The sequence below is a fragment of the Phyllobates terribilis genome, unplaced genomic scaffold (genome assembly GCF_046119375.1).
Source record: "Phyllobates terribilis strain yellow unplaced genomic scaffold, ASM4611937v1 Scaffold_11__3_contigs__length_659146591, whole genome shotgun sequence".
Classification (NCBI taxonomy): Eukaryota; Metazoa; Chordata; class Amphibia; order Anura; family Dendrobatidae; genus Phyllobates; species Phyllobates terribilis.
This window is the reverse complement of record NW_027362771.1, coordinates 616,335,736-616,570,134: the sequence shown is the minus strand read 5'-3', so window position 1 is coordinate 616,570,134 and position 234,399 is coordinate 616,335,736. Positions and strand designations below refer to the sequence as shown.

General features: G+C 47.6%; 3 protein-coding genes across 7 annotated transcripts; 2 read left to right on the top strand and 1 right to left on the bottom strand.

Moving 5' to 3' along the window:
* The first annotated feature begins 5,394 nt into the window (after positions 1 to 5,394).
* On the top strand, positions 5,395 to 98,258 carry LOC141167133 (dnaJ homolog subfamily C member 18-like). Of its 4 annotated transcripts, none has more exons than XM_073654514.1 (5): positions 5,395 to 5,410; positions 20,866 to 21,063; positions 23,496 to 23,572; positions 80,074 to 80,616; positions 96,551 to 98,258. In XM_073654514.1, exons 2-5 carry the CDS (start codon positions 20,958 to 20,960, stop codon positions 97,538 to 97,540), a joined length of 1,716 nt encoding a protein of 571 aa, XP_073510615.1. In that variant the 5' UTR covers positions 5,395 to 5,410; positions 20,866 to 20,957; the 3' UTR covers positions 97,541 to 98,258. The 4 variants fall into 4 exon arrangements, with proteins under 4 accessions (XP_073510615.1, XP_073510614.1, XP_073510618.1 ...); XM_073654513.1 differs by having other exon boundaries at positions 23,493 to 23,572; XM_073654517.1 differs by lacking the exons at positions 5,395 to 5,410; positions 23,496 to 23,572 and having other exon boundaries at positions 21,044 to 21,063.
* A 2,738-nt stretch (positions 98,259 to 100,996) lies between these two features.
* PSMB6 (proteasome 20S subunit beta 6) lies at positions 100,997 to 107,090 on the top strand. The gene is made up of 6 exons (XM_073654518.1): positions 100,997 to 101,163; positions 103,953 to 104,020; positions 104,194 to 104,325; positions 104,403 to 104,532; positions 104,713 to 104,857; positions 106,882 to 107,090. The coding sequence occupies exons 1-6, from the start codon at positions 101,068 to 101,070 to the stop codon at positions 107,007 to 107,009; spliced, it is 699 nt and encodes a 232-aa protein (XP_073510619.1). The 5' UTR covers positions 100,997 to 101,067; the 3' UTR covers positions 107,010 to 107,090.
* Positions 107,091 to 115,356: 8,266 nt separating this feature from the next.
* On the bottom strand, positions 115,357 to 149,601 carry CUNH17orf114 (chromosome unknown C17orf114 homolog). Of its 2 annotated transcripts, XR_012251155.1 has the most exons (5): positions 149,443 to 149,601; positions 144,030 to 144,099; positions 123,995 to 124,074; positions 115,694 to 116,007; positions 115,361 to 115,518 (listed from the first exon to the last, which is right to left on the bottom strand). XR_012251155.1 is itself a non-coding variant. In XM_073651018.1 (4 exons), exons 3-4 carry the CDS (start codon positions 124,071 to 124,073, stop codon positions 115,841 to 115,843), a joined length of 246 nt encoding a protein of 81 aa, XP_073507119.1. In that variant the 5' UTR covers position 124,074; positions 144,030 to 144,099; positions 149,443 to 149,601; the 3' UTR covers positions 115,357 to 115,840. The 2 variants fall into 2 exon arrangements, 1 of the variants encoding a protein (XP_073507119.1); XM_073651018.1 differs by having other exon boundaries at positions 115,357 to 116,007.
* Positions 149,602 to 234,399: the final 84,798 nt, after the last annotated feature.

Sequence of the window (234,399 nt, the reverse complement as noted above, 5' to 3'; positions counted from 1 at the left end):
ACCTTGTGATGAGCCAACTTGTTGACTCTGATATTTTGGCTGGACGTCCACCTCTTGGCTTGTGAATGGATGGACGGACTTCATTTCGTATTCTTCCAACTGTCATGGCGCTCACATAATGCAGTTTGGCAATTTTCTTGGCCAGGAGACCGCTATCGATGAGGTGGATGATGCGGTTTCTCTTTTCTTGGGAAATCTTCTTCATGGCTGCTCCTCGATTCGAACCAGAGACCTTTCGCTTGGGAATCAATCCAATAACACACTGAACTATTAGGGAATGTTAGAACATGTTGTAATTTGTAGTATACAGGAACCACCAGGAGCAAAACAGTAACAATGCAGTGACATGACAATAATCTGCATAACTAATCATAATGCAAAATAGTTACAAGTCAAATTTACATAGGAGATAGCCAAGATGAAGGTCTATAAAATGGTGGGAATCTCACGTGTGAAGCAGTAGTAGATGGTGAGATATGGAGCCTGAGAGTCAAAAGATCAAAACATTGCTACTCTTTTACTCGACAGTGTATCTATTTATCGATATTAGGAGTCAAGGGGGAGGTCCTAATCAGTGATTGACAGCCATACAAGTACGGCGTGAGTCGGTAGCCAGTGTATCGAGTGGACTCTCAGGCGGACCCTGCCACATTCCCGGAAGATAATGGTTGCGAGAGACAGCCAGGATCTCTAGCAGCTGCGCTCCATCCATGCCTTTTAACCTGTTAAATTCTGCTGTCAATCTCAGTAGCATTAACACTTTCATGGGGGAGCGTCATTCTACACTCCCATTGGTCACCTCGTGACGTGATGGGCTGGGGGTCTGACGAAGACCTCTATGCCTGCCATCATGGAGATCCATTGAACCTCAACCTGTAGTGAGGATTCAAAGGAGACTGTGATTTTTACTCTATACGGCAAAGCTCAAGTATCAGCCAATCACAAGTTCAAATCCCCTAAGGGGACTAACAAATGCACTTAAAAGTAAAAAAAAAAAAGTTTGTAAAAAAAAATACAAAAATTTGAATCACTACTTTTTTCCCCCATTAAAAATAGATATGACACATATGGGGTATAACTGTGTGGTGTCCCTGCGGGTCTAGTTGCCACAGAGGTACTGCATCTCAGACAGAGGTGTGGTACCCCACTCTCAGGTAAGGAGGGAGCACTACCCGGGACCCTAACACCTGCATCCAACACTACAACCCTCCAGACTAGCAGGCGGGGCAAGATGCACTTGGTCACTGCTGAGCCCTGTCCCTGGCTGGAAGGGGGGGGGGGAACCAAAAGAGAGGGAACCATGTAGTGAGAGTGGGTGGAGGAAGAAGTTCAGGGGAGCAGTTGAGGTCAGTCCTGCTCAGGAGAGCAGAGGAGTGGGGCCCAGGAGGAGAGAAGACAGGAGCAGTGGGAAAGGCTCCAGATATAGAGGGGATCCTAGGGGCACGGCTACGCCACCTGCCTTGCACTGCACCAACAACATTTACCTTTTCAAATCACCATATACTGCCCTGGAGCTTAGCACTTCCTGTGGAGAGCTGAACCAACTCTGCTGCGTCATCATCAGCTCCCGAGGATCTGCACCGCAGCGGCGGCTCCATATAGCCGCATACCACAGGTGGTGTCATGAACATTATCCCCAAATCTTTATTTCCCCAATTGACTCTTTGCTTTATTTGACCGCCCTGGGCCACGGACTGGGTCACGCCACCGTGACTAACCAATACATGACCGGCCCGGTTACCGAGTACCCCTCGGCCCCAGGGGGCGCGTCAACTGCGACTATAAAAGTCCAATCTATAACAATATAAAATAAATGAACAAAATCACCATAAACAGAAAAAAATTCAAAGGGCCACAATTAAGCTTTTTTGATTGCCGCAACACAACAAAAAAACTGCAGTGAGGACTGATCAAAATGTCTTATCTATCCCATCATAGTATCCATAAAAATGTCATCTTGCCTCGCAAAATAACCAAACTTTAACACAGCTCTATGGACCAAAAAATGAAAATGGTGACGCAATCAACATTTTTTTTCATTTTTACAAATTTCAGATTTTCTTCCACCACCAAAAAAGTTTGGTATTGCTGTAATTGTACTGACCTTGACAATCATGTTGCCAGGACATTTTTACCACAAAATATGTGCCGTAAAAACAATCCCCAATGTCAGAATTGCTTTTTTTCTCACAATTTTATCTCACTTACAATTTGTTTTCTGTTTCCTTGTTCACTTTATGGTAAAATAAATGATGTCCTTCTAAAGTACAGCCCATCCTGCAAAATACAATCCCTCATAGATCTATGTGGAGAGAAAAATAAAAAAAGTTATGGCTCTTAGAAGAAGGGGAAGAAAAAATTAAAGTGCGAAAACGGAAACCGGCCAAGTTGGGAAGGGGTTAAAATAAAACCAAAAACTTAGGCCACTAAATGTCATGCACAGTATAGGACAGCCTAAGTGCAACACGAAAGGATGAGGGGAAGGAAGCCCAGACACTAGGAAAATGGGGAGTGGAGACCCCTAGGCAGATCTAATAACACCCTGCCTACCCTACCGTACCTACCCTACCTTAGGTATCCTTCCGAGCAGGAAACTTAAGCCCTGTACATCCCTAAAGCTAGGCCCTAGATAGGGAGGGGGGGGTGAGCACTGGTCAGTCCCCACTGCAAACTAAAGACAAAAAGGGAGACAAACAAAAAGGGGAAAACTTAGCTTGAGCAGACACCAGAGAGATAACAGCAAACATCCTCCAAGGGCACCAGAGAGGAAGCTAGATGACTGCTATAGCTCCAAGTTTTCACAAGGGAAAATGAGAATATCACTGGCGACTCCCTGAAGCAGACTAAGAGTTTATAAACATCCAGACCAGGGTGTGTCAATCAGAGCAGGAGGGAGGCTGCCACTGGGTCCAAAAGTGAAAAGGATTAAGAAGGCATCTGCAGTGCCAAACACAGTGACCTTCTGCAGCCAGATACAGAGCGACTGTCTGTTACATCTGACACACCCCTGACACTAGTCCTAATATTAGCCTCATACTTCTTGTTCTTTTCATCAACCAAATGGGTATAGGCAGCAGTTGACTGGCTCGGACTCACTGACTTCTACAAGGCAGTATTCTAGGCATGCGCTTTTGGAGACACAAGGGTCAATGGGTACTCTTGTCTGCTGGCCGGGCTGTGTTTAGAAAGATCGCATGGACCAGGGCTCATCCTACTGGATGCCCGAACTCCTTTTCCGTGTGCACAATACTACTCAGACAACACAGGGTGAGGGTAACACACTGCGGTAATGATTTATTGGATCACCAACAGTCAATAACATATAGTAGTCCTAGCAAGTTCACAAGATGGTGCAAATGGCAGAGTCTCACCCTTCCGTTGGCTTGCCTGGGATTAGAACCTATGCAACTTCGGGGCATCTGGGGTCCACTACCCCAACCAGTAGCACCCTGCTTTTGGTGGTCACCCACAGAGAGGACGTAGTGGCAAGCTTAGTAAGCTGAGCGAGTACAGTGATGTACGTGGCCAGGTGATTGGAGGGTCCCAACATGGCTTCTCCAAGTGTCTTTGTGGGTTCAGTGATCAGCAGTGGAGCAGATCTGTATTCCACCAGCTGGAGGCTTTGTCCCTCAGCTGATGTCCTGTAGAGTCTCTCTGAAAACAGAGGCAGCCCCCTTTTTATATCCCATAGCTCTCAGTCAGGGCATTTTCTCACAGGATTGGGGGAAGGTGGGGGGAGGTAATCCCTCATTGTTCAATTAGCCTGCATATTTGTCCTCCAAGGTGTGTAGACTAGTAAACCGCAGGGGGCTGATGTAATACAGAATCAGCAGGCATTCCACAAATTAACATACAGCAAAGGACAGACTCACATGGAACAATGGCTCATGTCCCTTGACCTACTGAACAAAGGAACAATACGCCTGGCATAATTAAGAATCACTGGTGGCCAGGGTGACGCTGTGCCGTCACAGTGCTGAATAGGGTAACGTCTTTGCGAAGGGTTCCTGTGCCATCTATTGTGTACAAATCCCATTTGCATTGATTATGAGACTGCTGAAAAGTCTACAGTACGGAACTAGTCTTACTAATCTGAATCAAAAATTTGCAAGATTCGTTTTTTGTGTGTTTTTTTCATAATAAAGATAGCAATATGAATAATAGGGAAAAACATCAACAATTAAAAAAAATATTTAACAAGAAACTTTATTTAAACCATAGGTCATTTTCTGAAGACACGCGCGTACTTGGGATTTTCCATGTTTTGCTCCTCTTCTTCCCAGAGCCATAACTCTTTTATTTTTTGTTCTATATGGTGGTGTGATGGCTTGTTTTTTGTACTTTTGAACAACACCAATGATTTTACCATATCGTGTACTGGAAAATGGGAAAAAATTTCCAAGTGCGGTGAAATTGCAAAAAAAAAAAGTGCAATTCCACAAGTGTTTTTTTTTTATTTTACCATGTTCACTAAATGCCAAAACTGACCTGCCATTATTATTCTCCAGGTCATTACGAGTTTGTAGATACCAAACAATATTTGTCTCTCTGATTTTTTAACACTCCGGCTTTTCTGCCTGTCAATCTGTATAGAAGCACAACAATGAACTAGACTTTCAGTTCACTTCAGACATTAGATAATGGCAGGAGTAATGCATTCTGATAAGGGACGTAAAGGAAGTTCCAGCTCCTATTGCGCTGGCAGAATGCTGAGGAAGAAGAATCGACCTCTCCAAAAAAAAGTAGATAGCAAATCAGAGAGCATGAGAATCAAGAGAGTTCCCGGACATATTAGATGTAACAGTGTCATGCGTTGTGGGGGAGGAGGACAGCACGTCTATGCTTTCTACAGGTGTGGGGTGAGAGGACCGGCGCCCTCTTAGGGGTACTTACACCAATAGCTTTAGAGAGAATTCAGGAGATTTGATTTACTGATGCCCCTTTTATGATGTCACGTCCCCGTTCAGCTTGACTTCCAGGATGACAATCTCCTATTGGTGCCACTAGAGGGAGCTGTTCTCCTGGAGGAGAGATCATTTGCATATCTTTTCCCAGGGATCATTGCAGGCCCATAAGTCTCCCTATAAAGTCAGGCAGGAGATTTTGACACGGAAATGGTAAAATCTTCTGTGAAGATCTGTGATGACACAAAGCAAATCATTAGGAGGGCGCCCCCTACTGTTCTGAGAAGATGTTCCCAGTACATGTTAGTGGTGTAGTGCACATTGAGGGGCGCAGCGGCCGGGACGACTTATTACATCCTGGAAGATGAGGATTTCAGGGTTAAACTCCAATCGAGCTCCTGTCACCCAACCTGGACCCTGGACCCTGAGAGTTCTCCCAGCTCAGCACAGTGTCCTGATCCGCAGCAGACGACCCCCACATGCAGCGCTGTGCAGACAATCAGCAGGTAGGGAACGTGCTGCAGATAGCAAAGCTTTCAAAACTAAAAGCGTTATTAACCTGCAGATGTGGGGCTAATCCGCGGGGTAATAACGTGCTGAACCTGTCCGGCACTTAGAGGAATGAGCTTTATTCCTCCCGGCAGTGTTGGTTGTCCAGTCACGGGGCGGCGCCGGCGCAGGTTCAGTCACCACTCTGTGTATAGGGAACAGCGGATGTAATCGCGCCCCTGGCACTGACTGACAGCCGGCTCATCATTAGGGCTGTCAGTCAGAACACTATTAACCTGCGGATTAGCCCCATAGAGTGTTTTCACGTGACAGGTTCCCTTTAAGTAAAATGCAAAGTGAATGAACGAAAAATAAAGATAAAACAAATCAATATTTGGTGACATCACTATGTCTTCAGAATAGCAACAAAAACATCACTCTATCATCAGTATCTGGTGACTGCCCGTCGCCTCCATCATCAGTATCTGGTGACCGACCATCAACTCCATCATCATTATCTGATGACCGACCATCAACTCCATCATCAGTATCTGGTGACCACACGTCGCCTCCATCATCAGTATCTGGTGACCACACGTCGCCTCCATCATCAGTATCTGCTGAGCTCCCTTCATCTCCATCATCAGTGTCTGCGGAGCGCGTGTCACCTCCATCATCAGTATCTGGTGACTGCACGTCGCCTCCATCATCAGTATCTGGTGAGCGCCTGTCACCTTCATCATCAGTATCTGGTGACCACCCGTCGCCTCCATCATCAGTATCTGGTGACCGCCCGTCACCTCCATCATCAGTATCTGGTGACCGCCCGTCGCCTCCATCATCAGTATTTGATGACTGCCCATCGCCTCCATCATTAGTATCTGGTGACCATCCGTCACCTCCATCACTTCTTCTCATCCCTTGTACACAGGTTATGAAGGATCTCGGCAGATTTTCCCAAACATCTTGCAGCACTGAGCCCAGATCTTCTGTGTATGAGGCTTGTGCGGATCCTTCTGCGTCTTTATGTGATCTCAGACAGACGGGATGAGGTGAGATCAGGGCTTTTTGGGGGCAGATCATCACTTCCAGGACTCCTCATTATTAATGACATTGGCTGGATGTTTGAGGCCATTGTTCTGCTGTAGAAGAATACATTTGGGGCCAATCAGACACATCCTTGGTGGTGTTGCATGGTGGATAAACAAATGGACACCGTTGAGGACTGTAGATGCAGTGGTCGGTAGCAGCAGAAGACACATCACGTTTACTTCCCTTCAAAATCAGAAGGTGTCCAGCAGTGCCATCAACTCAGAAGTGGCAGAAACCAGTGAAATTCAGCTGCACCCATCTACTGTTTAGAGTCTGGCCAGAAGTGGTCTTCATGGAAGAATTGCGGACAAAAAAAAATTTCCACATAGAAACAAGTCCAAGGAAAAAAAAAGAAAACTGTACAGAAAAATGGCAACAGGTGGTCAGGACTAATGAGTCAAAATGGAAAATATCTGGCTACAACAGAAGACAGTTTGTCCCCAGAAGGGCTGGAGAGCGGCACCATGATAAGTGTCTAAAGACAACAGTGAAGCATGGTGGAGGGTCCTGCAAGTTTGGGGCTGCATTTCAGAAAATGGGATTTGGTCAGGATTAATGGTGTCCTCATTGCTGAGAAAATACCGACAGATACTTATTTATTCTGCAGCAGGACCACAAACACACAGCCAAGGTCATTAAGAACTTTCTGTGTAAAGAACGAAGTGTCATGAACGTTATGATAAGGCCCCACGGAGCCCTGATCCTGACATGATCAAGTCTGTCTGCTACACACCTGCTCTGCGTATCCTTGGTTCCGCTTTCTTCCCTTGAGGCCGCTGCCCACTATTGTGCTCCACATTGGGATTTGGGATATTTCCTCCTTATCTTCTGCTTCTAAAGGAGGATCCACACTCGGAATAAAGGCACACAACATTGCATTTTCTTTATTTGCCCTTTCAGCAAAGTCTACAGGAGCAACTTTTTTGAGGCCCTTGCGCCATCGACGACGAGTGGGGGACTTTCTCACCTCGTCTAGCTCCTCCTGACTGAACTCTTTCTACTTTCGTAGTGTCACAGTCAGCTATGGGGTCTGTGTCACTCCTCATGGTGTTGTGGACCAACAAGTCACCTTCCACTTTGACGTCAACCCCTTCTACTGGAGCTACCCCTTTATCAACGGTCAAATTGTCATTTTTAGGCGGTACCAACCCACAACCAGTAACCAATTTTGGTTTTCTATACTCCACGCTCTTTTGAAATTCCGCCCCCTTTTGAGACCCCGCCTCCTTCTGGACACCCACCCCCGTAGGGGGATTTTTTTTTAAAAAAAACACGCGATAGTCTTAGGACCCAGTTCACAACATCTCTTACCACCTCCCAGGGCACTCTGGGACAATACCGGCGCCCCAGGAGAACTCACAGAATGGTCCGCTGCCGCCATTCTATACGGTGCCAACAGCTCCTGCCGTTCCTGCACCATGTCCTGTTGCTGTAATTTTAACAGGTACCTTAACCGCTCAGCAGCTTCAGTCTCATCTGCTCTCCCCGGAAAATTTTTGTGGCCCCACCAAGCCACAGCAAACCAAGTTTGAGTGCGACGACAATTTTCGTAACGCCGCCGAGTTACAGCCTGATGTTTTAATCTTCATGACTCCGCCGAGCCACAGCAAGATGCTTGCATCCACATTCGTCATCCTGTGCCGTTACCCCTAGCAACCAAGCTGCAGCTGCCCGCATTCTCCAACCACATGTAAGGTAGCGGTATTCATCATGCTGAGGGCACTCGCTTCACCGGGTCAATTAAAGCAAAATGCAACGTTTTCGGGTAATATGTAGTCCAGCAGTTTATTACACCTCATAAACTGTTTATAACATAGTCCATCTCAGTGGCTCGCAGGAATGTTACGCATGTATCCTAGAGCCTTTTCAGTGGCAGCTATGCCCGCTAGGCTTCAAATACAGGCTACTGGTATCTCAAACACAGGGATCCAGCCTTTACCTTCCAGGCTAGTAAAATACCACACAGGGACCAGGCCTCTTGCCTTCCAAGGCTACTGATATCTCAAACACAGGGATCCTGCCTCTGCCATTCAAGGTTCACCAGGCCTCTCTCTCCCTCTCTGTTTCAAAACCACCAGGATTTATAATATCCTTCTATGCACACATGACCTGTGATGATGTCACAGTCATGTGATCAGTCACCTGAGGGGGAGGTAAATGGTCAGCCAGAACACACCCCCTGGACATTTTAGCAATGCAGCAAGCCGCTGCATTACAAGCTGTAAAACTCTGGATGTGACTAGTGATTGTCCAAGTCCTCCTTTCTACACGTGTCCACTGGCCACCTGCACCAACACCCGGTGCCTGCGTGGCCACCCGAACCTCCAGCTTTGGGGATCCACCTCATCAGGTGAGTCTAACACTGTCTGAGCTTAAATGAAGTGACAGATGGATCTGCACAAGTCTCATCCATAGAAGAACTGTGGTCAGTTCTCCAAGATGTTGGGAAGAAACTCCTGCCGCGTTCCTTCAATAAATGTGTACAAGTACCGAGAAGACCTAATGAAAGTAAAGGGCAGGCACCAAATATGGATGGGATTTCGATTTCTCTTTTTTTCATTAACTTTGCATTCTTAATTATTTGATACAAATAATCTATTAAAGGGAGTCTGAGACCCCCAAAAGGCACTAAACTATCCATTTAGGTATGTATGCGACTTAGGCCCTATAAAAATCATTCTTGTAGTATACAGTCATGGCGAAAAGTATTGAGAATGAGACAAATAGTAATTTTTCCAAAGTTTACTGCTTCATTTTTTGTAATGGCAATTTGCATATACTCCTGAATGTCAAAGAGTGATCAACTTAACAGCAATTACTGTACTTGCAAAGTCAATATTTGCCCAGAAAATGAACTTTAACCCCCAAAACAGATTTCAACATCATTGCAGTCCTGCCTTAAAAGGAGCAGCTAACATCGTTTTAGTGATTGATCCATTAACACAGGTGTGGGTGTTGATGAGGACAGGGCTGGCGATCAATCAGTCATGATTAAGTAAGAATGACATCACTGGAAACTTTAAAAGGAGGCTGGCTCGTGGTATCATTGTTTCTCTTCAGTTAACCATGGTTATCTCTAAAGAAACACGTGCAGCCATCATTGCACTGCACAAAAATGGCCTAACAGGGAAGAGTATCGCAGCTACAAAGATTGCACCTCAGTCAACAATCTATCGCATCAAGAACTTCAAGGAGAGAGCTTCCATTGTTGTCAAAAAGGCTCCAGGGCGCCCAAGAAAGACCAGCAAGCGCCAGGACCGTATCTTAAAACTGTTTCAGCTGCGGTATCGGACTACCAGCAGTGCCGAGCTTGCTCAGGAATGGCAGCAGGCTGGTGTGAGTGCTTCTGCACGCACTGTGAGGCGGAGACTCTTTGAGCAAGGGCTGGTTTCAAGGAGGGCAGCAAAGAAGCCACTTCTCTCCAGAAAAAACATCAGGGACCGACTGATATTCTGCAAAAGGTACAGGGAGTGGACTGCTGAGGACTGGGGCAAAGTCATTTTCTCTGATGAATCCCCTTTTCGATTGTTTGGGACATCTAGAAAACAGCTTATTCGGAGAAGAAGAGGTGAGCGCTACCACCAGTCTTGTCTCATGCCAACTGTAAAGCATCCTGAAACCATTCCTGTGTGGGGTTGCTTCTCAGCCAAGGGAATCGGCTCACTCACAGTCTTGCCTAAAAACACAGCCATAAATAAAGAATGGTACCAGAATGTCCTCCAAGAGCAACTTCTCCCAACCGTCCAAGAGCAGTTTGGCGCCCAACAATGCCTTTTCCAGCATGATGGAGCACCTTGCCATAAAGCAAAGGTGATAACTAAATGGCTCATGGAACAAAACATAGAGATTTTGGGTCTATGGCCTGGAAACTCCCCAGATTTTAATCCCATTGAGAATTTGTGGTCAATCATCAAGAGACGGGTGAACAAACAAAAACCAACAAATTCTGGCAAAATGCAAGCATTGATTATGCAAGAATGGACTGCTATCAGTCAGGATTTGGTCCAAAAGTTGATTGAGAGCATGCCAGGGAGAACTACAGAGGTCTTGAAGAAGAAGGGGCAACACTGCAAATATTGACTTGCTGCATTAACTCATTCTAACTGTCAATATAACCTATTGGTCCTCATAATATGATTGCAATTATATTTCTGTATGTGATAGAAACATCAGACAAACACTAATAAAAACCAGAGGCCAGCAGATCATGGGAAAATAGAATTTTGGTGTCATTCTCAAAACTTTTGGCCATGAATGTATATAGCTTTTAGTGGTTTAGTTGGCATAAAAAACTATATATTTCGTGCAAATGAGGGGGCTTCAGTGCAGCTTTGGAGTGGACAAAAAAAAGGGCTCAGTTCACTACTACGCCCCTCAATTTGTGTACTGAACAGTCATGCCTCGATTGGTAGCCACACTCACATACTGTCATTGCTCGCTCCTGTCTGCAGTACAGAACTGAGCGGCAGCTGCAGGCAGGAGCGAGTGAGGATGATGACAATGTGAGTGCGGCTACAGAGTACGTGTGGACAAGCAGAGTCGGTGATTGAGGTCAGCACTGTCAATCAGCGCCTCTGCACCTCCGGACAAGCAGTGCACCTCCGCACAGACAGACACTTCACCTCCACACAGACACCGCACCTCTACCGAGACACTGCACCTCCGCAAACTCGCCACCTCCGCACAGACACTGCACCTCCGCACAGACACCACACAGACACTGCACCTCCGAACAGACACTGCACCTCTGCACAGACACTGCACCTCCGAACAGACACTGCACCTCTGCACAGACACTGCACCTCCGAACAGACACTGCACCTCTGCACAGACACTGCACCTCCGCACAGACACTGCACCTCTGCACAGACACTGCACCTCCGCAAACTCACCACCTCCGCACAGACACTGCACCTCCGCACAGACACCACACAGACACTGCACCTCCGAACAGACACTGCACCTCTGCAGAGACACTGCACCTCCGCACAGACACTGCACCTCCGCGCAGACAGACACTTCACCTCCACACAGACACCGCACCTCTGCCGAGACACTGCACCTCCGCAGACTCGCCACCTCCGCACAGACACTGCACCTCCGCACAGACACCACACAGACACTGCACCTCCGAACAGACACTGCACCTCTGCACAGACACTGCACCTCCGAACAGACACTGCACCTCTGCACAGACACTGCACCTCCGAACAGACACTGCACCTCTGCACAGACACTGCACCTCCGCACAGACACTGCACCTCTGCACAGACACTGCACCTCCGCAAACTCACCACCTCCGCACAGACACTGCACCTCCGCACAGACACCACACAGACACTGCACCTCCGAACAGACACCGCACCTCTGCCGAGACACTGCACCTCCGCAGACTCGCCACCTCCGCACAGACACTGCACCTCTGCACAGACACTGCACCTCGGCACAGACACTGCACCTCCGCACAGACACTGCACCTCCGCACAGACACTGCACCTCTGCAGAGACACTGCACCTCCGCAGACTCGCCACCTCCGCACAGACACTGCACCTCCGCACAGACACTGCACCTCCGCACAGACACTGCACCTCTGCAGAGACACTGCACCTCCGCAGACTCGCCACCTCCGCACAGACACTGCACCTCCACACAGACACTGCACCTCCGCACAGACACTGCACCTCCGCACAGACACTGCACCTCTGCAGAGACACTGCACCTCCACACAGACACTGCACCTCCGCAGACTCGCCACCTCCGCACAGACACTGCACCTCCGCACAGACACTGCACCTCTGCACAGACACTGCACCTCTGCACAGACACTGCACCTCCGAACAGACACTGCACCTCCGCACAGACACTGCACCTCTGCACAGACACTGCACCTCCGCACAGACACTGCACCTCCACACAGACACTGCACCTCCGAACAGACACTGCACCTCCGAACAGACACTGCACCTCCGAACAGACACTGCACCTCTGCACAGACACTGCACCTCCGCACAGACACAGCACCTCCGCACAGACACTGCACCTCCGCACAGACACTGCACCTCTGCAGAGACACTGCACCTCCACACAGACACTGCACCTCCGCAGACTCGCCACCTCCGCACAGACACTGCACCTCCGCACAGACACTGCACCTCTGCACAGACACTGCACCTCTGCACAGACACTGCACCTCCGAACAGACACTGCACCTCCGCACAGACACTGCACCTCTGCACAGACACTGCACCTCCGCACAGACACTGCACCTCCACACAGACACTGCACCTCTGCACAGACACTGCACCTCCGAACAGACACTGCACCTCCGAACAGACACTGCACCTCCGAACAGACACTGCACCTCTGCACAGACACTGCACCTCCGCACAGACACAGCACCTCCGCACAGACACTGCACCTCCGCACAGACACTGCACCTCTGCAGAGACACTGCACCTCCGCACAGACACAGCACCTCCGCACAGACACTGCACCTCCGCACAGACACTGCACCTCTGCACAGACACTGCACCTCTGCAGAGACACTGCACCTCTGCACAGACACTGCACCTCTGCACAGACACTGCACCTCCGCACAGACACTGCACCTCTGCACAGACACTGCACCTCTGCAGAGACACTGCACCTCTGCACAGACACTGCACCTCCGCACAGACACAGCACCTCCGCACAGACACTGCACCTCCGTACAGACACTGCACCTCCGCACAGACACTGCACCGCTAATGCAGGTGTCAGAATGAACGCGCAGAGTCACAAAATGAGGGCAGTCAAATAGCTATAAATAACAATTTATATATGTATATACTGTATATTAAACAAAGCTGACAGGGATTGTAACAGGGGCTAGTAATGAGAACAATAACAAATACTTATGAAATAGCAATAAAATCCTTCTCTAAAATACTGTATCGAGCCCAAATATGGGATTAATCACTGAAGTCCATCGGTTCTGCAGATGGCCGTAGCGGGGGTCTCCGGTTATTCCCGCTAGGCCTTTAAGTCTTTTTCTGACATGTCCCACCTCACCCGTCCCCCTCCCAACCTGATTCCCTAAACCCGATTGTTCCCGGTACTGTGAGGGAGCGGTTGAAGTGACCGCCCGGCTCAGTGATGACGCTCGTCGGCTTCTGCTCTCCGGCACGACTCGTTTCTATCCTCTCTTTGTCCTGTCAGTCGCGGCGGTTTACCACGTCGTGGGTAGGAGGGTCTTGTACATTTCCTTAATGTCGTATCCAAGTCCCGATCCTCTTCCGTAACCGTGACACCCGAGGGACCGCTGCGCTGAATCCCGCGCTTGTTCACCGGCAGCCACCCATCTTGCCTTACGGGTCTCTCACCCCGGTCACTCTCGCTGGTTCCTTCAGCACGTCCGGCCTGCGTCACGTCTCTCCCTGTATCTGGCGCTGAAATCACCCCAGGCACTGCGCACTCCACCGTTACATTTTGAAATTCTCTGCTGGTGGTCACCTGACCGGGTCCAGCGTCCAAACTTGAAATGCTCACCAGATGGCGCTCTGTCTCCTTATTACATACATCTCGCACTGATTCTCTGACTTTTCTCCTTCTATTACATACCTAAGCACAGACACCACACCTCCGCACAGACACCACACCTCCGCAGACTCTGCACCTCCGCAGACTCTGCACCTCCACACAGACACCGCACCTCCGCACAGACACCACACCTCCGCAGACTCTGCACCTCCACACAGACACCGCACCTCCGCAGACTCTGCACCTCCGCAGACTCTGCACCTCCACACAGACACCACACCTCCGCAGACTCAGCACCTCCACACAGACACCGCACCTCCGCACAGACACCACACCTCCGCAGACTCTGCACCTCCACACAGACACCACACCTCCGCAGACTCAGCACCTCCACACAGACACCGCACCTCCGCACAGACACCACACCTCCGCAGACTCTGCACCTCCGCACAGACACCGCACCTCCGCAGACTCTGCACCTCCACACAGACACCACACCTCCGCACAGACACCACACCTCCGCACAGACACCACACCTCCGCACAGACACCACACCTCCGCAGACTCAGCACCTCCACACAGACACCGCACCTCCGCACAGACACCACACCTCCGCAGACTCTGCACCTCCGCAGACTCTGCACCTCCACACAGACACCACACCTCCGCAGACTCAGCACCTCCGCACAGACACCGCACCTCTGCACTGACACCACACCTCCGCAGATTCTGCACCTCCGCAGACTCTGCACCTCCACACAGACACCGCACCTCCGCACAGACACCACACCTCCGCAGACTCTGCACCTCCGCAGACTCTGCACCTCCACACAGACACTGCACCTCCGCAGACTCAGCACCTCTGCACAGACACCGCACCTCCGCACAGACACCACACCTCCGCAGACTCTGCACCTCCACACAGACACCACACCTCCGCACAGACACACCTCCGCAGACTCTGCACCTCCACACAGACACCACACCTCCGCACAGACACCACACCTCCGCAGACTCTGCACCTCCACACAGACACCGCACCTCCGCACAGACACCACACCTCCGCAGATTCTGCACCTCCGCAGACTCTGCACCTCCACACAGACACCGCACCTCCGCACAGACACCACACCTCCGCAGACTCAGCACCACCACACAGACACCGCACCTCCGCACAGACACACCTCCGCACAGACACCACACCTCCGCAGACTCTGCACCTCTGCAGACTCTGCACCTCCACACAGACACCGCACCTCCGCACAGACACCACACCTCCGCAGACTCTGCACCTCCACACAGACACCACACCTCCGCACAGACACACCTCCGCAGACTCTGCACCTCCACACAGACACCACACCTCCGCACAGACACCACACCTCCGCAGACTCTGCACCTCCACACAGACACCGCACCTCCGCACAGACACCACACCTCCGCAGATTCTGCACCTCCGCAGACTCTGCACCTCCACACAGACACCGCACCTCCGCACAGACACCACACCTCCGCAGACTCAGCACCACCACACAGACACCGCACCTCCGCACAGACACACCTCCGCACAGACACCACACCTCCGCAGACTCTGCACCTCTGCAGACTCTGCACCTCCACACAGACACCACACCTCCGCACAGACACCACACCTCCGCAGACTCAGCACCTCCACACAGACACCGCACCTCCGCACAGACACCACACCTCCGCAGACTCTGCACCTCCACACAGACACCACACCTCCGCAGACTCAGCACCTCCACACAGACATCGCACCTCCGCACAGACACCACGACTCCGCAGACTCTGCACCTCCGCAGACTCTGCACCTCCGCACAGACACCGCACCTCCACAGACTCTGCACCTCCACACAGACACCACACCTCCGCACAGACACCGCACCTCCGCACAGACACCACACCTCCGCAGACTCTGCACCTCCGCAGACTCTGCACCTCCACACAGACACCGCACCTCCGCACAGACACCACACCTCCGCAGACTCTGCACCTCCACACAGACACCACACCTCCGCAGACTCAGCACCTCCACACAGACATCGCACCTCCGCACAGACACCACGACTCCGCAGACTCTGCACCTCCGCAGACTCAGCACCTCCGCACAGACACCGCACCTCTGCACTGACACCACACCTCCGCAGATTCTGCACCTCCGCAGACTCTGCACCTCCACACAGACACCGCACCTCCGCACAGACACCACACCTCCGCAGACTCTGCACCTCCGCAGACTCTGCACCTCCACACAGACACTGCACCTCCGCAGACTCAGCACCTCTGCACAGACACCGCACCTCCGCACAGACACCACACCTCCGCAGACTCTGCACCTCCACACAGACACCACACCTCCGCACAGACACACCTCCGCAGACTCTGCACCTCCACACAGACACCACACCTCCGCACAGACACCACACCTCCGCAGACTCTGCACCTCCACACAGACACCGCACCTCCGCACAGACACCACACCTCCGCAGATTCTGCACCTCCGCAGACTCTGCACCTCCACACAGACACCGCACCTCCGCACAGACACCACACCTCCGCAGACTCAGCACCACCACACAGACACCGCACCTCCGCACAGACACACCTCCGCACAGACACCACACCTCCGCAGACTCTGCACCTCTGCAGACTCTGCACCTCCACACAGACACCACACCTCCGCACAGACACCACACCTCCGCAGACTCAGCACCTCCACACAGACACCGCACCTCCGCAGACTCTGCACCTCCAAACAGACACCGCACCTCCGCACAGACACCACACCTCCGCAGACTCAGCACCTCCACACAGACACCGCACCTCCGCACAGACACCACACCTCCGCAGACTCTGCACCTCCACACAGACACCACACCTCCGCAGACTCAGCACCTCCACACAGACATCGCACCTCCGCACAGACACCACGACTCCGCAGACTCTGCACCTCCGCAGACTCTGCACCTCCGCACAGACACCGCACCTCCACAGACTCTGCACCTCCACACAGACACCACACCTCCGCACAGACACCACACCTCCGCACAGACACCACACCTCCGCAGACTCAGCACCTCCACACAGACACCGCACCTCCGCACAGACACCACACCTCCGCAGACTCTGCACCTCCGCAGACTCTGCACCTCCACACAGACACCGCACCTCCGCACAGACACCACACCTCCGCAGACTCTGCACCTCCACACAGACACCACACCTCCGCAGACTCAGCACCTCCACACAGACATCGCACCTCCGCACAGACACCACGACTCCGCAGACTCTGCACCTCCGCAGACTCTGCACCTCCACACAGACACCGCACCTCCGCACAGACACCACACCTCCGCAGACTCTGCACCTCCGCAGACTCTGCACCTCCGCACAGACACCGCACCTCCACAGACTCTGCACCTCCACACAGACACCACACCTCCGCACAGACACCACACCTCCGCACAGACACCACACCTCCGCAGACTCAGCACCTCCACACAGACACCGCACCTCCGCACAGACACCACACCTCCGCAGACTCTGCACCTCCGCAGACTCTGCACCTCCACACAGACACCACACCTCCGCAGACTCAGCACCTCCGCACAGACACCGCACCTCTGCACTGACACCACACCTCCGCAGATTCTGCACCTCCGCAGACTCTGCACCTCCACACAGACACCGCACCTCCGCACAGACACCACACCTCCGCAGACTCTGCACCTCCGCAGACTCTGCACCTCCACACAGACACTGCACCTCCGCAGACTCAGCACCTCTGCACAGACACCGCACCTCCGCACAGACACCACACCTCCGCAGACTCTGCACCTCCACACAGACACCACACCTCCGCATAGACACACCTCCGCAGACTCTGCACCTCCACACAGACACCACACCTCCGCACAGACACCACACCTCCGCAGACTCTGCACCTCCACACAGACACCGCACCTCCGCACAGACACCACACCTCCGCAGATTCTGCACCTCCGCAGACTCTGCACCTCCACACAGACACCGCACCTCCGCACAGACACCACACCTCCGCAGACTCAGCACCACCACACAGACACCGCACCTCCGCACAGACACACCTCCGCAGACTCTGCACCTCTGCAGACTCTGCACCTCCACACAGACACCACACCTCCGCACAGACACCACACCTCCGCAGACTCAGCACCTCCACACAGACACCGCACCTCCGCAGACTCTGCACCTCCAAACAGACACCGCACCTCCGCACAGACACCACACCTCCGCACAGACAGACACTGCACCTCCGCAGACAGACACTGCACCACTGCAGAGACACTGCACCTCTGCACAGACACCACACTTCCACACAGACAACGCACCTCTGCACAGACAAAGCACCTCCGCACAGACACCACACCTCCGCAGACTATGCACCTACGCACAGACACTGCACCTCCGCACAGACACTGCACCTCCGCACAGACACCGCACCTCCGCACAGACACCGCACCTCCGCACAGACACTGCACCTCCGCACAGAAAGACACTGCACCTCCGCACAGACACCACACCTCTGCACAGACAGACACTGCACCTCGGCAGAGACACTGCACCTCCGCACAGACACCGCACCTCCGCACAGACACCGCACCTCCGCACAGACACCGCACCTCCGCACAGACACTGCACCTCCGCACAGACACCGCACCTCCGCACAGACACCGCACCTCCGCACAGACACCGCACCTCCGCACAGACACTGCACCTCCACACAGACACCGCACCTCCACACAGACACTGCAGTTGCTCTCAAAGTCTCATTCTATTTTTTAAAGCATTCTTACTTTTTTTTTTACACCTGACTAAAACTTTTTTCACAGTGCTGTATTCACCCCACCAAATATCATAGTGTAGTTATAACAAGTACCAGCCATACTGTTCTGTACCCCAAGTGTCAGCATCATTATTCTGTACCCCGAGTGTCAGCATCATTATCCTTTACCCCGAGTGTCAGCGTCATTATTCTGTACCCCGTGTCATTATCCTGTACCCCGAGTGTCAGCGTCATTATCCTGTACCCCGAGTGTCATTATCCTGTACCCCGAGTGTCAGTGTCATTATCCTGTACCCCGAGTGTCAGTGTCATTATCCTGTACGCTGAGTGTCAGTGTCATTATCCTGTACCCCGAGTGTCAGCGTCATTATCCTGTACCCCGAGTGTCAGTGTCATTATTCTGTACCCCGTGTCATTATCCTGTACCCCGAGTGTCAGCGTCATTATCCTGTACCCCGAGTGTCATTATCCTGTACCCCGAGTGTCATTATCCTGTACCCTGAGTGTCAGCGTCATTATACTGTACCCCGAGTGTCAGCGTCATTATCCTGTACCCCGAGTGTCAGCATCATTATCCTGTAGCCCGAGTGTCATTATCCTGTACCCCGAGTGTCATTATCCTGTACCCCGAGCGTCAGTGTCATTATCCTGTACCCCGAGCGTCAGTGTCATTATCCTGTACCCCGAGCGTCAGTGTCATTATCCTGTACCCCAGTGTCAGCGTCATTATCCGGTATCTAGAGTATCAGTGTCATTATCCCATAGCCCGAGTGTCAGCGTCATTATCCTGTACCCCGAGTGTCATTATCCTGTACCTCGAGTGTCATTATCCTGTACCCTGAGTGTCAGCGTCATTATACTGTACCCCGAGTGTCAGCATCATTATCATGTACCCCGAGTGTCAGCATCATTATCCTGTAGCCCGAGTGTCATTATCCTGTACCCCGAGTGTCATTATCCTGTACCCCGAGCATCAGTGTCATTATCCTGTACCCCGAGCGTCAGTGTCATTATCCTATACCCCAGTGTCAGCGTCATTATCCCGTATCTAGAGTATCAGTGTCATTATCCTGTACCCCGAGTGAGTGTCAGCGTCATTATCCTGTACCCCGAGTGTCATTATCCTGTACCCCGAGTGTCAGTGTCATTATCCTGTACCCCGAGTGAGTGTCAGCATCATTATCCTGTACCCCGAGTGTCAGCATCATTATCCCGTATCTAGAGTATCAGTGTCATTATCCTGTACCCCAGTGTCAGTGTCATTATCCTGTACCCCGAGTGTCATTATCCTGTACCCCGAGCATCAGTGTCATTATCCTGTACCCCGAGCGTCAGTGTCATTATCCTATAACCCAGTGTCAGCGTCATTATCCCGTATCTAGAGTATCAGTGTCATTATCCTGTACCCCGAGTGTCAGTGTCATTATCCTGTACCCCGAGTGTCATTATCCTGTACCCCGAGTGTCAGTGTCATTATCCTGTACCCCGAGTGAGTGTCAGCGTCATTATCCTGTACCCCGAGTGTCAGTGTCATTATCCTGTACCCCGAGTGTCAGTGTCATTATCCTGTACCCTGAGTGTCAGTGTCATTATCCTGCACCCTGAGTGTCAGTGTTATTATCCTGTACCCCGAGTGTCAGTGTCATTATCCTGTACCCCGAGTGTCAGTGTCATTATCCTGTACCCCGAGTGAGTGTCAGCGTCATTATCCTGTACCCCGAGTGTCAGCATCATTATCCCGTACCCAGAGTGTCAGCGTCATTATCCTGCACCCCGAGTGTCATTGTCCTGTACCCCGAGCGAGTGTCAGCGTCATTATCCCGTACCCCGAGTGTCAGCGTCATTTCACTGCACTCCAATGTCAGCCAGTCTAGCTGTATAAATGAGAAGTGACAAAGGTCTTTCCCTGGCTGAGGACACCTCCGTCACCAGCCACCTTTAGAGCTGACCCATCACTATTGCTGCTGTGCTCCTGTGTAAACTGATATAAGCGGTGAAGGTTCATTTCTTATCAGTCTCAGTAGATTGTGAAACTGTGACCTGACGGCAGCAGAATCCGGATATCCAACCATTGCAGTATGGACGGTCCACCGCGCTGGAGGTAACCATGCCGTGTGCAGCCCCCATGGACACGAGCTGCCCCAAGGTCTTCCGTCTGCTTATCCCACTGACTGTGATATTCCTCTTTCTATACCTGAGCTCCGTGAAGCTTCGTAAGTAGTCAACAGACACATAAATAATGGTGGGCGGGCATGGGATCCATTGTGTATGAAAGGTCTCGTTATCTAGGTATAGACATAAGATGGCACCGTGCCACCCATATTACTCTGAAGTAAGGGACTCTTTGAGGAATGAGAGGTTTCTTCGGTTCTTGGTTGAACTCAGCCTCTAACATCAGCCTAAGTCTCTTCAACCAAACTTGTCCTTGTGGGTCATTTTTCAAAGACTCTTTTTGAGGATTTACCCAAAATTGGAAGAGACATCAAGACCCGTGGCAGAACAGATCAGGTGGGTTACCCATTTCTTTGTAACCCTCTTCCGGAAATGACTACTTGGCATTGTCCACGTGAAGCTCATGATGGTGGGTGATTGCTCAATCATCAAACCATCATCTTTGAAGCTCCATTCTTGGCTGGAGGTCCTTCCAGAGATGGTTTGCAGTTGGTTTCATCAATTCGCGGCTAAATTAATAATTAAATTAGGGTCGAAACCCTACAGAATTTGGCCAAAGCCAAAGAGCCAAGGGTAAACCAAGGTTGTAGTGAAATATACGATTATTAAACCTATAAAGAAAGACCACACATACCACAAGACATAACTTGATTATTGACCTATAAAAGCTTTTACAACATGTAGGTGGAGACGTCTTATAAATATCAGTAAAAAAAATGAGAGGTTCTGTTTACATTAATCCAATGATTCGAAATATATCTAAAAATGGCTCCAAAATGCCGAAATTGATGTAGTGATTTTAGAAAAATAAATTCTGGGCCAATAGTATCATTTAAATAGGAGAGGACACAAGATAAACGGGACCTATAGAAACCTCCAAAAATCCTGAAAATCAATTTTTAGTAGAGAAAACTCACAAAAACACAATATAAATGCCATAATAAAGTACCTGCATAATAAGTATAGAGGAAATTCCACACAATAATAATGAATGAGGGTCGCAGACAGAGCTCAAAAGGAGGAGACACGGAGGGGTACAAGGGTGTGAAGGTGAAAAGATTGCATAACCTTCAATTATATAACATGGACACTGCGCGTAGTCAACGGAGACGTATACGCAATTATGTACGATACATTAGGGGTTCAATACAATATATAATGAAAAAAGGGGTAAGAAAAAGTAAAAGGCACAATCAATATTGATATAAAAACATATACAAAATATCCAGACAAATCCTTGCTAGAGTATAGGTTCCAACATAAGCAATCCACATGCTGCATGCGATGTAGAAACTAAGAGGTTGAAACACCTTACCCATGTCCCAGGGTGTACTCCACAATACCCCAACGCACGTTTCACGTGGGCTTCTTGAGGGGTTGGGGCTTTACCCCCAGAAGAAGCCCATGCGAAACATATGTGGGTAAGATGTTTCTACATAGCATGCAGCATGTGGATTGCTTATGTTTATATCACTATAATTAGATGCATCATTGCAGGTGTATACACATACATATAACATCATGCTAAACACATGCTTTCCTAATTCTAGGGATTTGTCTGGATACATTTTGTATGTGTTTTCTGCGTTTTCTCAAAAAAAATAAATAGATTTTTAGGGACTTTTGGAGGTCGTGACATTTCAGTTTCCATAGGTCACAATTGATAAAATGTTACAGGACAAATAAAATAGATATATAATAGTACAATAGGAGGAATAGGACTTCCCTAAATTTAGCAAATGTCCGTAATATATAAATTACATTCTGCAATACCAGTGTCACCACTAACAAGTGCTTCGTGCATAAAATGGTAATCCATAAAGTTATTTGGATTGATAATGAACATAAATATAACACTACATGCAAATATCCAATAAAGGTGCAATAATAAGTATGCAAAAAGGGCCTGCAAAGTGCAAAAGGAGTGCTAGATATAATATTCTGCATGCTATGACATAGATGAGCATGTAATGGATGAACCCTTCATGATGCATCCACCATCCACGTGACAGACCACACACGCACAAAAGATAAGAAACAGTAAACATAATAAGACTGAATCAAACAAACCACATCACCTCAAATGTTGGCGCCCGACGCGCGTTTCACCATTGCTTCATCAGGGGGCAGATACTACCCTAAAATTAAGGTTGGAAATAGCAGGAGAGGAAAAAAGTGTAGCTCTACCAAGACAAAACTTAATTGACTATTTGAGTCTGTATTCTTCACTTTGATCCACTTCACTGCTCATTTCTGTAGAAACGTATTGTCTGTAGGCTTGAATTGATAGCTGGAGTCCAGATATTTTTCGGCACAGGGGCTCTTTACGATGTCTATGTCTGCTGCGGGTAATTTTTTGGTCATACAGTGAATGTATGTGTCTATACAGGAGAGTGATTATTTGTTTTGCAAACTTATACAATGTTGTAAATGGAGAAGATATCTTAAAAGATTTTACCCATGACTATAGCAGATCCAGCCCTCCACGAGTGCATGAAAGACGGGAAACCCTGTGTGCAGTTAGCGGATGACGTCATACAGGACGTGAAAGTAAGTACATAACTCACGTGCACTCACCACACTACTGCAAAGTCCCGGAATAACCTGGGCACTAGCAATATTCAATTGTCCTCTTTGATATACAGCCAAAAGTTCTGAGACGGACACAAATCTTGGTTTTCACACATTTTGCTGCTTCAGTCTTTTTTGATTTTTTAGTCGAATGTTTCTATGTTTCAGAACTTTTTTTCACTTTTGTTGACAAATCCACAAAGTTTACCGGCATACAAAGCCTCGATATTCCCGGCAGCGCTGTCCCTTATTCTCCAGACTTCTGCCCTTCTCCCGGTAGCTGGACATCGGCTTCTGGGCAGATCCTGACTGATTATTGCCCATTCTCATCTCATCAGTGCTCGGAGTTTATCATAATTTCTGTGTTTTTGTTTGTCCTCCCGCTTTTAGAGGATTAACAAGAGGTTGTGAATAGAATTGAGATCGGTGGAGTTTCCTGACCCTGGCCCCAAAATGTTTTGTCCATTGAGCCATTTAGCGCTCACTTTTGCCTTGTGATATGGTCTCCATCATGCTGGTAAAAGCATCATCATCACATTGCTTTTGGATGATGGAAAATGTTGCTCTTGAAGGATGTTTAGATCCCATTCTTTATTCATGGCCATGTTCTTAAGTAAAATTATGAGTGAGCCCCCTCCATAGATGAGGCGCCCCCAGACATGAATGTTGTCAGGAGGCTTTACTGTTGAAAGGACACAGGACTGACAGTAACGTAATCTTTTCTTCTCTGGGCAATCATTCTTCCAAATGTCCCAAGTAGCTTCATCAGAAAGAATAACTTTACCCCAGTCTTCTGCAATGCAATACCTGTACTTCCCACGGAACGTCAGTCTGTCTATGAAGTCTTTTTTGGACAGAACTGACTTATTTGCTGCCCTTCTTTACACCAAGTCAGCCCCAAAATCCTCTACCTCACTGTGCGTGCAGATGCCTGCTGCCATTCCTGAGCAAGCTCAGCACTGGTGTTGAACTGATCCCGTAGCTGGTCCTGACACTAGCCAGACGTTCTTGGGTGCCCTGTAGCCTTCTTCACTATTCACAACAATTGAACCTCTCACTTTCAAGTTCTTCATGATCCAATAAATGGCTGAGTTAGGGGCAATCTTACCACCAGCAATGTCCTTGCCTGTAAAGCCCTTTGGATGCAAAGCAATGACGACCGCACGTGTTTCGTTGTAGGTAGCCATGGTTAACAGAAGAAGACAATGATTTCAAGCATCAGCCTCTTTTAAACAAGTTTGTGTATCACAGTGATATCAGCTGCCTTGTCCTTGTAAATGATTTCTCCTGAGCTAATGAGAAGACCACTGAAATGGTCTGAGCAGATCATTTTGTGACAGGAATGACATTTAGTGGAAATGGGGAGGAAAGGAATGACTTTTCAATTGTTTGTAATTCATCTGATTACTTATCTTTTACAGTCTAGAGTTAAAGCAAATCACCACTATAAAAACTGAAAAAGCAAGCTTAGCGAAAACCAAACTTTTTGCCAGTCTCTAAACTTTTGGCCACGACCATAGCTGAGAAGGCCCCTATTGAAAAACAGCTGACTCTGTGATCAGTGATTATTTCAAATAAGGTTCCTCTAATCTCATACAGTTGTCGGAGCTAGAGGTAGTGACACATGGACCATGCTGGCATAATCTGGGCATCTCCTGTATATAATTACATATGTACAGCTGGTATAACCTGGGCATCTCCTGTATATACTGTTATGGCCGAAAGTGTTGGCACCCTTGAAATTGTTCCAGAAAATGAAGTATTTTTCTCAGTTAATTATTGCATTACACATGTTTATTTCCTTTGTGTGTTTTGGAATAATACAAAAACAATAGAAAAGAAGGTAAATTGGACATAATTTCACACAAAACTCCAAAAATGGGTCAGGCAAAATAGTTGGCAACCTCAACTTAATATTTGGTTGCACACCCTTTGGAATAAATGACTGCAATCAATCGCTTCCTATAACCATCAACAAGCTTCTTACATAGTTACATAGTTACGGTACATAGTTTATAAGGCCGAAAAAAGACAAGCGTCCATCCAGTTCAGCCTTTTTCTTGTGCACTGCAGCTATTCCGCAGCGTTGATCCAGGGGAAGGCAAAAAAAAATAAAATACATGCGGTATAGGCCAATTTACATCATTGAGGAAAAATTAACTTCCTGACACCAATCTGGCAGTCAGATTAAATCCCTGGATTAATTAACTATCACTAAGCATAAGATGTAATTTTATTGTTCTCAAGAAAGGCGCTCTTACACCCCTCAGTTAGAATTTTGGACGACTCTTCTTACAAGCTGCTCCAGGTCTCTCATATCTGAAGGCGCCTTCTCCCAACAGCAATTTTAAGATCTCTCCACAGGTGTTCAATGGTATTTAGATCCGGACTTATTGGTGCCACTTCAGAACTCTCCGGCGCTTTGTTTTGATCCATTTCTGGGGGCTTCATAAAGTATGTTTGGGGTCAATGTACTGCTGGAAGACCCATGACTTAGAATGCAAACCCATCTTTCTGACACTGAACACTACATTGCCACTCAAAATCCTTTGGTAATCTTCAAATTTCAAGATGACTTGCACACGGTCAAGGCACTCAGTGCCAGAGGCAGCAAAACAACCTCAAAACATCTTTGAACCTCCACCATATCTGACTGTAGGTACTGTGTTCTTTTCTTTGTAGGCCTCATTCTGTTTTCTATAAAACAGTTGAATGATGTGCTTTACCAAAAAGCTCAATCTTGGTCTCATCTCTCCACAAGACGCTTTCCCAGAAGGATTTTGGCTACTCATGTACATTTTGGGAAACTGCAGTTAAGCTTTTTTTATGTCTCTGTGTCAGCAGTGGGGTCCTCCCGGGTCTCCTGCCAGAGCGTTTCATTTCATTCACATGTGGATGGATAGTTTTTTCTGACACTGATGCACCCTTAGCCTGCAGGACAGCTTTAATTTCTTTGGACCTTGATTGGGGCTGCTTATCCACTTTCCGGACTATCCTATGTTGCAACCATTCATCAATTTTTCTCTGCCGTCCACTTCCACAGAGATTAGCTACAGTGCCATGGGTTGTAAACTTCTTGATTATGTTGCACAACGTGGACAAAGGAAAATGAAGATCTCTAGAGATGGACTTGTAACCTTGAGATTGTTCAACAATTTTGGTTCTCAAGTCCTCAGACAGTTCTCTTCTCTTTCTGTTCTCCATGCTTAGTGTGGCACTTACAGACACACCATATAAAGACTGAGTTAACTGCTCCCTTTTTTATCTGGTTTCAGGTGTGATTTTCATATTGCTCACACCTGTTACTTGTCACAGGCAAGTGTGAATGAGCATCACATTGTTGAAACAAAGTTGTTTACTCTCAATTTTGGAAAGGGACAACAATTTTGTTCCGCCCATTTTTGAAGTTTTGTTTGAAATTATGTCCAATTTGCCTTTTTTTCTGTTCTTTTTTGTGTTGTTCCAATACAGAAAGGAAATAAACATGTGTATAACAAAACATGTGTAACTGCAATAATTTTCTGGGAGAAATATTTCATTTTCTGGAACAATTTGGAGGGTTGACTGTAAAACACAGGGGGCCTCCCACACACCAACTGTGCGCACACCATGACTGAAATGCAGTGGCGTACTGCCAATGGAGGCAGGCCACGCGACTGGCCGCCCCACATTCAACTGTATTAGCAAATGCCGATACAGATGAAAGCAATGATGGAGGAGAGAGGATCATGTAACACACCCTCTCCAATCATTCCCCTTCTGCGTCTGACGCAGCGGGCACAATGGCGTCACTTCATCGCGCTCCATGCTGTGTCAGATGGTGGAGCTGCTGATTTGAGGAGACACGCAGCAGAGACCGAAGCAGCGGGGAAACGAGGAGAGGTGAGTATTGTATTTTTTTTTTTTTTTAAATCAGTGAGTACGTGGTGCCCATAATACTGGAGGACTGTGGGTGTATTTTACCCTATGGGAGGCTGCATTATACTCTGTGGAGGGCAATGGGGAGTGTATTTTACTCTGTGGAGGACCATGGGGAGCCTATTATATTCTGTGGAAGATCATGGGAAGCCTATCATACTGTATGCAAACAATTATACAGTGTGAAGATTTGTGTGGCGTTCATCATACTGTTTGGAGGGCTGTGTAGTGGCCATTATATAGTGTGGGGCCATTATACGGCATCCAGGGCTGTGTGGGGGTCACAGTTGGGGGATCATACTGTGTTGGGGTCACCATACTTTGCCTTGGGAGTTGAGGTGGGGTACAGTACTGTCATTATGACGCGCCCCCTGGGCCAGTGCTGTTTGGGGGATACCCGGAGCCGGATCAGATGGGGGTTGTAGTCTCCGAGTGGCGGCGACCCGGTCCGTGCCCAGGGTGTCAAGCTCAGTGTGTGGCAGTCTTGATAGATGTTATTGATGTTCATAGTGTCGACTACGCCACCCGTTGATTTGCGGTCAAAAGGCCGCCGCTGCAGAAGGGTCCGCTGAGGCTGGTGGTATGTGTGCAGCTGTGGTAGTATAACCCCCAACGGGAGGGGTATAGCCTCAGGGGGTCAGATGTAGAGGATGGTGGTAGTGGTGGTGCAGTGTGGATGGCAAGAAGACTCAGAGTCGGGCTGTGCAGTTCAGGGGTTTTTACTTACGGGTGTTCTTATGGTCACTCTGGCCTGAAGCGACCACCCGAGCCGTGCTGCGTCCACCAGGTCCTGGACTCGGCCAACCCCCAAGCAATTCTGGAGCGTGGTCCTGAGCTCCTGTCTGACTTTCCCTCTCTTCTGGCCGTTCTCACTAGGGATCCACTTATGTCCGGCTCCCTCGGGTCTCTTGGTGGGTACACCTCTTCTGGGTTCCCTGACCCTATACTTGGTATGCTTTCCTAGTGGATTTAGTTAGGGTCGTGGCAGATCTTGCCCACGACCTCCGGTTCCTGGCTAAGGTGTGCTTTTCTCTCTGCCAGCTTGGGATCCGGTACCCTGGGTGCCAACCCTTCACCCTGCTGTTTGTATTCTGGGGTCTTGGGGTTCCTTCTTCTTCTCTCTGGGTCCTTCTGACTCCTCTCTCTCTCTCAGACTTGGCCTAAGATGGTGCCCACCTTATATACTCCCTCTATGTGTGAGCTCAGGTGACCAGCACCCAATGAGCTCCTAGCCTTACCCAGACTGCTCCCCCTATCTGCCCCTACACTACTGGGATGTTCCACCCCCCTCCCACTCCAGCCAGGGACAGACACTATCTGTCCCCCGGAAATGGGATGTATGTAGTGTATGCAGCTATCTGAGCTCAGTTCCACACTCCATCCTTACCCGGGAGTGGAATACCACACCTCTGGCTTGAGGTGTAATACCCCTGTAGCAGCCGAGTCCTCAGGGTGCTACAATTATACTGCGCATGTGGAGTAACTCACCATGGGGGTATCATACTGTGTTTGGGGGGCACTTTTGTTGGCATAATACTTTATAGGGGCAATGAAGGAGGAATCTAGGACTTCAGCAAGAGGACAAATACTATGTAAAGGCTGGAAAGTTGTGAGATCTGCTCCTCTGTGACCCTGACAAATATTATTTTTTCTAAATTTTTCTTTTAAGGAAGGGGGGGCCCCAATTAGAACTTCTGCTCTGGGGCCCCATGATTTCTATGTATGCCCCTGCTGGGGTGTACAACTAAGGTAGTTTGCATTAAAGGGTTCTTTGATGAAAACAAGTTATCACCGATCCACAGGTTAGATAACTTATTGATCGGAGCACTGGAAATCGCACCGATCAGAAGAATGGGGAACTTTTATCCCTGACAGGACACTTATCCCCATTTTAAAATAGAGCTGCAGGTGGGATGTCTGACCGCAGCCCCATTCATCCTCTTTGGGGGCTTCAAGAAAGTGCAGCCCCTTAGGGAATGAATGGACCAATGGTCAAGTCGTACATGCCTCTCCACGCTAACAGAGATAAAAGTTGCACATTCTGCAGATCGGCCGGGTCCCAGCAGTCGGACCCCCACCAATCAATAACGTATCAGTCATCTTTCTCCTCTGATTGTTCCACTTCTGTCTTTGACTTACAAATACTGAACTTGTGAACGTGGCCAAAGGAGAACACGTCACCACTTCAGCATTTATCACCCACTCCTGGTGTTGGCTTACAAATACTTATGTAGAATACTGACCAAATACTCAACGTGTGAACATGGCCTTAAGATAAATGATTACCGTACTGGTTTTCACCGTAGAACACCTGTAAGTGGATATTTGCTACTGTGTAATGGTCACAGGACAGGGAGGGGTTAAACATCCAAGTATTTCATCTCTATTTGACCCCCATACTGTAATTATGTCACCCCTTTATTTAATGTCCCCATCCTATGCCCCCATGTTGCCCCATCCTGGACCCTTATGTCCACTTTAATAAGGCTTCTATCCTGGCCCCTTTATTTCAGTGTCCTCATCCTGGGCCCCTTTATTTCATAGTGTCCCCATCCTGGGCCCCTTTATTTAATAGTGTTCCCATCCTGAGCCCCTTTATTTAATAGTATCCCCATCCTGGGCTCCTTTATTTCATAGTGTCCCCATCCTGGACCCCTTTATTTCATAGTGTCCCCATCCTGGGCCCCTTTATTTCATAGTGTCCCCATCCTGGGCCCCTTTATTTCATAGTGTCCCCATCCTGGGCCCCTTTATCTCATAGTGTCCCCATCCTGGGCCCCTTTATTTCAGTGTCCCCATCCTGGGCCTCTTTATTTCATAGTGTCCTCATCCTGGGCCTCTTTATTTCATAGTGTCCTCATCCTGGGCCCCTTTATTTCATAGTGTCCCCATCCTGGGCCCCTTTATTTCATAGTGTCCCCATCCTGGGCCCCTTTATTTCATAGTGTCCCCATCCTGGGCCCCTTTATTTCATAGCGTCCCCATCCTGGGCCCCTTTATTTCATAGCGTCCCCATCCTGGGCCCCTTTATTTCATAGCGTCCCCATCCTGTGCCCCTTTATTTCATAGCGTCCCCATCCTGTGCCCCTTTATTTAATAGTGTTCCCATCCTGGGCCCCTTTATTTCATAGTGTCCCCAACCTGGGCCCCTTTATTTCATAGTGTCCCCATCCTGGGCCCCTTTATTTCATAGCGTCCCGATCCTGGGCCCCTTTATTTCATAGCGTCCCCATCCTGGGCCCCTTTATTTCATAGTGTCCCCATCCTGGGCCCCTTTATTTCATAGTGTCCCCATCCTGGGCCCCTTTATTTCATAGCGTCCCCATCCTATGCCCCCATGTTGCCCCATCCTGGACCCTTATGTCCACTTTAATAAGGCTTCTATCCTGGGCCCCTTTATTTCAGTGTCACCATCCTGGGCACCTTTATTTCATAGTGTCCCCATCCTGGGCCCCTTTATTTCATAGTGTCCCCATCCTGGGCCCCTTTATTTAATAGTGTTCCCATCCTGGGCCCCTTTATTTAATAGTATCCCCATCCTGGGCCCCTTTATTTCATAGTGTCCCCATCCTGGGCCCCTTTATTTCATAGTGTCCCCATCCTGGGCCCCTTTATTTCATAGTGTCCCCATCCTGGGCCCCTTTATTTCAGTGTCCCCATCCTGGGCCTCTTTATTTCATAGTGTCCCCATCCTGGGCCTCTTTATTTCATAGTGTCCTCATCCTGGGCCTCTTTATTTCATAGTGTCCTCATCCTGGGCCCCTTTATTTCATAGTGTCCCCATCCTGGGCCCCTTTATTTCATAGTGTCCCCATCCTGGGCCCCTTTATTTCATAGTGTCCTCATCCTGTGCCCCTTTATTTAATAGTGTTCCCATCCTCGGCCCCTTTATTTCATAGCGTCCCCAACCTGGGCCCCTTTATTTCATAGCGTCCCCATCCTGGGCCCCTTTATTTCATAGCGTCCCCATCCTGGGCCCCTTTATTTCATAGTGTCCTCATCCTGGGCCTCTTTATTTCATAGTGTCCTCATCCTGGGCCCCTTTATTTAATAGTGTTCCCATCCTGAGCCCCTTTATTTAATAGTATCCCCATCCTGGGCCCCTTTATTTCATAGTGTCCTCATCCTGGGCCCCTTTATTTAATAGTGTTCCCATCCTGGGCCCCTTTATTTCATAGTGTCCCCAACCTGGGCCCCTTTATTTCATAGTGTTCCCATCCTGGGCCCCTTTATTTCATAGTGTTCCCATCCTGGGCCCCTTTATTTCATAGTGTCCACATCCTGGGCCTCTTTATTTAATAGTGTCCCCATCCTGGGCCCCTTTATTTCATAGTGTTCCCATCCTGGGCCCCTTTATTTCATAGTGTCCCCATCCTGGGCCCCTTTATTTCATAGTGTCCACATCCTGGGCCTCTTTATTTAATAGTGTCCCCATCCTGGGCCTCTTTATTTAATAGTGTCCCCATCCTGGGCCCCTTTATTTCATAGTGTTCCCATCCTGGGCCCCTTTATTTCATAGTGTTCCCATCCTGGGCCCCTTTATTTCATAGTGTCCCCATCGTAGGCTCCTTTATTTAATGTCCCCATCCTGGGCCCCTTTATTTCATAGTGTTCCCATCCTGGGCCCCTTTATTTCATAGTGTTCCCATCCTGGGCCCCTTTATTTCATAGTGTCCCCATCGTAGGCTCCTTTATTTAATGTCCCCATCCTGGGCCCCTTTATTTCATAGTGTTCCCATTCTGGGCCCCTTTATTTCATAGTGTTCCCATCCTGGGCCCCTTTATTTCATAGTGTCCCCAACCTGGGCCCCTTTATTTCATAGTGTCCCCATCGTAGGCTCCTTTATTTAATGTCCCCATCCTAGGCCCCTATGTCACCCCGTCCTGGGCCACTTTGTTGCCCCCATCCTGAGCCCCTGTATCCACTACCCTGCCCAATCACAGATGGATGGGGGGGGGGGGGATAAAAAAAAAAAATTCCTCTCACCTTCCTTCCTTCATATTCGGAGCGGTCGTTAAAATGGCAGCTGACTGCAGCTGTGACAGGCCGCGCACCGATGTCCCATAGCAGTAACATTGAAAGGCCGCGGCCATAAGTGTGCGGCCTATAATAGGCCGGCGGCCGTTTAACATCACTGCTGTGTGACTTCGGTGGGCGGACTGTCACAGAGCAGAGCGCCATGTGCTGCACCTCAATGGGGAGGGTGCAGTGGTGCTGGGGAAGAAGATGGCTAATAGGTTGGAGGAGTTTTTAAACTAGAGACGGGGGGGGGGACCAAGGAAATAGGTGGGATGTGAGGCAAGCAAGGGGGAAGGGGAGAAGTGAATATAATGAGGGTGGAGAGGGGGGTGGGGATAGTACAGTTAGATCGTTAGAGAAGAATAGGATGCTAAATAACCCCAAAGTTTTATCTTGCATGCTGACCAACGCAAGAAGCCTGACCAATAAGGCGGATGAGCTGCAGGCGCTTATATCGGAGGAGAGGTATGACATCGTAGGTATAACAGAGACTTGGCTAGACGATAGCTACGACTGGGCGGTAAATTTAACAGATTATAGTTTATTTAGAAGGGACCGGAAACAGGGGAAGGGCGGAGGAGTCTGCTTATATGTAAAGTCACGTCTAAAGCCCAGACTAAGGGAAGATATAGGAGAGGGAGAAGAGGGGGTCGAGTCCATGTGGGTAGAGATAGAGGGGGAAAAAAATAATAATAAAATATTACTGGGGGTCTGCTATAAGCCACCCAATATAACAGAGGAGAATGAGAAACTGCTATTAGGACAAATAGACAAAGTAGCAAAACATAATGAGGTGATTGTAATGGGGGACTTCAACTACCCGGATATTGACTGGGAAACAGAAACCTGTAGATCGCAGAAAGGAAAAAGGTTCTTGACAAATATCAAGGATAATTATCTCTCCCAACTAGTGCAGGAACCAACGAGAGGGAAGGCCGTGTTGGACTTAATATTGACTAATAGGCCTGATAGAATAACTGAGGTACAGATAGGGGGGCACCTAGGTAATAGCGACCATAATATTATCGACTTCAAAATGCCCTTCAGTAGGGTTATCAATAAGGGAACAACTAAAACATTAAACTTTAGGAGGGCGAAGTTTGATCAGCTGAAAGAAAACCTTCAACTTATTGACTGGGACAAAGTTCTTAATCAAGGAAATACGAATAGTAAATGGGAAAACTTCAAAAGAATTCTGAATACTCAGTGCGAGAGGTATATACCGTATGGGAATAAAAGGGCCCGAAATAAGAGGAAACCAATATGGTTGAATAAGAACGTAAAAGGGGCGTTAAATAGCAAAAAAAGAGGCATTCAAGAGATTAAAACAGGAAAACAGTAAGGAGGCACTAATGTGTTACAAGGAAAAAACGAGAACCTGTAAAAAACAAATAAAAATAGCGAAGGAGGAAACAGAGAGATGTATTGCTAGGGAAAGTAGATCAAATCCCAAACTGTTCTTTACCTATATAAATAGTAAAAGGATTAAATCGGATAATATTGGACCGATAAAAAGTGATGAAGGCAAAATCATAGAGAAAGATGAGGATAAAGCTAACCTATTAAATAAATTTTTTTCGTCAACTTTCACAAAGGAAATAGAACTAACAGGAGAAATGAGAAGTGACAAGCTTAATCCTCCACTAAGTATGACAAATCTAACCCAAGCTGGGGTACAGAAACGCCTCAGTAACATTAAAATAAACAAATCAACAGGACCTGATGGCATACACCCACGGGTGCTAAGGGAACTAAGTCATGTGATAGACAGACCGTTATATCTTATATTTAAGGACTCTGTTGAGACTGGGTCTGTACCACTTGATTGGCGACAGGCGAATGTAGTGCCAATATTCAAAAAGGGAGCGAAAAGTGACGCCGGAAACTATCGGCCGGTGAGTCTGACGTCCGTTGTGGGCAAAATTTTTGAAGGCTTTATTAATGAGGCGATTACGGAGCATCTTGATGCTAATAATCTTTTAACCCCGAACCAACATGGATTCATGAGGAATCGCTCCTGCCAAACAAACCTGATTGACTTCTACGAGGAGGTGAGCTCTCGAGTAGATCAGGGGGAACCAGTGGATGTCGTGTATCTCGACTTCTCAAAAGCGTTCGATAGCGTGCCACATAATAGGTTGGTATACAAAATGAGAATGATGGGGCTGGGGGAAAATGTCTGCAAGTGGGTAGCTAACTGGCTAAAGGATAGAAGGCAGAGGGTGGTTATAAATGGAATATACTCAGATTGGGTAAGCGTCACTAGTGGGGTACCACAGGGGTCTGTACTAGGCCCAATGTTATTTAATATCTTTATTAACGACATAGTCAACGGGATAAATAGTAAAATATCAAAATTTGCAGATGACACAAAGTTATGTAAAACAATTAATACAAAAGAGGACAGTGCAGACCTACAGAGGGATTTGGATAAGCTGGGTAGGTGGAGCATTAAATGGCAAATGAGGTTTAACGAGGAGAAATGTAAGGTCATACATATGGGAAGGAAAAATGGAAGTCACCAGTACTCACTGAATGGGAAATCATTGGGGAATTCAGAGATGGAGAAGGACTTGGGCATCTTGATTGATGGCAAACTAAATTGGAGTGCCCAAAGTCAGGCGGCTGCTGTAAGGGCAAACAGGGTAATGGGATGTATCAGAAGAGGTATAGCTGCAAAGGATGAGAACATTGTTCTTCCACTGTACAAAGCACTGGTCAGACCACACTTGGAATACTGTGCTCAGTTATGGGCCCCAATATATAGAAAGGATATAAATGAGCTTGAAAAGGTACAAAGGAGGGCAACAAAATTAATAAAGGGAATGGAGGGACTGCAATACCCAGAGAGGTTGGCAAAACTAGGACTATTCAGCCTGGAAAAGAGAAGGTTGAGGGGGGACATAATAAATGTGTACAAATATGTTAGGGGACAGTATAGAGATCTTGCCCGGGACTTGTTCAAAAGGAGGGATATTACGGTAACAAGAGGGCATTCACTAAGACTGGAAGAGAAAAGGTTTCAGCACCAGCATAGGAAGGGGTTCTTTACGGTAAGAGCAGTGAGAATATGGAATTCACTGAGTGAGGAGACGGTAATGTCGGATTCACTAAACCAGTTCAAGCGGGGACTGGATGCATTTCTAGATACCAGGCAGATTTCAGCGTATACTTAAAAATAAAATAAAATAGTAGGTTGATACAGGGATTTATTCTGACTGCTGGTTTCAGAGTCGGGAGGGAATTTTTCCTCAGGTGAAGATTGGCTAAATCATTTGGGGTTTTTGCCTCCTCTGGATCAACTTTAGCAATTACAGAACTAACAGGTCGAACTTGATGGACGCAAGTCTTTATTCGGCTTTACTAACTATGTAACTATGTGTGTCATCGTGGAGGGTCGTCGTGCACCCCTACCTGAGCTTTTAAAGAGCCCGTGGCACTAAAATCTTTGTTTTTTTATTTTTTTTCTTCTACACCCTTCCTTCCTCTTTCTTTCAGGCCCACCGGGCATTTCACTGGTACCCCGCCAGGCCAGTCCGACCCTGCACGTACAGCTGATAGAAGTTATACATCTTTTTCTATACAGTTATACAGATAATTACTTCATTGTGTGATCTCTCCCAGCAGGCAGAGGGTGACGACTCCCTGAAGGATGATGCCACCTACCTGCAGGTAGTTGAGAGCTCACTGAAAAATTGCAAAGGGAAGGATTTTCAAATAGGAAAAATGCTGCAATCATTTCACTCCTGTGCAACGATCGATCAAGAGATTCTACTGGAGCATTACTTAGAAGCATGGAGGGAGCTGATAAAGTGAGTTTATCCTCTTGACCGCACACGGAAGAAGCGATGAGTGTAACTGCAAACTGTCTCAAATTTCATTAAACAAATCACATTCTGTGTTTGTCACTGTCAGCAAGGTTGGAGACTTAAGTAAAACTACTCCAAAAGTGGTCTATGAGGCTCCTCGCCCTGCAGGGTGATACAGATAGGAGCTATGAGTCTCCTTCCCCTGCAGGGTGATACATATAGGAGGAGCTATGAGTCTCCTTCCCCTGCAGGGTGATACAGATAGGAGGAGCTATGAGTCTCCTTCCCCTGCAGGGTGATACAGATAGGAGGAGCTATCAGTCTCCTTCCCCTGCAGAGTGATACAGATAGGAGCTATGAGTCTCCTTCCCCTGCAGGGTGATACAGATAGAAGGAGCTATGAGTCTCCTCCCCTTGCAGGGTGCTACAGATAGGAGGAGCTATGAGCCTCCTCCCCCTGCAGGGTGATACAGATAGGAGGAGCTATGAGTCTCCTCCCCTGCGGGGTGATACAGAGAAGAGCTGTGAGTCTCCTTCCCCTGCAGGGTGATACAGATAGGAGGGGCTATGAGTCTCCTTCCCCTGCAGGGTGATACAGATAGGAGGAGCTATGAGTCTCCCTTCCCTGCAGGGTGATACAGAGAGGAGGAGCTATGAGTCTCCTTCCCCTGCAGGGTGATACAGATAGGAGCTATGAGTCTCCTTCCCCTGCAGAATGATACAGATAGGAGCTACGAGTCTCCTCCCCCTGCAGGGTGATACAGATAGGAGGAGCTATGAGTCTCCTCCTCCTGCAGGGCGATACAGATAGGAGGAGCTATGAGTCTCCTCCCAGAGCAGGGTGATACAGATAGGAGCTATGAGTCTTCTGCCCCTAATGTATGAGGTGTAATCTGTCACTTCTCACTCTATCCTTCAGGTTCATGGACTCTATGGGGACCGTCTTCACCTTTATATCTCATGAAACTTTCACGAAAATCAACATCCTTCAAAATTACTTGAATGGAGAGAACGGGAGAAGCTACAGGACTGTTAGGTCCATGATAAAATATGAGCTGGAGAATGGTGTTGTTAACTTCAAAGAACTTCCTCCCAACAGGGTTCCTTCTGGTTGTCGGACGTTGTTACGTATGCACCGAGCCCTGAAGTGGTTGGAGGTTTTTCTTTACAATGTCGGCACCAATCCTGGTCAAGACAAAACCTCTGAAATGTGTGCTGAGGCCTACCACAAAACCCTGGCCCACCATCACAGCTGGTTCATTCGGCAGGTGGCTGAAGTGGCCTTCCTGGCTCTGCCTCCTATAGAAGAAATGTACAAGGTGGTCTGTGTGAAGGACTATAAGGAAGCGAGAGTAGTCCTCCTGACCACCGTAGATGCCATTGTGAAGGTCTACAACCTTACTCAAGAACTGTATACAGAAAACCACATGCTGGATCTACCTTGAGAGGAGGTCAATAGACAGACTCTTCGAGGAAAGGATGAAGGTCTGGAGGATGGTGGACATGTTCACAACTTTGATTTGATTTTTCAGTATGTAGACTTGAGGGACTCCAGAACAGGTGATGAGCCCATCCAACATGTAGATTAAGATGGTTGATCGCTTCCTCTATGGACACTTATGGCAACATTTCCTAGTTTTCCAGATTGAAAGTAAATATCAGTTTATCGATCTCAAAGTATAACCTAACATGCTGTTGTAGATGAAGGTAAAATCCCCATGAGGTAGAAGCAGATTGCCCCTTACTAGGGGAAAAAGTCCTTCCAGAATCTTAACACAGCAATCAGACGAGATCCCTGGATCAACATCCCATCACAGGAGCTAGTACCCTGATTATGGTTATGAATGGTGAGGTGGGTTTCCATACAAGAGGCATATATGCTCGCTCAGTCTCCATTATATTGATTGGGGGCTAGGGTTACTGCTTTTGCCTCACTATAGATGATGGTGAATTTGAAGGACTGGATACTCCTGTTCATGGGACTAATAGTGGTCCATCTTAATTCCATTGCATGCGGTAAAACTCAATATATGTGATGGTTTCAATGGCGAAGTCTCCAGGCAGGCGACTCTACTAGTATATAGACCACACTCGCCATCTTTTGTAGCTGGTGGTCCCACATCCACACCCCATAAGCCATTCCATGAACATGAACAGGATGCAGCATCTTGGTGTCACGCACAAGAAACCTTGCATGAGCCCGCATTTTTGGGAGGTATTGCAAAGAGGTCATCTCTTCTGAGAATCCGAGAGGTCTTCTCCTACTCTAGTAGACTATAGAGCGATAATTCTATTCTCTTCTACATGAGATGGTTTGATGGTACACTGCCTGGCATGGTGGCATCAACCAGCACGAGGGGTGGGGGTCCCATATGCTGTTGTTATGGGGTCACTATGTATCTGCCTGAGTTCAGAGAATAAAAGTGCTATCATCTATCATAAGACGGGTTTCTTTTTCATGGGGCGACTGTATAATAATCCGATGCCATTATAAGAGGGGCGGCCGATATCAGCCACATAAGATTGTATTCAATAGTCCAACAAACAGCTGATAGCAGGGAGCAATAAACTATTCTGTCTAGTCCTACTGTCAGTCTGCCACCAGTCGGAAAAGTGGTTGGATACAGGGAGCAATAGCTCGAATTTTCCAGTCCCTTAATCAGTTTTTCAGAAGCTTGAAACATTTGATAACAGGCAGCAAGACAAGATGTGCCTGTCCCTATTTAGTCTAAAATGAGTGATAACTGAGGACAATAGCTTGTATTCTCCTGTCCGAGGCCTCCTTCACACGTCAGTGTCTCCGGTACATGTGATGACAGTTTCATATGAATGGGTCTGCGCACATGTCAGTGTGTTTCCACGGACCGTGTGTCCATCGGCAAAACACGCTGACATGTCTGTTTCTTGCACGCAGCACAAGCTGCAAAACGTTCCACACACGTGCACACTGGTGACACACGGATGACATCTGTGTAATCAGCGTGACATGTTCTGGCGCTTGGGAATCAGCGATACAGTTCATGCTGATCTCAGGGTGCCGGTGCTGAAGGCAGCTCACATCATTGTCGCCTACTCTCCCTGAGATTGCTGATGGATATAAGCTGCCCCCATTACTAACCCCATAGTCAGATTGTCATTAAAAACACCCAGAAAAAGTCCTTTAGAAAGTCCTCATTGAGGTCACCGCAGTTCACCATGAGAAAATTCTCACGGTACTAGCGGGGATCTCACTGAGGTCACAGTTGCCCAGGGGAACAACAGCTTCACTGACCTCTGTAACCTCAGTGACTTCACCGCAGGACAGTGAAGCAGTCCCCATGGGAAGCTCAGTATCTTCCTGGTGCGGTAACCTCAGTGACTTCACCGCAGGGCAGTGAAGCAGTCCTCATGGGCAGCTCAGTGTCTTCCTGGTGCGGTAACCTCAGTGACTTCACCGCAGGGCAGTGAAGCAGTTCCCACGGGAAGCTCAGTATCTTCCTGGTGCGGTGACCTCAGTGACATCACCGCAGGGTAGTGAAGCAGTCCCCATGGGCAGCTCAGTGTCTTCCTGGTGCGGTAACCTCAGTGACGTCACAGCAGGACAGTGAAGCAGTCCCCATGGGCAGCTCAGTGTCTTCCTGGTGCGGTAACCTCAGTGACGTCACAGCAGGACAGTGAAGCAGTCCCCACAGGCAGCTCAGTGCCTTCCTGGTGCGGTAACCTCAGTGACTTCACCACAGGACAGTGAAGCAGTCCCCACGGGAAGCTCAGTGTCTTCCTGGTGCGGTAACCTCAGTGACGTCACAGCAGGACAGTGAAGCAGTCCCCATGGGCAGCTCAGTGTCTTCCTGGTGCGGTAACCTCAGTGATGTCACAGCAGGACAGTGAAGCAGTCCCCATGGGCAGCTCAGTGTCTTCCTGGTGCGGTAACCTCAGTGACGTCACAGCAGGACAGTGAAGCAGTCCCCACGGGAAGCTCAGTGTCTTCCTGGTGCGGTAACCTCAGTGACGTCACAGCAGGACAGTGAAGCAGTCCCCATGGGCAGCTCAGTGTCTTCCTGGTGCGGTAACCTCAGTGATGTCACAGCAGGACAGTGAAGCAGTCCCCATGGGCAGCTCAGTGTCTTCCTGGTGCGGTAACCTCAGTGACGTCACAGCAGGACAGTGAAGCAGTCCCCACAGGCAGCTCAGTGCCTTCCTGGTGCGGTAACCTCAGTGACGTCACAGCAGGACAGTGAAGCAGTCCCCACGGGAAGCTCAGTATCTTACTGGTGGGGTAACCTCAGTGACATCACCCCAGGGCAGTGAAGCAGTCCCCACAGGCAGCTCAGTGTCTTCTTGGTGCGGTAACCTCAGTGACATCACCGCAGGGCAGTGAAGCAGTCCCCATGGGCAGCTCAGTGTCTTCCTGGTGCGGTAACCTGAGTGACATCACCGCAGGGCAGTGAAGCAGTCCCCACAGGCAGCTCAGTGCCTTCCTGGTGCGGTAACCTCAGTGACTTCACCACAGGACAGTGAAGCGGTCCCCACGGGCAGCTCAGTGTTTTCCTGGTGCGGTAACCTCAGTGACGTCACCGCAGGGCAGTGAAGCGGTCCCCACGGGCAGCTCAGTGTTTTCCTGATGCGGTAACCTCAGTGACATCACCGCAGGGCAGTGAAGCGGTCCCCACGGGCAGCTCAGTGTTTTCCTGGTGCGGTAACCTCAGTGATGTCACTGCAGGACAGTGAAGTGGTCCCCACAAGCAGCTCAGTGTCTTCCTGGATTCATTACTGAATGGTCGCATCTTGCCACCACTTGTCACGCCAGGTGTGGGAAAGACTTAGTGCAACACAGAGGGAAAAGGGAAAGGGAGCCCAGACATTAGGGAAAGGGGGAAATGGAGATCTCATAGTCTAGTCTAGCGTCACCCTGTCTCAACTACTGTCCCTATATTTCCTCCTCAGAAATCGCTGCACGCATGTGTCGCCCTACTTTCCCTGGCGTATGGCTACGGCTAGCGATGGGAGAAGATGAGCACTAGTCAACCTCCACTAAACACTACAGACAACAAGGGTAGACAAAACAGGGAGAAATAACTTAGCTTTAGATTACTCCAAAAATGCACGCGGTCTCAAGATCCAGAGAGGACGAAGTACTGCTCCTGCTAAGCCTCACAAGTAGAAATGAATATAGCCGGCAACTCCCTCTCAGACACCAGGTATATGTACACACAGGCCAGAGAGCTAATTAGCAAGAGGGAGGTAACCGCTAGGTCCTAAAAACAGCCTCTTATTTAAGAAGCTGTCTGCAATGCCAAACGTAGAGATCTCCTGCAACCAACTGCAGGGCGACTGTCTGTCACCTCTGATATACCTGTGACACCACTCAGCCATGAATTACAGATGTCCCAGAGATGGATTACAACGTGGGACTTACGGTTTTTCATATGGATTATCTTCTTGTCGGACCGTGGAGGAATATGTTTTTTTTTTTTTTTTTTTTTTTTACTTTTTCCATTATAAATGTAAAAAAGAGGGACAGGGAGTGTTTATTTCAATAAAGGAGTCTGTCATTAATTCAAACTACACTGTGTTCCAAATTATTATGCAAATAATATTTTCTCAGATTTTCCCAAATGACCTATATGAATTGCAGTCATTGTAATTTTCCAGTCAAATGTACAATCTGCCGATGATAACAGGATATTTAAAAAAAAAAAAAAACTCAAACTGCACTCAAAATGCATGTTCCAAATTATTATGCACAACAGAGTTTTCAACCTTGTCTCATGCTGCACATAAAACATCTGCATCTCTGGCTGCTATGGGCATAAAATGGGACAAACTTATAGTGTGGCACCCATGCTCCCCTGACCTCTACCCCATTGAGAACCTCTGGAGCATCATCAAAAGGAGTGTCTATGATGGCGGGAGGCAGTTCACATCTAAGCAACAGCTCTGGGAGGGTATTCTGTCCTCATGCAAAACAATTGAAGCAGAAACCATCCAAAACCTGACAAATTCAATGGACGAGAGAGTTCAGAAGCTCCTTTCCAACAAGGGGTCCTATGTGAAAATGTAACATCACCTAGAATAAAGTTTTGAGTTGAAAACTGTTTGATTTCAGTGTGTAATAACCTGCTAATGCTTATAATTTCACAAATGACCATTTTTTTGTTCTTTATTAAAATGAAAAGGTTGAAAACTCTGCTGTGCATAATAATTTGGAACATGCATTATGAGTGCAGTTTCAGTTTTTTATTTTTTAAAAAATATCCTGTTATCATCGGCAGTTTATACAAAAACCTTTCAATTGTACTCTAATAGTTATTTGACTGGAAAATTACAGAGACTGCAATTCATATAGATAATTTGGGAAAATCTGAGAAAATATTATTTGCATAATTATTTGGAACACAGTGTAGTTATTGAACCCGTTCTATGCATGGGTGGCGAGCATTTTTATTGGTATATGCTCCCCCATCCTGTTGCGTGCCGCCCCCATCCTGCGCCCCCATCCTGTTATGTGCAACCCCCATCCTGTTATGTGCAGCCCCCATCCTGTTATGTGCAGCCCCCATCCTGTTATGTGCTCCCCCATCCTGCTATGTGCAGCCCCCATCCTGTTATGTGCAGCCCCCATCCAGTTATGTGCAGCCCCCATCCTGCTATGTGCAGCCCCCATCCTGCTATGTGCAGCCCCCATCCTGCTATGTGCAGCCCCCATCCTGTTATGTGCAGCCCCCATCCTATGTGCAGCCCCCATCCTGTTGCGTGCCGCCCCCATCCTGCGCCCCCATCCTGTTATGTGCAGCCCCCATCCTGTTATGTGCTCCCCCATCCTGTTATGTGCTCCCCCATCCTGTTATGTGCAGCCCCCATCCTGCTATGTGCAGCCCCCATCCTGCTATGTGCAGCACCCATCCTGCTATGTGCAGCCCCCATCCTGTTATGTGCAGCCCCCATCCTGTTATGTGCAGCCCCCATCCTGTTATGTGCAGCCCCCATCCTGTTATGTGCAGCCCCCATCCTGTTATGTGCAGCCCCCATCCTGTTATGTGCTCCCCCATCCTGCTATGTGCAGCCCCCATCCTGCTATTTGGCCGGGGGAGGAGTGTGGCGCCAGAGTATGCGTGAACCCATACCGCGCTGTCCGGCGCCAATGTGTCTTCACTAAAATGGTGCAGGATAACGTGCTATGCGCATGCGCCGATTCAAAAACCAAACTCCTCGCCCGGACTCCAGCCAAAACAGAGGTGCCGCTGCAACATTCCTTCGGGTCAGGTATGTACTTATGGCGCCGGAGCTCGCAGTATGCATTCAGTGTCTACGCATACCACGATCTCCGGGGCCATATACTTCTCTTACCTGTAACGGCTGCATGCATTCTTTAGTCTGGAGCTAGACTGTGCAGACGTGTCGCGCATGTGCAGTCTAGAGAGGCTTCGGACATAAGGACACATCCCTGGTTATATTATAGATGTCCCCCAATTCTGTTAATATCCCCCATCCTGGAATATGGCACCACTTCATCCTGGTATGCATGGCACCCCTCCATTCTGGTATGTATGGCACCCCTCCATTCCACTATATCTACAATGCCAAACGCACCCATCCCTATCCTGGTATGAATGGTACCCCTTCATCCCTATCCTGGTATGCATGGTACCCCGTCATCCCTATCCTGATATGCATGGTACCCCATCATCCCTATCCTGGTATGTATGGCCTCCTCATCCCCCAATCCTGGCACTCCTTCATCCCGGTATGCATGGCACCCAGGATCCTTATCCTGGTAGGCAAGGCACCCCTCATCCTTATATGGAAGGCCCCCCCATCATCCTTATTTGCAAGGCCCCCATAATCCGTATCCTGGTATGCAAGGCCTCCCTCATCCCTATCCTCATATGCATGGCACCCCTTTTCCTGGTATGCATGGCACCCCTCATCCCTATCATCGTATGCATGGCTCCCCTCATTCCTATCCTCGTATGCATGGCACCCCCTCATCCCCAATCCTGGTATGCATGGTACCCCCTCATCCCTATCTTGGTATGCATGACCCCTCATCCCTATCCTAGTATGTATAGCCCCTTCATTTTTATTCTGGTATGTATGGCCCCTCATCCATATCCTGGTAAGCATGGTACCCCTCATCCCCCAATCCTGCTATGCATCGCTCCTCATCCACATCATGCTGCACACACAAAAAAAAAAAAACACTTCTACTCACCTATCTTCCCTGTGCTCCAGCGCTGCGTCCCGTTCTGCCGGAGGCCGGGGAAGAAATGTGGCGCTGGAGTACACGCGTGCCCTTACCACGTAGTCCGGCGTCATTTGGTTGAAGACACACTGCAAATGTGTCTTTAGTAAAATGGCGCTGTATAGCGCGCTATGCGCATGCACCGATTTCGATGCCGCAGTCCGCCCCCGGCCTCCGGCCAGAACAGAGGCGCTGCGACAACACTCCTCCGAGTCAGGTAAGTATGTCCTTATGGCGCCGAAGATCGCAGTATGCGTTCAGTGACTAAATATACCGCGATCTCCGGCGCCATACACTCCTCTTACCTATAACGGCTAGATGCGGTCTTCTGTCAGGAGCCAGACTGCGCAGTCTATAGAGGCTTCAGACAGAGGGACACATCTTCCGTTATATTATAGATAAAGGACTTTATTCTGTGTGTTTTTTATTTACAATTTGACTATGTGGTTAGTAATGGGGGCATCTTATAAACACCTCTCCGTTACTAATCCCTGAGCTTGATGTCAGCTGGTAATTCAAAGCTAACATCAACCCCAACCCTATTACCCATCTTGCCACCGCACCAGGGCAAGTGGGAAGGGCGAGGCTTAGCGCCAGAATTGGCGCATCTTATTGATGCGCTATTTCTGGGGCCACTGAGGGCTGATGTTATTAGTCTCAGTGGGGGGCCAATATCCATGGCCCGTTCCCTGTCTATTAATATCAGCCCACAGTTGTCTGTTTAGCCTTTGCTGGTTAGACTTCATAGGGGGACCCTAAGTAAACTTTTTTGCTGGGGTCCTAATGTAATCTAGCCAGTAAACAGTAATCAACCAGTTGTGAGCTGTTATTCATAGCCAGGGAACATTTTTGGCTAATGGCCCCTTTCCCTGGCTAGTAATATCAGCCCCCGGTGGGCGGCTTTCCCTCTGCTGGTTATGAATAATGAGTGGAAGCCCATGCAGGTTTTTTTTTATTTAATTCTTGATTTTACACACAATGTACCCTGCGAGTGCTGAATACAGCTCCCATCTTTGTCGCCTGGCTGCACTGATCTCAGGGAGACCAGGTGACAATGATGTGAGCTGCATTCAGCTCCCGGCGCTGGGGAACAGCATTAACAGTGCCGGTTTTTCTCAGGCGCCGGTACGTATGATACTGATGTGGCACACTGTTGCCACACATATGAAACACACGGACATGGATATCAGGATATCACAAATATCAGGACGTGTTTAAAAGCCCCAAAGAGTCAGCCCCACCCCAACCTGAAATGGCTGACAACAGGTAGCAGTTGTCAGCCATATGACCAGTCCTAAATGAGCACAAAAAGCCAAAGGGTCTATCCAACAGCAGTACAGTGTAATTCAGCACAAATATGCGTGAAGAAGCCATAGCACCCCCTGCTGGCTATACATGATATGGAAAATAGATTACTGCGTTCTGGCCGCAAATGATCGATCCATGAAGGTCATAGTAACATAGTAACATAGTTTGTAAAGCCGAATAAAGACTTGCGTCCATCAAGTTCGACCTGTTAGTTCTGTAATTGCTAAAGTTGATCCAGAGGAGGGCAAAAACCCCAAATGATTTGGCCAATCTTCACCTGAGGAAAAATTCCCTCCCGACTCTGAAACCAGCAGTCAGAATAAATCCCTGTATCAACCTACTATTTTATTCTATTTTTAAGTATATGCAGAAATCTGCCTGGTATCTAGAAATGCATCCAGTCCCCGCTTGAACTGGTGTAGTGAATCCGACATTACCGTCTCCTCACTCAGTGAATTCCATATTCTCACTGCTCTTACCGTAAAGAACCCCTTCCTATGCTGGTGCTGAAACCTTTTCTCTTCCAGTCTTAGTGAATGCCCTCTTGTTACCGTAATATCCCTCCTTTTGAACAAATCCCGGGCAAGGTCTCTATACTGTCCCCTAACATATTTGTACACATTTATTATGTCCCCCCTCAACCTTCTCTTTTCCAGGCTGAATAGTCCTAGTTTTGCCAACCTCTCTGGGCATTGCAGTCCCTCCATTCCCCTTATTAATTTTGTTGCCCTCCTTTGTACCTTTTCAAGCTCATTTATATCCTTTCTATATATTGGGGCCCATAACTGAGCACAGTATTCCAAGTGTGGTCTGACCAGTGCTTTGTACAGTGGAAGAACAATGTTCTCCTCCTTTGCAGCTATACCTCTTCTGATACATCCCATTACCCTGTTTGCCCTTACAGCAGCCGCCTGACTTTGGGCACTCCAATTTAGTTTGCCATCAATCAAGATGCCCAAGTCCTTCTCCATCTCTGAATTCCCCAATGATTTCCCATTCAGTGAGTACTGGTGACTTCCATTTTTCCTTCCCATATGTATGACCTTACATTTCTCCTCGTTAAACCTCATTTGCCATTTAATGCTCCACCTACCCAGCTTATCCAAATCCCTCTGTAGGTCTGCACTGTCCTCTTTTGTATTAATTGTTTTACATAACTTTGTGTCATCTGCAAATATTGATATTTTACTATTTATCCCATTGACTATGTCGTTAATAAAGATATTAAATAACATTGGGCCTAGTACAGACCCCTGTGGTACCCCACTAGTGACGCTTACCCAATCTGAGTATATTCCATTTATAACCACCCTCTGCCTTCTATCCTTTAGCCAGTTAGCTACCCACTTGCAGACATTTTCCCCCAGCCCCATCATTCTCATTTTGTATACCAACCTATTATGTGGCACGCTATCGAACGCTTTTGAGAAGTCGAGATACACGACATCCACTGGTTCCCCCTGATCTACTCGAGAGCTAACCTCCTCGTAGAAGTCAATCAGGTTTGTTTGGCAGGAGCGATTCCTCATGAATCCATGTTGGTTCGGGGTTAATAGATTATTAGCATCAAGATGCTCCGTAATCGCCTCTTTAATGAAGCTTTCAAAAATTTTGCCCACAACGGACGTCAGACTCACCGGCCGATAGTTTCCGGCGTCACTTTTCGCTCCCTTTTTGAATATTGGCACTACATTCGCCTGTCGCCAATCAAGTGGCACAGACCCAGTCTCAACAGAGTCCTTAAATATAAGATATAACGGTCTGTCTATCACATTACTTAGTTCCCTTAGTACCCGTGGGTGTATGCCATCAGGTCCTGGTGATTTGTTTATTTTAATGTTACTGAGGCGTTTCTGTACCCCAGCTTGGGTTAGATTTGTCATACTTAGTGGAGGATTAAGTTTGTCACTTCTCATTTCTCCTGTTAGTTCGATTTCCTTTGTGAAAGTTGTCGAAAAAAAATTATTTAATAGATTAGCTTTATCCTCCTCTTTCTCTATGATTTTGCCTTCCTCACTTTTTATCGGTCCAATATTTTCCGATTTAATCCTTTTACTATTTATATACGTAAAGAACAGTTTGGGATTTGATCTACTTTCCCTAGTAATACGTCTCTCTGTTTCCTCCTTCGCTATTTTTATTTGTTTTTTACAGGTTCTCGTTTTTTCCTTGTAACACATTAGTGCCTCCTTGCTGTTTTCCTGTTTTAATCTCTTGAATGCCTCTTTTTTGCTATTTAACGCCCCTTTTACGTTCTTGTTCAACCATATTGGTTTCCTCTTATTTCTGGCCCTTTTATTCCCATACGGTATATATCTCTCGCACTGAGTATTCAGAATTCTTTTGAAGGTTTCCCATTTACTATTCGTATTTCCTTGATTAAGAACTTTGTCCCAGTCTATAAGTTGAAGGCTTTCTTTCAGCTGATCAAACTTCGCCCTCCTAAAGTTTAATGTTTTTGTTGTTCCCTTATTGATAACCCTACTGAAGGGCATTTTGAAGTCGATAATATTATGGTCGCTATTACCTAGGTGCCCCCCTATCTGTACCTCAGTTATTCTATCAGCCCTATTAGTCAATATTAAGTCCAACACGGCCTTCCCTCTCGTTGGTTCCTGCACTAGTTGGGAGAGATAATTATCCTTAATATTTGTCAAGAACCTTTTTCCTTTCTGCGATCTACAGGTTTCTGTTTCCCAGTCAATATCCGGGTAGTTGAAATCCCCCATTACAATCACTTCATTATGTTTTGCTACTTTGTCTATTTGTCCTAATAGCAGTTTCTCATTCTCCTCTGTTATATTTGGTGGCTTATAGCAGACCCACAGTAATATTTTATTATTATTTTTAGTTCCCTCTATCTCTACCCACATGGACTCGACCCCCTCTTCTCCCTCTCCTATATCTTCCCTTAGTCTGGGTTTTAGACATGACTTTACATATAAGCAGACCCCTCCGCCTTTCCCCTGTTTCCGGTCCCTTCTAAATAAACTATAATCTAATAAATTTACCGCCCAGTCGTAGCTATCGTCTAGCCAAGTCTCTGTTATACCTACGATGTCATACCTCTCCTCCGATATAAGCGCCCGCAGCTCATCCGCCTTATTGGTCAGGCTTCTTGCGTTGGTCAGCATGCAAGATAAAACTTTGGGGTTATTTAGCATCCTATTCTTCTCTAACGATCTAACTGTACTATCCCCACCCCCCTCTCCACCCTCATTATATTCACTTCTCCCCTTCCCCCTTGCTTGCCTCACATCCCACCTATTTCCTTGGTTCCCCCCCCCCGTCTCTAGTTTAAAAACTCCTCCAACCTATTAGCCATCTTCTTCCCCAGCACCACTGCACCCTCCCCATTGAGGTGCAGCCCGTCCCTACGGTAGAGCCTGTAGCCGACCGCGAAGTCGGCCCAGTTCTCCATGAACCCAAACCCTTCTGCCTTGCACCAACTCTTTAGCCACTTATTCACCTCCCTAACTTCCCGTTGGCGCTCCTGTGTGGCTCGCGGGATTGGTAGTATTTCTGAGAAAACTACCTTGGAGGTCCTTGCCCTAAGCTTCCTACCTAGGTCCCTGAAATCATTTTTAAGGACCCTCCACCTGCCACTCACTTTGTCATTGGTGCCGATGTGGACCATGACCGCTGGGTCTTCGCCAGCCCCACCCAGTAACCTGTCAACCCGATCCGCGATGTGCTGGACTCGAGCGCCAGGGAGGCAGCACACCGTTCGGCGATCCTGGTCTTTGTGACAGATTGCCCTGTCTGTCCCCCTAATAATAGAGTCACCCACTACCAGAACCTGTCTTGCCTGCCCTACACTTCCCCCCCTCCCCCTCATTACTGGAGCATACACTCCCCCAGCGGTCAGAGGATCTGTCGTGCTCCAATAATGCCGGTTCTGAACCAGCCTTCCTATACTTCTTCCCTCTATCCCTCCTAACTGTTATCCAGCTCCCTGCCTGTTCAGCCTGCACTTCCCCTCTATGCTTCACCCCCAGTATTGACCCATTGAGTGTCTGCTCGGTGAGCAGCAAACTCCGTTCCATGTTGTCGATGCTCCTCAGTACCGCTATCTGAGCACTTAGATCCAGAATTTGGGCTTCCAAGTGCACGATATGCTCACATCTCTCGCAGCAGAATGCATACATTGCGCAAGATGTACACTGCACGGCTCCGGCCAAAATGGACGTCATTCTAAATATGGGGATACAGTCAGTATATATATACAAGTGCAAAACACAATTATTTATATATAGGTGTATGGACGGGGATCAATTAGGGATGTGCAAGTGTATCAATTAGATATCGGCGGGGGATCAGTTAAGTATCAAGTATGGACGGGGGAATCAGATAAGTAGGTCAGGTGGATTAATTAAGTAAAAAGTAAAGTAAAGAAAGAATGAAATACAGTCAGCAATTCAGTCCTAAGTCCTCCCTTCCAAACTCCCTGAATACAAAGTCACTGAAAAACAAGTCACACACTTACTTTCGTTCGCACTTACGCTCCGGACACACGCAGCTCGTTCACACTCGCAAACTAAGAGATTTAAAGAGTTTTTTTTTTTTTTTTTTTTCTTCCTTTTCCAGCAATGCACCCTTCACCTCAATGCACTTCCAAAGTTTTATATAAATTAAGTTTAATCTAAAGATAAAGAAGCCTCCCCTGACATTAAAGTGGACTCATTTTCAATATCTCTGCTTGCTGACAATGAATGGAAGCGTTCTAGAGGCTGAAACCAAGTATGCAGGTTGACTTAATGGTCACAGCACAGCAGAGGGTTTGTCACTATGTATCAGCACCAGTATAAAGAGCAGCCGTGTTCAATGCACCCATCCTTTTCCCCAATCTTCACACCTTGTAGTAGGAGCCCCCTCAGATCACATGACCCATCAGAACCGCAGCGCTCTGCTCCGGTGCACTGTCACATCATGTTCTGTGCTCGCCCTGTTTACTCTCTATTTATAACCAGGGCTTATCCAGACAGCATTATCCGAGGCTCCGGCGGCCAGGACATCCCAGGAAGCACTGAGTGAGCGAAACCGGATCACCCCCGAAGACCGCCACATGCCAATCACTCTCCATTATACCGGCATAATAATCTGCTGCTGCTAACAATGCACCAAAACCAGGAACCTCACCCACCAAATATGTGTATATGGGGCTCCAAGGAAAAGCCCCTGAAAAGTATCACCCCCCCAAGCCATGGGAGCAATATACAGTAACTGCACATGAGAGAAAGAGGCTCCGGAATAACTGCCCAGTATGGACTCACGGGACAGCGCTCACATATGGGGCCATACAGCAACCAGAAGATATCACCACACCCACAGTGCCCCCATAACGAGAGCCACACCCAGAGTGCCCCCATAACGAGAGCGACACCCACAGTGCCCCCATAATGAGAGCGACACCCACAGTGCCCCCATAATGAGAGCCACACCGAGAGTGCCCCCATAACGAGAGCCACACCCACAGTGCCCCCATAACGAGAGCGACACCCACAGTGCCTCCATAATGAGAGCGACACCCACAGTGCCCCATAACGAGAGCGACACCCAGAGTGTCCCCATAACGAGAGCGACACCCACAGTGCCCCCATAATGAGCGACACCCACAGTGCCCCCATGACGAGAGCGACACCAACAGTGCCCCCATAACGAGAGCCACACCCAGAGTGCCCCCATAACGAGAGCGACACCCACAGTGCCCCCATAATGAGAGCGACACCCACAGTGCCCCATAACGAGAGCGACACCCACAGTGCCCCCATAATGAGAGCGACACCCACAGTGCCCCCATAACGAGAGCGACACCCACAGTGCCCCCATAATGAGAGCGACACCCACAGTGCCCCCATAATGAGAGCGACACCCACAGTGCCCCATAACGAGAGCGACACCCAGAGTGTCCCCATAACGAGAGCGACACCCACAGTGCCCCCATAATGAGCGACACCCACAGTGCCCCCATAACGAGAGCGACACCCAGAGTGCCCCCATAACGAGAGCGACACCCACAGTGCCCCCATAATGAGAGCGACACCCACAGTGCCCCATAACGAGAGCGACACCCACAGTGCCCCCATAATGAGAGCGACACCCACAGTGCCCCATAATCAGAGCGACACCCACAGTGCCCCCATAACGAGAGCGACACCCACAGTGCCCCCATAATGAGAGCGACACCCACAGTGCCCCCATAACGAGAGCGACACCCACAGTGCCCCCATAACGAGAGCGACACCCACAGTGCCCCCATAATGAGAGCGACACCCACAGTGCCCCCATAATCAGAGCAACACCCACAGTGCCCCCATAATGAGAGCGACACCCACAGTGCCCCCATAATGAGAGCGACACCCACAGTGCCCCCATAATGAGAGCGACACCCACAGTGCCCCCATAATGAGAGCGACACCCACAGTGCCCCCATAACGAGAGCGACACCCACAGTGCCCCCATAATGAGAGCGACACCCACAGTGTCCCCATAATCAGAGCGACACCCACAGTGCCCCCATAATCAGAGCGACACCCACAGTGCCCCCATAATCAGAGCGACACCCACAGTGGCCCCATAATGAGAGCGACACCCACAGTGCCCCCCATAATGAGAGCGGCGACACCCACAGTGCCCCCATAATGAGAGCGACACCCACAGTGCCCCCATAATGAGAGCCAAAACCCACAGTGCCCCCATAATGAGCGACACCCACAGTGCCCCCATAATGAGAGCGACACCCTCAATGCCCCCATAATGAGAGCGACACCCACAGTGCCCCCATAATGAGAGCGACACCTACAGTGCCCCCATAACAGTGGCATCCACAGTGCCCCCATAATAACAGTGATATCCAGTGCCCCCATAATAACAGTAACATCCACAGTGCCCCCATAATAAGTGATATCCACAGTGCTCCCATAATAACAGTGACATCCACAGTGCTCCCATAATAACAGTGACAACCACAGTGCCCCCATAATAACAGTGATATCCACAGTGTCCCCATAATAACAGTGATATCCACAGTGCTCCCATAATAACAGTGATATCCACAGTGCCCCCATAATAACAGTGACATCCACAGTGCCACCATAATAACAGTGACATCCACAGTGCCACCATAACAGTGACATCCACAGTGCCCCCATAATAACAGTGACATCCACAGTGCCACCATAATAACAGTGACATCCACAGTGCCACCATAACAGTGACATCCACAGTGCCCCCATAACAGTGACATCCACAGTGCCCCCATAATAACAGTGATATCCAGTGCCCCCATAATAACAGTGACACCCACATTGACCCCATAACAGTGATACCCACAGTGCCCCATAATAACAGTGACATCCACAGTGCCCCCTTAATAACAGTGATATCCACAGTGCCCCCATAATAACAGTGATATCCACAGTGCTCCCATAATAACAGTGATATCCACAGTGCCCCCATAATAACAGTGATATCCACAGTGCCCCCATAATAACAGTGACATCCACAGTGCCCCCTTAATAACAGTGACACCCACAGTTCCCCCATAATAACAGTGATATCCACAGTGCCCCCATAATAAGTGACATCCACAGTGCTCCCATAATAACAGCGACATCCACAGTGCTCCCATAATAACAGTGACATCCACAGTGCCCCCCATAATAACAGTGATATCCACAGTGCTCCCATAATAACAGTGACATCCACAGTGCCCCATAATAACAGTGACACTGTTGGCTGGCACTGTTATAAAGACACCATGGCTGGCAATGTTTATAGGAGGCTATCACTGGCACAATTAGTAGGAGAGTATGTCTGGCACTGTTATAAAGACTTTAAGCTTGGTTCTGTTATTAGGATACTATGCCTGGCATTGTTATTAGGACACTATGGTTGGCACTGTTATTAAGACACTATAACTGGCACTGTTAGTAGGACACTATGGCTGGCACTGTTAGTAGGACACTATGGCTAGTACTGTTATTAGGACATTATGATCGGTAGATCGGTTCACTCGGCTGCACATGGAGGCAGACACAGGAACACTGTCTCTTTAAATCTCTTGATGGTTTATTAAGAGCACTACATAAACCACAGCAGTGGTAGCAAAATAAACACGGCCTTCCCAGCCTAACAGGAAAAACAAAACATAACGTATGGCACAGTACTTGTTGCTACAGGAAACCGACCGCTTCAGGAACAAACATCCCAAGGGTTATCTTTCTTACACATGACAAAACATTGTGCTTCCAGACCCACCACACAGCAAATGTTCTAAAAGCCTGGGATTTTATCCTTTGATCTTCTCCCTCTCTACAAGTGTTTAATCACCCTAGCACTAAACATGGCTGATTAACCTCTCTCATCACTTCATGTGCTGGAACATTTTTCCTATGTTTATATTACTGGAGCTAACAATCTCAGTGCTACATATCTCCCCTCCAGTACTTTGCCAGTGACTTTGTCACATATCCAGCCCCCTGCCCAAAGCCGTAGCTTTTGGCACCTAGAGTCACCAAACAGGGAAGTCTAAACAGGGCATCTGCATTTCCATGCAGCTTCCCAGGCCTGTGTTCCACATGAAAGATGAAGACCTATAGCCCTGAGTTTCAACTCTTGGAATGCCTTCTCTGCTTCAAGAGGCCATTTACGTCTTCATGCCCTTAAGAAGGTTGGTCATGGGTGCAGCCATCATGGCGAAATTCGGGATACCCTGCTGATAGCATCCAACCATTCTCAGAAATGCCCGAACCTCTTCCTTGGAGAAAGATTTCGGCCAATTTTGGATTGCATCCACCTTATTTATTTGCAGCTTTACTTTGCTTCTTCCGACAATGTAGCCCAGGTATTTTCCCTTCTTTTTCCCGATGGCATACTTATTTGGGTTTATGGTAAACCCTCCTTTTCTCAGCGCATACAGCACTGTCTGGTCCTTCTGCAGATGACTTCCCCAATCCAGACTCAATATCATCAAGGTAAGCTGTGGCGTCCTTTTTTTGAAGGGTTAAGAGCGGGACTATGGCCCTCTGAAAGGTAGCTGGGTCTCTTTGCAGCCGAATGAGCTCCTGGTATCCTGGAAGCAACATCAGGTGTAAAAGAGGCCATCTTCTTCTTGACACTTTGAGAGAAGAGGATTTGCCACCAAACTTTCGTTAGGTCTAGGGAGGTGATTATCTGGCTGACCCTACCTTCGATACCAGTTCATCATCGCGGGCAATTGGATAAGGGTCAAATTTAGCACCCTCCTTCGAAATCACCTAGCGGCGGGCTTCGGGGATTCTATAATGGCTTGTGGTTCACCTGTACACATGGTTCCGTCAGGATTACATGTTCACCAACCTGCGTACGTCTCAGCAACTCTGAATACAGGTCCACTAAAGCAGTTCTCGGCTCTGTTGTTTCTGGGCCGGTGACAGGGTCTCTGCCATGGTGACAGCTTTAGTGTCTCCTTCTGGTCTGTCAAGCCAACATGGAGTTTCAAAGTGGTTTCTCTGTGGCCCTGCCTTGATGGGATAGCGGCACATTTTGGAAGGGAGCGGTGGTAGCAGTTAACTGACAGGTGGGACAGGACTTACAATACCTTAGGATTTCACGGTGACATCTGGGTCAATAGTATCTCTGCATGACCCGTTCTTGAATTTTGTCCACCCCCAGATGGCCACCCAAAACATGTGAATGGGCCCTGTCCATCACCCTTTGTCTATAGGATCCTGGTACCAACAATTGCTCCACTATCTCCTCCCTCACCTTAGTAACAAGTCCCCACTCAACATGAAATAGGGAAACCTGGTGTCAAAATTTTCTCTGGTCACCCCTATCTCAGGAATGTCTGCCTCATGTGAAGATAAGATCTTCTCCTCTTCACCCACTACACAAAAGGAAAACTCTTCAGACTCTGGAGTTGCTGTCAGTGACGTGCATGAGGTGAGCCGAGTTCATTGGACATTAACTCGGCTCATCTGGATGCCCTCACAGAGAGACACTGTGGAGCGCAAGCAAGCCTGCGCTTCTCAGTGTCTGCGGGATGACAGGCTGGATGGCAGCGTTCTGCTGCGGTCCAGCCTGTCATCTCGATGTAGCAGAGCTGAAGCTGTCATGGGAACCATGGAAAGGTAAGGATGATGTTGCTTTATTATTTTTCTTTTATTTCAGGAGATCGTTGGCTTCAGCTGGAATGGGCGTGATGGTAAGTATGGTTTAATTTAGAACAATAAAGAATTGTGTGTTTATTTCAATTAAAGGACTTTTTTCTGGGTGTTGTGTTTTTTTTAAATACTTTACTAGAAATTCATGGTGGTCATGTCTAATATTGGCGTGACCCCATGAATTTCGGGCTTAGGGCCAGCTGATAATGCCAAGCTGGCCTTAACCCCTTTATTACCCAGTGAGCCACCGCATCAGGGCCCTGGATGAGTTGGGTACAGCGCCAGAAGATGGCGCTTCTATGAACGCGCCATTTTCCGGGGTGGCTGCGGACTGCAATTTGCAGCGGGGGTGGCCCAGAAAGCTTGGGCCTCCCTGCGCTGCGGATTCCAGCCCCCAGCTGCATAGTTGTACCTGGCTGGACACAAAAACAGGGCAAAGCCCCACGTCAATTTTCTTTAAATTATTTCATGAAATAATTAAGAAAAAATTGACGTGGGGCTTCGCACTATATTTGTGTCCAGCCAGGTACAGCAGGCAGGAACGGGCTGCCCCCAACCACCAGCTGCCTATTTGTACCTGGCCGGACACAACAATATAGGGAAGGCCTTTTTTTCTTAATTATTTCATGAATTTCATGAAATAATTAAAAAAAAAGTACGTGGGGCTTCGCCCTATTTTTGTGTCCAGCCAGGTACAACTAGGCAGCTGGGGGCTGGAATCCGCAGCGCAGGGAGGCCCAAGCTTTCTGCCCCCCCCCCCCCCCCGCTACAAATTGCAGTCCGCAGCCACCACGGAAAATGGCGCGTTCATAGAAGCGCCATCTTCTGGCGCTGTACCCAACTCATCCAGGGCCCTGGTGCGGTGGCTCACTGGGTAATAAAGGGGTTAGGGCCAGCTTGGCATTATCAGCTGGCCCCAAGCCCAAAATTCATGGGGTCACGCCAGTATTAGACATGACCGCCATGAATTTCTAGTAAAGTATTTAAAAAAAACACAACACCCAGAATAAAGTCCTTTAATTGAAATAAAGACACAATCCTTTATTGTTCTAAATTAAACCATACTTACCATCACGCCCATTCCAGCTGAAGCCAACGATCTCCTGCAATAAAAGAAAAATAATAAACCAACCTCATCCTTACCTTTCCATGGCTCCCACGACAGCTTCAGCTCTGCTACATCGAGATGACTGGCTGGACCGCAGCAGAACGCTGCCATCCAGTCTGTCATCCCGCAGACACTGAGAAGCGCAGGCATGCTTGCGCTCCTCACTGTCTCGCTGTGACGGCATCCAGATGAGCCGAGGTCATGTCCAATGAACTCGGCTCACCTCATGCACGTCACTGACAGCGTGGGAAAATTCTCACGCTGAAGTGCTGAGTGCAGGAGAATTCTCCCACGCTGTCAGTGATGTGCATGAGGTGAGCTCATGTCCAATGAACTCAGCTCACCTCCTGCACGTCACTGACAGCGTGGGAAAATTCTCCTGCAATCAGCGCTTCAGCGTGAGAATTTTCCCACGCTGTCAGTGACGTGCATGAGGTGAGCCGAGTTCATTGGACATGAACTCGGCTCATCTGGATGTCGTCACAGAGAGACGCTGAGCAGCGCAAGCAAGCCTGCGCTTCTCAGTGTCTGCGGGATGACAGGCTGGATGGCAGCGTTCTGCTGCGGTCCAGCCTGTCATCTCGATGTAGCAGAGCTGAAGCTGTCGTGGGAACCATGGAAAGGTAAGGATGAGGTTGCTTTATTATTTTTCTTTTATTGCAGGAGATCGTTGGCTTCAGCTGGAATGGGCGTGATGGTAAGTATGGTTTAATTTAGAACAATAAAGGATTGTGTCTTTATTTCAATTAAAGGACTTTATTCTGGGTGTTTGTGTTTTTTTTAACTTTGACTATGGGGTTAGTAATGGGGGTGTCTTATAGACGCCTCTCCATTACTAACCTGGGCTTGATGTCAGCTGGCATTATAAGCTGACATCAACCCCAACCCTATTACCCCCTGCCACCGCACCAGGGCAGCGTGGAAGAGCGAGGCTAAGTGCCAGAATTGGCGCATCCTATGAATGCGCCATTTCTGGGGCGGCTGACGGCTGGTGTTTCTAGCCTGGGAGGGGGCCAATATTCATGGCTCCCTTCCTGGGCTATTAATATCAGCCCCCAGCTGTCTGCCTAGCCTTTGCTAGCTATTAAATTAGGGGGGACCCCACGTCATTTTTTTTGGGGGGTCCCCCATTTTAATAGCTAGTAAAGGCTATGTATTCAGCTGGGGGCTGATATTAGTAGCCTGGGAAGCTCCGTGGGTATTACCCCCTTCCCAGGCTTCAAACATCTGCCCCAGCCGTCTGCTTAACCTCCGCTAGAGCCTAAAATTAAGGGGAACCCCACGCCAATTTTTTTAATAATAAATCCTTTATTTTAATACTAAATGACAAGTACAGTAACCAACACTATCACTGTACTTCATATATATGTGACTGACATGTTTCTATCTATCTAATCTATGTGTGATGCTCTATCTTTCTGTTCTAAATTGTCGGGTACCGCTGCTGAATTGCCGGCCGGCTTTTTTAAAGAGACAGTGCATGAAAACACTATTATTTTTTTAAATAAATCCTTTACACTAAATGACAAGTACAGTAAGCAACACTATCACTGTACTTATTATATATGTGACTGACATGTTTCTATCTATCTAATCTATGTGTGAAGCTCTATTCTTTCTGTTCTAAATTGTCGGGTACAGATGCTGAATTGCCGGCCGGCTTTTTTAAAGAGACAGTGCATGAAAACACTAATATTTTTTTTAATAAATCCTTTACACTAAATGACAAGTGCAGTAACCAACACTGTCACTGTGCTTCTTATATGTGTGACTGACATGTTTCTATCTATCTAATCTATGTGTGATGCTCTATTCCTTCTTGTCTAAATTGTCGGGTACCGGTGTATGCCGCTGCTGAATTTGCCGGCCGGCTTTTTTAAAGAGAGTGTCTTCTGAGCAGTTTGTCAGCTTTTGGACACCTTTGCAGGTGTTTTCTATGTGTTTCTATGTGTTTTTGTTTGCCTGCCATTGGTTTTAACGGTGTTCGACGGTGTTCTAAGGTGTTCGACGAACAGTTCGACGAACAGTTCCTCGAACATCCCGGTGTTCGACGAACCGAACCGAACCCGAACACTACGGGGGTGGCTCAACACTAGCCACGAACCGCCTGTGTGAGAAAATCAATCTGCTGCTGCTGTTGTCGTAGCTGTTGCATCAGCAGCTTACTTGTCTTTTGTTATGCTAGCTGTTGCTGCTGGAGCTGCTGCCACTGAAGCTGCTGCAGCTGTTGCAGGTGCTGCTGGTGCTGGCTTTGGACCAGGTGCTTGATCAGCTCCTCCATTTTGTCTGACCGCTGTTCCATCCTTACAGTCACCTTCACCCAGGACATGCCGTGTTTACCCAGGCATCACACTTTCTTCCTGGGGATCTTTCCAGCACTTCTAGGACCAACTGTGGCAGATCGGTTCACTCGGCTGCACGTAGAGGTAGACACAGGAACACTGTCTCCCTTCCGATGGTTTATTAAGAGTACTGAATAAACCACGGCAATGTCAGCAAAACAAACACGACCTTCGCGGCCTAACAGGAAAAACAAAACATAACGTATGGCACAGTCCTTATTGCTACGGGTAACCACCCGCTTCAGGAACAAACATCCCAAGGTTTATCTTTCCTTAACATGACAAAACAGCTCCAGAGTTTTCACCGCCAGACACACCCCACACCAAATGCTCTAAAAGGCTGGGAATTTATCCTCTGGACTCCTCCCTTTCTACAGCTGTTCAATCATCCTAGCACTAAACATGGATGATTAACCCCTCTCACAACTTTGTGTGCTGGAACATTTTCCTGTCACACACTGTTATTCGGACACTATGGCTGGCACTGTTTATAGGACACTTTGGCTGACACTATTTGCAGGATGCTATCACTGGCACAATTGGAATGTGGGAGAAAACTGGAGTACCCAGAGGAAACCCACGCAAACACGGGGAGAACATACAAACTCCTTGCAGATGTTGTCCTTGGTCGGATTTGAACCCAGGACCCCAGCGCTGCAAGGCTTCAGTGCTAACCACTGAGCCACCGTGCTGCCCCATTATTTCTTTGGACTGTTATAAAGACATTAAGGCTGGCATTGTTATTGGGACACCATGACTGGCTTTGTTATTAGGACACTATGGCTGGCACTGTTATCAGGACACTATGGCTGGCACTGTTTATAGAATGCTACGACTAGCACAATTAGTAGAAACGTATGTCTGGCACTGTTATGGCTGGCACGGTTTAAAGGATGCTATCACTGCCACAATTAGTAATACAAATCCCATAGGCATAATGAAGTACAAAAAATTAGATCATCAATGCATGTAAAGAAATCTAGAACACTCCTAAATGAATACTTAAAAAAAAGAGGAGGAGCAAAGGGAGTGTGTATAAAATATAATTTTTTATTAAATGCTAGTTAAAAAGATTCAATCTTACAAATAACCAGGACAGGCAAAATAGCAACAAGCAAAAACCCTGGGGTAGGGAAAACACATGCAACATGTAGAAGGTATTATATTATGACTGATAGGACTGATTGTATACATGTCAAGGTTCACACATGTGTCAAGGAAAGTATGTAAAAAAAACAGCATTGAATATTTCAATAAAAGAAACCTTACCCATGTAGCAGGTGAAGCCCCCCCAGGGAATACGCAAGCAGAAAGTGCAGAGCCACTACGCGCGTTTCGCGGGTTAAACACACGCTTTCTCAAGGGTAAGACAATTATTAGGACAGTATGTCTGGCACTGTTTATAGGACACTATGGCTGGCATTGTTTATAGGATGCTATCACTGGCACAATTAGTAGGACATTAACATTAAGTCTGATACGGTTAGTAGGACTCTATGTCTGGCATTGTGATTAAGACACTATGGCTGGCACAGTTATTAGGACACTGTGACAAAATGGCAGCAGGGAGACCCCGCAGAATCTCGCTGTTGCCACCACTTGTGATGGATCTACGCCCCGCCACCCGCCTGACGTCACAATTATGTCAGGCAAAGCAAGTGGTACGAACCTGCCCTCTGCACCTACATGACGTTCCGCACCCGCCTCGAGGACATGTAAAGTCAGACTGGTACCGTTCTGTACGGACACCCCCTGTCCACATGGGAAGAGGAAGGCACAAGAGGAGACCCGCTCAGTCACTGACGTGGCACCACACTCGCTCACCCCCTGACAGGCTGAGAGGCTCCTTCACTAGTTCCAGTGAAGTAGAGCCCGGTCGGCCTGGGAGAGCTGCCACCAGTTTCTATTCCATATAACGGACTTATATCAGGCTAGAAACCAGCCCGGTAGCGTGTTCGTTGGACCGAACTATGGACGTAAGGGTTCGTGGATCGAGATAAAAGAACAGCCCAAGGTTAAATTATATTTAATCGCCTTGGGGGCACACTAAACAATACGCTATATACATAAGGGTTATACATACACAGTGGTCAGAGTTACAAACACGAAAGTATGAGTAGAAAAGGTATAAAGCAGTTATTACGAGTTAATTACCGGTTAGTTGGACGATCTGGCTTTCGGGGGAAGGGCTGCCACATGGGAGGTTTGTGGGCTTTCTCTTTGTTGTTGCAGGACTTTTCCCACATGACTCCCCCCAGGAAAAAGACAATGGAGCCAGGACTGCTGGAACTGTTAAACTCTCTGGATCACGCCCACTCCTGCATCTTGGCTGCGCCCAAATCTCCTCCCCTGGTCTCTCCCAGCTACAGATTCCCAAAAACTAAAATGGGCTATCCCTCCTTACTGGATGATACTAGGGAGAAGGTTCTGGTTATATAAGATCCAGCCGGGCCCCTGCTACGCATGGAGACCAAACACAGTGGCTGTAGGGGCTTCTGAAAGGCTGCGCCACATATCTCCTCTCCCAATCCTTGCTTGGGCGGTGAAGAAAGGAATGGTGAGATTCCCCATTCTCCTAGGTTTCCAAAAATCTGTTTGGTTTATCACTGAGATGTATCGTATTCCCATAACTCGCTGTTGAATTATAGTAGTTCACACAAAGGAACACATGGTGAGGGGGAGGGGACAAACCCTGTGCAACTTGCAGCTGCTGTGGGATTTGTCACCCCCCTGCTCCTCCACCCCCTCCCTTCTGCTTGCTGCAAAAAGTTGGATACTTGTTGGATCCGCTTGAGCACCTGCACCATATGCTCTAAGTGATCCTCCCAGGTGGGACTGAAGATGGCCATGTCATCCAGGTACGTCGCCGCATACCCTTCGAGACCCTTGAGAAGCGTGTTGACCATCCGCTGAAAAGTGGAAGGGCATACTTCATGCCGAATGGCATGACCGTGGACTCATACAGTCCGAATGGGGTGATAAAGGTAGAGCGTTCCTGTGCCTCGGGTGTCAGGGGAATCTGCCAATATCCCCGGCTCAGGTCCATGATGGTCAAATACTTGGCCCCGGTCATTGATGCGCGGCATTGGGTACGCATCGGTGACGGTGAAAGAGTTGAGCCCCCTGTAGTCCACGCAGAACCGTGCTGTCCAGTCCTTCTTTGGGACGGTGAGGACCACAGGCGAGGCCCAAGCACTGCTGGAGGGTTGCGCCAATCTCTTGGCGCATGTGCTGCTGTACTTCCAGGGAGACCAGATATGCTGGATGCCAAATTGGGGGTGATTCCCGGTGTCCACGTGATGGACGGCCGACTCTGTCCTTCCGGGCTTGTTGCTGAACACACCTGGGCGAGCATATCCGGGAGGGTCTCCGTCTCTCCCTCCTCTGGCAGGTTGCACACGGGGAGGGCGCAGGCCTCCCGCTCATGATGTGTCTTCGTCATGTTTACGTGGAATGCCTTCCGCCTTCCCCTGACGCAGTCCAGGGTGACCTGGTACGTCACGGCATTGAGCTGCTGTTGCCCGAGGTACGGGCCTTCCCAGGCTGCCTGAAGCTTGTCTGGGGGTACAGGGACCAGTACCCACACCTTTTGACCCACCTGGTAGGTCCTCTCACAAGCATTCTGGTTGTACCATCGCTTCTGGTCGGCCTGGGCTCGCGTCATATTGTCGTGCACCAGCTGCACAAAGGCCTGCATTTTGTCATGGAAGCACACAACATATTTGATGACCGACACTCCAGGGGTGGCTAAGTCCCCTTCCCAGACATCCTTCACCAGAGTCATGGGGCCCCGTGCACGCCGGCCGTACAGGAGCTCAAAGGGGGAGAACCCTGTTGAGGCCTGTGGAACCTCCTGGTAGACAAATAGCAGGTGTGGGAGGTACCGCTCCCAGTCGTGCCCGTGGGAGTCGACCAACATCTTAAAGGGATATTCCCATCTCCAAGATCCTATCCCAGTATGTAGTAGCTGTAATAATAATAATAGTATTAACAAATACCTCCAATTAGAAATGCAGTATAGTTTTTCTGATTCACTATGTCTCTTTTCTCATGTTCACAGGCATTGCAGAACCTTAGGTATCCATGGTTACGACCACTATCAACTAGATGTCACTATATCAGTGGTCATAACCACTGGATATCTAAGGTCCTGCAATGCCTTCACATGAGGAAAGAGACATAGCAGATCAGAAAAGCTATACTACATTTCTAATTGGAGGTATTTGCTAATATTATTATTACACCTACTACATATTGGGATAGGATCTTGGAGATGACAATACCCCTTTGAGCATCTGCTTCAAGGTGTCATTGAACCGTTCGCACGGGCCACTAGTCTGTGGGTGGTACGGGTTGGTCACCAGATGTTGCACCTGAATTTGCTTACAGAGGGCCTCCATTAGCTGCGACATGAATTGCGTCCCCCGGTCGGTGAGCATTTCCTGGTTAAACCCCACTCGGGAGAAAATCTCCAGTAAGGCGGTGGCCACCTTGTCAGCTCGAATGGATGACAAGGCTACCGCTACCACTTCCGGTAACGGGTGGCATAGTCTACTACCGTCAGTATGAAGCGTTTCCCGGAGCTGCTGGTAGTGGCCATCGGGCCAATCAAATCCACAGCCACCCTCCTGAAAGGCTCTTTGATGATGGGCAGAGTTACCAGTGGGCTTTGGGGTGCCGCCCCGCCTTCCCCACACTCTGACAGGTGTCACATGACCGGCAGTAGGCAGTCACCTCGTCCCCTATCCTTGGCCAGTAGAAATGCTGGGCTAACCTGGCCTTGGTCTTAGTGATCCCAAGATGTCCAGCCATCGGAATCTCATGCACCGTCCGCAACAACTCCTTCCTGAACGGATAGCGTACCATTAACGGTCGGTCCCTGGGCGACACCTCCGGTGAACCTCGCTGGACCGTTACCCGGTACAGCCGTATTTTGTCCCACACCACCCGCTCGAGATCAGAGTCTGAGGAAGGCTGTGCCACCTGCTCCTTAAGAGCTTTCAGGCTTTCGTCAGTCTCTAACACCACCTGAAACCCCTGACTGGACGTGGCCAGAATAGACGAAACTGCCACGTCTTCTGTCAGTTACCCGGGACCTGTCTCCTGTCCTCTGTCTGACCCGGCAGTCACTTGGTCAGAAGGGAAGAAGCCATTGGACTCCCGAGAGGGCCCCTGGAGCCCGGGTGCCACCACTGCGTATGACAGCCACGGCCGCTGTGACCACGGGTAGCACAAGCTTCTCCTTCTGACCAAACCTCTGGTCTAAACAGACTACTCTGGCCCTCTGACATCCCGGTTGTGGGGGAACCCTGCCATGCAGCCTTCCCTCAGGAGCCCTACCTCTTCTGGGACTGTCCCGTCCTCCATGGCATGCTCCTCCTCCGCAGATGTTTGCCCCCTGTCACCTCTGTGAGAGCCTCACAGGACGAACTGTACCAGCCTGCCGGCTGGCCACATTCGCTAACCTTATCACAGCCGACTTGAATAATCTCCTCCCCCCGAGGGGAGAGGGACACAGTACATCACCCACCCCCACATCCCCATGAGTAGGCATGGTAATAACATTAGCAGTAATAGGAGTGGATATGACATTGTCTGGAGAGTTATGCCTTGGGGATTCAACGGCCACATAGTGGGACACTAGCCGTCCCAAGTCTCTCCCAAGTAAAACACTCGCGGGAATGTTCGGAGTTACCCCCACCTCCCGCACTCCCCTCCTGGTGCCCCAGTCCAAATACACCTTGGCGACGAGCAGTGCCAGCTCAACGCCTCCAATCTCGGAGATGGCGAGAGTCTTCCCAGGTATCATATCCTGGGGTGACACCAGTTCGGGCCGCACAAGGATCATCTCAGCGCCGGTGTCTCACAGTCCCATGGCCCTGGCCTATGGTGACAGTCTGAAGGTTGTCAAGGGACCTCCCACCATCCCCACTCACACACAAAACAGTGGACAGTTTCTGGGATGGAGATGGGCCCTTCTGGCGCTGGAGACACACGGCTTTGAAGTGGCCCAGCTGACTGCAAAGGTGACACAGTCAGGGTTCCCCTAAAGGCGTGGAGAGGAAAGCATGGGTAGGTGGTCCCTTGTGTCTGGGGGCAGGGACAGCAGACATTGCGTTCGTCTTACTCCCTCTCCAGCCAGCAAGTTTCTTGGCCTCTGGAGTCCTGCTGTTGGAGTACTCGTCAGCAAGTGTCGCTGTTGAACAGGTCCCCTTTGGCTTCCGGTCACGGAGGTGCTGTTGGAGGTCCTCTGGGCCGTTCCACAGAAACTGCTCAGTTGCGATGAGCTCCTTCAGCTACTGGACAGTGGTGAGCTCCAGTCCTTTGGTCCATTGATCAATGGTTCTCAGTAGGGCCCGCATGTGATTGACCCAGCCGTCTGCAGGACCTCGCTGCTTACTACGGAGCTTCTTCCAGTACGACTCAGGAGTCAGGTTGTACTGCTTGACCAGAGCCTGCTTGATGTCCTCATAGCTCAGGGTGGTCTCACTGGGCAGGTACCCAAAGATTTCCAGGGCCTTACCCCTAAGGTGAGGGGTTAAGAACCAGACCCGCTGGTCCTCAGGCAGATGGTACTGGTGGCAGGTTTTCTCAAATGCCAGCAAGAATGTGTCCAAATCCCCTCCTTTGTCCAACAGGGGGAAGTCCTCCGTCCGTATCTTTGGGACTCGGATCTCAGGGGACTCGCGACTGGCTGGGGGTACAGGCTTTCTGTACCCAAAGCTAAGTTTTAGTAACTTTTTAGCAGTTCCCGCTGGATCGTTTTGTATTTTTTCCTAATCTCTATAAAACAAGTCAAACAGTGCACAGTGATTGACATGGGATTATCTTGAATACTCTTCACAGACACTATGACTGGAACTTTTTATAGGACACTTTCACTGGCACTGTTATAAAGACATTATGCCTGGCACTGTTGGTAGGACAGTAAAACTGGTATTGTTATTAGGACACTATGGCTGGCACTACGATAAAGACACTATGTCTGGTACTGTTATTAGTACACTCGCTAGCACTATTAGTAGGACACTGACTGGAACTATTCGGGGCACTTTCACTGGCACTGTTAGTAGGACACTATGGCTGGCACTGTTAGTAGGACACTATGGCTATATACCCCTAATCCTGGTATGCGTGGCACCCCTCATCCCCCAATCCTGGTATGCATGGCACCCCTCACCCCCCAATCCTGGTATGCGTGGCCCCCCTCACCCCCCAATCCTGGTATGAATGGCCCCCCTCACCCCCCAAACCTGGTATGCGTGGCCCCCCTCACCCCCCAAACCTGGTATGCGTGGCCCCCCTCACCCCCCAATTGAGGTATGTGTGACCCCCCTCACCCCCCAATCATGGTATGCGTGGCCCCCTTCACCCCCCAATCCTGGTATGCGTGGCCCCCCTCACCCCCCAATCAAGGTATGCGTGGCCCCCTTCACCCCCCAATCCTGGTATGTGTGACCCCCCTCATCCCCCAATCCTGGTATGCGTGACCCCCCTCACCCCCCAATCTTGGTATGCGTGACCCCCTCACCCCCCAATCCTGGTATGTGTGGCCCCCTCACCCCCCAATCCTGGTATGTGTGGCCCCCTTACCTCCCAATCCTGGTATATGTGCCCCCCTCAACCCCCAATCCTCGTATGTATGACCCCTCACTCCCCAATCCTGGTATGTATTGCACCCCTCATCCCTATCACGCTGCACACATACAAAAAAAAAAAAACAACACTTATACTCACCTTTCTTTCCTGTGCTCCAGCGCTGCTGTGTCCTGTTCTGCCGGAGGCCGGGGGAGGAGTGTGACACCGGAGTATGCGCGTGCCCATACTGCGCTGTCCGGCGCTATTTTGCTGAAGACACACTGCAAATGTGTCTTCAGTAAAATGGCGCCGGATAGCGCTATGCGAATGCTCCGATTCCGACGGTGCATTCATCTCCTGGCTACCGGCCTGAAGAGACAGCGCAGTCTCCCGGATAGGTAAGTTGTTAGGGGGCCGGAGATCGCAGTATGCGTTCAGTGCTTACGCATACCGCGATCTCCGGGGCCACAATCCTCATCTTAAACTCCTCGTTTAGGATGTGGTTGCGTTCCTCAGTGGGGTCCAGACTGCGCAGGCATGTCGCACTAGCACAGTCTATAGAGGCTTCAGACAGTGGGACACTTGTACGATTACATTATAGATTATGCCTCGCACTATTAGCTGGACACTATGGCAGGCACTATTAGTAGGACATTAGAGCTGGCACAGTTACTAGGACACTATGGCTGGCACTGTTATTAGGACCCTATGGCTGGCACTGTTATTAGGACCTTATGGCTGGCAGGGTTAGTAGGACATTATGGCTCGCAGGGTTAGTAGGACACTATGGCTAGCACTTTTATAAACACATTATGCCTCACACTATTAGCTGGACACTATGGCAGGCACTATTAGTAGGACAGTAAAGCTGGCACTGTTATTAGGACACTATGGGTGGCACAGTTAGTAGGACACTATGGGTGGCACAGTTAGTAGGACACTATGGGTGGCACAGTAGTTATTAGGACACTATCGCTATTAGTAGGACACTGACTGGCACTATTCGGAAACTATGACTGGCACTATTTGTAGGATACTTTCACTGGCACTGTTATAAAGACATTATGCCTGGCACTGTTATTAGTACACTATTATTGGCACTGTTATTAGGACACCACAGCAGGCACTGTTATTAGGACACTATGACTGGCACAATTAGTAAGACACTATGGATGGCACTATTATTAGGACAGTATGGCTGGCACTGTTAGTAGGACACTATGGCTGGCATTGTAATTAGGACAGTATAGCTGGCACTGTGATTAGGACACAATGGCTGGCACTATTTGTAGGATATTTTCACTGTCACTGTTATAAAGACATTATGCCTGGCACTGTTATTAGTACACTATGGTTGGCACTGTTATTAGGACATCATACCTAGCACTGTTATTAGGACACAGTTAGGACAGTGTCAGTTAGTAAGACAGTATCACAGTGCCAGCCATACTGTCCTAATAATGCACAATTAGTAGGACACTATGACTGGCACTGATATTAGGACACTATGACTGGCACTGATATTAGGACACTATGACTGGCACTGTTATTAGGACACTATGGCTGGCACTGTTATTAGAACACTATGACTGGCACTGATATTAGGATACTATGGCTGGCACTGCTATTAGGACACTATGAGTGGCATTGTTATTAGGACACTATGGCTGGCACTGATATTAGAACATTATGACTGGCATTGCTATTAGGACACTATGACTGGCACTGATATTAGGATACTATGGCTGGCACTATTATTAGGACACTATGGCTGGCACTATTATTAGGACACTATGGCTGGCACTATTATTAGGACACTACGGCTGGCACTGATATTAGGACACTACGGCTGGCACTGTTATTAGGACACTACGGCTGGCACTGATATTAGGACAGTACAGCTGGCATTGTTATTAGGACACTATGGCTGGCACTGATATTAGGACACTATGGCTGGCACTGATATTAGGACATTATGATTGGCACTGTTATTAGGACACTATGGCAGGCACTGATATTAGGACACTGTGGCTGGCACTGATATTAGGACACTATGGCTGGCACTGATATTAGGACACTATGGCTGGCACTGATATTAGGACACTATGACTGGCACTGATATTCGGACACTATGACTGGCACTGTTATTAGGACACTATGGCTGGCATTGTTATTAGGACACTATGGCTGGCACTGATATTAGGACACTATGACAGGCATTGTTATTAGGACATTATGGCTGGCACTGATATTAGGACATTATGGCTGGCACTGATATTAGGACACTATGGCTGGCACTGATATTAGGACACTATGGCTGGCACTGATATTAAGACACTATGGCTGGCACTGTTATTAGGACACTATGGCTGGCATTGTTATTAGGACACTATGGCTGGCACTGATATTAGGACATTATGGCTGGCACTGATATTAGGACACTATGGCTGGCACTGATATTCGGACACTATGACTGGCACTGTTATTAGGACACTATGGCTAGCATTGTTATTAGGACACTATGGCTGGCACTGATATTAGGACACTATGACAGGCATTGTTATTAGGACATTATGGCTGGCACTGATATTAGGACATTATGGCTGGCACTGATATTAGGACACTATGGCTGGCACTGATATTAGGACACTATGACAGGCATTGTTATTAGGACATTATGGCTGGCACTGATATTAGGACACTATGACAGGCATTGTTATTAGGACATTATGGCTGGCACTGATATTAGGACATTATGGCTGGCACTGATATTAGGACACTATGACAGGCACTGATATTAGGACATTATGGCTGGCACTGATATTAGGACATTATGACAGGCATTGTTATTAGGACATTATGGCTGGCACTGATATTAGTACATTATGGCTGGCACTGATATTAGGACATTATGGCTGGCACTGATATTAGGACATTATGGCTGGCACTGATATTAGGACATTATGACAGGCATTGTTATTAGGACATTATGGCTGGCACTGATATTAGTACATTATGGCTGGCACTGATATTAGGACATTATGGTTGGCACTGATATTAGGACATTATGGCTGGCACTAATATTATGACCGGTAAGTTTTTATCTTGCTTTTATCAAATGTAAAACATTATTAAATATTTCAAAATGATTATAAACTAAGTGATCCTTGTGGTGCGGCACAGTATGGCGATGTCAGCATATTATTCTTTGGCTGAGAACTACATGTCCCATCATTCCCGGGGCTGGGGAGGAAGCAGCGTGGGCTGCCGTGGATCAGCTGCTGCTGTCTGTACTGCATGCAGCCTCTCTTCAAGGCTTTTTATAGGACTAGTGGGGGATGGGATGTGAAAGGAGGCCAGCGACATACGATGCCTTGCTCCGGGGCTCTGGCTAATTAATCCATACAGGAGGTGGGGATCCTGGGATCAGTGTCATCTCCGCAGCCGCGCCGTGCAGGTGGCGATAGCGATATCAATGCTGGGTTACGATCATCGCATTGTCCGGATGCTGCAATAATCACTGGTCCGCTGGATGCCGCCCAGGACCCCGACATCTGCAATATTGCACAACCATAGTATCCGGCCCGGGATTCCCGGGAAGAATCCGCACTGCACAGGACGCTACGATCCCGCGGCAGCGAAATGCTGGAGGAGCATCCATATTCATGAGCAGCTGCTGACGCCCGGGATCCCTCCGTGCGTGTCAATGACAGGCTGCGAAGAAGCCGGAACACCTCCGTCTACATCCAAGCCCGGGCTGGAGCCCACCGTGCCACCTCCGCAGTCCACACACCCGGCCAGGTGTCTTTAGGGAAAAGCCTTACATCAGGTTGTTGGTTTTTGTTTTTCTTATCTGCCATTTTCCAAATTTTTTATTTTGCAATTTTTGCAAATTGTATTTATCTTATGAAATTGTAATTCCATTCAAAGCAGTCATTTATTGTTAATTTTGTGCAAAGAAATTAGAATCTTTTCTTTACATTTCTTTTACAAAATGTTGACGGGAACTTTTGGAAAATTTGTCCCAATTTCTTGTCTTGATAGGTTAAGACTTTCTTTTTTATCACATGGCTAATGAGTACGAGTAAGTTCTAAAATAATGAGTACGAGTAAGTTCTAAAATAATGAGTACGAGTAAGTTCTAAAATAATGATGACGAGTAAGTTCTAAAATAATGAGTACGAGTAAGTTCTAAAATAATGAGTACGAGTAAGTTCTAAAATAATGAGTACGAGTAAGTTCTAAAATAATGAGTACGAGTAAGTTCTAAAATAATGATGACGAGTAAGTTCTAAAATAATGATGACGAGTAAGTTCTAAAATAATGAGTACGAGTAAGTTCTAAAATAATGAGTACGAGTAAGTTCTAAAATAATGATTACGAGTAAGTTCTAAAATAATGATTACGAGTAAGTTCTAAAATAATGAGTACGAGTAAGTTCTAAAATAATGAGTACGAGTAAGTTCTAAAATAATGAGTACGAGTAAGTTCTAAAATAATGAGTACGAGTAAGTTCTAAAATGAGTACGAGTAAGTTCTAAAATAATGATTATGAGTAAGTTCTAAAATAATGAGTACGAGTAAGTTCTAAAATAATGATTACAAGTAAGTTCTAAAATAATGAGTACGAGTAAGTTCTAAAATAATGATTACGAGTAAGTTCTAAAATAATGATTACGAGTAGAGATGAGCGTTGTTCTACTCGAACTGTTCGCCAATCTCAAATTCGAGCTGTTTTGGGCGGTGTTCGAGCCGGTCGGCGAACACGAACAATTTGAGAAAAATTCGGCTGTTCGAGGTTATGTTCGATAACTGTTCGTGCACCAAAATCATAACTGGATTTTTTCTCAGTAATGATGAAAATTAATGTTAATACGCAGTTTGAGTGTACAGCGGGGTGGGGGGAGGGGCAGGGGATGGATCTCTGCAGGAACAATGAAGATCTCCATTTTTTTTTCTCTTTCCCGCATTTGCAGTGGGGAGGTGCAATCTGTCAGCCTATCAGCAGCGCACACACGGAGCGAAGTGCTTTTTTTCACACAAGCAAGGGCATGTGTGATTGGCAGTGTATGTCACATGTCCTTGCCCTATAAGACCCAGCCATTTTCCCCGTCGCCACCATTTTCTCACTGCTGCAGCTGCGTGTTAGACGGCACCGCTGTTGCTGTGTGCGCTATACCTTGTTAATTTCAAGCCAATTTTCGCACAAATATACAGATAGCTTGGGAGTAGGGAATAGTTGTGATTGCAGTCCTTTTAAGGACTAGGTTACAGCATTTCCTACGACTTTTATCAGGCAGGTCTGTGCTCTTAAATAGATAGATTGTGGGAGTAAAGACTAATTGTAATTGCAGTCCTTTTCAGGACTAGGTTACATCAGTTCCTATCAGTTTTTGCCAGGCAGGTCTGTGCCAGTGCTGTGCAAGTTTTTTTCACAGCATTTGGCTGAATCTAGCAAAGCTAATCCTTTTTGGCCTATTGCAGAGTGTGTTAGTCAGTGGAGTAGCCTATCTGTGTTGCAAGATATACCACCTGTGTATAGAATACCAATTTTTTTACTGCACCTAGTGAAGTAAAATCTTTTGGGCATAGCATCATTCTATTAGTCCATCTATACTGACCTCCATCAGGTTGCAAACTGAATATAATTTTTTTCTGCATCTAGCTCTGAAAAAATATTTGGGCTTCTAGCAGTGTGTGGGACTTGGTCTATTAGTCCATCTATACTGACCTCCATCAGGTTGCAAATTAAAAATAATTTTTTTCTTCATTTAGCTCTGAAAAAATATTGGGCTTCTAGCAGCGTGTGGGACTTGTTCTATTAGTCCTTCTATACTGACCTCCAGCAGGTTGCAAATTGAATATAATTTTTTTCTGCATCTAGCTCTGAAAAAATATTTGGGCTTCTAGCGGTGTGTGGGACTTGGTCTATTAGTCCATTTATACTGACCTCCATCAGGTTGCAAATTAAAAATAATTTTTTTCTGCATCTAGCTCTGAAAAAATATTTGGGCTTCTAGCAGTGTGTGGGACTTGGTCTATTAGTCCATCTATACTGACCTCCATCAGGTTGCAAATTGAATAAAAAAAATTTCTGCATCTAGCTCTGAAAAAATATTTGGGCTTCTAGCGGTGTGTGGGACTTGGTCTATTAGTCCATCTATACTGACCTCCATCAGGTTGCAAATTAAAAATAATTTTTTTCTTCATTTAGCTCTGAAAAAATATTTGGGCTTCTAGCGGTGTGTGGGACTTGGTCTATTAGTCCATCTATACTGACCTCCATCAGGTTGCAAATTAAAAATAATTTTTTTCTTCATTTAGCTCTGAAAAAATATTTGGGCTTCTAGCAGTGTGTGGGACTTGGTCTATTAGTCCATCTATACTGACCTCCATCAGGTTGCAAATTGAATAAAAAAAATTTCTGCATCTAGCTCTGAAAAAATATTTGGGCTTCTAGCGGTGTGTGGGACTTGGTCTATTAGTCCATCTATACTGACCTCCATCAGGTTGCAAATTGAATAAAAAAAATTTCTGCATCTAGCTCTGAAAAAATATTTGGGCTTCTAGCGGTGTGTGGGACTTGGTCTATTAGTCCATCTATACTGACCTCCATCAGGTTGCAAATTAAAAATAATTTTTTTCTGCATCTAACCCAGCCAATAGTTTTGGCCTAATACCACAGTTTGGCCACTCAGCTCTGCTCGGTTACCATCCATTGTTTTTTTGTGCAAACAACTCCAGAGTTGTGAATTAGTTAACCACCAAAATGAGTGGAAAAAGGCCTGCTGCTGGTGGAAAGGGGAATAGGCGTGTTGGGAAGGGGAAAAAAGGTTGTGTCCGTGGGGTAGGTGTTAAAGCAACAGTAACATCTGCAGAAGAAAGACCATCTTCCAGCCAAACTAAAATGTCTACTTCTTTTAGCGGACAATGTGATAAGATCCCTTTCTTACGGCCACGCCAATCGCTACAAATTCCAGATGAGGCACAAAAACAGCAGGTGCTTCAACGGATATCAAGTGCTCCTTTAAGTGGGCTCTCCTCCACATCAACTTCAACATCACAAATACTCCAGTCCTCAAAGGTGTCACCCAAATCGCACTTGCTTCCTCACAGCTCCCAAATCTCCAGCTGCCCGTCTGAGTATGAGGTAGAACAGATGGTTGAGTCTGCAGAGCTGTTTACTCATACTATAGCCTGGGAATCAGAGGTCGACTCCAGCGCTTCTGTGAATCCAGACGAGGAAATGATCTGCACTGATGCCCAGAATCTTTATGAGTCGGATCCAGGACCAGACGCAGAAGGTTCTGACCATAATGTAGACCCTCATTCCCAAACTGTAACTCCTGTTGGTGGAGACAATGAGGAAGACGATGATAAGACTCAAATACCTGATTGGAGCGACAACTTTAGTTTTTTGTCAGGGCAGGAACAGGTTGGCTCTGAGGACGACGGGTGTGATAACGCACAGGGTGATGATGATGAGGTCGGAGATCCCACTTACTGTCAACCCACAGTCAGCCAAGAGATGAGGTCAGCAGAGGAGGTGGAGGAAGATGCTAGTGACGACGAGGTCAGGTTGCGCCTTCCTGGACAGAGACGTAGTACTGGAAGCACGTCAACAACTGCATCCTCAAACACAACTCTGCCTCTCACCACAAGTCGTGGTGGCTCCTCAGGTCGCATGGGTGCTAAGCCTTGCATAGCCTGGGCATTTTTTCAGATCGATAAAGATGACCCAACTCGTGTTATCTGTAACATTTGTCAGCAAAAGCTAAGTAGAGGCCAAAAAATACATAGTTTGAGTACTTCATGCATGAACCGGCACATGGACATGAAGCATAAGTTGCAGTGGGAAGCTCAGTGTGCTACAATGCGGTCTAGCCGGCCGGGCCAACCACCGTCTGCCATATCTTGTGCATCCGCGGCCTCTTCATCCTCTGTGACTGGGGGGACAGCAGTCACACCTGTTTTGGGGCGCAGACCTGCCACCTCTTTACCCGCAACAGCCAGCGTGATTGGCAGGTCATCATTTTCTTTGGAGGTGGTAACACCAGCTGGTCTTGAGCGCTGTCCGACATCGATAGCACCACCTTTGGATCAAGGCAACCTAACATGTCCGCCTGCATCTTCCTCACAGACCGGCAGTTTGCCGGGGACACCCTTATCAACCCCGTCTAAGCACAATAGCCAGCCCTCGGTCCCTCAGATGTGGACAAGTAAAAGACCATTTCCTCCTAGCCATGAGAAAGCTAAGAGGTTGAATTTCACCATCTGCAAGCTCTTGGCTACAGAAATGCTGCCTTTCCGCCTGGTGGACACAGAGGATTTTCGAGACCTTATGTCCGTCGCAGTGCCCCAGTACCAGATGCCCAGTCGGCACTACTTCTCAAAGAAAGGTGTGCCTGCGCTCCACCAGCATGTCGCACACAACATCACCGCTTCTTTGAGAAACTCTGTGTGTGACAGGGTGCATTTCACCACAGACACTTGGACGAGTAGGCATGGACAGGGGCGTTACATGTCGCTGACTGGGCACTCGGTAACTATGGTGACAGCAGGACAAGGGGCTGCTGTCCAAGTCTTGCCGTCCCCACGAGTTGTGCGTCAATCCTCTTTATGTCATTTTTCCTCCACTGCTTCTGCCTCCTCAACCTCCTCTCGGTCTTCCACCTGCACCCAAAGCCTGTCTGGTCATGCCACAAGCTTTCTAACTGCGCAGAAGGGATCCTGCACACCTCCTTACTATGCTGGCAGTAGGGCTCAACGTCATCAGGCGGTTTTTACATTGAAATGTCTGGGAAATGTGAGTCACACAGCTGAGGAGTTGTGGTCAGCTCTGGAGAACCAATTTCATGAATGGTTGTCTCCACTGGACCTGAAACCAGGGAAGGCCGTGTGCGACAATGCTGCAAACCTGGGTGCGGCCCTTCGCCGGGGCAATGTCACACACGTGCCTTGTATGGCTCACGTGTTGAACCTGGTTGTCCAGCAATTTTTAGCCCACTATCCCAGACTAGATGGCCTTCTGCAGAGGGCACGGTCGCTGTGTGCTCACTTCCGCCGTTCGCATCCCGCAGCTCAGCGACTTACATCTCTACAGAAGTCGTTGGGCCTGCCACTTCACCGGCTAAAATGCGATGTGCCTGCCCGGTGGAATTCAACTCTGCACATGTTGCAGCGACTGTGGCAGCACCGACAAGCCCTGGTGCAATACGTTCTGACGTATAGCCTGGGCCAACGAGATTCAGAGGTGGGGCAAATCACGTTGGAGGAGTGGTCTCAGATCAGGGACCTATGCACCCTTCTGCACAGTTTTGAAATGGCGACGAAGATGTTTAGTGCTGACGATGCCATTATCAGCATGACTATTCCGGTGATTTACATGCTGGAGCACATGTTAAACAGAATTCGGAGTCAGGTGGTGGCACAAGAGGAGGTGGAGGAAGTAGAGGAGGAGGAGTTGTATGCGGAAGGGCTAACATCTGCAAGGTCCAGACGGTCGGCAGCACCAGGGCGGCAGGCATGTGAGGGTGGGGGAGATGATTTTACCAGGGCGCATGGTAGCAGCCAAACTAGTGAGGAAGGTGCAGGAGCCCAGGAAGAAGTGGAGGACGAACTGATGGAAGACTCATCAGATGAGGGAGACCTTGATCACATTTCTGTTGTGCGAGGTTGGGGGGAGAGGACAGAGGAAGGAAGCATGATTGTTACCTCGCCACCAACACAACAGGGACTTGGTGCTCCTGGATGCGCAACACACATGAGTGCCTTCTTGCTGCACTATCTGCAACATGACCCTCGAATTGTGAGAATTAGAAATAATCCTGACTACTGGGTTGCCACACTGTTAGATCCCCGGTACAAAAGTAAATTTGCAGAAATTATTCCTGCCATAGAAAGGGATGCACGCATGCAGGAGTATCAGCAGAGACTGTTGCAGAATCTTACATGTGCTTTTCCACAAAACACCAGTGGTGCACGTAGTGAATCTCACAGTTCCAACTTGCCAACCGTGGTCTGTATGGAATTGTTCAATAAAGGGCCCAAAATTAAGATAACATAGATGGGAGAGGTCTCTATGAATAGGAATTCCTAAGTATTTGATACCCTGTGAGGGCCAGGCAAAGGGAAAGTTGGACTGGATGGAATCCTATATGGATTTAGGGAGGGAGACATCGAGGGCCTCAGACTTCGCTGCATTGATTTTAAAATTTTACCATGTAACAAAGTGATCTATTTCAGCCATAACAGCATGGATGGATATATGTGATTGAGTGATATATACTAGGACATCATCAGCAAATAGAGAGCACTTGTACTCGGTGCCTCCCACCTCAATCCACCTAATATTGGGGTTATGGCGAATTGATGAGAGCAGGTGCTCCGTCACTAGGATGTATAAGAGAGGGGACAGAGGACATCCCTGCCTTGTCCCATTGGTGATTGTGAAAGGTGATGAAAATGTTCTGACGCACCCCCTGGGCCTTGGGACACCCGGAGCCGGACCCTTTTTGGTGGATGCTGGTGGTTGTAGTCTTCGTGGCGGCGATCCGGTTCCGTGGCTCAGGGCGGTCAAACCAGTGGCGGAACTATTTATGTGGTTTTGATGTTTAAATGTCCGACTACGCCACCCGTGGATTGCGGTCAGAGTGAACCGCCGCTACAGGGCAGACCGCTGAGGCTGGTGTTGTGGGTGCAGCAGAGCGTAGCATAACTCCCCACGGGAGGAGTATAGCCTCAGGGCAGTGTATGCGGAGGATGGGGGTGATGGTGCAGGGCAGCAGCAGTAACGACACGGAGTCAGTGATGCAGTTCAGGGCCTTTACTCACAGTTCTTATTATCCAGACCACGTCTGCAGGTAACGGCTGCCCACGTCGTACTGTGCTCACCAGGTGAGGGGCTCAGACAACTCCCAGATAACTTTGGAGCGCTTCACAGGACCCCCTTTGTGTGTCCTTTGTCTGGCCTTTCTTACCAACACTTCTGTCCGGCTGCCTCGGGCCTCCTCTTGGTAAACTTGGCGCCAGTTTCCCTGACCCTATGTGGTGCCTTCCTAGCGGGTGGAGCAAGGGGCTGCGCCACATAAAATGTCAGAGCCTCCGGTTTCTAGCTGAGGGTCGTTTCCTGCCTCCACTAGTTCGGGGACCGGTCTCCCCCTTTGGCCTGACCCCTCCACGCAGGTGGATTCGGGCGTGCGGTGGCGACTCGCCCGTCCGCACCCCTGGGATCCCTTCATTCCTCGTTCCTGGAGCCTTCTCCGCTCCTCTTCCTTCCTTCTCCCTCTTGCAGGCCTGGGCCTCTGTTACTAGGCCCGCCTCCGGAGCAGAGCTCATGCAGAGCCCCTGCTCCCTGCCACTTCTGCTCAGACTTCTCTGCACTGAACTAAGATGGTGCCCACCTTTTATACTCCCTTCTCAATGCACCCAGGAACTGCTTCCTCCCTGCTCCTGCACTGCAGGGTTCCCCTTCCTCAGTGTTCCCTCCCCCCACTCCAGCCAGGGACAGGGACTGTCGTGCCCATCTCAGGGGCATATTGGTCGCCCTGCCCCACGGCAATGTGGTGTAATGCATGCAGGTGTCGGGTCCTGATCCACACTCCATCCTTATCTGAGAGTGAGATATCACACCTCTGGGTGAGGTGCAATACGTCTGTAGCAACCGAGCCCTCGGTGCTACAGTTCCATTTATCTTCAGCCTAGGTGACGTATTGTGATACAGGGCCGTGATTTTGGCTATAAAAGGGTCCCCTAGACCCCTACCCCAAGCTTTTTAAGAGAATCATATATGGCGTGCCAGGAGACTCTATGGAATGCTTTCTCAGCATCCAACGAGAGTATCTACTTACAAATTTTTAACTGCATCTAGCCCAGGAAATACTTTGTGCCTAGTAGCAGTGTCTGCTAGTCAGCGGATTATCCCGGCTGTTAAGCAAGCTACACCACCTGTAGTTTGGACACTTAATTTTTTCAAAGGAAATGCTTCGGGACCACGGGATACTTAGTGAAGAGCATCAGGAGGCACCCCAAGGCATAGGGGCTGGGACTGGCACTAGGATGCCTTGCGGTGGACAGCCGAGCTCGATCCTTATAAAAGCTTTTTAACTGCAGCAGCTTTAGTGGACGCTACTGGAGCTGGAATTACGCGGCTGCTGGCATGAGACTTGCCCTCCAATAGATCCTTGTAAATGGATTTAAAGTGTATTCATTCAAATTAGAGGGACAATTTAAATTAAAAAGCTTAGAGCTGCCTCCACCACAGGGGGGCTCTCTCGACCCACCAGCGGACAGGCACCAGTATTGGGAGAGGGGGGCTGGCCGTCAGGGTTCACCGCGGCTCTGGCACAAACCCGGCGACACGGAGGTGGCACGGGCAGGAGCGGACTGGCCGTCTCGGCTTCTCACTTTTTGGATTTTAGAAGGGCATGACATGCCTATATCTGTGTCTCCCCCTCCTTTTACTCCTCCACCTCTTTTCTTTTCGCATGACTATATGTACTTGTCACTTTTCCATGTGTTAGTTGTGTCTTCTGAGCAGTTTGTCAGCTTTTGGACACCTTTGAAGGTGTTTTCTATGTGTTTCTATGTGTTTTTGTTTGCCTGCCATTGGTTTTAACGGTGTTCGAAGGTGTTCGACGAACAGTTCGACGAACAGTTCGGCGAACACACGGGTGTTCGACGAACCGAACCGAACTCGAACACTACGGGGGTGGCTCAACACTAATTACGAGTAAGTTCTAAAATAATGATTACAAGAAAGTTCTAAAATAATGAGTACGAGTAAGTTCTAAAATAATGAGTACGAGTAAGTTCTAAAATAATGAGTACGAGTAAGTTCTGAAAATATTCTTATTTTTTTAGATATAAATTCAAATGTAATAAATAATTTAATGTCAGAATTTAACATTTAAGTCTAATTTATTTTTGTTTTCTTTAAAGATTTGAAAAAAAATTGATTTCTCTTACAAATTTTCTAAATTCTCCAAATATAATTAATTTTTAATTTTTTTTTTTTTTTGGATGCTAAAAGGATTTTCTTAAGAGACATTTGGAGACAAAGCTGGTTGAGATGGAGCGACAAAGAGCTGAGATGCTCATAAAGATCGCACGGGTGCGACTCCAGTGCGGAAGAACGGGGGATGCTCTAAATTACCTTTACCAAGCCCAAAGCCTCTACCCTACCCGCACAGCTGCCGGCCTCATTCAGGCCATACGAGGAGGATATTTTGAAGCCGAAGAAGCCCAATGTGGCCCAACGCATGGTCATCATGAGCAACGTGACTTCTGGGCCCACCAGAACCACTACGCTGGTTGTGGGAACTGTGGCAGGCCAGCGTGGCAAGAAGAAGAGGAGGAAGATGAAGATGATGATGATGACGACGATGATGACGATGACGAAGAGGAAGACGAGGAGAGGGTGATACAAGGCTTTGAAGACCATGAGGATTATTACAGAGTCCTTGGAGTCAGGAGGGACGCTAACACCGAGGTGATCCGAAAGGCGTATCGGAAACTGGCGCTGAGATACCACCCAGACAAGAACAGCTCCCCGGGGGCCACAGAAGCCTTCAAGGTGAACGGGGATGGTGAGCCAATGTGAAGGCCACTGGGTGGTTTGTGCTCTATATATTATGTGAAAAATTCCAAAAATTCAGATTTCTTAAATATATCTAATTTTGGGAAAACTGGGTGCCGACAAATACGGCTGCCATTAGAGTTGCACCAACATCCCTTGTCTAGAGTAGATGCAAGGTCAGTGAAAAAAGTCCTGGTGGTCTAGGTACTGACAACATCCTTGGGGTTCTGGATTTTGGTATTGAAAAGGTCAATCTAAAGCCCAGGTGGTCTTGGTTATAGAAAGAACTATTGTAAGCACCCGAAGTGGTCCCCAGGCAGGAAAGATATTAATGCATTCACGAATGTCTAGGGAAGGGAAGTTGCTGATGCCAGAATCCCTGGTGAACTAGGTATTGAAATAGTCAGTGACAGTCTAATGTGTAGAAGAGGTCAATGACAAAATCTCCTGGTGGTCTAGGGCAGTGAAGAGGAAATGTCAGCATGGCAACATAACTCAATATCTAGGCACTGGGTCTCTACACTGGTGAGGTGCCTGGAGGCATGCAGAGATGTTTCAAAGGGGAACCAGGTGTCTGATAGAGGACAGAGAAGTATGGAGGGAGTCAAAGTAGTCTGGAGAAGAACAAAGGAGTATGAGGGAGAACAAAGGAGCCTGGAGGGGGGGACGGGACAGAAGAGCCTGGAGGGGAGGCAGAGGAGCCTGGAGAAGGGACAGAGGAGCCTGGAGAAGGGACAGAGGAGTCTGAAGGAGCAGAGGAGCCTGGAGGGGGGGCAAAGGAGCCTGGAGGGGGGGCAAAGGAGCCTGGAGGGGAGGGCAGAGGAGCCTAGAGGGGAGGGCAGAGGAGCCTTGAGGGGGGGGCAGAAGAGCCCGGAGGGGGGGACAGAGGAGCCTGGAGAGGGGGGGGACAGAGGAGCCTGGAGAGGGGGGGGGGCAGAGGAGCCTGGAGAGGGGGGGGACAGAGGAGCCTGGAGAGGGGGGGGGGCAGAGGAGCCTGGAGAGGGGGGGGACAGAGGAGCCTGGAGAGGGGGGGGGGACAGAGGAGCCTGGAGAGGGGGGGGACAGAGGAGCCTGGAGAGGGGGGGGGGACAGAGGAGCCTGGAGAGGGGGGGGCAGAGGAGCCTGGAGAGGGGGGGGGAGACAGAGGAGCCTGGAGAGGGGGGGGGGAGACAGAGGAGCCTGGAGAGGGGGGGGGAGACAGAGGAGCCTGGAGAGGGGGGGGGCAGAGGAGCCTGGAGAGGGGGGCAAAGGAGCCTGGAGGGGGGGCAAAGGAGCCTGGAGGGGAGGGCAGAGGAGCCTTGAGGGGGGGGCAGAAGAGCCTGGAGGGGGGAGACAGAGGAGCCTGGAGGGGGGGGACAGAGGAGCCTGGAGAGGGGGGGGGACAGAGGAGCCTGGAGAGGGGGGGGACAGAGGAGCCTGGAGAGGGGGGGGACAGAGGAGCCTGGAGAGGGGGGGGACAGAGGAGCCTGGAGAGGGGGGGGTAGACAGAGGAGCCTGGAGGGGGGGGGGAGACAGAGGAGCCTGGAGAGGGGGGGGGAGACAGAGGAGCCTGGAGAGGGGGGGGGAGACAGAGGAGCCTGGAGAGGGGGAGGGGAGACAGAGGAGCCTGGAGAAGGGACAGAGGAGTCTGAAGGAGCAGAGGAGCCTGGGGAGGGGCAAGGGAGCCTGGAAGGGAGGCAGAGGAGCCTGGGGGGTTGGGGGCAAAGGAGCCTGGGGGGGGAGCCTGGAGGGGAGGCAGAGGAGCCTGGAGGGGAGGCAGAGGAGCCTGGCAGGGGCGGCAGAGGAGCCTGGCAGGGGCGGCAGAGGAGCCTGGCAGGGGGGGCAAAGGAGCCTGGAGGGGGGGCAAAGGAGCCTGGAGGGGAGGCAGAGGAGCCTGGCAGGGGCGGGCTGAGGAGCCTGGAGGGGGGGGCTGAGGAGTCTGGAGGGGGGGGCTAAGGAGCCTGGAGGGGAAGCAGAGGAACCTGGAAGGGGGGGCTGAGGAGCCTGGAGGGGGGCGGGCAGAAGAGCCTGGAGGGGGGCGGGCAGAAGAGCCTGGAGGGGGGCGGGCAGGAGAGCCTGGAGGGGGGGGGGCAGAGGAGCCTGGAAGGGGGGGGGTAGAGGAGCCTGGAGAGGGGGGGGGGGGTAGAGGAGCCTGGAAGGGGGGGGGGCAGAGGAGCCTGAAGAGGGGGGGGCAGAGGAGCCTGAAGAGGGGGGGGGGACAGAGCAGCCTGGAGAGGGGGGGGGGCACAGAGCAGCCTGGAGAGGGGGGGGACAGAGCAGCCTGGAGAGGGGGGGACAGAGCAGCCTGGAGAGGGGGGGACAGAGCAGCCTAGAGAGGGGGGGACAGAAGAGCGGAGCCTGGAGAAGGGACAGAGGAGAGGAGCCTGGAGACGGGACAGAGGAGTCTGAAGGAGCAGAGGAGACTTGGGGTGGGGGAGCCTGGAGGGGGGAGCAGAGGAGCCTGGGGGGGCAGAAGAGCCTGGAGAGGGGGGGGGCAGAAGAGCCTGGAGAGGGGGGGCAGAGGAGCCTGGAGAGGGGGGGGCAGAGGAGCCTGGAGAGGGGGGGACAGAGGAGCCTGGAGAGGGGGGGGGACAGAGGAGCCTGGAGAAGGGGGGGACAGAGAAGCCTGGAGAAGGGGGGGACAGAGAAGCCTGGAGAAGGGGGGGACAGAGGAGCCTGGAGAGGGGGCAGAGGAGCCTGGAGGGGGGGGAGCAGAAGAGCCTGGAGGGGGGGACAGAGGAGCCTGGAGAGGGGGGGGGGACAGAGGAGCCTGGAGAGGGGGGGGACAGAGGAGCCTGGAGAGGGGGGGGGACAGAGGAGAGGAGCGTGGAGAAAGGACAGAGGAGTCTGAAGGAGCAGAAGAGACTTAGGGGGGGGGATGGAGGGGGGAGCAGAAGAGCTTGGAGAGGGGGGGACAGAGGAGCCTGGAGGGGGGGAAACAGCGGAGCCTGGAGGGGGGGGGGGCAGAGGAGCCTGGAGATGGGGGGGGCAGGGGAGCCTGGAGAGGGGGGGGCAGGGGAGCCTGGAGAGGGGGGGGCAGGGGACAGAGCAGCTTGGAGAGGGGGGGGGACAGAGCAGCCTGGAGAGGGGGGGACAGAGCAGCCTGGAGAGGGGGGGACAGAGCAGCCTGGAGAAGGGGGGGACAGAGGAGCCTGGAGAGGGGACCAGAGGAGAGGAGCCTGGAGAAGGGACAGAGGAGAGGAGCCTGGGGAAGGGACAGAGGAGTCTGAAGGAGCAGAGGAGACTAGGGGGGGGGAGCAGAGGAGCCTGGGGGGGGGAGAAAGAGGAGCCTGGAGGGGGGAGGCAGAGGAGCCTGGAGAGGGGGGGGCAGAGGAGCCTGGAGGGGAGACAGAGGAGCCTGGAGAAGGGACAGAGGAGTCTGAAGGAGCAGAGGAGCCTGGGGGGGGGGCAAGGGAGCCTGGAAGGGGGGGGGACAGAGGAGCCTGGAGAGGGGGGGGGGCAGAGGAGCCTGGAGAGGGGGGGGACAGAGGAGCCTGGAGAGGGGGGGGACAGAGGAGCCTGGAGAGGGGGGGGACAGAGGAGCCTGGAGAGGGGGGGACAGAGGAGAAGAGCGTGGAGAAAGGACAGAGGAGTCTGAAGGAGCAGAAGAGACTTGGGGGGGGCTGGAGGGGGGAGCAGAGGAGCCTGGGGGGGGGGGCAGAAGAGCTTGGAGAGGGGGGGACAGAGGAGCCTGGAGGGGGGGGACAGAGGAGCCTGGAGAGGGGGGGGGCAGAGGAGCCTGGAGAGGGGGGGGGGACAGAGGAGCCTGGAGGGGGGGGGCAGGGGAGCCTGGAGAGGGGGGGGGACAGAGGAGCCTGGAGAGGGGGGGACAGAGCAGCCTGGAGAGGGGGGGACAGAGCAGCCTGGAGAGGGGGGGACAGAGGAGCCTGGAGAGGGGACCAGAGGAGAGGAGCCTGGAGAAGGGACAGAGGAGAGGAGCCTGGGGAAGGGACAGAGGAGTCTGAAGGAGCAGAGGAGACTTGGGGGGGGGGAGCAGAGGAGCCTGGGGGGGGGAGACAGAGGAGCCTGGAGGGGGGAGACAGAGGAGCCTGGAGAGGGGGGGGCAGAGGAGCCTGGAGGGGAGACAGAGGAGCCTGGAGAAGGGACAGAGGAGTCTTGAAGGAGCAGAGGAGCCTGGGGGGGGGCAAGGGAGCCTGGAAGGGGGGGGGCCTGGAGGGGAGGCAGAGGAGCCTGGGGGGGGGGCAAAGGAGCCTGGGGGGGGCCTGGAGGGGAGAGAGAGGAGCCTGGAGAAGGGACAGAGGAGTCTGAAGGAGCAGAGGAGACTTGGTGGGGGGGAGCCTGGAGCGGGGAGCAGAGGAGCCTGAGGGGGGGGGGACAGAGGAGCCTGGAGGGGGGGGGACAGAGGAGCCTGGAGAGGGGGGGGACAGAGGAGCCTGGAGAGGGGGGGGACAGAGGAGCCTGGAGAAGGGACAGAGGAGTCTGAAGGAGCAGAGGAGCCTGGGGGGGGGGCAAGGGAGCCTGGAAGGGGGGGGGGAGCCTGGAGGGGAGGCAGAGGAGACTGGGGGGGGGAGCCTGGAGGGGAGAGAGAGGAGCCTGGAGGGAAGGCAGTGGAGCCTGGCAGGGGCGGGCTGAGGAGCCTGGAGGGGGGGGCTGAGGAGCCTGGAGGGGGGGGCTGAGGAGCCTGGAAGGGGGGGCTGAGGAGCCTGGAAGGGGGGGGGCAGAGGAGCCTGGAAGGGGGGGGCAGAGGAGCCTGGAGGGGGGGGTAGAAGAGCCTGAAGAGGGGGGGGGACAGAGGAGCCTGAAGAGGGGGAGTGTTAGAACCTTGCTGTTAGGTTTTTTTCCTTTGCTGGTCACATGACCTTCTGGCCTATTTAATCCTGCTCCGCCCTTCTGGCTTTGCTGGACTTCATTGTATATCTACTTTCTAGCTAGCCTGTGCTCTGTATCTAACTCTGTTAGTTTGCTTGGTCTACGGACCTCTATGTTCTATCTATTTTGTTTGTTCGTCTGTCTGCTACTATTTCTGTTAGGAGGTGTCCCATATTCCTCCCAGTCCTTAGTACTTGTAGGGATTCCCTCCCCACATCTATAGGTTTCCGTACAGACTAGATTAGGACTTTAGCAGGTCTGATCGCAGGATCAGGTTCCCTGTTACATCGTAGGGATTCAGCTGAGTCCTATAGTAGGGACAGATCTCCTCTCTTTCCTTAGCTTTGGTAGCAGAACATAACAGTAAGTCCAGCCCAGCAAATTCTCTAAGGAAAGATTTTTCTGTTCCATCATGGTGTCGGTTCAGGATTTGGCTCATCGCCTGCAGGGACTCTCTCTGGAGGTGGCCGAGCTCCGTCAGCACGTGAGTAACTGTCCTGGAGCACATTTCTTGGAGCCTAAGGTATGTTTGCCGGATTTATTTTTTGGTGACCACCGAGAATTTTTTTCATTTAAAAATGCTTGCTTATTGTATTTTCGTTTGAGACCTAAGTCCTCTGGGGATGAATCCCAGCGCGTAGGGTTCATAATGTCACTTTTGCGCAAAGAGCCTCAGGAGTGGGCCTTTTCTTTGCAACCTAGTGATTCATGCTTCAGATCAGTGGATAGTTTTTTTTCTGCTTTGGGACTATTATATGATGATCCTGACCGTGTCGCATCAGCTGAGACTGAGTTGAGACGTTTAAAACAAGGATCGGGTAATGTGGAAAAATATTGTACACATTTTCGTCGTTGGTCCACTCAAACAGGGTGGAATGATTCTGCTCTGAAAAGTCTATTTCTTGCTGGGCTCAGTGAAAGGGTTAAAGACCTGCTAATTGCTTATCCTACACCTGAGGATTTGCAACAGGCTATGCAATTAGCTATACGGGTGGATAGAAGACTGCGTGCTAGGGTTAATGAGAGCAAATCCTCTGCTATGTCAGTTTCTGGTTATGATAATGTGTGTATTAACAGTGGTGAACCGATGGAGATTGGATCGGTGGCACCTCGCTCTCAAGAAAAAGACCGTCGTTTTTCGGAAGGCTTGTGTTTCTATTGCGGAAAATCTGGTCATTTGATTAAAGGCTGTGAGCTTCGTATGAAGAAAGAAAAAAAAATGGTCAGTCACGCCCGTATTGCCTGTTTAAATTCCAAGGGTATATTTTTAGCTGCTTCCACGATAGCTCAGGAGAATGCCCCATCTAACACTCCTCATGGGAGGTTGTTTGTGCCTGGGACCTTTAGGAGAGATTTGTTTGTTGAGTGTCACGAATCTCGGTTGGCAGGTCATCCCGGAATCTCTGAGACCAAGAGACTGGTGGGTCGCAGTTTTTGGTGGCCTGGATGGCAGAAGGAAGTCATTAAGTGGGTGCGCCAATGTACTATATGTGCTAGATCTAAGTCCTCACATACTCCTGCTGCGGGGTTGCTTTGTCCTTTGGAGGTCCCCAGTGCTCCTTGGACACATTTGGCTATGGACTTTATAACTGACCTTCCCCCCTCTGAGGGTTTTACTGTCATCTGGGTGGTCGTGGACCGTTTTAGCAAGATGTGTCACTTGGTTCCCTTCGTCAAACTGCCCTGCGCTAAAACTCTCGCTAAGGCCTTTGTCAAGGAAATTGTCAGACTTCATGGCGTTCCTACTGACATTGTTTCTGATAGGGGTCCTCAGTTCGTGGCTCGTTTTTGGCGTGCCTTTTGTGACAGGTTGGGAATTCATTTGTCGTTTTCGTCTGGATATCATCCTGAATCTAATGGCCAGACAGAAAGGAAAAACCAGGATGTTGAGCAGTTCTTGCGTTGTTTTGTGGCAGACAATCAAGAGGGGTGGTCTGAGTTTCTGCCACTTGCCGAATTTGCTCTGAACAATCATACATCTTCTTCTGCTGGTTGTTCGCCTTTTTTTTGTTGTTCTGGGAGACATCCGTCGTTTGGGTCGTTCTCCAAGTTGGGATCTGCCGTGCCTGAGGAGGAGAATTTTTCCGGTGATTTGGAAAGAGTTTGGACGGATGTGCGTGGTAATCTTCAGGAGGCCAACAGAAAATCTAAAGACTACTTTGATAGGAAACGACAGGAGGTTTTGTTCGCTGTTGGTGACATGGTTTGGTTGTCCTCTAGGAATCTGCGGTTGAGGATTCCTTCTAAGAAATTGGGTCCCAAGTTTGTAGGGCCTTTTAAGGTGCTTCAGGTTGTCAACCAATCTGCTGTTAGGTTGGAGGTTCCTACCTCCTGGAGAATTAATCCGGTCTTTCATGTCTCTCTGTTAAAAAAAGCTGTTGTGTCGGATGGTGACGCCTCTGCCTCTGTTCCTCCGGTGGTGGAGGACGGGGAATATGAAATTTCTCGCATCCTTGACTCTAGACGGTATAGAGGTAGTTTGCAGTATCTTGTGGCCTGGAAAGGTTTCGGACCCGAGGATAACTCTTGGGTGAGGTCAGATGATGTTTCCGCGTCCAGACTTATCAGAGCGTTTCACAGGAGATTTCCTGATAAGCCTGGTCCTAGGGGATCCGGAGGATCCTCTTAGAAGGGGGGGGTACTGTTAGAACCTTGCTGTTAGGTTTTTTTTCCTTTGCTGGTCACATGACCTTGTTGGCCTATTTAATCCTGCTCCGCCCTTCTGGCTTTGCTGGACTTCATTGTATATCTACTTTCTAGCTAGCCTGTGCTCTGTATCTAACTCTGTTAGTTTGCTTGGTCTACGGACCTCTATGTTCTATCTATTTTGTTTGTTCGTCTGTCTGCTACTATTTCTGTTAGGAGGTGTCCCATATTCCTCCCAGTCCTTAGTACTTGTAGGGATTCCCTCCCCACATCTATAGGTCTCCGTACAGACTAGATTAGGACTTTAGCAGGTCTGATCGCAGTATCAGGTTCCCTGTTACATCGTAGGGATTCAGCTGAGTCCTATAGTAGGGACAGATCTCCTCTCTTTCCTTAGCTTTGGTAGCAGAACATAACAGGGAGGACATAGGAGCCTGAAGTGGGGGGGGACAGATGAGCCTGGAGAGGGGGGGGGGACAGAGCAGCCTGGAGAGGGGGGGGACAGAGCAGCCTGGAGAGGGGGGGGACAGAGCAGCCTGGAGAGGGGGGGGACAGAGCAGCCTGGAGAGGGGGGGGACAGAGCAGCCTGGAGAGGGGGGGGACAGAGCAGTCTGGAGAGGGGGGGGACAGAAGAGAGGAGTAAGTTCTAAAATAATGAGTACGAGCCTGGAGGGGAGACAGAGGAGCCTGGAGAAGGGACAGAGGAGTCTGAAGGAGCAGAGGAGCCTGGGGGGGGGGGCAAGGGAGCCTGGAAGGGGGGGGGGACAGAGGAGCCTGGAGAGGGGGGGGACAGAGGAGCCTGGAGAGGGGGGGGGACAGAGGAGCCTGGAGAGGGGGGGGACAGAGGAGCCTGGAGAGGGGGGGGGGAGACAGAGGAGCCTGGAGAGGGGGGGGGACAGAGGAGCCTGGAGAGGGGGGGGGACAGAGGAGCCTGGAGAGGGGGGGGGGAGACAGAGGAGCCTGGAGAGGGGGGGGGGAGACAGAGGAGCCTGGAGAGGGGGGGGACAGAGGAGCCTGGAGAGGGGGGGCAAAGGAGCCTGGAGGGGGGGCAAAGGAGCCTGGAGGGGAGGGCAGAGGAGCCTTGAGGGGGGGGGGGCAGAAGAGCCTGGAGGGGGGGAGACAGAGGAGCCTGGAGGGGGGGACAGAGGAGCCTGGAGAGGGGGGGGGACAGAGGAGCCTGGAGAGGGGGGGGGACAGAGGAGCCTGGAGAGGGGGGGGACAGAGGAGCCTGGAGAGGGGGGGGGGCAGAGGAGCCTGGAGAGGGGGGGGGACAGAGGAGCCTGGAGAGGGGGGGGGTAGACAGAGGAGCCTGGAGAGGGGGGGGAGACAGAGGAGCCTGGAGAGGGGGGGGAGACAGAGGAGCCTGGAGAGGGGGGGGAGACAGAGGAGCCTGGAGAGGGGGGGGGAGACAGAGGAGCCTGGAGAAGGGACAGAGGAGTCTGAAGGAGCAGAGGAGCCTGGGGAGGGGCAAGGGAGCCTGGAAGGGAGACAGAGGAGCCTGGGGGGTTGGGGGCAAAGGAGCCTGGGGGGGAGCCTGGAGGGGAGGCAGAGGAGCCTGGAGGGGAGGCAGAGGAGCCTGGCAGGGGCGGCAGAGGAGCCTGGCAGGGGCGGCAGAGGAGCCTGGAGGGGGGGCAAAGGAGCCTGGAGGGGGGGCAAAGGAGCCTGGAGGGGAGGCAGAGGAGCCTGGCAGGGGCGGGCTGAGGAGCCTGGAGGGGGGGGCTGAGGAGTCTGGAGGGGGGGGCTAAGGAGCCTGGAGGGGAAGCAGAGGAACCTGGAAGGGGGGGCTGAGGAGCCTGGAGGGGGGCGGGCAGAAGAGCCTGGAGGGGGGCGGGCAGAAGAGCCTGGAGGGGGGCGGGCAGGAGAGCCTGGAGGGGGGGGCAGAGGAGCCTGGAAGGGGGGGGGTAGAGGAGCCTGGAAGGGGGGGGGCAGAGGAGCCTGAAGAGGGGGGGGGCAGAGGAGCCTGAAGAGGGGGAGGGGACAGAGCAGCCTGGAGAGGGGGGGGGCACAGAGCAGCCTGGAGAGGGGGGGGACAGAGCAGCCTGGAGAGGGGGGGGACAGAGCAGCCTGGAGAGGGGGGGACAGAGCAGCCTGGAGAGGTGGGGACAGAAGAGCGGAGCCTGGAGAAGGGACAGAGGAGAGGAGCCTGGAGAAGGGACAGAGGAGTCTGAAGGAGCAGAGGAGACTTGGGGTGGGGGAGCCTGGAGGGGGGAGCAGAGGAGCCTGGGGGGGGCAGAAGAGCCTGGAGAGGGGGGGGGGCAGAAGAGCCTGGAGAGGGGGGGGGCAGAGGAGCCTGGAGAGGGGGGGGGGCAGAGGAGCCTGGAGAGGGGGGACAGAGGAGCCTGGAGAGGGGGGGACAGAGGAGCCTGGAGAAGGGGGGGACAGAGAAGCCTGGAGAAGGGGGGGACAGAGAAGCCTGGAGAAGGGGGGACAGAGGAGCCTGGAGAGGGGGCAGAGGAGCCTGGAGGGGGGGGAGCAGAAGAGCCTGGAGGGGGGGACAGAGGAGCCTGGAGAGCGGGGGGGGACAGAGGAGCCTAGAGAGGGGGGGGACAGAGGAGCCTGGAGAGGGGGGGGACAGAGGAGAGGAGCGTGGAGAAAGGACAGAGGAGTCTGAAGGAGCAGAAGAGACTTGGGGGGGGGCTGGAGGGGGGAGCAGAAGAGCTTGGAGAGGGGGGACAGAGGAGCCTGGAGGGGGGGGACAGCGAAGCCTGGAGAGGGGGGGGCAGAGGAGCCTGGAGATGGGGGGGCAGGGGAGCCTGGAGAGGGGGGGCAGGGGACAGAGGAGCTTGGAGAGGGGGGGGGACAGAGCAGCCTGGAGAGGGGGGGACAGAGCAGCCTGGAGAGGGGGGGACAGAGCAGCCTGGAGAAGGGGGGGACAGAGGAGCCTGGAGAGGGGACCAGAGGAGAGGAGCCTGGAGAAGGGACAGAGGAGAGGAGCCTGGGGAAGGGACAGAGGAGTCTGAAGGAGCAGAGGAGACTTGGGGGGGGAGCAGAGGAGCCTGGGGGGGGGGAAACAGAGGAGAATGGAGGGGGGAGGCAGAGGAGCCTGGAGAGGGGGGGGTAGAGGAGCCTGGAGGGGGAGACAGAGGAGCCTGGAGAAGGGACAGAGGAGTCTGAAGGAGCAGAGGAGCCTGGGGGGGGGGGCAAGGGAGCCTGGAAGGGGGCAGAGGGAGCCTGGAGAGGGGGGGGCAGAGGAGCCTGGAGAGGGGGGGGGAGGGGGACAGAGGAGCCTGGAGAGGGGGGGACAGAGGAGAGGAGCGTGGAGAAAGGACAGAGGAGTCTGAAGGAGCAGAAGAGACTTGGGGGGGGCTGGAGGGGGGAGCAGAGGAGCCTGGGGGGGGCAGAAGAGCTTGGAGAGGGGGGGACAGAGGAGCCTGGAGGGGGGGGGGGACAGAGGAGCCTGGAGGGGGGGGGACAGAGGAGCCTGGAGAGGGGGGGGGACAGAGGAGCCTGGAGAGGGGGGGGGGACAGAGGAGCCTGGAGAGGGGGGGGGGACAGAGGAGCCTGGAGAGGGGGGGGGGGACAGAGGAGCCTGGAGAGGGGGGGACAGAGCAGCCTGGAGAGGGGGGACAGAGCAGCCTGGAGAGGGGGGGGACAGAGGAGCCTGGAGAGGGGACCAGAGGAGAGGAGCCTGGAGAAGGGACAGAGGAGAGGAGCCTGGGGAAGGGACAGAGGAGTCTGAAGGAGCAGAGGAGACTTGGGGGGGCGGGGAGCAGAGGAGCCTGGGGGGGGGAGACAGAGGAGCCTGGAGGGGGGAGATAGAGGAGCCTGGAGAGGGGGGGCAGAGGAGCCTGGAGGGGAGACAGAGGAGCCTGGAGAAGGGACAGAGGAGTCTTGAAGGAGCAGAGGAGCCTGGGGGGGGGCAAGGGAGCCTGGAAGGGGGGGGGGCCTGGAGGGGAGGCAGAGGAGCCTGGGGGGGGGCAAAGGAGCCTGGGGGGGCCTGGAGGGGAGAGAGAGGAGCCTGGAGAAGGGACAGAGGAGTCTGAAGGAGCAGAGGAGACTTGGTGGGGGGGAGCCTGGAGCGGGGAGCAGAGGAGCCTGAGGGGGGGGAGACAGAGGAGCCTGGAGGGGGGGGGGACAGAGGAGCCTGGAGAGGGGGGGGACAGAGGAGCCTGGAGGGGAGACAGAGGAGCCTGGAGAAGGGACAGAGGAGTCTGAAGGAGCAGAGGAGCCTGGGGGGGGGGCAAGGGAGCCTGGAAGGGGGGGGGGAGCCTGGAGGGGAGGCAGAGGAGACTGGGGGGGGGAGCCTGGAGGGGAGAGAGAGGAGCCTGGAGGGAAGGCAGTGGAGCCTGGCAGGGGCGGGCTGAGGAGCCTGGAGGGGGGGGGGCTGAGGAGCCTGGAGGGGGGGGCTGAGGAGCCTGGAAGGGGGGGCTGAGGAGCCTGGAAGGGGGGGCAGAGGAGCCTGGAAGGGGGGGGCAGAGGAGCCTGGAGGGGGGGATAGAAGAGCCTGAAGAGGGGGGGGGGGACAGAGGAGCCTGAAGGAGGGGGGGGGGGACAGAGGAGCCTGAAGAGGGGGGGGACAGAGGAGCCTGGAGAGGGGGGGGGACAGAGCAGCCTGGAGAGGGGGTGGACAGAGCAGCCTGGAGAGGGGGGGGGACAGAGCAGCCTGGAGAGGGGGGGGACAGAGCAGCCTGGAGAGGGGGGGGGGACAGAAGAGAGGAGCCTGGAGAAGGGACAGAGGAGTCTGAAGGAGCAGAGGAGACTTGGGGGGGGGAGCCTGGAGGGGGGAGCAGAGGAGCCTGGGGGGGGGCAGAAGAGCCTGGAGAGGGGGGGGCAGAAGAGCCTGGAGAGGGGGGGGGCAGAAGAGCCTGGAGAGGGGGGGGCAGAAGAGCCTGGAGAGGGGGGGGGGGCAGAAGAGCCTGGAGAGGGGGGGCAGAGGAGCCTGGAGAGGTGGGGGACAGAGGAGCCTGGAGAGGGGGGGGCAGAGGAGCCTGGAGAGGGGGGGGGCAGAGGAGCCTGGAGAGGGGGGGGCAGAGGAGCCTGGAGAAGGGGGGGGCAGAGGAGCCTGGAGAAGGGGGGGACAGAGGAGCCTGGAGAGGGGGGGGACAGAGGAGCCTGGAGAGGGGGGGGGACAGAGGAGCCTGGAGAGGGGGGGGACAGAGGAGCCTGGAGAGGGGGCAGAGGAGCCTGGAGGGGGGGCGGCAGAAGAGCCTGGAGGGGGGCAGCAGAAGAGCCTGGAGGGGGGGGGACAGAGGAGCCTGGAGAAGGGACAGAGGAGTCTGAAGGAGCAGAGGAGCTTGGAGGGGGGGCAGAGGAGCCTGGAGGGGGGAGCAGAGGAGCCTGGAGGGGGGAGCAGAGGAGCCTGGAGGGGGGGGGCAGTGGAGCCTGGAGAGGGGGGGGGACAGAGGAGCCTGGAGGGAGAGGAGTCTGGAGGGAGTGGGGGGGGAGAGGAGCCTGGAGGGGGGGGGGGGAGTCTGGAGGGGGGGGGAGAGGAGTCTGGAAGGGGGGCAGAGGAGCCTGGAGAGGGGGGGACAGAGGAGCCTGGAGAGGGGGGGGGACAGAGGAGCCTGGAGGGAGAGGAGTCTGGAGGGAGTGGGGGGGGAGAGGAGCCTGGAGGGGGGGGGGGAGTCTGGAGGGGGGGGAGAGGAGTCTGGAAGGGGGGCAGAGGAGCCTGGAGAGGGGGGGGGCAGAGGAGCCTGGAGGGGGGGCGGCAGAAGAGCCTGGAGGGGGGCAGCAGAAGAGCCTGGAGGGGGGGGGGACAGAGGAGCCTGGAGAAGGGACAGAGGAGTCTGAAGGAGCAGAGGAGCTTGGAGGGGGGCAGAGGAGCCTGGAGGGGGGAGCAGAGGAGCCTGGAGGGGGGAGCAGAGGAGCCTGGAGGGGGGGGCAGTGGAGCCTGGAGAGGGGGGGGGGGGACAGAGGAGCCTGGAGGGAGAGGAGTCTGGAGGGAGTGGGGGGGAGAGGAGCCTGGAGGGGGGGGGGGAGTCTGGAGGGGGGGGGAGAGGAGTCTGGAAGGGGGGCAGAGGAGCCTGGAGAGGGGGGGACAGAGGAGCCTGGAGAGGGGGGGGGGACAGAGGAGCCTGGAGGGAGAGGAGTCTGGAGGGAGTGGGGGGGGAGAGGAGCCTGGAGGGGGGGGGGGGAGTCTGGAGGGGGGGGGAGAGGAGTCTGGAAGGGGGGCAGAGGAGCCTGGAGAGGGGGGGGGCAGAGGAGCCTGGAGAGGGGGGCAAAGGAGCCTGGAGAGGGGGGGGGACAGAGGAGCCTGGAGGGAGAGGAGTCTGGAGGGAGTGGGGGGGAAGAGGAGCCTGGAGGGGGGGGGGAGTCTGGAGGGGGGGAGGAGTCTGGAAGGGGGGCAGAGGAGCCTGGAGAGGGGGGGGGGGACAGAGGAGCCTGGAGGGAGAGGAGTCTGGAGGGAGTGGGGGGGAAGAGGAGCCTGGAGGGGGGGGGGGAGTCTGGAGGGGGGGAGAGGAGTCTGGAAGGGGGGCAGAGGAGCCTGGAGAGGGGGGGCAGAGGAGCCTGGAGGGTGGGGCAGAGGAACCTGGAGGGATAAACCTAGCAGTACCTTACTGCACTCTCCCCATGCATGCATTGGGGGAGGGTTGGGATGAATTGTTGTTTGCTGATATCAGGTGAGGGACAGAGAAATTTGAAGAGAGACCAAGAAATCTGGAAGGAACAGAGAAGTTTTAAGGGGACAAATGAGTATGGAAGAAGAAACAGAGAAGTCTGGAGGGGTGCAGAGGAGTTTGGAGGGGTATGTAGAAAGTCAAAGAAGTGTGAAGGGGACAGGCTGGCAGTGCCTCACTCCCCTCTCCCCATGCACTGGGGTGGGAGGGTTGGGATGAATGGCTCGACTGTGATTATCTCAATAACATCTATGGTTAATCCCTGATAACTTTTAAGGTTGAACATTGGGGGGCTTCCTGTGGAAGGTATCTGCCTTTTTTTACCCCCCAAATAGGACGCCCCCCAAAACTAATATTTGATTGACAAACCCTACATATGACTCTGTTCATAACACTCAAAATGATACAGACCCCAGACCAGGCTCCTTCTACTACACACCCATTAATGCAGAATCTCCAACACCCTTTGGGAACAGAGCCGCCCCCTATATACAGACGCCATAAATAAATAAGGACCCGGGATTAAAGAGCAGAAGCCCCCTGTACAGACCCCAGAGGAGGCGCTCAGGTTCTCCGTCTGCCAGAGCTGACTCCAGGCCTCCGCGGTGTCTGGAGATGCCGCCTTTACCTTCTATAGTGATACGATGTTATAAGGAGTGTTACATTGTTACATAGTGTATGAGAAGGAAGGGGCCACGGGACCCCCCCAACACATGACACTAATCAGATCTGTCACACAATCAATAATCAGTCACCAAATTGTCATTAAGATGCCGCCAATAAGGAGCCGAGATAACGAGACGGCTAACGAGGCAGCAGCGAGAAGCATACGGCTCCACTGAGTAATGTGGAAAGGCACCGCCATCTGTAAGAAGCCCCCATAACAGTGCGTCATCTGTAAGAAGCCCCCATAACAGTGCGTCATCTGTAAGAAGCCCCCATAACAGTGCGTCATCTGTAAGAAGCCCCCACAACAGTGCGTCATCTGTAAGAAGCCCCCATAACAGTGCGTCATCTGTAAGAAGCCCCCATAACAGTGCGTCATCTGTAAGAAGCCCCCATAACAGTGCGTCATCTGTAAGAAGCCCCCACAACAGTGCGTCATCTGTAAGAAGCCCCCATAACAGTGCGTCATCTGTAAGAAGCCCCCATAACAGTGCGTTATCTGTAAGAAGCCCCCATAACAGTGCGTCATCTGTAAGAAGCCCCCATAACAGTGTGTCATCCATAGATCCTCCTTAACAGTGCGTCATCTGTAAGAAGCCCCCATAACAGTGTGTCATCCACAGATCCCCATAACAGTGTGTCATCTGTAAGAAGCCCCCATAACAGTGCGTTATCTGTAAGAAGCCCCCATAACAGTGTGTCATCCACAGATCCCCATAACAGTGTGTCATCCACAGATCCTTCATAACAGTGCGTCATCTGTAAGAAGCCCCCATAACAGTGCATCATCTGTAAGAAGCCCCATAACAGTGCGTCATCCATAGATCCCCCATCACAGTGTGTCATCCACAGATCCCCCATAACAGAGCATCATCCACAGATTCCTCATAACAGTGCTTCATCTGTAAAAAGCCCCCTTAACAGTGCGTCATCTCTAAGAAGCCCCCTTAACAGTGCATTATCCGCAGATCCCCCAATAAGGAGCCGAGATATTGAGATGCCTAACGAGGAAGCAGCGAGAAACGTGCGGCTCCATTGAGTAATATGGAGAGGCACCGCCATCTGTAAGAAGCCCCCATAACAGTGCGTCATCTGTAAGAAGCCCCCATAACAGTGCATTATCCGCAGATCCCCCATGACAATGCGTCATCCACAGATCCCCATAATAATGCTATCTGCAGATGTCTCTATAAACGTATTGCCACTTATCTCCAGCTTATCTCTATTCTGATTGGCTTCTATGCTTCTTCTAGGTAATTGGGAAAGCCTTCGCAGTTCTCAGTGATCCAACTAAGAAAAAAGTTTATGATGACTCCCAAGGCCAAGCTCAAGCTCCTTCTGACCATGACCTGACGACAGACGAGATCTTTGATCTATTTTTCAGGGGTCACTTTTCCGCTCGAGCTGCTTATGCCTTCAACAGTCGTCCACGAGATCCACCAAGATCTGCCAGGAGAGATGAACCAGAAGGGCGATGGCAGAGGTTTGCAACAGAGGCAGATTTTCAAGACAGACCGAGGTGGCAGCAGAGAGAAAGTATGAGGCAAGACAATGGCCAAGAATGGAAAAGGAAAGAGGAAGCCTCCCAAGAAGGACGGAGACAAGAACAGAAACCGGAGGGCGGTCAATCAAAGTGGCAGAAAGAAGCTAAACGAGAGCCGGGAAGACCCAAGACCCAACAGGAGAGGAAACAAGATGCTGGACGGACAAGTCCAAAGTGGTGGGAGAAAAAGGGCGAAGAACCCAAAAAGTCAAGATTGCGTGAAGAAATGGAGAAACATAATATAAAACGACCTAGGAGACAGGAGGAGGAAGAGGAACGAGGTCCACCTAAATCAGCTTATTCAGCCTTCATCCAGGTCCTCCCGGTCCTGATTCTGGTGGTAGTATCAGTGGTGGCACAGATGACTGCCACCACTCCAGCCTATAGTCTCCATCCTAAACCTTCTTATGGCCTGACAATCCCTCGGGAAACCAGCAGTCGTGGAGTCCCTTACTATGTCGGCCAGAATTTTCAGAACCGTTATCGAGGGCAAACACTGGTGGAGCTGGAGAGGGCAGTGGAGAAGGAATACGCTGAGCAAGTCCAAGCTGGTTGTTGGAAAGAGAAACAGCAAAGGTCCGACTTGGCCAACCTTGCCCGACTTTATGGAGACCAGAGATTAAGAGAGAAGGCTGACACTTTCAAGATGGAGAACTGCAGGAAGTTGTCAGACCTGATCGGTATACGGAGGGGAGGTTGAGACAATAGAGACTTCTTGTGTGGACCTCAAGTGAAGTGAGGACCTTCTAGAACTGTCTTATGCCAGATAATACTACAGCTACTAGGAAACCTACATGCTTTGGGGCCCAGAAGTTTCGGGCCCAGGCGACACGTGACGTACGTCATATACAGCTAGGTGACATCGGGCGCAATGTCGGCCAAACCCCAGTGGGAGGGAATGGGGAAGTTTGTGCTATAAAGTTTACGCAAATCATCTGGGACTTCTGTTGGGTAATCCTCGTCTTGAACTGTCCCATGTTGCCTGGGTCGTCTATTCCTTTTAGGCAGAATCTTCTAAGACATTTCTTGAGCCATTTTTAGAGACTTAATATCTAAATGTTCCTCATACTGTGAATATAGACAAAAATAGTGCCAAAACCCTCCTGCACCTCCACCACCACCCACTGAGCCACACAACACCATCAACACTGCGCTTCCCATGGGTCATATTCATGTCACTCAATAGTTGCCCCCTGGACTCGGTGGGAAGGTGTCTGATACGTAGTGCTGGCTGTAATTTTACTGCATCGAGGTAGGGAAATGGAAGCTTCCACTTATTGGTTATTACGAGTGACCCCAGCAATGGTGTCTATGAGAAGGACTATATCATCCCCTCATGTCTTCGGTGCGATGCTCACATCACTATCGTGTATTTTACATTTTACTTTGCCTGTAAGTTAATAAAATGAACACATTTACCTCTGCCGTCCGTCATCATTCCCAACGAGGAGGTTGGATGAGGAGCTGAACCGTTGTCTGGTGGCCTTCAGAGTGTTCTGACGCCCGTGAAAATTGGTGGAAGTCCAATACTTTCCATCTGCGACATAAAGTGCTTTAACCCGTTTCTGTCCAGGCGAATTCTCGTTTCTACGTTTTGTTTTTTTGTCTCCTCTCCTTCCGAGAGCCATAACTTTTTCGTTTTTCCGTCCACTTAGCCGTATGAGGGCTTGTTTTTTGGCTGGCAAGCTGATGTTTTAATTGATACCATCTTGAGGTACAAATGGTGCTATGATCGCTCTTTATTACACTTTTATAGGGACGACGTGGCAAAGTGAAAAACTGAAATTCTGACTTTTCACATTTTGTTCTGTGCAGGAGAAACAATACTACATTTTGGTAGATCAGATTTTTATAGATTCGTATATTTCTTACCTTTTATTTTTATACGGGGAGGAATTTTTATGTTTTATTTACTTTTTCCACTATTATTTTTTAGTCCCCGTTTGGGGACTTGAACCCACGATCATTTGATCCCTGGTTTTATAAACCGCAATCCTACATTTAATAGTGTCGGTCTCCCATGAAGCCCAGCACTTGGTGGTAAAGGAGGCTTTCAGCTTGGGGGTGATGGACGTGTTGACCCAGCCAGCTCCGATCTCTGTGTTATACAGCCGGCACCCACCGTGTGTGGACTCATCTCCTGACCCGGCTCCGTACACCCACACTAGACATAGGACTTACCGGTGTTGGGAAGGTGGTAAACCCTTAAATTGTTTGTACCGCGAGGGTAAATCATCACCTAAGATGGGGGATAGCTTACTGATTGATGGGGTCCAAGTAATCGCCATCTCCGACAGTCCTATGGAAAATGAATAGAGTGGAGGTGCACATGTCGGACCCCCAGCCCAACTAACCTACAGATACCAACTTGATACAACCCTTTGAACAGTGGTCAAAAAGTGGAGATTTATAAGACCTCGGGGGGCTGAAGAGGGTCTTAAAGGGATGAAAGAAATTATTACCTATCTACAGGATAAACAATAACTTATTGATTGGTGGGGGTCTGACTGCTGGGACCTTCCCCAATCGGCACGACAGGGAACTTTTATATTGTCAGGGAGGAGCAGAAGTGCACACGCCCGTCCGCAGCTCAGCCGCCCTCGACTGCATTCGGCCGTCCCATACAGAATGAATGGAGCAGAATTCATCCCTTTATTAAGGATGACAAGGAGAAGAGTTCAGTGTCAATCCCAGTGGTCGGACGCCCACCGGTTAGCGAGATGTCGCCAGTCCTGTGGAGAGCTGATAACTTATTTTTACAGGACAGCCCCTGTAACTTTCCTGCTTAGATGCCATAAATGGCTGGACACCATACGGAGGAATACCTGGAAGTCATGAGGCCGCTGGGCGGGAGGACATCACCGATCTGCACCAGGAAAGGATGAGTTTGGGGGAGGAGGGATATGAAGGTGAAGAAATGGCGGGGTCACCACCAATAGGAAGAACGGGCCCACCCCAGTCACCAATAGTGCGTGGTCACCCGGATGTGGTGGAGGTTTCCTCCTTCTCCCCCACATCCTGATGTTTCACTTACCTGGAGATCCCATGTCTGACATTACTGGGGGACCGGAAGATGCCGCCATCATTAGAGCAGTTCTCTGTGATGTTACATGGGTGGTCTCATCCTCAGGACCACCATTGATCAGCAGAACAGAGGGTGAGTTGGGCTTGCTGGACCAGCACGGCGACGTTCATACACATGCACCGCTGGGAATAGGTCAGATCCCCTCAATCTACCTCCTAGAACGTCTCTTCACGGGGGTCGCCCAGGATTGAAAACCAAACACTGATGGTCTGTATCAGAAGCAGCGCCACACCTGTCGGCAGGCTGTGTGTGGTACTGCAGCCTAGACTCATCCATTTCACTGGAGCTGCGCTACCTGACACAACCACAGACGAGAGGCGCTATATTATTGGCGTGAGTTTATAATCCTGGAAAACCCCTTTAATTATAGTAATCACTTGAGTTTCACGACAGGCTGTAAAGTGAGAAGGTGTGGAGAGCGAGCGGCGTGTTGTGCTGACATCTGGTGGTAGACACGGGTATTGCACTGTATATCACACTAGTACAGGACCGCATTACATTGTAAGCGATTGCCGGATTATCAGAGGTGTCATGGTGGAGGATCTGTGGTACGACAGACCCATTGATTTGTAATGGGGTCGTCCTTCATAGTTTCATTGAATCACTGAACTAAAGGAGATTATTATGTTACTATCCTCCTCTTATTACCATGATTTATTGATGGTCGCCTACCGCAAGTTCAGTGACATCGCATCGGCCATCTTTGTACACCTTAGCCTGTCTGCTGCGTCATGTACATTAATAGGTAACATTCGCTTACGTCATATGTCAGCGTCCGGCGGCCATCTTTGTACACCCTACCCTGTCTGCGTTGTCATGTACATTAATAGGCAACATTCGCTTACGTCATATGCAAGCGTCCGGCGGCCATCTTTATACACCCTAGCCTGTCTGCGTTGTCATGTACATTAATAGGTAACATTCGCTTACGTCATATGCAAGCGTCCGGCGGCCATCTTTGTACACCCTAGCCTGGCTGCGTCGTCATGTATACTAATAGCTAACATTCGCTTACGTCATATGTCAGCGCCAGGCGGCCATCTTTATACAGTACACCCAATAGTGCGCACACGTCTCGTCATATCCGTGCGCCGGAAGTTTCTGCGAGCTTCCTCCCCTGTCTCCCGGCAGAACAGAGAATCATGGCGGCGGTGAAGATGCTGAGTCCTGGTGCGGCGCCGCTGAGCGGCGGGGAGTGTATGGAGCTGGAGTGGATGAGCCGGGAAGTGACCACCGGGGTAAGAAGGGAGCGGGGGGCTGATACACGGCGGCCGCTATGGGGCGCTGCTGGGAGTTGTAGTGCTCCTCTGGCCCCGGCCACCAGCGCAGGTTCAACTGCCCAAAGCGGAACTGAGGAAAATGGGAAAAAATATAAATATCAATAATAAAAGGCAAAAATATATAACAAATATTGTAAATATTAATAAGTCATAAAATATATAGAAATATGAAATATATAAAAATAAGTCAAAATATTGAAATAATACAAGTAATAAAATGATATAAATATTAATAGTAAAAGGTGTGTGTATATAAAATATATATATATAGTATGGAAAAATATTGTAAATATGAAGTCATTAAATATTTAAATAATACAAAATATATACATAATGAAAGTAATAAATATAAACAAGAAAAGTATATAAATAATACAAACAAAAATAATACAAAATATGTAAATACTAAATAATAATAAAAGTAATAAAACAGATAAATATTAACAAAACAAATTATTGTAAATAAGTGAAAAAATAAATTAAATTAAATCACTTAGTACTTTTCCCAATATAAGGAAACATAATTATTATTATTATTATTATTATTATTGCGTCATTTATTCCATGGCGCTTTACATGTGAAAAAGGGGGTATAATACAAGAACAATTACAATAATCTTGAACACAATGTGACGGCGACTGGTACAGGAGGAGCGAGGACCCTGCTCGCGAGGGCTCACAGTCTACAAGATAATAAGATTTGGTGTTGCCGCGTCCATAAAAGTCCAAACTATGAAAGCGTAACATTAACCCACGAGGTCGGGAGAGCTGAACGCCAGAACGGCCGTTTTGCAGTTTCCAACTCTTTTTCTAAAAAGTGATAAAAACACCAACTCGCCCACAAATAACAACAAACCTCGTACAGCGATGGGGAGCGAAATAAGTCAGCACTCATGGAAGAAGAAGGGAATCATGAAAGCTTTCTGGCTCTTTAGGGGGTTAACATTGGGAGTGAAGTAGTCCGGGATGATGGGAAAGCTGGGTGACAATAGTACCGCGCCATCACTGCTCTGCTGAGCTGCTCCAGATCTTATGTAGGACCACGGGCCGGCAGCACCGCTCACCACTGCCACCTGCTGCCCCCAGCTGTACTGCGCCCTGCTGTGGTGCATTGTGGGAGCTGTAATAATAATAATCTTTATTTTTATATAGCGCTAACATATTCCGCAGCGCTTTACATACATTATCGTCGCTGTCCCCATCGGGGCTCACAATCTAGATTCCCTATCAGTTTGTCTTTGGAGTGTGGGAGGAAACCGGAGAATCCGGAGGAAACCCACGCAAACATGGGGAGAACATACAAACTCCTTGCAGATGTCGTCCTTGGTGGGATTTGAACCCAGGACCCCAGTGCTGCAAGGCTTCAGTGCTAACCACTGAGCCACCGTGCCGCCGCACTGTAGAGTCATTATGGCCCCTCTGTTATTTCCTGCAATGCAGCAGATCAGAGGCATCAGCTACAGTGATGGTCTCTGGTGTTCACTGCGGAGATATGTGCCAACTGTATGCTGCTCTGGATGTGACTGGAGGAAATGCATGTGTGTGCAGCGTAGTGACTGCAGCTCTGGATGTGACTGGAGTATACACATGTATGGGCAGGAGGTGACTGCAGCTCTGCCTGTGGCTGCAGCCCCGGTGCTCCATATTTCCATATTTATGGTGACTTCAGCTCTGGCTGTGAATGGAGCCCCCCGTGCTCCATATTCATGGTGGATGCAGCTCTGGGTGTGACTACAGCTCTTTGCTGTGATTGGAGCCCCGGTGTTCCATATTTTGGGTGGCTGCAGCTCTGGCTGTGACTGGAGCCCCGGTGCTCCATATTCGGGGTGGCTGCAGCTCTGGGTTTGACTGGAGCCCCGGTGCTCCATATTCGGGGTGGCTGCAGCTCTGGCTGTGACTGGAGCCCCGGTGCTCCATATTCGGGGTGGCTGCAGCTCTGGGTTTGACTGGAGCCCCGGTGCTCCATATTCGGGGTGGCTGCAGCTTTGGCTGTGACTGGAGCCCCGGTGCTCCATATTCGGGGTGGCTGCAGCTTTGGCTTTGACTGGAGCCCCGGTGCTCCATATTCGGGGTGGCTGCAGCTCTGGCTGTGACTGGAGCCCCGGTGCTCCATATTCGGGATGGCTGCAGCTCTGGCTGTGACTGGAGACCCGGTGCTCTATATTCGGGGGGGCTGCAGCTCTGGCTTTGACTGGAGCCCCGGTGCTCCATATTCGGGGTGGCTGCAGCTCTGGCTGTGACTGGAGCCCCGGTGCTCCATATTCGGGGTGGCTGCAGCTCTGGCTGTGACTGGAGACCCGGTGCTCTATATTCGGGGTGGCTGCAGCTCTGGCTTTGACTGGAGACCCGGTGCTCTATATTCGGGGTGGCTGCAGCTCTGGCTTTGACTGGAGACCCGGTGCTCTATATTCGGGGTGGCTGCAGCTCTGGCTTTGACTGGAGACCCGGTGCTCTATATTCGGGGTGGCTGCAGCTCTGGCTTTGACTGGAGCCCCGGTGCTCCATATTCGGGGTGGCTGCAGCTCTGGCTGTGACTGGAGACCCGGTGCTCTATATTCGGGGTGGCTGCAGCTCTGGCTTTGACTGGAGCCCCGGTGCTCCATATTCTGGGTGGCTGCAGCTCTGGCTGTGACTGGAGACCCGGTGCTCTATATTCGGGGGGGCTGCAGCTCTGGCTGTGACTGGAGCCCCGGTGCTCTATATTTGGGGGGGCCGCTCTCTGACTCCTCCCCCAATTCTCCCTACAGACGACCATCATGGCGGTAGAGTTTGATGGCGGGGTGGTGATCGGCGCTGACTCCAGGACGACCACCGGGTGAGTGTGTGCGCCCCAGGCGGGGGATCGCTGGACTGTACCACTGCAGATATGACGGGGGTATTCATGCCTCACACCTCCCCCGTCACATGACCTCATGGTTACCCATCATCCCCCGGGTCCAGGAGGGCGTGCTCCGCCGTCAGTGGCCGCTGACTGTTTCCTCTCTGCAGGGCGTACATCGCTAACAGGGTGACGGACAAGCTGACCCCCGTACACGACCGCATCTTCTGCTGCCGCTCCGGCAGCGCTGCAGACACTCAGGCCATCGCCGATGCCGTCACCTACCAGCTGGGATTCCACAGGTCAGTAGTCACCGGACCGGTGATCAGGGGGCACAATGTGATGCAGCCCCCTCTAATCCTGTCTCTCACCCCCGCAGCATTGAGCTGGGCACCCTGCCCCTCGTCCACACCGCCGCCAACCTCTTCAAGGAGATGTGCTACAAGTACCGCGAGGACCTGATGGCCGGGATCATCGTTGCTGGGTGGGACCAGAGGAAAGGGGGGCAGGTAAAGGGACAAAATGCACCCCTGAGAGACCCACATACCCACCCGTGTGACTCTTCCCTACCCACCCGTGTGACTCTTCCCTACCCACCCGTGTGACTTTTTCTCCCCCCCCCCCCCCCCTCTCACCGTGCCATTCCCCCCACATCTAACACCCCATATATCCGTGTGTCTGTGTTGCAGGTGTACACGGTGCCCATGGGGGGGATGATGGTGCATCAGCCGTTCTCCATCGGTGGCTCCGGTAGCTCCTACATCTACGGATATGTGGACTCTACATACAAGACCGGAATGACCAAGGAGGAGTGTCTGAAATTCACTGCAAACGGTGAGATCAAGTGACCTGATAGCCCCGCCTCCTGCAGGGTGATGGGAATAATGAGTCTCCACCCCCTGCAAGGTTATAGGAGGAATAATGAGTCTCTGCCCCCTCCATGGTGATACAGATAGGAGGAGCTATGAGTCTCCTCCCCCTGCAAGGTGATACAGATAGGAGGAGCTATGAGTCTCCTCCCCCTGCAGGGTGATACAGATAGGAGGAGCTATGAGTCTCCTTCCCCTGCAGGGTGATACAGATAGGAGGAGCTATGAGTCTCCTTCCCCTGCAGGGTGATACAGATAGGAGGAGCTATGAGTCTCCTTCCCCTGCAGGGTGATACAGATAGGAGGAGCTAGGAGTCTCCTCCCCCTGCAGGGTGATACAGATAGGAGGAGCTATGAGTCTCCTCCCCCTGCAGGGTGATACAGATAGGAGGAGCTATGAGTCTCCTTCCCCTGCAGGGTGATACAGATAGGAGGAGCTATGAGTCTCCTTCCCCTGCAGGGTGATACAGATAGGAGGAGCTATGAGTCTCCTCCCCCTGCAGGGTGATACAGATAGGAGGAGCTATGAGTCTCCTCCCCCTGCAGGGTGATACAGATAGGAGGAGCTATGAGTCTCCTCCCCCTGCAGGGTGATACAGATAGGAGGAGCTATGAGTCTCCTCCCCCTGCAGGGTGATACAGATAGGAGGAGCTATGAGTCTCCTCCCCCTGCAGGGTGATACAGATAGGAGGAGCTATGAGTCTCCTTCCCCTGCAGGGTGATACAGATAGGAGGAGCTATGAGTCTCCTTCCCCTGCAGGGTGATACAGATAGGAGGAGCTATGAGTCTCCTCCCCCTGCAGGGTGATACAGATAGGAGGAGCTATGAGTCTCCTCCCCCTGCAGGGTGATACAGATAGGAGGAGCTATGAGTCTCCTCCCCCTGCAGGGTGATACAGATAGGAGGAGCTATGAGTCTCCTCCCCCTGCAGCGTGATACAGATAGGAGGAGCTATGAGTCTCCTCCCCCCTGCAGGGTGATAGATAGGAGGAGCTATGAGTCTCCTCCCCCTGCAGGGTGATACAGATAGGAGGAGCTATGAGTCTCCTCCCCCTGCAGGGTGATACAGATAGGAGGAGCTATGAGTCTCCTCCCCCTGCAGGGTGATACAGATAGGAGGAGCTATGAGTCTCCTCCCCCTGCAGGGTGATACAGATAGGAGGAGCTATGAGTCTCCTTCCCCTGCAGGGTGATACAGATAGGAGGAGCTATGAGTCTCCTCCCCCTGCAGGGTGATACAGATAGGAGGAGCTATGAGTCTCCTTCCCCTGCAGGGTGATAGAGATAGGAGGAACTATGAGTCTCCTTCCCCTGCAGGGTGATAGAGATAGGAGGAACTATGAGTCTCCTTCCCCTGCAGGGTGATACAGATAAGAGGAGCTATGAGTCTCCTCCCCCTGCAGGGTGATACAGATAGGAGGAGCTATGAGTCTCCTTCCCCTGCAGGGTGATACAGATAGGAGGAGCTAGGAGTCTCCTTCCCCTGCAGGGTGATACAGATAGGAGGAGCTATGAGTCTCCTCCCCCTGCAGGGTGATACAGATAGGAGGAGCTATGAGTCTCCTTCCCCTGCAGGGTGATACAGATAGGAGGAGCTATGAGTCTCCTTCCCCTGCAGGGTGATAGAGATAGGAGGAGCTATGAGTCTCCTCCCCCTTCAGGGTGATATAGATAGGAGGAGCTATGAGTCTCCTTCCCCTGCAGGGTGATACAGATAGGAGGAACTATGAGTCTCCTTCCCCTGCAGGGTGATACAGATAAGAAGAGCTATGAGTCTCCTCCCCCTGCAGGGTGATACAGATAGGAGGAGCTATGAGTCTCCTTCCCCTGCAGGGTGATACAGATAGGAGCTATGAGTCTCCTCCCCCTGCAGGGTGATACAGATAGGAGGAGCTATGAGTCTCCTCCCCCTGCAGGGCGATACAGATAGAGGAGCTATGAGTTTCCGCCCCTTTCTCCTGTGGTGTAACCCCTTCCTCTCTTGCAGCTTTGGCGCTGGCGATGGAGCGTGATGGATCCAGCGGGGGCGTCATCCGTCTGGCGGCCATCACAGAGGCGGGTGTGGAGCGCCAGGTGATCCTGGGGAATGAGCTCCCGCGGTTCTCGGCCTCGTGATGTCGCCCCGATCTTCCCGTTCTCGCCCTGATGTTTTTCTTACTGATGTGATGACCCAATAAACCTGATGACAAATACTCAGTCCTGTCTCCTGCTCTAGTCACATCCAGAGCTGCAGTCAGGACTCCTGTACTAAGGGAGGATGTGTGACGCTCCCGTACGGTTTGGGGTGTCCTGTATCTGCAGTGTCCTGTGTGTAATAAGAAGACGACGCCGGCCGTGCAGCCGCCCCCGTGTGACGCCGGCCGTGCAGCCGCCCCCGTGTGACGCCGGCCGTGCAGCCGCCCCCCGTGTGACGCCGGCCGTGCAGCCGCCCCCCGTGTGACGCCGGCCGTGCAGCCGCCCCCCGTGTGACGCCGGCCGTGCAGCCGCCCCCCGTGTGACGCCGGCCGTGCAGCCGCCCCCCGTGTGACGCCGGCCGTGCAGCCGCCCCCCGTGTGACGCCGGCCGTGCAGCCGCCCCCCGTGTGACGCCGGCCGTGCAGCCGCCCCCCGTGTGACGCCGGCCGTGCAGCCGCCCCCCGTGTGACGCCGGCCGTGCAGCCGCCCCCCGTGTGACGCCGGCCGTGCAGCCGCCCCCCGTGTGACGCCGGCCGTGCAGCCGCCCCCCGTGTGACGCCGGCCGTGCAGCCGCCCCCCGTGTGACGCCGGCCGTGCAGCCACCCCCCGTGTGACGCCGGCCGTGCAGCCGCCCCCCGTGTGACGCCGGCCGTGCAGCCGGCCGTGCAGTATTGTCATTATGTGCACTATATGGCGGTGTTATTCCTCTGCGTGGCCCTTTGTGCACAGTATGGCGTTCTGATTATCACTGTTGTCAGCGCGGTGTCTCAGCATTGCTCTGCGGTGCTATATGTGGTGATATCGCGGTGTGATATGTGGTGACGGTTGCGGTGTATGGTATGGCGGTGTGGTGACGGTTGCAGTGTATGATATGGCGGTGTGATGTGGTGACGCTTGCGGTGTATGATATGGCGGTGTGATATGTGGTGACGGTTGCGGTGTATGATATGGCGGTTTGATGTGGTGTATGATATGGCGGTGTGATATGTGGTGATGTTGCGGTGTATGATGTGGCGGTGTGATATGTGGTGACGGTTGCGGTGTATGATGTGGCTGTGTGATGTGGTGACGGTTGCGGTGTATGATGTGGCTGTGTGATGTGGTGACGGTTGCGGTGTATGATATGGCGGTTTGATATGTGGTGACGGTTGCGGTGTATGATATGGCGATGTCATGTGGTGACGGTTGCGGTGTATGATATGGCGGTGTGATATGTGGTGACGGTTGCGGTGTATGGTATGGCGGTTTGATATGTGGTGACGGTTGCGGTGTATGGTATGGCGGTTTGATATGTGGTGACGGTTGCGGTGTATGGTATGGCGGTGTGATATGTGGTGACGGTTGCGGTGTATGATATGGCGGTGTGATGTGGTGACGGTTGCGGTGTATGATATGGCGGTGTGATGTGTGGTGACGGCTGCGGTGTATGATATGGCGGTGTGATGTGTGGTGACGGCTGCGGTGTATGATATGGCGGTGTGATGACGGTTGCGGTGTATGGTATGGCGGTGGTGATATGTGGTGACTGTTGCTGTGTATGATATGGCGGTGTGATATGTGGCGACGGTTGCGGTGTATATGGCGGTGTGATATGTGGCGACTGTTGTGGTGTATGATATGGCGGTGTGATATGTGGTGACGGTTGCGGTGTATGATATGGCGGTGTGATATGTGGCGACGCTTGCGGTGTATGGTATGGCGGTGTGATGTGGTGTATGATATGGCGGTGTGATATGTGGTGACGGTTGCGGTGTATGATGTGGCTGTGTGATGTGGTGACGGTTGCGGTGTATGATGTGGCTGTGTGATGTGGTGACGGTTGCGGTGTATGATATGGCGGTTTGATATGTGGTGACGGTTGCGGTGTATGATATGGCGATGTCATGTGGTGACGGTTGCGGTGTATGATATGGCGGTGTGATATGTGGTGACGGTTGCGGTGTATGGTGTGGCGGTTTGATATGTGGTGACGGTTGCGGTGTATGGTATGGCGGTGTGATATGTGGTGACGGTTGCGGTGTATGATATGGCGGTGTGATGTGGTGACGGTTGCGGTGTATGATATGGCGGTGTGATGTGTGGTGACGGCTGCGGTGTATGATATGGCGGTGTGATGTGTGGTGACGGCTGCGGTGTATGATATGGCGGTGTGATGACGGTTGCGGTGTATGGTATGGCGGTGGTGATATGTGGTGACTGTTGCTGTGTATGATATGGCGGTGTGATATGTGGCGACGGTTGCGGTGTATATGGCGGTGTGATATGTGGCGACTGTTGTGGTGTATGATATGGCGGTGTGATATGTGGTGACGGTTGCGGTGTATGGTATGGCGGTGTGATGTGGTGTATGATATGGCGGTGTGATATGTGGCGACGCTTGCGGTGTATGGTATGGCGGTGTGATGTGGTGTATGATATGGCGGTGTGATATGTGGTGACGGTTGCGGTGTATGATATGGCGGTGTGATATGTGGTGACGGTTGCGGTGTATGATATGGCGGTGTGATATTTGGTGACGGTTGTGGTGTATGATATGGCGGTGTGATATGTGGCGACTGTTGTGTATGATATGGCGGTGTGATATGTGGCGACTTGTGGTGTATGATATGGCGGTGTGATATGTGGCGACGGTTGTGGTGTATGATATGGCGGTGTGATATGTGGTGACGGTTGCGGTGTATGATATGGCGGTGTGATTTGTGGCGACGGTTGCGGTGTATGATATGGCGGTGTGATATGTGGTGACGGTTGCGGTGTATGATATGGCGGTGTGATATGTGGTGACGGTTGCGGTGTATGATATGGCGGTGTGATATGTGGTGATGTTGCGGTGTATGATATGGCGGTGTGATATGTGGTGACGGTTGTGGTGTATGATATGGCGGTGTGATATGTGGTGACTGTTGCGGTGTATGATATGGCGGTGTGATATGTGGTGACGGCTGCGGTGTATGATATGGCGGTGTGATATGTGGTGATGTTGCGGTGTATGATATGGCGGTGTGATATGTGGTGACGGTTGTGGTGTATGATATGGCGGTGTGATATGTGGTGACGGTTGCGGTGTATGATATGGCGGTGTGATATGTGGTGACTGTTGCGGTGTATGATATGGCAGTGTGATATGTGGTGACGGTTGCGGTGTATGATATGGCGGTGTGATATGTGGTGACGGCTGCGGTGTATGATATGGCGGTGTGATATGTGGTGACGGCTGCGGTGTATGATATGGCGGTGTGATATGTGGTGACTGTTGCGGTGTGTGATATGTGGCGACTGATGCGTTGTATGGTATGGCGGTGTGATATGTGGTGACGGCTGCGGTGTATGATATGGCGGTGTGATATGTGGTGACTGTTGCGGTGTATGAAATGGCAGTGTGATATGTGGTGACGGTTGCGGTGTATGATATGGCGGTGTGATATGTGGTGACGGCTGCGGTGTATGATATGGCGGTGTGATATGTGGCGACTGTTGTGGTGTATGATATCGCGGTGTGATATGTGGGGACGGTTGCGGTGTATGATATGGCGGTGTGATATGTGGTGATGTTGCGGTGTATGATATGGCGGTGTGATATGTGGTGATGTTGCGGTGTATGGTATGGCGGTGTGATATGTGGTGATGTTGTGGTGTATGGTATGGCGGTGTGATATGTGGGGAGGGTTGCATTGTATGATATGGCGGTGGTGATATGTGGCGACTGTTGCGGTGTATGATATGGCGGTGTGATATGTGGTGATGTTGCGGTGTATGGTATGGCGGTGTGATATGTGGTGATGTTGCGGTGTATGATATGGCGGTGTGATATGTGGTGATGTTGCGGTGTATGGTATGGCGGTGTGATATGTGGTGATGTTGTGGTGTATGGTATGGCGGTGTGATATGTGGGGAGGGTTGCGTTGTATGATATGGCGGTGTGATATATGGCGACTGTTGCGGTGTATGATATGGCGGTGTGATATGTGGTGACGGTTGTGGTGTATGATATGGCGGTGTGATATGTGGGGACGGTTGCGGTGTATGGTATGGCGGTGTGATATGTGGCGAATGTTGTGGTGTATGATATGGCGGTGTGATATGTGGGGACGGTTGCGGTGTATGGTATGGCGGTGTGATATATGGCGACTGTTGCGGTGTATGATATGGCGGTGTGATATGTGGTGACGGTTGTGGTGTATGATATGGCGGTGTGATATGTGGGGAGGGTTGCGGTGTATGATATGGCGGTGTGATATATGGCGACTGTTGCGGTGTATGATATGGCGGTGTGATGTGTGGCGATGTTGCTGTGTATGATATGGCGGTGTGATGTGTGGTGACGGTTGCGGTGTATGATATGGCGGTGTGATATGTGGTGATGTTGCGGTGTATGATATGGCAGTGTGATATGTGGTGACGGTTGCTGTGTATGATATGGCGGTGTGATGTGACGGTTGCGGTGTATGATATGGCGGTGTGATATGGTGACTGTTGCGGTGTATGATATGGCGGTGTGATGTGTGGTGACGGTTGCGGTGTATGATATGGCGGTGTGATATGTGGCGACTGTTGCGGTGTGTGATATGGCGGTGGTGATATGTGGTGACGGTTGCGGTGTATGATATGGAGGTGTGATATGTGGTGACGATTGCGGTGTATGGTATGGCGGTGTGATATGTGGCGACTGTTGCGGTGTATGATATGGCGGTGGTGACATGTGGTGACGGTTGTGGTGTATGATATGGCGGTGTATGGTATGGCGGTGTGATATGTGGCGACTGTTGCGGTGTATGATATGGCGGTGTGATATGTGGTGATGTTGTGGTGTATGATATGGCGGTGTGATATGTGGTGATGTTGTGGTATATGATATGGCGGTGTGATATGTGGTGATGTTGTGGTGTATGGTATGGCGGTGTGATATGTGGCGACTGTTGCCGTGTATGATATGGCCGTGTGATATGTGGTGACGGTTGCGGTGTATGATATGGCGGTGTGATATGTGGCGACGGTTGCGGTGTGTGATATGGCGGTGGTGATATGTGGTGACGGTTGCGGTGTATGATATGGAGGTGTGATATGTGGTGACGGTTGCGGTGTATGGTATGGCGGTGTGATATGTGGCGACTGTTGCGGTGTATGATATGGCGGTGTGATATGTGGTGACGGTTGCGGTGTATGATATGGCGGTGTGATATGTGGTGACGGTTGCGGTGTATGATATGGCGGTGTGATATGTGGTGACGGTTGCGGTGTATGATATGGCGGTGTGATATGTGGCGACTGTTGCGGTGTGTGATATGGCGGTGGTGATATGTGGTGACGGTTGCGGTGTATGATATGGAGGTGTGATATGTGGTGACGGTTGCGGTGTATGGTATGGCGGTGTGATATGTGGCGACTGTTGCGGTGTATGATATGGCGGTGGTGACGGTTGTGGTGTATGATATGGCGGTGTATGGTATGGCGGTGTGATATGTGGCGACTGTTGCGGTGTATGATATGGCGGTGTGATATGTGGTGACGGTTGCGGTGTATGATATGGCGGTGTGATATGTGGCGACTGTTGCGGTGTATGATATGGCGGTGGTTATATATGGTGACTGTTGCGGTGTATGATATGGCGGTGTGATATGTGGTGATGTTGTGGTGTATGATATGGCGGTGTGATGTGGTGTATGGTATGGCGGTGTGATATGTGGTGATGTGGTGTATGGTATGGCGGTGTGATATGTGGCGACTGTTGCCGTGTATGATATGGCGGTGGTGATGTTGCGGTGTATGATATGGCGGTGTGATATGTGGTGACGGTTGCGGTGTATGATATGGCGGTGTGATATGAGGTGATGGTTGCGGTGTATGATATGGCGGTGTGATATGTGGTGAAGCTTGCGGTGTATGATATGGCGGTGTGATATGTGGTGACGGTTGCGGTGTATGATATGGCGGTGTGATATATGGCGACTGTTGCGGTGTATGATATGGCGGTGTGATATGTGGTGAAGCTTGCGGTGTATGATATGGCGGTGTGATATGTGGTGACGGTTGCTGTGTATGGTATGGCGGTGTGATATGTGGTGACGGTTGCGGTGTATGGTATGGCGGTGTGATATGTGGCGACTGTTGCGGTGTATGATATGGCGGTGTGATATGTGGTGACGCTTGCGATGTATGATATGGCGGTGTAATATGTGGTGACGGTTGCGGTGTATGATATGGCGGTGTGATATGTGGTGACGGTTGCTGTGTATGATATGGCGGTGTGATATGTGGTGACGGTTGCTGTGTATGGTATGGCGGTGTGATATGTGGTGACGGTTGCGGTGTATGGTATGGCGGTGTGATATGTGGTGACGGTTGCGTTGTATGATATGGCGGTGTGGTGACGGTTGCGGTGTATGATATGGCGGTGTGGTGACGGTTGTGGTGTATGATATGGCGGTGTGATGTGTGGTGACGGTTGCGGTGTATGATATGGCGGTGTGATATGTGGTGACGGTTGTGGTGTATGATATGGCGGTGTGATAGATGGCGACTGTTGCGGTGTATGATATGGCGGTGTGATATGTGGTGACCGTTGCGATGTATGATATGGCGGTGTAATATGTGGTGACGGTTGCTGTGTATGGTATGGCGGTGTGATATGTAGTGACGGTTGCGGTGTATGGTATGGCGGTGTGAGGTGTGGTGATGGTTGCGGTGTATGATATGGCGGTGTGATATGTGGTGATGTTGCAGTGTATGATATGGAGGTGTGATATGTGGTGACGGTTACGGTGTATGGTATGGCGGTGTGATATGTGGTGACGGTTGCGGTGTATGGTATGGCGGTGTGATATGTGGTGACGGTTGCGGTGTATGGTATGGCGGTGTGATATGTGGTGACGGTTGCGGTGTATGGTATGGCGGTGTATGGTGTGGTGATGGTTGCGGTGTATGATATGGCGGTGTGGTGACGGTTGCGGTGTATGATATGGCGGTGTGGTGACGGTTGTGGTGTATGATATGGCGGTGTGGTGACGGTTGTGGTGTATGATATGGCGGTGTATGGTGTGGTGATGGTTGCGGTGTATGATATGGCGGTGTGGTGACGGTTGCGGTGTATGATATGGCGGTGTGGTGACGGTTGTGGTGTATGATATGGCGGTGTGATGTGTGGTGACGGTTGCGGTGTGTGATATGTGGTGACGGTTGCGGTGTATGGTATGGCGGTGTATGTGATGGCGGTGTGGTGACGGTTGTGTATGATATGGCGGTGAGATGTGTGGTGACTGTTGCGGTGTATGGTATGGCGGTGTGGTGACGGTTGCGGTGTATGGTATGGCGGTGTGATGTGGTGACGGTTGTGTATGGTATGGCGGTGTGATGTGACTGTTGCGGTGTATGATATGGCGGTGTGATATGTGGTGACGCTTGCTGTGTATGATATGGCGGTGAGATGTGTGGTGACTGTTGCGGTGTATGGTATGGCGGTGTGATGTGGTGACGGTTGCGGTGTATGATATGGCGGTGTGATATGTGGTGACGCTTGCTGTGTATGATATGGCGGTGAGATGTGTGGTGACGGTTGCGGTGTATGGTATGGCGGTGTGATATGTGGTGACGGTTGCGGTGTATGATATGGCGGTGTGATGTGACGGTTGCGGTGTATGGTATGGCGGTGTGGTTGCGGTGTATGGTATGGCGGTGTGATGTGGTGACGGTTGCGGTGTATGATATGGCGGTGTGATGTGACTGTTGCGGTGTATGATATGGCGGTGTGATATGTGGTGACGCTTGCTGTGTATGATATGGCGGTGAGATGTGTGGTGACTGTTGCGGTGTATGGTATGGCGGTGTGATGTGGTGACGGTTGCGGTGTATGATATGGCGGTGTGATATGTGGTGACGCTTGCTGTGTATGATATGGCGGTGAGATGTGTGGTGACGGTTGCGGTGTATGGTATGGCGGTGTGATATGTGGTGACGGTTGCGGTGTATGATATGGCGGTGTGATGTGGTGACGGTTGCGGTGTATGGTATGGCGGTGTGGTGACGGTTGCGGTGTATGATATGGCGGTGTGATGTGGTGACGGTTGTGGTGTTTGGTATGGCGGTATTTTTTACTCACATCACTGGTAAAGCTGATAATGAAGCTGTACAGCGGGGGGCGTCGGCTGCTGGGACGATCGGGGTGTGACAGTCGCCGTCGTCCCACACGTGTTGCACTCGCATACACAGCTGAGGGTCTGGTACCCTGTGTCGGTGCGGCGCTTTCACAGATCTTTGCATTTTTTTTTTTAATATTTATTCATAAAAAAATAAAACGTGAAAAACATCAATAAATCTGACTGAGGCGAGGGCCGGCTGGGACTTGTGGTCAGCGGCGGAGTGTCGTACATCTGCTAATCCGGCACCTGATGGTCCAGCACATCACACTAGTATCGTCCCTCGGTGATCAGTACTGACTGTGGACACCAGGGGGCGACCTGTAATAAGATTTCATTAAAAGCCGAGAACAGAAACAGAGAAATCAACAGATATTGAAACATCCTGCTCCACATGTGGCTGATAACAGAGAGCAATAGCCAGCACTCCTCTATGGAGCAGGTGAGTGTCCTGTACAGCACATAGGGCGCTATGTCACTGCACAATGATACGTACACAGGCCTGCACTGCCCCCTACTGGTGCATCCTGAGTACTGCGCCACCGGCTGAGGATGATGAGATTGTAGTCCCTTGTAGGTAATAGTCAGTGCGGACCCCTCGCAGGAGGACCCCCAGATCCTGGAGGAATAGCTGCTCCTGTCCTCAGAAGGTGGAGTCGTTCACAATCATGGTGGAGTCCATCTCGTGGCGGAAGGACACCCGGGCTTTACCGCTGAAGTAGGCGCGGGTCTGCGAGCCGTCCGTATCACTGCCCGAGGAGTTAGTGGAGCGCAGCCGGGGCTTCTCCTCCTGAGGGGGCGCAGGGGTCTCTGGGGAAGAAGGAGAAGCAGGGGTACAAGGTGGTCCGCACAGAGAGATCCTCACACGTGTCACACAGCCCCCCCATATACACCGCACCCCCCGTGTATACACACAGCCCCCCATATACACCGCATCCCCCCTCCTGTATACACAGCCCCCCATATACACCGCATTCCCCGTGTATACACACAGCCCCCCATATAAACCGCATCCCCCCTCCTGTATACACAGCCCCCCATATACACCGCATCCCCCCTCCTGTATACACAGCCCCTCATATACACCGCATCCCCCCTCCTGTATACACAGCCCACCATATACACCGCATCCCCCCTCCTGTATACACAGCCCCCCATATACACCGCATCCCCCCTCCTGTATACACAGCCCCCCATATACACCGCATCCCCCCTCCTGTATACACAGCCCCCATATACACCGCATCCCCCCTCCTGTATACACACAGCCCCCATATACACCGCACCCCCCCTCTTGTATACACAGCCCCCATATACACCGCATCCCCCCCTCCTGTATACACAGCCCCCCATATACACCGCATCCCCCCCTCCTGTATACACACAGCCCCCCATATACACCGCATCCCCCCTCCTGTATACACAGCCCCCCATAGACACCGCATCCCCCTCCTGTATACACAGCCCACCATATACACCGCATCCCCCCCTCCTGTATACACAGCCCCCCATATACACCGCATCCCCCCTCCTGTATACACAGCCCCCCATATACACCTCATCCCCCCCCTCCTGTATATACACAGCCCCCCATATACACCTCATCCCCCCCTCCTGTATACACAGCCCCCCATATACACCTCATCCCCCCCTCCTGTATATACACAGCCCCCCATATACACCTCACCCCCCCTCCTGTATACACAGCCCACCATATACACCGCATCCCCCCCTCCTGTATACACAGCCCCCCATATACACCGCACCCCCCCTCCTGTGTACACACAGCCCCCACTCTATACACACAGCCCCCCATATACACCGCACCCCCCCTCCTGTATACACAGCCCCCCATATACACCTCATCCCCCCCTCCTGTATATACACAGCCCCCCATATACACCTCATCCCCCCCTCCTGTATACACAGCCCCCCATATACACCGCATCCCCCTGTGTACACACAGCGCCCCATATACACCGCGTCCCCCCCTCCTGTATACACAGCACCCCATATACACGGCGTCCCCCCCTCCTGTATACACAGCCCCCATATACACCGCATCCCCCCTCCTGTATACACAGCCCCCCATATACACCGCATCCCCCCTCCTGTATACACAGCCCCCCATATACACCGCATCCCCCCTCCTGTATACACAGCACCCCATATACACGGCGTCCCCCCCTCCTGTATACACAGCCCCCATATACACCGCATCCCCCCTCCTGTATACACAGCCCCCCATATACACCGCATCCCCCCTCCTGTATACACAGCCCCCCATATACACCGCATCCCCCCTCCTGTATACACAGCCCACCATATACACCGCATCCCCCCTCCTGTATACATAGCCCCCCATATACACCGCATCCCCCCTCCTGTATACACAGCCCCCATATACACCACATCCCCCCCTCCTGTATACACACAGCCCCCCCATATACACCTCATCCCACCCCTCCTGTATACACAGCCCCCCATATACACCGCATCCCCCCTCCTGTATACACTGCCCCCCATATACACTGCATCCCCCCTCCTGTATACACAGCCCCCATATACACCGCATCCCCCCTCCTGTATACACAGCCCCCATATACACCGCATCCCCCCTCCTGTATACACACAGCCCCCATATACACCGCATCCCCCCCTCCTGTATACACAGCCCCCCATATACACCGCATCCCCCCTCCTGTATACACAGCCCCCATATACACCGTATCCCCCCTCCTGTATACACACAGCCCCCCATATACACACAGCCCCCCATATACACCGCATCCCCCCCTCCTGTATACACAGCCCCCCATATACACCGCATCCTCCCCTCCTGTATACACAGCCCCCATATACACCGCAACCCCCCCTCCTGTATACACACAGCCCCCCATATACACCGCATCCCCCCTCCTGTATACACAGCCCCCCCATATACACCTCATCCCACCCCTCCTGTATACACAGCCCCCCATATACACCGCATCCCCCCTCCTGTATACACTGCCCCCCATATACACTGCATCCCCCCTCCTGTATACACAGCCCCCATATACACCGCATCCTCCCCTCCTGTATACACAGCCCCCATATACACCGCATCCCCCCTCCTGTATACACACAGCCCCCATATACACCGCATCCCCCCCTCCTGTATACACAGCCCCCCATATACACCGCATCCCCCCTCCTGTATACACAGCCCCCATATACACCGTATCCCCCCTCCTGTATACACAGCCCCCATATACACCGTATCCCCCCTCCTGTATACACACAGCCCCCCATATACACCGCGTCCCCCCCTCCTGTATACACAGCACCCCATATACACGGCGTCCCCCCCTCCTGTATACACAGCCCCCATATACACCGCATCCCCCCTCCTGTATACACAGCCCCCCATATACACCGCATCCCCCCCTCCTGTATACACAGCCCCCCATATACACCGCATCCCCCCCTCCTGTATACACAGCCCCCCATATACACCGCATCCCCCCTCCTGTATACACAGCCCCCATATACACCGCATCCCCCCTCCTGTATACACAGCCCCCATATACACCGCATCCCCCCCTCCTGTATACACACAGCCCCCCATATACACCGCATCCCCCCTCCTGTATACACAGCCCCCATATACACCGCATCCCCCTCCTGTATACACACAGCCCCCCCTCCTGTATACACAGCACCCCATATACACGGCGTCCCCCCCTCCTGTATACACAGCCCCCATATACACCGCATCCCCCCTCCTGTATACACAGCCCCCCATATACACCGCATCCCCCCTCCTGTATACACAGCCCCCATATACACCGCATCCCCCCCTCCTGTATACACACAGCCCCCCATATACACCGCATCCCCCCTCCTGTATACACAGCCCCCATATACACCGCATCCCCCCTCCTGTATACACAGCCCCCATATACACCGCACCCCCCCTCTTGTATACACAGCCCCCATGTACACCGCATCCCCCCCTCCTGTATACACAGCCCCCCATATACACCGCATCCCCCCTCCTGTATACACACAGCCCCCCATATACACCTCATCCCCCTCCTGTATACACAGCCCCCCATATACACCGCATCCCCCTGTGTACACACAGCGCCCCATATACACCGCATCCCCCCCTCCTGTATATACAGCCCCCCATATACACCGCAACCCCCCCTCCTGTATACACAGCCCCCCATATACACCGCATCCCCCCTCCTGTATACACAGCCCCCATATACACCGCATCCCCCCTCCTGTATACACAGCCCCCATATACACCGCAACCCCCCTCCTGTATACACAGCCCCCATATACACCGCATCCCCCCCTCCTGTATACACTGCCCCCATATACACCGCATCCCCCCCTCCTGTATACACAGCCCCCATATACACCGCATCCCCCCTCCTGTATACACAGCCCCCATATACACCGCATCCCCCCTCCTGTATACACAGCCCCCATATACACCGCAACCCCCCTCCTGTATACACAGCCCCCATATACACCGCGTCCCCCCCTCCTGTATACACACAGCCCCCCATATACACCGCATCCTCCCCTCCTGTATACACAGCCCCCCATATACACCGCACCCCCCCTCCTGTATACACAGCCCCCATATACACCGCATCCCCCCTCCTGTATACACAGCCCCCATATACACCGCATCCCCCCCTCCTGTATACACAGCCCCCCATATACACCGCATCCCCCCTCCTGTATACACAGCCCCCATATACACCGCAACCCCCCTCCTGTATACACAGCCCCCATATACACCGCGTCCCCCCCTCCTGTATACACACAGCCCCCCATATACACCGCATCCTCTCCTCCTGTATACACAGCCCCCCATATACACCGCACCCCCCCTCCTGTATACACAGCCCCCATATACACCGCATCCCCCCTCCTGTATACACAGCCCCCATATACACCGCAACCCCCCTCCTGTATACACAGCCCCCATATACACCGCGTCCCCCCCTCCTGTATACACACAGCCCCCCATATACACCGCATCCTCCCCTCCTGTATACACAGCCCCCATATACACCGCAACCCCCCTCCTGTATACACAGCCCCCATATACACCGCATCCCCCCCTCCTGTATACACTGCCCCCATATACACCGCATCCCCCCTCCTGTATACACAGCCCCCCATATACACCGCATCCCCCCTCCTGTGTACACAGCCCCCATATACACCGCATCCCCCCTCCTGTATACACAGCCCCCATATACACCGCATCCCCCCCTCCTGTATACACACAGCCCCCATATACACCGCACCCCCCCTCCTGTATACACACAGCCCCCCATATACACACAGCCCCCCATATACACCGCATCCCCCCTCCTGTATACACAGCCCCCCATATACACCGCATCCTCCCCTCCTGTATACACAGCCCCCATATACACCGCAACCCCCCCTCCTGTATACACAGCCCCCATATACACCGCAACCCCCCCTCCTGTATACACACAGCCCCCCATATACACCGCACCCCCCCTCCTGTATACACAGCCCCCATATACACCGCATCCCCCCCTCCTGTATACACAGCCCCCATATACACCGCATCCTCCCCTCCTGTATACACAGCCCCCATATACACCGCATCCCCCCTCCTGTATACACAGCCCCCATATACACCGCATCCCCCCTCCTGTATACACAGCCCCCCATATACACCGCATCCACCCCTCCTGTATACACAGCCCCCATATACACCGCATCCCCCCTCCTGTATACACAGCCCCCATATACACCGCATCCCCCCTCCTGTATACACAGCCCCCATATACACCGCATCCCCCCTCCTGTATACACAGCCCCCATATACACCGCATCCCCCCTCCTGTATACACAGCCCCCCATATACACCGCATCCCCCCATATACACCGCATCCTCCCTTCCTGTATACACAGCCCCCATATACACCGCACCCCCCCTCCTGTATACACACAGCCCCCCATATACACCGCATCCCCCCCTCCTGTATACACCGCATCCCCCCCTCCTGTATACACAGCCCCCCATATACACCGCATCCCCCCTCCAGTATACACCGCATCCCCCCCTCCTGTATACACAGCCCCCCATATACACCGCATCCTCCCCTCCTGTATACACAGCCCCCATATACACCGCATCCCCCCTCCTGTATACACAGCCCCCCATATACACCGCATCCCCCCCTCCTGTATACACAGCCCCCCATATACACCGCATCCTCCCCTCCTGTATACACAGCCCCCATATACACCGCATCCCCCCTCCTGTATACACAGCCCCCCATATACACTGCATCCCCCCTCCTGTATACACAGCCCCCATATACACCGCATCCCCCCCTCCTGTATACACAGCCCCCCATATACACCGCATCCCCCCTCCTGTATACACAGCCCCCATATACACCGCATCCCCCCCTCCTGTATACACAGCTCCCATATACACCGCATCCCCCCTCCTGTATACACAGCCCCCCATATACACCGCATCCCCCCTCCTGTATACACAGCCCCCATATACACCGCACCCCCCCTCCTGTATACACAGCCCCCCATATACACCGCATCCCCCCTCCTGTACACACACAGCCCCCCTATACACCGCATCCCCCCTCCTGTATACACAGCCCCCATATACACCGCATCCCCCCCTCCTGTATACACAGCCCCCCATATACACCGCATCCCCCCCTCCTGTATACACAGCCCCCATATACACGGCATCCTCCCCTCCTGTATACACACAGCCCCCCATATACACCGCATCCCCCCTCCTGTATACACAGCCCCCCATATACACCGCATCCTCCCCCTTCCTGTATACACACAGCCCCCCCTCCTGTATACACACAGCCCCCCATATACACCGCATCCCCCCTCCTGTATACACAGCCCCCCATATACACCGCATCCTCCCCCTTCCTGTATACACACAGCCCCCCCTCCTGTATACACAGCCCCCCATATACACCGCACCCCCCGTATACACACGGCCCCTCATTTCTCACCCTCCTGTATACACAGCCCCCATATACACCGCATCCCCCCTCCTGTATACACACAGCCCCCATATACACCGCATCCTCCCCCTTCCTGTATACACACAGCCCCCCCTCCTGTATACACAGCCCCCATATACACTGCATCCCCCCTCCTGTATACACAGCCCCCATATACACCGCATCCCCCCTCCTGTATACACACAGCCCCCATATACACCGCATCCCCCCTCCTGTATACACAGCCCCCATATACACTGCATCCCCCCTCCTGTATACACAGCCCCCATATACACCGCATCCCCCCTCCTGTATACACAGCCCCCATATACACCGCATCCCCCCCTCCTGTATACACAGCCCCCATATACACCGCATCCCCCCTCCTGTATACACAGCCCCCATATACACCGCATCCCCCCTCCTGTATACACAGCCCCCCATATACACCGCATCCTCCCCCTTCCTGTATACACACAGCCCCCCCTCCTGTATACACAGCCCCCCATATACACCGCATCCTCCCCTCCTGTATACACAGCCCCCATATACACCGCATCCCCCCTCCTGTATACACAGCCCCCCATATACACCGCATCCCCCCTCCTGTATACACAGCCCCCATATACACCGCATCCCCCCTCCTGTATACACAGCCCCCCATATACACCGCATCCTCCCCTCCTGTATACACAGCCCCCATATACACCGCATCCCCCCTCCTGTATACACAGCCCCCCATATACACCGCATCCTCCCCTCCTGTATACACAGCCCCCATATACACCGCATCCCCCCTCCTGTATACACACAGCCCCCCATATACACACAGCCCCCCATATACACCGCATCCCCCCTCCTGTATACACAGCCCCCCATATACACCGCATCCTCCCCTCCTGTATACACAGCCCCCCATATACACCGCATCCTCCCCCTTCCTGTATACACACAGCCCCCCCTCCTGTATACACACAGCCCCCCATATACACCGCACCCCCCGTATACACACGGCCCCTCATTTCTCACGCTCCTGTATACACAGCCCCCATATACACCGCATCCCCCCCTCCTGTATACACAGCCCCCATATACACCGCATCCTCCCCTCCTGTATACACAGCCCCCCATATACACCGCATCCCCCCTCCTGTATACACAGCCCCCATATACACGGCATCCTCCCCTCCTGTATACACACAGCCCCCCATATACACCGCATCCCCCCTCCTGTATACACAGCCCCCATATACACCGCATCCCCCCTCCTGTATACACAGCCCCCATATACACCGCATCCCCCCCTCCTGTATACACAGCCCCCATATACACCGCATCCTCCCCTCCTGTATACACAGCCCCCCATATACACCGCATCCCCCCTCCTGTATACACAGCCCCCATATACACCGCATCCTCCCCTCCTGTATACACAGCCCCCCATATACACCGCATCCCCCCTCCTGTATACACAGCCCCCATATACACCGCATCCCCCCTCCTGTATACACAGCCCCCATATACACCGCATCCCCCCCTCCTGTATACACACAGCCCCCCATATACACCGCATCCTCCCCTCCTGTATACACAGCCCCCCATATACACCGCATCCCCCCTCCTGTATACACAGCCCCCCATATACACCGCATCCTCCCCCTTCCTGTATACACACAGCCCCCCCTCCTGTATACACACAGCCCCCCATATACACCGCACCCCCCGTATACACACGGCCCCTCATTTCTCACCTTCCTGGCTGGTTTTGCTTCTTTTCCGTTCCTTCCTCCTTCCGTACCAGGGGAAACAGCGCAGAGACTTCACCCCCATCCTAGGAAGAGAGGACACAAGTCATCTACCCCGTATCCAGTGCAGAGCCCGGAGGTATATCCCACAAAGGAATGTATATACAGATCCAGACACATCCCCCCCATACCAGACATACCTCAGCTCACAGTATACAGCCGCCCGCTATATACAGACCTGGGCGTATACAGCCTCCCGCTATATACAGAGCCGGGTGTATGCAGCCTCCCGCTATATACAGAGCCGGGTGTATGCAGCCTCCCGCTATATACAGAGCCGGGTGTATGCAGCCTCCCGCTATATACAGAGCCGGGTGTATGCAGCCTCCCGCTATATACAGAGCCGGGTGTATGCAGCCTCCCGCTATATACAGAGCCGGGTGTATGCAGCCTCCCGCTATATACAGAGCCGGGTGTATGCAGCCTCCCGCTATATACAGAGCTGGGTATATACAGCCGCCCCCTGTATACAGAGCCGGGTGTATGCAGCCTCCCGCTATATACAGAGCCGGGTGTATGCAGCCTCCCGCTATATACAGAGCTGGGTATATACAGCCGCCCACTATATACAGTGCTGGGTATATACAGCCGCCCCCTATATACAGAGCTGGGTATATACAGCCGCCCCCTATATACAGAGCTGGGTATATACAGCCGGCCCTCTATATACAGAGCTGGGTATATACAGCCGCCCTCTATATACAGAGCTGGGTATATACAGCCGGCCCTCTATATATAGAGCTGGGTATATACAGCCGCCCCCTATATACAGAGCTGGGTATATACAGCCGCCCACTATATACAGTGCTGGGTATATACAGCCGCCCCCTATATACAGAGCTGGATATATACAGCCGCCCCCTATATACAAAGCTGGGTATATACAGCCGCCCACTATATACAGAGCTGGGTATATACAGCCGCCCCCTATATACAGAGCTGGATATATACAGCCGCCCACTATATACAGAGCTGGGTATATATGGCCGCCCTCTATATACAGAGCTGGGTTTATACAGCCGGCCTGCTATATACAGAGCTGGGTATATACAGCCGCCCCCTGTATACAGAGCTGGGTATATACAGCCGCCCCCTGTATACAGAGCTGGGTATATACAGCCGCCCCCTGTATACAGAGCTGGGTATATACAGCCGCCCCCTGTATACAGAGCTGGGTATATACAGCCGGCCTGCTATATACAGAGCTGGGTATATACAGCCGCCCCCTGTATACAGAGCTGGGTATATACAGCCGGCCTGCTATATACAGAGCTGGGTATATACAGCCGCCCCCTGTATACAGAGCTGGGTATATACAGCCGGCCCTCTATATACAGAGCTGGGTATATACAGCCGCCCCCTGTATACAGAGCTGGGTATATACAGCCGCCCCCTGTATACAGAGCTGGGTATATACAGCCGGCCTGCTATATACAGAGCTGGGTATATACAGCCGCCCGCTATATACAGAGCTGGGTATATACAGCCGCCCGCTATATACAGAGCTGGGTATATACAGCCGGCCTGCTATATACAGAGCTGGGTATATATGGCCGCCCCTATATACAGAGCTGGGTATATATGGCCGCCCTCTATATACAGAGCTGGGTGTATACAGCCGCCCCCTGTATACAGAGCTGGGTATATACAGCCGCCCGCTATATACAGAGCTGGGTATATACAGCCGGCCCTCTATATACAGAGCTGGGTATATACAGCCGCCCTCTATATACAGAGCTGGGTATATACAGCCGCCCCCTGTATACAGAGCTGGGTATATACAGCCGCCCGCTATATACAGAGCTGGGTATATACAGCCGCCCCTCTATATGCAGAGCTGGGTATATACAGCCGCCCCCTGTATACAGAGCTGGGTATATACAGCCGCCCCCTGTATACAGAGCTGGGTATATACAGCCGCCAGCTATATACAGAGCTGGGTGTATACAGCCGCCAGCTATATACAGAGCTGGGTGTATACAGCCGCCAGCTATATACAGAGCTGGGTGTATACAGCCGCCAGCTATATACAGAGCTGGGTGTATACAGCCGCCCGCTATATACAGAGCTAGGTATATACAGCCGCCCTCTATATATAAAGCTGGGTATATACAGCCGCCCGCTATATACAGAGCTGGGTATATACAGCCGCCCTCTATATATAAAGCTGGGTATATACAGCCGCCCGCTATATACAGAGCTGGGTATATACAGCCGCCCGCTATATACAGAGCTGGGTATATACAGCCGCCCTCTATATACAGAGCTGGGTATATACAGCCGGCCCTCTATATACAGAGCTGGGTATATATGGCCGCCCTCTATATACAGAGCTGGGTATATACAGCCGCCCTCTATATACAGAGCTGGGTATATACAGCCGCCCGCTATATACAGAGCTGGGTATATACAGCCGCCCCTCATATATGCAGAGCTGGGTATATACAGCCGCCCCCTGTATACAGAGCTGGGTATATACAGCCGCCCGCTATATACAGAGCTGGGTGTATACAGCCGCCCGCTATATACAGAGCTGGGTATATACAGCCGCCCTCTATATATAAAGCTGGGTATATACAGCCGCCCTCTATATATAAAGCTGGGTATATACAGCCGCCCGCTATATACAGAGCTGGGTATATACAGCCGCCCTCTATATATAAAGCTGGGTATATACAGCCGCCCGCTATATACAGAGCTGGGTATATACAGCCGCCCGCTATATACAGAGCTGGGTATATACAGCCGGCTCTCTATATACAGAGCTGGGTATATACAGCCGGCTCTCTATATACAGAGCTGGGTATATATGGCCGCCCTCTATATACAGAGCTGGGTATATATGGCCGCCCTCTATATACAGAGCTGGGTTTATACGGCCGGCCCTCTATATACAGAGCTGGGTATATATGGCCGCCCTCTATATACAGAGCTGGGTGTATACAGCCGCCCCCTGTATACAGAGCTGGGTATATACAGCCGCCCGCTATATACAGAGCTGGGTATATACAGCCGGCCCTCTATATACAGAGCTGGGTATATACAGCCGGCCCTCTATATACAGAGCTGGGTATATACAGCCGCCCCCTATATACAGAGCTGGGTATATACAGCCGCCCCCTGTATACAGAGCTGGGTATATACAGCCGCCCCCTATATACAGAGCTGGGTATATACAGCCGCCCGCTATATACAGAGCTGGGTATATACAGCCGCCCGCTATATACAGAGCTGGGTATATACAGCCGGCCTGCTATATACAGAGCTGGGTGTATACAGCCGCCCCCTATATACAGAGCTGGGTATATACAGCCGCCCCCTATATACAGAGCTGGGTATATACAGCCGGCCCTCTATATACAGAGCTGGGTATATACAGCCGCCCTCTATATACAGAGCTGGGTATATACAGCCGGCCCTCTATATACAGAGCTGGGTATATACAGCCGGCCCTCTATATACAGAGCTGGGTATATACAGCCGCCCTCTTTATACAGAGCTGGGTATATACGGCCGCTCCCTATATATAGAGCTGGGTATATACAGCCGCCCGCTATATACAGAGCTGGGTATATACAGCCGCCCGCTATATACAGAGCTGGGTATATACAGCCGGCCCTCTATATACAGAGCTGGGTATATACAGCTGCCCCCTATATACAGAGCTGGGTATATACAGCCGCCCCCTATATACAGAGCTGGGTATATACAGCCGGCCCTCTATATACAGAGCTGGGTATATACAGCCGCCCTCTTTATACAGAGCTGGGTATATACGGCCGCTCCCTATATATAGAGCTGGGTATATACAGCCGCCTGCTATATACAGAGCTGGGTATATACAGCCGCCCGCTATATACAGAGCTGGGTATATACAGCCGGCCTGCTATATACAGAGCTGGGTATATACAGCCGCCCTCTTTATACAGAGCTGGGTATATACGGCCGCTCCCTATATATAGAGCTGGGTATATACAGCCGCCCTCTATATACAGAGCTGGGTATATACAGCCGGCCCTCTATATACAGAGCTGGGTATATACAGCCGCCCTCTATATACAGAGCTGGGTATATACAGCCGGCCCTCTATATACAGAGCTGGGTATATACAGCCGCCCCCTATATACAGAGCTGGGTATATACAGCCGGCCCTCTATATACAGAGCTGGGTATATACAGCCGCCCTCTTTATACAGAGCTGGGTATATACGGCCGCTCCCTATATATAGAGCTGGGTATATACAGCCGCCCGCTATATACAGAGCTGGGTATATACAGCCGGCCCTCTATATACAGAGCTGGGTATATACAGCCGGCCCTCTATATACAGAGCTGGGTATATACAGCTGCCCCCTATATACAGAGCTGGGTATATACAGCCGCCCCCTATATACAGAGCTGGGTATATACAGCCGGCCCTCTATATACAGAGCTGGGTATATACAGCCGCCCTCTTTATACAGAGCTGGGTATATACGGCCGCTCCCTATATATAGAGCTGGGTATATACAGCCGCCTGCTATATACAGAGCTGGGTATATACAGCCGCCTGCTATATACAGAGCTGGGTATATACAGCCGCCCGCTATATACAGAGCTGGGTATATACAGCCGGCCTGCTATATACAGAGCTGGGTATATACAGCCGCCCTCTTTATACAGAGCTGGGTATATACGGCCGCTCCCTATATATAGAGCTGGGTATATACAGCCGCCCTCTATATACAGAGCTGGGTATATACAGCCGGCCCTCTATATACAGAGCTGGGTATATACAGCCGCCCTCTATATACAGAGCTGGGTATATACAGCCGGCCCTCTATATACAGAGCTGGGTATATACAGCCGCCCCCTATATACAGAGCTGGGTATATACAGCCGGCCCTCTATATACAGAGCTGGGTATATACAGCCGCCCTCTTTATACAGAGCTGGGTATATACGGCCGCTCCCTATATATAGAGCTGGGTATATACAGCCGCCCGCTATATACAGAGCTGGGTATATACAGCCGGCCCTCTATATACAGAGCTGGGTATATATGGCCGCCCTCTATATACAGAGCTGGGTATATATGGCCGCCCTCTATATACAGAGCTGGGTATATACAGCCGGCCCTCTATATACAGAGCTGGGTATATACAGCCGCCCCCTATATACAGAGCTGGGTATATACAGCCGCCCCCTATATACAGAGCTGGGTATATACAGCCGGCCCTCTATATACAGAGCTGGGTATATACAGCCGCCCTCTTTATACAGAGCTGGGTATATACGGCCGCTCCCTATATATAGAGCTGGGTATATACAGCCGCCTGCTATATACAGAGCTGGGTATATACAGCCGGCCCTCTATATACAGAGCTGGGTATATACAGCCGCCCTCTTTATACAGAGCTGGGTATATACGGCCGCTCCCTATATATAGAGCTGGGTATATACAGCCGGCCTGCTATATATAGAGCTGGGTATATACAGCCGGCCTGCTATATACAGAGCTGGGTATATACAGCCGCCCTCTTTATACAGAGCTGGGTATATACGGCCGCTCCCTATATACAGAGCTGGGTATATACAGCCGCCCGCTATATACAGAGCCGGGTGTATACAGCCTCCATACATTCTGTATAGCAACCAAGAAAAGTGTTCTCCATAGCAATCAAAAAGGTTTCCTGCTAAGATGGAGGTGTAGAGAGGACGACTGAGGAATTTCTAGCTAAGCAGAAGAACCCACAACAATGCTTCATGTGAAGATCACCGACTGTAAGAACCATGGAGAAGCCCCCCAGAACAACAGTGCCGCCAATGGCAACCTAAAAGATGGGCCCACCTATGGGAGCCAAGACAATACCGCACTTGGCATGATAGCTCTTGGTTGTGAAAATGTTCACCATAGCAACCAGGAAGCGAGTCTGAAAATGCTCATTGTATTCAATAGGATTGTGGTGGACACTATGTTGTTACCCCCGAAAGCCAAGACAATCCCATCCAACTATAATATCCATGGCAACCAGGGAAACCAGTGGTGTTTCTCATGACAACCAGTGAGATCGGTGGTGTCTCTCATGACAACCAGCGAGATCGGTGGTGTCTCTCATGACAACCAGCGAGATCGGTGGTGTCTCTCATGACAACCAGTGAGATCGGTGGTGTCTCTCATGACAACCAGTGAGATCGGTGGTGTCTCTCATGACAACCAGTGAGATCGGTGGTGTCTCTCATGACAACCAGTGAGATCGGTGGTGTCTCTCATGACAACCAGTGAGATCGGTGGTGTCTCTCATGACAACCAGTAAGATCGGTGGCGTTTCTCATGACAACTAGTGAGATCGGTGGTGTCTCTCATGACAACCAGTGAGATCGGTGGTGTCTCTCATGACAACCAGTGAGATCGGTGGTGTCTCTCATGACAACCAGTAAGATCGGTGGCGTTTCTCCTGACAACCAGTGAGATCGGCGGTGTTTCTCATGACAACCAGTAAGATCGGTGGTGTTTCTCATGACAACCAGTAAGATCGGTGGCGTCTCTCATGACAACCAGTATCTCATGACAACCAGTAAGATCGGTGGCGTCTCTCATGACAACCAGTAAGATCGGTGGCGTCTCTCATGACAACCAGTAAGATCGGTGGCGTCTCTCATGACAACCAGTAAGATCGGTGGCGTCTCTCATGACAACCAGTAAGATCGGTGGTGTCTCTCATGACAACCAGTAAGATCGGTGGTGTTTCTCATGACAACCAGTAAGATCGGTGGCGTCTCTCATGACAACCAGTAAGATCGGTGGTGTTTCTCATGGTCCCATGAATTTTATCGACACCTATAGAAACCAAGAAAAAAATCAGCAAACTCTGATGTTTCTCCCGGCAACCAGATCAGGGGCATTGAACAAGACCACCAAGAAGATACCTGCTAGGAACAATGGTAGCTAGTGGATTAAGGTGGTGTTGCCCATGACCACCTAAATATTTCCATTGTTGAGGACTTTCCATAGTATGTGGTGTCACTCGAGGCAACCACAACTTTTTGGCTGAGATTGATTGTGTTGCCCGTAAAAACCAAGAAGACTTTGACCAAGACCAATAATTCGCTCCGGGAAACCAATCGATTTTTTTTTAACCCAGAACGTATAGTTTCGCATAGCGATGAAGACGATGACCGCCAGAATCCATCTGTTATACACTGACCCCAACCAAATGAGGCCCTGCTCCTCTCCAGGCGCCTCCACCCCTGATTACCATATCTCTGTAGACCTGAAATTCAAGTTCCAGACATATTTCACATTTATGAATTTACATAAGGAACAGAAGAACATCTCAGAACGGTGAGGAACGTCAATAGGGTGTCAATCAACACCCCGGGGTGCGGCCGAAAACCAAATATACACCAATATATATCACCTAATGCTTATGGGAGGACGGTGAAGATGGGTAGATGTTCTCCCATAATTAGCCACGTGTCCGTGGGCGCAGTGCCAGCTCCCCCCTTGCACAGTGATGGAAGTGGAATGTTAATGGGGGCTTTATATAAACAATTCTTCATCCCTATCCCCCCCCGCCTCCCGCCATTCCAGAAGTCGTAGGATATTCATGAGCAGAAGAGAAAACGTCTATAATATGTCTGCAGGGGCCTGGAGCAGGGGTCACCAATTCCTCTTTATAAGGGGGCCGCCATGTACGCTGGGGGGGCCATGGATGGCTTCTAGTCACTCACTTTTCAGGCTGTTGCAGATTTCAGGATCTGGAAATATCCTGATCCCCAGCTCCTCTTATTGCAAGAAATTAAAGTGATTCAAAGTCACCCAATTTGTAAATGTGGTATTCCCCTTTAAGATATTCCCTTAAAGGAATTGTCCATATCTGAAAACTATATCTAATATCGCAGGTACAACTTCAATAACCCAAATGTTCTCGCTTCTTATCACCAGTAGACCCCCAATCAGGTGTTTGTGGCCCCATAATTCAAAGGTGCTAATTGTAATCACTGATAAGCCCCGCCCACTGGACTCCTAACGGAGTAGAGATTTAAATAAAGAAATTACAAGTTATACTGAATCTTTTCCTACAAATCTATATATCAATCTGCTCAGCTCCTCGTGACCTTTAACCCGGCGCTGAGAGATCGCACTGTGACAGGTTGCCTTTAAGAATCCTTATAGATCTATGCGGAGTGCTGGTAGATCTATCTAACAACCAGACATATGGAGATCTGCTACAGAAGTAAACCGTGTGCCCAGCGGGCCATGGCGATGTACACAGCTCTGCACGCCCATACCTTACCCCTGTCCACCATGCTTTACCTACCCATCATTCTTCGTCCTCCCAGAGATAATTTCATGAAATCAGTAATTACTCCTCACTTCTCTATAATGGTACATTAACCCCTTTAGGACCAAAGTTTCTCTTTCTACAGTATGTTAAATGCAAGCTATTGTTCTCTGTTATCAGCCGCTTCTAACTGATTCATAGCAAAGGGTGATGAAAACCTCACAGGCACATAACATTGTCATGGACAAAGACTATGCAGACTATCTTTGCGCCTGCTGGGATGTTTGATACAATCAGGTCTATTGTTCTCAGTTATCAGCATGTCTCTTTTTTTACAAGCTCATGAAATGTTCTGTGCAGATGAGATCACGGCCCTGACACGTTCATACATCCCAGCCAAAATAATGCAATCAATACGGTATATATCCCCCTACGGGGCAGCGCAATACTCTGCAGAGCTCTAGAGGTGTAATACTCTGCACAATATACAAAACTGTCAGAAGGTGCAGAGCAATGTTCTGTAGATCTGTATGGAGGTAAAGGGAGCAATGTTCTGCAGATTTGTATGGAGGTCAGTGGTGTAATGTTCTGCAGAATACACTACTATGTATATAAGGAGAGAAGGGGAGCAATGTTCTGCAGATCTGTATGGAGGTCAGTGGTCAGAATACACCACTATGTATGTAAGGAGAGAAGGGGAGCAATGCTCTGCAGATCTGTATGGAGGTCAGTGGTCAGAATACACTACTATGTATGTAAGGAGATAAGGGGAGCAATGCTCTGCAGATCTGTATGGAGGTCAGTGGTCAGAATACACTACTATGTATGTAAGGAGAGAAGGGGAGCAATGTTCTGCAGATCTGTATGGAGGTCAGTGGTCAGAATACACCACTATGTATGTAAGGAGATAAGGGGAGCAATGCTCTGCAGATCTGTATGGAGGTAAAGGGAGCAATGTTCTGCAGATTTGTATGGAGGTCAGTGGTGTAATGTTCTGCAGAATACTCTACTATGTATGTAAGGAGAGAAGGGGAGCAATGTTCTGCAGATCTGTATGGAGGTCAGTGGTCAGAATACACCACTATGTATGTAAGGAGAGAAGGGGAGCAATGTTCTGCAGATCTGTATGGAGGTAAAGGGAGCAATGTTCTGCAGATTTGTATGGAGGTCAGTGGTGTAATGTTCTGCAGAGTACACTACTATGTATATAAGGAGAGAAGGGGAGCAATGTTCTGCAGATCTGTATGGAGGTCAGTGGTCAGAATACACTACTATGTATGTAAGGAGAGAAGGGGAGCAATGTTCTGCAGATCTGTATGGAGGTCAGTGGTCAGAATACACTACTATGTATGTAAGGAGAGAAGGGGAGCAATGCTCTGCAGATCTGTATGGAGGTCAGTGGTCAGAATACACTACTATGTATGTAAGGAGAGAAGGGGAGCAATGCTCTGCAGATCTGTATGGAGGTCAGTGGTCAGAATACACTACTATGTATGTAAGGAGAGAAGGGGAGCAATGTTCTGCAGATCTGTATGGAGGTCAGTGGTCAGAATACACTACTATGTATGTAAGGAGAGAAGGGGAGCAATGCTCTGCAGATCTGTATGGAGGTTAGTGGTCAGAATACACTACTATGTATGTAAGGAGAGAAGGGGAGCAATGCTCTGCAGATCTGTATGGAGGTCAGTGGTCAGAATACACTACTATGTATGTAAGGAGAGAAGAGGAGCAATGTTCTGCAGATCTGTATGGAGGTCAGTGGTCAGAATACACTACTATGTATGTAAGGAGAGAAGGGGAGCAATGTTCTGCAGATCTGTATGGAGGTCAGTGGTCAGAATACTCTACTATGTATGTAAGGAGAGAAGGGGAGCAATGTTCTGCAGATCTGTATGGAGGTCAGTGGTCAGAATACTCTACTATGTATGTAAGGAGAGAAGGGGAGCAATGTTCTGCAGATCTGTATGGAGGTCAGTGGTCAGAATACACTACTATGTATGTAAGGAGATAAGGGGAGCAATGCTCTGCAGATCTGTATGGAGGTCAGTGGTCAGAATACACTACTATGTATGTAAGGAGAGAAGGGGAGCAATGTTCTGCAGATCTGTATGGAGGTAAAGGGAGCAATGTTCTGCAGATCTGTATGGAGGTCAGTGGTCAGAATACACCACTATGTATGTAAGGAGAGAAGGGGAGCAATGTTCTGCAGATCTGTATGGAGGTCAGTGGTCAGAATACACTACTATGTATGTAAGGAGATAAGGGGAGCAATGCTCTGCAGATCTGTATGGAGGTCAGTGGTCAGAATACACTACTATGTATGTAAGGAGAGAAGGGGAGCAATGTTCTGCAGATCTGTATGGAGGTAAAGGGAGCAATGTTCTGCAGATCTGTATGGAGGTCAGTGGTCAGAATACACCACTATGTATGTAAGGAGAGAAGGGGAGCAATGTTCTGCAGATCTGTATGGAGGTCAGTGGTCAGAATACTCTACTATGTACAGTACAGACCAAAAGTTTGGACACACCTTCTCATTTAAAGGTTTTTCTGTATTTAAATTGTACATTCACACTGAAGGCATCAAAACTATGAATTTCCACATGTGGAATTATATACTTAACAAAAAAGTGTGAAACAACTGAAAATATGTCTTATATTCTAGGTTCTTCACAGTAGCCACCTTTTGCTTTGATGACTGCTTTGCACACTCTTGGCATTCTCTTGATGAGCTTCAAGAGGTAGTCACCGGAAATGGTCTTCACTTCACAGGTGTGCCCTGTCAGGTTTAGTAAGTGGGATTTCTTGCCTTATAAATGGGGTTGGGACCATCAGTTGTGTTGTGCAGACGTCTGGTGGATACACAGCTGATAGTACTACTGAATAGACTGTTAGAATTTGTATTATGACAAGAAAAAAGCAGCTAAGTAAAGAAAAACGAGTGGCCATCATTACTTTAAGAAATGAAGGTCAGTCAGTCCGAAAAATTGGGCAAACTTTGAAAGTGTCCCCAAGTGCAGTTGCAAAAACCATCAAGCGCTACAAAGAAACTGGCTCACATGAGGGCCGCCCCAGGAAAGGAAGACCAAGAGTCACCTCTGCTTCTGAGGATAAGTTTATCCGAGTCACCAGCCTCAGAAATCGCAGGTTAACAGCAGCTCAGATTAGAGACCAGGTCAATGCCACACAGAGTTCTAGCAGCAGACACATCTCTACAACAACTGTTAAGAGGAGACTTTGTGCAGCAGGCCTTCATGGTAAAATAGCTGCTAGGAAACCACTGCTAAGGACAGGCAACAAGCAGAAGAGACTTGTTTGGGCTAAAGAACACAAGGAATGGACATTAGACCAGTGGAAATCTGTGCTTTGGTCTGATGAGTCCAAATTTGAGATCTTTGGTTCCAACCACCGTGTCTTTGTGCTACTCAGAAAAGGTGAACGGATGGACTCTACATGCCTGGTTCCCACCGTGAAGCATGGAGGAGGAGGTGTGATGGTGTGGGGGGTGCTTTGCTGGTGACACTGTTGGGGATTTATTCAAAATTGAAGGCATACTGAACCAGCATGGCTACCACAGCATCTTGCAGCGGCATGCTATTCCATCCGGTTTGCGTTTAGTTGGACCATCATTTATTTTTCAACAGGACAATGACCCCAAACACCTCCAGGCTGTGTAAGGGCTATTTGACCAAGAAGGAGAGTGATGGGGGGCTACGCCAGATGACCTGGCCTCCACAGTCACCAGACCTGAACCCAATCGAGATGGTTTGGGGTTAGCTGGACCGCAGAGTGAAGGCAAAAGGGCCAACAAGTGCTAAGCAACTCTGGGACCTCCTTCAAGATTGTTGGAAGACCATTTCCGGTGACTACCTCTTGAAGCTCATCAAGAGAATGCCAAGAGTGTGCAAAGCAGTCATCAAAGCAAAAGGTGGCTACTGTGAAGACCCTAGAATATAAGACATATTTTCAGTTGTTTCACACTTTTTTGTTAAGTATATAATTCCACATGTGTTAATTCATAGTTTTGATGCCTTCAGTGTGAATGTACAATTTTCATAGTCATGAAAATACAGAAAAATCTTTAAATGAGAAGGTGTGTCCAAACTTTTGGTCTGTACTGTATGTAAGGAGAGAAGGGGAGCAATGTTCTGCAGATCTGTATGGAGGTCAGTGGTCAGAATACACCACTATGTATGTAAGGAGAGAAGGGGAGCAATGCTCTGCAGATCTGTATGGAGGTCAGTGGTCAGAATACTCTACTATGTATGTAAGGAGAGAAGGGGAGCAATGTTCTGCAGATCTGTATGGAGGTCAGTGGTCAGAATACTCTACTATGTATGTAAGGAGAGAAGGGGAGCAATGCTCTGCAGATCTGTATGGAGGTTAGTGGTCAGAATACACTACTATGTATGTAAGGAGAGAAGGGGAGCAATGTTCTGCAGATCTGTATGGAGGTCAGTGGTCAGAATACACTACTATGTATGTAAGGAGAGAAGGGGAGCAATGTTCTGCAGATCTGTATGGAGGTCAGTGGTCAGAATACACCACTATGTATGTAAGGAGAGAAGGGGAGCAATGTTCTGCAGATCTGTATGGAGGTCAGTGGTCAGAATACTCTACTATGTATGTAAGGAGAGAAGGGGAGCAATGTTCTGCAGTTCTGTATGGAGGTCAGTGGTCAGAATACTCTACTATGTATGTAAGGAGAGAAGGGGAGCAATGTTCTGCAGATCTGTATGGAGGTCAGTGGTCAGAATACTCTACTATGTATGTAAGGAGAGAAGGTGAGCAATGTTCTGCAGTTCTGTATGGAGGTCAGTGGTCAGAATACTCTACTATGTATGTAAGGAGAGAAGGGGAGCAATGTTCTGCAGATCTGTATGGAGGTCAGTGGTCAGAATACACCACTATGTATGCAAGGAGATAAGGGGAGCAATGTTCTGCAGATCTGTATGGAGGTCAGTGGTCAGAATACACCACTATGTATGTAAGGAGATAAGGGGAGCAATGCTCTGCAGATCTGTATGGAGGTAAAGGGAGCAATGTTCTGCAGATTTGTATGGAGGTCAGTGGTGTAATGTTCTGCAGAATACTCTACTATGTATGTAAGGAGAGAAGGGGAGCAATGTTCTGCAGATCTGTATGGAGGTCAGTGGTCAGAATACACCACTATGTATGTAAGGAGAGAAGGGGAGCAATGTTCTGCAGATCTGTATGGAGGTAAAGGGAGCAATGTTCTGCAGATTTGTATGGAGGTCAGTGGTGTAATGTTCTGCAGAATACACTACTATGTATATAAGAAGAGAAGGGGAGCAATGTTCTGCAGATCTGTATGGAGGTCAGTGGTCAGAATACACTACTATGTATGTAAGGAGATAAGGGGAGCAATGCTCTGCAGATCTGTATGGAGGTCAGTGGTCAGAATACTCTACTATGTATGTAAGGAGAGAAGGGGAGCAATGTTCTGCAGATCTGTATGGAGGTCAGTGGTCAGAATACACTACTATGTATGTAAGGAGAGAAGGGGAGCAATGCTCTGCAGATCTGTATGGAGGTCAGTGGTCAGAATACACTACTATGTATGTAAGGAGAGAAGGGGAGCAATGCTCTGCAGATCTGTATGGAGGTCAGTGGTCAGAATACACTACTATGTATGTAAGGAGAGAAGGGGAGCAATGTTCTGCAGATCTGTATGGAGGTCAGTGGTCAGAATACACTACTATGTATGTAAGGAGAGAAGGGGAGCAATGCTCTGCAGATCTGTATGGAGGTTAGTGGTCAGAATACACTACTATGTATGTAAGGAGAGAAGGGGAGCAATGCTCTGCAGATCTGTATGGAGGTCAGTGGTCAGAATACACTACTATGTATGTAAGGAGAGAAGGGGAGCAATGTTCTGCAGATCTGTATGGAGGTCAGTGGTCAGAATACTCTACTATGTATGTAAGGAGAGAAGGGGAGCAATGTTCTGCAGATCTGTATGGAGGTCAGTGGTCAGAATACACTACTATGTATGTAAGGAGAGAAGAGGAGCAATGTTCTGCAGATCTGTATGGAGGTCAGTGGTCAGAATACACTACTATGTATGTAAGGAGAGAAGGGGAGCAATGTTCTGCAGATCTGTATGGAGGTCAGTGGTCAGAATACTCTACTATGTATGTAAGGAGAGAAGGGGAGCAATGTTCTGCAGATCTGTATGGAGGTCAGTGGTCAGAATACACTACTATGTATGTAAGGAGATAAGGGGAGCAATGCTCTGCAGATCTGTATGGAGGTCAGTGGTCAGAATACACTACTATGTATGTAAGGAGAGAAGGGGAGCAATGTTCTGCAGATCTGTATGGAGGTCAGTGGTCAGAATACTCTACTATGTATGTAAGGAGAGAAGGGGAGCAATGTTCTGCAGATCTGTATGGAGGTCAGTGGTCAGAATACTCTACTATGTATGTAAGGAGAGAAGGGGAGCAATGTTCTGCAGATCTGTATGGAGGTCAGTGGTCAGAATACACTACTATGTATGTAAGGAGATAAGGGGAGCAATGCTCTGCAGATCTGTATGGAGGTCAGTGGTCAGAATACACTACTATGTATGTAAGGAGAGAAGGGGAGCAATGTTCTGCAGATCTGTATGGAGGTAAAGGGAGCAATGTTCTGCAGATCTGTATGGAGGTCAGTGGTCAGAATACACCACTATGTATGTAAGGAGAGAAGGGGAGCAATGTTCTGCAGATCTGTATGGAGGTCAGTGGTCAGAATACTCTACTATGTATGTAAGGAGAGAAGAGGAGCAATGCTCTGCAGATCTGTATGGAGGTCAGTGGTCAGAATACACTACTATGTATGTAAGGAGAGAAGGGGAGCAATGTTCTGCAGATCTGTATGGAGGTAAAGGGAGCAATGTTCTGCAGATCTGTATGGAGGTCAGTGGTCAGAATACACTACTATGTATGTAAGGAGAGAAGGGGAGCAATGTTCTGCAGATCTGTATGGAGGTCAGTGGTCAGAATACTCTACTATGTACAGTACAGACCAAAAGTTTGGACACACCTTCTCATTTAAAGGTTTTTCTGTATTTAAATTGTACATTCACACTGAAGGCATCAAAACTATGAATTAACACATGTGGAATTATATACTTAACAAAAAAGTGTGAAACAACTGAAAATATGTCTTATATTCTAGGTTCTTCACAGTAGCCACCTTTTGCTTTGATGACTGCTTTGCACACTCTCGGCGCTCTCTCGATGAGCTTCAAGAGGTAGTCACCGGAAATGGTTTTCTCTTCACAGGTGTGCCCTGTCAGGTTTAATAAGTGGGATTTCTTGCCTTATAAATGGGGTTGGGACCATCAGTTGTGTTGTGCAGAAGTCAGGTGGATACACAGCTGATAGTCCTACTGAATAGACTGTTAGAATTTGTATTATGACAAGAAAAAAGCAGCTAAGTAAAGAAAAACGAGTGGCAATCATTACTTTAAGAAATGAAGGTCAGTCAGTCCGAAAAATTGGGCAAACTTTGAAAGTGTCCCCAAGTGCAGTTGCAAAAACCATCAAGCGCTACAAAGAAACTGGCTCACATGAGGGCCGCCCCAGGAAAGGAAGACCAAGAGTCACCTCTGCTTCTGAGGATAAGTTTATCCGAGTCACCAGCCTCAGAAATCACAGGTTAACAGCAGCTCAGATTAGAGACCAGGTCAATGCCACACAGAGTTCTAGCAGCAGACACATCTCTTCAACAACTGTTAAGAGGAGACTTTGTGCAGCAGGCCTTCATGGTAAAATAGCTGCTAGGAAACCACTGCTAAGGACAGGCAACAAGCAGAAGAGACTTGTTTGGGCTAAAGAACCCAAGGAATGGACATTAGACCAGTGGAAATCTGTGCTTTGGTCTGATGAGTCCAAATTTGAGATCTTTGGTTCCAACCACCGTGTCTTTGTGCTACTCAGAAAAGGTGAACGGATGGACTCTACATGCCTGGTTCCCACCGTGAAGCATGGAGGAGGAGGTGTGATGGTGTGGGGGTGCTTTGCTGGTGACACTGTTGGGGATTTATTCAAAATTGAAGGCATACTGAACCAGCATGGCTACCACAGCATCTTGCAGCGGCATGCTATTCCATCCGGTTTGCGTTTAGTTGGACCATCATTTATTTTTCAACAGGACAATGACCCCAAACACCTCCAAGCTGTGTAAGGGCTATTTGACCAAGAAGGAGAGTGATGGGGGGCTACGCCAGATGACCTGGCCTCCACAGTCACCAGACCTGAACCCAATCGAGATGGTTTGGGGTGAGCTGGACCACAGAGTGAAGGCAAAAGGGCCAACAAGTGCTAAGCATCTCTGGGAACTCCTTCAAGATTGTTGGAAGACCATTTCCGGTGACTACCTCTTGAAGCTCATCAAGAGAATGCCAAGAGTGTGCAAAGCAGTCATCAAAGCAAAAGGTGGCTACTGTGAAGACCCTAGAATATAAGACATATTTTCAGTTGTTTCACACTTTTTTGTTAAGTATATAATTCCACATGTGTTAATTCATAGTTTTGATGCCTTCAGTGTGAATGTACAATTTTCATAGTCATGAAAATACAGAAAAATCTTTAAATGAGAAGGTGTGTCCAAACTTTTGGTCTGTACTGTATGTAAGGAGAGAAGGGGAGCAATGTTCTGCAGATCTGTATGGAGGTCAGTGGTCAGAATACACCACTATGTATGTAAGGAGAGAAGGGGAGCAATGCTCTGCAGATCTGTATGGAGGTCAGTGGTCAGAATACTCTACTATGTATGTAAGGAGAGAAGGGGAGCAATGTTCTGCAGATCTGTATGGAGGTTAGTGGTCAGAATACACTACTATGTATGTAAGGAGAGAAGGGGAGCAATGTTCTGCAGATCTGTATGGAGGTCAGTGGTCAGAATACACTACTATGTATGTAAGGAGAGAAGGGGAGCAATGTTCTGCAGATCTGTATGGAGGTCAGTGGTCAGAATACACTATTATGTATGTAAGGAGAGAAGGGGAGCAATGTTCTGCAGATCTGTATGGAGGTCAGTGGTCAGAATACACTACTATGTATGTAAGGAGAGAAGGGGAGCAATGTTCTGCAGATCTGTATGGAGGTCAGTGGTCAGAATACTCTACTATGTATGTAAGGAGAGAAGGGGAGCAATGTTCTGCAGATCTGTATGGAGGTCAGTGGTCAGAATACTCTACTATGTATGTAAGGAGAGAAGGGGAGCAATGTTCTGCAGTTCTGTATGGAGGTCAGTGGTCAGAATACACCACTATGTATGTAAGGAGAGAAGGGGAGCAATGTTCTGCAGTTCTGTATGGAGGTCAGTGGTCAGAATACTCTACTATGTATGTAAGGAGAGAAGGGGAGCAATGTTCTGCAGATCTGTATGGAGGTCAGTGGTCAGAATACTCTACTATGTATGTAAGGAGAGAAGGGGAGCAATGTTCTGCAGTTCTGTATGGAGGTCAGTGGTCAGAATACTCTACTATGTATGTAAGGAGAGAAGGGGAGCAATGTTCTGCAGATCTGTATGGAGGTCAGTGGTCAGAATACTCTACTATGTATGTAAGGAGAGAAGGGGAGCAATGTTCTGCAGATCTGTATGGAGGTCAGTGGTCAGAATACTCTACTATGTATGTAAGGAGAGAAGGGGAGCAATGTTCTGCAGTTCTGTATGGAGGTCAGTGGTCAGAATACTCTACTATGTATGTAAGGAGAGAAGGGGAGCAATGTTCTGCAGTTCTGTATGGAGGTCAGTGGTCAGAATACTCTACTATGTATGTAAGGAGAGAAGGGGAGCAATGCTCTGCAGATCTGTATGGAGGTCAGTGGTCAGAATACTCTACTATGTATGTAAGGAGAGAAGGGGAGCAATGTTCTGCAGATCTGTATGGAGGTCAGTGGTCAGAATACACTACTATGTATGTAAGGAGAGAAGGGGAGCAATGTTCTGCAGATCTGTATGGAGGTCAGTGGTCAGAATACACTACTATGTATGTAAGGAGAGAAGGGGAGCAATGCTCTGCAGATCTGTATGGAGGTCAGTGGTCAGAATACACTACTATGTATGTAAGGAGAGAAGGGGAGCAATGCTCTGCAGATCTGTATGGAGGTCAGTGGTCAGAATACTCTACTATGTATGTAAGGAGAGAAGGGGAGCAATGCTCTGCAGATCTGTATGGAGGTCAGTGGTCAGAATACACTACTATGTATGTAAGGAGAGAAGGGGAGCAATGCTCTGCAGATCTGTATGGAGGTCAGTGGTCAGAATACACTACTATGTATGTAAGGAGAGAAGGGGAGCAATGCTCTGCAGATCTGTATGGAGGTCAGTGGTCAGAATACACTACTATGTATGTAAGGAGATAGGGGGAGCAATGTTCTGCAGATCTGTATGGAGGTCAGTGGTCAGAATACTCTACTATGTATGTAAGGAGAGAAGGGGAGCAATGTTCTGCAGATCTGTATGGAGGTCAGTGGTCAGAATACACTACTATGTATGTAAGGAGAGAAGGGGAGCAATGCTCTGCAGATCTGTATGGAGGTCAGTGGTCAGAATACTCTACTATGTATGTAAGGAGATAGGGGGAGCAATGTTCTGCAGATCTGTATGGAGGTCAGTGGTCAGAATACACCACTATGTATGTAAGGAGAGAAGGGGAGCAATGCTCTGCAGATCTGTATGGAGGTCAGTGGTCAGAATACACTACTATGTATGTAAGGAGAGAAGGGGAGCAATGTTCTGCAGATCTGTATGGAGGTCAGTGGTCAGAATACACTACTATGTATGTAAGGAGAGAAGGGGAGCAATGCTCTGCAGATCTGTATGGAGGTCAGTGGTCAGAATACTCTACTATGTATGTAAGGAGAGAAGGGGAGCAATGTTCTGCAGATCTGTATGGAGGTCAGTGGTCAGAATACACTACTATGTATGTAAGGAGAGAAGGGGAGCAATGTTCTGCAGATCTGTATGGAGGTCAGTGGTCAGAATACACCACTATGTATGTAAGGAGAGAAGGGGAGCAATGTTCTGCAGATCTGTATGGAGGTCAGTGGTCAGAATACACCACTATGTATGTAAGGAGAGAAGGGGAGCAATGTTCTGCAGATCTGTATGGAGGTAAAGGGAGCAATGTTCTGCAGATCTGTATGGAGGTAAAGGGAGCAATGTTCTGCAGTTCTGTATGGAGGTCAGTGGTCAGAATACACTACTATGTATGGAAGGAGAGAAGGGGAGCAATGTTCTGCAGATCTGTATGGAGGTCAGTGGTCAGAATACACCACTATGTATGTAAGGAGAGAAGGGGAGCAATGTTCTGCAGATCTGTATGGAGGTAAAGGGAGCAATGTTCTGCAGATCTGTATGGAGGTAAAGGGAGCAATGTTCTGCAGTTCTGTATGGAGGTCAGTGGTCAGAATACACTACTATGTATGTAAGGAGAGAAGGGGAGCAATGCTCTGCAGATCTGTATGGAGGTTAGTGGTCAGAATACACCACTATGTATGTAAGGAGAGAAGGGGAGCAATGCTCTGCAGATCTGTATGGAGGTCAGTGGTCAGAATACTCTACTATGTATGTAAGGAGATAGGGGGAGCAATGTTCTGCAGTTCTGTAAAGTTAGTGCTGCGGACCCCAGGATGTGGCACAGTAATGTGACCCCTCGCCACGCTCTGGCCCCAGGAGCTTGCGCTCCATTCCCGCCTCACCTTTTTCCTGTAGCTTGGGGGGCTGCAGAGTTTTCCGCACGTCTTCAATACCGAGAAATCCCACTGAGACCTACAGACACAAACTGGTTTTTCAACATCCTAAAAAAAGTGAGTTGTGCCCCATGTAACCCCACACTGGGCGGATCGCCGCCCCACACTGCTGAATGACTGCTCTGTGCACCGCCGCCCGACTGGGCGAGATAGCGGGGGACAATACCACAAATACACCCCGCTGCAGAGAGTTACTCCCAATAATGTGTATGTATGAACACTCTCAATATCATACACACACACACACACTATCTGTATCACACACACACACACACACACTATCTGTATCACACACACACACACACACACACTATCTGTATCATACACAAACATTATCTGTATCATACACACACATTATCTGTATCATACACAAACATTATCTGTATCATACACACACACTATCTGTATCATACACACACACACTATCTGTATCATACACACACACACTATCTGTATCACACACACACACTATCTGTATCATACACAAACATTATCTGTATCATACACACACACTATCTGTATCATACACACACACTATCTGTATCATACACAAACATTATCTGTATCATACACACACACTATCTGTATCATACACAAACATTATCTGTATCATACACACACACACTATCTGTATCACACACACACACTATCTGTATCATACACAAACATTATCTGTATCATACACAAACATTATCTGTATCATACACACACACTATCTGTATCATACACACACACTATCTGTATCATACACAAACATTATCTGTATCATACACACACACACTATCTGTATCACACACACACACTATCTGTATCATACACACACACTATCTGTATCATACACAAACATTATCTGTATCATACACACACACTATCTGTATCATACACACACACTATCTGTATCATACACAAACATTATCTGTATCATACACACACACACTATCTGTATCACACACACACACTATCTGTATCATACACACACACTATCTGTATCATACACAAACATTATCTGTATCATACACACACACTATCTGTATCATACACAAACATTATCTGTATCATACACACACACTATCTGTATCATACACAAACATTATCTGTATCATACACACACACTATCTGTATCATACACAAACATTATCTGTATCATACACACACACTATCTGTATCATACACACACACTATCTGTATCATACACAAACATTATCTGTATCATACACACACACTATCTGTATCATACACAAACATTATCTGTATCATACACACACACTATCTGTATCATACACACACACTATCTGTATCATACACAAACATTATCTGTATCATACACACACACTATCTGTATCATACACACACACACTATCTGTATCATACACACACACACTATCTGTATCACACACACACACTATCTGTATCATACACACACACTATCTGTATCATACACACACACACTATCTGTATCATACACACACACACACTATCTGTATCATACACACACACACACTATCTGTATCACACACACACACACTATCTGTATCATACACACACACACTATCTGTATCATACACACACACTATCTGTATCATACACACACACTATCTGTATCATACACACACATTATCTGTATCATACACACACACATTATCTGTATCATACACACACACTATCTGTATCATACACACACACTATCTGTATCATACACACACACATTATCTGTATCATACACACACACACTATCTGTATCATACACACACACTATCTGTATCATACACAAACATTATCTGTATCATACACACACACTATCTGTATCATACACAAACATTATCTGTATCATACACACACACTATCTGTATCATACACACACACTATCTGTATCATACACAAACATTATCTGTATCATACACACACACTATCTGTATCATACACAAACATTATCTGTATCATACACACACACTATCTGTATCATACACACACACTATCTGTATCATACACAAACATTATCTGTATCATACACACACACTATCTGTATCATACACACACACACTATCTGTATCATACACACACACACTATCTGTATCACACACACACACTATCTGTATCATACACACACACTATCTGTATCATACACACACACACTATCTGTATCATACACACACACACACTATCTGTATCATACACACACACACACTATCTGTATCACACACACACACACTATCTGTATCATACACACACACACTATCTGTATCATACACACACACTATCTGTATCATACACACACACTATCTGTATCATACACACACATTATCTGTATCATACACACACACATTATCTGTATCATACACACACACTATCTGTATCATACACACACACTATCTGTATCATACACACACACATTATCTGTATCATACACACACACACTATCTGTATCACACACACACACTATCTGTATCACACACACACACACTATCTGTATCACACACACACACACTATCTGTATCATACACACACACACTATCTGTATCACACACACACACACACTATCTATCACACACACACACACACTATCTGTATCACACACACACACACACACTATCTGTATCACACACACACACACACTATCTGTATCACACACACACTATCTGTATCATACACACACACACACTATCTGTATCACACACACACACTCTGTATCATACACACACACTATCTGTATCATACACACACACATTATCTGTATCATACACACACACATTATCTGTATCATACACACACACTATCTGTATCATACACACACACTATCTGTATCATACACACACACACTATCTGTATCATACACACACACACTATCTGTATCACACACACACATTATCTGTATCATACACACACACATTATCTGTATCATACACACACATTATCTGTATCATACACACACACTATCTGTATCATACACACACACACTATCTGTATCATACACACACACACTATCTGTATCACACACACACACTATCTGTATCACACACACACACACTATCTGTATCACACACATTATCTGTATCATACACACACACACTATCTGTATCACACACATGATCTGTATCATACACACACACTATCTGTATCACACACACACACTATCTGTATCACACACACACACTATCTGTATCACACACACACACTATCTGTATCACACACACACACTATCTGTATCACACACACTATCTGTATCATACACACACATTATCTGTATCATACACACACACTATCTGTATCACACACACACACTATCTGTATCACACACACTATCTGTATCATACACACACACACACTATCTGTATCATACACACATTATCTGTATCATACACACACATTATCTGTATCATACACACACACACTATCTGTATCATACACACACATTATCTGTATCATACACACACACACTATCTGTATCATACACACACACTATCTGTATCATACACACATTATCTGTATCATACACACACATTATCTGTATCATACACACACACATTATCTGTATCATACACACACACATTATCTGTATCATACACACACACACTATCTGTATCATACACACACACTATCTGTATCATACACACACACACACTATCTGTATCATACACACACACACACTATCTGTATCATACACACACACTATCTGTATCATACACACACACTATCTGTATCCTACACACACACTATCTGTATCATACACACACACCATCTGTATCATACACACACACTATCTGTATCATACACACACACTATCTGTATCCTACACACACACTATCTGTATCCTACACACACACTATCTGTATCATACACACGCACATTATCTGTATCATACACACGCACATTATCTGTATCATACACACGCACATTATCTGTATCATACACACACACACTATCTGTATCATACACACACACACTATCTGTATCATACACACACACATTATCTGTATCATACACACACACTATCTGTATCATACACACACACACTATCTGTATCATACACACACACACTATCTGTATCATACACACACACATTATCTGTATCATACACACACACACACTATCTGTATCATACACACACACTATCTGTATCATACACACACACTATCTGTATCATACACACACACTATCTGTATCATACACACACTATCTGTATCATACACACACATTATCTGTATCACACACACACACACACACACTATCTGTATCATACACACACACATTATCTGTATCATACACACACATTATCTGTATCATACACACACATTATCTGTATCATACACACACACACACTATCTGTATCATACACACTATCTGTATCATACACACACATTATCTGTATCATACACACACATTATCTGTATCATACACACACACTATCTGTATCATACACACACACTATCTGTATCATACACACACACTATCTGTATCATACACACACATTATCTGTATCATACACACACATTATCTGTATCATACACACACACTATCTGTATCATACACACACACTATCTGTATCATACACACACACTATCTGTATCATACACACACACTATCTGTATCATACACACACACTATCTGTATCATACACACACACTATCTGTATCATACACACACACTATCTGTATCATACACACGCACATTATCTGTATCATACACACGCACATTATCTGTATCATACACACGCACATTATCTGTATCATACACACACACACACACACTATCTGTATCATACACACACACTATCTGTATCATACACACACACTATCTGTATCATACACACACACTATCTGTATCATACACACACACTATCTGTATCATACACACACACTATCTGTATCATACACACACACTATCTGTATCATACACACACACTATCTGTATCATACACACACACTATCTGTATCATACACACACACTATCTGTATCATACACACGCACATTATCTGTATCATACACACGCACATTATCTGTATCATACACACGCACATTATCTGTATCATACACACACACACACACACACTATCTGTATCATACACACACACTATCTGTATCATACACACACACATTATCTGTATCATACACACACATCTGTATCACACACACACACTATCTGTGTCATACACTCGCTTACAACACGCATCTTGCACATATGTGCTCTCGCAATCTTCGTCACACTATCTGCCATGTACAGACACACAATATGAGTCCTGCACACACAATCTCTGCACACAATCTGGGCTTGTTCTGTGTCACACCCTCACACAATCTGTGCTGTACCCAGCCACCATAATCTGCTGGATCACATAAGAAATCATTAAGAGGACGGCAGCCTTACCCGATGTCTCCTCTCCAGAGCAGTTATCCCAGTTCACACTTTGCCAGACTGAGTGTGTGTGTGTATATATGTGTATGTGTGTGTGTGTCATATGACACTCCTCCCTCCACTGCTCCCTACCTAATCTTAGCTCCCTTATCTCCTGTGCACACAGGACACTGCCCCTTTAACTATTACCATACATTAAATGCATGCCTCTGTATGACCTGAGCTACTTATATGAAGGACACTGTCCCTTTAAAAGGCAAGTTACATAATGTATACATAAACCGGCGCACACAATAATGTCCCTTTAACAACTAGTGAAATATAAGCAGCAGAACTTATAATGTAGACGATCTATAGAGAACTCTGCGCCTTCTAATACACAGGCATCAGAAATCTGCCCCTCTATCTAATACACAGGCATCAGAAATCTGCCCCTCAAATACACAGGCATCAGAAATCTGCCCCTCTATCTAATACACAGGCATCAGAAATCTGCCCCTCTATCTAATACACAGGCATCAGAAATCTGCCCCTCAAATACACAGGCATCAGAAATCTGCCCCTCTATCTAATACACAGGCATCAGAAATCTGCCCCTCAAATACACAGGCATCAGAAATCTGCCCCTCTATCTAATACACAGGCATCAGAAATCTGCCCCTCTATCTAATACACAGGCATCAGAAATCTGCCCCTCAAATACACAGGCATCAGAAATCTGCCCCTCTATCTAATACACAGGCATCAGAAATCTGCCCCTCAAATACACAGGCATCAGAAATCTGCCCCTCTATCTAATACACAGGCATCAGAAATATGCCCCTCTATCTAATACACAGGCATCAGAAATCTGCCCCTCTATCTAATACACCGACATCAGAAATCTGCCCCTCTATCTAATACACCGACATCAGAAATCTGCCCCTCAAATACACAGGCATCAGAAATCTGCCCCTCTATCTAATACACAGACATTTCCTTCACTGTATAAGGACAGTTTAATGCTAAGTATTGGATCCCTCGCTGTTTTTGTAAGTTTACCCACTGACAGAGACATGAACAGTCTATAATTTTACGGGTAGGTTAATTTTACCATTGAGAGATAGAATATCCAAAAAACATCAAGAAAATCACATTGTATAAATTAGATAAATTTATTTGCAGTTTGCAGTGAGAAATAAGTATTTGATCCCCTACAAACCATTATGAGTTCTGGCTCCTACAGACCAGTTAGACGCTCCTAATCAACTCGTTACCTGCATTAGACAGCTGTCTTAGGCTGGGTGCCCACGTTGCGTATTACAAGCGTATATGCTGTGGAATTTCCTCAGCGTAAACGCTTGTAAAACGCATGTAGATCCGCACCCCATGGTCCCCAATGGCATTCCACAATGTCAGTGCCCATGCTGCGGATTTTTCAAAAATCCGCAGCATGTTCATTAATTTTGCGGAAGCGCTGCGGAATCAATGTGCGGATGGTACCCAGGTCTGGAGGAGAGGAGACTCTCCTCCAGACCTGGGTACCAAAGAACCTGTAAAAAAAAGAATAAAATAAAGTTTATACTTATCTTCTGATGTTTTCCCTCCGTCGCGCTGTTGTGTGAAGGACCTGCCACGTCATGAGTCATGTGACCCATCACATGACTCAATGACATCACCGCAGGTCCTGCACACAACAGCGTGAGCCGCTCAAGACTCCGGACGGGGCACAGAATGTATCGGTAGGCGAGTATAAACTTTATTTTTTTATTTTTTACCATTCTGATTCTTTTTTTTAACTATTACTTGGTCACACTATATAAATCCATCTCGGCTGCCGGTTGCATGGATTTATATAGTGTGAACAAGTTGTCAAGCACTTTGCCAAGTGATGCTAAAATCACTTGGAGAAGTGCTTGATAACCCGCATGCAGAAATGCATGCAAAGACGCCTCACAAACGCTTCTACCTGGCGGGAAAACCGCATGTAATATCCGCATGCGATTTTCCCGCCAGGGAGAAGCGTAAAAAATATGCTTCAGGTCCGCAACGTGGGCACATAGCCTTACATAGTCACCTGTATAAAAGACTCCTGTCCACAGAATCAGTCAGACTCTAACCTCTACAACATGGGCAAGACCAAAGAGCTTTCTAAGGATGTCAGGGACAAGATCATAGACCTGCACAAAGCTGGAATGGGCTACAAAACCATAAGTAAGACGCTGGGTGAGAAGAAGACAACTGTTGGTGCAATAGTAAGAAATACAAAATGACTGTCAATCGACATCGATCTGGGGCACCATGCAAAATCTCACCTTGTGGGGTATCCTTGATCATGAGGAAGGTGAGAGATCAGCCTAAAACTACATGGGGGGATCTTGTTAATGATCTCAAGGCAGCTGGGACCACAGTCACCAAGAAAACCATTGGTAACACATTACACCTTACAGGTTTAAAATCCTGCAGTGCCCACAAGGTCCTCCTGCTCAAGAAGGCACATGTGCAGGCCCGTCTGAAGTTTGCCAATGACCACCTGGATGATTCTGTGAGTTATTAGGAGAAGGTGCTGTGGTCAGATGAGGCCAAAATTGAGCTCTTTGGCATTAACTCAACTCACCATGTTTGGAGGAATAAGAAGGATGAGTTCAACCCTAAGAACATCGTTCCAACCATGAAGCATGGTGGGGGAAACATTATACTTTGGGGGTGCTTTTCTGCAAAGGGGACATGGCAACTGCACCGTACTGAAGGGAAGATGGATGGGGTCATGTATCATGAGATTTTGGCTAACAACCTCCTTCCCTCAGTAAGAGCATTAAAGATGGGTAGTGGCTGCGTCTTCCAGCAAGACAATGACCCAAAACACAGCCAGGGCAGCTAAGGAGTGGCTCAAAAAGAATCACATTAAGGTCATGGAGTGGCCTAGCCAGTCTCCATATCTTAATCCCATAGAAAATTTATGGAGGGAGTTGAAGCTCCGAGTTGCCAAGTGACAGCCTCAAAATCTGAATGATTGAGAGATCTGTAAATTCCTCCTGACATGTGCGCAACCCTCCTCATCCACTACAAAAAACATCACTGCTGTGCTTGTCAACAAGGGTTTTGCCACCAAGTATTAAGTGCTGCTTGTCAGAGTAATCAAATACTTATTTCTCACTGTAAAATGCAAAAAAAATGTATCTAATTTATACAATGTGATTTTCTTGAATTTTTTGGGGGGATATTCTATCTCTCAATCTTAAAATTAACCTTCCCCTTAAAATTATAGACTGTTCATGTCTTAGTCAGTGGGCAAACTTACAAAAACAGCAAGGGATCAAATAATTATTTCCTTCACTGTATCTAATAAATCAGATCACTGTCCCCCTCCTAATACACACACACACCAGATAACTGCTCCTCCTAATACACACACATCAGATCACTGTCCCCCTCCTAATACACACACATCAGATCTCTGTCCCCCTCCTAATACACACACATCAGATAACTGCTCCTCCTAACACACACACATCAGATCACTGTCCCCCTCCTAATACACACACATCAGATCACTGCTCTCTCCTAATACACACACATCAGATTACAACCCCCTCCTAATACACACACATCAGATCACTGTCCCCCTCCTAATACACACACATCAGATCACTGCTCCCTCCTAATACACACACATCAGATCACTGCTCCCTCCTAATACACACACATCAGATCACTGCTCCCTCCTAATATACACACATCAGATCACTGCCCCCTCCTAATACACACACATCAGATCACTGCTCCCTCCTAATACACACACATCAGATCACTGCTCCCTCCTAATACACACACATCAGATCACTGCTCCCTCCTAATACACACACATCAGATCACTGCCCCCTCCTAATACAGACACATCAGATCACTGCCCCTCCTAATGCACACACATCAGATCACTGCTCCCTCCTATTACACACACATCAGATCACTGCTCCCTCCTAATATACACACATCAGATCACTGCCCCATCCTAATACACACATCAGATCACTGCTCCCTCCTAATATACACACATCAGATCACTGCCCCCTCCTAATACACACACATCAGATCACTGCCCCCTCCTAATACACACACATCAGATCACTACCCCCTCCTAATACACACACATCAGATCACTGTCCCCCTCCTAATACACACACATCAGATCACTGCTCCCTCCTAATATACACACATCAGATCACTGCCCCCTCCTAATACACACACATCAGATCACTGCTCCCTCCTAATACACACACATCAGATCACTGCTCCCTCCTATTACACACACATCAGATCACTGCCCCACCTAATACACACACATCAGATCTCTGCTCTCTCTTATTACACACACATCAGATCACTGCCCCTCCTAATACACACACATCAGATCTCTGCTCTCTCTTATTACACACGCATCAGATCACTGCTCTCTCCTAATACACACACATCAGATCACTGCTCCTCCTAATACACACACATCAGATCACTGCCCCTCCTAATACACACACATCAGATCTCTGCTCTCTCCTAATACACACACATCAGATCACTGCTCTCTCCTATTACACACACATCAGATCACTGCCCCTCCTAATCCACACACATCAGATCACTGCTCTCTCCTAATACACACACATCAGATCACTGCTCCTCCTAATACACACACATCAGATCACTGCCCCCTCCTAATACACACACATCAGATCACTGCCCCTCCTAATGCACACACATCAGATCACTGCCCCCTCCTAATGCACACATCAGATCACTGCCCCACCTAATCCACACACATCAGATCACTGCCCCCTCCTAATGCACACATCAGATCACTGTCCCACCTAATCCACACACATCAGATCTCTGCTCTCTCTTATGACACCCACATCAGATCACTGCCCCTCCTAATACACACACATCAGATCAATGCTCTCTCCTATTACACACACATCAGATCACTGCCCCTCCTAATCCACACACATCAGATCACTGCTCTCTCCTAATACACACACATCAGATCACTGCTCCTCCTAATACACACACATCAGATCACTGCCCCCTCCTACTAATACACACACATCAGATCACTGCCCCCTCCTAATGCACACATCAGATCACTGCCCCTCCTAATCCACACACATCAGATCTCTGCTCTCTCTTATTACATACACATCAGATCACTGCCCCCTCCTAATACACACACATCAGATCACTGCTCTCTCCTATTACACACACATCTGATCACTGCCCCTCCTAATACACACACATCAGATCACTGCCCCCTCCTAATACACACACATCAGATCACTGCTCTCTCCTATTACACACACATCTGATCACTGCCCCTCCTAATACACACACATCAGATCACTGCTCTCTCCTAATACACACACATCAGATCACTGCTCCCTCCTAATGCACACACATCAGATCACTGCTCTCTCCTAATACACACACATCAGATCACTGCCCCCTCCTTATACACACACATCAGATAACTGCCCTCTCCTAATACATACACATCAGATCACTGCCCTCTCCTAATACATACACATCAGATCACTGCCCCCTCCTAATACACACACATCAGATCACTGCTCTCTCCTAATACACACACATCAGATCACTGCCCCCTCCTAATACACACACATCAGATCACTGCCCCCTCCTAATACACACACATCAGATCACTGCCCCCTCCTAATACACACACATCAGATCACTGCTCTCTCCTATTACACACACATAAGGTCACTGCCCCTCTTAATACACACACATCAGATCACTGCCCCCTCCTAATACACACACATCAGATAACTGCTCTCTCCTATTACACACACATCAGATCACTGCCCCACCTAATCCACACACATCAGATCACTGCCCCCTCCTAATGCACACATGAGATCACTGCCCCACCTAATCCACACACATCAGATCTCTGCTCTCTCTTATTACACACACATCAGATCACTGCCCCTCCTAATACACACACATCAGATCACTGCTCTCTCCTAATACACACACATCAGATCACTGCCCCCTCCTAATACACACACATCAGATCACTGCTCCCTCCTAATACACACACATCAGATCACTGCCCCCTCCTAATACACACACATCAGATCACTGCCCCCTCCTAATACACACACATCAGATCACTGCTCTCTCCTAATACACACACATTAGATCACTGCTCTCTCCTAATACATACACATCAGATCACTGCTCCTCCTAATACACACACATCAGATCACTGCTCCCTCCTAATACACACACATCAGATCACTGCCCCACCTAATACACACACATCAGATCTCTGCTCTCTCTTATTACACACACATCAGATCACTGCCCCCCGTAATACACACACATCAGCTCACTGCTCTCTCCTATTACACACACATCAGAACACTGCTCTCTCCTATTACACACATCAGATCACTGCTCCTCCTAATACACACACATCAGATCACTGCCCCTCCTAATCCACACACATCAGATCACTGCCCCCTCCTAATACACACACATCAGATCACTGCCCCCTCCTAATGCACACATCAGATCACTGCCCCACCTAATCCACACACATCAGATCACTGCCCCACCTAATCCACACACATCAGATCTCTGCTCTCTCTTATTACACACACATCAGATCACTGCTCTCTCCTAATACACACACATCAGATCACTGCTGTCTCCTAATACACACACATCAGATCACTGCCCCCTCCTAATACACACACATCAGATCACTGCCCCTCCTAATCCACACACATCAGATCACTGCTCCCTCCTAATGCACACACATCAGATCACTGCCCCCTCCTAATCCACACACATCAGATCACTGCCCCACCTAATCCACACACATCAGATCTCTGGTCTCTTATTACACACACATCAGATCACTGCCCCCTCCTAATACACACATCAGATCACTGCCCCCTCCTAATCCACACACATCAGATCACTGCCCCCTCCTAATCCACACTCATCAGATCACTGCCCCACCTAATCCACACACATCAGATCTCTGCTCTCTCTTATTACACACACTTCAGATCACTGCTCTCTCCTAATACACACACATCAGATCACTGCTCTCTCCTATTACACACACATCAGATCACTGCCCCTCCTAATACATACACATCAGATCACTGCCCCCTCCTAATACACACACATCAGATCACTGCTCTCTCCTATTACACACACATCAGATCACTGCCCCTCCTAATACACACACATCAGATCACTGCCCCCTCCTAATACACACACATCAGATCACTGCTCTCTCCTATTACACACACATCAGATCACTGCCCCACCTAATCCACACACATCAGATCACTGCCCCCTCCTAATGCACACATCAGATCACTGCCCCACCTAATCCACACACATCAGATCTCTGCTCTCTCTTATTACACACACATCAGATCACTGCCCCTCCTAATACACACACATCAGATCACTGCCCCCTCCTAATACACACACATCAGATCACTGCTCTCTGCTAATACACACACATCAGATCACTGCTCTCTCCTATTACACACACATCAGATCACTGCCCCTCCTAATACACACACATCAGATCACTGCCCCTCCTAATCCACACACATCTGATCACTGCTCTCTCCTATTACACACACATCAGATCACTGCTCCCTCCTAATACACACACATCAGATCACTGCTCCCTCCTAATACACACATCAGATCACTGCCCCTCCTAATACACACACATCAGATCACTGCTCCTCCTAATACACACACATCAGATTACTGCCCCCTCCTAATACACACACATCAGATCACTGCCCCACCTAATCCACACACATCAGATCTCTGCTCTCTCTTATTACACACACATCAGACACTGCTCCCTCCTAATACACACACATCAGATCACTGCTCCCTCCTAATGCACACACATCAGATCACTGCTCTCTCCTAATACACACACATCAGATCACTGCTCCCTCCTAATACACACACATCAGATCACTGCTCTCTCCTAATACACACACATCAGATCACTGCTCCCTCCCAATACACACACATCAGATCACTGCTCTCTCCTAATACACACACATCAGATCACTGCTCCCTCCTAATACACACACATCAGATCACTGCTCCCTCCTAATACACACACATCAGATCACTGCTCCCTCCTAATACACACATCAGATCACTGCTCCCTCCTAATACACACATCAGATCACTGCCCTCTCCTAATACACACATCAGATCACTGCCCCCTCCTAATATACACACATCAGATCACTGCCCTCTCCTAATGCACACATCAGATTACTGCCCCACCTAATCCACACACATCAGATCACTGCCCCCTCCTAATGCACACATCAGATCACTGCCCCCTCCTAATGCACACATCAGATCACTGCCCCCTCCTAATACAGACACATCAGATCACTGCTCTCTCCTATTACACACACATCAGATCACTGCCCCCTCCTAATACACACACATCAGATCACTGCTCTCTCCTATTACACACACATCAGATCAAAGCCCCTCCTAATACATACACATCAGATCACTGCCCCCTCCTAATACACACACATCAGATCACTGCTCTCTCCTATTACACACACATCAGATCACTGCCCCCTCCAAATACACACACATCAGATCACTGCTCTCTCCTATTACACACACATCAGATCACTGCCCCCTCCTAATACATACACATCAGATCACTGCCCCCTCCTAATACACACACATCAGATCACTGCCCCCTCCTAATCCACACACATCAGATCACTGCCCCACCTAATCCACACACATCAGATCTCTGCTCTCTCTTATTACACACACATCAGATCACTGCTCTCTCCTAATACACACACATCAGATCACTGCTCTCTCCTATTACACACACATCAGATCACTGCCCCTTCCTAATACACACACATCAGATCACTGCTCTCTCCTATTACACACACATCAGATCACTGCCCCCTCCTAATACACACACATCAGATCACTGCCCCCTCCTAATACACACACATCAGATCACTGCTCTCTCCTAATGCACACATCAGATCACTGCCCCACCTAATCCACACACATCAGATCTCTGCTCTCTCTTATTACACACACATCAGATCACTGCCCCTCCTAATACACACACATCAGATCACTGCCCCCTCCTAATACACACACATCAGATCACTGCTCTCTCCTATTACACACACATCAGATCACTGCCCCCTCCTAATACACACACACATCAGATCACTGCCCCCTCCTAATACACACACATCAGATCACTGCCCCCTCCTAATACACACACATCTGATCACTGCCCCCTCCTAATACACACACATCAGATCACTGCTCTCTCCTATTACACACACATCAGATCACTGCCCCACCTAATCCACACACATCAGATCACTGCCCCCTCCTAATGCACACATCAGATCACTGCCCCACCTAATCCACACACATCAGATCTCTGCTCTCTCTTATTACACACACATCAGATCACTGCCCCTCCTAATACACACACATCAGATCACTGCCCCCTCCTAATACACACACATCAGATCACTGCTCTCTCCTAATACACACACATCAGATCACTGCTCTCTCCTATTACACACACATAAGATCACTGCCCCTCCTAATACACACAAATCAGATCACTGCCCCTCCTAATCCACACACATCTGATCACTGCTCTCTCCTATTACACACACATCAGATCACTGCTCCCTCCTAATACACACACATCAGATCACTGCCCCTCCTAATCCACACACATCTGATCACTGCTCTCTCCTAATACACACACATCAGATCACTGCTCCCTCCTAATACACACACATCAGATCACTGCTCCCTCCTAATGCACGCACATCAGATCACTGCCCCCTCCTATTACACACACATCAGATCACTGCTCCCTCCTAATACACACAAATCAGATCACTGCTCTCTCCTAATACACACACATCAGATCACTGCTCTCTCCTAATACACACACATCAGATCACTGCTCCCTCCTAATACACACACATCAGATCACTGCTCTCTCCTAATACACACACATCAGATCACTGCTCCCTCCTAATACACACACATCAGATCACTGCTACCTCCTAATACACACACATCAGATCACTGCTCTCTCCTAATACACACACATCAGATCACTGCTCCCTCCTAATACACACACATCAGATCACTGCTCCCTCCTAATACACACACATCAGATCACTGCTCTCTCCTAATACACACACATCAGATCACTGCTCTCTCCTAATACACACACATCAGATCACTGCCCCCTCCTATTACACACACATCAGATCACTGCTCTCTCCTAATACACACACATCAGATCACTGCTCCCTCCTAATACACACACATCAGATCACTGCTCTCTCCTAATACACACACATCAGATCACTGCTCCCTCCTAATACACACAAATCAGATCACTGCTCTCTCCTAATACACACACATCAGATCACTGCTCTCTCCTAATACACACACATCAGATCACTGCTCCCTCCTAATACACACACATCAGATCACTGCTCCCTCCTAATACACAAATCAGATCACTGCTTCCTCCTAATACACACATCAGATCACTGCCCTCTCCTAATACACACATCAGATCACTGCCCCCTCCTAATATACACACATCAGATCACTTCCCTCTCCTAATGCACACATCAGATCACTGCTCCCTCCTAATACAGACACATCAGATCACTGCCCCCTCCTAATCCACACACATCAGATCACTGCCCCCTCCTAATGCACACATCAGATCACTTCCCCCTCCTAATACAGACACATCAGATCACTGCCCCCTCCTAATACATACACATCAGATCACTGCTCTCTCCTATTACACACACATCAGATCACTGCCCCTCCTAATACACACACATCAGATCACTGCTCTCTCCTATTACACACACAACAGATCACTGCCCCTCCTAATACATACACATCAGATCACTGCCCCCTCCTAATGCACACATCAGATCACTGCCCCTCCTAATACAGACACATCAGATCACTGCCCCCTCCTAATACATACACATCAGATCACTGCCCTCTCCTATTACACACACATCAGATCACTGCCGCACCTAATCCACACACATCAGATCACTGCTCTCTCTTATTACACACACATCAGATCACTGCTCTCTCCTATTACACAAACATCAGATCACTGCCCCTCCTAATGCACACACATCAGATCACTGCTCTCTCCTAATACACACACATCAGATCACTGCCCCCTCCTAATACACACACATCAGATAACTGCCCTCTCCTAATACATACACATCAGATCACTGCCCTCTCCTAATACATACACATCAGATCACTGCCCCCTCCTAATACACACACATCAGATCACTGCTCTCTCCTAATACACACACATCAGATCACTGCCCCCTCCTAATACACACACATCAGATCACTGCCCCCTCCTAATACACACACATCAGATCACTGCTCTCTCCTATTACACACACATCAGATCACTGCCCCTCTTAATACACACACATCAGATCACTGCCCCCTCCTAATACACACACATCAGATAACTGCTCTCTCCTATTACACACACATCAGATCACTGCCCCACCTAATCCACACACATCAGATCACTGCCCCCTCCTAATGCACACATGAGATCACTGCCCCACCTAATCCACACACATCAGATCTCTGCTCTCTCTTATTACACACACATCAGATCACTGCCCCTCCTAATACACACACATCAGATCACTGCCCCCTCCTAATACACACACATCAGATCACTGCTCTCTCCTAATACACACACATCAGATCACTGCCCCCTCCTAATACACACACATCAGATCACTGCTCCCTCCTAATACACACACATCAGATCACTGCCCCCTCCTAATACACACACATCAGATCACTGCCCCCTCCTAATACACACACATCAGATCACTGCTCTCTCCTAATACACACATTAGATCACTGCTCTCTCCTAATACATACACATCAGATCACTGCTCCTCCTAATACACACACATCAGATCACTGCTCCCTCCTAATACACACACATCAGATCACTGCCCCACCTAATACACACACATCAGATCTCTGCTCTCTCTTATTACACACACATCAGACCACTGCCCCTCCTAATACACACACATCAGCTCACTGCTCTCTCCTATTACACACACATCAGATCACTGCTCTCTGCTATTACACACACACATCAGATCACTGCTCCTCCTAATACACACACATCAGATCACTGCCCCTCCTAATCCACACACATCAGATCACTGCCCCCTCCTAATACACACACATCAGATCACTGCCCCCTCCTAATGCACACATCAGATCACTGCCCCACCTAATCCACACACATCAGATCACTGCCCCACCTAATCCACACACATCAGATCTCTGCTCTCTCTTATTACACACACATCAGATCACTGCTCTCTCCTAATACACACACATCAGATCACTGCTCTCTCCTAATACACACACATCAGATCACTGCCCCCTCCTAATACACACACATCAGATTACTGCCCCTCCTAATCCACACACATCAGATCACTGCTCCCTCCTAATGCACACACATCAGATCACTGCCCCCTCCTAATCCACACACATCAGATCACTGCCCCACCTAATCCACACACATCAGATCTCTGCTCTCTTATTACACACACATCAGATCACTGCCCCCTCCTAATACACACATCAGATCACTGCCCCCTCCTAATCCACACACATCAGATCACTGCCCCACCTAATCCACACACATCAGATCTCTGCTCTCTCTTATTACACACACATCAGATCACTGCTCTCTCCTAATACACACACATCAGATCACTGCTCTCTCCTATTACACACACATCAGATCACTGCCCCTCCTAATACATACACATCAGATCACTGCCCCCTCCTAATACACACACATCAGATCACTGCTCTCTCCTATTACACACACATCAGATCACTGCCCCTCCTAATACACACACATCAGATCACTGCCCCCTCCTAATACACACACATCAGATCACTGCTCTCTCCTATTACACACACATCAGATCACTGCCCCACCTAATCCACACACATCAGATCACTGCCCCCTCCTAATGCACACATCAGATCACTGCCCCACCTAATCCACACACATCAGATCTCTGCTCTCTCTTATTACACACACATCAGATCACTGCCCCCTCCTAATACACACACATCAGATCACTGCTCTCTGCTAATACACACACATCAGATCACTGCTCTCTCCTATTACACACACATCAGATCACTGCCCCTCCTAATACACACACATCAGATCACTGCCCCTCCTAATCCACACACATCTGATCACTGCTCTCTCCTATTACACACACATCAGATCACTGCTCCCTCCTAATACACACATCAGATCACTGCCCCTCCTAATACACACACATCAGATCACTGCTCCTCCTAATACACACACATCAGATTACTGCCCCCTCCTAATACACACACATCAGATCACTGCCCCCTCCTAATGCACACATCAGATCACTGCCCCACCTAATCCACACACATCAGATCACTGCCCCACCTAATCCACACACATCAGATCTCTGCTCTCTCTTATTACACACACATCAGACACTGCTCCCTCCTAATACACACACATCAGATCACTGCTCCCTCCTAATGCACACACATCAGATCACTGCTCTCTCCTAATACACACACATCAGATCACTGCTCCCTCCTAATACACACACATCAGATCACTGCTCTCTCCTAATACACACACATCAGATCACTGCTCCCTCCCAATACACACACATCAGATCACTGCTCTCTCCTAATACACACACATCAGATCACTGCTCCCTCCTAATACACACATCAGATCACTGCTCCCTCCTAATACACACATCAGATCACTGCCCTCTCCTAATACACACATCAGATCACTGCCCCCTCCTAATATACACACATCAGATCACTGCCCTCTCCTAATGCACACATCAGATTACTGCCCCACCTAATCCACACACATCAGATCACTGCCCCCTCCTAATGCACACATCAGATCACTGCCCCCTCCTAATACAGACACATCAGATCACTGCCCCCTCCTAATACATACACATCAGATCACTGCTCTCTCCTATTACACACACATCAGATCACTGCCCCTCCTAATACACACACATCAGATCACTGCTCTCTCCTATTACACACACATCAGATCACTGCCCCTCCTAATACATACACATCAGATCACTGCCCCCTCCTAATACACACACATCAGATCACTGCTCTCTCCTATTACACACACATCAGATCACTGCCCCCTCCTAATACACACACATCAGATCACTGCTCTCTCCTATTACACACACATCAGATCACTGCCCCCTCCTAATACATACACATCAGATCACTGCCCCCTCCTAATACACACACATCAGATCACTGCCCCCTCCTAATACACACATCAGATCACTGCCCCCTCCTAATCCACACACATCAGATCTCTGCTCTCTCTTATTACACACACATCAGATCACTGCTCTCTCCTAATACACACACATCAGATCACTGCTCTCTCCTATTACACACACATCAGATCACTGCCCCCTCCTAATACACACACATCAGATCACTGCTCTCTCCTATTACACACACATCAGATCACTGCCCCCTCCTAATACACACACATCAGATCACTGCCCCCCCTAATACACACACATCAGATCACTGCTCTCTCCTAATGCACACATCAGATCACTGCCCCACCTAATCCACACACATCAGATCTCTGCTCTCTCTTATTACACACACATCAGATCACTGCCCCTCCTAATACACACACATCAGATCACTGCCCCCTCCTAATACACACACATCAGATCACTGCTCTCTCCTAGTACACACACATCAGATCACTGCCCCCTCCTAATACACACACATCAGATCACTGCCCCCTCCTAATACACACACATCAGATCACTGCCCCCTCCTAATACACACACATCTGATCACTGCCCCCTCCTAATACACACACATCAGATCACTGCTCTCTCCTATTACACACACATCAGATCACTGCCCCACCTAATCCACACACATCAGATCACTGCCCCCTCCTAATGCACACATCAGATCACTGCCCCACCTAATCCACACACATCAGATCTCTGCTCTCTCTTATTACACACACATCAGATCACTGCCCCTCCTAATACACACACATCAGATCACTGCCCCCTCCTAATACACACACATCAGATCACTGCTCTCTCCTAATACACACACATCAGATCACTGCTCTCTCCTATTACACACACATCAGATCACTGCCCCTCCTAATACACACAAATCAGATCACTGCCCCTCCTAATCCACACACATCTGATCACTGCTCTCTCCTATTACACACACATCAGATCACTGCTCCCTCCTAATACACACACATCAGATCACTGCCCCTCCTAATCCACACACATCTGATCACTGCTCTCTCCTAATACACACACATCAGATCACTGCTCCCTCCTAATACACACACATCAGATCACTGCTCCCTCCTAATGCACGCACATCAGATCACTGCCCCCTCCTATTACACACACATCAGATCACTGCTCCCTCCTAATACACACAAATCAGATCACTGCTCTCTCCTAATACACACACATCAGATCACTGCTCTCTCCTAATACACACACATCAGATCACTGCTCCCTCCTAATACACACACATCAGATCACTGCTCTCTCCTAATACACACACATCAGATCACTGCTCCCTCCTAATACACACACATCAGATCACTGCTACCTCCTAATACACACACATCAGATCACTGCTCTCTCCTAATACACACACATCAGATCACTGCTCCCTCCTAATACACACACATCAGATCACTGCTCCCTCCTAATACACACACATCAGATCACTGCTCTCTCCTAATACACACACATCAGATCACTGCTCTCTCCTAATACACACACATCAGATCACTGCCCCCTCCTATTACACACACATCAGATCACTGCTCTCTCCTAATACACACACATCAGATCACTGCTCCCTCCTAATACACACACATCAGATCACTGCTCTCTCCTAATACACACACATCAGATCACTGCTCCCTCCTAATACACACAAATCAGATCACTGCTCTCTCCTAATACACACACATCAGATCACTGCTCTCTCCTAATACACACACATCAGATCACTGCTCCCTCCTAATACACACACATCAGATCACTGCTCCCTCCTAATACACAAATCAGATCACTGCTCCCTCCTAATACACACATCAGATCACTGCCCTCTCCTAATACACACATCAGATCACTGCCCCATCCTAATATACACACATCAGATCACTGCCCTCTCCTAATGCACACATCAGATCACTGCTCCCTCCTAATACAGACACATCAGATCACTGCCCCCTCCTAATCCACACACATCAGATCACTGCCCCCTCCTAATACACACACATCAGATCACTTCCCCCTCCTAATACAGACACATCAGATCACTGCCCCCTCCTAATACATACACATCAGATCACTGCTCTCTCCTATTACACACACATCAGATCACTGCCCCTCCTAATACACACACATCAGATCACTGCTCTCTCCTATTACACACACATCAGATCACTGCCCCTCCTAATACATACACATCAGATCACTGCCCTCTCCTAATGCACACATCAGATCACTGCCCCCTCCTAATACAGACACATCAGATCACTGCTCCCTCCTAATACACACAAATCAGATCACTGCTCTCTCCTAATACACACACATCAGATCACTGCTCTCTCCTAATACACACACATCAGATCACTGCTCCCTCCTAATACACACACATCAGATCACTGCTCTCTCCTAATACACACACATCAGATCACTGCTCCCTCCTAATACACACACATCAGATCACTGCTACCTCCTAATACACACACATCAGATCACTGCTCTCTCCTAATACACACACATCAGATCACTGCTCCCTCCTAATACACACACATCAGATCACTGCTCCCTCCTAATACACACACATCAGATCACTGCTCTCTCCTAATACACACACATCAGATCACTGCTCTCTCCTAATACACACACATCAGATCACTGCCCCCTCCTATTACACACACATCAGATCACTGCTCTCTCCTAATACACACACATCAGATCACTGCTCCCTCCTAATACACACACATCAGATCACTGCTCTCTCCTAATACACACACATCAGATCACTGCCCCTCCTAATACATACACATCAGATCACTGCCCTCTCCTAATGCACACATCAGATCACTGCCCCCTCCTAATACAGACACATCAGATCACTGCCCCCTCCTAATACATACACATCAGATCACTGCCCTCTCCTATTACACACACATCAGATCACTGCCGCACCTAATCCACACACATCAGATCACTGCTCTCTCTTATTACACACACATCAGATCACTGCTCTCTCCTATTACACAAACATCAGATCACTGCCCCTCCTAATACACACACATCAGATCACTGCTCTCTCCTATTACACACACATCAGATCACTGCCCCTCCTAATACATACACATCAGATCTCTGCTCTCTCTTATTACACACACATCAGACACTGCTCTCTCTTATTACACACACATCAGACACTGCTCCCTCCTAATACACACACATCAGATCACTGCTCCCTCCTAATACACACACATCAGATCACTGCTCTCTCCTATTACACACACATCAGATCACTGCCCCTCCTAATACATACACATCAGATCTCTGCTCTCTCCTAATACATTCACATCAGATCACTGCTACCTCCTAATACACAAACATCAGATCACTGCTCCCTCCTAATACACAAACATCAGATCACTGCTCTCTCTTATTAAACACACATCAGACACTGCTCCCTCCTAATACACACACATCAGATCACTGCTCCCTCCTAATACACACACATCAGATCACTGCTCCCTCCTAATACATACACATCAGATCACTGCTCCCTCCTAATACACACACATCAGATCACTACTCTCTCCTAATACACACACATCAGATGACTGCTCTCTCCTAATACACACACATCAGACACTGCTCCCTCCTAATACACACACATCAGATGACTGCTCTCTCTTATTACACACACATCAGACACTGCTCCCTCCTAATACACACACATCAGACACTGCTCCCTCCTAATACACACACATCAGATGACTGCTCTCTCCTAATACACACACATCAGACACTGCTCCCTCCTAATACACACACATCAGATGACTGCTCTCTCCTAATACACACTCATCAGATCACTGCTCTCTCCTAATACACACACATCAGATCACTTCTCCCTCCTAATACACACACATCAGATCACTGCTCCCTCCTAATACACACACATCAGATCACTGCTCTCTACTGATACACACACATAAGATCACTGCTCTCTCCTAATACACACATCAGATCACTGCTCCCTCCTAATACACACACATCAGATCACTGCTCCCTCCTAATACATACACATCAGATCACTGCTCTCTCCTAATACACACACATCACATTACTGCTCCCTCCTAATATACACACATCAGATCACTGCCCTCTCCTAATACATACACATCAGATCACTGCCCTCTCCTAATACATACACATCAGATCACTGCCCTCTCCTAATACATACACATCAGATCACTGGCCCCTCCTAATACATACACATCAGATCACTGCCCCTTCCTAATACACACACATCAGATCACTGCTCTCTCCTAATACATTCACATCAGATCACTGCTACCTCCTAATACCCAAACATCAGATCACTGCTCCCTCCTAATACACAAACATCAGATCACTGCTCTCTCTTATTACACACACATCAGACACTGCTCCCTCCTAATTCATACACATCAGATCACTGCCCTCTCCTAATACATACACATCAGATCACTGCCCCCTCCTAATACATACACATCAGATCACTGCCCCCTCCTAATACATACACATCAGATCACTGCCCCTTCCTAATACACACACATCAGATCACTGCCCCCTCCTAATACACACACATCAGATCACTGCTACCTCCTAATACATACACATCAGATCACTGCTCTCTCCTAATACATACACATCAGATCACTGCTCTCTCTTATTAAACACACATCAGATCACTGCTACCTCCTAATACACAAACATCAGACACTGCTCCCTCCTAATACACACACATCAGATGACTGCTCTCTCTTATTACACACACATCAGACACTGCTCCCTCCTAATACACACACATCAGACACTGCTCCCTCCTAATACACACACATCAGACACTGCTCCCTCCTAATACACAAACATCAGATCACTGCTCTCTCTTATTAAACACACATCAGACACTGCTCCCTCCTAATTCATACACATCAGATCACTGCCCTCTCCTAATACATACACATCAGATCACTGCCCTCTCCTAATACATACACATCAGATCACTGCCCTCTCCTAATACATACACATCAGATCACTGCCCCTCCTAATACATGCACATCAGATCACTGCCCCTCCTAATACATGCACATCAGATCACTGCCCCTCCTAATACATACACATCAGATCACTGCTCTCTCCTATTACACACACATCAGACACTGCTCTCTCCTAATACACACACATCAGACACTGCTCCCTCCTAATACACAAACATCAGATCACTGCTCTCTCCTAATACACACACATCAGATCCCTGCTCTCTCCTATTACACACACATCAGATCACTGCCCTCTCCTAATACACACACATCAGATCACTGCTCCTCCTAATAGATACACATCAGATCACTGCTCCCTCCTATTACACACACATCAGATCACTACCCCTCCTAATACACACACATCTGATCACTACCCCTGCTAATACACACACATCAGATCACTGCTCTCTCCTAATACATACACATCAGATCACTGCTCCCCCTAATACACACACATCAGATCACTGCTCTCTCCTAATACACACACATCAGACACTGCTCCCCCTAATACACACACATCAGATCACTGCTCCCTCCTAATACAGACACATCAGATCACTGCCCCCTCCTAATACACACACATCAGATCACTGCTCCCTCCTAATACAGACACATCAGATCACTGCCCCCTCCTAATACACACACATCAGATCACTGCTCCCTCCTAATAAAGACACATCAGATCACTGCCCCCTCCTAATACACACACATCAGATCACTGCTCTCTCTTAATACACACACATCAGATCACTGCTCCCTCCTAATACACACACATCAGATCACTGCCCCCTCCTAATACATACACATCAGATCACTGCTCTCTCCTAATACACACACACATCAGATCACTGCTCTCCTAATACACACACATCAGATCACTGCTCTCTCCTAATACACACACATCAGACACTGCTCCCTCCTAATTCATACACATCAGATCACTGCCCTCTCCTAATACACACATCAGATCACTGCCCTCTCCTAATACATACACATCAGATCACTGCCCTCTCCTAATACATACACATCAGATCACTGCTCTCTCCTAATACATACACATCAGATCACTGCTCTCTCCTAATACATACACATCAGATCACTGCCCTCTCCTAATACATACACATCAGACCACTGCCCTCTCCTAATACATACACATCAGATCACTGCCCCCTCCTAATACATACACATCAGATCACAGCCCCTCCTAATACATACACATCAGATCACTGCCCCTCCTAATACATACACATCAGATCACTGCTCTCTCCTATTACACACACATCAGACACTGCTCTCTCCTAATACACACACATCAGACACTGCTCCCTCCTAATACACAAACATCAGATCACTGCTCTCTCCTAATACACACACATCAGATCACTGCTCTCTCCTATTACACACACATCAGATCACTGCCCTCTCCTAATACACACACATCAGATCACTGCTCCTCCTAATACACACACATCAGACACTGCTCTCTCCTAATACACACACATCAGACACTGCTCCCTCCTAATACACAAACATCAGATCACTGCTCTCTCCTAATACACACACATCAGATCACTGCTCTCTCCTATTACACACACATCAGATCACTACCCCTCCTAATACACACACATCAGATCACTGCTCTCTCCTAATACATACACACCAGACACTGCTCCCCCCTAATACACACACATCAGATCACTGCTCCCTCCTAATATACACACATCAGATCACTGCTCTCTCCTAATACACACACATCAGACACTGCTCCCCCTAATACACACACATCAGATCACTGCTCCCTCCTAATACAGACACATCAGATCACTGCCCCCTCCTAATACACACACATCAGATCACTGCTCCCTCCTAATACAGACACATCAGATCACTGCCCCCTCCTAATACACACACATCAGATCACTGTTCCCTCCTAATACAGACACATCAGATCACTGCCCCCTCCTAATACACACACATCAGATCACTGCTCCCTCCTAATAAAGACACATCAGATCACTGCCCCCTCCTAATACACACACATCAGATCACTGCTCTCTCTTAATACACACACATCAGATCACTGCCCCCTCCTAATACACACACATCAGATCACTGCCCTCTCCTAATACATACACATCAGATCACTGCCCCCTCCTAATACACACACATCAGATCACTGCTCTCTCCTAATACACACACATCAGATCACTGCTCTCTCCTAATACACACACATCAGATCACTGCTACCTCCTAATACACACACATCAGACACTGTTCCTCCAAATTCACATATATCAGATCACTGCCTTCTCTTAATACACATGTGGCGCCCAGCTGCGCTTGGTACCACAGATCCTAGAAGGGTGTATTGATGGAATCCTCCACAAGAGGCCCCCATAAACATTCACACATCTTCACCTTCCACCTCAGATCATCAGAGGGAGCCCGTTAGGGATATAAATAGGGAAGGTGGAGCTAGGCAGTGCAGTCTAGCCAGAACAGAGTTCCTGCTCACAGTCAGAGAGGGACAGAGTTCTCAGTTCGGTTCTTGCAGAAGTTTGTCTGCAGAGGTAAACCCAGAATAGACTCAGTTGTAGCTCAGAATAGTGAGCTTTAGGTGTGCCGGCGCCATAAGATCGGTGAAGCACGGCAAGCTGCCGTTAGTGTGAGTAGCCTAGTGAGGGCCCGAGCGTGGCCGAAGGCGAGTGGAAAGTGAGTAGCAGTGGGGGCAGAGGAGCTTACCCAGCTCACCCCGAAACATATACCGGACACCGGGTCCGAGCTTACTGGGATCTCTACGTCCCAGTAAGGCATAACCGGAATCCCTGGAGAACTACAGGTCCCAGGTTCACCAGAGAGCTGATACGTAACAGAGCCAGGAAACACATAGGCCCCTTAAGCTGGGAGCGTGCGCTCCAAGAGAAAGCCCTACCACAACGTCAGCCGGTGCAGGACAGAGATAAAGTTAGGCCTAGCTTCAGGCAGGTCATAAACTTGCTACGCAGAGGCAAGAAACAGGAGGCCCTACACCCGCTCATTGGGGAGGATCCTGATATGCACCCTTCACCCTACAGTACTCCGGGATGTGCCTGAATTTCCATCAGTAAAAGGTACTGAAGTGACTATCGTGTCTGTCCCTGTTCTTGCTCTGACCCGGCTGGGTCTCGCCTGTCCTGCATCCCCCTCTCCGTACGCTGCCCTGAGGCCCAGCTCCACCTGTGGGGAGCTATACCATCGAGCTGCCTTATCACCGGCCTCAGTGGACTGCCGCAGCGCTGGTGATTCTCACCAGAAACCACAGGTGGCGTCACGAACTTTTATAGAGTTAACAAATAATCTCCTTTTAAAAGCTGACCCCAGGGTATGGGCCCGGGAGCCGACCACCGCGACATCCCCAAGGCCAGGCAAAGGCCCGGGTACCGAGTCGTCCCCATCCCCCTGGGCGAATCATCTTTCCTGGCGTCCCCGAACAGGATCGCGTGCCCGCTGCAACGACGGAGTGTTATGCCCGTTGCCACCGGGTACTGTGCGCCTTTAATTAAAAACTGCGTGTTTTGACTGTGGTGAAGATTGCCGCCATTGTTGGGCTGCTGAGCGAGAAGAAGGGCGTAACCGCGGGAAACTGAGGGGCGTACCTGCAAAAGCGCGCGAAGCCCCGGACACGCCCTACGCCTCGACGTCAAATCAGGGAGCGTCAGGTCCTGGAAGGAGCGTTGCTGAACGCTCTGATGTAGGACGCAAGAAAAGCAAGGTCCTGAAGACGACGGTCACCTGCGAAGCTGTGGCCTACCGGAAGAAAAGAAAAAGAAGGTAGGCCACGGTTCGCTAGGGGGGCGCCAGAATGTCCGAGGAACAGCACGGCGCCGGAATACCGGTTAACGGCCCTGATGTTTAACCCGCACCGGGCAAGCCGAGGCGGCCGCTTCACCAGCAGTGCCTGTAACTCCTGTCATCCCCATAACTCTACCGTACACTCCTGGAGCAAAGTGGCTCCCCCAGTACAACGGCAAACCAGATACCCTGTCTGGATTCAAACGGAAGATATGCGGTATCTTAGACATGTACTCTATGACAGGCAAGCAGAGGGCCGCTGTTGTATTAGGACAACTGCCTGGTGCTGCGGAACGGGAAGTGGAAACATGGTCGGCCGCAGACCAGGAGTCAGTGTCCGCAATCTTTAAAAAGCTACAGACTGTTTTTGAGGATCATACTGAGACGGACCTCCCGATGAGGTTCTACAACTGTTCCCAAAAGCCGGAGGACAATGTTCGGGACTATGCCTGGCGTCTACAAGGGGCCCTGCGGGCTCTGAAACAGGTTAGTCCAACCAGCATCGAAAAGGAAAACAAAATGCTGAAGGAACAGTTTGTCCGGGGACTGAGGTCTCCAGAGGAGAGCAGGACTGTGCGTTGGTGGTCCTTAGATCATCCAGATGCCACCTTTGACAATCTCAAGGACATGGCTATAAAAGGACTGCAGCCCCTGGAAGCAAATGCCATCCAATGTTAGCAAGGTGGGGCTACCCCAGTGCATGCTACACCCACCTTTTCCCCAGTGGCTGCTGAAGCCAAGGTTCCAGCAACGTCCCCTAGAGAGCTGGGCAGTCTGCGCTCTGAAGTGCGCCAGTTGAGCAAAACCCTGACCACTGTACTGAGCGCTCTGCAGCTGTGGACAGAGCCCGAGGAAGGAGGGAAAATCCTGTTAGCCGATAGCCCTGAGGATGTCCCCTGGATGCGAAGGAGGAGGAGGACAACACCACCCTCTATGAGGATCAGTGACCAGCGCCGTCCACAGAAGGACCCAACCTGCTACCGATGCCGTAAGACCGGACACACCTCCCAGAATTGTCCTTTAAACGAGAAAACCCTGGGTCCGAGGGCCGACACCCAGGAGTAAACTCCCCAGGCCCATCAGACTGGTTCAACAGGTTCGTCGGAGGAAGACCTTTCCTGTCCATTGTGCTGGACGGCATCCCGACGCACGCTCTGCTGGACACAGGATCTCAGGTAACCATAATGACTGACGTCCTCTACAAGAGGTTCTGGTCCATGGACGACCTATGTCCGCCAGCTCCAAATCTTTCTGTTTGTGCCTCAAATGGACTCCCCCTTAACCTAATCGGGGTTAAGAATGTGACAGTAAAAGTGGGGAGAGTGGAACTGAAGGACCAGGGACTAATTGTAGTAGAGACTAATCCTGATGATACCAATCCGTATATGGTACTAGGCACTAACATTGTTGGTAACTGTTTGGGAGAAGTGTTGTTCTTGCTCCAACAGATAGCTGACACTGCCAGACCAGGACAGAGGAGGGCGCTGCAGAGGGAGATCCGAGTCCTGATGTACCAACAGCAAGTAAGGTTAACAGATGGTGAAATCGGTAATGTGTGGGTGACGGACCCCATACCCACTGTGATCCCCCCAATGAGTGAAATGTTTATCTGGTGTAGAGCTGCCATAGGTCTTAGAGGACAGAGCTACCAGGCGGTAGTAGAACCCCTTTGCTCCGAGCACAGACCCACGCTCTTAACCGCCAGGGGAGTGGTAGATGTACGCAATGGGAGGGTGCCCGTCCGTCTTCTCGGCTGTGGGGGAAGATGAGGTCAGTTGCCACGTTATGCCACTGTTGCCAAATTACATGCTGTAAATAACAACTGCATTCACAAGGCGGAGTCCTTAACTTCACCAGACGAAGTGGAGGATAATGACCCTGCAACCCAGGTGGAAGATTGGTGTCAACAGCTCCATGTTGGGACAGACACCACTCCTGCCCATCAGAAACAGGGTGTACACCGGGTGGTTCAAGAATACGCGCAGGTGTTCAGTAAACATCCACTTGACTTCAGGAGGATTAAGGGGGTTCAACATCACATCCCCACAGGTGACCATCCACCCATCAAAGAACGTTACAGGCCTATACCACCAGTACACTACCAGAAGGTGAAGGAGATGCTGCACGACATGAGAAAGGCGGGGGTAGTAAGGGATAGTTGTAGTCCCTGGGCAGCTCCCCTAGTGCTGGTTAGGAAAAAGGACGGGAGCATGAGAATGTGTGTAGATTACCGACAAGTAAATCGCATTACACATAAAGATGCATACCCTTTACCACGTATAGAGGAATCCCTGGCTGCCTTAAAGTCTGCAAATTACTTCTCCACCCTTGACCTCACTAGTGGGTACTGGCAAGTCGCTGTGGCTGAGGAGGATCGGGAGCAGACGGCCTTCACTACCCCGATGGGACTCTGCGAGTTCAACAGTATGCCGTTTGGACTCTGCAATGCCCCCGGAACGTTCCAGAGATTGATGGAGTGCTGCCTGGGACACCGCATCTTCGAGACTTTGTTACTATACCTGGATGACGTGATAGTGTACTCCAAAACGTATGAGGACCACTTGAAGCACCTGGCAGAGGTATTTGAGTCACTGTCCCGGTACGGGATGAAGTTGAAACCCTCAAAGTGCCACCTGCTCAAGAGAAAGGTACAGTACCTGGGGCACATTGTCAGTCCGGAAGGGGTAGCACCAGACCCGGAGAAGGTCACTGTCATCCAGAAGTGGCCGGAGCCGAAGAACCTCAAAGAGGTGCGTCAGTTCTTGGGACTAGTAGGATACTACCGGAGGTTTGTAAAAGACTACACCAAGAAAGCAGCTCCTCTGCAAGACTTCCTGGTAGGGCAGTCCCCCAAAGGCAGAAATCCCCCATTCCACTGGGGTAAGGAGCAAGCCGAGTCGTTTCAGGAGATGAAGGAGATCCTGACAGGCGATGAGATCCTAGCCCACCCTGACTACAGCCAACTGTTCCTGCTGTATACAGATGCCAGCAACGAAGGACTGGGAGCTGTCTTAAGTCAGAAGCAGAATGGCCAAGAGAAAGTGATCGCATATGCAAGCAGGAAGTTCCGCCCGACCAAGAGGAACCCAGAGAACTATAGCAGCTTTAAGTTAGAGTTCCTGGCCTTGGTCTGGGCCATCACTGAAAGGTTCAAGCACTATCTAGCCTCCAGTAAGTTCACTGCCTTCACTGATAACAACCCCTTGACCCATCTTGAAACAGCTAAGCTAGGAGCACTGGAACAACGATGGATGGCTCGGCTGTCAAATTATCAATTCACAATTAAATACCGGGCAGGCCGCAAGAACGCCAACGCCGATGCCCTGTCCAGGATGCCTCACCAGTCAGACACAGAAGAAGAAGTGGATGACCTGGAAGAGATTGAGCTACCTGCCTTTCACCTGAATGGGATGATCCACGAGCAACGAGCCTCCAGGAGTCAGCGTGGAAAGACGTTAAATCCCCTGCCTCACCACAGCTGGAAAGAGACCCAGGACAGTGACCCGGTTGTCAGCCGCATCAAGGAGCTGATAACCCAAGAAGGTTCCTCCCTGGAAAAAGAAGCGTCTCTGCAAGCAAAGCAGCTGTGGAACGAGAGAAGCCGGCTGTTTATCTACCGTGAGAAGCTGTGCCGGAGGTACGTCAATCCAAAAACCCATGAGATGGTATGGCAGATAGTGGTCCCCAAGACCGACATCCAAATGGTGTTGGAGGCCTACCACGATCAGGCGGGGCACTTTGGCTGGAAAAAGCTAGAGACCCTGCTGAAGTGTCGATTCTACTGGGTAGGAATGCGCAGCTCCATTGAGCGGTGGTGTCGGGACTGTGGACCCTGTGGCCTAAGAAGAAAAGACTACAGCAGCAAGAAGGCACCCCTGCAACCCATCAAGATGACTCGATCCCTAGAGATCGTGGCCCTGGACCATGTCAAGCTGTCCCCCAGCAGGTCAGCGTATTCTCATGCTCTGACCATGGTGGATCACTACTCACGTTTCCTGGTGGTCGCCCCCGTCAAAGACCTGACGGCAGAGACAGCAGCAAAGACGTTCCAAGCATATTTCTGTAGACCCCATGGTTATCATGAGCAGGTGCTGACGGACCAAGGCCCGGCCTTTGAGGCTGAGTTGTTCAAGGAGTTCTGCCATCTATACGGGTGTAAGAAGATAAGAACTACACCGTACCACCCACAAACCAATGGTCTCTGTGAGAAGATGAATAACATCATCATTGACTTGCTAAAGACCATACCACTTGAGGAGAGAAATCGGTGGCCAGACCTACTACCCTGACCTAGTAGATCTGTACAATCACATACCAGTAAGTTCCACCAACTGTACTCCGGCATATCTCATGCGGGCAAGGCCAGGAAAGCTGCCCATGGACCTGGAGCTTGGTGTTGTAAAACCAGAGGCGGATGTGACCACTGAGGACTGGGACACGGCCAGACAGGAGCAGTACAGAAGAGTACAAGCCTGTGTTGAAGACAGTCTCACTCGGGTGAGGGATAAGCAGGAAGCTCAATACAACAGAGGTGCCCAAGCAGAACCCTTCACACCTGGTAAAGTAGTATTGAAAAGGAAAAGACGAAATCATAAACTTGATGACCAGTGGGAAAAAGAACCCTACACTGTGTTGAATTCAAGATTTGATAATAAGAAGACCTGCTTAATTAGTCGAGATGGAGGAAGAACGTCTGCAACTGTGTCCAGGGATCACCTAAAGTTGTGTCCAGACCTGCTAAAGCCTCAAGAAGAAGTGCCTTTCGTTATCCCAGAGGAGCCTAAAGAAGCAGTGATACACATTGACTTAGGAGATTTCCCGGCAGATTGGCCCCAACTAGGAGGAGCAGTAATCATCCCTGTAATCACCTTCTACCCACAGCACGAAGAACCTGTAAGCGCTGAAGAAGAGCCAGCTCAACAAGTATCCCCGGACGAAGGATCCCCAGTAGGAACAGAGCGAGAGGGCCCAGCCAATGGTGAACTTGCCAGTCCCAGAGAGAGGTTAAGGCAGTTTTACAACTTAGTCACACGTAGAACTGGTAGGGTAACTGAAAATGCAGACATTGATACCACCCAGACCCCCGCACTACGCAGATCTACACGTACAACGAGAGGTCGCCCCCTGTCAGATACACTGAGTAAAATAGTTAAACTTCTGACAAGTGTAGATAGTTACCCCTGGGGTATTGTGTATTATTGTACTGTATTATTGTGTATTTTCATGCATAAGTATATTATTTTGTGCTTTGCTTTATTACTGAACAGTTTAAGTGATATGGACACTTTGCCTATTTACTTCCTTATTTACCTAAGAACTCCGTGGCTGAGGACTTTGTGTAGCCCAAAAACTATTTATTGTATATAATTGCGCTCCCTGGAGTGCCCCTTTTAGGTGACCTCAGAAGAAAACCTGTCTGGAGTGGCTCTACTGGAGGTCCAACTCGGGATCTTCATGCCCTGCAGCCACCCCAGGGCCTACGTTGAGGGTTTGGGACAGGTCCCTGAAACCACCAAGTACTCTACCCTGTGAGATGGACATCCTGTCTGGGAACCTCACCACAAGAGACTTGAATTCTGAGGACGCTTTGTACCTGTTTATGTTGTTATGCAACGTTTAAGAAATGTGCCTCCCATAAAGGGAAGAGTTATTACATTGTTAATGTTTACTATTGTTGTTTTAAAATGTACTTCAGCCCGGGAGTGCTGAGCTTTGCTAGGGGGGAATGTGGCGCCCAGCTGCGCTTGGTACCACAGATCCTAGAAGGGTGTATTGATGGAATCCTCCACAAGAGGCCCCCATAAACATTCACACATCTTCACCTTCCACCTCAGACCAGCAGAGGGAGCCCGTTAGGTATATAAATAGGGAAGGTGGAGCTAGGCCGTGCAGTCTAGCCAGAACAGAGTTCCTGCTCACAGTCAGAGAGGGACAGAGTTCTCAGTTCAGTTCTTGCAGAAATTTGTCTGCAGAGGTAAACCCAGTCTAGATTCAGCTGTAGCTCAGAATAGTGAGCTTTAGGTGTGCCGGCGCCATAAGATCGGTGAAGCGCAGCAAGCTGCCGTTAGTGTGAGTAGCCTAGTAAGGGCACGAGCATGGCCGAAGGCGAGTGGAAAGTGAGTAGCAGTGGGGGCAGAGGAGCTTACCCAGCTCACCCCGAAACATATACCGGACACCGGGTCCGAGCTTACCGGGATCTCTACGACTCAGGAAGGCATAACTGGAATCCCTGGAGAACTACAGGTCCCAGGTTCACCAGAGAGCTGATACGTAACAGAGCCAGGAGACACATAGGCCCCATAAGCTGGGAGCGTGCACTCCAAGAGAAGGCCCTACCACAACTTCAGCCGGTGCAGGACAGAGAAAACGTTAGGCCTGGATTCAGGCAGGTCAGAAACTTACTACGCAGAGGCAAGAAACAGGAGGCTCTACACCCGCTCATTCTGGAGGATCCTGATATGTACCCTTCACCCTACAGTGCTCCGGGACGTGCCTGAATTTCCATCAGTAAAAGGTACTGAAGTGACTATCGTGTCTGTCCCTGTTCTTGCTCTGACCCGGCTGGGCCTCGCCTGTCCTGCATCCCCCTCTCCGTACGCTGCCCTGAGGCCTAGCTCCACCTGTGGGGAGCTATACCATCGAGCTGTCTTATCACCGGCCTCAGTGGACTGCCGCAGCACTGGTGATTCTCACCAGAAACCACAGGTGGCGTCACGAACTTTCATAGAGTTAACAAATAATCCCCTTTTAAAAGCTGATCCCAGGGTACGGGCCCGGGAGCTGACCACTGCGACATCCCCAAGGCCAGGCAAAGGCCCGGGTACCGAGTTGTCCCCATCCCCCTGGGTGAGTCACACACACATCAGACACTGCTCCTCTATTACACATCAGACGTATTAGAGTTCACCTGAGTGTCCATCTGCAGTAGGCGTTCATGCCCGAAAATTTTGCACGACAGAGCAGCCGTTTTCTTTGTCAGCAGCATTACAATCTATGGCTCCTATTCCTTTTTTGTGGGGGTTCGGACATAACCCCGATGGGACCAATGAACGGGTGCCAGAATGCAGTGTGAAAGTCTGAGACTAGCCCATTGTGTGAAGGGCTAAGCTGCTGGGAAATTGAAAAGCTCCTGTCAGAGAGGCAAATAGGGCCTGGAGTGCATAGTGAGTGGACCTAAAGGTCCAAGGTGAGCAATGCCGCATTTTTGGGTGACCCTAAGTGAGAGGAGACCGAAGAGCAGGGATAGCGAGATCAGGAGAATAAGTGACTAAGAGACAGAGTGGCCTTCCAGAAATGTGTACTAGGATAGTACACCTAGCCAAGAGACCCCAAGCTTGTAATGCTGGAAGGTAACGGGATTAAACAGGACTAGTGAAGGGTCCTGAACCGGAGTTCCAAGGTGCCAGTAGTAGAAAGAAGATGCGGAATTGCAGAACAAGCCAAGTAAAGGATACTTGTTAATCAGGACTGTAGCGTTAAAGCCGGATTATGGGGAAGAAGGGAGAAACACTGTACATAGAGACCCCCGGAGTAAAGTAATAAGGGAGGAATCTGTGTGGAAAATGCTTCAAATTGTAAAGTAAGCGTCCATAAGTCTGTGCACCCGCTATCCCTTGTATATGTTCCCTACCAAATCCTCATTCACTAAAAAGTTCATTTTTGACTGGTGGTCTCCCTCATTGAAGTGTGAAACAACTAGTCCTGGCAAACCAACAACATCGGTTACAAGCGGCCTGCACGGGCGTAATGCCCTCATGGCACAAGTCCACACACCCAGCGGGGCCTCAACTTTCATGTAACGTGCTGGGGTGCAGGAGACAAGTACTTCGCCCATGGCTACCACACAGCACCACGTTACAAAGCACTCGAATACACACACACATGAGAACTCTGTCCTTTCCTAAGACGCAACCGCTTTTTATCTTATCGGTAGTGATAAAGATCCTGTTGGTCACTGTCTGGTCTCTCACTCTGGACATTTGGACATTGTTTTCTCAGGGGTCACATAGTTTCTTTCCTTAGTTATTATTTAACCTTGTAAACCTGCACTGACTGCCAATTAACAAGTCTGCTCCAGGTATAGTATTAGGTTACAAAGCTGTGCCCCCCTCCAATATATGAAGTAGATCTACATGTATAAGTTTGGGCTCCCCTGGTCAAAATCACTGTTACTGTGAACAGTGAAGCAAGTTGAAGATGAAATGATCTAAAAGGCCATTTCCTTTATATTTTAGTAAAAAAAAATAAAAAAAAATAATATATATATATATATATATATATATATATATATATATATATATATATATATATATATATATATATATATAATATACTACCTATTGAACCTGTTATACGCCCGGGTGGCAAGCATTTTTATTGGTATATGGTCTCCATCCTGGTCCATGCTCTGCCATCCAGCGCCTCCATCCTATCATGTGCACCCCAATCCTCTTATGTGCTGCCCCCATCCTGCGCCCCCATCCTGTTATGGTCTGCCCCCATTCTGTTATGTGCTGCCCCCATCCTGTTATGTGCTGCCCCCATCCTGTTATGTGCTGCCCCCATCCTGTTATGTGCTCCCCCCATCCTGTTATGTGCTGCCCCCATCCTGTTATGTGCTGCCCCCATCCTGTTATGTGCTGCCCCCATCCTGTTATGGTCTGCCCCCATCCTGTTATGTGCTCCCCCCATCCTGTTATGTGCAGCCCCCATCCTGTTATGTGCTGCCCCCATCCTGCTATGTGCTGCCCCCATCCTGCTATGTGCTGCCCCCATCCTGCTATGTGCTGCCCCCATCCTGCTATGTGCTGCCCCCATCCTGCTATGTGCTGCCCCCATCCTGCTATGTGCTGCCCCCATCCTGCTATGTGCTGCCCCATCCTGTTATGTGCTGCCCCCATCCTGCTATGTGCTGCCTCCATCCTGCTATGTGCTGCCCCCATCCTGCTATGTGCTGCCCCCATCCTGCTATGTGCTGCCCCCATCCTGCTATGTGCTGCCCCCATCCTGCTATGTGCTGCCCCCATCCTGTTATGTGCTGCCCCCATCCTGTTATGTGCTGCCCCCATCCTGTTATGTGCTGCCCCCATCCTGTTATGTGCTGCCCCCATCCTGTTATGTGCTGCCTCCATCCTGCTATGTGCTGCCTCCATCCTGCTATGTGCTGACCCCATCCTGGTATGTGCTGACCCCATCCTGGTATGTGCTGCCCCCATCCTGTTATGTGCTGCCCCCATCCTGTTATGTGCTGCCTCCATCCTGCTATGTGCTGCCTCCATCCTGTTATGTGCTGCCCCCATCCTGTTATGTGCTGCCTCCATCCTGCTATGTGCTGCCTCCATCCTGCTATGTGCTGCCTCCATCCTGCTATGTGCTGACCCCATCCTGTTATGTGCTGCCCCCATCCTGTTATGTGCTGCCTCCATCCTGCTATGTGCTGCCTCCATCCTGCTATGTGCTGCCTCCATCCTGGTATGTGCTGACCCCATCCTGGTATGTGCTGCCCCCATCCTGTTATGTGCTGCCCCCATCCTGTTATGTGCTGCCTCCATCCTGCTATGTGCTGCCTCCATCCTGTTATGTGCTGCCCCCATCCTGTTATGTGCTGCCTCCATCCTGCTATGTGCTGCCTCCATCCTGCTATGTGCTGCCTCCATCCTGCTATGTGCTGACCCCATCCTGGTATGTGCTGACCCCATCCTGCTATGTGCTGACCCCATCCTGCTATGTGCTGACCCCATCCTGCTATGTGCTGACCCCATCCTGGTATGTGCTGACCCCATCCTCTTTTGTGCTGCCCCCATCCTGCTCCCTCATCCGGAGGCTGGGGGAGGAGTGTGGCTCCGGAGTACGCATGTGCCCATACCACGCTGTCCAGCACCATTTTGTTGAAGAAACACTGCAAATGTGTCTTCACTAAAATGGCGCCGGATAGCGCGCTACGTGCATGCGCCGATTCCGACTCTGCACTCCTGCCCCGACCTCTGACCCGAACGCATACCGCGATCTTCGGCGCCATATTCTCCTCTTACCTGTGACAGCCGGATGCTTTCTTCTGTCTGGAGCCAGACTGCGCAGGCGAATATCATATTAAATACAGTACATGAATAACAATTTGACATGTGCATATATCGAAAATCAGTATTGCAATATACCAGGTGACCACAAAATAATTATTGCACTGTGCCTTAAAACTCCCAAAGGCGCTACAGATACTGGCGGGTGACGAGCTCATGCAGCCTTTATCCATCCCCCCATTCCCTCACGATGGCCGGACCATCCTTGTGAATAAGCCGCTGGACTTTGTGTCACCCCCACCTCATTGTAGATTGTAAGCTCTTACGAGCAGGGTCGTCATTATTTTTTGCTGTAATTATTGTATTATCTTTAGCTATGTTACTTATTACTGTTGTATATGAACCTGTGAATTGTAAAGCACTCCAAATTACCTTGTTCCAGAAGTTTTGAGGCTTGTCTTTGTGCTGTTTGGCGTATTGTAGGTGAGATACTTTGTGGCATTTGCGCAGTAATGGCTTTCTTCTGGCGACTCGACCATGCAGCCCATTTTTCTTCAAGTGCCTCCTTATTCTGCATCTTGAAACAGCCACACCGCTAGTTTTCAGAGAGTCCTGAATTTCAGCTGATGTTATTTGTGGGTTTTTCTTTGCATCCCGAACAATTTTCCTGGCAGTTGTGTCCGAAATTTTTGTTGGTCTACCTGACCATGGTTTGGTTTTTACAGAGCCCCTGATTCTACATTTGTTAATCACAGTTTGAACGCTGCTGACTGGCATTATCAATTCATTGGATATTTTTTTGTATCCCTTTCCTGTGCTATACAGTTCAACTACCTTTTCCCGTAGATCCGTTGACAATTCTTTTGCTTTCCCCATGATTCACAATCCAGAAACATCAGTGGCTGGATGACAGATGCAAGAGTCTGTCTGGATCCCAGAAACTCACTCAGCTTTTATGCACACACACTGATTACAAGCAAAAAGGTCACAGGTGAGGATGTTACCTTTAGTAGCCATTCAAACCCATTTGTGTCAAATTCTGTGCATGTTATCAGGCTAAAATCACCAGGGTATGTGAACTTTTGATCAGGGTCATTTGGATGTTTTTGGTTGTCATTAAGATTTAAAAAGAGAAAACACAGTAGTTTGACAATAAATGGCTTCACCCAACCAATAACCATGAGTGGAGAAAAAGTTTTTTTGTTCTCATTCATATTCTCTGAAACAAGGCCAAGAAAGGAAAAATTCTGCCAGGGTATGTAAACTTTTGAGCACAACTGTATATATGTATGTTTTGCTAAAATACAAAGGAAATGTGTCATCTGTAACTTTAGGCCTTTTAGATCATTTCATCTTCAACTTGCTGAACTGTTCACAATAACAGGAGTTTTGCCCAATCTTTTACATGCCGCTGTATATGGCCACATGATCGCCCCCGTACCCTGACAATGGCGTGGACATCCCGGATGCGCAGTTTATCAATGATGTCCCTATATCTAGGCAGTCTGTGATATTGCCCCAGTGTCACGCATAATCTGAATGCCTTAGAGATGGATTTTAATGCGGATTTTTCTCGCACCTGGCGTGGAGATTTCATCTTCAGTAATTATATAGCAAAAATGCATCAAAACCTATTAATGAGTTGCAGATTTTGCGGCGGAGTCATTATAGCAATGGTCGACCACCACCATGCTGTATACCCTGCAGAGGCCAGAATACATAAATATAAGAAAATATGGTCATATACACACACGTGGTCAAAATTGTTGTCACCCCTCGTTTAATAAAAGAAAAACCCACAATGGTCACAGAAATAACTTGAATCTGACAAAAGTAATAATAAATTAAAAATCTATGAAAATGAACAAATGAAAGTCAGACATTGCTTCTCTGCTTCCACAGAATTTTTTTAAAAATTAAGCTCATGAAATCGGCCTGGACAGAAATGATGGGACCCCTGAAAATAATGTGACAAAAGGGACATGTTTAATCACGTTGTGTCCACTAATTAGCATCACAGGTGTCTACAATCTTGTAATCAGTCAGTGGCCTGTATATAGGGCTACAGATACTCACTGTGCCTGTATATAGGGCTACAGATACTCACTGTGAGGTTTGGTGACATGGTGTGTACCACACTCAACATGGACCAGAGGAAGCAAAGGAAAGAGTTGTCTCAGGAGATTAGAAAGAAAATTATAGACAAGCATGTTAAAGGTTATAAGACCATCTCCAAGCAGCTTGATGTTCCTGTGACTACAGTTGCACATATTATTAAGAAATTTAAGATCCATGGGACTGTAGCCAACCTCCCTGGACGTGGCCGTAGGAGGAAAATTGATGACAAATCAAAGAGACTGATAATACGGTAACAAAAGAGCCCAGGATAACTGCTAAAGAGATTAAAGGTGAACTTCAAGCTCAAGGAACATCAGTGTTAGATTGCACCATCCGTCGTTGTTTGATCCAAAGTGGACTTCATGGGAGACGACCAAGGAGAACACCATTGTTGAAAAAATCATAAAAAAGCCAGACTGGAATTTGCCAAACTACATGTTGACAAGCCACAAAGCTTCTGGGAGAATGTCCTATGGACAGATGAGACAAAAATGGAAGTTTTTGGCAAGGCACATTAGCTCTATGTTCACAGACGGAAAAATGAAGCATATCAAGAAAAGAACACTGTCCCTACTGTGAAACATGGTGGAGGCTCTGTTATGTTCTGGGGCTGCTTTGCTGCATCTGGCACAGGGTGTCTTGAATCTGTGCAGGGTACAATGAAATCTCAAGACTATCAAGGGATTCTAGAGAGAAATGTGCTGCCCAGTGTCAGAAAGCTTGGTCTCAGTCGCAGGTCATGGGTCTTGCAACAGGATAATGACCCAAAACACACAGCTAGAAGCACCCAAGAATGGCTAAGAGGAAAACATTGAAAAGCAATGTCTGACTTTCATTTGTTCATTTTTATAGATTTTTAATTTATTATTACTTTTGTCAGATTCAAGTTATTTCTGTGACCATTGTGGGTTTTTCTTTTATTAAACGAGGGGTACCAACAATTTTGACCCCTTGTGTATATTACTCCTCTTTTGCCAATCAGCATATGATTGTTCTAGTGTATAAAATGTTTCTGCTTTTACGACAATGGAAAATAATAAATATTTGTACTTTCTTAATTAGGAAATGTATTTTTGTCTGTGTTTTACGAGAGATGAGTAAAGTTCTCCTTGGAGTGGTGGAGGCGGCGCGGGTCGTCTCAGCCGCTCCGTGTATCTCTCGTGTAAACAGGATTGTGAGCCAAGTGCTGGGCTGCCGGCGGCCGCGTCCCCCCAGGCCCCGCTCCCCCTCACTCTCACATTAACTCACTATTAACCACCATGAAGACCACAGGAATGGTCGCATCTTTAGTAGGACAATTACACAACATCTTGACACAATCAGTTCATTTTGGATAAAACATTGCAGCGGCCTCCGCACAGGACTCGTCTCCATTCTGGCAAACAGGACATGTCGGGTTACAGTGTAAACATGAATAAAGGTGTGAAGACTAATGCAAATAATAATAATAACCTGTATCTCCTCTCCTACACTGCTAAATCGCTCCTCCGCTACAGTGCCCCCTAGTGGAGGAGAAACACAACACATCTACCTGCAGCTGTCACTTACCTGAGACCTTACCAGTGTGTAACAGTATTATATATTTAGGGGCACAGTGTGTGGCAGTGTTATATATTTAGGGGCACAGTGTGTGACAGTGTTATATATTTAGGGGCACAGTGTGTGACAGTGTTATATATTTAGGGGCACAGTGTGTGGCAGTGTTATATATTTAGGGGCACAGTGTGTGACAGTATTATATATTTAGGGGCACAGTGTGTGACAGTGTTATATATTTAGGGGCACAGCGTGTGACAGTGTTATATATTTAGGGGCACAGCGTGTGACAGTGTTATATATTTAGGGGCACAGTGTGTGACAGTGTTATATATTTAGGGGCACAGTGTGTGGCAGTGTTATATATTTAGGGGCACAGTGTGTGACAGTGTTATATATTTAGAGGCACAGTGTGTGACAGTATTATATATTTAGGGGCACAGTGTGTGACAGTGTTATATATTTAGGAGCACAGTGTGTGACAGTATTATATATTTAGAGGCACAGTGTGTGACAGTATTATATATTTAGGGGCACAGTGTGTGACAGTGTTATATATTTAGGGGCACAGTGTGTGGCAGTGTTATATATTTAGGGGCACAGTGTGTGACAGTATTATATATTTAGGGGCACAGTGTGTGACAGTGTTATATATTTAGGGGCACAGCGTGTGACAGTGTTATATATTTAGGGGCACAGCGTGTGACAGTGTTATATATTTAGGGGCACAGTGTGTGACAGTGTTATATATTTAGGGGCACAGTGTGTGGCAGTGTTATATATTTAGGGGCACAGTGTGTGACAGTGTTATATATTTAGAGGCACAGTGTGTGACAGTATTATATATTTAGGGGCACAGTGTGTGACAGTGTTATATATTTAGGAGCACAGTGTGTGACAGTATTATATATTTAGGAGCACAGTGTGCGACAGTGTTATATATTTAGGGGCACAGTGTGCGACAGTGTTATATATTTAGGAGCACAGTGTGTGACAGTATTATATATTTAGGGGCACAGTGTGTGACAGTGTTATATATTTAGGGGCACAGTGTGTGGCAGTGTTATATATTTAGGGGCACAGTGTGTGACAGTGTTATATATTTAGAGGCACAGTGTGTGACAGTATTATATATTTAGGGGCACAGTGTGTGACAGTGTTATATATTTAGGAGCACAGTGTGTGACAGTATTATATATTTAGGAGCACAGTGTGCGACAGTGTTATATATTTAGGGGCACAGTGTGTGACAGTGTTATATATTTAGGAGCACAGTGTGTGACAGTATTATATATTTAGGGGCACAGTGTGTGACAGTGTTATATATTTAGGGGCACAGTGTGTGACAGTGTTATATATTTAGGGGCACAGTGTGTGACAGTGTTATATATTTAGAGGCACAGTGTGTGGCAGTGTTATATATTTAGGGGCACAGTGTGTGACAGTGTTATATATTTAGGAGCACAGTGTGTGACAGTGTTATATATTTAGGAGCACAGTGTGTGACAGTATTATATATTTAGGGGCACAGTGTGTGACAGTGTTATATATTTAGAGGCACAGCGTGTGACAGTATTATATATTTAGGGGCACAGTGTGTGACAGTATTATATATTTAGGGGCACAGTGTGTGACAGTGTTATATATTTAGGGGCACAGTGTGTGACAGTGTTATATATTTAGGAGCACAGTGTGTGACAGTATTATATATTTAGGGGCACAGTGTGTGACAGTGTTATATATTTAGGGGCACAGTGTGTGGCAGTGTTATATATTTAGGAGCACAGTGTGTGACAGTGTTATATATTTAGAGGCACAGCGTGTGACAGTATTATATATTTAGGGGCACAGTGTGTGACAGTGTTATATATTTAGGAGCACAGTGTGTGACAGTGTTATATATTTAGAGGCACAGTGTGTGACAGTATTATATATTTAGGGGCACAGTGTGTGACAGTGTTATATATTTAGGAGCACAGTGTGTGACAGTGTTATATATTTAGAGGCACAGTGTGTGACAGTGTTATATATTTAGGGGCACAGTGTGTGACAGTGTTATATATTTAGAGGCACAGTGTGTGACAGTATTATATATTTAGGGGCACAGTGTGTGACAGTATTATATATTTAGAGGCACAGTGTGTGACAGTGTTATATATTTAGAGGCACAGTGTGTGGCAGTGTTATATATTTAGGAGCACAGTGTGTGACAGTGTTATATATTTAGAGGCACAGTGTGTGACAGTATTATATATTTAGGGGCACAGTGTGTGACAGTATTATATATTTAGAGGCACAGTGTGTGACAGTGTTATATATTTAGAGGCACAGTGTGTGACAGTATTATATATTTAGGGGCACAGTGTGTGACAGTGTTATATATTTAGAGGCACAGTGTGTGACAGTGTTATATATTTAGGGGCACAGTGTGTGACAGTATTATATATTTAGGGGCACAGTGTGTGACAGTGTTATATATTTAGGAGCACAGTGTGTGACAGTGTTATATATTTAGGGGCACAGTGTGTGACAGTGTTATATATTTAGGGGCACAGTGTGTGACAGTGTTATATATTTAGGGGCACAGTGTGTGACAGTGTTATATATTTAGAGGCACAGTGTGTGACAGTATTATATATTTAGGGGCACAGTGTGTGACAGTGTTATATATTTAGGAGCACAGTGTGTGACAGTATTATATATTTAGAGGCACAGTGTGTGGCAGTGTTATATATTTAGAGGCACAGTGTGTGGCAGTGTTATATATTTAGGGGCACAGTGTGTGGCAGTGTTATATATTTAGGGGCACAGTGTGTGACAGTGTTATATATTTAGGGGCACAGTGTGTGACAGTATTATATATTTAGGGGCCCAGTGTGTGACAGTATTATATATTTAGGGGCACAGTGTGTGACAGTGTTATATATTTAGGGGCACAGTGTGTGACAGTATTATATATTTAGGGGCCCAGTGTGTGACAGTATTATATATTTAGAGGCACAGTGTGTGGCAGTGTTATATATTTAGAGGCACAGTGTGTGACAGTGTTATATATTTAGGGGCACAGTGTGTGGCAGTGTTATATATTTAGGGGCACAGTGTGTGGCAGTGTTATATATTTAGGGGCACAGTGTATGACAGTATTATATATTTAGGGGCACAGTGTGTGACAGTGTTATATATTTAGGAGCACAGTGTGTGACAGTGTTATATATTTAGGGGCACAGTGTGTGACAGTGTTATATATTTAGAGGCACAGTGTGTGACAGTGTTATATATTTAGGAGCACAGTGTGTGACAGTGTTATATATTTAGAGGCACAGTGTGTGACAGTGTTATATATTTAGGGGCACAGTGTGTGACAGTGTTATATATTTAGAGGCACAGCGTGTGGCAGTGTTATATATTTAGAGGCACAGCGTGTGGCAGTGTTATATATTCAGGGGCACAGCGTGTGACAGTATTATATATTTAGAGGCACAGTGTGTGACAGTGTTATATATTTAGGGGCACAGTGTGTTAAAGTTATATATTTAGGGGCACAGTGTGTGACAGTATTATATATTTAGGGGCACAGTGTGTGACAGTGTTATATATTTAGGGGCACAGTGTGTGGCAGTGTTATATATTTAGGGGCACAGTGTGTTACAGTATTTTATATTTAGGGGCACAGTGTGTGACAGTGTTATATATTTAGGGGCACAGTGTGTGGCAGTGTTATATATTTAGGGGCACAGTGTGTGACAGTATTATATATTTAGAGGCACAGTGTGTGACAGTGTTATATATTTAGGGGCACAGTGTGTGACTGTTATATATTTAGGGGCACAGTGTGTGACAGTATTATATATTTAGGGGCACAGTGTGTGACAGTGTTATATATTTAGGGGCACAGTGTGTGACAGTGTTATATATTTAGGGGCACAGCGTGTGACAGTGTTATATATTTAGGGGCACAGCGTGTGACAGTGTTATATATTTAGGGGCACAGCGTGTGACAGTATTATATATTTAGGGGCACAGTGTGTGACAGTGTTATATATTTAGGGGCACAGTGTGTGACAGTATTATATATTTAGGGGCACAGTGTGTGACAGTATTATATATTTAGGGGCACAATGTGTGACAGTGTTATATATTTAGGGGCACAGCGTGTGACAGTGTTATATATTTAGGGGCACAGCGTGTGACAGTATTATATATTTAGGGGCACAGTGTGTGACAGTGTTATATATTTAGGAGCACAGTGTGTGACAGTATTATATATTTAGAGGCACAGTGTGTGGCAGTGTTATATATTTAGAGGCACAGTGTGTGACAGTGTTATATATTTAGGGGCACAGTGTGTGACAGTGTTATATATTTAGGGGCACAGTGTGTGGCAGTGTTATATATTTAGGGGCACAGTGTGTGACAGTATTATATATTTAGGGGCACAGTGTGTGACAGTATTATATATTTAGAGGCACAGTGTGTGGCAGTGTTATATATTTAGAGGCACAGTGTGTGACAGTGTTATATATTTAGGGGCACAGTGTGTGGCAGTGTTATATATTTAGGGGCACAGTGTGTGGCAGTGTTATATATTTAGGGGCACAGTGTGTGACAGTGTTATATATTTAGGGGCACAGTGTGTGGCAGTGTTATATATTTAGGGGCACAGTGTGTGACAGTATTATATATTTAGGGGCACAGTGTGTGACAGTGTTATATATTTAGAGGCACAGTGTGTGACAGTGTTATATATTTAGAGGCACAGTGTGTGGCAGTGTTATATATTTAGAGGCACAGTGTGTGACAGTGTTATATATTTAGAGGCACAGTGTGTGGCAGTGTTATATATTTAGGAGCACAGTGTGTGACAGTGTTATATATTTAGAGGCACAGTGTGTGACAGTGTTATATATTTAGGGTCACAGTGTGTGACAGTGTTATATATTTAGGGGCACAGTGTGTGACAGTGTTATATATTTAGAGGCACAGTGTGTGGCAGTGTTATATATTTAGAGGCACAGTGTGTGACAGTGTTATATATTTAGAGGCACAGTGTGTGACAGTGTTATATATTTAGAGGCACAGTGTGTGGCAGTGTTATATATTTAGAGGCACAGTGTGTGACAGTATTATATATTTAGAGGCACAGTGTGTGACAGTGTTATATATTTAGAGGCACAGTGTGTGACAGTGTTATATATTTAGAGGCACAGTGTGTGGCAGTGTTATATATTTAGAGGCACAGTGTGTGACAGTATTATATATTTAGAGGCACAGTGTGTGACAGTGTTATATATTTAGAGGCACAGTGTGTGGCAGTGTTATATATTTAGAGGCACAGTGTGTGACAGTGTTATATATTTAGAGGCACAGTGTGTGGCAGTGTTATATATTTAGGGGCACAGTGTGTGGCAGTGTTATATATTTAGAGGCACAGTGTGTGGCAGTGTTATATATTTAGAGGCACAGTGTGTGGCAGTGTTATATATTTAGAGGCACAGTGTGTGACAGTGTTATATATTTAGAGGCACAGTGTGTGGCAGTGTTATATATTTAGGGGCACAGTGTGTGGCAGTGTTATATATTTAGAGGCACAGTGTGTGGCAGTGTTATATATTTAGAGGCACAGTGTGTGACAGTGTTATATATTTAGGAGCACAGTGTGTGACAGTGTTATATATTTAGGAGCACAGTGTGTGACAGTGTTATATATTTAGGGGCACAGTGTGTGACAGTGTTATATATTTAGGAGCACAGTGTGTGACAGTGTTATATATTTAGAGGCACAGTGTGTGGCAGTGTTATATATTTAGGGGCACAGTGTGTGGCAGTGTTATATATTTAGGAGCACAGTGTGTGACAGTGTTATATATTTAGGAGCACAGTGTGTGACAGTGTTATATATTTAGAGGCACAGTGTGTGGCAGTGTTATATATTTAGAGGCACAGTGTGTGACAGTGTTATATATTTAGGAGCACAGTGTGTGACAGTGTTATATATTTAGGAGCACAGTGTGTGACAGTGTTATATATTTAGGGGCACAGTGTGTGACAGTGTTATATATTTAGGAGCACAGTGTGTGACAGTGTTATATATTTAGAGGCACAGTGTGTGGCAGTGTTATATATTTAGGGGCACAGTGTGTGACAGTGTTATATATTTAGGAGCACAGTGTGTGACAGTGTTATATATTTAGGGGCACAGTGTGTGACAGTGTTATATATTTAGAGTCACAGCGTGTGACAGTGTTATATATTTAGAGGCACAGTGTGTGACAGTGTTATATATTTAGGGGCACAGTGTGTGGCAGTGTTATATATTTAGGGGCACAGTGTGTGACAGTGTTATATATTTAGAGGCACAGTGTGTGACAGTGTTATATATTTAGGGGCACAGTGTGTGACTGTTATATATTTAGGGGCACAGTGTGTGACAGTATTATATATTTAGAGGCACAGTGTGTGACAGTGTTATATATTTAGGGGCACAGTGTGTGACTGTTATATATTTAGGGGCACAGTGTGTTACAGTATTATATATTTAGGGGCACAGTGTGTGACAGTGTTATATATTTAGGGGCACAGTGTGTGACAGTGTTATATATTTAGGAGCACAGTGTGTGACAGTGTTATATATTTAGGAGCACAGTGTGTGACAGTGTTATATATTTAGAGGCACAGTGTGTGACAGTATTATATATTTAGGGGCACAGTGTGTGACAGTGTTATATATTTAGGAGCACAGTGTGTGACAGTGTTATATATTTAGAGGCACAGTGTGTGACAGTATTATATATTTAGGGGCACAGTGTGTGACAGTGTTATATATTTAGGAGCACAGTGTGTGACAGTATTATATATTTAGAGGCACAGTGTGTGGCAGTGTTATATATTTAGAGGCACAGTGTGTGGCAGTGTTATATATTTAGGGGCACAGTGTGTGGCAGTGTTATATATTTAGGGGCACAGTGTGTGACAGTGTTATATATTTAGGGGCACTGTGTGACAGTATTATATATTTAGGGGCACAGTGTGTGACAGTATTATATATTTAGAGGCACAGTGTGTGACAGTGTTATATATTTAGGGGCACAGTGTGTGGCAGTGTTATATATTTAGGGGCACAGTGTGTGGCAGTGTTATATATTTAGGGGCACAGTGTATGACAGTATTATATATTTAGGGGCACAGTGTGTGACAGTGTTATATATTTAGGAGCACAGTGTGTGACAGTGTTATATATTTAGGGGCACAGTGTGTGACAGTGTTATATATTTAGGGGCACAGTGTGTGACAGTGTTATATATTTAGGGGCACAGTGTGTGGCAGTGTTATATATTTAGGGGCACAGTGTGTGACAGTGTTATATATTTAGGGGCACAGTGTGTGGCAGTGTTATATATTTAGGGGCACAGTGTGTGACAGTGTTATATATTTAGGGGCACAGTGTGTGGCAGTGTTATATATTTAGGGGCACAGTGTGTGACAGTGTTATATATTTAGGGGCACAGTGTGTGGCAGTTTTATATATTTAGGGGCACAGTGTGACAGTATTATATATTTAGGGGCACAGTGTGTGACAGTGTTATATATTTAGGGGCACAGTGTGTGGCAATGTTATATATTTAGAGGCACAGTGTGTTACAGTATTATATATTTAGGGGCACAGTGTGTGACAGTATTATATATTTAGAGGCACAGTGTGTGACAGTGTTATATATTTAGAGGCACAGTGTGTTACAGTATTATATATTTAGGGGCACAGTGTGTGACAGTATTATATATTTAGGGGCACAGTGTGTGACAGTATTATATATTTAGAGGCACAGTGTGTGACAGTGTTATATATTTAGAGGCACAGTGTGTTACAGTATTATATATTTAGGGGCACAGTGTGTGACAGTGTTATATATTTAGGGGCACAGTGTGTGGCAGTGTTATCTATTTAGGGGCACAGTGTGTGACAGTATTATATATTTAGAGGCACAGTGTGTGACAGTGTTATATATTTAGGGGCACAGTGTGTGACTGTTATATATTTAGGGGCACAGTGTGTGACAGTATTATATATTTAGGGGCACAGTGTGTGACAGTGTTATATATTTAGGGGCACAGTGTGTGACAGTATTATATATTTAGGGGCACAGTGTGTGACAGTGTTATATATTTAGGGGCACAGTGTGTGGCAGTGTTATATATTTAGGGGCACAGTGTGTGACAGTATTATATATTTAGGGGCACAGTGTGTGACAGTATTATATATTTAGGGGCACAGTGTGTGACAGTATTATATATTTAGGGGCACAGTGTGTGACAGTGTTATATATTTAGGGGCACAGTGTGTGACAGTGTTATATATTTAGAGGCACAGTGTGTGACTGTTATATATTTAGGGGCACAGTGTGTGACTGTTATATATTTAGAGGCACAGTGTGTGGCAGTGTTATATATTTAGGGGCACAGTGTGTGACAGTATTATATATTTAGAGGCACAGTGTGTGACAGTGTTATATCTTTAGGGGCACAGTGTGTGACTGTTATATATTTAGGGGCACAGTGTGTGACAGTATTATATATTTAGGGGCACAGTGTGTGACAGTGTTATATATTTAGGGGCACAGTGTGTGACAGTATTATATATTTAGGGGCACAGTGTGTGACAGTGTTATATATTTAGGGGCACAGTGTGTGGCAGTGTTATATATTTAGGGGCACAGTGTGTGACAGTATTATATATTTAGGGGCACAGTGTGTGACAGTATTATATATTTAGGGGCACAGTGTGTGACAGTGTTATATATTTAGGGGCACAGTGTGTGACAGTGTTATATATTCAGAGGCACAGTGTGTGACAGTATTATATATTTAGGGGCACTGTGTGTGGCAGTGTTATATATTTAGGGGCACAGTGTGTGGCAGTGTTATATATTTAGGGGCACAGTGTGTGACAGTATTATATATTTAGGGGCACAGTGTGTGACAGTGTTATATATTTAGGGGCACAGTGTGTGACTGTTATATATTTAGGGGCACAGTGTGTGACAGTATTATATATTTAGGGGCACAGTGTGTGGCAGTGTTATATATTTAGGGGCACAGTGTGTGGCAGTGTTATATATTTAGGGGCACAGTGTGTGACAGTATTATATATTTAGGGGCACAGTGTGTGGCAGTGTTATATATTTAGGGGCACAGTGTGTGGCAGTGTTATATATTCAGAGGCACAGTGTGTGACAGTATTATATATTTAGGGGCACAGTGTGTGGCAGTGTTATATATTTAGGGGCACAGTGTGTGACAGTATTATATATTTAGGGGCACAGTGTGTGACAGTGTTATATATTTAGGGGCACAGTGTGTGACTGTTATATATTTAGGGGCACAGTGTGTGACAGTATTATATATTTAGGGGCACAGTGTGTGGCAGTGTTATATATTTAGGGGCACAGTGTGTGACAGTGTTATATATTTAGGGGCACAGTGTGTGACAGTGTTATATATTTAGAGGCACAGTGTGTGACAGTGTTATATATTTAGGGGCACAGTGTATGACAGTGTTATATATTTAGGGGCACAGTGTGTGACAGTGTTATATATTTAGGGGCACAGTGTGTGACTGTTATATATTTAGGGGCACAGTGTGTGACAGTGTTATATATTTAGAGGCACAGTGTGTGACAGTGTTATATATTTAGGGGCACAGAGTGTGACTGTTATATATTTAGGGGCACAGTGTGTGACAGTGTTATATATTTAGAGGCACAGTGTGTGGCAGTGTTATATATTTAGGGGCACAGTGTGTGACAGTGTTATATATTTAGGGGCACAGTGTGTGACAGTGTTATATATTTAGGGGCACAGTGTGTGACAGTATTATATATTTAGAGGCACAGTGTGTGACAGTATTATATATTTAGGAGCACAGTGTGTGACAGTGTTATATGTTTAGGGGCACTGTGTGTGACAGTATTATATATTTAGGGGCACAGTGTGTGACAGTATTATATATTTAGGGGCACAGTGTGTGACAGTATTATATATTTAGGGGCACAGTGTGTGACAGTATTATATATTTAGGGGCACAGTGTGTGACAGTATTATATATTTAGGGGCACAGTGTGTGACTGTTATATATTTAGGGGCACAGTGTGTGACCGTATTATATATTTAGGGGCACAGTGTGTGGCAGTGTTATATATTCAGGGGCACAGCGTGTGGCAGTGTTATATATTCAGGGGCACAGCGTGTGACAGTATTATATATTCAGGGGCACAGTGTGTGACAGTATTATATATTTAGGGACACAGTGTGCGACAGTATTATATATTTAGGAGCACAGTGTGTGACAGTGTTATATATTTAGGGGCACAGTGTGTGGCAGTGTTATATATTTAGGAGCACAGTGTGTGACAGTGTTATATATTTAGGGGCACAGTGTGTGGCAGTGTTATATATTTAGGAGCACAGTGTGTGACAGTGTTATATATTTAGGGGCACAGTGTGTGACAGTGTTATATATTTAGAGGCACAGCGTGTGGCAGTGTTATATATTTAGGGGCACAGTGTGTGACAGTGTTATATATTTAGAGGCACAGTGTGTGACAGTATTATATATTTAGAGGCACAGTGTGTGACAGTGTTATATATTTAGGAGCACAGTGTGTGGCAGTGTTATATATTTAGAGGCACAGTGTGTGACAGTATTATATATTTAGGGGCACAGTGTGTGACAGTGTTATATATTTAGGAGCACAGTGTGTGGCAGTGTTATATATTTAGAGGCACAGTGTGTGACAGTATTATATATTTAGGGGCACAGTGTGTGACAGTGTTATATATTTAGGGGCACAGTGTGTGGCAGTGTTATATATTTAGAGGCACAGTGTGTGACAGTGTTATATATTTAGGAGCACAGCAGCGTGTGACAGTATTATATATTTAGGAGCACAGCAGCGTGTGACAGTATTATATATTTAAGGGCACAGTGTGTTGCAGTGTTATATATTTAGGGGCACAGTGTGTGACAGTGTTATATATTTAGGAGCACAGTGTGTGACAGTATTATATATTTAGGAGCACAGCAGCGTGTGACAGTATTATATATTTAAGGGCACAGTGTGTTGCAGTGTTATATATTTAGGGGCACAGTGTGTGACAGTATTATATATTTGGGGCACAGTGTGTGACAGTATTATATATTTAGGGGCACACTGTGTGACAGTATTATATATTTAGGGGCACAGTGTATGACAGTATTATATATTTAGGGGCGCAGTGTATGACAGTGTTATATATTTAGGGGCGCAGTGTGTGACAGTGTTATATATTTAGGGGCACAGTGTGTGACAGTGTTATACATTTAGGGGCACAGTGTGTGACAGTGTTATATATTTAGGGGCACAGTGTGTGACAGTATTATATATTTAGGGGCACAGTGTGTGACAGTATTATATATTTAGGGGCACAGTGTATGACAGTATTATATATTTAGGGGCACAGTGTGTGACAGTATTATATATTTAGGAGCACAGTGGATGGCAGTATTATATATTTAGAGGCACAGTGGATGGCAGTATTATATATTTAGAGGCACAGTGGATGGCAGTATTATATATTTAGAGGCACAGTGGATGGCAGTATTATATATTTAGGGGCACAGTGTGTGACAGTATTATATATTTAGGAGCACAGTGTGTGGCAGTATTATATATTTAGGAGCACAGTGTGTGACAATGTTATATATTTAGAGGCACAGTGTGTGACAGTATTATATATTTAGGGGCACAGTGTGTGACAGTATTATATATTTAGGGGCACAGTGTGTGACAGTATTATATATTTAGGGGCACAGCGTGTGACAGTATTATATATTTAGGGGCACAGCGTGTGGCAGTGTTATATATTTAGAGGCACAGCGTGTGACAGTATTATATATTTAGGGGCACACCGTGTGACAGTGTTATATATTTAGGGGCACAGCGTGTGGCAGTGTTATATATTTAGGAGCACAGCGTGTGGCAGTGTTATATATTTAGGAGCACAGTGTGTGACAGTGTTATATATTTAGGGGCACAGCGTGTGACAGTATTATATATTTAGGAGCACAGCGTGTGGCAGTATTATATATTTAGAGGCACAGCGTGTGGCAGTGTTATATATTTAGAGGCACAGCGTGTGACAGTATTATATATTTAGGGGCACAGTGTGTGACAGTGTTATATATTTAGGGGCACAGTGTGTGGCAGTGTTATATATTTAGAGGCACAGTGTGTGACAGTATTATATATTTAGAGGCACAGTGTGTGGCAGTGTTATATATTTAGAGGCACAGTGTGTGACAGTATTATATATTTAGAGGCACAGTGTGTGACAGTGTTATATATTTAGAGGCACAGTGTGTGGCAGTGTTATATATTTAGAGGCACAGTGTGTGACAGTATTATATATTTAGAGGCACAGTGTGTGGCAGTGTTATATATTTAGAGGCACAGTGTGTGGCAGTGTTATATATTTAGAGGCACAGTGTGTGGCAGTGTTATATATTTAGGGGCACAGTGTGTGGCAGTGTTATATATTTAGGGGCACAGTGTGTGACAGTATTATATATTTAGGGGCACAGCGTGTGGCAGTGTTATATATTTAGGGGCACAGCGTGTGGCAGTGTTATATATTTAGGGGCACAGCGTGTGGCAGTGTTATATATTTAGGAGCACAGTGTGTGACAGTGTTATATATTTAGGAGCACAGTGTGTGGCAGTGTTATATATTTAGGGACACAGTGTGTGGCAGTGTTATATATTTAGGGGCACAGCGTGTGGCAGTGTTATATATTTAGGGGCACAGCGTGTGGCAGTGTTATATATTTAGGGGCACAGCGTGTGGCAGTGTTATATATTTAGGAGCACAGTGTGTGACAGTGTTATATATTTAGGAGCACAGTGTGTGGCAGTGTTATATATTTAGGGGCACAGCCTGTGGCAGTGTTATATATTTAGGAGCACAGTGTGTGACAGTGTTATATATTTAGGGGCACAGTGTGTGACAGTGTTATATATTTAGGGGCACAGTGTGTGGCAGTGTTATATATTTAAGGGCACAGTGTGTGACAGTATTATATATTTAGTGCACAGTGTGTGGCAGTGTTATATATTTAGGGGCACAGTGTGTGGCAGTGTTATATATTTAGGGGCACAGTGTGTGGCAGTGTTATATATTTAGGGGCACAGTGTGTGACAGTGTTATATATTTAAGGGCACAGTGTGTGACAGTGTTATATATTTAGGGGAACAGTGTGTGACAGTGTTATATATTTAAGGGCACAGTGTGTGACAGTGTTATATATTTAGGGGCACAGTGTGTGACAGTATTATATATTTAGGGGCACAGTGTGTGGCAGTGTTATATATTTAGGAACACAGTGTGTGACAGTGTTATATATTTAGAGGCACAGTGTGTGACAGTATTATATATTTAGGGGCACAGTGTGTGACAGTGTTATATATTTAGGAGCACAGTGTGTGGCAGTGTTATATATTTAGGAGCACAGCGTGTGACAGTATTATATATTTAGGAGCACAGCGTGTGACAGTGTTATATATTTAGGGGCACAGTGTGTGACAGTCTTATATATTTAGGGGCACAGCGTGTGACAGTGTTATATATTTAGGAACACAGTGTGTGACAGTGTTATATATTTAGAGGCACAGTGTGTGACAGTGTTATATATTTAGGAACACAGTGTGTGACAGTGTTATATATTTAGGGGCACAGTGTGTGACAGTCTTATATATTTAGGGGCACAGCGTGTGACAGTGTTATATATTTAGGAACACAGTGTGTGACAGTGTTATATATTTAGGGGCACAGTGTGTGACAGTGTTATATATTTAGGAGCACAGTGTGTGACAGTATTATATATTTAGGGGCACAGTGTGTGACAGTGTTATATATTTAGGGGCACAGCGTGTGGCAGTGTTATATATTTAGGAGCACAGCGTGTGACAGTATTATATATTTAGGAGCACAGCGTGTGACAGTGTTATATATTTAGGGGCACAGTGTGTGACAGTGTTATATATTTAGGGGCACAGCGTGTGACAGTGTTATATATTTAGGAGCACAGTGTGTGACAGTGTTATATATTTAGGGGCACAGTGTGTGGCAGTGTTATATATTTAGGAGCACAGTGTGTGGCAGTGTTATATATTTAGGGGCACAGTGTGTGACTATTATATATTTAGGGGCACAGTGTGTGGCAGTGTTATATATTTAGGGGCACAGTGTGTGGCAGTGTTATATATTTAGGGGCACAGTGTGTGACTATTATATATTTAGGGGCACAGTGTGTGACAGTGTTATATATTTAGGAGCACAGTGTGTGGCAGTGTTATATATTTAGGGTCAAAGTGTGTGACAGTATTATATATTTAGGGGCACAGTGTGTGACATTGTTATATATTTAGGGGCACAGTGTGTGACAGTATTATATATTTAGAGGCACAGCGTGTGACACTGTTATATATTTAGGGGCACAGCGTGTGACAGTGTTATATATTTAGAGGCACAGTGTGTGACAGTATTATATATTTAGGAGCACAGTGTGTGACAGTGTTATATATTTAGGAGCACAATGTGTGGCAGTGTTATATATTTAGCGGCACAGTGTGTGACAGTATAACACTGCCACACACTGTGCCCCTGAATATATAACACTGCCACACGCTGTGCCTCTAAATATATAATACTGTCACACACTGTGCCTCTAAATATATAATACTGTCACACACTGTGCCTCTAAATATATAACACTGTCACACACTGTGCCCCTAAATATATAACACTGCCACACACTGTGCCTCTAAATATATAACACTGTCACACACTGTGCCCCTAAATATATAACACTGTCACACACTGTGCCCCTAAATATATAACACTGTCACACACTGTGCCCCTAAATATATAACACTGTCACACACTGTGCCTCTAAATATATAACACTGCCACACACTGTGCCCCTAAATATATAATACTGTCACACACTGTGCCTCTAAATATATAACACTGTCACACACTGTGCCTCTAAATATATAACACTGTCACACACTGTGCCTCTAAATATATAACACTGTCACACGCTGTGCTCCTAAATATATAACACTGTCACACACTGTGCTCCTAAATATATAATACTGTCACACACTGTGCCCCTAAATATATAACACTGTCACACACTGTGCCCCTAAATATATAACACTGTCACACGCTGTGCTCCTAAATATATAACACTGCCACACACTGTGCTCCTAAATATATAACACTGTCACACACTGTGCCCCTAAATATATAACACTGTCACACACTGTGCCTCTAAATATATAACACTGTCACACACTGTGCCCCTAAATATATAACACTGTCACACACTGTGCCCCTAAATATATAATACTGTCACACACTGTGCCCCTAAATATATAATACTGTCACACACTGTGCCTCTAAATATATAACACTGCCACACACTGTGCTCCTAAATATATAACACTGTCACACACTGTGCCCCTAAATATATAACACTGTCACACACTGTGCCTCTAAATATATAACACTGTCACACACTGTGCCTCTAAATATATAACACTGTCACACACTGTGCCCCTAAATATATAACACTGTCACACACTGTGCCCCTAAATATATAACACTGTCACACACTGTGCCCCTAAATATATAATACTGTCACACACTGTGCCTCTAAATATATAACACTGCAACACACTGTGCCCCTAAATATATAATACTGTCACACACTGTGCCCCTAAATATATAACACTGCAACACACTGTGCCTCTAAATATATAACACTGTCACACACTGTGCCCCTAAATATATAACACTGTCACACACTGTGCCCCTAAATATATAACACTGTCACACACTGTGCCCCTAAATATATAACACTGCAACACACTGTACCTCTAAATATATAACACTGTCACACACTGTGCCCCTAAATATATAACACTGTCACACACTGTGCCCCTAAATATATAACACTGTCACACACTGTGCCCCTAAATATATAATACTGTCACACACTGTGCCTCTAAATATATAACACTGTCACACACTGTGCCTCTAAATATATAACACTGCCACACACTGTGCCTCTAAATATATAACACTGTCACACGCTGTGCTCCTAAATATATAACACTGTCACACACTGTGCTCCTAAATATATAATACTGTCACACACTGTGCCTCTAAATATATAACACTGCCACACACTGTGCTCCTAAATATATAACACTGTCACACACTGTGCCCCTAAATATATAACACTGTCACACACTGTGCCTCTAAATATATAACACTGTCACACACTGTGCCCCTAAATATATAACACTGTCACACACTGTGCCCCTAAATATATAATACTGTCACACACTGTGCCCCTAAATATATAATACTGTCACACACTGTGCCTCTAAATATATAACACTGCCACACACTGTGCTCCTAAATATATAACACTGTCACACACTGTGCCCCTAAATATATAACACTGTCACACACTGTGCCTCTAAATATATAACACTGTCACACACTGTGCCTCTAAATATATAACACTGTCACACACTGTGCCCCTAAATATATAACACTGTCACACACTGTGCCCCTAAATATATAACACTGTCACACACTGTGCCCCTAAATATATAATACTGTCACACACTGTGCCTCTAAATATATAACACTGCAACACACTGTGCCCCTAAATATATAATACTGTCACACACTGTGCTCCTAAATATATAATACTGTCACACACTGTGCCCCTAAATATATAACACTGCAACACACTGTGCCTCTAAATATATAACACTGTCACACACTGTGCCCCTAAATATATAACACTGTCACACACTGTGCCCCTAAATATATAATACTGTCACACACTGTGCCTCTAAATATATAACACTGTCACACACTGTGCCTCTAAATATATAACACTGCCACACACTGTGCCTCTAAATATATAACACTGTCACACACTGTGCCCCTAAATATATAATACTGTCACACACTGTGCCTCTAAATATATAACACTGCCACACACTGTGCCCCTAAATATATAACACTGTCACACACTGTGCCTCTAAATATATAACACTGTCACACACTGTGCCCCTAAATATATAATACTGTCACACACTGTGCTCCTAAATATATAACACTGTCACACACTGTGCCTCTAAATATATAACACTGTCACACACTGTGCCCCTAAATATATAATACTGTCACACACTGTGCCTCTAAATATATAACACTGTCACACACTGTGCCTCTAAATATATAATACTGTCACACACTGTGCCCCTAAATATATAATACTGTCACACACTGTGCCTCTAAATATATAACACTGTCACACACTGTGCCTCTAAATATATAACACTGTCACACGCTGTGCCTCTAAATATATAACACTGTCACACACTGTGCCTCTAAATATATAACACTGTCACACACTGTGCCTCTAAATATATAACACTGTCACACACTGTGCTCCTAAATATATAACACTGTCACACACTGTGCTCCTAAATATATAATACTGTCACACACTGTGCCCCTAAATATATAACACTGCCACACACTGTGCTCCTAAATATATAACACTGTCACACGCTGTGCCCCTAAATATATAATACTGTCACACACTGTGCCCCTAAATATATAATACTGTCACACACTGTGCCTCTAAATATATAACACTGTCACACGCTGTGCCTCTAAATATATAACACTGTCACACACTGTGCTCCTAAATATATAACACTGTCACACACTGTGCTCCTAAATATATAATACTGTCACACACTGTGCCCCTAAATATATAACACTGTCACACACTGTGCCCCTAAATATATAATACTGCCACACACTGTGCCTCTAAATATATAACACTGCCACACACTGTGCTCCTAAATATATGACACTGTCACACGCTGTGCCCCTAAATATATAACACTGTCACACACTGTGCCTCTAAATATATAATACTGTCACACACTGTGCCCCTAAATATATAACACTGCCACACACTGTGCCCCTAAATATATAACACTGCCACACACTGTGCCCCTAAATATATAACAATGTCACACACTGTGCCCCTAAATATATAATACTGTCACACACTGTGCCTCTAAATATATAACACTGCCACACACTGTGCCCCTAAATATATAATACTGTCACACACTGTGCCCCTAAATATATAACAATGTCACACACTGTGCCCCTAAATATATAATACTGTCACACACTGTGCCTCTAAATATATAACAATGTCACACACTGTGCCCCTGAATATATAACACTGCCACATACTGTGCCCCTAAATATATAATACTGTCACACACTGTGCCTCTAAATATATAACACTGTCACACACTGTGCCCCTAAATATATAATACTGTCACACACTGTGCCCCTAAATATATAACACTGTCACACACTGTGCCCCTAAATATATAACACTGCCACACACTGTGCCCCTAAATATATAACACTGTCACACACTGTGCCCCTAAATATATAATACTGTCACACACTGTGCCCCTAAATATATAACACTGCCACACACTGTGCCTCTAAATATATAACACTGTCACACACTGTGCCCCTAAATATATAACACTGTCACACACTGTGCCCCTAAATATATAACACTGTCACACACTGTGCCCCTAAATATATAATACTGTCACACACTGTGCCCCTAAATATATAACACTGCCACACACTGTGCCCCTAAATATATAACACTGTCACACACTGTGCCTCTAAATATATAACACTGTCACACACTGTGCCTCTAAATATATAACACTGTCACACACTGTGCCCCTAAATATATAATACTGTCACACACTGTGCCCCTAAATATATAACACTGTCACACACTGTGCCTCTAAATATATAACACTGCCACACACTGTGCCCCTAAATATATAATACTGTCACACACTGTGCCTCTAAATATATAACACTGTCACACACTGTGCCTCTAAATATATAACACTGTCACACACTGTGCCTCTAAATATATAACACTGTCACACACTGTGCCCCTAAATATATAACAATGTCACACACTGTGCCCCTAAATATATAATACTGTCACACACTGTGCCTCTAAATATATAACAATGTCACACACTGTGCTCCTAAATATATAATACTGTCACACACTGTGCCTCTAAATATATAACACTGTCACACACTGTGCCTCTAAATATATAACACTGCCACACGCTGTGCCTCTAAATATATAACACTGTCACACACTGTGCCTCTAAATATATAATACTGTCACACACTGTGCTCCTAAATATATAACACTGTCACACACTGTGCCTCTAAATATATAACACTGTCACACGCTGTGCCTCTAAATATATAACACTGTCACACACTGTGCCTCTAAATATATAACACTGCCACACACTGTGCCCCTAAATATATAACACTGCCACACACTGTGCTCCTAAATATATAACACTGTCACACACTGTGCCCCTAAATATATAACACTGTCACACACTGTGCCCCTAAATATATAACACTGTCACACACTGTGCCCCTAAATATACAGTCATGGCCAAAAGTATTGAGAATGAGACAAATAGTAATTTTTCCAAAGTTTACTGCTTCATTTTTTGTAATGGCAATTTGCATATACTCCTGAATGTCAAAGAGTGATCAGCTTAACAGCAATTACTGTACTTGCAAAGTCAATATTTGCCCAGAAAATGAACTTTAACCCCCAAAACACATTTCAACATCATTGCAGTCCTGCCTTAAAAGGAGCAGCTAACATCGTTTTAGTGATTGATCAATTAACACAGGTGTGGGTGTTGATGAGGACAGGGCTGGCGATCAATCAGTCATGATTAAGTAAGAATGACATCTCTGGACACTTTAAAAGGAGGCTGGTTCTTGGTATCATTGTTTCTCTTCAGTTAACCATGGTTATCTCTAAAGAATCACGTGCAGCCATCATTGCACTGCACAAAAATGGCCTAACAGGGAAGAGTATCGCAGCTACAAAGATTGCACCTCAGTCAACAATCTATCGCATCATCAAGAACTTCAAGGAGAGAGCTTCCATTGTTGTCAAAAAGGCTCCATTGCGCCCAAGAAAGACCAGCAAGCGCCAGGACCGTATCTTAAAACTGTTTCAGCTGCGGGATCGGACTACCAGCAGTGCCGAGCTTGCTCAGGAATGGCAGCAGGCTGGTGTGAGTGCTTCTGCACGCACTGTGAGGTGGAGACTCTTTGAGCAAGGGCTGGTTTCAAGGAGGGCAGCAAAGAAGCCACTTCTCTCCAGAAAAAACATCAGGGACCGACTGATATTCTGCAAAAGGTACAGGGAGTGGACTGCTGAGGACTGGGGCAAAGTCATTTTCTCTGATGAATCCCCTTTTCGATTGTTTGGGACATCTGGAAAACAGCTTATTCGGAGAAGAAGAGGTGAGCGCTACCACCAGTCTTGTCTCATGCCAACTGTAAAGCATCCTGAAACCATTCATGTGTGGGGTTGCTTCTCAGCCAAGGGAATCGGCTCACTCACAGTCTTGCCTAAAAACACAGCCATGAATAAAGAATGGTACCAGAATGTCCTCCAAGAGCAACTTCTCCCAACCGTCCAAGAGCAGTTTGGCGCCCAACAATGCCTTTTCCAGCATGATGGAGCACGTTGCCATAAAGCAAAGGTGATAACTAAATGGCTCATGGAACAAAACATAGAGATTTTGGGTCCATGACCTGGAAACTCCCCAGATCTGAATCCCATTGAGAACTTGTGGTCAATCATCAAGAGACGGGTGGACAAACAAAAACCAACAAATTCTGGCAAAATGCAAGCATTGATTATGCAAGAATGGACTGCTATCAGTCAAGATTTGGTCCAAAAGTTGATTGAGAGCATGCCAGGGAGAATTACAGAGGTCTTGAAGAAGAAGGGGCAACACTGCAAATATTGACTTGCTGCATTAACTCATTCTAACTGTCAATATAACCTATTGGTCCTCATAATATGATTGAAATTATATTTCTGTATGTGATAGAAACATCAGACAAACACTAATAAAAACCAGAGGCCAGCAAATCATGTGAAAATATCATTTTGGTGTCATTCTCAAAACTTTTGGCCATGACTGTATAATACTGTCACACACTGTGCCCCTAAATATATAACACTGTCACACACTGTGCCCCTAAATATATAATACTGTCACACACTGTGCCCCTAAATATATAACACTGTCACACACTGTGCCCCTAAATATATAACACTGCCACACACTGTGCCTCTAAATATATAACACTGTCACACACTGTGCCTCTAAATATATAACACTGCCACACACTGTGCCTCTAAATATATAACACTGTCACACACTGTGCCCCTAAATATATAACACTGTCACACACTGTGCCTCTAAATATATAACACTGCCACACACTGTGCCCCTAAATATATAATACTGTCACACACTGTGCCCCTAAATATATAATACTGTCACACACTGTGCTCCTAAATATATAATACTGTCACACGCTGTGCCCCTAAATATATAACACTGTCACACACTGTGCCCCTAAATATATAACACTGCCACACACTGTGCCTCTAAATATATAACACTGCCACACACTGTGCTCCTAAATATATAACACTGTCACACACTGTGCCCCTAAATATATAACACTGTCACACACTGTGCCCCTAAATATATAATACTGTCACACACTGTGCCCCTAAATATATAACACTGTCACACACTGTGCCCCTAAATATATAACACTGCCACACACTGTGCCCCTAAATATATAACACTGTCACACACAGTGCCTCTAAATATATAACACTGACACACACTGTGCCCCTAAATATATAACACTGTCACACGCTGTGCCTCTAAATATATAACACTGTCACACGCTGTGCCCCTAAATATATAACACTGTCACACACTGTGCCCCTAAATATATAACACTGACACACACTGTGCCCCTAAATATATAACACTGTCACACACTGTGCCTCTAAATATATAATACTGTCACACACTGTGCCTCTAAATATATAACACTGCCACACACTGTGCCCCTAAATATATAACACTGCCACACACTGTGCCCCTAAATATATAACACTGACACACACTGTGCCTCTAAATATATAATACTGTCACACACTGTGCCTCTAAATATATAATACTGTCACACACTGTGCCTCTAAATATATAACACTGCCACACACTGTGCCTCTAAATATATAATACTGTCACACACTGTGCCTCTAAATATATAATACTGTCACACACTGTGCCTCTAAATATATAACACTGTCACACGCTGTGCCCCTAAATATATAACACTGCCACACACTGTGCCCCTAAATATATAACACTGACACACACTGTGCCCCTAAATATATAACACTGACACACACTGTGCCCCTAAATATATAACACTGTCACACACTGTGCCTCTAAATATATAATACTGTCACACACTGTGCCTCTAAATATATAACACTGCCACACACTGTGCCCCTAAATATATAACACTGCCACACACTGTGCCCCTAAATATATAACACTGACACACACTGTGCCCCTAAATATATAACACTGTCACACACTGTGCCTCTAAATATATAATACTGTCACACACTGTGCCTCTAAATATATAACACTGTCACACACTGTGCTCCTAAATATATAACACTGACACACACTGTGCCTCTAAATATATAATACTGTCACACACTGTGCCCCTAAATATATAACACTGCCACACACTGTGCCCCTAAATATATAACACTGACACACACTGTGCCCCTAAATATATAACACTGTCACCAGCTGTGCCTCTAAATATATAACACTGCCACACACTGTGCCCCTAAATATATAATACTGTCACATGCTGTGCCTCTAAATATATAACACTGCCACACACTGTGCCCCTAAATATATAATACTGTCACACGCTGTGCCTCTAAATATATAACACTGCCACACACTGTGCCCCTAAATATATAACACTGACACACACTGTGCCCCTAAATATATAACACTGTCACACGCTGTGCCTCTAAATATATAACACTGCCACACACTGTGCCCCTAAATATATAATACTGTCACACGCTGTGCCTCTAAATATATAACACTGCCACACACTGTGCCCCTAAATATATAATACTGTCACACGCTGTGCCTCTAAATATATAACACTGCCACACGCTGTGCCTCTAAATATATAATACTGTCACACACTGTGCCTCTAAATATATAATACTGTCACACACTGAGCCTCTAAATATATAACACTGTCACACGCTGTGCCTCTAAATATATAACACTGTCACACGCTGTGCCCCTAAATATATAACACTGTCACACACTGTGCCCCTAAATATATAACACTGCCACACACTGTGCCTCTAAATATATAACACTGCCACACACTGTGCTCCTAAATATATAACACTGTCACACACTGTGCCCCTAAATATATAACACTGTCACACACTGTGCCTCTAAATATATAATACTGTCACACACTGTGCCCCTAAATATATAACACTGCCACACACTGTGCTCCTAAATATATAACACTGCCACACACTGTGCTCCTAAATATATAATACTGTCACACACTGTGCCTCTAAATATATAACACTGTCACACACTGTGCCTCTAAATATATAACACTGCCACACACTGTGCTCCTAAATATATAACACTGTCACACACTGTGCCCCTAAATATATAATACTGTCACACGCTGTGCCTCTTAATATATAACACTGTCACACACTGTGCCCCTAAATATATAACACTGCCACACACTGTGCTCCTAAATATATAACACTGTCACACGCTGTGCCTCTAAATATATAACACTGTCACACACTGTGCCCCTAAATATGTAACACTGTCACACACTGTGCCCCTAAATATATAACACTGTCACACACTGTGCCCCTAAATATATAACACTGTCACACACTGTGCCCCTAAATATATAACACTGTCACACACTGTGCCTCTAAATATATAATACTGTCACACACTGTGCCTCTAAATATATAACACTGCCACACACTGTGCTCCTAAATATATAACACTGTCACACGCTGTGCCTCTAAATATATAACACTGTCACACACTGTGCCCCTAAATATGTAACACTGTCACACACTGTGCCCCTAAATATATAACACTGTCACACACTGTGCCCCTAAATATATAACACTGTCACACACTGTGCCCCTAAATATATAACACTGTCACACACTGTGCCTCTAAATATATAATACTGTCACACACTGTGCCCCTAAATATATAATACTGTCACACACTGTGCCCCTAAATATATAACACTGTCACACACTGTGCCTCTAAATATATAACACTGCCACACACTGTGCTCCTAAATATATAACACTGTCACACGCTGTGCCCCTAAATATATAACACTGTCACACACTGTGCTCCTAAATATATAACACTGCCACACACTGTGCTCCTAAATATATAACACTGTCACACACTGTGCCCCTAAATATATAACACTGTCACACACTGTGCTCCTAAATATATAACACTGTCACACACTGTGCTCCTAAATATATAACACTGTCACACGCTGTGCCCCTAAATATATAACACTGTCACACGCTGTGCCCCTAAATATATAACACTGTCACACACTGTGCTCCTAAATATATAACACTGCCACACACTGTGCTCCTAAATATATAACACTGCCACACACTGTGCTCCTAAATATATAACACTGTCACACACTGTGCCTCTAAATATATAATACTGTCACACACTGTGCCCCTAAATATATAACAATGTCACACACTGTGCCCCTAAATATATAACACTGTCACACACTGTGCTCCTAAATATATAACACTGCCACACACTGTGCTCCTAAATATATAACACTGTCACACACTGTGCCTCTAAATATATAATACTGTCACACACTGTGCCTCTAAATATATAATACTGTCACACACTGTGCCTCTAAATATATAATACTGTCACACACTGTGCCCCTAAATATATAACACTGTCACACACTGTGCCTCTAAATATATAATACTGTCACACACTGTGCCCCTAAATATATAACACTGTCACACACTGTGCCTCTAAATATATAACACTGCCACACACTGTGCCTCTAAATATATAATACTGACACACACTGTGCCCCTAAATATATAACACTGCCACACACTGTGCCTCTAAATATATAATACTGACACACACTGTGCCCCTAAATATATAACACTGTCACACACTGTGCCCCTAAATATATAACACTGTCACACACTGTGCCTCTAAATATATAATACTGTCACACACTGTGCCCCTAAATATATAACACTGTCACACACTGTGCCTCTAAATATATAACACTGCCACACACTGTGCCTCTAAATATATAATACTGACACACACTGTGCCCCTAAATATATAACACTGTCACACACTGTGCCTCTAAATATATAACACTGTCACACACTGTGCCTCTAAATATATAACACTGTCACACGCTGTGCTCCTAAATATATAACACTGCCACACGCTGTGCCCCTGAATATATAACACTGCCACACGCTGTGCCTCTAAATATATAATACTGTCACACACAGTGCCCCTAAATATATAACACTGTCACACACTGTGCCCCTAAATATATAACACTGTCACACACTGTGCCCCTAACTATATAACACTGTCACACACTGTGCTCCTAAATATATAACACTGCCACACGCTGTGCCCCTGAATATATAACACTGCCACACGCTGTGCCCCTAAATATATAACACTGCCACACACTGTGCCCCTAAATATATAACACTGTCACACACTGTGCCTCTAAATATATAATACTGTCACACACTGTGCCCCTGAATATATAACACTGCCACACGCTGTGCCCCTGAATATATAACACTGTCACACACTGTGCCTCTAAATATATAATACTGTCACACACTGTGCCTCTAAATATATAACACTGTCACACACTGTGCCCCTAAATATATAACACTGTCACACACTGTGCCTCTAAATATATAATACTGTCACACACTGTGCCTCTAAATATATAATACTGTCACACACTGTGCCTCTAAATATATAACACTGTCACACACTGTGCCCCTAAATATATAATACTGTCACACACTGTGCCCCTAAATATATAATACTGTCACACACTGTGCCCCTAAATATATAATACTGTCACACACTGTGCCTCTAAATATATAACACTGCCACACACTGTGCTCCTAAATATATAACACTGTCACACGCTGTGCCCCTAAATATATAACACTGTCACACACTGTGCCTCTAAATATATAATACTGTCACACACTGTGCCCCTAAATATATAACAATGTCACACACTGTGCCCCTAAATATATAATACTGTCACACACTGTGCCTCTAAATATATAATACTGTCACACACTGTGCCCCTGAATATATAACACTGCCGCACGCTGTGCCTCTAAATATATAATACTGTCACACACTGTGCCTCTAAATATATAATACTGTCACACACTGTGCCTCTAAATATATAACACTGTCACACGCTGTGCCTCTAAATATATAACACTGTCACACACTGTGCCCCTAAATATATAACACTGTCGCACACTGTGCCCCTAAATATATAATACTGTCACACACTGTGCCCCTAAATATATAACACTGCCACACACTGTGCTCCTAAATATATAATACTGTCACACGCTGTGCCTCTAAATATATAACACTGCCACACACTGTGCTCCTAAATATATAACACTGTCACACACTGTGCCCCTAAATATATAACACTGTCACACACTGTGCCCCTAAATATATAATACTGTCACACACTGTGCCCCTAAATATATAACACTGCCACACACTGTGCCCCTAAATATATAATACTGTCACACACTGTGCCCCTAAATATATAACACTGTCACACACTGTGCCCCTAAATATATAACACTGTCACACACTGTGCCCCTAAATATATAATACTGTCACACACTGTGCCCCTAAATATATAACACTGCCACACACTGTGCTCCTAAATATATAACACTGTCACACGCTGTGCCTCTAAATATATAATTCTGTCACACACTGTGCCCCTAAATATATAACACTGTCACACACTGTGCCCCTAAATATATAATACTGTCACACACTGTGCCCCTAAATATATAACACTGTCACACACTGTGCCCCTAAATATATAACACTGTCAAACACACTGTGCCTCTAAATATATAATACTGTCACACACTGTGCCTCTAAATATATAACACTGCCACACACTGTGCCCCTAAATATATAACACTGCCACACACTGTGCCCCTAAATATATAACACTGTCACACACTGTGCCTCTAAATATATAATACTGTCACACACTGTGCCCCTAAATATATAACACTGCCACACACTGTGCCCCTAAATATATAACACTGTCACACACTGTGCCTCTAAATATATAACACTGTCACACACTGTGCCCCTAAATATATAACACTGTCACACACTGTGCCCCTAAATATATAACACTGCCACACACTGTGCTCCTAAATATATAATACTGTCACACGCTGTGCCCCTGAATATATAACACTGCCACACACTGTGCCCCTAAATATATAATACTGTCACACACTGTGCTCCTAAATATATAACACTGTCACACAATGTGCCCCTAAATATATAACACTGCCACACACTGTGCTCCTAAATATATAACACTGTCACACGCTGTGCCCCTAAATATATAACACTGTCACACACTGTGCCTCTAAATATATAATACTGTCACACACTGTGCCCCTAAATATATAACAATGTCACACACTGTGCCCCTAAATATATAATACTGTCACACACTGTGCCTCTAAATATATAATACTGTCACACACTGTGCCCCTGAATATATAACACTGCCGCACGCTGTGCCTCTAAATATATAATACTGTCACACACTGTGCCTCTAAATATATAATACTGTCACACACTGTGCCTCTAAATATATAACACTGTCACACGCTGTGCCTCTAAATATATAACACTGTCACACACTGTGCCCCTAAATATATAACACTGTCGCACACTGTGCCCCTAAATATATAATACTGTCACACACTGTGCCCCTAAATATATAACACTGCCACACACTGTGCTCCTAAATATATAATACTGTCACACGCTGTGCCTCTAAATATATAACACTGCCACACACTGTGCTCCTAAATATATAACACTGTCACACACTGTGCCCCTAAATATATAACACTGTCACACACTGTGCCCCTAAATATATAATACTGTCACACACTGTGCCCCTAAATATATAACACTGCCACACACTGTGCCCCTAAATATATAATACTGTCACACACTGTGCCCCTAAATATATAACACTGTCACACACTGTGCCCCTAAATATATAACACTGTCACACACTGTGCCCCTAAATATATAATACTGTCACACACTGTGCCCCTAAATATATAACACTGCCACACACTGTGCTCCTAAATATATAACACTGTCACACGCTGTGCCTCTAAATATATAATTCTGTCACACACTGTGCCCCTAAATATATAACACTGTCACACACTGTGCCCCTAAATATATAATACTGTCACACACTGTGCCCCTAAATATATAACACTGTCACACACTGTGCCCCTAAATATATAACACTGTCAAACACACTGTGCCTCTAAATATATAATACTGTCACACACTGTGCCTCTAAATATATAACACTGCCACACACTGTACCCCTAAATATATAACACTGCCACACACTGTGCCCCTAAATATATAACACTGTCACACACTGTGCCTCTAAATATATAATACTGTCACACACTGTGCCCCTAAATATATAACACTGCCACACACTGTGCCCCTAAATATATAACACTGTCACACACTGTGCCTCTAAATATATAACACTGTCACACACTGTGCCTCTAAATATATAACACTGCCACACACTGTGCCTCTAAATATATAACACTGTCACACACTGTGCCCCTAAATTTATAACACTGTCACACACTGTGCCCCTAAATTTATAACACTGTCACACACTGTGCCCCTAAATATATAATACTGTAACACACTGTGCCCCTAAATATATAACACTGTCACACGCTGTGCTCCTAAATATATAATACTGTCACACGCTGTGCTCCTAAATATATAACACTGTCACACAATGTGCCCCTAAATATATAACACTGTCACACACTGTGCCCCTAAATATATAACACTGTCACACACTGTGCCTCTAAATATATAACACTGTCACACACTGTGCCCCTAAATATATAACACTGTCACACGCTGTGCTCCTAAATATATAACACTGCCACACGCTGTGCCCCTGAATATATAACACTGCCACACGCTGTGCCCCTGAATATATAACACTGCCACACGCTGTGCCTCTAAATATATAATACTGTCACACGCTGTGCCTCTAAATATATAACACTGTCACACGCTGTGCCTCTAAATATATAAAACTGTCACACACTGTGCCCCTAAATATATAACACTGTCACACGCTGTGCCCCTGAATATATAACACTGTCACACGCTGTGCCTCTAAATATATAATACTGTCACACGCTGTGCCTCTAAATATATAATACTGTCACACACTGTGCCTCTAAATATATAATACTGTCACACACTGTGCCCCTAAATATATAACACTGCCACACACTGTGCCTCTAAATATATAACACTGTCACACACTGTGCCCCTAAATATATAACACTGTCACACACTGTGCCCCTAAATATATAACACTGCCACACGCTGTGCCCCTAAATATATAAAACTGTCACACGCTGTGCCCCTAAATATATAACACTGCCACACACTGTGCCCCTAAATATATAATACTGCCACACACTGTGCCCCTAAATATATAATACTGCCACACACTGTGCCCCTAAATATATAATACTGTCACACACTGTGCCCCTAAATATATAACACTGCCACACGCTGTGCCTCTAAATATATAACACTGTCACACACTGTGCCTCTAAATATATAACACTGCCACACACTGTGCCCCTAAATATATAATACTGCCACACACTGTGCCCCTAAATATATAATACTGTCACACACTGTGCCCCTAAATATATAACACTGCCACACGCTGTGCCTCTAAATATATAACACTGCCACACACTGTGCCCCTAAATATATAACACTGTCACACACTGTGCCCCTAAATATATAACACTGTCACACACTGTGCCCCTAAATATATAACACTGTCACACACTGTGCCCCTAAATATATAACACTGCCACACACTGTGCTCCTAAATATATAATACTGTCACACGCTGTGCCCCTGAATATATAACACTGCCACACACTGTGCCCCTAAATATATAATACTGTCACACACTGTGCTCCTAAATATATAACACTGTCACACAATGTGCCCCTAAATATATAACACTGCCACACACTGTGCCCCTAAATATATAATACTGTCACACGCTGTGCCCCTAAATATATAACACTGCCACACACTGTGCCCCTAAATATATAACAGTCACACACTGTGCCCCTAAATATATAACACTGTCACACACTGTGCCCCTAAATATATAACACTGCCACACACTGTGCCCCTAAATATATAATACTGTCACACACTGTGCCCCTAAATATATAATTCTGTCACACACTGTGCCCCTAAATATATAACAGTCACACACTGTGCCCCTAAATATATAATATTGTCACACACTGTGCCCCTAAATATATAACACTGCCACACACTGTGCCCCTAAATATATAATACTGTCACACACTGTGCCTCTAAATATATAATACGGTCACACACTGTGCCCCTAAATATATAACACTGCCACACACTGTGCCCCTAAATATATAATACTGTCACACACTGTGCCCCTAAATATATAACACTGCCACACACTGTGCCCCTAAATATATAACACTGCCACACACTGTGCCTCTAAATATATAACACTGCCACACACTGTGCCTCTAAATATATAATGCTGTCACACACTGTGCCTCTAAATATAAAACACTGCCACACACTGTGCCTCTAAATATATAATACTGTCACACACTGTGCCTCTAAATATATAACACTGACACACACTGTGCCTCTAAATATATAATACTGTCACACACTGTGCCTCTAAATATAAAACACTGCCACACACTGTGCCTCTAAATATATAACACTGCCACACACTGTGCCTCTAAATATATAACACTGTCACACGCTGTGCTCCTAAATATATAATACTGTCACACGCTGTGCCCCTAAATATATAACACTGTCACACACTGTGCCCCTAAATATATAACACTGTCACACACTGTGCCCCTAAATATATAACACTGTCACACACTGTGCCTCTAAATATATAACACTGCCACACACTGTGCCTCTAAATATATAACACTGTCACACACTGTGCCTCTAAATATATAACACTGCCACACACTGTGCCTCTAAATATATAACACTGTCACACACTGTGCCTCTAAATATATAACACTGCCACACACTGTGCCTCTAAATATATAACACTGTCACACGCTGTGCTCCTAAATATATAATACTGTCACACGCTGTGCCCCTAAATATATAACAGTCACACACTGTGCCCCTAAATATATAACACTGTCACACACTGTGCCTCTAAATATATAACACTGCCACACACTGTGCCTCTAAATATATAATACTGTCACACACTGTGCCTCTAAATATATAACACTGACACACACTGTGCCTCTAAATATATAATACTGTCACACACTGTGCCTCTAAATATAAAACACTGCCACACACTGTGCCCCTAAATATATAACACTGTCACACACTGTGCCCCTAAATATATAACACTGTCACACACTGTGCCTCTAAATATATAACACTGCCACACACTGTGCCTCTAAATATATAATACTGTCACACACTGTCCCTCTAAATATAAAACACTGCCACACACTGTGCCCCTAAATATATAACACTGTCACACACTGTGCCCCTAAATATATAACACTGTCACACACTGTGCCTCTAAATATATAACACTGCCACACACTGTGCCTCTAAATATATAATACTGTCACACACTGTGCCTCTAAATATATAACACTGCCACACACTGTGCCTCTAAATATATAACACTGTCACACGCTGTGCTCCTAAATATATAATACTGTCACACACTGTGCCCCTAAATATATAACAGTCACACACTGTGCCCCTAAATATATAACACTGTCACACACTGTGCCTCTAAATATATAACACTGCCACACACTGTGCCTCTAAATATATAACACTGTCACACACTGTGCCTCTAAATATATAACACTGCCACACACTGTGCTCCTAAATATATAATACTGTCACACACTGTGCTCCTAAATATATAATACTGTCACACGCTGTGCCCCTAAATATATAATACTGTCACACGCTGTGCCCCTAAATATATAACAGTCACACACTGTGCCCCTAAATATATAATACTGTCACACACTGTGCCTCTAAATATATAACACTGTCACACACTGTGCTCCTAAATATATAATACTGTCACACACTGTGCCTCTAAATATATAACACTGTCACACACTGTGCCCCTAAATATATAATACTGTCACACACTGTGCCTCTAAATATATAACACTGCCACACACTGTGCTCCTAAATATATAATACTGTCACACACTGTGCCTCTAAATATATAACACTGTCACACACTGTGCTCCTAAATATATAATACTGTCACACACTGTGCCTCTAAATATATAACACTGTCACACACTGTGCCCCTAAATATATAATACTGTCACACACTGTGCCTCTAAATATATAACACTGCCACACACTGTGCTCCTAAATATATAATACTGTCACACTCTGTGCTCCTAAATATATAATACTGTCACACGCTGTGCCCCTAAATATATAATACTGTCACACACTGTGCCCCTAAATATATAACAGTCACACACTGTGCCCCTAAATATATAATACTGTCACACACTGTGCCTCTAAATATATAACACTGCCACACACTGTGCCTCTAAATATATAATACTGTCACACACTGTGCCTCTAAATATATAACACTGCCACACACTGTGCCTCTAAATATATAACACTGTCACACACTGTGCCTCTAAATATATAACACTGCCACACACTGTGCCTCTAAATATATAATACTGTCACACACTGTGCCTCTAAATATATAACACTGCCACACACTGTGCTCCTAAATATATAACACTGTCACACACTGTGCCCCTAAATATATAACACTGCCACACACTGTGCTCCTAAATATATAATACTGTCACACACTGTGCTCCTAAATATATAATACTGTCACACACTGTGCCCCTAAATATATAACACTGTCACACACTGTGCCCCTAAATATATAACACTGTCACACACTGTGCCCCTAAATATATAACACTGCCACACACTGTGCCCCTAAATATATAATACTGTCACACACTGTGCCCCTAAATATATAATTCTGTCACACACTGTGCCCCTAAATATATAACAGTCACACACTGTGCCCCTAAATATATAATATTGTCACACACTGTGCCCCTAAATATATAACACTGCCACACACTGTGCCCCTAAATATATAATACTGTCACACACTGTGCCTCTAAATATATAATACGGTCACACACTGTGCCCCTAAATATATAACACTGCCACACACTGTGCCCCTAAATATATAACACTGCCACACACTGTGCCCCTAAATATATAACACTGCCACACACTGTGCCTCTAAATATATAACACTGCCACACACTGTGCCTCTAAATATATAATACTGTCACACACTGTGCCTCTAAATATAAAACACTGCCACACACTGTGCCTCTAAATATATAATACTGTCACACACTGTGCCTCTAAATATATAACACTGCCACACACTGTGCCTCAATATATAATACTGTCACACACTGTGCCTCTAAATATAAAACACTGCCACACGCTGTGCCCCTAAATATATAACACTGTCACACGCTGTGCTCCTAAATATATAATACTGTCACACACTGTGCCCCTAAATATATAACAGTCACACACTGTGCCCCTAAATATATAACACTGTCACACACTGTGCCTCTAAATATATAACACTGCCACACACTGTGCCTCTAAATATATAATACTGTCACACACTGTGCCCCTGAATATATAACACTGCCACACGCTGTGCCTCTAAATATATAATACTGTCACACACTGTGCCTCTAAATATATAATACTGTCACACACTGTGCCTCTAAATATATAACACTGTCACACACTGTGCCCCTAAATATATAACACTGCCACACACTGTGCCTCTAAATATATAACACTGTCACACACTGTGCCCCTAAATATATAACACTGTCACACACTGTGCCCCTAAATATATAATACTGTCACACACTGTGCCCCTAAATATATAATACTGCCACACACTGTGCCCCTAAATATATAATACTGTCACACACTGTGCCCCTAAATATATAACACTGCCACACGCTGTGCCTCTAAATATATAACACTGCCACACACTGTGCCCCTAAATATATAACACTGTCACACACTGTGCCCCTAAATATATAACACTGTCACACACTGTGCCCCTAAATATATAACACTGTCACACACTGTGCCCCTAAATATATAACACTGCCACACACTGTGCTCCTAAATATATAATACTGTCACACGCTGTGCCCCTGAATATATAACACTGCCACACACTGTGCCCCTAAATATATAATACTGTCACACACTGTGCTCCTAAATATATAACACTGTCACACAATGTGCCCCTAAATATATAACACTGCCACACACTGTGCCCCTAAATATATAATACTGTCACACGCTGTGCCCCTAAATATATAACACTGCCACACACTGTGCCCCTAAATATATAACAGTCACACACTGTGCCCCTAAATATATAACACTGTCACACACTGTGCCCCTAAATATATAACACTGCCACACACTGTGCCCCTAAATATATAATACTGTCACACACTGTGCCCCTAAATATATAATTCTGTCACACACTGTGCCCCTAAATATATAACAGTCACACACTGTGCCCCTAAATATATAATATTGTCACACACTGTGCCCCTAAATATATAACACTGCCACACACTGTGCCCCTAAATATATAATACTGTCACACACTGTGCCTCTAAATATATAATACGGTCACACACTGTGCCCCTAAATATATAACACTGCCACACACTGTGCCCCTAAATATATAATACTGTCACACACTGTGCCCCTAAATATATAACACTGCCACACACTGTGCCCCTAAATATATAACACTGCCACACACTGTGCCTCTAAATATATAATACTGTCACACACTGTGCCTCTAAATATAAAACACTGCCACACACTGTGCCTCTAAATATATAATACTGTCACACACTGTGCCTCTAAATATATAACACTGACACACACTGTGCCTCTAAATATATAATACTGTCACACACTGTGCCTCTAAATATAAAACACTGCCACACACTGTGCCTCTAAATATATAACACTGCCACACACTGTGCCTCTAAATATATAACACTGTCACACGCTGTGCTCCTAAATATATAATACTGTCACACGCTGTGCCCCTAAATATATAACAGTCACACACTGTGCCCCTAAATATATAACACTGTCACACACTGTGCCTCTAAATATATAACACTGCCACACACTGTGCCTCTAAATATATAACACTGTCACACACTGTGCCTCTAAATATATAACACTGCCACACACTGTGCCTCTAAATATATAACACTGTCACACACTGTGCCTCTAAATATATAACACTGTCACACGCTGTGCTCCTAAATATATAATACTGTCACACGCTGTGCCCCTAAATATATAACAGTCACACACTGTGCCCCTAAATATATAACACTGTCACACACTGTGCCTCTAAATATATAACACTGCCACACACTGTGACTCTAAATATATAATACTGTCACACACTGTGCCCCTAAATATATAACACTGTCACACACTGTGCCCCTAAATATATAACACTGCCACACACTGTGCCTCTAAATATATAACACTGACACACACTGTGCCTCTAAATATATAATACTGTCACACACTGTGCCTCTAAATATAAAACACTGCCACACACTGTGCCTCTAAATATATAACACTGCCACACACTGTGCCTCTAAATATATAACACTGTCACACGCTGTGCTCCTACATATATAATACTGTCACACACTGTGCCCCTAAATATATAACAGTCACACACTGTGCCCCTAAATATATAACACTGTCACACACTGTGCCTCTAAATATATAACACTGCCACACACTGTGCCTCTAAATATATAACACTGTCACACACTGTGCCTCTAAATATATAACACTGCCACACACTGTGCTCCTAAATATATAATACTGTCACACACTGTGCTCCTAAATATATAATACTGTCACACGCTGTGCCCCTAAATATATAATACTGTCACACGCTGTGCCCCTAAATATATAACAGTCACACACTGTGCCCCTAAATATATAATACTGTCACACACTGTGCCTCTAAATATATAACACTGTCACACACTGTGCTCCTAAATATATAATACTGTCACACACTGTGCCTCTAAATATATAACACTGTCACACACTGTGCCCCTAAATATATAATACTGTCACACACTGTGCCTCTAAATATATAACACTGCCACACACTGTGCTCCTAAATATATAATACTGTCACACACTGTGCCTCTAAATATATAACACTGTCACACACTGTGCTCCTAAATATATAATACTGTCACACACTGTGCCTCTAAATATATAACACTGTCACACACTGTGCCCCTAAATATATAATACTGTCACACACTGTGCCTCTAAATATATAACACTGCCACACACTGTGCTCCTAAATATATAATACTGTCACACTCTGTGCTCCTAAATATATAATACTGTCACACGCTGTGCCCCTAAATATATAATACTGTCACACACTGTGCCCCTAAATATATAACAGTCACACACTGTGCCCCTAAATATATAATACTGTCACACACTGTGCCTCTAAATATATAACACTGCCACACACTGTGCCTCTAAATATATAACACTGTCACACACTGTGCCTCTAAATATATAACACTGCCACACACTGTGCTCCTAAATATATAATACTGTCACACACTGTGCTCCTAAATATATAATACTGTCACACGCTGTGTCCCTAAATATATAATACTGTCACACACTGTGCCCCTAAATATATAACAGTCACACACTGTGCCCCTAAATATATAATACTGTCACACACTGTGCCCCTAAATATATAACACTGTCACACACTGTGCCTCTAAATATATAACACTGCCACACACTGTGCTCCTAAATATATAATACTGTCACACTCTGTGCTCCTAAATATATAATACTGTCACACGCTGTGCCCCTAAATATATAATACTGTCACACACTGTGCCCCTAAATATATAACAGTCACACACTGTGCCCCTAAATATATAACACTGCCACACACTGTGCCTCTAAATATATAATACTGTCACACACTGTGCCTCTAAATATATAACACTGCCACACACTGTGCCTCTAAATATATAATACTGTCACACACTGTGCCTCTAAATATATAACACTGCCACACACTGTGCCTCTAAATATATAATACTGTCACACACTGTGCCTCTAAATATATAACACTGCCACACACTGTGCCTCTAAATATATAACACTGTCACACACTGTGCCTCTAAATATATAACACTGCCACACACTGTGCCTCTAAATATATAATACTGTCACACACTGTGCTCCTAAATATATAACACTGCCACACACTGTGCCTCTAAATATATAACACTGTCACACACTGTGCCTCTAAATATATAACACTGTCACACACTGTGCCTCTAAATATATAACACTGCCACACACTGTGCCTCTAAATATATAATACTGTCACACACTGTGCCTCTAAATATATAACACTGCCACACACTGTGCCTCTAAATATATAACACTGTCACACACTGTGCCTCTAAATATATAACACTGTCACACACTGTGCTCCTAAATATATAACACTGTCACACACTGTGCCTCTAAATATATAACACTGCCACACACTGTGCCTCTAAATATATAATACTGTCACACACTGTGCCTCTAAATATATAACACTGTCACACACTGTGCCTCTAAATATATAACACTGCCACACACTGTGCTCCTAAATATATAACACTGTCACACACTGTGCCCCTAAATATATAACACTGCCACACACTGTGCTCCTAAATATATAATACTGTCACACACTGTGCTCCTAAATATATAATACTGTCACACACTGTGCCTCTAAATATATAACATTGTCACACGCTGTGCCCCTAAATATATAACAGTCACACACTGTGCCCCTAAATATATAACACTGTCACACACTGTGCCTCTAAATATATAACACTGCCACACACTGTGCCTCTAAATATATAATATTGTCACACACTGTGCCCCTGAATATATAACACTGTCACACACTGTGCCTCTAAATATATAATACTGCCACACGCTGTGCCTCTAAATATATAATACTGTCACACACTGTGCCTCTAAATATATAATACTGTCACACACTGTGCCTCTAAATATATAACACTGTCACACACTGTGCCCCTAAATATATAACACTGCCACACACTGTGCCTCTAAATATATAACACTGTCACACACTGTGTCCCTAAATATATAACACTGTCACACACTGTGCCCCTAAATATATAATACTGTCACACACTGTGCCTCTAAATATACAACACTGTCACACACTGTGCCTCTAAATATATAACACTGTCACACACTGTGCCCCTAAATATATAACACTGTCACACACTGTGCCCCTAAATATATAACACTGTCACACACTGTGCCCCTAAATATATAATACTGTCACACACTGTGCCTCTAAATATATAACACTGCAACACACTGTGCCCCTAAATATATAATACTGTCACACACTGTGCCCCTAAATATATAATACTGTCACACACTGTGCCCCTAAATATATAACACTGTCACACGCTGTGCTCCTAAATATATAACACTGTCACACACTGTGCTCCTAAATATATAATACTGTCACACACTGTGCTTCTAAATATATAACACGCCACACACTGTGCTCCTAAATATATAACACTGTCACACACTGTGCCCCTAAATATATAACACTGTCACACACTGTGCCTCTAAATATATAACACTGTCACACACTGTGCCCCTAAATATATAACACTGTCACACACTGTGCCCCTAAATATATAATACTGTCACACACTGTGCCTCTAAATATATAACACTGTCACACACTGTGCCTCTAAATATATAACACTGTCACACACTGTGCCCCTAAATATATAACACTGTCACACACTGTGCCCCTAAATATATAACACTGTCACACACTGTGCCCCTAAATATATAATACTGTCACACACTGTGCCTCTAAATATATAACACTGCAACACACTGTGCCCCTAAATATATAATACTGTCACACACTGTGCTCCTAAATATATAATACTGTCACACACTGTGCCCCTAAATATATAACACTGCAACACACTGTGCCTCTAAATATATAACACTGTCACACACTGTGCCCCTAAATATATAACACTGTCACACACTGTGCCCCTAAATATATAATACTGTCACACACTGTGCCTCTAAATATATAACACTGTCACACACTGTGCCTCTAAATATATAACACTGCCACACACTGTGCCTCTAAATATATAACACTGTCACACACTGTGCCCCTAAATATATAATACTGTCACACACTGTGCCTCTAAATATATAACACTGCCACACACTGTGCCCCTAAATATATAACACTGTCACACACTGTGCCCCTAAATATATAATACTGTCACACACTGTGCCTCTAAATATATAACACTGTCACACACTGTGCCTCTAAATATATAACACTGTCACACACTGTGCCCCTAAATATATAATACTGTCACACACTGTGCCCCTAAATATATAACACTGCAACACACTGTGCCTCTAAATATATAACACTGTCACACACTGTGCCCCTAAATATATAACACTGTCACACACTGTGCCCCTAAATATATAATACTGTCACACACTGTGCCTCTAAATATATAACACTGTCACACACTGTGCCCCTAAATATATAACACTGTCACACACTGTGCCCCTAAATATATAACACTGCCACACACTATGCTCCTAAATATATAATACTGTCACACACTGTGCCCCTAAATATATAACACTGTCACACACTGTGCCTCTAAATATATAACACTGTCACACGCTGTGCCCCTAAATATATAACACTGTCACACACTGTGCCTCTAAATATATAACACTGTCACACACTGTGCCTCTAAATATATAACACTGTCACACACTGTGCCTCTAAATATATAACACTGTCACACACTGTGCCCCTAAATATATAACACTGTCACACGCTGTGCCCCTAAATATATAACACTGCCGCACGCTGTGCCTCTAAATATATAACACTGCCGCACGCTGTGCCTCTAAATATATAACACTGTCACACACTGTGCCTCTAAATATATAACACTGTCACACGCTGTGCCTCTAAATATATAACACTGTCACACACTGTGCCTCTAAATATATAACACTGTCACACACTGTGCCTCTAAATATATAACACTGTCACACACTGTGCCCCTAAATATATAACACTGTCACACGCTGTGCCCCTAAATATATAACACTGCCGCACGCTGTGCCTCTAAATATATAACACTGCCGCACGCTGTGCCTCTAAATATATAACACTGTCACACGCTGTGCCCCTAAATATATAACACTGTCACACACTGTGCCCCTAAATATATAACACTGTCGCACACTGTGCCCCTAAATATATAATACTGTCACACACTGTGCCCCTAAATATATAACACTGCCACACACTGTGCTCCTAAATATATAATACTGTCACACACTGTGCCCCTAAATATATAACATTGCCACACACTGTGCCTCTAAATATATAACACTGTCACACGCTGTGCCCCTAAATATATAATACTGTCACACACTGTGCCTCTAAATATATAACACTGCCACACACTGTGCTCCTAAATATATAACACTGTCACACACTGTGCCCCTAAATATATAACACTGTCACACACTGTGCCCCTAAATATATAATACTGTCACACACTGTGCCCCTAAATATATAACACTGCCACACACTGTGCCCCTAAATATGTAATACTGTCACACACTGTGCCCCTAAATATATAACACTGTCACACACTGTGCCTCTAAATATATAATACTGTCACACACTGTGCCCCTAAATATATAACACTGTCACACACTGTGCCCCTAAATATATAATACTGTCACACACTGTGCCCCTAAATATATAACACTGCCACACACTGTGCTCCTAAATATATAACACTGTCACACGCTGTGCCTCTAAATATATAATTCTGTCACACACTGTGCCCCTAAATATATAACACTGTCACACACTGTGCCCCTAAATATATAATACTGTCACACACTGTGCCCCTAAATATATAACACTGTCACACACTGTGCCCCTAAATATATAACACTGTCAAACACACTGTGCCCCTAAATATATAACACTGTCACACACTGTGCCTCTAAATATATAATACTGTCACACACTGTGCCTCTAAATATATAACACTGCCACACACTGTGCCCCTAAATATATAACACTGTCACACACTGTGCCCCTAAATATATAACACTGCCACACACTGTGCCCCTAAATATATAACACTGTCACACACTGTGCCTCTAAATATATAATACTGTCACACACTGTGCCCCTAAATATATAACACTGCCACACACTGTGCCCCTAAATATATAACACTGTCACACACTGTGCCTCTAAATATATAACACTGTCACACACTGTGCCTCTAAATATATAACACTGCCACACACTGTGCCTCTAAATATATAACACTGTCACACACTGTGCCCCTAAATATATAATACTGTCACACACTGTGCCCCTAAATATATAAAACTGTCACACACTGTGCTCCTAAATATATAACACTGTCACACACTGTGCCCCTAAATATATAATACTGTCACACACTGTGCTCCTAAATATATAACACTGTCACACAATGTGCCCCTAAATATATAACACTGCCACACACTGTGCCCCTAAATATATAACACTGCCACACACTGTGCCTCTAAATATATAACACTGCCACACACTGTGCTCCTAAATATATAATACTGTCACACGCTGTGCCCCTAAATATATAATACTGTCACACACTGTGCTCCTAAATATATAACACTGTCACACAATGTGCCCCTAAATATATAACACTGCCACACACTGTGCCCCTAAATATATAATACTGTCACACGCTGTGCCCCTAAATATATAACACTGCCACACACTGTGCCCCTAAATATATAACACTGTCACACGCTGTGCCCCTAAATATATAACACTGCCACACACTGTGCCCCTAAATATATAACACTGCCACACACTGTGCTCCTAAATATATAATACTGTCACACGCTGTGCCTCTAAATATATAACACTGTCACACACTGTGCCTCTAAATATATAACACTGCCACACACTGTGCCCCTAAATATATAACACTGTCACACACTGTGCCCCTAAATATATAACACTGTCACACACTGTGCCCCTAAATATATAACACTGTCACACGCTGTGCCCCTGAATATATAACACTGCCACATGCTGTGCCTCTAAATATATAACACTGCCACACGCTGTGCCTCTAAATATATAATACTGTCACACACTGTGCCTCTAAATATATAATACTGTCACACACTGTGCCTCTAAATATATAATACTGTCACACACTGTGCCTCTAAATATATAACACTGCCACACACTGTGCCCCTAAATATATAACACTGTCACACACTGTGCCTCTAAATATATAACACTGCCACACGCTGTGCCCCTAAATATATAACACTGTCACACGCTGTGCCCCTGAATATATAACACTGCCACATGCTGTGCCTCTAAATATATAACACTGCCACACACTGTGCCTCTAAATATATAATACTGTCACACACTGTGCCTCTAAATATATAATACTGTCACACACTGTGCCTCTAAATATATAATACTGTCACACACTGTGCCTCTAAATATATAACACTGCCACACACTGTGCCCCTAAATATATAACACTGTCACACACTGTGCCTCTAAATATATAACACTGTCACACACTGTGCCCCTAAATATATAACACTGTCACACACTGTGCCCCTAAATATATAATACTGTCACACACTGTGCCCCTAAATATATAACACTGCCACACGCTGTGCCCCTAAATATATAACACTGCCACACGCTGTGCCCCTAAATATATAATACTGTCACACACTGTGCCTCTAAATATATAATACTGTCACACACTGTGCCCTTAAATATATAACACTGCCACACACTGTGCTCCTAAATATATAATACTGTCACGCACTGTGCCTCTAAATATATAACACTGCCACACACTGAGCCCCTAAATATATAATACTGTCACACACTGTGCCTCTAAATATATAATACTGTCACACACTGTGCCCCTAAATATATAATACTGTCACGCACTGTGCCCCTAAATATATAATACTGTCACACACTGTGCCTCTAAATATATAACACTGCCACACACTGTGCCCCTAAATATATAACACTGCCACACACTGTGCTCCTAAATATATAACACTGCCACACACTGTGCCCCTAAATATATAACACTGCCACACACTGTGCCCCTAAATATATAACACTGCCACACACTGTGCCTCTAAATATATAACACTGTGCCCCTAAATATATAACACTGCCACACACTGTGCTCCTAAATATATAACACTGTCACACACTGTGCCTCTAAATATATAACACTGCCACACACTGTGCCTCTAAATATATAACACTGCCACACACTGTGCCCCTAAATATATAACACTGCCACACACTGTGCCCCTAAATATATAACACTGCCACACACTGTGCCTCTAAATATATAATACTGTCACACACTGTGCCCCTAAATATATAACACTGCCACACACTGTGCCTCTAAATATATAACACTGTCACACACTGTGCCCCTAAATATATAACACTGTCACACACTGTGCCCCTAAATATATAACACTGCCACACACTGTGCCCCTAAATATATAACACTGTCACACGCTGTGCCCCTGAATATATAACACTGCCACACGCTGTGCCTCTAAATATATAATACTGTCACACGCTGTGCCTCTAAATATATAATACTGTCACACACAGTGCCCCTAAATATATAATACTGTCACACGCTGTGCCCCTAAATATATAACACTGCCACACACTGTGCCCCTAAATATATAACACTGTCACACACTGTGCCTCTAAATATATAATACTGTCACACACTGTGCCCCTAAATATATAACACTGCCACACACTGTGCCCCTAAATATATTACACTGTCACACACTGTGCCCCTAAATATATAACACTGCCACACATTGTGCCCCTGAATATATAACACTGCCACACACTGTGCCTCTAAATATATAACACTGTCACACACTGTGCTCCTAAATATATAATACTGTCACACACTGTGCCTCTAAATATATAATACTGTCACACACTGTGCCCCTAAATATATAACACTGTCACACACTGTGCCCCTAAATATATTACACTGTCACACACTGTGCCCCTAAATATATAACACTGCCACACATTGTGCCCCTGAATATATAACACTGCCACACACTGTGCCTCTAAATATATAACACTGTCACACACTGTGCCCCTAAATATATAACACTGTCACACACTGTGCCCCTAAATATATAACACTGCCACACACTGTGCCCCTAAATATATAACACTGCCACACACTGTGCCCCTGAATATATAACACTGCCACACGCTGTGCCTCTAAATATATAATACTGTCACACAGTGTGCCCCTAAATATATAACACTGTCACACACTGTGCCCCTAAATATATAATACTGTCACACGCTGTGCCCCTAAATATATAACACTGCCACACACTGTGCCCCTAAATATATAACACTGCCACACACTGTGCCCCTAAATATATAACACTGTCACACACTGTGCCCCTAAATATATAACACTGCCACACACTGTGCCCCTAAATATATAACACTGCCACACACTGTGCCTCTAAATATATAATACTGTCACACACTGTGCCCCTAAATATATAACACTGCCACACACTGTGCCTCTAAATATATAACACTGCCACACACTGTGCCTCTAAATATATAATACTGTCACACACTGTGCTCCTAAATATATAACACTGCCACACACTGTGCCCCTAAATATATAACACTGCCACACACTGTGCCTCTAAATATATAATACTGTCACACACTGTGCCCCTAAATATATAACACTGCCACACACTGTGCCTCTAAATATATAACACTGTCACACACTGTGCCCCTAAATATATAACACTGTCACACACTGTGCCCCTAAATATATAACACTGTCACACACTGTGCCCCTAAATATATAATACTGTAACACACTGTGCTCCTAAATATATAACACTGTCACACACTGTGCCCCTAAATATATAATACTGTCACACGCTGTGCCCCTAAATATATAACACTGCCACACACTGTGCCCCTAAATATATAACACTGTCACACGCTGTGCCCCTGAATATATAACACTGCCACACGCTGTGCCTCTAAATATATAATACTGTCACACACTGTGCCCCTAAATATATAACACTGTCACACACTGTGCCTCTAAATATATAACACTGTCACACACTGTGCCCCTAAATATATAACACTGTCACACACTGTGCTCCTAAATATATAATACTGTCACACACTGTGCCCCTAAATATATAACACTGTCACACACTGTGCCCCTAAATATATAATACTGTCACACACTGTGCTCCTAAATATATAATACTGTCACACACTGTGCCCCTAAATATATAACACTGTCACACACTGTGCCCCTAAATATATAATACTGTCACACGCTGTGCCCCTAAATATATAACACTGCCACACACTGTGCCTCTAAATATATAACACTGTCACACACTGTGCCCCTAAATATATGACACTGTCACACACTGTGCTCCTAAATATATAACACTGACACACACTGTGCCCCTAAATATATAACACTGCGACACACTGTGCCCCTAAATATATAACACTGCCACACACTGTGCTCCTAAACATATAACACTGCCACACACTGTGCCCCTAAATATATAATACTGTCACACACTGTGCTCCTAAATATATAACACTGTCACACACTGTGCCCCTAAATATATAACACTGTCACACACTGTGCCCCTAAATATATTACACTGTCACACACTGTGCTCCTAAATATATAACACTGTCACACACTGTGCCCCTAAATATATAACACTGCCACACACTGTGCCTCTAAATATATAACACTGTGCCCCTAAATATATAACACTGCCACACACTGTGCTCCTAAATATATAACACTGTCACACACTGTGCCTCTAAATATATAACACTGCCACACACTGTGCCCCTAAATATATAATACTGTCACACGCTGTGCCCCTAAATATATAACACTGCCACACACTGTGCTCCTAAATATATAACACTGCCACACACTGTGCCCCTAAATATATAATACTGTCACACACTGTGCCCCTAAATATATAACACTGTCACACACTGTGCCTCTAAATATATAACACTGTCACACACTGTGCCCCTAAATATATAATACTGTCACACACTGTGCTCCTAAATATATAACACTGTCACACACTGTGCCCCTAAATATATAACACTGTCACACACTGTGCCCCTAAATATATAATACTGGCACACACTGTGCCCCTAAATATATAATACTGTCACACACTGTGCTCCTAAATATATAATACTGTCACACACTGTGCTCCTAAATATATAACACTGTCACACACTGTGCCCCTAAATATATAATACTGTCACACACTGTGCTCCTAAATATATAATACTGTCACACACTGTGCTCCTAAATATATAACACTGTCACACACTGTGCCTCTAAATATATAACACTGTCACACACTGTGCCCCTAAATATATAACACTGTCACACACTGTGCCCCTAAATATATAACACTGCCACACACTGTGCTCCTAAATATATAACACTGCCACACACTGTGCCTCTAAATATATAACACTGTGCCCCTAAATATATAACACTGTCACACACTGTGCTCCTAAATATATAACACTGCGACACACTGTGCCCCTAAATATATAACACTGCCACACACTGTGCTCCTAAATATATAACACTGCCACACACTGTGCCTCTAAATATATAACACTGTCACACAC

Coding starts and splice junctions, on each gene's coding strand:
- LOC141167133 (XM_073654513.1), top strand. CDS start 20,958: ATGCCGTGTGCAGCCCCCATGGACACGAGCTGCCCCAAGGTCTTCCGT. Junction 21,064..23,492: donor CCTGAGCTCCGTGAAGCTTC/GTAAGTAGTCAA, acceptor CCATGACTATAG/CAGATCCAGCCCTCCACGAG. Junction 23,573..80,073: donor ACGTCATACAGGACGTGAAA/GTAAGTACATAA, acceptor GGATGCTAAAAG/GATTTTCTTAAGAGACATTT.
- PSMB6 (XM_073654518.1), top strand. CDS start 101,068: ATGGCGGCGGTGAAGATGCTGAGTCCTGGTGCGGCGCCGCTGAGCGGC. Junction 104,021..104,193: donor GACTCCAGGACGACCACCGG/GTGAGTGTGTGC, acceptor TCCTCTCTGCAG/GGCGTACATCGCTAACAGGG. Junction 104,858..106,881: donor TCTGAAATTCACTGCAAACG/GTGAGATCAAGT, acceptor CCTCTCTTGCAG/CTTTGGCGCTGGCGATGGAG.
- CUNH17orf114 (XM_073651018.1), bottom strand. CDS start 124,073: ATGGGGGTGAAGTCTCTGCGCTGTTTCCCCTGGTACGGAAGGAGGAAG. Junction 116,008..123,994: donor AAGCAAAACCAGCCAGGAAG/GTGAGAAATGAG, acceptor CTTCTTCCCCAG/AGACCCCTGCGCCCCCTCAG.